The 216,047-nt window shown below is 43.2% G+C and overlaps 4 protein-coding genes, 2 long non-coding RNA genes and 1 pseudogene across 12 annotated transcripts in view; 5 read left to right on the forward strand and 2 right to left on the reverse strand.

Annotated features, from left to right (window-relative positions):
- The window catches only part of LOC139564891 (netrin-1-like), a 39,883-nt gene extending 12,527 nt beyond the window's left edge, over nt 1-27,356 (forward strand). For both annotated transcript variants that reach the window (XM_071384750.1, XM_071384751.1), the window contains exons 3-7: nt 7,826-8,014; nt 12,647-12,796; nt 13,969-14,022; nt 18,684-18,758; nt 24,673-27,356. In XM_071384750.1, coding sequence (XP_071240851.1) covers nt 7,826-8,014; nt 12,647-12,796; nt 13,969-14,022; nt 18,684-18,758; nt 24,673-24,992 — 788 coding nt within the window. In that variant the 3' untranslated portion in view covers nt 24,993-27,356. The remainder of the gene's footprint in view (nt 1-7,825; nt 8,015-12,646; nt 12,797-13,968; nt 14,023-18,683; nt 18,759-24,672) is intronic.
- Nucleotides 27,357-67,247: 39,891 nt separating this feature from the next.
- Nucleotides 67,248-108,494, forward strand: LOC139564858 (cilia- and flagella-associated protein 52-like; annotated as a pseudogene).
- LOC139564877 (uncharacterized) lies at nt 69,181-70,856 on the forward strand. Its single transcript, XR_011672831.1, has 3 exons — nt 69,181-69,439; nt 69,601-69,764; nt 70,473-70,856. It is a non-coding gene; the product is annotated as an uncharacterized lncRNA (long non-coding RNA).
- On the reverse strand, nt 70,860-94,172 carry LOC139564874 (acyl-coenzyme A thioesterase 1-like). Its single transcript, XM_071384711.1, has 4 exons — nt 93,626-94,172; nt 92,811-93,016; nt 79,925-80,317; nt 70,860-73,575 (listed from the first exon to the last, which is right to left on the reverse strand). The coding sequence occupies exons 1-4, from the start codon at nt 94,155-94,157 to the stop codon at nt 73,351-73,353; spliced, it is 1,356 nt and encodes a 451-aa protein (XP_071240812.1). The 5' UTR covers nt 94,158-94,172; the 3' UTR covers nt 70,860-73,350.
- Nucleotides 94,699-102,519, forward strand: LOC139564876 (uncharacterized). The gene is made up of 2 exons (XR_011672830.1): nt 94,699-95,459; nt 100,452-102,519. It is a non-coding gene; the product is annotated as an uncharacterized lncRNA (long non-coding RNA).
- On the reverse strand, nt 102,887-106,598 carry LOC139564875 (putative nuclease HARBI1). Of its 6 annotated transcripts, XM_071384713.1 has the most exons (11): nt 105,872-106,598; nt 105,608-105,784; nt 105,456-105,517; nt 105,287-105,373; nt 105,158-105,199; nt 104,916-105,089; nt 104,801-104,836; nt 104,149-104,702; nt 103,964-104,079; nt 103,756-103,867; nt 102,887-103,661 (listed from the first exon to the last, which is right to left on the reverse strand). In XM_071384713.1, exons 7-11 carry the CDS (start codon nt 104,824-104,826, stop codon nt 103,291-103,293), a joined length of 1,179 nt encoding a protein of 392 aa, XP_071240814.1. In that variant the 5' UTR covers nt 104,827-104,836; nt 104,916-105,089; nt 105,158-105,199; nt 105,287-105,373; nt 105,456-105,517; nt 105,608-105,784; nt 105,872-106,598; the 3' UTR covers nt 102,887-103,290. The 6 variants fall into 6 exon arrangements, with proteins under 6 accessions (XP_071240814.1, XP_071240819.1, XP_071240813.1 ...); XM_071384718.1 differs by lacking the exon at nt 103,964-104,079; XM_071384712.1 differs by having other exon boundaries at nt 104,916-105,199.
- A 5,112-nt stretch (nt 108,495-113,606) lies between the features above and the next one.
- LOC139564736 (ubiquitin carboxyl-terminal hydrolase 43-like) lies at nt 113,607-213,114 on the forward strand. The gene is made up of 15 exons (XM_071384503.1): nt 113,607-114,557; nt 126,829-126,978; nt 150,664-150,767; nt 160,320-160,412; nt 167,964-168,099; nt 168,276-168,420; nt 182,284-182,446; nt 189,931-190,042; nt 196,364-196,467; nt 202,301-202,378; nt 202,576-202,705; nt 207,055-207,439; nt 207,671-207,829; nt 208,828-208,986; nt 209,216-213,114. Exons 1-15 carry the CDS (start codon nt 113,943-113,945, stop codon nt 210,355-210,357), a joined length of 3,675 nt encoding a protein of 1,224 aa, XP_071240604.1. The 5' UTR covers nt 113,607-113,942; the 3' UTR covers nt 210,358-213,114.
- The last annotated feature ends 2,933 nt before the right edge of the window (nt 213,115-216,047 follow it).

Consider the following 216,047-nt stretch of genomic DNA (forward strand, 5'->3'; position numbering starts at 1 on the left):
GTCTGTCATGGTGTTATAAACATTAAACATTTGTGTTGTGCTATACCTCAGAGTTTAGGCAGTCTGATTCTTTTCATGACCATGTAGCGGCTCCTGAAGTTTACGTCTACCTTCAGTAGCAGGTCTGTAACATTCTTCCTGTTGTATTCTCTTGGTAAGAGTGATAGTTTAAAGCTGGAGGGTTATCCTTGGGAGTTTTCCCTATAAGCTTACACTCTGACTTGGTATAAGGCAAGCAGTTACTGATAAAATCAGCATTTACCTTTCTGAAGACTAAAATGGGCTAAGCGTATTGACCCATGCATTGGCCTTTGACATAAGAGGATGCTTGGGTCCTTGGGTTGAATGGAAAAGCATCAGAATCAAACACCATTTCATAACACAGAAATACATTTCATTAGCCTGGCTTATCTCTTTCATTTTCCATCTCAGGGCACAACGTGCACTCTTGTGTGGTTTGGCAGGTCTTTAAAGGTTAAAGGTGAGCTGAGTGATTGATCATCATGTCTCACTCAGTGCTGTCATGGTAACCAAGCACAAGCCATAGCCCCCCCGGGGATTAGACATGTTGCCACTAATTGGCCGTCCTAATGACTTTAGTTTGATAACATCTCTGTGGTAAAATCAGGCCACCTGGGCTCATCTGCTTCCATCATCTCTACCCTTTAAGCCAACCATGTCAAAGTGTGAAAAATAACTGTGTTGGTCAATATGCAGTATTTCCAGCAACTGTCCATTAACTGTCACTGTGGCAGACCCTCTTGTCCAGTTCTTCCATGTTCTTCATGGATGAGCAATATTTCCATCAATGCCTGTGTGCATTCCTTCTAAAGAGAGAGCTACTGAATGCCCAGTGTCAGTGGTATGGTGTGAGGGGCCACTAAGGGGGATAATGCAGATGTAGGACCTTCCAGTGTAGAAAGGTCAGAGTTTCCATTGAGTTTCTATAGCTGAGGAAGGAACTGAGACAGGTGCTGCTTCCACTGCAGATGAACCCCAGCCCCAGGGCCGTTCATCACTGTATCCTGTTAAAACCTCCTCTGTGTGTCTCAATAAAAACAAATCACACATGCTAAAAGTCCTCGTGTTCAACCAGTTGTCTGTCTCAACCTGTCAGCTCTGCTCAGACGGATCAAAGTCTTTATACGCTCTTTATCTGCACTCTCGCGTGTTTATTTATTCGTTAGCATTACACCGAGGTGACAGGTTGCTATGGAAGAACAGCAGGGCCGTTGGCTGAATCAGTCCTCCCAATATGAGACGTTTCACTTTTTTTTTACTGTTTCTGTCTTTTCACCCCAGCTCAAGTCATCAAAAGCATTCCGGAAACTCGTAAAATGATTCATCATCTGGATAGCTCATTCCAAAAGGCCTTTGTTGTTTTTTCTCCCTCATCAAAATAGCAGCTGCTCCAGAAATGTGCAATCGAAATATTTATTGTAGGAAAATGTTGAGTATGTCTGGGGCATGAAGTTAAGAGCATAAGGGTGACTGATCTAACGGGAGTGCCCCACAGAAGACGTTCAGGGGCGTTTGTATCATTAAAGTCATGCAGTATGTATCAACAGACCAAATGCACAGTTGGATCTTAATTCTGTGACAAATCCCTTGGCCCAAAGAAATGGAGGCAAATTATCAGTAGTGTTTCGAGGCATGTCTGCTGATTTTTGCATGTTTTTGGCACCAAAATGTATAATATATGCGTTTCTCTATTAAACCAGATATTTATGACAATGATGTATTAGAACTTCATAAGAGTAATGTAGGAGTGATTTTCAGTCGGTTGTGATGGCAACATATTGTATCATCCACTTAAAGCTTTTGCTATAATTCTTAATGAGCCAAATATTGACTTTCATGTCCCTCACATTGATGCCGATATACTGTAACACCATAGGTTCTCATCCTTAATAAAACATAACGATTGATTCATTATGCTTTCATAAGTCAGGCATGCTATTAGTCACTTGTCATTTTTATTGATTAAGTTAAATAGTTACTTGACTTAACTATGACTTCATATATTACATTGCGATTTGGATATTTATGGGGGAATGAGTGGGAACACTTTGATTTCATAAGTGCTTTATGAATGTTAATGAATAATTGTGACTCATTTTCTGAAGCTTCACCCACACACCACGCATGTGTTATGCAAGTATTATGCAGGCATCATGTAGGCTCTGTAACAAGCACTTTGAATGAAATGTCACAAGTTTATTTTTCTCTCATTTCAACTAAAACCGTTAACTTCACATGATGCCAGGATTTGTTTTACCAGCACATTGAAACAAATGCTGTTTAACAAACTGCATAGCTCATAAAATGTCCTATAAACATGTGCAAAGTATACACCTATTCTAATTGGGAAATCACTAGGTTCCTGAGGGCGTGGCCAAACAAGACTTCAATAAACAAGACTTCAATCTCTGAGTCTGTAGTCTCTCACAGTTAGACCTGATGCCCAGCCACCGCACCGGGAGGTTTACAGTAACCAATGTGGGAGTCTCTCACAGTTAGACCTGATGTCCAGCCACCGCACCGGGAGGTTTACAGTAACCAATGTGGTAGTTTCTCACAGTTAGACCTGATGCCCAGCCACCACACCGGGAGGTTTACAGTAACCAATGTGGGAGTCTCTCATAATTCGACCTGATGCACAGCCACCGCACCGGGAGGTTTACAGTAACCAATGTGGTAGTTTCTCACAATTCGACCTGACGCTTAGCCACCCCCTGGAGGTTTACAGTAACCAATGTGGTAGTTTCTCACAATTCGACCTGGTGCACAGCCACTGCACCGGGTGGTTTACAGTAACCAATGTGGTAGACACTCACAGTTAGACCTGATGCATAGCCACCGCACCGGGAGGTTTACAGTAACCAATGTGGTAGACACTCACAGTTAGACCTGATGCACAGCCAAACCCAGTGCTCAGAAATATCAACCTATTAAAATCAAGTGTTGTCATGGAAATACGGCATTCCTAGACAAAAGGAACACCTATGTGAGAATGCTGTTCATTGACTACAGCTCAGCATTCAAGACCATAGTGCCCATAAAGCTCATCACTAAGCTAAGGACCCTGGGATTAAACACCTCCCTCTGCAACTGGATCCTGGACTTCCTGACAGGCCGCCCCCAGGTGGTAAGGATAGACAACAACACGTCTGCCACGCTGATCCTCAACACTGGGGCCCCTCAGGGGTGTGTACTTTGTCCCCTCCTGTACTCCCTGTTCACCCACGACTGCATGGCCAAACACAACTCCAACACCATCATTAAGTTTGCTGACGACACAACAGTGGTAGGCCTGATCACCGACAACGATGAGACAGCCTATAGAGAGGAGGTCAGAGAACTGGCAGTGTGGTGCCAGGACAACAACCTCTCCCTCAACGTGAGCAAGACAAAGGAGCTGATCGTGGACTACAGGAAAAGGCGGGCCGAACAGTCCCCCATTAACATCGATAGGACTGTAGTGGAGCGGGTCAAGAGTTTCAAGTTCCTTGGTGTCCACATCACCAACAAACTATCATGGTCCAAACACACCAAGACAGTGGTGAAGAGGGCACGACAAAACCTATTCCCCCGTAGGAGACTGAAAAGATTTGGCATGGGTCCCCAGATCCTCAAACAGTTCTTCAGCTGCACCATCGAGAGCATCCTGACCGGTTGCATCACCGCCTGGTAAGGCAACTGCTCGGCATCTGACCGTAAGGAGCTACAGAGGGTAGTGTCAGGACCCGGTGCGAGAAACAGTCACTAATAATTGGCAGAACCCAGAAGATGAGGCAGACACAGCAGTACTAAAGATGGTGGTTTAATAAAAAATAGATATCTTCCAAAATACAAAGAAAATCCACAAAGTGGTAAAAACAGCAAGGGAAAAAACAAACCTCAAAAGACTAATCCAAAAATACACGAGAACAAAACCAGAGAACCTCTGGAAAATCCAACAAGAGAAAAATATCTGTTCACAACAAGGCTTGGGCTGGGGCTGGGTGCTAACATACAAACACTGAGCAAGGAACTGAGGAACACACAGGGTTTAAATACTAACAATGAAATGAGGCACAGGTGAAAACAATAATTAGAAGGGGAAAAAACAAACGGTACAAAAAGGTGCAATGGGGACATCTAGTGACCAAAACCATAATAGTCCTGGCCAAAACCTGACAGGTAGTACATACAGCTCAGTACATCACTGGGGCCAAGCTTCCTGCCATCCAGGATCTGTATAATAGGCGGTGTCAGAGGAAAGCCCACATTAATTATCATATACTGCAGTCACCCAAGTCATAGACTGTTTTCTCTGCTACCACACGGCAAGTGGTACCGGAGCACCAAGTCTAGGACCAAAAGACTCCTTAATAGCTTCTACACCCAAGTCATAAGACTGCTGAACAATTGATCAAATGGCTTCTGGACTATTTACAATGACCCCCCCCCCCCCCCCCCCTCCATTTGTTTTGTACACTGCTGCTACTCGCTGTTTATTATCTATGCATAGTCACTTCACCCCTACCTACATGTACAAATTACTTCAACTAACCTGTACCCCCGCACACTGACTCGGTACCGATACCCCCTGTATATAGCCTCGTTGTTGTTATTTTATTGTGTTACTTTTTCTAATTTTTTACTTTAGATTATTTAGTAAATATTTTCTTAACTCTTTCTTGAACTGCACTGTTGGTTAAGGGCTTGTAAGTAAGCATTTCACGGTAAGGTCTACACTTGTTGTTTTCGGCGCATGTGACAAATAAAGTTTGATTTGATTTGGATACCTCGGAGAGAATGTGACAAGCATATGAATCTGCTCAGGGCACTGATGTTGTATTTTCCTCAGATCACTGACAGGGTGAGGATGAGAGGCTTGTTTGGCTTGGCACACATCATCCTCTCATAATATGGGCCACTATCATTATGGGCCTTCACTGACTGAGGGACTAATTGATCCCGGATAAACAATAATTCACTGGAATTCCTTTCCTCTTCATCCTTGAACAAGCGCAGAATTCCTCTCAATACAAATCACACAACTCCTCTGTCTGCAGCCTAGGAACACAGGCAGCCGTGTACACAGAGTGTTTGGTTAACATCAGACACCTGGTGACAGGTAGGTTATGTGTGTCTGTGGCAGGGAGGTGCTGAGTCCCTGCAACAATCCAGAACCTGCTATCAATACAGGGCATGTATGGCCTTGAGATTCTCTCACAGAACACAGAATATTAATCCACCTACAGCAAGCTGTGGGATGATTCATCATGTCAGCGTCTCACTATGCAGTATTACAACACTTGAAAATAAATAGATTGAAATGGTGTACCTCTAAGTATGTTCTACAGTGCTTCAAATAACAACAAAAAGGCCCTACGTGTAGGCTACACTGCCAGGTATGTAGCCACTGTTACGACCTCTATTATCGATGTGAAACTACAGAAATCACATTTCCTCCCGTAGTTGGACAAAATGTACGTTCTTATTGAACACATATTGAAAACTAGGGAGATTTTGTTTGTTTCTTGTAGTTTTGTTGTCAGGCTTCCCAGTTGTAAACACAACAATGTGTCTGATAGATGCTGTGAGGGATATTTTGGGCCTGCTGGTCTAAATATAGCTTATCAGTACTTGAGGCCTTGGCACTGAGGGACAATTAGCGGAGTGATTGGAGAGCTGGCCAGGGAAGTGTGTATGAGATAGCACAGCGCTCATTAGGAGAGGCTGGGGAAAGCCAAGGAGATAACGCTTATTAATCACATGATGCAGACATTCTCTCACACACATAGACACCACAACGACACCACACACAGTGGGTCACACACAGAGCGCACAAAGACGTGCTGCTTGTCTAAGTAATAGGAGATTTGGCCTATATTACATGCAGAATGCATGTGCCCAGATACTTACCTGGTATTTCTTATCTCTCAACTTTCATCTGGCTCAATAGGAAGATTAAGGTTACAGTACCAGCATACAGGTAACTGCCAAAATAAAGGAAACACTTGAGTAAATGAGGGATACAAAGTATATTGAAAGCAGGTGCTTCCACACAGGTGTGGTTCCTGAGTTAATGAAGCAATTAACGTCTCATGCATAACGTCTCATGCTCATGTTTAAAATGCCACTTACCCATTATTTTGGTTACCATGGCTAGAAGAAGAAAGCTCAGCGACTTTAAAAGAGGGGTCTCAAAGGAGCATAGGGGGTTTAAAGGGTGTGTGTGTGTGTGTGTGTTTGTGTGTCTCAGTCACCAGATCTCAACCCAATTGAACACTTATGGGCGATTCTGGAGCGGCGCCTGAGATGCGTTTTCTACCACCGTCAACAAAACACCAAAGGATGGAATTTCTGGTGGAAGAATAGTGTAGCATCCCTCCAATAGAGTTCCAGACACTTGTAGAATATCTATCTGTTCTGGCGGCTCATTGACACTTTATGTTGGTGTTTCCTTTATTTGGGCATTTATCTGTAGGATGTTTTCCTCTGGTTAGAAAACTAAGAGCATTCCATTCCATTTCCCATTCATAAAAAATCCCATTACATTTGTACTCACACGTCCACCCAAAGTGGAGATAACATCTGGGATAAGAAGGCGGTAAAGAGCAAGGGGGAAAGAGAGGGAAGGGAGGGGGGATAGAGAAGGAGGGAGGGAGCACGCTTCAAAGCTCCGGGGGTCTGGTGTGCTCTGAGTGTGCTGATCGGCCCTGGGGTTTGAGGTGCGATAAGCCCATGACAGCTGCCAAACACCTCGGTTTGTGTGTGACTGTGTACGTTTAAGCCCCAATTTAGAGGAAGCGGCTCTGAATCCCACCCACCTGGCAACCCTGGTCCCCAATGGCAGGTGTGAGTTGGTTGGTACGTGATTGGGAGCGCTGATGAACGTGTAGCATATGTGCCCTTATCGCTCAGATCTTGTGGCTATAACCTTAAGGCAGGGTGCACTGATGGAGAGATTATCCACAAATAAGAAACCATGTGGGCTTCTCCTCCTCCAGCCCTATCACAGCAGTACGTGCCTGGATGAGACTAAAACAGAAAAGCTCAAATGCAAGCCAAAACATTGAAGTTCTTTCACAGTGCTTTGGAAGAGAATATCACTAGAGCAGAGGTGTAATGTCCACCCTGGCTCTAACACACAGGGAGAACTGATGAACTGATGAATGACTCACCTGATTTAATTGGGAAGTTATCCCTCATAATATTATGACAATAAAACAACTAAGAGAGTTAGTAAAGGCTGCGAGATCTGTGGGACAGGAAATCTCTCTCCTGACATCACTATGGGTCAGAGGTCAAATCTATAAGCAGGTGGAGGGGAAAGGAGAGCGTGGAGTCGGACCACACCATTTTACTCTTAGAAACTGGATCGCTCACAGCCTGGCCAATCCATCTGTTTTCATAACTCATTGTCTCCAAATGACATGTCTGACCAGAGGACTTTGACCCACTGATGTCATTAAAGTAACAGTAACTTTCTCAGGGTCTCCATACACTACAGTTCACTAGCTGTTATTTGGTTCCCCTCCACTAGACTTTTGGAAATCGGAAAGTAACGTGGTCAACACCCTACTATGATATACTGTACAACATGTGAATGAAATTGCTGAGTTCATCAGTTTTCAGTTCCTTCTTATGAAGCACTAGACTAGCTGAACTGCAAGGTTGCATGGTGGGAGTTTTTTTGTGTTGAGTGTTGAGGTTCAGGAGGCCAAAGTCTTCATTACTCAACACCTGTGTAAAAAGCATGCGAACGCACTGACCTCTGTGTTATTCTCCCCCTTGCCTCTCTTTCTCTCCCCCTCTCTCTATCTTTCTGCAGCCTGCCACTGTAACCTGCACGCCCGGCGCTGTCGTTTCAACATGGAGCTGTACAAGCTGTCTGGGCGGAGGAGCGGCGGAGTCTGTCTCAACTGCCGCCACAACACGGCCGGACGCCACTGCCACTACTGCAAGGAGGGCTTCTTCCGGGACATGTCCAAGGCCATCTCCCACAGGAGGGCCTGCAAAGGTACATTACCTGGGCTGGGCGTCTGCTGGGTGGGCTGCTCAAAATGGCATGACACCCAAACCTCACGCTAGTTGATATTCTGCTTCAGTTTTGGACTTTCTTGACGTATGTTGTTGGAAAACAAGTTGAATTGTTCTACCATGATATCTAGAAATTCAACAAATTACCAGCACGAAACAAGTCTTCCAACAATCTTTTGATAACTTTATTGCGTGTAACTTTCCACTACTTCACTACTATTTATTATTATGTGAGACAGGTGAAAGATAGTTGTAAAGACAAAAGCTCCCACCTGTGCCAGTGTGAGTGTTGCTGACCTGTGTGACTCTGCTATTTGGAGTCAATTGGGATTTCCATGACAACACAAGCAAAACAAACTGAGTGATGTGTGAGCTGATCCGCTGTACAGTTGAGTGGAAACAGATCTTGCTATCATTCCCCATCCCCACACACACACACTCACAGGTGTGAGCACATAAGTCAGGTTTGAGTCCATGCTGTTCAGGATTAGTGTGTGAGGAGAGAAAAGCTTCACTCCCTCTGTCTCCCTGCACCGTGGGGAGAGAAGCCAGGCTCTGAGGCACTGAGCAAACAAGCACCTGTCACTCACACACACGCGTCCACACACACATGCACACACACACGTGCACGCACACACAGACACACATGCAATCACACAAACACCAGCACAAGCTGAGGCAGGTTTGAGTGATTGGATTAATAAAAAGCATATTTTGCGCATTTACCTCAAATGCTTTAACTTCTACCTCTGTTCCTTGTCCAAGTCATACGTTCTCTCTCTCAAATAGAGGTTACAGGTTACAGTAATAACAGCATTTCTGTGGACAGAGCCTATGAAACAATGTAGTTGGAGTACCTTTATCACTAAAGCAGGGGAGGATCCCAACACTCGGTCCCTAGTGACCACATTTTATTAGCCTTTATTTGCTTAACTTGGAGAGCTATGATGAATCGCCCTACATTTCTGTGAATTGTAACGGGGGAGGTGGAGAACTCAGAGGATTTCTCTGGGGAAAAAAGATGAGTGGCTAACAATAGAAGTGAGGTCTGCCATGGAATTCAGGAGTGCAGGAGTTGATTCAAACAATCTCTTTAAGCCAACCATTTCACCTCAGCATCAGATCCACCAACATCACACATTACCCTGAACAAGCCAACCATTTCACCTCAGCATCAGATCCACCAACATCACACATTACCCTGAACAAGCCAACCATTTCACCTCAGCATCAGATCCACCAACATCACACATTACCCTGAACTGGATGGCTTCTACTCTTTCCAAAGAGTTATAATACAACAATATTATATATATATATATTATATCCTACACTCTTAGAAAAAAAGAGTTATTCGGCTGTCCCGATAGGACAACCCTTTCTGGTTACAGGTAGAACCCTCTGTGGAAAGGGTTCTACCTGGAACCAAAAAGCGTTCTTGAAAGGGTTCTCCTATGGGGACAGCCGAAAAATCGTTTCATGTTCTAGATACAGTAGCACCTTTTTTTCTAAGAGTGTAATATCCTCCTTGTATGAAAGACAGAATATTGTTTCAAGTCGTTTGTTTTCCGGTCCGATTACAACATCTCAATGTGCTGTATTACACTGGGACCCAGCTTGCGCTTCAGTGACAAGTGAGTGACTCTGTGCAGACCCGCATATTGTGGTCTCCAACCACAGCCTTGGCTGCATTCCTATTGGCTCAGAGCGGTTTCTCGGAGTACCTATTCTCCAGTGCCCTTCAGCCTGGTCCACCACCAATTAGTCACAGGAACTGCAACATATTACATTTCCTACTGCAGACCACAAGGGACCTTCACTCTTAACTCATACTGACTATTCCAAGTCTCACGGAGTGAAAGTATCAACACAGTCCACCATCATGTATAAAACTCAGCCACTTACCCAGAGTGTTTTGGGGTCGTTTCACAGTGGTGGCTGTCAGAGTTCACACCTTAGTGGAGTTCAGGGCAAATGTAGTTCATGTTGTGCTGTTGTTCTTAACACATTTCATGGATCTTTTGCACTTCTCGAAAGTGACTAATGGTTGGGAGCATCATTGTTTCACTGCACGCTGCCAGCCCAAACATTTTTACAGTCTATATTTGGGATGCAGTCAGGGGCGGGCAGAGGATGAAGCTATGGGCAGGTTAGTGTTACAGAGGTTCTCTCCTTCCCTAATGAGCTAACCACATACAGCAACCTGTCTTAGGCTTTCTAGAGGGCTGTATCAGTAACCTGAAGGCTTCCAGCTCTGCCCCAACATTTACTCTGCTCCATACTCTGGGATCAAACCCAAACAGCCTGATTGCTGCGCTCTCCTCAGGTGACAAACTCAGCGCTTTGTGACATCAGTTAGGGCCCATGGTATTTATTGTTCAACTCAGCCAACCATCTCACTCTGCTGTTTTTGGACAAGAAACACAATGCTGTGCCAACACACCCAGGAGGAAGTCTGCTTTCATTCTTCAACCTGAACCCCCAAAATGGAGGATCACCACTCTCTGAAAGGTGGAGATTACAAAATAGACCCCTCCGCCATAAAGGCCGAAACACCAGCGTTGTGGAATGCCTCATGTTTTATTTCCCAGATTAACGACTTCATCCCTCATCAAGCGCAGTGTAAACACGGCTCTCGGAGCACAGCGCGGCCCCCGGCGGCCCCCAGCTCTAACGGTTTGTTTTATTCCCAGTCCTCTCATCCGCTCCGCCGTATAAGCCTTTCACCAGGCCCAGGGAGCCCACAGCAGTGGAGCAGCCACACAGTCCACTGAATTACACTCCCCCTCAAACTCTCAGCAACTCTTTACCTCCACACCGCAGGCAGCTACATACACGCACAGGGAAATTAATGAATGTTTCCAGTTGGTTCCCAGTGTAGGACTCAGAACATTAAGAGCACAATGCAGTGGTTTGAGCTCAGAGGAAGAGGACTAGATGGTGGCAGATGGATTGAGTGGAGACGCAGTGGTGCATCTCTATTGTGATGTGTGGTTAGTGGCATCTCTAGAACTAATATAAAGTAATACAAAAACAACAGTTATTTTAATGTGGCTTTCAAATACAATCCCTTATAACCCCTTAAGAAATAGACACACATCTTTAGAATACACATGGATGTTACCCACATGCCATCGGGAGGGACAAGAGTGACCTCATGTTTTTTGTTTTGGTCCCACCCTGCATTAAAAAGTAATTTGGAAATGCTTTAGAAGATAATGCCCATGAAATCAACAGAAAGCAAGAGCAAGCCTACAGTTTCAGTCCATGTACCGTACAGTTTAGAATCCTGTTTCTAAATTAATGGGCATATTTATTGTATTCCTGACGTAAGAACCACAATAACATTCTGGCTGGTAAAGATGGAGGATTTGATTAGAAACAACTTTTCATTCATTTTTTGTTTTTTTGGCAGGATTATTGTATGCTGATTTTATTATACCTCAATAAAATGTGTCAAACAAACTTGACAAAATGTACTTATACTGCAAATTGAGTAGAAAGAGGACAGAAAAGTTTTAGTTTTTTTATTTAACAAGTGACTTCTAATATTCATGAAACCCATTGAATCCCAGCTAATAACACCCAACTTCAGCCTCTGTTGGACCACTTAAAGCTATTTTCAAATGACTCTTCAGCTACATAAAACACATACAACTCTAATGGAGAGAGCTGGGCTTCCACTTCAAACACAGGCTTTATGGTAAATGTTTGGCAGAGCACATGCACAAAACTAAATTCTCACATTTAATGTGCGATCCTCCCGACTAACAACTTAAACAGACGGCTTTGAAGTGTGTTCCACTCTCCCATTAATGGGGAACATTATTCAGGATATATTTGCGAGGAGCTCTTTGCCAAAAAGCTTTAGATTGTAAACTCAATCTGAGAGGTGCACAGGCTCTGCTCTGCCCGCCGTGGATCACAGCGCTCCACAGAAAGAACAAAAAGACAGGTCACATACGGCTCAAACACACGGCTCACACACACGGCTCACACACACGGCTCACACACACACACGGCTCACACACACACACACGACACACACACACAACACACACACACGACACACACACACACACACACACACACACACACACACACACACACACACACACACACACACACACACACACACACACACACACACACACACACACACACACACACACACACACACACACACACACACACACACACACACACACACACACACACACACACACAGTCTCAAAGTGCTAACAGACCAGGCAGAGGAACTGTGCAGTGAATTCTAAATGTGATATTATTTGATAATGTAATATACTGTTCCTCAATACTCATGCCTGATGGCAAGGCCTACAATCATTAAGGAAAAAGGGAGTAATTGTAACTTGTTTGAGGTCCCAGTCCCCATCTGTGGTGGCCTGTGAGTCACTTTAAGCTTGTTCAAAGCTTACTTTGAAGTTCAGAGAGTCAACATTGGAGGAACGAGAGGCAGTGAATTGAAAAGGATGCCTTATGCCTAATTGGTTTTAAACCAATACTAGTGAAGACCGAACAGATTTCATCTACATTTTGTTGATGTCATCTCATCTCATCTCTGTTTTCTCCTGCTCTTTCCTCCTGACAGCGTGTGATTGTCATCCAGTTGGCGCAGCCGGCAAGACCTGCAACCAAACCACTGGCCAGTGTCCCTGCAAGGACGGCGTGACCGGCATCACCTGCAACCGCTGTGCCAAGGGCTACCAGCAGAGCCGCTCTCCTATCGCCCCCTGCATAAGTATGACTTGCCTCAGTACTAAGAGAAATGTCCTCAGACAGACCACACAAGTCAGCCCAACCAAAGCCCAGCTAGTAACAACACTGGCCCCATCAATAGGGGTAGTCGCTGACAAGTACTCTATCGCACCAAAACCCCATGCTTGTTATGCAGGAATTCAAGAGTTCCTTTCATTTTGTTATTTCCCCCTGTTCCTTTATTTCTTTGGATGGATATTTTACAGTTAGACCAGAGCTTAAGTAAACAGGGCATAATGTCTAGGCTAACATGGCCTTGTGAGTCGTAGCACTGTTAACAGCCCATCTCCCTGTAAATCCACCCAGCCAGTCCAGGGTAATGATGACTGATATGTTTATTGGCAGTATCAGCAGCCCACAGATTCCAGCCTCTCGGCGATAAACGACACCTCATACACAAGATAGGCTAATGGGTGGCTAGCACCGCCAACACAGCTGGCATGACCAGATAAGATGACTCGGATGGCTGGGACACATAGACATTTACAATTGGCCACCATTTATATAGCCGTGTCAATTGGTGACATTTCCGATAAAATTGTATTTGGAAATTCAACAAAGCCATTGTGGAAAAGGAATCAGTGTGCTTGGCCAGGATCCACAGCGATAAAATCAATCTGTGAACCCACTGGAATATGATTTCCTTCATTTCGTTGGGAAAGTAACAAATGTAGTGTAAAAAAGATGGAGGAAATGGGGGTCTTGAAAATTGAGCAAAAAATATTTGGTTTCTCGTATATTTTCGAGCTAATATGTTTTAGGTTTAATAGCTTAATATTACATTTGTGTTATATCAAACTTCCTGACAACTTCAATTTTAACAAGGCCAGGGGCCCTGGCTTTCTGTACCTTACAATACAGCATGCCACGAATACAAGAGAGTGAAACTCAAATGGGAAACTGGCTATTAATGTGTATTAATAGCCAGCACAATCTCTGTGTCCTAATCAGCAATCAATAACATGACAACCTATTAAGGAATACCTGAGAGTATATCACCAATGCTCTGAGGTTCATTTAAGCCCCAAGGAAGGCGAGCAGGAAATTGAACTAAGACGTTCTAACAACTTTGCTCTTTTTTCCACATATGAAGCTGTCAAACTGAGTAGTGATGTGAAATGTCATTATGTTTGTGCTGTGGTTTCTCTGTTGCAGAGATTCCAGTTGCATCGCCCACCTCCACCTATACCAGCTCTGAAGAGCCCTTAGGTGAGTTTGTGACACTGCTGAGCCATGTGGTATCCACAGGGTATGGCAATTACTAAAGCATAACATAACAAATGTATTGTATTTTAGTACGAGCACAATTCATATCATTCCACAGTTTCTATTTTTTATATTTTGGGTTCAGGGCCACCTTCATAATTGTAGTATTTTAAGGGTCACCTTCATAATTGTAGTATTTTAAGGGTCACCTTCATAATTGTAGTATTTTAAAGGCCACCTTCATAATTGTAGTATTTTAAGGGCCACCTTCATAATTGCAGTATTTTAAGGGTCACCTTCATAATTGCAGTATTTTAAGGGTCACCTTCATAATTGTAGTATTTTAAGGGTCACCTTCATAATTGTAGTATTTTAAGGACCACCTTCATAATTGTAGTATTTTAAGGATCACCTTCATAATTGCAGTATTTTAAGGGCCACCTTCATAATTGTAGTATTTTAAGGGCCACCTTCATAATTGTAGTATTTTAAGGGTCACCTTCATAATTGTAGTATTTTAAGGGTCACCTTCATAATTGTAGTATTTTAAGGGCCACCTTCATAATTGTAGTATTTTAAGGATCACCTTCATAATTGTAGTATTTTAAGGATCACCTTCATAATTGTAGTATTTTAAGGACCACCTTCATAATTGTAGTATTTTAAGGGTCACCTTCATAATTGTAGTATTTTAAGGGTCACCTTCCATAATTGTAGTATTTTAAGGTTCACCTTCAACATTGTAGTATTTTAAGGGCCACCTTCATAATTGTAGTATTTTAAGGGTCACCTTCATAATTGTAGTATTTTAAGGGCCACCTTCATAATTATAGTATTTTAAGGATCACCTTCATAATTGTAGTATTTTAAGGATCACCTTCATAATTGTAGTATTTTAAGGACCACCTTCATAATTGTAGTATTTTAAGGGTCACCTTCATAATTGTAGTATTTTAAGGGTCACCTTCCATAATTGTAGTATTTTAAGGTTCACCTTCAACATTGTAGTATTTTAAGGTTCACCTTCAACATTGTAGTATTTTAAGGATCACCTTCATAATTGTAGTATTTTAAGGGTCACCTTCATAATTGTAGTATTTTAAGGACCACCTTCATAATTGTAGTATTTTAAGGGTCACCTTCATAATTGTAGTATTTTAAGGGTCACCTTCCATAATTGTAGTATTTTAAGGTTCACCTTCAACATTGTAGTATTTTAAGGGTCACCTTCCATAATTGTAGTATTTTAAGGGTCACCTTCATAATTGTAGTATTTTAAGGACCACCTTCATAATTGTAGTATTTTAAGGGCCACCTTCAACATTGTAGTATTTTAAGGGTCACCTTCCATAATTGCAGTATTTAAGTGGATGTCTATGTGTCAGGAGATGTTAAATCCAGGTTTTTGGTCAGCTCTCTCTCCCCGGCCTCCCATTATGTATTCCCACTCAGCCTCCAGCCCATAATCTGATTGCATGCCTCATTTGCACCAGTTTGTTTTCCAATCATCTCTCGCTGCGCTGAGAGGGAAGAGAACCCTTCCCTTGCTCACTTATTTACAACCCTATTGTTGAAATGCACAGCTCTGAGTCTGCGTGCTATAGTGCAACACTGATTTGAAGTGACATACCACTGTAACATTTAGCTCATACTTTCAGTCACTGCTCAGTCCAAGCTTGTGAGGTAGATCCCCTGGCATGCGTATGAGGAGAAAAAGAGAGACCTGGAGCAAAGTATTGGTCTCTAAAACCTGTTGCCTAAGCCAACTTGTTTTTGGTCCAACTTCTACTTAAATGGATACTAGCATGCCAGCAGATTCCCATAGACTTACAGTCATTGCTCTAATGCTAGTTAGCATTGGCTCGCGAAACTGCCTCTAACTTCCTTCTTACTGGACACAGAGACATCATTTGACTCTGGGGAAGTAGAAAAAGGGCCTCATTGCCCAAATCCCGAAGTATTCCTTTAAATTGCCATGCATGTAAAACATATAGGTTCTGTCACTTTTGATCATTAACCTGGGACTAACAGTGTGGCTCCACATGTTTCACTGAGCTGAATGGCCAACCTGCTACATACGTTGGCGACCAGCTGCAATGGGGTTTGGAGTCTTGTCAGGAACCCCACACAGACACCACCCTCCAAATTAAGAGTGGTGTGGTCCCCAGGGACCCTGGAGAATGGCGGTGGCCCTGCTAGAGAGGCCACACAAAGGGGACGTTTGTCCTCCCAGCGGGGGCCGGGGCCTTAATGAGAGCTGTGGGTGTGATGGCCAGTCCTGGGATTGTGCTGCTGGGCTAATGGGCAATGCCAGCTATCAAAGGGAGGTACGATGAAGGCCTCCAGGGGCCAGGGGGAGACAAATGGGCCCCCGCCCTAGCCACATTTAAATGGAAATCAGGCGTGGTCGATATGGACTCGTCAAATTATTTTACTTTGGGATTTCCCTTCCCTTTTTCATTTCTACACCAGCCCGAAAGCTGGCAGGCGTTTCACTAGAAATGTTTTCTCCACATACATGCACTCTCTCCCCATCCCCCCGCCCCAATCCGCCTTTTTGGGGGGAGTGCGTTTTTTTCTCGCTCCGCTGTTACCCGGGCAACCTCATTCACACAGAGTATAAAGGGAAAGAAAGGGGAGCACTGGACAGAGGGCTGGAAGAAATAATGAAGTTTGTCCATATTCAGGCAAACTGAAAGGTCCCCTCTTTCCTAACTGCTCCCCCTTTCCCCCTGGCCGACCAGCCCCCCCCATAAAAGAGCATGGGGCTTATTACACTGGGAGGGGGAGCAAAACCAGGAGATGTTCTGGTTCCAACTTGTGTCAGTCAGTGGAAAAGTGGGAACAAACGATTTCCATTTTCTGTTTGGCCTCTCGTCCCAGCCCCATCTCCCCCATTACAAAAGGTGCCTGGCACCCTGACAACACGACGGTCGACGGACATCGATAAAGCCTCTTGGCACGCCTGCGAGCCCAGGTCAACACAGCCTGGTGTCAAAGGGATAGCACCAGACCCGAAAGCAATTAATCATAACTATGAGCTCTTTCTGGCCACTGGTTTGTAACAGGCTCCTCTCAGAGGCCACAGAGAGATCGGCCACAGAGAGATCGGCCACAGAGAGATCGGCCACAGAGAGATTGGCCCCGGCCAAAGTGAGAGTATTCTCTTTCTTGCCTCAAGTGGGTTGGATACTGTTTAGGCCCCTGCTAATTTTTGTTAGGCTACTAGCTAATTTCCCTGTGACCTCCTTTTGTGAGTGACCTTCCCAACCCTGAGTGCTGACACAATGGATGCCAGGACTCTGACAGGCTAGAGATTCTGTGTGGAGAGGTTGGAGGGAGAGAGTGGGAGTTAGCTGACAATAGGATATGTGTAAAGGCGTCCGCATGCTTCCCATCCTAAACTGTTCCGAACAGTTTTTGCGTATATACTGAGTGTACAAAACCATAGTCTGACCAGTTGAATCCAGGTGAAAGCTATGATCCTTAATTGATGTCACCTGTTAAATCCACTTCAATCAGTTTTTGTGCACTCAGTGTCTTATGACATTTTGTGATATTTTTGTTTGTTTTGGTCTTCGGCAAGGTTTTTATTCCGGCTGTTCGTGCACACCACATTTTTTCTCGAGGCTATTGCAAGTTCAGTAGCTGTCACAATCGTCGTAATAACATTCAGACCAAAGCGCAGCGTGGAATCGGTTCGACATTTTATTAGAAGTGAACCGCACAAAAAACAATAAAGAGCAAACGACACGTGAAGCTATGGAGTGCTCACAGGCAACTACATATAAACAAGATCCCACAAAACACAGTGGGGAAATGGCTGCCTAAATATGATCCCCAATCAGAGACAACGATAAACAGCTGCCTCTGATTGGGAACCGTACCAAGCCAACATAGAAATAAAACAACCTAGATTACCCACCCTAGTCACACCCCGACCTAACCAAAATAGAGAATAAAAAGGCTCTCTATGGTCAGGGCGTGACAGTAGCCGAAGTCTACGCCCCTTCGTTGGTCATTGGTCAACAATAGGGATTCTTCAATGAAGTGTTTGTCGACATTCAACGATAGATGATTCATTTTCATGCACATTTTGTTCACTTGAGAAATACTAAACCGAACATCTTAGTTAGATGTAAAATTGTGTGTCTCAGATCTTCTCTGCAAAAACGTCAAAATGAATGACAGATTTCTTGAGTTATCTTAGATTTATTCAAACTATTTTGAGGAAGTGTATACTGGCTACGGCGCCTCAAGATGGACAAACAGTACTATTGCCGTTTTTTCTCATTTTTCAAGCGAAGGTCTTATAAGGGAGTATGTGAGCACACTCGTTCGGTTCGCCTACTAGGCGCCAGCCGAACCGAAGCATGCGGAAGCCTTAAGCCTCCACCAGCTCCACAGGGACACCATAACAGCATAACATGAGACAGTGTACCATAAGTACACTAAAATGGCCTGGCAATAGATGTAAGCTTTCAATCCCTTACGGTGGGGGTAGAGTGTAGACCCTTGGATGTACCTAAAAGGCATTTATTAGATAACATAATTGAGGTCAGTCCGTAAACCATGGGAGAGAGAGAATAATTCAAATCTAGATGTTTGTGTTATGTTGGCTGTGCTGTAACCTAATCCACCCATTATTTCACTCGCTTCCACAGACTGTGATTCTCACTGCAAGGCATCCAAGGGCAAGCTGAAGATCAACATGAAGAAGTACTGCAAGAAAGACTATGGTGAGTCCACTGTGCAGGAATTATATGCCCAGGCGTCGGCCAGCAGTCAAGGGTCAGATGTATTTATTAATCACAGGCATGCCCACTCCCAAGCCCCTCTCTGTGGCTTATTCATGCTCCCAGGATTCATTGCATCAAAGGGTCTCGGAACTGAGCCCAGGGGACCCCGCTGATGGACAGGCCAGCCAGTATTAGTGAGGAGTGCTGCTTTCTGGGAAATAATGGAATTAAAAATATATATATATTTCTTGAAGTTTGTTACAAAACCAGAGAGCTTTCGACTGTGTTTGGGCAATGACGGTGTAAAGCACATTAACAGATGTATCCAGATGTGTCTTCATCTACCATTCCAGTGTTTAATTGCTATATTGTAATTACTTCGCCACCATGGCCTATTTATTGCTTTAACTCCCTTATCTTGCCTCATTTGCACTCACTGTATATAGACTTTTTGTTTTCCTTTTTGTCTACTCTATTATTGACTGTATGTTTGTTTATTCCATGTGTAACTCTGTGTTGTTGTATGTGTCGGACTGCTATGTTTTATCTTGGCCAGGTCGCAGTTGTAAATGAGAACTTGTTCTCAACTAGCCTACCTGGTTAAATAAAGGTGCAATAAAATAAAATAAATAAATCCAGTCTACTTACACTTTGATTAGTTAGCATGGAAAACATATACATATTATTATCTATCATCTGTAAACTAGCCACACAAAACCTATGTCTAACATATCCTAACTTCCCTGCACTGACATACACTCATTACTATGTGAGATTCACTGGAGGTGGGGGGAGCTGGACAGAGAGAAGAGTGTTTGCTGGGGGCATCGTCACCGCAGGGCCTCTTCTTTTATCACCAAAGATAGAGATCAGTGGCATCAGTGTCTGGGCAGAGAAACAAAGGGAATATTCAACTCTTACCTCTACATCTTGAGCTCATATCAGTTCCTCCACTCCAGCTGAAACTGTCTTCAGAGATAGGTTGTGGGACGAGCCAGCCCCCCTGTTGGTTTGGAGAGCTGCAAAGCTCCGCTCTGCCAGGCTTTAGCTGGAACTATTTGGATTTGTTGTCCCACCTTGACGGATGTGTGTGTGTGTGTGTCTTAGGGGAGTTGTACCTCATAAAGAGAGGGCTCTGAGCTTCAGAGGGCCGCAGAACAAGCTCCCACTGCGTCCTCTCACAGTCCCTCTCAATTACAGCTAACGGACAATTTCCTCTCCCCTTCCACCTCCCTCTAAGCCCTGTGGATCTGCTCACCCTGGCCCCTGTCCATGGTCTAGGGCAATCCCTGCTCTCAGCCGCCAGCCTCAGTGGGGTCCAGTTTTATTGCTCCATGGTGAAAGGCTGGTGCACCCTGGGAGCATGAGGCTCTGGCTCGGAGCTGGCCCTTAGGAATTGTCAGCAAGCCCCATATTAATAAATTTAGCCAAATCACACAACAAATATACTCTGTCATCAATGACTCCACAGGAGTTCATCTGCATCTGAAATACTTGTGATCAAATGTGCCATTACATGCACTGTAGATATCACAGCGTTACAGTAAGTGAATAATATGAAACCATTCATGTTCAAGCCAAATACAGGTATTACATATCTTGCTTTTTTAGAACGGTTTCACAAATGAAATAACTTCTGTAACTTGAAGCTAAAAGGACATTTGAGTTTGATGATTGATGATGCTGGACTTGTATCATTATATTCTGAATCAGCACCAAATAACAGCACCACTAGATCTAAAAACAGAGCAGAAAGAATGAGAAGGTGGGGGGTAATGTAAGAGAGACAGTAGTAGCAGTAGGAACAGTCCATGGATCATATCATAGGCCTCCTATATAGTGTTTCATTGTGCTGTCCCACCGTGTAGCCTCCATATCTCCATATGGAGAATGATTCCCTCGCCTCTGAGGGTTTTCCATTCCATTAATCACAGTAGTATTATGGTGCAGATCTCCTATCAGCAGATTCATGTCTGCTAACCACCGTACAAATCTCCCCAACCGCAGCAGCAGCAGCACAAACCCTGAGGCACGTCCAGCACTCTGCCAGCATTTGAGAACAGATCGTACTCCCTATAGCCAAATACCCACATAAGTTTCCTTTATAAAAGACAATGCAAGATCTCTTAGACTCCTGGCATGAAACCTAACTGTACAGTAGGCCTATATCATATTGAATATTTTGGTCACCAATTCCTCTGTAGTTATACCCATTAAATTGGTGTTCAAATTGTTAAGCCTTTGATTGATAGAATAGATTTGTTCATACAAGACTGCTATAATCAGGGTTTGTGGATAGTTCACCCATATTACAAAATGACACATTGGTTTCCTTACCCTGTAAGCAGTCTATTAACAAGGAATGACTACAATCCATGCTTTGATGTAATTTCCCTGGCACTGTTTTCTACTTTCACTGTTGACATGATAATGTTTTAGCATTTGTGGCACAAATCCCATTCAAGTCAAGTCAACTAAACCAAAGCATGGATTGCTGTGATACCTTGTTAATAGACTGCTTACAGGGTAAGGAAACCACTGTCAGTTTTTTATTTGGGTGAACTATCCATTTAAGACTTAGTTCAGTGTTCTCTCTAATGAAACACATCCAGCTGCATTGGCCACACTGTTCCCCTTCATATCTGTCACATGTCCAAAAGCCAGATCATCAATCATAGTTCATCAATCAAACAGAGCGATACATCAGAGACTTTTAACAACGTTTCAATGCATAAATGGCCAAATGTTCTTCTTTTCTCAATCAATATTGTGCAACACAGAGAGAGACAATAATGTGAGCTCCTTGTTTCAGTTCACCAGAAAACTGATCAGCCATCAGAATCCATTTTTTCATTTATTCAGTCTTGCTAGTCATCCATGAAAAGAACGGACGAATCTATAAATCACAAGACTGATTCATGAAAAGCAGAAGCTTGGTTTTTCAAGAGTTCATCAAAACAGCTGAGTGCAGATGATTCTCCTGTGGCTGAGCTGGGGCTTTATGGAGAGACCATTCCTCAGGAGGCTTTTCCTCTGCCTCAATCTAATTCATTTCTCAGGGCTGTCCCTGGGCCTTTGTGGGGTTCACAGTGTCTCTGTTCTTTGGGGCCACGACCCCCCTGTGTGAGTGGCGCTGCGGGCCTCCCGGGGTCGCGGGAAGAGGCCCCCTGTTTAAACACAGTGGTGCACTCTGCCGGCTCGGAGCATTCCACAGGGCGCAAACAGGTGGTAAATTAGGCCGACGCTGACGGATTGCCACCCCGGAGAGAAAGAAATATGTTGTGTTTATTCATTTTTGTTTTCCATCGCGGCCGTAGCTACGGCGACGGCAGCCACAAAGGGTTATATTCTGGGCTGACACCCCTCCAGCGGGGAGGACAATGAATCAAAGAGCTTTTGCAGACGTTCAGGGCCAGCGGTGAAAGGAAGGGTCACACAACCCCGTCACCCGGCGGTCCCTGTGAGCTCACCCTGGGGGCAGCAGGGCCCAGATCAGTCACTCAGCTGATAACCAGATGGGACAGGGGCCTCAGTATTGAAATTAAACACGCTCTAATTTGATTATAGCCCCCTTGTCGGCGGTGTGTGGGTCAAGCCCCAGCACACTGCTCAGAGAGGGGACCCAGCGGGAGGCTTGGCTGCCATTGTGTTATTAAACCCCTCTCTTTCTCCCTCTTCCTCTCTCTCCCTCTTCCTCTCACTCCCTCCCTCTTCCTCTCACTCCCTCCCTCTGTTCTACCCTGCTAAGATGGTCCAAGTAGTACTGATGTACCATATTGTCTGCTAACAGAAAAACAGAAGTTAAGTTTCCTAGATCTCCATTCATGAGCTCAACTCAACACCCGCCCCATGGGCGCTTTGAACTTCATTGGGTGAGGAGCAGGACTGAAGCAATGTGCAGAGGTGTGAGGACTGAGCTGCTTGGTCTTTCCAGCTAACATCCATGATTAGTACTACATAATTTGGTCCCCTCATGGACTGGAATCTCAGTCCAGTATAACAGTATTTTACTATCTGCTTCGAGAACTACCAATTTCCTGAGCAGCCCATAGAGTGACAGAGGGTTCTGCATTGGTGTCAGACAGCAGAGAGCTGAGTCTGGTCCATTCACCCGGGGAGCTCGTTAGCCAGTCGGTCAGTAAGAGCGACCCAGAGAGAAGAGGGCTATCTCTGCTGGATTCTCACGCTGCTCTTGGATGGGGCTCTGGGAGCAGAACCCGGATAGCTCATGAGGTCGGAACACATCGCGATTCTTCTGGAAGCCTCTCTGTGACTGGGAAGATAAATAGTGGCCCACTCCACCCCCCCACACACCCTTTATGTGTTTGGATGAAGGAGTAGGCTCCAGCCCAGAGACACATTGTTAATGAATGGCAGGACTGTGAGAGCGTGCTCTACTCAGCCCAACAGGCCTCCTTTCTTCTGAAATTGTGTACAATTTGCTCACACTAGCAGGGCCCCCCTTCCTGTTCTCTTAGAACGTTCCAGGCTGTTATGGGGGACAATCGATGCGGCTCGCAATAGAGAGCGTTGGCATTCAGAGAGAGAGACAAGGAGAGCAAAAAATACTTCCTGTGCTATTTTCAGCCACCTATATTTGTCTAACATTAGTCCACACACAAGTGTGTGTGTGTGTGTGTATGTGTATGTGTGCACTCGTGTGTCTGCATGTGCATGTATGCATTTGTGTGTGTGTGTGTGTGTGTGTGTGTGTGTGTGTGTGTGTGTGTGTGTGTGTGTGTGTGTGTGTGTGTGTGTGTGTGTGTGTGTGTGTGTGTGTGTGTGTGTGTGTGTGTGTGTGTGTGTGTGTGTGTGTATTTATTAGTGTGTTTGAAACATTTCACACCATCCACACACTGTTTCCCAAATTGGGTCAATTCAAACAATTGTGAGTGGAAACTATTCAGGTTGGTTCATTTCCCCCCTACTTTAGTCCAATCGTTAATAGCACATTCCCAGCTAAACCACTTCACCTCAAGCACAGATTAGCTCCTACCCCAGTGAGTTCAGTTGCTTCCCCCTTGTTGCGATGACTGAGGCGTTTTTGCAATCAGAGTGATGAAGTAATGGTAGATTTATGTGACAGAGAAATCCATGCAGGGGAGCTGCTGTAAGGGGGGGCTGTATTTCTGCCTGCTCTAAGGGGCCAAATTCTTGGGAGAAAGGTTCAATGGCTACCAGGTCCAAGTTGCTCTAGCCCAGGGTTCTTAAGATGTGCAGCGTCCTGCTTAACAGCTGAAAGGCCATTCTATCAAAAGCACAGGAATGGCTTTGCTTCAGAGCTTCTACCTCAAACAGATGTGGTATTTCTTTAGTAAAGGTTGAATGCTGCACTTTCACTGTTGGACTTTCTGAGTTGAACCCAGTATACCCGCCACTTATTTTTCTCCAGGCTTGTCAGTTGAGGAAAGGAAAGCATTTCTAAGGATACGTCCACAGCAGTCAAACATTACAGCCAGTCTCAGGGAGGTGCTCATTCAAATGTACTCAGCGGGCACCCATTGTCTTTATCCTGGGGAGCACTATGGCAACTGTTGCTGTTATACGGAGCATGCTAGCCAACACAACAAGGAGAGGTCAGGGGTCATGTCTGAGGGGAGGGACCAGGGGAACAATCCACACACACTGGGTCAGCAATTCCTGAATCATACTCAAACATTGGAGCAGTTATTGGAGCTATAGTAAAACAGGACATTTACAGCTGAGGGGTCACCCCCAGGCCAGTCTGGACCCCAGGAACAGAAACCCACAGGCTGCTAAGGATTCCCTGCTTAGTTACCCTGTGTTTTATTAAGAGGATCTATGTTTTACTGTACATGAACTTTTAACTGGATCTCTTATACTCAAGAGTTGCTTGCTTTATTGTGACATTTTCTTATTCCCCCTTCACTCCTTCTTCTCATTGGTCATCCAGCTGTCCAAGTGCACGTCCTCAAAGGAGACAAGGCAGGGGAGTGGTGGAAGTTTACCGTGAACATCATCTCCGTCTACAAGCAAGGTGAACAACGCATCCGGCGCGGTGACCAGCTCCTGTGGGTGCGTGCCAAGGACGTGGCCTGCAAGTGCCCCAAGATCAAGCTTGGCAGGAAGTACCTGCTGCTGGGCACGGGTGACGACTCCCCCGGGCAGAGTGGCGTGGTGGCGGACAAGGGCAGCCTGCTCATCCCCTGGAAGGACCTGTGGGGCCGGAGACTGAGGAAGTTCCAACAGCGCGACAAGAGGGGCAAGTGTTAAGAGGCGCCAGAGAGGAGAGAAAGAGAGGGGGCTCACCTCCAGTCTGAGGAACACAGGAGGAGGAGAAAGAAAGAGGAAACACCAGAGGGAGAGAGGAAAGAGGGAGAGGTGAAGTGAACAGAGAGAGAGAGGGAGAAAGTGACTGAGTGCTGCTGCTTTGAGTGGAAGCAAAAAGAGAATATTAGTTTTAGAAACGTTTGTGTGAAGGAGCTCTTTTTACAGTTGTTGTTCTGTTTGTCCTTCAAGGTTTGTTTCGTTGTGGAATTGCAGAGTTTGCACCTAATATTTCAGATAAGTTACTTATTTTTTGTTTTATTTGTGATACCATTATTTTTATATTTCCAGTTCATTTCTACAGAACATCAGAAAAAAAATCTACTGTATCACATTTCTGTGTTTAAAGAGGCTCTTTATATATATATATTGTGTAAAGTTGTTTCTAGCAAGCTGAGGTGGCACGGCATGGCTTAAGGGGAATCTCTCTCATGTTTAATGAGTGGCTCCTGCTTGCCAGACCTTGTCAAGATAAACCGTGTAAACTGCTAAGAGTGTTAACACGTTAAATTGATAATTTAAACTAGGTTTTACTGTGGTTTCAGAATATACTTGTAAAAATGGGAGAAAAAAAACAAAAACAAGCCAGCTATTGCCAGTTACCTTTCTTCTTTAAGAGCTCCTCATGTGGTTGTTACCTCATTATTACTGCTAACTATGTAATCAAAATGAAAGTGCCATGAAGAAGTTGCTCCTCAGATACTAGCATAGGGAAAGAGTCTGTTAAATGATACATTTCCTTGCCATCCTGACAGTGTGGTTGTGACCTCAGCAAAATAAAAGTACCAGTAGGCATGATATAATTATACAATATTATTGTATTTAGACAGCACTCTGTTCTCAACTAGAAGAACTAAAATAGATTAGTTAACCGTGCACTTAATCTTTAGTCCTTTAGTATTCAACAGTATTCAGAACATATAAGATATGTTCAGTGTTTAATGGCACCTTGCAGGATACAAACTAACATACTGTATGGTTTCAGAAAAATCAAAGAACTAATGTATGTCCATTCATGATTGTTCAAACTGAGATCACACATTTGACTGATTATGTGCTGCCTTTGGCCTTTGGTCCTGGAACCTAATGTCCACTGACTCTGTGTCATTGATTGATGCATTTGGTTTGCTATCCTGTTCACGTTTGTTAAAATACAAAGTACTGCTTGAACATTCCTCTGAGCATTGACCTGTTTCTGCTGGTAAAGGACTGATCGTGGGGTGGGGGGGACATTCTGATGTCTTCAACAGTGAATCACCTCATGTGGTTTGATAAGACCTATCAAAATGAACCTACGTTTTGTTAAAATAATAGATGCATGCTGACTACTTAGCTGACTAAGCTAACCAAGTTGTGGATGACAGTATGTACAGTATGTATATGCTGTATAAAGATACATGCATTATGTTGTAAAAGAAAACATGTGGAGTGATGAAATATCACAGGAGTCAAGCTGTGTGATCAACACACTGTGTCAGCATCTGATTCTCACTTCAAACCTTGCAGACATTCCATTTTCAAGACGTTACTTGGTACTCAACAAAAGGGGTGACCGGCTGTTTAAATGTTATATAGCTGTATAGTTTCTTACTATTTTTTGTTAAACATTAACTAGATTTATGTCCATGTGTTATTAACCAGAGTTTTAAATACCATAGGCTTAATAAATGGGTAGACAAATGAATGAGAAAGAGGCAGATTTCTCTTGTTTACAAGTTATGCATACCCAGGAGTATATTTAAGCAGAGAGAGGCTTATCTACAACCTGTAATAAACAGTCCCAAAAATATTTGGGAAATGCATAACACATATAAATGCAAGCAGATGCACACCTGCTCACACACATACCCACACACTTTTAAAAAACATATTTGTATTGACATTTTTATTGCAATCCATTTCAAATGTTCTTGTGCCAGTGCACCCATCTCTGGTTCTTCACATATCAAAGCTGTCAGTGTGTGAAGTTAGACCAGTTTTCCACCTATTTGGAGAATGGTACTCAGTCATGACCAGATATCTGCTACAAAATATATCTGAAAGTTGCTTGTGTTCATACTTGGGCTTGTAAATGTTGTTTAGCTCTGTCCATTGCAAAAGTTTGTGTAATGTCCTGTAATGCATACTAATATATTATGTTTATCACAAATGAATATATTTAATGACATATGAAACAATGTGGCTTTTGTTTTTGCCTGTTTTTATTTTTGGTTACTCTTTGCTTTGGATAATAGACGGCTGTAATGAAAAAGTAAAAGTCTGTAGCGATTGAACAGCCTAGTAAATCTAAAATAAAGCTCTGTAAAAGTACTTGTGGACTTTCAACTGTTTCTCATCATCTCATCTGTGTCTCATTGGTAGTTCTGTACTTCAGTGAGTCATTTGGGATTGACATGGGCTAAATGGTGTGGCCCAATAAGACCACAGTCTGTCATTACCCTATGAGACTGCATCAGCCTTTGTCTGTTTTCCTCCTGCAATAACAGTGAATTACAGTTGGGGAAATTAAATTAAACGTTAAGAGTGGTGCAGCGGTGCAGCGGTCTAAGGCACTATAGACACCCTGGTTCCAGGCTGTATCACAAACGGCCGTGATTGGGAGTCCCATAGGGCGGCGCACAATTGGCCCAGCGTCGTCCGGGTTTGGCCGGTGTAGGCCGTCATTGTAAACAAGAATTTGTTCTTAACTGACTTGCCTAGTTAAATAAAGGTTAAATAAATATATATAATAATAATCTAAACAGCACCAAGTTCCTAGTTAAAGGTAATTTCAGGTCAGTCAGCACAGAGGGTGACTACAGAAAACAGCAATACTAAGAGTTGTTCACTGAGTAAATGTATTCAACATTTATTAGACATTACCGCCCAAGAGCTCCAGTCATTTACAACAACACAAAGAAGTTAACTCAGCAATTCCTTCTCATCATTGGTTTTAGATCCCTGAACTCTATAATCTTCACAGACAATAAGTACTCGATATTAAGCTGATTATATCACTAAGCTTTTAGTTAATGCGCAGCACAGATGGAACTGTGAGGTGGAGGCATTGTAGTCATTGGATGACATCCTGAACTTCATTTTCAACAACGTGTTCATGGCCAAAAGTAGCCCCGCTTTAACCATCATACAAATTACCCATCCCCAACTCAAGTCCTTAGTTAGTTTTTTGTCTGTTATGGGAGTTTGTAGCAACACTACAGTAGGATTGATTGGTCATAGGCTAGGCCTACTCAAGGGAAACATAATCCAAAATACTCCCAAGGGTCCAACCAAACGCCCCTTTATAAAAGCCTGTGCTCTTCATTAGTGAAAGGGACCACAACCAATAACATGACTGGCCGACATGGCCGTAAAACGATCCCAACTAACAAGCCTTAAAGATGGAGGAGAGAAAGACAGAGGATGAGGTCACTATGGATGAGTGTAAACATCATAAGATGTGGTGTGTCTGGAGTTGCACAACAAGCCTCTTGCTACTTTCTCTATGTGCTGCTATTAGTTTCTATTGGTTTAACTGGCTGCCAGGCTGAATGTTCTTGCTATCCAAGCTCCAGGCCTCCTCCACAAAAACACAGTTCAGTCCTGAACACCCAAAACAACTCTTTCACTTCAGACTAAAACGTTCAGACTGTTTTATGATGTGCTCTCCCTCTATTCACTGTGTAATAGGGAGGGATGGGAAATGAGGTGGGGGGATCTGGGTGTGTGTGAGCCTCACTCTCAGTGTGAGAACAGGAGGATCTGGGTGTGTGTGAGCCTCACTCTCAGTGTGAGAACAGGAGGATCTGGAGCAACACATGGCTCTACTCCAGGATGCAGAGAGAGAGGGCTGTGGAGTGACATTGGGAGGAGGAATGATTTCAGCTCGCATGCAGGCAGTCTCCAGTAGACTGCAGCAGGGTGGGATTCCCACCTTTAGCCCTGTACATTCCATAAACATCCAGCCCAGGGCCAGGCACACTCCTGCCATTGTTTCCCTGTTAACAGGCTGCAGACTTCTCCAAAAACAAAGGCTTCCGCCAGCACGTCTGACAGGGACCAAACTGACAGCAGGACAGGACAGCCCTGGAATGTGTCCCTATGCCTGCACCCCCCCCACCCCACTGGTCTACAACAGCCACTGACAGGAAATGGGGGAGCCTCCCATCACATGACCATCCATGTTTTCAGTTCCCAGTCGGTTGTTTTAGTGCCAGAGGACCGTGTTTTTAAGACCATATTTTTTGTCACAATCAGACCTTCAAATGCTTCAAACTCTGAAATCTCTATTTCGCTCCTTGCTCCTTGGCTTCACTGAAACTTTTGAGGGGCATAGAATTACCATCTGCTTCCCCTTTCTCTGTTACTGTGGAGACAGTGATGTTCGAAGGTAAAATTAAAACAAAGTTCTAAATGAAGCAAAGGACCCCTCCACCTGCTATTAGTAAATTAGAAGGTAGTAGAAATAAGATCTGAGCACATCGCTGTTGAACTTTTCACATCATATCCAGGAATACATTCCCACCCCCATTCTCCTGGTTCACACCTCTTGTGAAGCACCACTTCACTGTTATATTAACTACCACACAACTCTGACTCACATACACACTCCAGCCACACACCTACACCACCCAACACCATTGCACACCATTCGGAGAATTTGAGATGCAAACCATCGACGGGAATACTATGGGGTTGGGTGGATGGTGAAGGGCTGAGGGGAAGTCTGAGGCTTGGAGAGTGGATTAGTCTGGAGAGAAGAGGTGCCGTGAGAAACTCTGAGACCCAATACAACCAGGGCCCTCAGCAGGCAGTAGGGCCTCTAGCGCCACCATGGTTAATCTGACACTAGTAAAGCCCTTCCTTTCTCCCCCTCTGCTCCACTCCTCTCTTGAGGGGAAGTGACTCTGTGAGGGGAAGTGACTCTGTGAAACAGAGACTTCATTTAACTTTTTAGAAGAGTGCCTCCACATTTTCTTCGAGAGAAAGCTTTAGGGTGTGTTTAAATCACGTAGAACCAGAGCCATGGGGTTCTGATCCCCTTCTCTCTGAAAAGTAGATGCAATCAGTGCCTTTGTTTCTGGAACACCCCCCGCTCCATCTTCTTAACACTCCGTAAAACCCTTCCAAACAGCCAACCAAACAAAGAACAATATAACCCAATGTTTCCTCAGCAAACATATTTTTCAAGCGTTATTTACTTTAGAACATCTGAGGAGAGGATCATGTCAGTCAGTATGAAGACTGCTATAGGGACCCAATCGCTTTATGATGGTGACGAACACTAATGTCAAATCAAAATGTATTTGTTACATGCTTAGCAAACAACAGGTGTAGACTAACCATAAAATGCTTATGTGCCCTTTCCAACAATGCAGAGAGAAAAATGGAAAAATAATAGAACGATAATAACACAAAAAATAAATACACAATGAATAACGATTACTTGGTTATATACACAGGGTACCATGTGCAGGAGTACGAGGAAATTGAGGTAGATAGCTATGTACATATAGGTAAGTTTTTTTTTTAAATTGTTCCAAATTAAGCAGCAGCAGCTGAAAAGATGAGCTCCTACAAATATTGAAATTTAAATGTTTTTTTAGAGTAAAGTACATCGAAAAAAAATCAAAAGAAAACTGCAAACTGAATAGGAGACCAAACAAGCAGCAAACAAAGAAGAAAGGCTTTTGAAAAAGTAACAATTTTTCATAAAATTATACCGTTTTCTTAGCTAGCTAAGTTGTTTACCTGTTGCTAGGCAGTTGCTAGGGACATTCCTGAAAGAAGCTAGCTAGCTAACAAGGAGTGTCTAGTTGGCAGAAGAGAAGAAGGGACAAAGAAGGGACAAAGTGGGACAAAATAAGGACAGAAGAAAAGGGAAAGGGGACATTAAGGTGAAGCAGTCCTCTAAAGACACAAAAGACAATAATACAAGAAACAACACTTCTATTGCCTCTCCCTCTACGATACGCACTTCCGGTTTGGTTGGGAGCGAGTAGTTGCATTCCGCTTTGCTCCACAGGTAGTATTACAGGTAGTATTACATTTCATTTCATTACAGTACAACAGTTTGATTTGTTTGATCTTAGCTGGCTACATAGCCGTCTTTGTATCCAAGATAATTGTGTAGTCTAGAGTAATTGTCGAGGTTACCTAGCCAGTTAGAGGTTACCTAGCCAGCTACACTTTCAAACAAAGTCAACAACGCAGCCACTGCTAGCTAGCCTATTTCACCAGCCAGCAGTACTATATCATTTTAGTCAATAAGATTTTTTGCAACGTAAGCTTAACTTTCTGAACATTCGAGACGTGTAGTCCACTTGTCATTCCAATCTCCTTTGCATCAGCGTAGCCTCTTCTGTAGCCTGTCAACTATGTGTCTGTCTATCCCTGTTCTCTCCTCTCTGCACAGACCATACAAACGCTTCACACCGCGTGGCCGCTGCTACTCTAACCTGGTGGTCCCAGCGCGCACGACCCACGTGGAGTTCCAGGTCTCAGGCAGCCTCTGGAACTGACGATCTGCGGCCAACAAGGCAGAGTTCATCTCAGCCTATGCTTCCCTCCAGTCCCTCGACTTCTTGGCACTGACGGAAACATGGATTACCACTGATAACACTGCTACTCCTACTGCTCTCTCCTCGTCTGCCCACGTGTTCTCGCACACCCCGAGAGCTTCTGGTCAGCGGGGTGGTGGCACTGGGATCCTCATCTCTCCCAAGTGGACATTCTCTCTTTCTCCCCTGACCCATCTGTCTATCGCCTCCTTTGAATTCCATGCTGTCACAGTTACCAGCCCTTTCAAGCTTAACATCCTTATCATTTATCGCCCTCCAGGTTCCCTTGGAGAGTTCATCAATGAGCTTGACGCCCTGATAAGTTCCTTTCCTGAGGATGGCTCACCTCTCACAGTTCTGGGTGACTTTAACCTCCCCACGTCTACCTTTGACTCATTCCTCTCTGCCTCCTTCTTTCCACTCCTCTCCTCTTTTGACCTCACCCTCTCACCTTCCCCCCCTACTCACAAGGCAGGCAATACGCTTGACCTCATCTTTACTAGATGCTGTTCTTCCACTAATCTCATTGCAACTCCCCTCCAAGTCTCCGACCACTACCTTGTATCCTTTTCCCTCTCGCTCTCATCCAACACTTCCCACACTGCCCCTACTCGGATGGTATCGCGCCGTCCCAACCTTCGCTCTCTCTCCCCCGCTACTCTCTCCTCTTCCATCCTATCATCTCTTCCCTCTGCTCAAACCTTCTCCAACCTATCTCCTGATTCTGCCTCCTCAACCCTCCTCTCCTCCCTTTCTGCATCCTTTGACTCTCTATGTCCCCTATCCTCCAGGCCGGCTCGGTCCTCCCCTCCTGCTCCGTGGCTCGACGACTCATTGCGAGCTCACAGAACAGGGCTCCGGGCAGCCGAGCGGAAATGGAGGAAAACTCGCCTCCCTGCGGACCTGGCATCCTTTCACTCCCTCCTCTCTACATTCTCCTCTTCTGTCTCTGCTGCTAAAGCCAATTTCTACCACTCTAAATTCCAAGCATCTGCCTCTAACCCTAGGAAGCTCTTTGCCACCTTCTCCTCCCTCCTGAATCCTCCTCCCCCTCCTCCCCCCTCCTCCCTCTCTGCTGATGACTTCGTCAACCATTTTGAAAAGAAGGTCGACGACATCCGATCCTCGTTTGCTAAGTCAAACGACACCGCTGGTTCTGCTCACACTGCCCTACCCTGTGCTTTGACCTCTTTCTCCCCTCTCTCTCCAGATGAAATCTCGCGTCTTGTGACGGCCGGCCGCCCAACAACCTGCCCGCTTGACCCTATCCCCTCCTCTCTTCTCCAGACCATTTCCGGAGACCTTCTCCCTTACCTCACCTCGCTCATCAACTCATCCTTGACCGCTGGCTACGTCCCTTCCGTCTTCAAGAGAGCGAGAGTTGCACCCCTTCTGAAAAAACCTACACTCGATCCCTCCGATGTCAACAACTACAGACCAGTATCCCTTCTTTCTTTTCTCTCCAAAACTCTTGAACGTGCCGTCCTTGGCCAGCTCTCCTGCTATCTCTCTCAGAATGACCTTCTTGATCCAAATCAGTCAGGTTTCAAGACTAGTCATTCAACTGAGACTGCTCTTCTCTGTGTCACGGAGGCGCTCCGCACTGCTAAAGCTAACTCTCTCTCCTCTGCTTTCATCCTTCTAGACCTATCGGCTGCCTTTGATACTGTGAACCATCAGATCCTCCTCTCCACCCTCTCCGAGCTGGGCATCTCCGGCGCGGCCCACGCTTGGATTGCGTCCTACCTGACAGGTCGCTCCTACCAGGTGGCGTGGCGAGAATCTGTCTCCGCACCACGTGCTCTCACCACTGGTGTCCCCCAGGGCTCTGTTCTAGGCCCTCTCCTATTCTCGCTATACACCAAGTCACTTGGCTCTGTCATATCCTCACATGGTCTCTCCTATCATTGCTATGCAGACGACACACAATTAATCTTCTCCTTTCCCCCCTCTGATAACCAGGTGGTGAATCGCATCTCTGCATGTCTGGCAGACATATCAGTGTGGATGACGGATCACCACCTCAAGCTGAACCTCGGCAAGACGGAGCTGCTCTTCCTCCCGGGGAAGGACTGCCCGTTCCATGATCTCGCCATCACGGTTGACAACTCCATTGTGTCCTCCTCCCAGAGTGCTAAGAACCTTGGCGTGATCCTGGACAACACCCTGTCGTTCTCAACTAACATCAAGGCGGTGACCCGTTCCTGTAGGTTCATGCTCTACAACATTCGCAGAGTACGACCCTGCCTCACGCAGGAAGCGGCGCAGGTCCTAATCCAGGCACTTGTCATCTCCCGTCTGGATTACTGCAACTCGCTGTTGGCTGGGCTCCCTGCCTGTGCCATTAAACCCCTACAACTCATCCAGAACGCCGCAGCCCGTCTGGTGTTCAACTTTCCCAAGTTCTCTCACGTCACCCCGCTCCTCCGCTCTCTCCACTGGCTTCCAGTTGAAGCTCGCATCCGCTACAAGACCATGGTGCTTGCCTACGGAGCTGTGAGGGGAACGGCACCTCCGTACCTTCAGGCTCTGATCAGGCCCTACACCCAAACAAGGGCACTGCGTTCATCCACCTCTGGCCTGCTCGCCTCCCTACCTCTGAGGAAGTACAGTTCCCGCTCAGCCCAGTCAAAACTGTTCGCTGCTCTGGCACCCCAATGGTGGAACAAACTCCCTCACGACGCCAGGTCAGCGGAGTCAATCACCACCTTCCGGAGGCGCCTGGGGCCCCACCTCTTTAAGGAGTACCTAGGATAGGATAAAGTAATCCTTCTAGATTACTTTATCCTTCTAGATTACTTTATCCTCTCCTAGGTATTCCTTAAAGAGGTGGGGTTTCAGGTGTCTCCGGAAGGTGGTGATTGACTCCGCTGACCTGGCGTCGTGAGGGAGTTTGTTCCACCATTGGGGTGCCAGAGCAGCGAACAGTTTTGACTGGGCTGAGCGGGAACTGTACTTCCTCAGAGGTAGGGAGGCGAGCAGGCCAGAGGTGGATGAACGCAGTGCCCTTGTTTGGGTGTAGGGCCTGATCAGAGCCTGAAGGTACGGAGGTGCCGTTCCCCTCACGGCTCCGTGGGCGGGCGCCATGGTCTTGTGGCGGATGCGAGCTTCAACTGGAAGCCAGTTGTACCCTTAAAAGAGTTAGATGCACTATTGTAAAGTGGTTGTTCCACTGGATATCATAAGGTGAATGCACCAATTTGTAAGTCGCTCTGGATAAGAGCGTCTGCTAAATGACTTAAATGTAAATGTAAATGTAAGGGTAAAGTGACCAGGCAACAGGATAGATAATGCGCAGTATCAGCAGTGTATGTGATGAGTCAAAGTTAGTGCTAAAGGGTGGGTTAATGTAGATAGTCTGGGTAGCTGTTTGGTTAACTATTTAGCAGGCTTATGATTTGAGGGTAGAAGCTGTTTAGGGTCCTGTTGTCCTGTTGTTTCCAGACTTGGTGCATTGGTACCGCTTGTCATGCGGTAGCAGAGAGAACAGTCTATGACTCCGGTGGATGTAGTCTTTGACAATTTTTAGGGCCTTCCTCTGACACCGCCTGGTATAGAGTAGTATAGAGTAGGGTAGTATGTACTGGGCCGTACATACTACCCTTTGTAGTGCCTTGCGGTCGGATGTCAATCAGTTGCCATACCAAACGGTGATGTAGTCAGTCAAGATGCTCTCAATGGTGTAGCTGTAGAACTTTTTGAGGATCTGAGGGCACATGAAAAATATTTTCAACCTCCTGAGGGGGAAGAAGCGTTGTCGTGCCTTCTTCACAACTGTGTTGGGGTGTGTGGACCAATGTTCGCTCAAAGAAATGTCGGCATCTGAGCAAATTCCAGGTCGGCTGAGCGCAAACTTGAACGTTGTGAAAATTCTGTGCAACTTCTAGCGCACATTTATTGTGAACACTGAGGCTGTACCCGCTTAGTTACAGTTATAACAGTGGCCAAGTAGGCTACTGTGGCTATTTGATCATAATGTAGGCCTATCAGAGTGGCCTACCATCAAAAACAATGGAGAAAATGCATCTCATAATATTTTAACATGGAAATAGCTGTTCTATCATTCAGCCTACTGTAGCAGCCAATGTGTGGTGTTCAATGTAGGCCTACATTCCGTGAGACTTTTGGAAAAAATATCCAGGGCTTGACATTAACCTGTTTATCCACTTGTCCTTCGGACAAGGAGGTGACTGAAAATGTGTTGTTTGATGCAAGAAACCACTTTACAAAATAAAGTAAATTATTATTCCCATAACATTATTACAGAGAATCAGACAAATTATGCTACCCTCTGCCTATTGGCTACTTAGCTTATTTAAGCCTGTCTCAAAATAAAACATTGCCTCTTTAAGACAGAAAACACGCTCTTTACCTGACTCGCTTTTCAAAGATGACTAGAAATGCACATGCTTTGTGCTCTTTTTGGAACCAACCACTCCCCATTGCTGACTATAAATTAGCTATAACTGGGCTCATAACTCACTTACTAGCAAATAATATGAACAAATGAGCACAAATGGCTACATGCAGCTCTCACCTTGATCTCAAAACAAGCACATCTACTTGCGACCACTCATTCTGCAAAAACAGTCCAATTCAAAATGAATGGCACAGATCCATATATGGCAATGGTCGCACCGGTCTGTAGAGTTGTGCCCTTCAATGTAATAGAATCCTAGTCTGGTGTGTTCTGCCTACAAGAAAATCTCTTGCATAGTTTGTTTCGCATACTAAGTCTTGCATAGTTCGTTTTGTTTCGGTATGTATTGGTATGCATTGAAAGTGGCTAATATTGGCAATTCCCACAGTAGAGGGAAAAGTTGATAGTGTTTAGTAAAGGGGAAAACTAGAAAGTTGAGAGAAGAATCTCGTGCTTCTCTGCATGGGCTGATAATTCTTCTGCACGGCAGTCCCAGGGGAGCTGCGCGCCCACGCACAGCTTAGAGGGAACATTGGTGTGGAGCATGTTCATTCTTTAGTGAAGTGGACACAGAGGAACTCGAAGCTCTTAACCCGCTCCACTACAAACCGGTAGATGTGGATGGGGGCATGCTCGGCCATCCATTTTCTGTAGTCCATGATCAGCTCCTTTGACTTGCTGACTTTGAGGGAAAGGTTGTTGTCCTGGTGCCACACTGCCAGGTCACTGACATCCTGAGATGATGTCGTTGATGTGAGTCAAACGACTCAAAGAATTTCATGTCTACAGATGTGAGTGCTACGGGGCGATAGTCATTTAGACATGTTACCTTGGCATTCAGGGACTATGTTGGTCTGGTTGAAACATATAGGTATTAAAGACATGGTCAGGGAGAGGTTGAAAATGTCAGTGAAGACATTTGCCAGCTGCTCTGAGTATGCGTTCCTGGTAATCCATCTGGCCCTGCTGCCTTGTGAATGTTGACCTGTTTAAAGGTCTTACTCACATCGGCTACGGAGAGCGAAATCACACAGTCGTCCGGAACAGCTGGTACCACTCATGCATGGTTCAGGGTTGCTTCCCTTGCAGTAGTATCTAACAATTCACACAAATCTAAAAGTAAAAGAATGTAATTAAGAAATATATAAATGTCATTAAGAAATATATAAATATTAGTACGAGAACACTCCATACACTGGAGTTTGTTCTCCAGTGACTGTACATTCGTGAACAGAACAGAGGCTAATGGCAATCAATTTGTTTGGCGACGTAATCTCGTCAGGAGGCTGCCTCGCCTGCCTCTTTTTCTCCTCCACTTCCTCTTTCGAGTCCCGGGGATTAGTACCTGGTAAGCAGAATGTTTAGAGCTGCCGACTCATTGAAGTAGAAATCTTCATCCAAATCGAGGTTAGTGACCGCTGTGCTGATGTCCAGAAGCCGTTTTCGGTCATAGGAAAGGATGGCAGAGAAAGTTAAGATCAGCATATTTTTTTATTTATTTTTTAATAGCGGAATTGGTCGGGAATGTAAAACGGCTGCTATCCACTGTAACGCCATCACAAATACATACATTAAATACATTACGCAAATGTTTTATAGATATCAACTCACAGACATAAAATAAGACTGGCTAGTCTTGTCTCCTTGATGAACTTCTGCACACCCGGTCACGTACACATACAGTAACATGGTTAAGATGCTGCGACACAGTCTAGCCTCCAATTCTACAATACAGTAATACGAGTATATTCACCAGTCAATAGTTTAGAAATAATACACATACACAACCTTTCCGGTTTCTATTCTCCAGGCCCTCTTCCATCCCTCAATCGTTCACACCCTTCATTCACAGTGAGGCTTAAGCATGGGAGAATGGGACTCCGTGAAACAGAGAACGAAGCACCTTAATGGAGTCTAAATCGAGGGAGGCCTCAAAGAAGCACTTGATGTCGTCCCTCACACACACAAACTCACACACACACGCACACACACATAGCCTCTTGGATTCCAAACGTGTTACACCCTCAGCATTTGACACTAACACCCTCAGACCCCCCCTTCACTCACTTAATCACTCTCTCCCCCATCTCCCTCTCTATTTCTCTCTTTCTTTCAACGCCTATGGTTCAAAAGCTGTATTTCTGGCTTAATAGATTGGAGCACAAAGGCTTTTCTTATGCATCTTGGAGAAGCCTCACTAGAGGCCTACATTCCTGCCTGGGTACCCAAGAGCACATAGAGAGGGTTGGTTTTCTTTCTTCTCATGACCATTTCCATACAGGATTAAGCCACTTGGCTTTTGGATGGTGTATACAATATTTTTCAGCCACCCCCTCACGATTCTCAGAGGCCTGAGGTGAATTATGGGTAAGAAAATCAGCTCATAAACTATCTCTTTTAATGTCTATTCACACACACTGTCAGGGCCAAAGTAGGTATGAGTGGAATAACATCTCAATGGTAGTGAAAGGATCTGCTCAACTAGGAAAGCCTTTCAGCTGTAAACCGCTGTTCTTCTCCACTGTTTAAATAGACTATCCAAGAGGAAACCAAACAAAGCTAGGAAGAAACTATCAACAGTTTTTTGCCACTATTTCGGACACCTGATTGACGTGAAAATTACATTGACTTTTCTAAACTTTTCTGCTGTGAGCATTCCGAAATAAAACAGGGAAGAGGGTCAGAAAATATTGGGTGAAATTGGAATGTTCCTGGCCCAGAATCCCCCTCTCTTCATCAGAATACATTAATATCCGCAAGTGTTGGCTCAGGCAAAAAATACTCATGGACTAAACAAAGTGCACAGTGACTTTGGGGTCTGGGATCTTCAAATAAACCCTCACTTGGTGTCATGGGGACAAGGAAGTGGAATTAACTGCTATATTAGCTGACCTTCATCTTGTTGTTTCTCCAGACCTGCCTGGCTGGGCCCCATGGTGGCCTGTAACCACGGTCTCCAGGCCCAACAATGTGGGCATTTCCCTCAGCAAAACACAGGCCTGGAGTTTACTGAGCAAACAAGCCGAGCCCTGCCAAATACACTCGCTCCCACATTTCACAATCACTTTCCCCCTTGCCTTTTTTCCCTTTTGCTGTTGCACCACCGAGGAGCCAAAAGAAACCACTGTACAACTCTGGGTATATATGGTGTGAAAGGCCTGAAGATGATACTGAGGTTGATTCATGGCGTAGATTTAGTGAGAGCGAGGTAGACAACCTTATATTCTCAGGGTGACTTGGTATGTTCAGCGCTTCTAGCATGCTTGTAAGCCTCCAAAAGTGCTGCCCTCGATTTCCATAACGTAAATGTGTCACAATACATATTGTTGAGACGCTGCTGAAGATATCAGTCTCAGCATCTGGAAAGATGGTCTGTGTGGAGAATTACCCTGTACACATTGAATCACTATGCAATGAAAATGTTAGAAACTGTACCAAGAAAACAATTACAGTATGTTTTAGGGGCATGGGTCTGGTTTTGCCATTACTGTCTGCCTGTAGTTCCTTCCTACTAAAAGCACAGTCAAAGCAAAGTGCTCATAGGATGCTAATAAATCAGGCCTTTTGGTTGTCGGATTAATACAGGAAGACATCAAACAGTCACAAAGAATCATAACTGTAACTGCAGAACAGTGGGGAGAACTAGGAAATCAGTCTCCTTTACTACTTGACTGCCTCATGGTCCCTGTAACGAATAGAGCATCAGGTACTGCATTAATTCTTCATGTAAGAGAAAGATTTACCTTAGAAATAGAGTAAAGAGTGCAGAGCTCTGTGGTGACGGTAGGCCTTAAACCTTTTAGCTGAAGAGTCAGCTTGGTGACAAATCAACAGTCAGGATCAACGAGGAACAGACACCTCCACTTTGGACATCAGCTCTAATGCAGCTACTCCAAAAATATTGGGTGATGTTCAAATACAAGTTCAACATCGGCATGAAAGCAGCATTGACATCAAAAGCCAAGCATCAATACAACATCAAAAACACCTCTGATGGCAATCTTCCATGGGGTCAGAGAAGGAAGGCTTGGGTCAGACAGGAGGCTTAGCCACGGGGAAGGCCAATTCCAGCCCCCTGCCTTTACTGAGAGCACAACAAACACGTCTCTGGAAAATGACCTTAGACTACCAGGGCACCAGAAACTTTGATCTGCCTGGTTGCCAGATTTGTGTATTCATTTTTTTTTAAATGATACTGTATGTGTGCACTTTAAGGGATCTATTTTTTCTGCCGATAAGGCAGCGATAGTGTCAAACGCACATTAGTTTGTAATTTTGTCACGTAAAAACTGGCGCACTGGCATTTTCCAGCCTGAACACCAGGTTCGGCAGTTTACTTGTCTTATATCAGCTCTCTTAGGCTCAGTTAGGCGGGGTGGAAATATGGTCCCTAAAAACATGATCCACAGTAAAATATCAGGCAGCGCTGATGGGAATATTTAAGACCAACCAAAAGCTGGTTTTATAAAAAATAAAAAAATGAATAATAATAATGTAATTTAACCTTTATTTAACTTACTAGTTTTAGCGGAAACGCAGCCTATCCAGCCGTGATGCACACTGCCCATATTTGCATGAATCAACAGTAGTTCAATGTGCTTTTGGTGCCTGTATATTCCCCATTTCGTTTAATTTGATTAAAACCAAGCATAGCCACCCCTCCTCTCAATTAATGCTTTTTTTGTCTGCCCAATGCAATAGTGAAGTAGTCAAGACTGTCAATAAATGGTTTGGCTCCTGAGACAGCTTGGAAATACATATTTATCACCAAAGCTTTATTAAAATATCAAGTTTGAGAGGAGTAAAACAGTGAGCTGACATTCCCTTTATATCTATGCACAGTAGGCAGGCCCACATTATTTTATCCATGCAGGTCCTGTTTTGGACGTGCGTAAACCCCCTCCATGATGTAGGCTACATGTCCATCCCCATCATGAAATGAGAGATGAGAACCTGGGGCGGCAGGTAGCTTGTGGTTAGAGCATTGGCCCAGTAACTGAAAAGTTGCTGGATCGAATCCCCGAGCTGACAAGATATAATTCAGTGTTCTGAACAAGGCCGTTAACCCACTGTTCCCCGGTAGGCCGTCATTGTAAATAAGAATCTGTTCTTAACTGACTTGCCTAGTTTAATAAAGGTTACGTTCACCGGTGAACCTGGTATTAAGAATTTATCTGTAACCTGTTACAATTTAAGTTTTCCGTTTCATATGTTCAAAACCCAAGACGTCCCTTTAGACAAACTATAACGAAGGCTGGTTCAACAGCAATGCGTGTCTTTTTTAAACCGCCGATTTTATGATATCATTACATTTTATTCACCTTACTGGTATTATGGTGACAATATCCGTGGTTCGCTTGCAATGCAACTTCTGGAGATGTGTGAATGCGATCTGATCTGCAAAATGGTTCAGATTATGTTCATAAAACATAGGCCTATTTGGGAGCAGTATAATGGTGAGTGGACATTCTCCCTTTCTATTTATATTGGATCTGTGTCCAGCTACTGTGAAAAGTTTGGATGTGCGCAAACCATCCATAGTTTGCAATGTTTTATATGCCCATGGGGAGAAACTATGGTGCCTGTAAGTGTGACATAGCCTATTTAAAAAAAGTTGTTGCTGTCACGGATCCCTGGTCCTGCTGCTCATTCCGTTCACCAGCTCCGGAGGTCTAAGTCACCGGCCTTCTAGGCGTCACTGAACTGGATTCATTACCACCAACCCCGGACTGTCTCATTACGCACACCTGGTTCCCATTCCCCCTGATTAGTATGTGTATATATGTGCCCTCTGTTCCCCATTGTCTTTGTCGATAATTGTCCCATGTCCCTTGGTCTTGTGAGTACCTGTGCTCTGTTGTATCGGCTTTCGTGCGACATGCTATTGCACACTTGTTATTACGGGTCTCGTTCAGTGTATTATTTAGAGGTTTACACCTCGCTCTTTTGTTTGGGTAACATCCCTGTTATATACACACACACACACACACACACTTGAAGAAGTCGGAAGTTTATATACACTTAGGTTAGAGTCATTAACTCTTTCTTCAACCACTCCACACATTTCTTGTTAACAAACTATAGTTTTGGCGTGTCAGTCAGGACATCTACTTCGTGCATGACACAAGTCATTTTTCTAACAATTGTTTTTCAGACAGATTATTTCACTTAATTCACTGTATCACAATTCCAGTGGGTCAGAAGTTTACATGCACTAAGTTTCAATTCCAGAAAAGGATGTCATGGCTTTAGAAGCTTCTGATAGGCTAATTAACAACATTTGAGTCAATTGGAGGTGTACCTGTGGATGTATTTCAAGGTCTACCTTCAAACTCCGTGCCTCTTGCTTGATGTCATGGGAAAATCAAAAGAAATCAGACAAGACCTCAGAAAAAAATGGTAGACCTCCACAAGTCTGGTTCATCCCTGGGAACAATTTCCAAACGCCTGAAGGTACCACGTTCATCTGTACAAACAATAGTACACAAGTATAAACACCGTGGGACCACGCAGCCGTCATACCGCTCAGGAAGGAGACGAGATGAACGTACTTTGGTGCGAAAAGTGCAAATCAATCCCAGAACAACAGCAAAGGATCTTGTGAAGATGCTGGAGGAAACAAGTACAAAATTATCTATATCCACAGTAAAATGAGTCCTATATCGACATAACCCGAAAGGCCGCTCAGCAAGGAAGAAGCCACCGCTTCAAAACCGCCATAAAAAAAAGCCAGACCATGGTTTGCAACCTGCACATGGGGACAAAGATCATACTTTTTGGAGAAATGTCCTCTGGTCTGATGAAACAAAAATAGAACTGTTTGGCCATAATGACCATCGTTATGTTTGTAGGAAAAAGGGGGAGGATTGCAAGCCGAAGAACACCATCCCAACTGTGAAGCACGGGAGTGGCAGCATCATGTTGTGGGGGTGCTTTGCTGCAGGAGGGACTGGTGCACTTCACAAAATAGATGGCATCATGAGGGAAATGATGTGGATATATTGAAGCAACATCTCAAGACATCAGTCAGGAAGTTAAAGCTTGGTCGCAAATGGGTCTTCCAAATGGACAATGACCCCAAGCATACTTCCAAAGTTGTGGCAAAATGTCTTAAGGACAACAAAGTCAAGGTATTGGAGTGGCCATCGCAAAGCCCTGACCTCAATCCTATAGAACATTTGTGGGCAGAACTGAAAAAGCGTGTGTGAGCAAGGAGCCCTACAAACCTGACTCAGTTACACCAGCTCTGCCAGGAGGAATGGGCCAAAATTCACCCAACTTATTGTGGAAGGCTACCTGAAACATTTGACCTAAGTTAAATTTAAAGGCAATGCTACCACACACTCAATTAGTATATGTACATATCTGACACACTGGGAATGTGATGAAATAAATAAAAGCTGAAATAAATCACTCTAATATTATTCTGACATTTCACATTCTTAAAATAAAGTGATGATCCTAACTGACCAAAGACATGGAATTTTTACTAGGCTTAAATGTCAGGAATATTTGGCTAAGGTGTATGTAAACTTCTGACTTCAACTGTGTGTGTGTGTGTGTGTGTGTGTGTGTGTGTGTGTGTGTGTGTGTGTGTGTGTGTGTGTGTGTGTGTGTGTGTGTGTGTGTGTGTATATATATAATATACACACTCACGTGTTTGTTTTGGGCTTTGTCGTTGTCATGACGTACTATATTTTGGGTGGAGAAATAAAAAACCCTATTATGTATTCCTGCACCTGTCTCCTATCATTATACAGCGTGACAGTTGCTTCGTTTTTGTTTAGAATTTCATTTGAATTATTAGTTCACTTTTCAGGCCTTATCAACAATTGAATCTTGTTTATTGACAATGTTTGGTATGTCCATGCTCAGCCATAATACAATTTACAGTAGGCCTAGCCCCTATATCAGTTTGAATGTTTTTGAAGCCATGCAATTACTTAGAACAATGTGGAATGCTAGTTAACATATTTAGCAAAGATAGGTCTAAATTTTGTTATTTGTTTCTGTAAGCCATTTAACTATAACATAGTAACATTAGAATTGGAGTTGATTCCAAGGCAATACATAAGACTGTAAAAACACAATTTGAAGCAACCAAATATTTCGACCATGGATCACGTTCTGATTGGCCAGTGAGGAGCCAAGCCTACACACACCCACAACTTGTCTATTCATCAAAACCCAGCCATTTTGCACCAATGCCAGCAAGTGTGCAAAAATAAATCTGACACACCCCTGAACCTAGAGTTAACTCCGGCGCTTAGATTTACCATTGCGTTAGGTTTGTTAAAATAGAGCCCTAAGAGTAATGTTTTTGTTGTATTTACTAGTAAAAATAAACATGTTTCATGTGTTCCTGAAGTATTAAAGCAGTGTGAATATAAACTCAGCAAAAAAAGAAACGTTCTCTCACTGTCAACTGCGTTTATTTTCAGCAAACTTAACATGTGTAAATATTTGTATGAACATAAGATTCAACAACAGACATAAACTGAACATGTTCCACAGACATGTGACTAACATAAATTGAATAATGTGTCCCTGAACAAAGGGGGGGGGGTCAAAATCAAAACAACAGTCAGTATCTGGTGTGGCCACCAGCTCAATCGGATTGAGATCCGGGCTCTTCGCCGGCCATGGCAGAACACTGACATTCCTGTCTTGCAGGAAATCACGCACAGAACGAGCAGTATGGCTGGTGGCATTGTCATGCTGGAGGGTCAGTTCAGGATGAGCCTGCAAGAAGGGTACCACATGAGGGAAGAGGATGTCTTCCCTGTAACGCACAGCGTTGAGATTGCCTGCAATGACAACAAGCTCAGTCCGATGATGCTGTGACAGACCGCTCCAGACCATGACGGACCCTCCACCTCCAAATCGATCCCGCTCCAGAGTACAGGCCTCGGTGTAATGCTCATTCCTTCAACGATAAACGCAAATCCGACCATCACTCCTGGTGAGACAAAACCGTGAATCTGGTCCAGCGACGGTGGGTTTGTGCCCATAGGCGATGTTGTTGCTGGTGATGTCTGGTGAGGACCTGCCTTACAAGCCCTCAGTCCAGGCCTACAAGCCCTCAGTCCAGCCTCTCTCGGCCTATTGCGGACAGTCTGAGAACTGATGGAGGGATTGTGCGTTCCTGGTGTAACTCGGGCAGTTGTTGTTGCCATCCTGTACCTGTCCCGCAGGTGTGATGTTTGGATGTGCCGATCCTGTGCAGGTGTTGCTACATGTGGTCTGCCACTGCGAGGATGATCAGCTGTCCGTCCTGTCTCCCTGTAGCGCTGTCTTAGGCATCTCACAGTACGGACATTGCAATTTATTGCCCTGGCCGCATCTGCAGTCCTAATGCCTCCTTGCAGCATGCCTAAGGCACGTTCACGCAGATGAGCAGGGACCCTCAGCATCTTTCATTTGGTGTTTTTCAGAGTCAGTAGAAAGGCTTCTTTAGTGTCCTAAGTGTTCATAACTATTACTTTAATTGTCTATCGTCTATAAGCTGTTAGTGTCTTAACGACCATTCCACAGGTGCATGTTCTTTAAAACTTCTTTGGGACTGGGGGGCAGTATTGAGTAGCTTGGATAATAAGGTGCCCAGAGTAAACTGCCTGCTACTCAGGCCCAAAAGCTAGAATGTGCATATAACTAGTAGATTTGGATAGAAAACACTCACAGTTTCTAAAACTGTTTGAATGATGTCTGTGAGTACAACAGCACTGATATGGCAGGCAAAACCGGAGAAAAAAATCCAACCAGGAAGTGGGAAATCTGAGGTTTGTAGTTTTTCAAGTCATTGCCTATCGAATATACAGTGTCTATGGGGTCATATTGCACTTCCTAAGGCTTCCACTAGATGTCAACAGTCTTTAGAACCTTGTTTCAGGCTTCTACTGTGAAGGGGGAGAGAATAAGAGCTGTTTCAATCAGGTGTCTGGCAGAATGCCATGAGCTCAGTCAGGCGTGCAACCGTGAGAGGTAGCTGCGTTCCTTTTCCTTTCTAAAGACAAAGGAATTGTCCGGTTGAAACATTATTGAAGATTTATGATAAAAACATCCTAAAGATTGATTCAAAACATCATTTGACATGTTTCTACAAACTGTAATGTAACTTTTTTGACTTTGTCTGAACTAAGCGATCACGCATTGAGCATTTGGATTACTGGGCTAAACGCGTGAACAAAAATGAGGTATTTGGACGTAAATTATGGACTTTATCGAACAAAACAAACATTTATTGTGGAACTGGGATTCCTGTGAGTGCATTCCGATGAAGATCATCAAAGGTAAGTGAATATTTATAACGCTATTTCTGAGCTTCTTTGGAAAATGGCTGTATGTTTTTCTGTGACTTGGCGCTGACCAAACATAATCGCAAGGTGTGCATTTGCCGTAAAGCCTTTTGAAATCTGACACAGCGGTTATATTAAGGAGAAGTTTATCTATAATTCCATGCATAACACTTGTATCTTTTATCAATGTTTATTATGAGTATTTCTGTAATTTGATGAGGCTCTCTGCACTTTCACCGGATGTTTGTTTGAGACAATGCATTTCTGAACATAAAACACCAATTTCAAATTAGGTTTTTGGACATAAAGATTAACTTTATCGAACAAAACACACATTTATTGTGTAACATGAAGTCCTGTGAGTGCTATCTGATGAAGATCATCAAAGGTTAGTGATTAATTTAATCGCTATTTCTGACTTTTGTGAGCCCTCTCCTTGGCTGGAAAATGGCTGTATGGTTTTCTGTGACTAGGTGCTGACCTAACATAATCGTTTGGTGTGCTTTCGCCGTAAAGCCTATTTGAAATCGGACACTGTGGCTGGATTTAAAAGAAGTTTATCTTTAAAATGGTGTATAATACTTGTATGTTTGAGGAAGCTAGCGTCCCACATATCCCAGAGAGGTTTTAATTGTTTATGGTTCATCGAACAAGCATGGGAAACAGTGTTTAAACCCTTTATAATGAAGATCTGTGGAGTTATTTAGATGTTTATGAATTATCTTTGAAAGACAAGGTCCTGAGGGGACGTTTCTTTTTTTGCTGAGTTTACAATAGTTAAAGGTTATGGAATCTTTACAAATGGCTTAAATGCCTATTGCCTTGCTCCAACGATCGCCAGCATCCCTTCTCATGCAGGGAAAGGCCTGTGGTGCCAGCTGTGGTCTGGGCAATCTCTGTCATTACAATGCTATGGGAAGGTCAGGAAACCAACACAATGATTCCTGGTCCCACCCAGTGCTGGACATGTCATGTTTGAGATGCCTGACAGAGAGCGGGATGTAGACTGATGGCCCCATCTGGACACAGCTCCTTCTTTCCATTGTGATGGAGGACAGAGTGTGATAAACATGCCTGGGAAAAGGCCGCCTTTGTCGGCTCAAAGATACCAGCCCGTCCATCCTCATGAAAGACCACAGCTCTGAAACCCTTTCAGTTCAATGGATCTGCATGGGGTGACACTGTGCGACACCTGCCACACAATCTTTCAGCATCTTAATAAGCTGTGTCTAGTTGTCTCCACCTGAGTCACTGCATCATATTATTACCCTGTGTCTGGTAAAACAACTCCCGCTAAATGGAAAACTACTTTTGATCATAACATTGAGATTGAAATGCAGAAGCTCAAAGTCTAAACGGAAAGTTCACCCATTTATACATGTGGCCTTATTTTCATTATTTTTGTGCTTGTAGTTGATCCCCCAAAACGTATTTAAAAATATATATATTTTGTTTCTGTCACGACTTCTGCCGCAGTCGGTTCCTCTCCTTGTTCGGGCGGCGTTCGACGGTCGACGTCACCGGTCTTCTAGTCATCGCCGATCCACCTTTCATTTTCCATTTGTTTTGTCTTGTTTTCCCACACACCTGGTTTACATTTCCCTCATTACTTGTCGTGTATTTAACCCTCAAGTTCCCCCCATGTCTGTGTGTGAAATTGTTTGTTGTAAGTGCTTGTGCACATTTTGACAGGTGCGCGACGGGTTTTGTACCTATATTTTGTATTTCTGGATGCCGTTGGTTTTGATAATTAAACTGCTCCGGTTATTACCCAGTTCTGCTCTCCTGCGTCTGACTTCCCTGCCACCAGTTATGCACCCCTTACAGAATTTTACACCCCTGCCACCAGTTATGCACCCCTTACAGAATTTTACACCCACAATATGGAGTCAGCAGGAGCAGGTGCCCCTGGTATAGGGGTTGAGGAGCCGCTGGGACCGCTGGGACCGACAGGGAGTTCCTCCAGCACCTCCACCAGCACCACCAGGGTCTCCACTACTCGCCCCCCCTTCACTCGGTCCGAGTGGGACTCTACCTGAGGGTAGAGTGGCGGGTGAAAGCCTTTTCCATCTGAGGCAGGGGACGAGGACCGCCCAGGAGTTTGCGATGGACTTTCGGACCCTGGCTGCCGGCGTGGGATGGAACGACAGGGCCCTGATCGACCACTATCGCTGCAGTTTGCGCGAGGACGTCCGTCGAGAGTTGGACTGCAGGGACACCACCCTCACCTTCGACCAGCTGGTGGACCTGTTCATTCGGCTGGATAACCTGCTGGCTACCCGAGGACGTCCAGAGCGGGGTCTGTCGGTTCCATCCCCCAGCACACCCGCTCCGATGCCCATGGAGCTGGGAGGTGCTGCGCTCATGGAGACCGGAGGAGGTTCCGTCTCATGCACCATCTGTGGCCGCAGAGGTCACACTGCCGGTCTGTGCTGGGTTGGTCCCTCTGGGGGTCGAGGCAGCAGGCAGGGCACTCTGGCGTCACCCCAGGTGCGAAGGCACCATTCTCACACAGAGCCCTCTGTTGCACACATGTTTTTGTTTGTTACTTTTCCTGAGTTTTCCCCGCATTCCCAGCATAAGGCGCTCGTCGATTCAGGCATGGCTGGGATTCCCCCCGAATATGCCGATTTGGCTCTCACCTTCTCCAAAAAGAATGCGTCTCAATTACCACCCCATCGACGGGGGGATTGTGCAATAAATCTCCTGGTAGACGCCGCACTTCCCAGGAGTCACGTGTATCCTCTGTCACAGGCGGAGACGGCGGCTATGGAAACATATGTCTCCGAATCCCTGCGTCAGGGGTACATTCGGTCCTCCACTTCACTCGCCTCCTCAAGTTAATTTTTTGTGAAGAAGGAGGGAGGTCTGCGCCCGTGTATTGACTATCGAGGCCTCAATCAGATCACTGTGAGGTACAGTTACCCGCTACCTCTGATCGCCACAGCGATTGAGTCAATGCACGAGGCGCGCTTCTTCACCAAACTAGATCTCAGGAGCGCGCACAACCTGGTGCGTATCCGGGAGGGAGACGAGTGGAAGACGGCGTTCAGTACTACCTCAGGGCATTATGAGTACCTCGTCATGCTGTACGGGTTGATGAATGCTCCATCAGTCTTCCAAGCCTTTGTAGACAAGATTTTCAGGGACCTGCACGGGCAGGGTGTAGTGGTGTATATTGACGACATTCTGATATACTCCGCTACACACGCCGAGCATGTGTCCCTGGTACGCAGGGTGCTTGGTCGACTGTTGGAGCATGACCTGTACGTCAAGTTTGAGAAATGCCTGTTCTTTCAACAGTCCGTCTCCTTCCTAGGGTACCGCATTTCCACCTCGGGTGGAGATGGAGAGTGACCCTTATTTCAGCCGTGCGTAATTGGCCGACTCCCACCACGGTAAAGGAGGTGCAGTGGTTTCTAGGGTTTGCCAATTACTACCGAAGGTTTATCCGGGGTTTTGGTCAGGTAGCGACTCCCATTACCTCACTGCTGAAGGGGGGACCGGTACGTTTGCAGTGGTCGGCTGAGGCGGACAGTGCTTTTGGTCACCTGAGGACTCTGTTTACCTCGACTCCTGTGCTGGCCCATCCAGATCCCTCTTTGGCATTCATAGTGGAGGTGGATGCGTCTGAGGCTGGGATAGGAGCCGTACTCTCAGCGCTCAGGTACGCCACCGAAGCTCTGCCCCTGTGCTTTCTTTTCGAGGAAGCTCAGCCCGGCGGAGCGAAACTATGACGTGGGGGACCGGGAGCTGTTGGCTGTCGTTAAGGCTTTGAAGGCGTGGAGACATTGGCTTGAGGGGGCTAAACACCCTTTTCTTATCTGGACTGACCACCGCAATCTGGAGTACATCCGGGCGGCGAGGAGACTGAACCCTCGCCAGGCAAGGTGGGCCATGTTTTTCACCCGTTTTGTTTTCACCCTTTCTTACAGACCAGGTTCCCAGAACGTGAAGGCAGACGCACTGTCCCGGCTGTATGACACAGAGGAGCGGCCCATGGATCCCACCCCCATACTCCCGGGCCTCCTGCCTAGTGGCGCCGGTAGTGTGGGAGCTGGACGCGGACATTGAGCAGGCGTTGCGTGCAGAGCCCGCTCCCCTCCAGTGTCCCGCTGGGCGTCTGTACTTTCCGTCTGCTGTCCGTGACCGATTGATCTATTGGGCCCACACGTCACCCTCCTCTGGTCATCCAGGCTGTCTGAGTGGGAAGTACTGGTGGCCCACTTTGGCTAAGGACGTGAGGGTTTATGTTTCCTCCTGCTCGGTGTGTGCCCAGTGTAAGGCTCCTACACTGGGCACACACCGAGCCCTTACCCGTTCCACAACGGCCATGGTCTCACCTGTCGATCGATTTCCTGACCGATCTCCCCCATCACAGGGAAACACTACGATCCTGGTTGTTGTGGATCGTTTCTCTAAGTCCTGTCGTCTCCTTGCATGCAGAGGCTGTGTTTCAGGGTCAGTCTCCTGGGCTGTTCCTGACTCATTCTCACCTCATTGTTAGTAACTAAGTGATAACCATTAAAGCCTAGTTTTACTCTTTGATCACTTAAACCCTTTTCCCCTTTAAGTCTGTGATTACATCCAGCAGCCAGCTATCCTTTCTGACTCAGAGAATTCATTAGTGCTCACCAGTGGAGACTCCTCAGAGGAGGAAGGGGAGGACCATCCTCCTCAGTGAAATTTCATAAAAATAAAAATTGTGAAACATTAAAAAGTTATCATTTTTAGATAAAACTATACTCAATATATTCATGTCACCAAATAATTGATTAAAACACACTGTTTTGCAATAAAGGTCTATTGTAACTTCAACAGCACTGTCTGGGGTAGCATCATGGTGTAGCCGGAGGACAGCTAGCTTCTGTCCTCCTCTGGGTACATTGACTTCAATATAAAATCTAGGAGGCTCGTAGGCCTCACGCACTTCCACAGACCTACATGGTAATTATGACGACCTCCAACCAATCAAAGCTTTTGCAGTATGAACTCACATGTTGTCCATCCAATCATAGGATTAGGAGAGAATTAACCTAGTATGTTGTATTGGGGTTGTGCTGCAGAGCGTTATGGGGGGGATTCTATGTGTGAGAAGGTTGGAGAGTTTGGGAAATTATTGGATAGCGATTGAAAAGTGATAGTTGAGCATTTTTTGGAATATTATTCAATTCAAATTAGTTTATTGAAATTACAGGAGATGGAGGAGGTAGATTATAAATTGTTTTCATGATTTTAGAACTTTTTTTTTTTGTGCCCAGTTAGTGCAATTTATTTCAATTTGCCTTGCTAACTTCAGTAGCAAGTATCAGTAGCTACCAGCTCGAGTGTGCAGTTTTCACCGCCAAAACTACCGCCAATTTTGTTGACGAACCCCTTTCATTCTCTGGGGTCCACGGAAAAGGTGCGAATTAAAACCAAGGGTGGACCTCTGCCTGAGATCAGTTTCACGAAGAAGGATGAAAAGGTGAGGGCGTTCAATACCAACTGATATCAAAAGTATAGCTGGTTAACAGGGAGGCTTTCATCAAGCAACCTGTATTGCTGGCCTTGCCTGCTTTATGGAAAGTCTGAGCCTTGTGTGAAAGGGCAGGACAGTAGCCTCCAGAACATCTATCGTTCAGCTAAACGGCTAAACAAAAGCAGGGAGCATACAAAAGCCCACATCAGATTTAAGCTTCTGGGGAAAAGCCGCATCGATCTTGACGAAGGTCTGCATATTCAGACAACGCAACACAACGAGAAAGTAAGAAGAAACAGGGATGTTCTCAAGCGGCTTATCAACACCACTGCGTTTTTGGGCATGCAAGTACACTTTTAGAGGATACGACGAAAAGGAAAGTTCCGCTAACAAGGGCAACTACAAGGAGGTTGCAGCGGTAATTGCACGTTACGATGCTTTACTTGCTGAACATATGGAACTTTTGACTGCCTTTTCTGGGATGTCGAAATCTATTCCGAATGATTTGATAGCTTCCATCGCATCATCCATTAAAAGTTAGATTAAAGAGAGAGGTTGACGCAGCGCATTTTTTTGCGCGCTCTCAAGTAGTCTTTCCACTTTCCTCCGGTATTTATTTAGCAAAGATGATAACATATCACTCCAGACAGACACAAGCAAAAACTACTTACATAAATGTTACAGCAGCCTAGACTACACCTAAACATTAGAGATCTGACATGCTGTATGGGATGAAAACTAGACAATTTTTCAGTCTGATCAACTGTAGGCTACTAATAAGAGCAACTGGTCAGGGTAAAATAATTGGTAACATTATGTATTTATAGTCCCATTTAAGGGCTTGTAAGTAAGCATTTCACTGTAAGGTCTACACCTGTTGTATTCGGAGCATGTGACAAATAACATTTGATTTGAACTCATTCTTAGCATTTTTGTCTAACTGTGTAGTGTGTTGTGTTATTGTTTTTTGTCTTCCCAGTCAAATCCTGTCCTGCACTGAAGTCAAGCCTCTGAACACCTCAACTCATGCCTCATACCCTCATTCAATCGCTGCTGTGATCCCTTTCCAACACTGTATGTAGCCCTCTCATTCCCCATAATATTGTACTATAAATGTCTTTATTAAATGCTTTAGGTTAAAATAATTAGTCTTTGACGATTTTTTGAAACACTCTGTCGTCTCCGTGCCTATACCATGGGTCTCGGATCCTCCTCAATTTTTAAGTCACCAGCCTCCACTGGTGCTCACCCCCTTCCTACATCTTGGAGGTGGCCAGGCTCCAATGAGAATCACCCTCTTGGGCTGACTGAGGATGTATGTGATACCTCTCCTCTTTGATCCTTACAGAACCAGGATGTAATACAGAGAAAAGGAAAGGGTGGTGTCATTCCATCTGTGTTCTCTGGCCTCTGCCAGCCTTCCGGTATGGTTTGGAGAAACATGGGGATTAGTGACAGTCACATTCCAACTCTGTGTGCTGTGGTCACTCACAGAGGCATTCTCACAACATCACCACATACTGCATCACTGCTGAATGCCTATCAGGAAGCAATTGTCTCAAAAGGAAGAGGTTGGACTCCTCCGTTGGCCCTCCAGTCACGACACCTTGTTTTCCTCCATCATTTATATTTTACAGTGTCTGTAACAGTGTGACCAAACGCAGTGCTTAAAGACTGAGTGTTATTCACGCTTCTGTTTAGAGTTTACAAGGTTTCTATTAACATGTATTTCTCGTAAGCCGCCTCTTATTGGACACAAAGCCACAAATAACATTCAACTAAAGGCTAATATGTGAAAAACTGGCCTTGTTTGAAATTAATAGGCAATGGAGTTTGTGGACAAAGAACTGCATGAAAGCAGAATTAATACTTCACACCCAAGAAATACATCACAGTGCTGTGAGACCCATTATTGGCCATCTATCTGGTTTGGGCATTCATTTAAGCTGCATGTTTCATATTATATCTAAGCCATCACAACCCCTTACAAGCGCCCAGCCCAGGTATTATGATATCTCCAACAGCCAAAGACCAAATTGAGTAGATCATTGAGTCACTGTTTACTCCTATCAAGGAGACTTCATGCACTATTTTGATAATATTGACTTCTCAAGAGAATCATAGGTCAAAGTGTCCAGACATTGACTACCCTTGGAGCGATCCTTTCAAATGGGGGATTACCGGTATGACAGCTGTAACACACTGAAAGATGGGAATCATTAACCACTTTAAATAAGATGTCAGATCCTTGAGGTCAGGACAGCATCAATAAGACTGCAGACCACGACCACCGGAACCTGTACGTGACTTTTACTGGGACAGGCAGATCATATCGAATAGATAGATGTGGGCCAGAATGTTATTTGAGTACATTCCACATCAATGAAAAACTGTCTGGAAACACTCTCCTCATAGACGCAACAAGGGATCAGTGTCCCTGAATGTGTATGTGTGTTGTGTGCGTGAGCGTCCATGGGTGTGTGTGTGTGTATACACTGATTTGTATGTGACTACACTATGTGCAAGTGAGAGGCCTGACCACACCCCCTCTCCTCTCTGGGGGACGTGATGTGAAAACTCCAGGGTGTCTCTCTGAAGTGTCTGTGAACACATGAAGTCATTAGTTCCACCTCCGGCTGGACCCCTGCCTGCCTGATCCACACTGATGTGATCTCACAAAGGCCAGGGCGGCAGGGCGAGCCCTCCCTGGAGACCCATAACCACACGGGCACCAGAACAAATAGCTCAGTGCTTACTCATGTCTCTGGACCTCTTTATGGCAGGTGATTTCTAACCTTTTCAGAGAACGCCGAACTTCAAAGTACTGCCAGTCACCCCATTCCTTCTCTCGCCTTTCTCTCTCTTCCCTCCTCACGGCGCCACGTAGCTGATTCCTACTCATAACCGAGTAGTGAGACACAAAAACAATAACGGCAGGAATCATTGAGCTATGTGTTAGTATGGCCACTTTGAAGCTGAGGGGGGTCTTCAGCATTGGACCACAAGGTGAATTGGGACATCTGGAGGATACTGTATAGTGTTGGTCTTAGATATACTCCCAATCTTATTCATATGAGACATATATAGCATATTCTATTGTCAATGCAAACAAAAGTCAATCAGTTTTGATCCATTTGATCAAGGTGTTTTGAGGAAAACTGTGATAATTAAGCTGTCATTCTTGTCAGCCTTGGAACATGGAGCCAGGAGTTGATCAGTGACCTGATACTATTGAAGCAGAATAAAGGCTGAGAGATGACTGTACTGATACAGATATCCCTTTGAATAGTCAGCTCCCATTCAGTTCGAGTATATCAACATCTAGCTGCCTTTATGATACGTTGTCAGAAGTGGGTGGTAGATAAACCTGCTGTACAGATGTGAGCCACTCTATCGTTAGCAGTAAAGAACACATGACCTCACCCCTCTAAGGTCAGACCTGTCTTTAACTATTCACCACAGGACAAATCCAACATTCTAAGCCCATACTATATACAAGTTAGGTGACTGTCGTTTGATCCTGTTCAATATGCCACATACTGTATCTATTAAAGTGTATCTATTTTTAAAATATAATATGCAATAAATAAATTACTGGTACCTAATTTGTTCTTAACTCCACTATTTGTTGATATGTAACAAATGCATACATATAATTGGAGGCTGCTGTTGCCAATACTATACCCTAAGCTTTGCATGTCTTATTGTATTCTAGCACTTGCTGGATCAAAGTTAAAATAGCAATTTGCTTGATGTGCTTGATTAGGTAGGAATGCCTTTAATTTCATATTCATTTAATTTCCTTCAGCCTGAGATCATGGAACAGAGCGAGCCAGCGTATAGGCTAACATGTTGGCCATCTTTTGAAGTGTTGAAATGGGGGAAAGGAGGAGATGGAGAGCGGGAAATGGATGGCAGAGAAGAGATGCGTGAGGCATTGGAGGTTATCCACCAGCTGAGGAAACACCGAGGCTGGCTGGGAGAGGTTGTTTGTGGTGAACACAAGCTCTGCAGCCAATGAAAATGTTTTGGTAGAAAGCGCTTGAAACAACTTCCCATCAGCACAGGAAGAGAGATCCCTCTTCAGTGATAGGAAACACTCGTACTTACACACACAGACAGACATAACTGACATAACTCATGTCATCTTCTTGGCTTGGTGGGTATGATTCATTTGGACCAGAAATAATCTGCACCATATGAAAATAGCTCACTACTCAAGAATTGCACTATGGAGCAACTTTTTGCGCTATGTCTGAACAATCCCCTAGATCACAGGTTAATAATCCCCATTGCTCCTGGGGGACAACGGGAGCTCCTGTGGTGCTATTGGATAGTGTTTAATAGGCTTCCTGCTGTGACCTACTGCCTCAGCCTCTCCTCCCTCTTCCCAGTCAAACAGGGGAACACGCTTTCTTCAATCTGCCGTGAAATCGGGGACACTGTCCCCTCGCTGAGCCAGCACAAAGCACACAGCCTGCTGCAGCCATGCCAACAACTGCCTTACGCTGAGTTACTATTTGCCACTGGCACCCACAGGAAGACAAGCCAAGCAGCCACTGGTGTATCTCTTCTCCTCTTACACTTTTAAGGGTGCAAATGTATTCAGATGGAAAGGTATTTCAAGGCAGGACATACATATAGTGCCTATTTTACTATTCATATTTTAAACTTCTAAATCTATCTCTGAAAACTGTGAAAATGACTCAATGGCTAAACCAGTCACACAATTCATAACTTAGCAATTCTTTATGTTAAATGAATGGGCATTAAAAAAGTATTGAAAATGAATGCATTGTCGTCACTTGATTATTGAAATGCCTCTGCCTTACAATGGTCCAAACATTGCACCCTATGACACCCAGCAGATGTTCTGGCAGTGGTAGGGAGAGGGCATTGAAACCTCCAACAGACACACTGGACATGCTCTGTCTCCCAGAATGATAGATGGACCGATGATCCCTTTTCCGTGTCCATCTCCTTTCCAACAACTCTTTTGCCTCCTCCGTAACCTCTGACCTCAGCCGCTGTGATGGAGAACCTGGGGCCACAGCCCTCCCAGAGCCCCTGGCTACTACTGAAGGCCCCTCCACTGAGCCTAACCTGCCAATAATGGATGTAACCAAGAAGAGGAGCGAGAGGAGGTGAGAGCCTAGTGGGGCACACATCTGCTATCCTCAGTGGCTGCTATTCTAATGGGGGAAAGTTTTAAAATCCTCATCCATCAGACCTGTCTATGACTGATCAGGATAGAGATATGATTCAACCTCCAACTAGTAAAACATCATCATCCAATCCGATCATTGCTTATAGGTTGAGGAAAAACCAAAGAGATTGTTTTCAGTGACAGAGGAACAGTTGGACAAGGAGCAAGAGAAAAAGAGCCAAAGGACGAGCCCAAATCTGTTCTGTTGAAACTCCACACAATGGTGAGAAAGACAGAGAATGTGGACCTGTGGATGACATCACTGATCCAGGCTCTGTTGCCAGACAATCAGTATAGGAGAGATTTCTGCCAAAGCTTGGCAAGAGGGATATGTACACACAAGCCTTTTTCATTGCCATTTACCCCTCTGCAAAACCTTGTCGAAAAGCACATAGTTGGAGAAGATGGATAAATGTGAAACCGAAACGAGACTCCCAGTACAGTACTCTTGCCTCTACAATCACTCAGCCCTCTCTGTTTAATCATGAAAAATGTCTCTGAGTTGATCATGTAGATAAAGTATTTCCCTCCTAAGAGACCACAGAGAGTTGTGCTGTTACAGTACAGTAGTATCTCATCATGCTGCCAGTAGAGGTGCTGAGGGACTGCAGCATCCCACCACTGAGTCTGACCCACAACCCGACACTGTTCCGCCACCCCACACTTTTCTAAATATGTACACGAGTGCCGTGGAGAGGGGAGCGGGCACGGAGGAGATTGGGCCGCCGCTCACCACTCCACCCGCAGGTCATAAATCCATTGTCAGACAGGCAGGCTGAAGCTGGAACGTTTAGGCACTGTAAGTCAGGTGATTTATGGATCGATATAACCTCTGGAGTTTAAAAATAACGAGAGCAAATCTCACAGAGAATGAAGTACTTCTGAACTGATATAACCACTTTGGAGAGTTTATCCACTGTAGAGTTGAGTTATGTGAGACAGATAGTGATGTTTTAAAATGGCTTCAAGCTTACATAACAATGAAATGGTGGTGTGGAACCAGAATAGCAGTTGACTTACTCTTGGACTCAGCTAGACACAGAGGCTGTTAATAAAAGCCAGATAACAGAATAATTGGACATTACAGTTAACAGCTCTGTTGCTCACCAGTTCAGCCAAACTAATTTCCTTAGATATCTTCAGTACCTCCAGTCCAGCATCACTCATTCCTACCAAGACCACCTTCTCACCCTGAAGGCAGGACCTGCAGGACATGGGGACTGAGTGTAACTCACATTGTGGCAGGTCCCAGGGTCAGGCTGTGTGAAGACCTTTTCCTGCCCAGCATTTATTCTACATGACATATCCTGTTCTTCCCTGTGTCCTGCTCTTCAGGGGCCCAGCCTCCCCTCCATATTTCTCCAGGCCAAATGCAGCTAAACCTACAGCCTGAGCCCAGAGGTCTTATTTCATCTACAGAGCTTCTAAACGCTCCTCTAAAAACTACTGTTGTAAAAGTTGTCTGGTATTCACAGACTAGGTAGACAATCAAATTGTGTAAATCAAAAAAATGATTTAATGATGACCAACCTAAGTATTCCAGAGTATAATGGTCCTCTTGTAGGATGACATATCATTTTGGAAACACAGATGTATTTGGATTGTGTTATGTTCACCCTGCAGCTTTTTATAACGACATTCTCTATTCTCAGTAACAGCCTGTTCATCGTCTATGGTAAATTCCTAGTATTCCTGGAACAGCCTGTTTTCTTTCCTTATGTAAAAAAAAGCGAAGAAAAACATGAAGCAATGTTGAAATGATCCTCTTTCTACGAAAGGTAAGAGAAGTGCAAACAACAATAAAGTGAACAATGCCAGATGCTGTTATCACAGCCTAGTCATACCAGGATTACACATTTTATTTTTGGTATCCTGAGGCTTTGTAAATCAGGAATGTAATATGAAAGAATAGGCCTACAAGACTAAAGGAATACAGAGCGCTGTTGTTCTACTCATCACTCAGATAGCACACTGTGGTAGGTGGTGTGTACCTGTTATGTTAAAACTTACAGAAAAGCCCTGCTCCATCTTCATTGGCAAAGTCTAGATCAGCAGAAAAACACTACTCATATCATTACTGTAACACATAGGGAAGAAAGGTCCTATTTAGTGTCATAGCAGCTAATTATTCTGTCGGCAGGGAGCTGACTCTGTCAGCATGCTCTACTACACCAGGCTGCTGTAGTGTCCTAAATGATGCTCTACCACACCAGGCTGCTGCCAAGTCCTAAATGATGCTCTACTACACCAGGCTGCTGTCATGTCCTAAATGATGCTCTATCACACCAGGCTGCTGTCGTGTCCTAAATGATGCTCTACCACACCAGGCTGCTGTCGTGTCCTAAATGATGCTCTACTACTCCAGGCTGCTGTCGTGTCCTAAATGATGCTCTACTACTCCAGGCTGCTGTCGTGTCCTAAATGATGGTCTACTACTCCAGGCTGCTGTCGTGTCCTAAATGATGCTCTACCACACCAGGCTGCTGTCGTGTCCTAAATGATGCTCTACCACACCAGGCTGCTGTCGTGTCCTAAATGATGCTCTACTACTCCAGGCTGATGTCATGTCGTAAATGATGGTCTCTGGTGATGCTCACTGTTGACAAGTTGATGGTCGTACAACAGAAGACCTCTAGACACACACTAACTCATTCAGACGCACACAGACGTATACACATTCAAAGACATCTCCACCATCTGGAGAAGTTGAACATGTGGTTCAAACAGCTGGCAACAAACCACCACCCCAACGGAAACCCACAGATAACCCCTGTGTCCTCTTCCCTGGTATATGCCATGCCTTAGCCAACATGTTCAGCCACCACCGTGTAACATTGATATTTTAACATTTATCAGTAATACATGGTTGTATGCTATGTGTGAATGGACTCCAGATTCATATGGAGACATCTGTACAACTTATGGCTATAGTAACTGGAGATTACCACTCGCTCCCGGATGAATGGAGGAGCGATCAATTACTCTGTTGGCCTGTGTGGGTATACTTTATAAACACTTCTGTGCTGTGTCAGAGAGGCCTGCTGGAATGACAGTCTACAGGCAGTGCAGGGCCGTTGAGGCCAGATGAGAAAGAGTTTATTTGTGGTTTGGTAAAAACAACTATGTCACAGTATGTGGACTTTATGTAAATTGATGCAATCCAAGTAGAATAACAGAGCCTTCAACACTTGTCTGCATTATCACCTTTTAGAAAAAAAGAAATCTCTTAATTTTATGTTATTTGAATTATGTCTGATTCCAATCGAAACATTGATAAAAACAATATGCTTACATGAGGTCAAAATGCCAGTATAGAGTATGTTGTTTTGTTGTATGTATGTTGTCCCCAAATCAGATTAAATCATTGTTATCATCTGAATGCATCCTACTAGTTATCTTTAGTGAGTCATGTTTCTGTTGTCCATAAGGATATTGTGAATATTACACCCCTGAAATGTTTACTAAGTATTTTACCAAAGGACTGATCTCTGCCTCCCTGTGCCTCTGATCCAGCAGGGCGGCAATAGTGTGAAGATTAAAAGCTTATCCAATTACCCACCCGCTGAGCCAATCAGGCCCATCTAAAGCCTGTGGTCACACTGGAGTGCTGCCGGACAGGCCCAGATCAGCAGGGTCAAACAGAGGAGAATGTCTCAGGGCTGCCCATGCAAGGGGGAACTACAATGTCTTAGAATGGGGAGCCCTGTCTCCTCTCTTTCCTGGCTAACCTTCAATGAACACGCTGTTCCTCAAATAGTTCTTGAACAACGATATCAGAGGGTGAAAAAGCTTGGATTACTCGAGCGTGAGTAACGTCACCACTGCACACAGAGACCCCACACTGTGCTTTTTAGACCACTGTTTAGGCTGACTTAAAACTGAGGGGTTCTGTGTGACGGATTTGTCTGTTCACTTTCAATTCTATGGGGATCAGTTTAAGATCCAGCTATGTTTTGTTGATCTAGATATTTCAGTGACGACATGGTGTCCTATTGTCCTACACCTCTTCTGTCTTTTTCCACGTCCATCTGCAGGAATTGCTGTGTTCTGACTGTCCTCCGGTTTTGTCTCCTGGACTGAAATGTCAGTGTTGCATTCAACAATATCAAACCTGTCTTCATCCAAATAAAGACAGGATAAATATAAGAGGATGAGTCAATGGGCACTAAAATTGACACTCACAAAATCACAGTGAGACCATTGTGAGAAGGTCCCTGACACATTACTACCAATCATATGTGTCTCTACCTAGTCCTCTTCGTCCTGGGTGGGACATAAAGCCACAACAATCTTCTTCCACTGAGTTCTGTCTTTGGCCACAGTCCCATGTCAGTCATAACAAGTAGGGAGCTCATTCATCAGGATTTGTGCTGACACTGTGGTCACAAAATCTGCATAATCAAAAACAATTCAGTGAACCCATCGCGTTTCCTTTAAAACACTGTCCTCTGCAGGAAATGAGGGGTAAACAGAAATCATGACAGTTCGGCATTTGGCAGAAAAGGTCTTTCAGGCTATTATGCATAGACTATACCAAATACTTAATCTCTGGTGTGAGACATTCTAAAGAGGTAGTGATTTTTGTATCTCCGATGTTCTTCGTATTTCTCCTGACGATGCGAGTCTAGAGGTCAAATGCAGCTTTTCACTAAATACGCTCTTTCATTAGGGTGCCAAAGGTCATAGGATTATGACTTTTTTCCCTAATTTGTCATCATGGCAAAGACAAGCCTGCACTCCAGCTCACATGGTCATGAATGGGTGTCTTCCACACAGCTGGGTGGTCTGAGCCGGATGTGACCCCAATAAAGACCCCTACACTGAACAGTGGCTGCACTTGCATGACCCTCACTTTTGTTGAGGCTTCAAGGGGCATTGAGTCACAACACATTATGCAAAAAAGGACAGCTATGAAGTCAGCCAATGTTCTCACCTGCGTCCTTCTTGTTCTTGGAGGAGCCATGGAAGGAGAAGCAAAGGAGAGTGTGCATGCCTGGACGGTGGAGCGTAATCTAAAGCACTATAGAAATCAGAAATAAATCCAGAATAATATCACATAGCTAGTGGACCCTACAAAAACTCCCTTCATTTTCCCATAGGCTTTGTTCAACGAACCATGGCGGAGGTAGTGCCAACAACAAGACACCATTATTGCCCTATATTGCTTTAAGTACAATTTTCTAAACCCAGAGGTACAACATAACAAGACTTCCGGGAACACTTGCCAAGCAGACTCGGCAGACCAGACCAGGGTTTGAGAAGTCAATGAGAGAAGTGAAATATATTCCTAGTTGTTAATTTTTTAAGTCTAAAAGCACATCCTAGACTTGAGGCCAATGTCTTAAAAGGAAAATTCAACCTCAAACTAACTTTTTGTATTTGTTTCATTAGTCCATTGCTGATATACAGTAGCAAGAGAAAGAATGTGAACTCTTTGGAATTACCTGGACTTCTGCATCAATTGTTCATAAAATTTGATCTGATCTTCATCTAAGTCACAACAATAGACAAACACAGTCTGCTTAAACTAATAACACACAAACAATTATAAAATGTTCATGTCTTTATTGAACACACTGTGTAAACATTCACAGTGCAGGGTGCGAAAAGTATGTTAACCCTTGGATTTAATAACTGGTTGACCCTCCTTTGGCAGCAATAATCTCAACCAAACGTTTTCTGTTGTGGCGGATCAGACCTGCACAACGGTCAGGAGGAATTTTTAACCATTCCTCTTTACAAAGCTGTTTCTGTTCAGCAATATTCTTGGGATGTCTGGTGTGAACCGCTCTCTTGAGGTCATGCCACAGCATCTCAATCAGGTTGAGGTCAGGACTCTGACTAGGCCACTCCAGAAGGCGTATTTTCTTCTGTTGAAGCCATTATGTTGTTGATTTACTTCTGTGTTTTGGGTCGTTGTCCTGTTGCATCACCCAACTTTTGAGCTTCAATTGGCGGACAGATAGCCTTACATTCTCCTGCAAAATGTCTTGATAAACTTAGGAATTCATTTTTCCGTTAATGATAGCAAGCTGTCCAGGCCCTGAGGCAGCAAAGCAGCTCCAAACCATGATGCTCACTTCACCATACTTTACAGTTGGGATGAGGTTTTGATGTTGGTCTGCTCCGCCTTTTTTTCTCATTTACATTTACATTTAAGTCATTTAGCAGACGCTCTTATCCAGAGCGACTTACAAATTGGTGCATTCACCTAATGACATCCAGTGGAACAGCCACTTTACAATAGTGCATCTAAATCTTTTAAGGGGGGGGGGGGGGGGGCAGAAGGATTGCTTTATCCTAGGTATTCCTTGAAGAGGTGGGGTTTCAGGTGTCTCCGGAAGGTGGTGATTGACTCCGCTGTCCTGGCGTCGTGAGGGAGTTTGTTCCACCATTGGGGTGCCAGAGCAGCGAACAGTTTTGACTGGGCTGAGCGGGAACTGTACTTCCTCAGTGGTAGGGAGGCGAGCAGGCCAGAGGTGGATGAACGCAGAGCCCTTGTTTGGGTGTAGGGCCTGATCAGAGCCTGAAGGTACTGAGGTGCCGTTCCCCTCACAGCTCCGTAGGCAAGCACCATGGTCTTGTAGCGGATGCGAGCTTCAACTGGAAGCCAGTGGAGAGAGCGGAGGAGCGGGGTGACGTGAGAGAACTTGGGAAGGTTGAACACCAGACGGGCTGCGGCGTTCTGGATGAGTTGTAGGGGTTTGATGGCACAGGCAGGGAGCCCAGCCAACAGCGAGTTGCAGTAATCCAGACGGGAGATGACAAGTGCCTGGATTAGGACCTGCGCCGCTTCCTGTGTGAGGCAGGGTCGTACTCTGCGGATGTTGTAGAGCATGAACCTACATTTCTCCACATAGTGTTGTGTGTTCCTTCCAAATAACTCAACTTTAGTTTAATCTGTCTACAGAATATTTTGCCAGTAGCGCTGTGGAACATCCAGATGCTCTTTTGCGAACTTCAGATGTGCAGCAATGTTTTTTTTTTGGTGTTCTCCCATGAACACCATTCTTGTTTAGTGTTTTACATATCGTAGACTCATCCGCAGAGAAGTTAGCATGTTCCAGAGATTTCTGTAAGTCTTTAGCTGAAACTCTAGGATTCTTTTTAACCTCATTGAGCATTCTGCACTGTGCTCTTGCAGTCATCTTTGCAGGACGGCCACTCCTAGGGAGAGTAGCAACAGTGCTGAACTTTCTCCATTTATAAACACTTTGTCTTACCATGGACTGATGAACGTCAAGGCTTTTAGAGATACTTTTGTAACCCTTTCCAGCTTTATACAAGTCAACAATTCTTCATCTTAGGTCTTCTGAGATCTCTTTTGTTCGAGGCATGGTTCACATCAGGCAATGCTTCTTGTGAATAGCAAACTCAAATTCTGTGAGTGTTTTTATAGGGCAAGGCAGCTCTAACCAACATCTCCAATCTCGTCTCATTGATTGGACTCCAGGTCAGCTGACTCCTGACTCCAATTAGCTTTTGGAGATGTTATTAGTCTAGGGGTTCACATACTTTCCCCAACCTAAACTGTGAATGTTTAAATTATGTATCTTTCTTGTCTATATTGAATACAATTCTTTGTGTGTTTTTAGTTAAGCAGACTGTGTTTTTCTGTTGTTGTGACTTAGATGAAGATCAGATCTAATTTTATGACCAATTTATGCAGAAATCCAGATAATTCCAAAGGGTTCACATACTTTTTCTTGCCACTGTAGTCCCAAAATTTTGGCTTGCAAAACCAGCATCATATGGGCCAGATTTCTGTATTTTGAAAGCTACATATTTTGAAACCTTGATAGCTGACAAGTAAAACATTTGGGACTAAATCAACAACAGACTAATGAAACAAATACCAAAAGACAGTTTTTGGGTGGCGTTTTCCTTTAAGTAGCTCAACATATTATTACTCCATCCTCGTGAAAGTAACAAACTGACACGTTTTCATTTTCGACAAAAACAAATTAATATCAAAGGAGTGCCATTTATTTGACAGATTCACATGCAGATCGGAGAGAGATTGCCGTTAGACCCAGTGATTTGTATAAACCCTGGATTGCTGATGCTATGTATTGCCCATTGAGAGGATTTGAACATAATACCCATAAAACCTAGCGGTCAAACACGAAAATGGTTCCAATCGTTTTTCCACCATTCATTATTCACATAGGAGACTTTAGAAACACTTCAAATGAAGTATGTGTTTGGTGTAGGCTTACCTTGGCGTGATGTTTTGATACATTGTAAATAAGAATTTGTTCTTAACTGACTTGCCTAGTTAAAGGTTAAATAAATAAAAATAATAATAAAAAACATGTAATTCTGTCTCGGACAAGGTTAGTTTTATCAATATTTGCCTCAATTTACGCTCTAAAATTCAAAATGCTAATTAACAACAGAGAAGACTTCCTGCAGGAAGCTCCTGCATGTCATCTCTAGCCGACACTGTCAGCTACCATTCACCAGCGCGATCAGAGGCCTTCTGTGCCCAATCCATGTGGAATATGTGCTATATTGAAATTAATTGAATAAAGTGTTGAACTTCTTCTATCCCATTTCTCTCTGTCTTAGCTAGCCACTGGCTATACTTCAGCTAGCTAGCTAGTTAGCAGAGCAGTAGATAAACAATATATTTTGTTTTACTTAGCCTAGATAATTGTTTGTACAGTATGTAAACTATTTCAGACCTTACGGTATTTTTCAAGGAGGATGCGCATGAGCATTAAAAGGGGAGAAGAGAAGACCACTATAAATCTGGCCATGTGGAGGAGGGCAGCTATGAGGGGCAACTTACCGGTTTGGTCAGGGCCAGCATGAGGAATAAAGTGCATCCTGTGTAGCTATTAAGTAAAGATTGAGCATCTTAGCAATACAATGTGTTCTACACAACTGTCAACATTCTACAAGAAAAGAGCCACATACTCAACATTATATAATCATTAATCAGATTACCCTGAATACCAGACTTAGATGAGTCATAACTCAGTTCTAGAATGTTGTCATTGACGAGAATTAATATATTAAAACACATTTTTATTGTAACCCTGGACAAGCACACCCGATTCAATTTGTCAACTAATCATCAAACCCTCAATGAGTTGAATGAGGTGTGTTTGTCCAGGGCTACAGTTAAAATGTGTTCTGTTGGGGTACTAGAGGACCAGGGTTGGGAAACTCTGACCTGGAAACACATGGAGGAGAGATGTACAGGAAGAAATGACTGAGAATGGCATCAACTGGCCTATGCTATTCATAGGAGCCATGGGCTTAAGTCAAGTCAGTCAGTCATTTGATTAGTCATGCTCAACAGGTGCAGTCATTGGAACAAAACCGTTTTTGCTGTTCGCATGGCAAAAATGTTGAGCCCATCCCCAACAGCCTGAAGAAACACCTGATGGGAATAATAAGGACCTTCTAGTGGAAGTGAACCACAACTAGGCTACTAACTAAACACTATGCAGCCAACCCTCACTCACTGGACAACGAGTTGACTCACTCCATGTTCTTACAACACAGAGAACATCACTTGTGGCAAATGTTTCCCTAAGAATGCTGAGCCGAAAAATTATGAGTATTTAGCACTATGTGGATGGGACATTCCTGCTGGGATGGAGGATTTATCTGGAATGCTCAACTAGATGATCAGGACAGTCTAGGGTACTAATTAGCTGTGAGATCACTAAGGAGGACCAACAATGGTTGAGGGATCATCTGAAAGGGACTGACATGTCTAACTGACTTCACAGGTCATTTGATTAGTCATGTACAACAGATGCATTCATGGAACAAAACAGTTTCTGTGGTTTGTATGGAAAAAAACATTGAGCCCACAACATGCACCTTACAGAGAATATTCTGTCATGGTGGACGTGCCTGAAACGTCAATGTTTCCATTGAGCTCCAAATAAGAAGTAGAATTCGATAGGACTAACCCTAAGAAAATCCTCTGGACTGCTTAACTAGAGAGACAGCGAGAGAGAGAGTACATCTAAGGATCGGAGAGCCATCAATTCCGGAAGATCTCCTTGCCGAGGATGGCGTAGAACATCATGCACTGTTTCTCATAGGGCGTGCCTGAAGATGTTCTGCGTGTCAAGCCTTGTCTAAAACATGGGTAAAAAGGGGAGACTAGTCAAAATCTCAAAATTCAATGTTTTACACAATGTTGTATCACATTTGATGAGTTACTAACTTGTCCATCCACATTCTCGATCTGCTGTAGTCCCTACACCTGGACTCTCGCACTCGGATCACACTGGCACAGGAGGTCCATGCACCGGATGGCGTCAGGGATGCACTCCTGTTGGACTGGAAAACAAAAACATTTGGTCAGTGGTGGGTCTTTCTCAAAGCTGTATTACTCTCTTTATCTGGAAGGAAAATGCATTGTTTACCATAACACAAACACACCTTGGACAATGTGACAAGTGGTCCCTCAACACCCAATCCTAAATCATGAGAACCATACACAAACATACTGTGCAGATATATATTTCAGCCACATCCGTTGCTGACAGGTGTAGAAAATCGAGCACAAAGCCATGCAATCTCCATAGACAAACATTGACAGTAGAATGGCCTTACTGAAGCGCTCAGTGACTTTCAACGTGGCACCATCACAGGATACCACCTTTCCAACAAGTCAGTTCATCAAATTTCTGCCCTGCTAGAGCTGCTCCGGTCAACTGTAAGTGCTGTTATTTTGAAGTGAAAACATCTAGGAGCAACAACGGCTCAGCCACAAAGTGGTAGGCCACACAAGCTCACAGAACGGGACTGCGAAATGCATAGTGCCAACTGTAAAGTTTTGGGGGGGGAAATAATGGTCTGGGCTGTTTTTCATGGTTCGGGCTAGGCCCCTTAGTTCCAGTGAATGGAAATCTTAACGCTACAGCATACAATTACATTATAGACGATTCTGTGCTTCCAACTCTGTGGCAACAGTTTGTGGCAACAGTTTTGGGAAGGCCCTTCCCTGTTTCAGCATGACAATGCCCCTGTGCACAAAGCAAGGTTCATATAGAAATGGTTTGTCGAGATAGGTGTGGAAGAACTTGACTGGCCTGAAATTTAACTGACCTCAAAATGATACATTATTTTTAAAGGATTAATGACCTTAGATTTCAGCATTTGTGGCCTCCATTTCAGAAAATCCTAATTTACCTCAAATGTCTCAATGCTCATACCATCATTGGTGTTACTACTCCTACTGGTTGCACAAAGTTAAAATAATGGTAAAAAAATATTTTAAAAGTCTTAAAGCTCCCATATTAGTTGATTTAGAATGGGAAGATCGACAAAAAAAAAAGATGTTTTCCCAAAACGACATGCCCAAATGGAAACATAAAACGAGTCAGCAGCTAGTCATCAACACAATTTCAGTTGATGCAATAATTTTCTCAGTCAAACACATTACCCAAAATACACTGTGTGTCTTTTGTTTACCAGGTCATGTAATCTTTGGTGTAAAAGTAAACTCTAACAGAGAGCACCTTATCTATCCACTGGGCTGCAATATCATCCTCAAAAGCCTGACAAAAAAGAAACAGGAGTTTATGCATGACCACACCAACGTCTCCTGTGTCCAAAGGTGGAAAGTATGTTGCCTCATGGTCAGGTCACTTTCATGGGTTTCAAGGTAATGGACTAATGCAGAGGAAAGAAAAATGGATGGGCAGAAAACTGATAATTAGCTGGTCTTTATCATTCTTTGAACAGGATGATGTTATAATATGGGACTTTGCCAAGAGAGGAATATATGCTCACCTGCAGCTCCACAAAGCCTAAGTGGGAGGATTGGCCTTCTCCCCTCAATGTCAAGTACCTGGTGACTCTTGGGGGTCACGATGATGGCAGGTTTTGTCAAACTTTGTGAAATACTGACATTTGACTCAGATCCTCTGTTATAATATAATAGGTACAAATAGTCATATTCATACATTTTAACTGAATAACTGTGTGTCTATAATTTCCATATAGTGGTGTGTAAAATAGAAAACAGAGAAGCCATTTGTGTAAGCCCGGCCTCAGCCCACAGGGGTGGTCACTGCCTTACTCTGCAACATAAGTGACGACATTTCCTCAGCATACTGCAGTAAGTCTTGCAGCAGTTTGCAGCCTGAATAACTTGTTACTTCTTGATACAGATCCCTGAGGAAGGCAGCTATTTCTACTGTGGCACCAGTGGAGATATCCTGAATGTCAATCTCAAGACTAAGCTTCTTAATGGGCCGTGGCCCAGTGAAACAGAAGTTCAGCAAGGTGGCTTCAAAAAAGGAACACAGTAGGAGGAGTTTAATATCTGGCTTAGTTAGATAGACTGCAGTACAAACCTCAGAACTCAGCATGCATTTCCCCTTGTTGTCTACATTGGGTGAACACAATCTGTGATGAAGACAGGCAACATATTGTCGGCTCAGGAGATGTCATGTTCCCTCTGTTCAGGATCCTCATCCAACTTCAAACACATCAAGTGAGTCAAGTCTCTGGAATGGAGGTCTTTATTCACTTTTATAGTTATTCTCTCACTTCAGTAATCCCGTGTGCATCTTCTAAAAGCATCTAATGCACCACTGTACTACATAATGAATACTAACTGTATGTGTATTCTTTGGTTTCTACACTCTTTGGCAGGAAGGTCCAGCTGGAGAAGGTGTGACATCCATAGCGCCCTGTGGTGATGGTCACCAGTTCTTTGTGGGCACAGAAGTGACACAGATGTACCATTTCAACTGCACTGACTTCAAAGAGGAGTTCATCACCGGATCACCACCAGTCATAACAGCGCCGTGAACAATGTGAGTGACACAACAGGCTAAAAGGCCACATAATATACGCCATCACATTCCATTTGTGTGCAGGCTCAGTCCCCTACTGAATGCAAATAGGGAACTGATTCTGCTTGACTGGCTGTTCATTTTGAAGCCCAATTGCCTTTTTAAATGACACCAGTAGAGGGGGCTATACTATCATTTACTGTAAGTCATGTCCTGTGTCCTCCAAAGTAGATATTGTTAAACATGATATTTATCATTGTCATGGTCAATAGCTAAATCAATTCATTATGGGCTGATAATAAGTGCTTTAAATTAACATATATATCTTGATGTATATCTCACATTGGCTCATCTGAGCTCTTTGCCACGTTCTGAGAATGACATCTGGATGTGGCATACGGAAACCTCTAAAGAAGTGCTACATATCACTGTGCCCAACATGACCTGGCTGCAACGCTGTGGAATTCATGATTGACGGCAGGAGCATCATCAGTGTTGGATTTCCCATTCCATTTCTTAGCAGCAGAAACTCAGGGGCTTTCTATTATCAGCCACGTCTGCTGTCTGGAAATGCAAATACATTCCTCTGTTTACTCCTCTGGTGGTGATTTAGTTGGGCAACAACAGTTGTGCCATTTTGAACTCGGATGATAGAAAAACAATACTTCCTGTCAGGCATTCATGTTTGTATTTCTCCCAGTCATTGACTTTTGTGTTGTTTTCTTTCAGCCTGGAATGAGGCTGCAAGAGGATTGCCAGCGGGGGAGGGGAGGGTGAAAACGATAAAGCACCATGGAGATAAACAACAACGATGGAGATAAAGAACCATGAGCATTACAAAGTACAAATAGGGTCGCCGTTGATAATGGCAGACCCTGGCCGTGACCCCACTTTCCGAGGGAGTCTGAAGGAGAGTTGGGATATGCAAAAATACACATTTCCAATTCACACATGCATATTAATACACGCTTGTACATGCATGAAATAGGACAATAAGCACCCACCAAATTATTTGATTAGAGATACCTTTATGCCTTAGAAGGTAATTAGTGGGCATGAAACCACTGCACTGTGTTAGGGCTACCAGATAAACAACGTTTTCAAAAACCACAAGCATTGCACGCCTTGGCTCATGTTTATTCATAACAGAATCTGGTTACAATGCTATTGATAAGAAGAAAGGACTAATAGTTTTACAAATATAATCAAATACTAAGAGTGAAACAGTGAAATAGTGAAACAAATAGAAGCAGCAGATATACTCTGGTTAGAAGTGTCTGCTACCACCCTGAGGAGTACCAGATCATCACTAGTGACACAGACAGACAGGTACATCCACCACAGTAGGATATAGAAGAGCATTTACTGAGGTCAGACTCATTTGTGCCACAGACTAAAGTATTGAGGGAGAATTCAACTCTGATTGGGTTAATGACTACCATAGTATTTATTTACAGTTATTACCATGGGTTTTGAAACACAATGGATGATTGATCGCACAGTGAGTTGTGTGTGAGCTCCATCTCATTGCCACTGGTCATATTTTAGCGCCAGATGTCATAGTAGCGTAATGCAATGACAATGACAGTGCATTGTATTCTCTGCTAAGGGATTGTTTGTTCCTAAAGCAGACGGCATAGCTATGACTCAAGCAACCAGATGGTCTCTGTCACCCACTTCATCTAGGATGATGTTAACTTCTTCACAGAAAACCACATTGTAAAATCCCCTCTCCATGTTTAGCTTAAACATTTTTTATTTCACTGCTTTACCAGAGCAAGCCATTGAGTAGCACACTACCATCATCTTTTTTTTAAAATTATTTGAGGTATTCCACAGAGATTATTTCCCTTGGGGGTTGACAATCAGAGTCCTTCATGAATACAGTCCATAATGTATTGATGACATTGGGTACATAATGCTGGTTTAGCAGAAACCTATATTAAAAGTATCAAAGTTGACCTTACAGTACCAGTAAATCAAACTGCAACACTTTTAAATAAACACTTTGCCATTTCTTTTTAACTGAGGAGGAGTGTTCTGTGTATACATAGAATGTACTTTTTGCTAGCATCATATCTTTACATCAAAGGACTAGGTATCTGTAAACTACACAGTACTGGAACATGTGTTTTTTCATGAAAAGTTGAGGCACAATCACATAGGATATACAATCTAAACTCCTCCCCCTCTTCCTGTGCACATTCTGTGTAACTTTGCAATGACAGAAAAAATAGAAAGGCACCTGCGTTTTAAAAGGGACATGTGGTATTTGTGGTCTAAATCTAACTTAAAGTAACAGTTGCAACGGGAGGCCAAAGCTGGAAGGAGACAGCTGCCAACCCCAGAGATGATTATTGCTTACTCACACACAAATATATGTTTTAACAACTGCATGTTACTATTTGATAGACGGTAGCGGGGACCATTTGCATACTGTGAAGGACTCATTAGGATAAAGTCAAGGCCTTAGGTCAAAATCACCCCAAATTATTTACCAGACGAATTCTGGTGTGCACGATACATCTGCTTATAATGTTAAAAAGAGGAGAGATTGACGCAAATTTGTTTTAATTAAAAAGTTTGAATAATGAATACTGGTCATTGTCAAAGACTCTGCATATTATAATCCTGGTTGAAAAATAATGAGCATGTGCTTTTGGAAACTGTTGGATGGATTATTATATAAATTTCACCATATTTTATTTCATAATGACACATTGTATTTCCCAATGGAATTTTTCATTATAACATTTATCACTTCATTAATGGCGCTGCATGACATGATCTATTTCATAATTTCATGGTGTTATTCAAAATAAAAGGGATATGTAAATCAAGGCAAGTGGGTGGTCTTTAGCCACTGATTGGCTAATCCTTCACTTTACCCTGTGTCACCCGAGGTGAAGAGCGCACCGACGCTCCAACCGACTCGGACAGTTGAAGTTTATGTGAGGAAGAACATTTTAGGCCTACCAGAGTTAATCATTATATTGTTTATAGGAATATCTTTATAAAAAATATGACTGAAAATGAATGAATAAGCCTCCTTCTGTACACCTATCTCTTGCAGACACTAACCATCTGACAAATGCATGGAGGTGTCGCAGCATGCCACATCTCCTCTCTCCGTCTCTGGGGCAAGGAATAAGTTTCTCTTATTTTACATGTTTTTTTATTTTTATTTTTTAAATATTCATATCATACAGTGGCTGTCTAAGCCTATAGGCATATGCATGCAATGCCCTGATGCATTTAGTGCTCAAATATCCCGACAGCTGAGGTGGACAAATGTTTTAGGGAAGTAAAACCCAATAAAACAATAGGCCATACATGTTTGCTTATGCTACACATCTAAAACACTGAAGTGTTTTTGTAATTTGTTATAGGCTGTTAAGGACAACTAAAATGTGGCTCATTTGGCCAATAGGCTATCCCTCGTTTATTGATGGCACTGGCCTCGCCAGGTCGGCAGTTTCTTTCCCTCTCTCTTTGTAGTCGGATCTGAATGCATACGGATGTCCAGTACATTTCTCAATGTCTGGTCAATTAAAATATTCCCGGTTATGTTGTCCGGTGCCAAATGTTCCTAACGGAAACCCTTGTCTTACCCTCTAGTATATAACATAGCTTTCTGGGCAGTGTTGTTCCTGTCCAGGTGTTTCCTGAAGAACTCCTGGACCCTCCTCCACAGGTCCAGCTGAGCCTGATGGTGGGCTTTAGCCTCTCCCCCAAACACCACCACTTGACCAACCGCGGAATGGAAGCCTGACGGGCAGTGGGGCATGTAGGGTACTTCCAGAAAATGCCCCGCCCTGGGGTACATCACCACCTGGTGGTGAAATGACAAGAGGAGAGAACATCAACCAACGCCAAGTCAAGGTGCAGTGAAAAGCATTTAAGAAAAGACGGATACAACAATGAGCTGTTTCTGAAACAGCAGTTTTAAAATATACGGCAAATAGAAAAAAATGTAATGGGAGGGGTTGAGTGTCGCTGAAGGATGGGTCTAAAAACAAACAAAAGATAACTATTGTAAAAATATACTGTGTCTGTAAAATGTATATAGTACAGTACCAGTCAGAAGTTTGGACTGTGAGAGCAAAATTACAAGATTGTTATAATACTGTACCTGCAGCAAATGGTTGTTTTATGCAACAGAATAGAGGGTTCTTATAACTGTACTGTGTCTGTGTGAACTGAAAGTGGGCCTCTCAGAGATTTAACACTGACAGGAGATGTACGATGTCTTTGGGTGATACCGCATTCCAGAGCATGAGTTAATGTTTCTGTATTGGGGTACCAGGGGGAGATGGCTCCAGTATGGAGTTGGGGGGCCAGACCCTGGTCTCTACACAATGAGGACAGTTTTTTACAGCAAATACTGTCATTTGTGAATTGTAAGTATCTTTCATACAAATCTTAACCTTGTGACCCATTCCATACATCTGTTGTGTGTCATGTAGACTGAAGGAGGATGGGCTTTGCTATAAAATGCTGTGGCTCAAACCAGCTCGTTGAGTTCCTAGTGATCACCTCCAGGGGTGATTATTGACCAGCTCCATTACTGCAGTAATTAAATAATAAAGTTTGATTGTTTTGAAGAAATCTAAAAGTCTCTTTTTGATTACAATAATTCCACCACAGGACACCTACTCATTCAAGGGTTTCTTTATTTTTACTATTTTCTACATTGTAGAATAGTGAAGACATCAAAACTATGAAATAACATATATGGGATCATGTAGTAAACAAAAGTGTGAAACAAATCTAAATATATTTTATATTTGAGAATCTTCAAAGTAGCTACCCTTTGCCTTGACAGCTTTGCACACTCCAGGCACTCTCAACCAGCTTCATGAGGTAGTCACCTGGAATACATTTCAATTAACAGGTGTGCCTTGTTAAAAGTTCATTTCTGGAATTTCTTTCCTTCTTAATGCTTTTCAGCCAATCAGTTGTGTTGTGACAAGGTAAACGTGGTATACAGAAGAGGGACTTATTTGGTAAAAGACCAAGTCCATATTATGGCAAGAACAGCTCAAATAAGCAAAGAGAAATGACAGTCCATCATTACTTTAAGACATGAAGGTCAGTCCATGCGGAGAATTAAGAACTTTGAATGTTTCTTCAAGGGCAGTCACAAAAACCATCAAGCACTATGAGGAAACTGGCTCTCATGAGGACCGCCACAGGAAAGGAAGACCCAGAGTTACTTCTGCTGCAGAGGATAAGTTCATTACAAGTTACCAGCCTCAGAAATTGCAGCCCAAATAAATGCTTCAGAGTTCAAGTAACAGACATCAACTGTTCAGAGGAGACTGCGTGAATCAGGCCTTCATGGTCGAATTGCTGCAAAGAAAACACTACTAAAGGACTCCAATAAGAAGAAGAGACTTGCTTGGGCCAAGAAACACGAGCAATGAACATTAGACCGGTGGAAATCTGTCCTTTGGTCTGATGAGTCCAAATTGGAGATTTTTGGTTCCAACCGCCGTGTCTTTGTGGAACGCAGAGTAGGTGAACGGATGATCTCCGCATGTGTAGTTCCCACCTTGAAACATGGAGGTGTGAAAGTGCTTTGCTGGTGACACTGTCAGTGATTTATTTAGAATTCAAGGCACACTTAACCAGCATGGCTACCACAGCATTCTGCAGCGTTACGCCATCCCAACGGTGAAGCATGGTGGTGGCCGCATCATGCTGTGGGGGGATGTTTTTCAGCGGCAGGGACTGGGAGACTAGTCAGGATCGAGGGAAAGATGAATGGAGCAAAGTACAGAGGGATCCTTGATGAAAAACTGCTTCAGAGCGCTCAGGACCTCAGACTGGGGCGAAGGTTCACCTTCCAACAAGACAACGACCCTAAGCACACAGCCAAGAAAATGCAAGAGTGGCTTCGGGACAAGTCTTTGAGTGGCACAGCCAGAGCCCGGACTTGAACCCGATCGAACATCTCTGGAGAGACCTGAAAATAGCTGTGCAGTGACGCTCCCCATCCAACCTGGCAGAGCTTGAGAGGATCTGCAGAGAAGAATGGGAGAAACTCACCAAATACAGGTGTGCCAAGCTTGTAACCTCATACCCAAGAAGACTTGAGGCTGTAATCGTTGCCAAAAGGTGCTACAAAGTACTGAGTAATAGGTCTGAATACTTATGTAAATGTTATCAGTTTATTTTTTTTATACATTTGCAAAAAGAAAACCGTTTTTACTTTGTCATTATGGGGTAGTGTGTAGATTGAGGAGAAAACATTTGAATCCATTTTAGAATAAGGCTGTAATGTAACAAAATGTGGAAAAAGTCATGGGGTCTGAATACTTTCCGAATGCACTGTATGTATATTTGTCTCCATTTCAGCACCAACTGGTAGATTTGCCCGCCCGTCCAACATCACTACTCTGGACGGTTCTGACTTAGGTATTTGTAGTTGTCCACATATTCTAGGTGTCTGGTTAGACTGTAGACTCTCCTTCCAGACTCACATCAAACATCTCCAATCCAAAGTTAAATCTAGAATTGGCTTCCTATTTCGCAAACAAAGCATCCTTCACTCATGCTGCCAAACATACCCTTGTAAAACTGTCCATCCTACCGATCCTCGACTTCGGCAATGTCATTTACAAAATAGCCTCCAATACCCTACTCAATAAATTGAATGCAGTCTATCACAGTGCCATCCGTTTTGTCACCAAAGCCCCATATACTACCCACCACTGCGACTTGTACGCTCTCGTTGGCTGGCCCTCGCTTCATACTCGTTGCCAAACACACTGGCTCCAGGTCATCTACAAGACCCTGCTAGGTAAAGTCCCCCCTTATCTCAGCTCGCTGGTCACCATAGCAGCACCCACCTGTAGCACGCGCTCCAGCAGGTATATCTCTCTGGTCACCCCCAAAACCAATTCTTCCTTTGGCCGCCTCTCCTTCCAGTTCTCTGCTGCCAATGACTGGAACGAACTACAAAAATCTCTGAAACTGGAAACACTTATCTCCCTCACTAGCTTTAAACACCAGCTGTCAGAGTAGCTCACAGATTACTGCACCTGTACATAGCCCATCTATAATTTAGCCCAAACAACTACCTCTCCCCCTACTGTATATATTTATTTTGCTCCTTTGCACCCCATTATTTCTCTCTACTTTACACATTCTTCCACTGAAAATCTACCATTCCAGTGTTTTACTTGCTATATTGTATTTACTTCGCTACCATGGCCTTTTTTTGCCTTTACCTCCCTTATCTCACCTCATTTGCTCACATTGTATAGACTTATTTTTCTACTGTATTATTGACTATGTTTGTTTTACTCTATGTGTAACTCTGTGTTGTTGTATGTGTCGAACTGCTTCGCGTTATCTTGGCCAGGTCGCAATTGTAAATGAGAACTTGTTCAACTTGCCTACCTGGTTAAATAAAAGGTGAAATAAATGAAAAAAAACAAAAAAATGAAAATACTCTGACTTTGTAGATTATTAAGGCACATTTTAATGTTAGGAAAGTTTGCATGAATAAAAATCCAAACTTGTTTGGAGAGTCTTTACGCACTAAATGTATTGATTAATAAAAAAATAGGTTTGATCCATCCTGAAAGTTGTCATATTCAAGTTCAATCTATAAAATATTGGAAGGCGAAAAAAATTTAAATAGGCGTTGAACAATAATTCTACCCCAATTCTCACTAATCACAAAACTGGATGACAACGGTCCAGTCGTCGTGAACCATGCACCACGCTCCAGGTTTAACCTGCTACATGTGGTCTGAGTTCCATAATGATTAAACATTTTGGGATGCATTTTCTGTTTATTTTGGTTGTGTTCCAGATGATTTTGTGCCCTATTGAAACAAAATGGTAAATAATGTAGTGTCATTTTGGAGTACCTTCTTGTAAATAAGAATAGTATATGTTTCAAAACACTTTTACATGAATGAATGTTTCTAATAAATAGGGGCGCGGATCAGAAAACCAGTCAGTATCTGGTGACACCTCTCCTTTGCAGAGAGATGATCAGGCTGTTGATTGTGGCCTGTGGAATGTTGTCCCACTCTTCAATGGCTGTGCGAAGTTGCTGGATATTGGCGGAAACTGGAACATGCTGTCATACACGTCAATCCAGAGAATCCTAAACATGCTCAATGGGTGACGTCTAGTGAGTATGCAGGCCATGGAAGAGCGGAGACATTTTCAGCTTCCAGGAATTGTGTACAGATCCTTGCGACATGGGGCTGTGCATTATCAAGTGGAAACACGAGGTGATGGCAGTAGATGAATGGCACGACCTCAAACTAATAGTGGGTGAATAGCATGCTATTCTCATGCTTAAGTTCAAGGTCCAAATATGCATAGAGAGAAAAATCGCATAAAAAAGTAATTATGTTCTATTTACGGGCGCTTAACTCGGGTCGGAATCGGGGCCTTAGAGACTTACCCAGAAGGACGCACAGCTGTAATTGCTGCCAAATGTGTTTCTAACACAGTGGTCACCAAACAGTCAATCGCCAAGGCATTCCTAGTAGATTTTCTATAACATTTTCTACGAGAACAAAATAGATAAAGCCTTGCATTCCTGCTTTTTTCTGTCTTGCACTGTTGGCAGTAGGTGCAATTGATTCAGCTGCCCTGTGCAACGGGTAGACAAAGTGTTTCCACAGTAGTGTAAAGTACTTAAGTAAAAATACCTTAATGTACCTAAGTAGTTTTTTGGTATCTGTACTTTACCATTTATATTTTTTACAACTTTCACTTCACTACATTCCTAAAGAAAATAGACTTTTTACTCCATACATTTTCCCTGACACCCAAAATTATATATTTTGAATGCTTAGCAGGTAGGAAAATTGTCAAATTCACACCCTTATCAAGAAAACATACCTGGTCATCCCTACTGCCTCTGATCTGGCAGACTTACTAAACACACATGCTTAATTTGTAAATTATATCTGAGTGTTGGAGTGTGCCCCTGGCTATCTGTAAATAAATTTAAAAAACAAGAAAAGTGTGCCATCTGGTTTAATAAGAAATAAGAAATTAGAAATGATTTATACTTTTACTTTTGATTGAAGTATATTTTGGTAATTGATTAACTTAAAACCAAATAACTTTACTGAAGTTGTATTTTACTGGGTGACTTTCACTTGAGACATTTTCTATTAGGGTATCTTTACTTTTACTCAAGTATGACAATTGGGTACTTTTTCCACCACTGTGTTTCCATTTTGAACCGTTTCAAGTGTCTGAAGGTACAAACCGGAGAGTAAATCAAGTGCACCTATAGGCCTACCGCTAGCCTTTCGGATTGCTTAGATCACCATGTCTGCTGCTTCCTCGAGTGCACAGCAAAGTGATAATGTATTGGGCCTATAGCATACTGGACAAATAACTGCTTTTAATAGGTTAAATGTTGCATAGGCTTATGTTTAAGTCATGATTTAAAAAAAACATGAACGGTAGATCTCAGCCTGCATTTTGAAAGTGATCTCGGCTCAAAAAAGGTTGGTGACGACTGTTCTAACATGTATTAACTCAGAGGTGAGAATAATTATGTAAATGAGATATCTGTATGTCATTTTCAATACATTGTCAATTTTTTTTTTTTTTTTTTTTAAGTGTGTAAATGGGTGAGGGAAAAAAATACATTTAACCCATTTTGAATTCAGGCTCTGACAAAGGACTCGAGGCTGATAAGCTAAATAAAGAGCAGTGATACTAGCAGGAGTAGTGTGAAGGTTTCTGCTTTTTCTCAGGCTTTAACACAACAAAATGTGGAATAAGACAAGGGGTATAAATACTTTCTGAAGGCATTGTATGTATGGAAGGTCTCATTCAAATCAAAATGGTGTCTCTGCCTTTCAGTGTCTGCCTGCCAGCTAGTTAAGAATACTATAGTTATCACGTCATTGAGACAACTCTGACGCTCAAAGTTCCTCCATATTAGCCGCTCCTCCATAAGCATCTAGCTAGTATACAATTCAGTGAACTAACTTTATTATGCTGGTCGGAACAATGGAACGGAACAAAATAGAGGTTCTGTTCAGAACGAAACTATTGGAAGAATAATTTCAGTTTTAACCCCTGCTATTGAGTAAAGGCAGTTTAGGCTGAAAAATCATGTGTTTATCTAGTAGTACTTGATTACATTTTTGCTATCAAAATGTTTGTGTTCAGGTTTATTTCCTTACCTCAAAGTTCTCTTTCCCATGATGCCTCAGCCGGGCGGCGGCCTGTTGGGCGAAGAGACAGCTGTTCCAGTTCCTGTCGTCCTCAGAGGCAGCGAAGAGGAACCTAGAATTGGAACGTTCTATTGGGATCACAGAACCACGGTTCCCCTCAGTCTCTGGGTCCGGTAAGGCGTCTCGGATGTCGAGGATGCCGGACGGTGAGAAGGTGACGTTCTCAACGATAGGCGTGACGGAAGGGATGATGAGGTCTTTGTAGTGCAGTGGCGCCACCATATTAGCGTTGCTGCCGTTGATCCAGGCTGTGGCTGAGATGCCAGAGAGAAAAGAGGCCATGGACAGAGCCAGATCCCCACTCTTCGAGATGGACAGGATTCCTATTCCTGGACCCTGTACCTATAAAAACAAAATATGTTTTATTGTCACAGGGGTTAAAGCAAAAAAATACATACCAGATCGATTGTCTGGGGCCAAGTTAACCTCCCCTTTAAATGTAGAAAGTCATGACCATCAAGGTTTTAGGAAAGAGGATCATTTTGTTAATGATAGAGTATGATGGCCCCGACAGACATGGCAGCTCTGCTTCTAGCTCCTAAGCAACTTTGCAGTATTTTGTTTATTTGTGTGTTATTTCTTACATTAGCACAGAACATTTGTGTTATTACATACAGCCAGAAATAACTTTTGGATATCAGAGCGGCGCTAACCCACCAGCATTACGACTTCCCAAATTGGAGCCTTTGTTCTTACCCCCCAGGGCAATTGAACTCATCCCAGAGACTGCTCCAAGTGTACGTCTAGTCCAACTCAGGAGGCAAGCACACCATCCACCGCTTCCGAGTATATTACGCGCTAATGTTCAGTCTCTGGACAATAAAGTAGACAAGCTCAGGGCGATGATCTCCTTCCAGAGAGACATCAGGGACTGTAACATACTCTGGTTCACTAAATCATAGCTCTCTCAGGATATACTGTCCCCATTCTTACAGCTAGCTGGCTTGTCGGTTCATCACGCAGACAATAAAGAACTCTCCGGGAAGAAAAAAGGCGGTGGTTTAGGTTTCATGATTAACTACTCATTGTGTGATTGTGATAACATACAGACACTCAAATATTTTTGTTCACCCGACTAGAACACTTCAAATGCCGACCATAGGTCCTCCCAAGAGAATTCTCTTTGGTTATAGTCACAGCCGTGTATATTCTGCCTCAAGCCGATACCACGACGGCCCTAAAGGAACTACACTGGACTATATGCAAACTGGCAACCACATACCCTGAGGCCGCATTTATTGTAGCTGGGGATTTTAACAAAGCAAATGAGGAAAACACTACCTAAGTTCTATCAACAAATTGACTGTAGTACTCGCTCTTGAAAAACACTAGACCACTGCTACTCCCCCTTTCAAGATGCCTGCACTCCCTCCCTTCTGCAAAATCAGATCACGACTCAATTTTGCTCCTCCCTTACTATAGGCAGAAACTCAAACAGGAAGTACCAGTGCTAAGGTCTATTCAATGCTGGTCTGACCAATCGGAATCCATGCTTCAAGATTGTTTTGATGTTGAGAATAACATTAACGTATACAAAGACACGGTGACGGAGTTAATCAGGAAGTGTATAGGGGATGATGTTCCCATGGTGACTTAAAACCTACCCAAACCAGAAACTGTGGATAGATGGTAGCATTCGCGCAAAACTGAAAGCGCAAACCGCAATTAACCATGGAAAGGTGACTGGGAATATGGTTGAATACAAACAGTGTAGTTATTCCCTCCACAAGACAATCAAACAGGAAAAACGTCAGTAGAAACACAAAGTGGAGTCGCAATTCAACAGCTCAGACAAGACGTATGTGGCAGGGTTTACAGACAATTACAATGGGAAAACCAGCCACGTCGCGGACACCAACATCTGGCTCCCAGACAAGCTAAACACCTTCTTCGCCCGCTTTGAGGATAACACACTGCCACTGACAGCTCCCAAGGACTGTGGGCTCTCGTTCTCCGTGGCCGACGTTAGTAAGACAGTTAAGCGTGTTAACCCTTGCAAGGCTGCCGGACCAGACGGCATCCCTAGCCGCGTCATCAGAACATGCGCAAACCAGCTGGCTGGAGTGTTTACGGACATATTCAATCTCTCCCTATCCCAGTCTGCTGTCCCCACTTGCTTCAAGATGTCCACCATTGTTCCTGTACCCAAGAAAGCAAAAGTTTGAACTAAATGACTATCACCCCGTAGCACTCATTTCTGTCATCATGAAGTGCTTTGAGAGGCTAGTTAAGGATCATATGACCTCTACCTTCGCTGACACCCTTGACCCACTTCAAATTGCTTACCGCCCCAATAGATCCACAGAAGATGCAATCGCCATCGCACTGCCCTTTCCCATCTGGACAAGAGGAATACCTAGGTAAGAATGCTGTTCATTGACTATAGCTCAGCTTACAACACCATAGTTCCCTCCAAGCTCATCATTAAGCTCGGGGCCCTGGGTCTGAACTCCGCCCTGTGCAATTGGGTCCTGGACTTCCTGACGGGTCGCCCCCCAGGTGGTGAAGGTAGGAAACAACATCTCCACTTCACTGATCTTCAACACTGGGGCCCCACAAGGATGCGTGCTCAGCTCCCTCCTGTACTCCCTGTTTACCCATGACAGAGTGGCCATCCAACTCAATCATCAAGTTCCTCAGCGTACACATCACTGACAATCTGAAATGATCCACCCACAAAGACAGTGTGTTGAAGGCACAAGAGCAACTCTTCAACCTCAGGAGGCTGAAGAGATTTGTCTGGGCCCCTAAGACACTCACAAACTCTTACAGATGCACAATTGAGAGCATCCTGTCGGGCTGTATCACCGCCTGGTACAGCAACTGCACCGCCCGCAACCGCAGGGCTCTCCAGAAGGTGGTGCAGTCTGCACAACGCATCACCGGGGGCACACTGCTTACCCTCCAGGACACCTACAGCACGCGATGTCACAGGAAGGCCAAAAAGACCATCAACCACCTGAACCACGGCCTGCTCACCCCGCTAACATCCAGAAGGCGAGGTCATTGCAGTTGCATCAAAGCTGGAGCCAAGAGACTGAAAAACAGCTCCTATCGCAAGGCCATCAGACTGTTAAATAGCCATCACTAGCTGGCAACCACCCGGTTACTCAACCCCGCTGCCCTATATACATAGTCATGGAATCGTCGGTCACTTTAATAATGTTTACATACTGGTTTACTCATCTCATATGTATATACTGTATTTTATTCCACTGTATTTTAGTCAATGCCACTACGATATTGCTCATCCCAATATTTATATATTCCATTCTTTTAGATTTGTGAATTGTTAGATACTACTGCACTGTTGGAGCTAGGAACACAAGCATTTTGCTACACCCGCAATAACATCTGCTAAATATGTGTATGTGGCCAATAAAATGTGACAATTTATTTCAATTTGATTAAAAGTATTAAACTGCGGGTTTGACCAATTCCTGTCCCCTTAGAAATTCCCCCAAGGAGAATCCTGGACCCTATGTATAAGGACCGAGAAGCTCAGTTACTGTGACTTTTTTAAAAGTATATATTCTACACCAAAATGAATGAAAAAATTTTTTCTCACAATCTCAAATCTAATTTCCACCTCCAGAAATAATGCCAAATAAATGTTTAGAAATAAATCCACACACACACAATACCACATAAATGAGGTTTAGACACTTTAGCAAAAAAAAAGCTTGGCCCACCTGTATTTGGGGAGTTTCTCCCATTCTTCTCAAGTTCTGTCAGGTTGGATGGGGAGCGTCGCTGCACAGCTAATGTTCAGGTCTCTCCAGAGATGTTCGATTGGGTTCAAGTCCGGGCTCTGGCTGGCCCACAAAGACATTCAGAGATTGTCCCGAAGTCAGTCCTGAGTTGTCTTAGCTGTGTGCTTAGGGTCGTTGTCCTGTTGGAAGGTGAACCTTCACCCCAATCTGAGGTTCGGAGTGCTCTGGAGCAGGTTTTCATCAAGGATCTCTGCTCGGTTCATTTTTCCCTCAATCCTGACTAGTCTCAGTCACTGCCGTTGAAAAACATCCCCACCATGCTTCGCCGTAGGGATGGTGCCAGGTTTCCTCCAGATGTGACGTTTGGCATTCAGGCCAAAGAGTTCAATCTTGGTGTCATCAGACCAGAGAATCTTGTTTCTCATGGTCTGAGAGTCTTCAGGTGCCTTTTGGCAAACTCCAAGCGGGCTGTCAGGTGCCTTTTACTGAGTGGTTTGTCTGGCCACTACCATAAAGACCTGATTGGTGGAGTGCTGCTGTAACGGTTGTCGTTCTGGAAGGTTCTCCCATCTCCATAAAGGAACACTGGAGCTAACCAAGGCTAACCTTCTCCCCCGATTGCTCAGTTTGGCAGGCCGCCAGCTATAGGAAGAGTCTTGGTGTTTCCAAACTTCTTCCATTTAAAAATGATGGAGGCCACTGTGTTCTTGGGAAACAGCAATGCTGCAGACATTTTTTGTTACCCTTCCCCAGATCTATGCCTGACACAATCCTGTCTCGGAGCTCTACGGACAATTCCTTTCGACCTCATGGCTTGGTTTTTGCTCTGACATGCACTGTCAACTGTGGGACCTAATATAGATAGGTGTGTGCCTTTCCAAATCATGTCCAATTAATTAAATTTACCACAGGTGGAATCCAATGAAGTTGTAGAAACATCAAGGATGATCAATGGAAGGAGGATATACCTGAGCTCAATTTCGAGTATCATAGCAAAGAGTCTGAATACTTACAGTTGAAGTCGGAAGTTTACATACACTCAGGTTGGAGTCATTAATACTCGTTTTTCAACCACTCCACAAATTTCTTGTCAAATCAAATTTTATTGGTCACATACACATGGTTAGCAGATAATGCGAGTGTAGCGAAATGCTTGTGCATCTAGTTCCGACCATGCAGTAATATCTAACAAGTAATCTAACAATTTCACAACAACTACCTTATTTATACACAAGTGTAAAGGAATGAATAAGAATACAGTGAGGGAAAAAAGTATTTGATCCCCTGCTGATTTTGTACGTTTGCCCACTGACAAAGATATTATCAGTCTATAATTTTAATGGTAGGTTTATTTGAACAGTGAGAGACAGAATAACAACAAAAATATCCAGAAAAATGCATGTCAAAAACGTTATAAATTGATTTGCATTTTAATGAGGGAAATAAGTATTTGACCCCTTCTCAATCAAAAAGATTTCTGGCTCCCAGGTGTCTTTCATACAGGTAACAAACGGAGATTAGGAGCACACTCTTAAAGGGAGTGCTCCTAATCTCAGTTTCTTACCTGTATAAAAGATACCTGTCCACAGAAGCAATCAATTAATCAGATTCCAAACTCTCCACCATGGCCAAGACCAAAGAGCTCTCCAAGGATGTCAGGGACAAGATTGTAGACCTACACAAGGCTGGAATGGGCTACAAGACCATCGCCAAGCAGCTTGGTGAGAAGGTGACAACAGTTTCTGTGATTATTCGCAAATGGAAGAAACACAAAAGACCTGTCAATCTCCCTCAGCCTGGGGCTCCATGCAAGATCTCACCTCGTGAAGTTGCAATGATCATGAGAACGGTGAGGAATCAGCCCAGAACTACACAGGAGGATCTTGTCAATGATCTCAAGGCAGCTGGGACCATAGTCATCAAGAAAACAATTGGTAACACACTATGCCGTGAAGGACTGAAATCCTGCAGCGCCCGCAAGGTCCCCCTGCTCAAGAAAGCACATATACATGCCCGTCTGAAGTTTGCCAATGAACATCTGAATGATTCAGAGGACAACTGGGTGAACGTGTTGTGGTCAGATGAGACCAAAATGGAGTTCTTTGGCATCAACCCAACTTGCCGTGTTTGGAGGAGGAGGAATGCTGCCTATGACCCCAAGAAACCATCCCCACCGTCAAACATGGAGGTGGAAACATTATGCTTTGGGGGTGTTTTTCTGCTAAAGGGACAGGACAACTTCACCGCATCAAAGGGACGATGGACGGGGCCATGTACCGTCAAATCTTGGGTGAAAACCTCCTTCCCTCAGCCAGGGTATTGAAAATGGGTCGTGGATGGGTATTCCAGCATGACAATGACCCAAAACACACGGCCAAGGCAACAAAGGAGTGGCTCAAGAAGAAGCACATTAAGGTCCTGGAGTGGCCTAGCCAGTATCCAGACCTTAATCCCATAGAAAATCTGTGGAGGGAGCTGAAGGTTCGAGTTGCCAAACGTCAGCCTCAAAACCTTAATGACTTAAAGAAGATCTGCAAAGAGGAGTGGGACAAAATCCCTCCTGAGATGTGTGCAAACCTGGTGGCCAACTACAAAAAACGTCTGACCTCTGATTGCCAACAAGGGTTTTGCCACCAAGTACTAAGTCATGTTTTGCAGAGGGGTCAAATACTTATTTCCCTCATTAAAATGCAAATCAATTCATAACATTTTTGACATGCGTTTTTCTGGATTTTTTTGTTGATATTCTGTCTCTCACTGTTCAAATAAACCTACCATTAAAATTATAGACTGATCATTTCTTTGTCAGTGGGCAAACGTACAAAATCAGCAGGGGATCAAATACTTTTTTCCCTCACTGTATGTACATATAAAATATATGGATGAGCGATGGCCGAACGGCATAGGCAAGATGCAGTAGATGGTATAGAGTACAGTATATACATATGAGATGAGTAATGTAGGGTATATATACATTATATAAATTAGCATTGCTTAAAGTGACTGTGATACATTTATTACATCCAATTATTAAAGTGGCTAGATATTTGAGTCTGAGTGGCTGCTGCCAACATACTATGTTAGTGATGGCTGTTTAACAGTCTGATGGCCTTGAGATAGAAGCTGTTTTTCAGTTCCAGCTTTGATGCACCTGTACTGACGTCGCCTTCTGGATGATAGCCTGGTGAACAGGCAGTGGCTCGGGTGGTTATTGTCCTTGATGATCTTTTTGGCCTTCCTGTGACATCGGGTGGTGTAGGTGTCCTGGAGGGCAGGTAGTTTGCCCCCGGTGATGCGTTGTGCAGACCTCACTACCCTCTGGAGAGCCTTGCGGTTGTGGGCGGAGCAGCTGCCGTACCAGGCGGTGATACAGCCTGACAGGATGCTCCCGATTGTGCATCTGTAAAAGTCTGAGTGTTTTTGGTGACAAGCCAAATTTCTTCAGCCTCTTGAGGTTAAAGAGGTGCTGTTGCGCCTTCTTCACCATGCTGTCTGTGTGGGTGGACCATTTCAGTTTGTCTGTGATGTGTACGTCGAGGAACTTAACTTTCCACCTTCTACACTTGTTAACAAACTATAGTATTGGCAAGTCGGTTAGGAAATCTACTTTGTGCATGACAAGTCATTTTTTCAACAATTGTTAACAGAGATTATTTCACTTATAATTCACTGTATCACAATTCCAGTGGGTCAAAAGTTTACATACACTAAGTTGACTGTGCCTTTAAACAGCTTGGGAAATTTCCGGGAAATGATGTCATGGCTTTAGAAGCTTCTGATAGGCTAATTGACATCATTTGAGTCAATTGGAGGTGTACCTGTGGATGCATTTCAAGGCCTACCTTCAAACTCAGTGCCTCTTTGCTTGACATCATGGGAAAATCTAAAGAAATCAGCCAAGACCGCAGAAAGAAAATTGTAGACCTCCACAAGTCTAGTTCATCCCTGGGAGTAATTTCCAAACTCCTGAAGGTACCACGTTCATCTGTACAAACAATAGTATGCAAGTATAAACACCATGGGACCACGCAGCCGTCATACCGCTCAGGAACGAGACGAGTTCTGTCTCCTAGAGATGAACGTACTTTGGTGCGAAAAGTGCAAATCAATCCCAGAACACCAGCAAAGGACCTTGTGAAGATGTTGGAGGAAACGGGTTAAAAAGTATCTATATCCACAGTAAAACAAGTCCTTTATCGAAGTAACCAGAAAGGTCGCTCAGCAAGAAAGAAGCCAATGCTCTAGAACAGCCATAAAAAAGCCAGACCACGGTTTGCAACTGCACATTGGGACAAAGATCGTACTTTTTGGAGAAATGTCCTCTGGTCTGATGAAACAAAAATACAACTGTTTGGCCATAATGACCATCGTTATGTTTGGAGGAAAAAGGGGGATGCTTGCAAGCCGAAGAACACCATCCCAACCGTGAAGCATGGGGGTGGCAGCATCATGTTGTGGGGGAGCTTTTCTGCAGGAGGAACTGGTGCACTTCACAAAATAGATGGCATCATGAGGTAAGAAAATTATGTGGATATATTGAAGCAACATCTTAAGACATCTTAAGATCAGTCAGGAAGTTAAAGTTTGCCAAGCATACTTCCAAAGTTGTGGCAAAATGTATTGGAGTGGCCATCACAAAGCCCTGACCTCAATCCTATAGAAAATGTGTGGGCAGAACTGAAAAAGCGTGTGCGAGCAAGGAGGCCTACAAACCTGACTCAGTTACACCAGCTCTGTCAGGAGGAATGGGACAAAATTCACCCAACTTATTGTGGGAAGCTTGTGGAAGGCTACCAGAAACATTTGACCCAAGTTAAACAATTTAAAGGCAATGCTACCAAATACTAAGTGAGTGTATGTAAACTTCTGACCCACTGGGAATGTGATGAAAGAAATAATTCTCTACTATTATTCTGACATTTCACATTCTTAAAATAAAGTGATGATCCTAACTGACCTAAAACAGGTTATTTTTTACTAGGATTAAATGTCAGGAATTGTATTTGGCTAAGGTGTATGTAAACTTCAACAGTATGTAAATAAGGTATGTTTCTATTTTTAATATATTTGCAAATAATGTCTAAAAACCTGTTTTCGCTTTGTCATTATGGGGTATTGTGTGTAGATTGATGAAGGATAATTTTTTTTAAATCCATTTCAGAATAAGTATGTAACATAACAAGTGGGAAAAGTCAAGGGGTCTGAATACTTTCCGAATGTACTGTAAATGCCTTTTTACAACTACTAAAGAAAAATCACTGTCAGACCATACATCAGAGTTCCTCAAACTTGGTCTTCGGGACCCCAAGGGGTGCACGTTTTAGTTTTGGCCCTAGCACTACACAGCTGATTCAAGTAATCAACTAATCATCAAGATTTGATCTTTTGAATCAGCAGTGCACCCTTTGGGGTCCGGAGGACCGAGTTTGGAAAACACTGCCCTATAGGTTCCTGATTTATACCTGGTTAAGATGGTGCCGGAGAAGAAGGCAGACGTTTTACAGCCGATTGTGTTTTTTTGTTTGTTTGTTTATAACTTATTTTTTTACATAATGTTGCCGCTACAGTGTCTTATGACCAAAATTAACTTCTAGACATCCAGACTGCGATTACTCACCACGGACTAGCAGAATCCTTTTTTCCCTTTCATGACTCTGACGAGCCCGATGCAAAGGATATACTACTTCCTCTGAAACAGGCCCTGATCCCTGTGATCTGCGATCTGCGTAAGAGGATTCTGAGAATTCATAAGCGATGGAATAAACCCCCACTTCCCTCCATTCTGCTAGCAAATATGCAATCTTTGGACAATAAAATCGAAAAGTTACACGGAAGATTAAACTACCAACGGGACATTAAAAACTAACAGCTTATGCTTCACGGAGTCGTGGCTGAACGATGACAAAATCAACATACAGCTGGCTGGTTATACGATGTACCGGCAGGACAGAACAGCGGCGTCTGGTAAGACAAGGGGCGGCGGTCTATGTATTTTTGTAAACAACAGCTGGTGCACGATATCTAAGAAAATCTCGAGCTATTGCTCCCCTGAGGTAGAGGATATCATGACAAGCTGTAGACCACACTACCTACCGAGAGAGATTTCATCTGTATTCTTTGTAGCTGTTTACATACCACCACAGTCAGAGGCTGGCACTAATATAGCATTGAATGAGCTGTATTCCGCCATAAGCAAACAAGAAAACGCTCACCCAGAGGCGGCGCTCCTAGTAGCCGGGGACTTTAATGCAGGGAAACATAAATCCGTTTTACCAAATTTCTATCAGCATGTTTTATGTGCAACCAGAGGAAAAAGAACTCTGTACCACCTATACTCCACACACGGAAACGCATACAAAGCTCTCCCTCGCCCTCCATTTGGAAAATCTGACCATAATTATATCCTCCTGATTCCTGCTTAAAAGCACAAATTAAAGCAGGAAACCACCAGTGACTAGATCCAATAAAAAAGTGGTCAGAGGAAGCAGATGCTAAGCTACAGGACTGTTTTGCTAGCACAGACTGGAATATGTTCCGGGATTCCTCCGATGGCATTGAGGAGTACGCCACATCAGTCATTGGCATCATCAATAAGTGCATCTATGATGTCGTCCCCAGTGACTGTACGTACATACCCCAACCAGAAGCCATGGATTACAGGCAGCATCCACACTGAGCTAAAGGCTGGAGCTGCCGCTTTCAAGGAGCGGGACTCTAACCCGGAAGCTTATAAGAAATCGCGATATGCCCTCCGATGAACCATCACAGGCAAAGCATCAATACAGGACTAAGATTGAATCATACTACACCGGCTCTGACGCTCGTCGGATGTGGCAGGGCTTGCAAACCATTACAGACTACAAAGGGAAGAACTGCCGAGAGCTGCCCAGTGACACAAGCCTACCAGACGAGCTAAACTACTTCTATGCTCGCTCCGAGGCAAATAACACTGAAACATGCATGAGAGCACCAGCTGTTTCCGGAAGACTGTGTGATGATGTGACCTTTAAACAGGTCAACATTCACAAGGCCGCAGGGCAAGACAGATTACCAGGACATGTACTGCGAGCATGCACTGACCAACAGGCAAGTGTCTTCACTGGCATTTTCAACCTCACCCTGTCCGATTCTGTAATACCAACATGTTTTAAGCAGACCACCATAGTCCCTGTGCCCAAGAACACTAAGGTAATCTGCCTAAATGACTACCGACCCGTAGCACTCACGTCTGTAGCCATGAAGTGCTTTGATAGGCTGGTCATGGCTCACATCAACACCATTGTCCTAGATATCCTGGATCCTGGACTTCCTGACGGGCAGCCCCAGGCGGTAAGGGTAGGTAACAACACATCCGCCACGCTGATCCTCAACACAGGGGCCTCTCAGGGGTGCGTGCTCAGTCCCCTCCTGTACTCCCTGTTCACTCATGACTGCACGGCCAGGCACTACAACACCATCATTATATTTGCTGATGACACAACTGTGATCACCGACAACGACAAGAAAGCCTATAGCGAGGAGGTCATAGACCTGGCCGTATGGTGCCAGGACAACAACATCTCTCTCTCAACGTGATCAAGACAAAGGAGATGATTGTGGACTACAGGAAAAAGAGGACCAAGCACGCACTCATTCTCATCGACGGGGGTGCAGTGGAGAAATTTGAGAGCTTCAAGTTCCTTGGTATCCACATCACCAACAAACTAACACGGTCCAAGCACACCAAGACAGTCGTGAAGAGGGCACGACAAAACCTATTCCCCATAATGAGACTGAAAAGATTTGGCATGGGTCCTCAGATCCTCAAAACGTTATACAGCTGCACCATCGAGAGCATCCTGACTGGTTTCATCACTGCCTGGTATGGCAACTGCTCGGCCTCTGACCGCAAGGCACTACATTGGGTAGTGTGTATGGTTCAGTACATCACCGGGGCCAAGCTTCCTGCCATCCAGGACCTCTATACCAGGCGGTGTCAGAGGAAGGCCCTAAAAATTGTAAAAGACTCTAGTCAGCCTAATCATAGACTGTTCTCTCTGCTACGGCACGGCAAGTGGTACCGGAGCGCCATGTCTAGGTCCAAGAGGCTTCTAAACAGCTTCTACCCCCAAGCCATAAGACTCCTGAACATCTTGTCAAATGGCTACCCAGACTATTTGCAGTGCCCCCCCATCCCCTCCTACACCACTGCTACTCTCTGTTGTCATCTATGCAGTCACTTTAATAACTACCTACATGTACATACTACCTCAACTAACCGGTGCCCCCGCACATTGACTCTGTATCGGTACCCCCTGTAAATAGTCTCTCTAGTGTTATTTTATTGCTGCTCTTTAATTACTTTTCTCTCTTATCTATATTTTTTGGAAACTGCATTGTTGGTTAGGGGCTCGTTAAGTAAGCATTTCACTGTTGTAGTCGGCGAATGACTCATAAAATGTGATTTGATTAGGTTACCAGATTAGGAAAAGCCCCAGGGGAAACAATTTGCCCCACCACTCTAGAACCTGTGGTGCCACCTCTGCATCACCAGTCCCAAAAAATATTTTTGTAGTGGGGGGGAGAGGGGGTGCAGTTTGTCAAACGTGGGTCAAAAATCACTGATGTATTGCAATTGCAATGAAATTGGCATAAAACACTTAACCATTGACTTAAGAACTCGAAACCCAAAATTAGGGACTTGTGACTTGACCTGAGCTATTGAATTTGGAACTTTACTTGAGACTTCCCCATTATTACTTGGGACTTGACTCGAGACTCGAAAGTTAAGACTTGCTTAGGACTTTCAAAATTGTGACTTGGTCTCACCTCTGTTAGGTGGTCCCTGATGAATTTGTTAACACAAATGGGGTCCCCGCCCCAAAAAAGTTGGAGAACCCCTGGTGTAGAGCAAACAGAAGCCACTAGATAGTAGCATTTACACAGCTAACAAAATATTGAAGCATAGTGAGAGGAACCTCAAGGTGACATTTTCTTCTCATGGAACAAATGGCCTATATTCACAATGTGTCTGAATTAAGAGTGCTGGACATTATATGGACATGAGGAACCTGTCCCTAGATCAGCACTCCTATAATCAGATGTTTTATGAGTACGGGCGCCAATTTTCTTCCTCCACTAACCTGTGGCTGTCGCCTCAGGAAAGTGATAGCCTCTTCAAAGTACTCCAGGTCAAAGTATTTGGGCAAGGTTCTGGGCAGGTCCTGGAAGCCATAGTAGGCCAGAGCCAGAACCACAAAGCCTTTGTTAGCCAGCAGACTGGCTCGAACCTCTGATATACCTCCACCCAGAGTATACATATCCAGTACACCGGGGAATGGACCCTGCCCTGTGAGGATGGGGGAATAACAGAGAAATGTAGGACTGTTTTGTCACTCACTGCAGGTGGAGATGCTTTCTGGCCTACCTACCGTATATAAAACCTATGCAATGCAAATTAAGCTTTGTTATCTAATGCCTTGATCATACCAACAGTGTCATTTGATTTTGGTACACCTGAAGTTTGCCTTGCAGCATTGCGTTGCAGAGGCAGTTGCAGTGCGTTCTGGGTGGTGCATACGTTGGATTTAATGAACGTATGCATCAAACTGAATGTGTTGAGGGCTTGACAGAAATGGTAGTAGAAGGTGAATATTGAACTTTTGTTGCACACACATCCAGATGATGCTGCGTACCATTTTGCACAATACAATTGCCCTGAATGACGCTGTCCGTGTAATCAAGGCATAAGCTTATAGGCCTTCTAAACTGTAATTTGTGCTTTTCTTAGGAGAGCTCACAACAAAATATTCAAACATAATATAGGCACTTTCGTTAAACAGGTATGAATACAGTACATAAAAATCAATGGATTTCTATTTCCTTAGAACTTAATCCTGGTCCCGTAGACACAAAAAGATAATTTCCCACTTCAGGGCATTTTTAATTGCCTACTAACCGGGTGGTAGAAAGAGGACTCCCCGAATTCTCCCTTCTTTCATGCCCAACGGTATCCTCCTTACCCCTTCCGCCATGAACCGCCTCTCGTTGGTCTCTGTGGCCAAGAGTTCACCTGTGTCCCCATGCAGCACTTCTATGTCAACCGTCATTGAACCCAAAACATTTTTTTTTAACAGTTTGCTGTGTGGAGTCTCGGCCGCCATGGCCCAAAACAAGCCCATGGATTCAACTCCCGTGTAGCTGCCGCCCAGAGAGGGAGAGCGACACAGGTCCACCTGTCCGCTAGCATCTGCAGCGACCAGAGCGGAAGCTCTGAAGATGACCCCTTTATCGTCCTTGAGTTTGGACCTCAACTCTACTTTCTGGTGGGGCGAAAGTCCATCTACCTTCACGTGCACCGGTTCGTCGAAGAAACAGCGAGGGCTGGGGAGAAGCCGGACGCAAACCTGTTTCGAATTCAAACCTGTTGTTTGAAATCGTATAAACCATATTTTTGAGATAACTTCACGGTAAGCCCGTTGGTGCAACATGGCCACAGATATAAGTAGCCAGATGTTTCACCGGATGTATAAATCTGAAGCATCCGGTTGAAATTTCCACTCGGTTTTGACTAGATGGATACAGCTTTTGTCATAGTTCACTTTTCGTATATTAGAAGAATTAACATAGCAGGTTAGGAATAGAGTTAAGGGTTAGCTAATATGCACTTTTGACGTTAACTTGACAAAAGCTGTAGCCACAGCATACTGTCTTCGCTATATCCCTTCTAGCCATGACCTTTCCACTAACCACCAAATATGGCGAAGTATCATTGGCCGTGTTCGAGAGCATCAAAATGACAGCAGGTGACTGCCGGATCTACAAATCACCTTGCATCACACTGTAATGAAACAGCAGGGAGCAGGGCTCGAACCCTCGACCTTCTAGCCCGAAGTCCGGCGCGCTATCGACTGTGCCGCAAAAGTATGCTCGTGCGGCAGAGTCGATTTCCGCGTTTATAAACCCAGGGTCGTTACACTACTCCCTCCTTTCAAAGAGCGCGTCCTCGCGCTAGCTTGCGACTCTACGTCTTACAGGAACGCGCGCTCACCGGCCAAGCACACGCACTGTCGTGGATGCAAGGTCCGATCACTTATGACACCAGTGTGATTAAACAGCAAGGAGCAGGTCTCGTACCCTCGACCTTCTAGCCGGAAGTCCGTCGTACTATCGACTGTGCCGCAAAAGCATGCTCGTGCGGCAGAGTCGATTTCCGCGCTTATAAACCCAGGGTCGAACTCACTACAATTTGTCGGTCAGTCAAGCACAATGGTACATTGCGGTTTTGATCCTCTCGAACACGGTCATAGTCTTACGTCAGTTCGGTTCACCCTACGCGACGCTCGTCCTTCAACCGATCTTGGTGTCATGGCTAGAAGGAATCCAGCTTTTGTCAAATTAACGTCCGATTTAACTTTTCGTAGCGGTTTAGAAGAATTTACGCAGCAAGTTAGGAAACTGTACGTCGCAGGTTAGGATAATTACTTTAATGTTAGGAAACGAGTTGGGGTTAGCTAAAATGCAAAAAAAAAATCGACTTTTGACGTTAATTTGCCAAAAGCTGTATCTCTTCTAGCCATGATCAGATCTTGGTATGTTTGCAGTCATGGCTAGAAGGAGTCAAGCTTTTGTAAAAATTGCATTTTAGTTAACCCTAACCCTAACCCTTTTCCTAACCGTAACCGAATTATCCTAACCTGCTACGTTAATTATTTTTGTTGTTGTTGCCAGCACTGAATACATCTATATCGTCAGCTAATACAGCACTAGTAAAGGCCCAGTGCACTACTTTTGTGAGTAAATTTAAACTAAATTTATTGGAGTGTTTACCAGCATTTGTAACTTGAGTCTGATAATTATCTGTACTTAACAGTTCATCTGATAATACTTGTTGGAATATAAAAATGCTTGATATATGTTTTTCAGTTTCTTGAAATACTTTGCAAATGCAACTTATTTCTATGTGAAAAATGAAACGCTCTATTCATTCCTTTTTCTAGACGCTCTTATCCAGAGAAACTTACAGTAGTGCGTGCATACATTTTCATACTTTTTCGTACTGGTTCCCCGTGGGAATCAAACCCTAGCATTGCAAGGACCATGCTCTACCAACTGAGCCACATCATATCATCACAAACCACTTGATGTCTCAATGTACTCAATTACTGTGTTGTGCATTGTTTTTATTCAAGGTTGATGGAAAGTCTAACGTACAAACCTAGATGACAAGCCTATGTTCAATACAGTAATGTACATTTACATTGTGGTTTGTAAGGATGATAAATTAATACTGCACAAAAAGTGGTTGTTTTCCATGTTATTTGATCAAGAAAAATATTTAATTTGATGTGGATGTTTTGTGTCTTTTCACCTTTTGATGTAAATGTTTGAATGTTTGGTTTTGACCTTTCTGGAATCCATTAGAATGACAATCACAGCGAAAGGGACAGTGAAAAATAAGGGTAGGTTTTTAAAGAATGGAAGGACCATGAATGTAATAAGAAACCTTAGGTGCTGGCTTAAGGCCGGTTTCAACCACTACAGAATGTCCGGTCAGAACAGGGAGGAGGCGGATGTCCAGGTTAAGGAGAGTTTAATGGAAGAAGATGTCCACATTCACACACACACACATCTGACCACTCATGGTTCAGATAACTGAGAATCATGTCCAGTGAGAACTGACATTAATTATGTGGTTGTTCAGATGCACGCACAATTAAACATCAGACATACAGGGATTCAGTCCACAGGAGGACAAATTCAGCAGGAGGGGAAACTGTGGAAATGCTCATCAGGATGGGGAAAGCATGTTTCTGACCACACAGCGTGCTGGTGTCATAGACTAACTGAAACGGAAGTTCCGGGAATCAAGGCCACTGATAGGCTGAAGGAGATGTGGTGATAAGTATTTGGCGTGACCTTGACCAATAAGACACTAACAAAAGTGGTGGGTCTCTGAATGGGAGACTAAGCTGCCCGACTAGAACTAACCAGAGGGCTGGCTAAAATCAGCTGGCCGTTTTAATAGCCGCCCCCAAATGTGTTGTACAGATTTTAAAGGGCAGCAAGAGCAGACAGTCACTGAGAGGAATGACGTGAATACTTGTGGTCATCCAGAGAGGGAGAAATGTAGACCAGATGGGCGACTGGTCCAACAGAAGGCCTGACTTTTGTTGCACCTGGCCGCCCCGTCACGAAGGTGCTTGAGTTCACCAGACCAGGGAGAGTGATACTGTGGGGGCCAGTGCAGGCTGTAAAGCAGTTCTGGAAGAGGGGCGCCAACAAGATGCAGTGGTGGATTTGGTGATGGCTGCCCCCTCTGCCCAGGAACAGGCAACAGGAGTACCTCAATGGTGAGGGCTTGTAAGACCCCAGGGGGAGCAGGAGTCATATTGACCCCTGGCACAGTGTCAGCTGAGGACACCAGGACAGGAGACCGCAGGGCCACAGCGGCAGAGCTTGACGAGGGTGTCAGGACTGGAGGCCGCAGGGCTGCAGCAGCAGAGCTCGATGAGGACCCTGGAACTGGATACATAGGCATCTGGAGCCACGAAGCAGCAACGGGCGGTGGCCACCGGACAGGCCGGACCCAGGCAGAGGGACCAGGTGAGGGCCCCGGATCAGGAGTTTGGGCCGCAGCAGCAGAGCTCGATGTGGTCTCAGCACGGCAGGCGGCGGAGGTTCGGCCGCAGGTCTCGTTGATGTTCTCAGGACTAGAGACCACAGGTCCACAGCAGCAGAGCTCGATGAGGGTCTCCAGACTGCAGATGTTGAGGCCACCCCATTGGCGAAAGGAAAGGCCCAAGGGACAGGAGTTGGGGTCGGCTGGATCTCGCAGCGACGGGTGGAGATCTCAGGACAATAGACGGCTGGACCACCACGTCAGCGAACGGAGAGGGCTCTGGGACCGGAGCTGAGATCAGCTGGATCCTCACAGCAACAACAGGTTAAGATCTCAGGAGAGGAGAAAACTGCACACCTGAAAGAGAGGGAAAAAAAGTAGCAAAGGCAGGAGAGAGCTGGACCCTGGGTCCAGGAGAAACTTGGGGCCTGACAGAGCTAGTGACTTTGGGCTTGACTGGGCTACAGACTGTGAGCTAGGGGATGTTAGATCTATCAGGACAGAAAGCTCTGATCCTACTGGGATAGGAAACTGGGGACCCAGCTTGTGTAAGGACATCAGGGATAAAATTGTAGACCTGCACAAGGCTGGGATGGGCTACAGGACAATAGGCAAGCAGCTTGGTGAGAAGGCAACAACTGTTGGCGCAATTATTAGAAAATGGAAGAAGTTCAAGATGACGGTCAATCACCCTCAGTCTGGGGCTCCATGCAAGATCTCACCTCGTGGGGCATCAATGATCATGAGGAAGGTGAGGGATCAGCCCAGAACTACACGGCAGGACCTGGTCAATGACCTGAAGAGAGCTGGGACCACAGTCTCAAAGAAAACCATTAGTAACACACTACGCCGTCATGGATTAAAATCCTGCAGCGCACGCAAGGTCCCCCTGCTCAAGCCAGCGCATGTCCAGGCCCGTCTGAAGTTTGCCAATGACCATCTGGATGATCCAGAGGAGGAATGGGAGAAGGTCATGTGGTCTGATGAGAGAAAAATAGAGCTTTTTGGTCTAAACTCCACTCGCCGTGTTTGGAGGAAGAAGAAGGATGAGTACAACCCCAAGAACACCATCCCAACCGTGAAGCATGGAGGACTTCACGGTTGGGACGACTGCACCGTATTGAGGGGGAGGATGGATGGGGCCATGTATCGCGAGATCTTGGCCAACAACCTCCTTCCCTCAGTAAGAGCATTGAAGATGGGTCGTGGCTGTGTCTTCCAGCATGACAACGACCCGAAACACACAGCCAGGGCAACTAAGGAGTGGCTCCGTAAGAAGCATCTCAAGGTCCTGGAGTGGCCTAGCCAGTCTCCAGACCTGAACCCAATAGAAAATCTTTGGAGGGAGCTGAAAGTCCGTATTGCCCAGCGACAGCCCCGAAACCTGAAGGATCTGGAGAAGGTCTGTATGGAGGAGTGGGCCAAAACCCCTGCTGCAGTGTGTGCAAACCTGGTCAAGAACTACAGGAAACGTATGATCTCTGTAATTGCAAACAAAGGTTTCTGTACCAAATATTAAGTTCTGCTTTTCTGATGTATTAAATACTTATGTCATGCAATAAAATGCAAATTAATTACTTAAAAATCATACAATGTGATTTTCTGGATTTTAGATTCCGTCTCTCACAGTTGAAATGTACCTATGATAAAAATGACAAACCTCTACATGCTTTGTAAGTAGGAAAACCTGCAAAATCGGCAGTGTATCAAATACTTCTTCTCCCCACTGTATATACTAGGCGGTGTCAGAGGAAGGCCCCAAAAATGGTCAAAAGACTCCAGCCACCCAAGTCATAGACTGTTCTCTCTGCTATCGCACGGCAAGCGGTAACGGAGCGCCAAGTCTAGGACCAAAAGGCTCCTTAACAGCTTCTACCTCCAAGCCATAAGACTGCTTAACAGTTACTCAAATGGCTACCTGGACTATTTGCATTGTCCGCCCCCCCCCCCACCCCTATTCTTACCCTGCTGCCACTCTCTGTTTATTATCCATGCATAGTCACTTTACCTCTACCTACATGTACATATTACCTCAATTACCTCGACTAACCTGTGCCCCTGCACATTGACTCTGTACTGGTACCCCCTGTATATAGGCCCGCTATTGTCATTTTATTGCTGCTGCTTTTTTATTTTATTTTTTCCCCTTCTTTTTTTAAACTTGTTTATTTTTAGTAAATATTTTCTTAACACTTTTTTTCTTAACTGCATTGTTGGTTAAGGGCTTGTAAGTATGCATTTCACTGTAAGGTCCACACCTGTTGTATTCGGCGCATGTGACACATCAAATTTGATTTAATTTGAAACACATTCACAAAGACATCTCCACCATCTGGAGAAGTTGAACATGTGGTTCAAACAGCTGGCAACAAACCACCACCCCAACGGAAACCCACAGATAACCCCTGTGTCCTCTTCCCTGGTATATGCCATGCCTTAGCCAACATGTTCAGCCACCACCGTGTAACATTGATATTTTAACTTTATCAGTAATGCATGGTTGTATGCTATGTGTGAATAGACTCCAGATTCATATGGAAACATCTGTACAACTTATGGCTATAGTAACTGGAGATTACCACTCGCTCCCGGATGAGTGGAGGAGCGATCAATTACTCTGTTGGCCTGTGTGGGTATACTTTATAAACACTTCTGTGCTGTGTCAGAGAGGCCTGCTGGAATGACAGTCTACAGGCAGTGCAGGGCCGTTGAGGCCAGATGAGAAAGAGTTTATTTGTGGTTTGGTAAAAACAACTGTATGTCACAGTATGTGGACTTTATGTAAATTGATGCAATCCAAGTAGAATAACAGAGCCTTCAACACTTGTCTGCATTATCACCTTTTAGAAAAAAATAAATCTCTTAATTTTATGTTATTTGAATTATGTCTGATTCCAATCGAAACATTGATTAAAAACAATATGCTTACATGAGGTCAAAATGCCAGTATAGAGTATGTTGTTCCCCCCCCCCCCCTACATACCCCCCAGTCCCCAAATCAGATTAAATCATTGTTATCATCTGAATGCATCCTACTAGTTATCTTTAGTGAGTCATGTTTCTGTTGTCCATAAGGATATTGTGAATATTACACCCCTGAAATGTTTACTAAGTATTTTACCAAAGGACTGATCTCTGTCTCCCTGTGCTTCTGATCCAGCAGGGCGGCGATAGTGTGAAGATTAAAAGCTTGTCCAATTAGCCACCTGCCGAGACCTGCTGAGCCAATCATGCGCATGTAAGGCCTGTGTTCACATTGGAGTGCTGCCAAGAGAGGGTCTCAGGGCTGCCCATGCAGGGGGAACTACGTCTCCTCTCTTTCCTGGCTATTCTTCAATGAACATGCTGTTCCTCAAATAGTTCTTGAACAACGGTATCAGAGGGGGAAAAAGCTTAGATTACTAGAGCGTAAGTACTGTAACATCACCATTGCACACGGAGACCCAACACTGGGATTTTTAGGTTTCACTGTTTTTAGGTTTCAACATTCATTTTGAAGGGTTCTATACGACGGATTTCTCTGTTCACTTTCAATTCTATGGGGATCAGTTTAAGATCCAGCTATGTTTTGTTGATCTAGATATTTCAGTGACGACATGGTGTCCTATTGTCCTACACCTCTTCTGTCTTTTTACACGTCCATCTGCAGGAATTGCTGTGTTCTGACTGTCCTCAGGTTTTATCTTCTGGACTGAATTGTTATTGTTGCAACAAAAAATGACATGGCTCAACATTGCTTTCTCTTTAACAGCCAATACTATCAAAATAAAGACAATGAGCACAAAAACAAAAATTGACACTCAGAAAATCAGTGAGAAGGTCCCTGACACATTACTACCAATCATACGTGTCTTTACCTAGTCCTCTTCACCCTGGGTGGGACATTTTTATTTATTTAAGTAGGCAAGTCACTTAAGAACAAATTATTATTTACAATGACAGCCTATGAACAGTGGGTTAACTGCCTTGTCAGGTGCAGAACGACACATTTTTACCTTGTCAGCTCAGGGATGCGATTTAGCAACCTTTCAGTTACTGGCTCAGTGCGCTAACCACTAGGCTACCTGCCGCAACAATCTTCTTCCACTGAGTTCTGTCTTTGGCCACAGTCACATGTCAGTCATAACAAGCAGAGAGCTCATTCATCAGGATTTGTGCTGACACTGTGTTCATAAAATCTGCAGAATGAAAAACTATTCAGTGAACCCATCAGTTCCTTCAAAATACTGCCCTCATAAGGATAAGTAATTATAATTATATAATGCTTCATTCTGGGTCTTGGAGGAGCCATAGAAGAAGAAGAGGAGGCGAGTGTGCTTGCCTGGACGGTGGAGCGTAATGAAAAGCGCTATATAAATCAAATGTATTCTTTTCAGAGTTTCTGTCAAACTTATCACACATTTCACGCTGCTGCATGAGTTATTGGCCAAAATCATTAGAAAAAATTGAGTCCACTGAAAGGTTTGAAACATTGTAATCTCTCCCTCAACGGGGTCAAATATGGGTCAAATGTTTTGTCTGCGCATGCACAGAGGTGCTCCTGGGCCAAGCGTTGCTACCTGGAGGGCTGTGAAAAAAGTTTTTTTGGCAGTCGGTGTCGAAGCTAAAAAGTGAGAGTGCTTCGTAAACGTTTACCAGTAGGTTGGATATACACAAAATGTTTCACTTAGTGATCTTGATGCAGTTATTGGTTATACTGGTACGTCCTTGCTAGCTAGCTAGACTTTAGTCATCTCTTCTGAACTGATTACTGTGTTTATCAATCGATCAGAAAAAAATCCAGAATAATATCACATAGCTAGTGGACCCTACAAAACTCCATTCATTTTCCCAATACTTCCGGGAACGCTTGTGAAGCAGGCTCCGCAGACCAGGGGCCTGTTGCACAAAACTAGGATAAGGGATTAAGCCAGGATATCTTGGTGATCCTGGCTCAATTGATCCGTAATCCGGTTGCACTAAAGATGGATAGGGGGCAGGAGGATATGTTATGGTATAAATTACCATGGAGATTTATTCTGTGGAGCTAGCCTGCTCCAGACCAGGCTAAATTCCAGGATCTATTTAATCTCATCCCTAATGTCAGTCAGCAGTCACCACAAATGGAAACCAATAGTTATTTCACTGCTCACTATACATTGTTATCACATATAACTAGACCCACTGTTATTATTTAAACGTTTGTGATCATTAATTTCAATGATTTTGGATAAAAAATGATTTTTAGATGATGTTGCTATCATTAGATAATTTACAGTTTCCCATAGACTATAAGGCTATATATAAAATGATAGAATATTAGGGCCACAGAGGGGAAAAAAACACAAGTCATAATATTGTAACCAGTTGTTTTAAAGGAGGACAGTTGTTAAAATGACAGATGTGGGGCATTTCGTGAAATTGTACTTCAGTATGGTTTCATAAACAAAGACATGCTGATGTGCCAGAATATTAAGTATCACATTGTCATAAGTATCAAAACTGTAAAAACAATATGTAGCTTTTCTGCAGAAAGAACCAGCCTCATAAATTTATGACTTTATCCTTTTTCTTCAGTGTGGCCCTAGTACTCTGTCATATAAACAAATACACATTCCATATGAATATAAAAACACAATGTGTAACATTATGTTCCTTTATTGAATAAGGACAAAACAAAGCAGGTAAACCATCAGCTCCTTTCGAAACTGAAGTCACAGTGACTCTACAAGATGGAAAGCACAGAATCCAAGCATATTATACAAAATGATACATACACATTCAAAGGTCTGTATATAACACACCCTGCATGTCTGCACACTAAAATAAATGCAGGACAAATCCATACACATCAACTGAACAGACAAATGAATGGATGCAGTAGCCTCCCTGCAGCCTTGTATTACACACAGTATACCGCACAAACATCATAAGAGGCCAAATTCGTCAAAAAACGAACCCCAAAAAACCCAAATTCCTCTGCCACCGCAGGACATATTTAACCAAAATTGAAAGCACACATACTAACTAAAATAATTCAACACATATTGGTCCCTCAGCAGCCGACCACTGTCGTCATCAGGGAAGATTGCCGGATTGTCCCAGTCCATGGCTGGTGGCACTCTGGGGGCCCTCTCCTTCCTCAGGCAGGCCACATTGTGGAAGACAGCACAAGCCACAGTAATATCACATGCCCTAACAGGGCTGACCCTTAATTTGTGAAGGCAGTGAAAGCGTGCCTTCAGGAGGCCAAAGGTCATTTCAACTCTGGCCCTGGTCCTGGCATGGGCATGGTTGTAGGCCTGCTGTGCTTCCTGGGGGTCTGTGAAAGGTGTCAGGAGAAAAGGCTGGCAGCCATACCCCCTGTCTCCCAGCAACACACCAGAGAATTCACCTGTCAACACAAAATCTCATCATTACTACCTCATAAACACAGTGATATTCTTGACACAGCCATGATGGTTATAAATAGGGGTTGTGTGGCTTACCTTGTGATAGGCACTGATAGATTTCAGAGGCCCGAAAGATTCTGGAGTCATGGACTGAGCCAGGCCATTTTGCCACAACATTGCTGATCACACAGTCAGCATTGCAGACCATCTGAAATCATAAGATGAGGAATATTACACCAATCAATGCACATCACTGGCAATGCAGAGTGTTCGTCAATGGACAATATCAAAAAGTTATGTTCACCTGAACATTAATGCTGTGAAAGGATTTCCTATTCACAAAATCGGCCTCATGGGCACCTGAGGGGGCTTTTATCCTTATGTGTGTGCAGTCCACTGCACCAATGACATTGGGGAAACCTGTCACACAAAGTAATGAGTATCCTACTATGTGTTAACAGTTGTCCTGTAATTTGTAGATCCTCTTACCTGCAATCCTATAGAACTCCTCTTTGATGTCACAGAGTCTTCTGTGGCCAGGGAAGGAGATGAAGACATCTGCTAATGCTTTGATAGCCAGACACACACTCCTTATTGTGCGGCAAATTGTGGCCTTGTTCAGCTGTTCTGCATCCCCCACTGAGTACAGGAAGGCTCCACTAGCAAAAAAGCGCAAGGCCACACAAACCATTTGCTCCACACTCAGTGCATGGCTCCGTGCAGTGCGGTGCTTAATCCTGGGACCCAGTAGTCTGCATAGATACCTGATGCCATCTGCAGAAAACCTGTATCTTTCATATAGATGGTCATCAGGGAAGGCCAGTGGGTCCAACCGGTCCCTGAAGACCCTTTCTCGCCTGAAGGCTCTCCTCAGCACAAGTGCTTCTTCATCCACCACATCTCGCACGAATGGGCATGCCATTGTCAGAGCAGAAAGGAACACACAATTTTGGGCCTTCATATAGGCTAGTGGCCACACCTGGTGCTGGGAAAAGAGCAAAAGAGGGCGATGCCTTATAACGATGACTTGGTTGTACTGATTGCTGGGAAAATAAAAAAAAACTTAGAAAGATGCCACCGTCCTGTGTGCTCACAATAAGAGCTCATATGTCATGGCTCACTTGACTTTACGAGAATATACCTAATTTTTATTTTGAGCTGTGTCATCTTCTTGGAGCTGGGGGAGGAAAGAAAAATAATGATTAATACATTTGTGTTACAGTTAGCATACAGTGTACATTGAAGGCATATCTCACCTCCCTCTCAAGTTTTTTTATTTCAAGGTCCAGTTTCCTAATTGTCCTCTTTTTTATTTCGGACTCCAGTGCAAGATTTTCCATCTTTTTCTTCTTGTACTGAATGTCTATGTCTGCCAGTTCTATTTGGCGCCGGAGGTGGTTGCCATACAACTTTCTGATAGCTTGTGAGCTCTGTGAACACAATACAATTAGCGCAGCTGGAATTTGGCAGGATGTGGTGTCCTTTTATTAATACGCACTATGTTGCCAGGCTGGTTTTCCCACTGTATAGCATCTGGGTCCTGTAAAAGAAATTAGATTTTTTGATTTTGATGAGGACTCCTCACCATTGTAGAGTAAATAGTACTTTCACAGTCTTAACATGATACCTCATGCCTTCTGGAATCCAGAGAGATGGTCTCCTCCTCATCATCGTCTCCATCATGTGCTGTTGCTGCTGCACTGGGGCCTTCACCCTATCACATTTAATCGGATTCATATTGAAGCTAGTAGACAAGACATGCCAGGCCTACAGTATGCCTTTGATGGAGTACTCACTGGATCAGCATCGTCTGGTGCTTGTGCTGGTGGCTCTAACAGGAACACAGTGCTGCCAGACACTGCAAGGCAATAGGTAAACCAAAGTCAGACAGTCCAAATTGATTCAATATGAATGTGGTTGTATCCCATGTAGAGATGGAAGGACATACCTTGAATGAAGCGGGTGGCATCTTGGGAGGAACCTATGCTCGTCTCTTTCCCCCCAGGGATCCCCTCTAAGACGGGCCTGCCTTTATTTAGCTCCAAGGCCATGTCCTCTGCTGGGGTAAGGTCAGCCTTTGGTGACCCACCACCCGTGCCTTGTCTGTGGGTATTCTTTTTCACTGCTAAAACAGTACAGACAATGTGTGAGCAGGCACCTTCTGGGTACAATATATGCTTGTGCTTTGTTAAATATTAGTCAGGGACCATACCATTCTGCAGAATGTTCTTGTATTTGATTTTGACCTGCTGCCATGTCCGTTTTGGCCCGTTCATGTTTAATCTACACACACACACACATTTAATGGAGTCACACTGCAAAAAATTACTTGGTATTTTTGTCTTGTTTTCAGTAAAAATATCAAAAAATTTATCATAGCTTTATACAGTGTGATGGAGTTACTTTACACAATTTCACTCATATCTGCAGTGCATTTCAATTAAAAATTTAACCGTTCCATAATTACAGTACAACTGCATTTTTGGAGATGTGAATTAAATATTTGAATTGTAATTGTGATGTTTCAGCGGAGCGGTGAGTGTGTAATTGTGCACTACTTACGCATTCAGGCGGTCTGCAATACTTTGCCACGCTTTTTCTCTTTGCTTTATCACTGTGGCGGTGTTGCCTTTCTTCTTAATTATATCTTTTACCTCCTCGTATGCCTCCATGAGGATTTGTGCTTCCGACGGGGAAAAGTACGCGGCTCTAGTTGCCATGGTAAATCAGTTAATCTGTGATCTGTGGGGGGGTCTATTTGAGTGAGCCGTGAGCGCGCACCTATCCAGGATTGGTTTCACCTGGCTTAATGAATCCGTGTCTGCTCATCCTGGCTTGGTCTTTGTGCAACCAATTAAGCCTGGACGCACATGTTTTGGCTTCATTGAGCTCAGCTGAGTCATTTATCCCGGATGTCTTAATTCTACTTTTGTGCAACAGGCCCCAGACCGTGGTTTGAGCAGTCAATGAGAGATGTAAACAAATATTCCTTGTTGTTAATTTTCTCGAAATCTAAAGGCACAACCTAGATTCGAGACAATATCTTGTGTAGGTGAACATGTTATTACTCCAACCTCGCCAAAGTGACAAACTGACACGTTTTCATTTTCGTCAAAAACATCTTTATATCGAAGGAGTGCCTTTTGATTTGACGGTTGCACATGCGCAGTTCGGCGCGAGATGACCGTTAGACCCAATGATGTGTGTATCAACCCTGGATTGCTAATGCTATGTATTGCCCATTGAGAGGCTTTGAAGCCACCGGTTGGCCACATTGGCACTCCCCAGTAGGAGCAGTCCACCATAGAAATGAATGGTATTATATAGTATTTAAATTAAATGTTTAAAGAATCCATTTGTGTAAGCCCGGCCTCAGCCGACAGTGGTGGTCACTGCCTTACTCTGCAATACTCCAACACAAGTGACAACATCTTTGTATAGCAGAACAGTATGTATATTTAAATAGCTATTTTTGTATAATTTTGTCTTGGCACACCTTCTAATGAAATGTCATAGCTAAAAGCCTATAAGGATATTGATCATCTCTTGTAGCAACACTCCGCGTTTGGGAATGTAATCTTCCCCACAAGATTAGGTCCACTGAATGTCAGACAGGGCAGCTGAAAACCATTGTGAAATGCATTTGGGTAATTACAATATCAGAAGAGTTTGTGGTCATACCACATTATTAAAAACATAGGTGCTGGGCTAATAAAGAATACTAGTATAGAACAAGAAGTCCCGCACACTGTTAAAGCTCCCAATTCACCGATTTATTGACGTTTCGATCCGAAACGGATCTTCGTTAAGTCATAAATCGGCTAAGATCCGCTTCAGATCGAAACGTTGTCAATAAATCTGTGAATTGGGAGCTTTAACAGAGTGCGGGCCTTCTTGTTCTATACTAATTATAATATCAGAACATACAGTGCACTAACACATGGCTATACACAGGGCTCTACGCTGACCTTTCATACAAGGAGCAAATGTGCACCTAAGTTGAAAAATGTAGGCTGTAGAGCCCTGATACATTTGTGAGAGTGCTATTTCCTCAGCATCCTGCAGTTTGCAGCCTGAATAACTTGATTTTGCTTCACGGTACAGATCCCTGAGGAAGGCTGGGATCAGCTATACTATTTCTACTGTGGCACCAGTGGAGATATCCTGAATGTCAATCTCAAGACTAAGCTTCTTAATGGGCCGTGGCCCAGTGAAACAGAAGTTCAGCAAGGTGGCTTCAAAAAAGGAACACAGTAGGAGGAGTTTAATATCTGGCTTAGTTAGATAGACTGCAGTACAAACCTCAGAACTCAGCATGCATTTCCCCTTGTTGTCTACATTGGGTGAACACAATCTGTGATGAAGACAGGCAACATATTGTCGGCTCAGGAGATGTCATGTTCCCTCTGTTCAGGATCCTCATCCAACTTCAAACACATCAAGTGAGTCAAGTCTCTGGAATGGAGGTCTTTATTCACTTTTATAGTTATTCTCTCACTTCAGTAATCCCGTGTGCATCTTCTAAAAGCATCTAATGCACCACTGTACTACATAATGAATACTAACTGTATGTGTATTCTTTGGTTTCTACACTCTTTGGCAGGAAGGTCCAGCTGGAGAAGGTGTGACATCCATAGCGCCCTGTGGTGATGGTCACCAGTTCTTTGTGGGCACAGAAGTGACACAGATGTACCATTTCAACTGCACTGACTTCAAAGAGGAGTTCATCACCGGATCACCACCAGTCATAACAGCGCCGTGAACAATGTGAGTGACACAACAGGCTAAAAGGCCACATAATATACGCCATCACATTCCATTTGTGTGCAGGCTCAGTCCCCTACTGAATGCAAATAGGGAACTGATTCTGCTTGACTGGCTGTTCATTTTGAAGCCCAATTGCCTTTTTAAATGACACCAGTAGAGGGGGCTATACTATCATTTACTGTAAGTCATGTCCTGTGTCCTCCAAAGTAGATATTGTTAAACATGATATTTATCATTGTCATGGTCAATAGCTAAATCAATTCATTATGGGCTGATAAGTGCTTTAATTTAACATATATATCTTGATGTATATCTCACAGTGGCTCATCTAAGCTCTTTGCCATGTTCTGAGAATGACATCTGGAGGTGGCATACGGAAACCTCTAAAGAAGTGCTACATATCACTGTGCCCAACATGACCTGGCTGCAACGCTGTGGAATTCATGATTGACGGCAGGAGCATCATCAGTGTTGGATTTCCCATTCCATTTCTTAGCAGCAGAAACTCAGGGGCTTTCTATTATCAGCCACGTCTGCTGTCTGGAAATGCAAATACATTCCTCTGTTTACTCCTCTGGTGGTGATTTAGTTGGGCAACAACAGTTGTGCCATTTTGAACTCGGATGATAGAAAAACAATACTTTCTGTCAGGCATTCATGTTTGTATTTCTCCCAGTCATTGACTTTTGTGTTGTTTTCTTCCAGCCTGGAATGATGGTAAGATCTGTGGCTTCACTCCTGAGACTGGCAGGCTGATGATGACTGTGCACAACGCCCACAGCATGGGTGTGAGTGACAGCCATTGCCACCACCAGAGGCTGCAAGAGGATTGCCAGCGGGAGGGGAGGGACAGGTAAAGATCAAGAAGATAAAGCACCATGGAGATAAAGATAAACAACAATGATGGAGATAAAGCACCATGGAGATAAAGAACCATGGAGATAAAGATAAACAACAATGATGGAGATAAAGCACCATGGAGATAAAGAACCATGGAGATAAAGATAACAACAATGATGGAGATAAAGCACCATAGAAATAAAGATAAACAACAATGATGGAGATAAAGCACCATAGAGATAAAGATAAACAACAATGATGGAGATAAAGCACCATAGAGATAAAGATAAACAACAATGATGGAGATAAAGCACCATGGAGATAAAGATAAACAACAATGATGGAGATAAAGAACCATGAGCATTACAAAGTACAAATAGGGTCGCCGTTGATAATGGCAGACCCTGGCCGTGACCCCACTTTCCGAGGGTGTCTCAAGGAGAGTTGGGATATGCAAAAATACACATTTCCAATTCACACATGCATATTAATACACGCTTGTACATGCATGAAATAGGACAAATATCAGCACCCACCAAATTATTTGATTATAGATACCTTTATGCCTTAGAAGGTAATTAGTGGGCATGAAACCACTGCACTGTGTTAGGGCTACCAGATAAACAACGTTTTCAAAACCACAAGCATTGCACGCCTTGGCTCATGTTTATTCATAACAGAATCTGGTTACAATGCTATTGATATGAAGAAAGGACTAATAGTTTAACAAATATAATCAAATACTAACAGTGAAACAGTGAAATAGTGAAACAAATAGAAGCAGCCGATATACTCTGGTTAGAAGTGTCTGCTACCACCCTGAGGAGTACCAGATCATCACTAGTGACACAGACAGACAGGTACATCCACCACAGTAGGATATAGAAGAGCATTTACTGAGGTCAGACTCATTTGTGCCACAGACTAAAGTATTGAGGGAGAATTCAACTCTGATTGGGTTAATGACTACCATAGTATTTATTTACAGTTATTACCATGGGTTTTGAAACACAATGGATGATTGATCGCACAGTGAGTTGTGTGTGAGCTCCATCTCCTTGCCACTGGTCATATTTTAGCGCCAGATGTCATAGTAGCGTAATGCAATGACAATGACAGTGCATTGTATTCTCTGCTAAGGGATTGTTTGTTCCTAAAGCAGACGGCATAGCTATGACTCAGGCAACCAGATGGTCTGTGTCACCCACTTCATCTAGGATGATGTTTACTTCTTCACAGAGAAAACCTAATTGGAAAATGATCTCTCCTTGTTTAACTTAAAATATATCTATTTCACTGGTGTACCAGAGCAATCCATTGAGTAGCACACTAACATCACATAAAATATTGTTATTTTGAAGTATTCCACAGAGATCATTTCTCTTGAGGCTTGGTTTTCATAGTATTATAAGTGAGTATTTCATGACTACAATCCATATGTCTTCATGATGGAAGTTTGGACCTGATTTTTTAGGTTCAGGACTCTGGATCAAACTGCAGCACTTTCAAAGAAACACACTTTTCTCTTTATTTTTAACTGAGGGGGAGTGTTTTGTGTATAAATAGAATATACATTTTGCTAGCATAATTTCTTTACATCAGTAGACTAGGTATGTCTACACTCTACAGTACTGGAGCACATGTTTTTTTTCATGAAAAGTGGTGAGCACAATCACATAGGATGTAAAATCTACACTTTTCCTGAGCTCCTTCTTTATAGGTTAAATCACTTATCAACAAGGGAAAAATAGAAAGGCACCTGCGTTTTAAAAGGGACATGTGGTATTTGGGGTCTAAAAATAACTTCAAATAACAGTTGCAACGGGAGGCCAAAGCTGGAAGGAGACAGCTGCCAACCCCAGAGATGATTATGGCTGATTCCCACACACAACCATGTTTTAACCACTGCATTTTACTATTTGATAGACGGTAGCAGTTTCTATTTGCATACTGTGAAGGACTCATTAGGAGAAAGTCAAGGCTTTAGTTCTAAATCTCCCAAAATTATTTACCAGCCAATAAATGCTGGCATGCACAATACATCTGCTTATAATTTTTTTAAACAGGAGGAGAGATTTTGACACAGACTTGCATTGATTAAAAGGATTGAATAATGAGTACTGGTCATTGTGAAATACTCTGCATCTTATAATCCTGGTTGAAAGATAATGAGCATGCGCTTCTGGAAACTGTTGGGTGGATTTTATACATTGTTATTGTATGCATTTTGTAGTTTAATGAGAGTTCTTCACACAACTATTCTACGATCCTCGTTTACTGCACATCAAGGCCTGTAATATTTAACATACTGTATCTTTTCTGAGACGGATTGGCTATTGGAAGGTGTATGACGGGTTTGCCTTACGAGAACTAGAAGGGTTCCTCTCAGGATCCACACTTTTCCACCTTCGATGGAGACCATTTTGTGACCGATACAGATACGTTACCTTAAATCTTGTTAAGTTTGTAATTTCCACTTTAAAGTTTCAGACTTGATTTGCACTAATGAAAGCTGTATCAACCCCCTACAAAAAAAATGTCCATTAATTATAATCCACATAATAATTTACATTTCCTGTTGCTGCAGGATTATTTTCCTGCTGTGAGAAACTGGCTCAGATTAAGAAACAGCATATGTATGGTTATACAGTTCAATTTAATCTTAGGCCACAACATTTCATTGTCTCTCAGAGACATCATTCATCAAGCCTTTGTAAAATGAGACAGTCTGTACTATACCCATTGTACTGCACTGACAACAGACTAAATGAAACACTGATATCCTATAATAATGTATTGCTTTGTGTCTCCACGTAGGTGGCGAATGGTGATGACAAGCTGGTGAAGGTGTGGGGGGTACTCTGAGGAGGTGACAGACATCGGCACTGGGCACAGTGGCAGTATCAACAGCGTCAAGATCTGCTCCAACAACAAGTACGTGATCAGCATCAGTGTAGATGGGTCCATACTGCCATGGAGGTACACTCACCTGCCCTGGACAAAATTCTCACCACCCTGATTCCCTCTCAGTCTAGCACTGGTGAGGAGAGTTGGTCTGGATATGAGAGTTATTTTTTATTACTCAATAAATCTTCAATTTATGTTTAATAAGCCAAAATAAGAAACACTTCTATAAAGGTCCAGTGGAGTCAAAAACGTGATTTATATATATTTCCACATTATGAGGTTGGAAAAATACTGTAAAATTGTGAAAATTATGATAATACTCTTTTAGTGTAAGAACTGTTTGAAAAGACTGCCTGAAATCTCTGCCTGTTTTGGTGGGGTAGAGTTTTGGCCTTCCATGGTGACATCACCATGTGGTAAATTACTTAATAGACCAATAAGAAAGAGAGTTCCAAATCTCTCTGCCAATAACAGATACATTTCAGTTTCCCCCTCCCCACTCAAACCACTCCCAGACAGTCCTAGCAAAATTCTTGCTTGAGAAATTGCTCTTTGCTAAGAAGCTTTTTTTTAAACCATTTTAATTGAAAACAATCACAGTAAGGTACTTAATGTTACCCAGAAATGATTTGACATTGAGATAAAATTGGCTGCATTGGACCTTTAGAAATCCTACTCTGATTAGTGATCCCATTTCATTGCCTGAGTATAGATTAACAAGACATTATTTCACAAGGTCTCCATTTCTGCCAGGGCATTCCCCAAGGTATTGAATGATATTGTTGTGAATGTAAATGGGATGCACTTATGTTTACAAGGTGGCCTACCAGAGTTTTTGCAAAGATAGTGGACCGTTTCCCCCCCCCACCAACTCCATAAAGTTCATGTTTGAGAATAACCTGACTGAAATATGTCTGCTTATTTTCCATCATATCCTTCTATCTTGTTGTGTATGGTTGGTTACTGCTCTCTTCAGGTGAGCACCTCACCACTCCCCTTCATGCCAGTGGGTTGAAACAGCAGGGGTTCCCAAACATTGGGAAACCCAAATAACCTACTTGAATAATGTCTACACATCATTAATCCATTTATGATTGGCTAATATGTGTGTGTTCTAAATGCAAAAACTTGTCCATGACTTATCCATATATTTAATATTAACAGAGAAAACCTGCCAAACAGAAAATATGACTGTTTCAACATTCAACCATGAAAAACTGATTGTTTTCATGAGAACAAAAGTTAAACCTGGAAACATCAACTTGATTGTTTTCATGAGAATAAAAGTTAAACCTGGAAACATCAATTTGTGAGTCAGCGTTTATATGGCCTACTATGCCAGCGTAAACTACTCTGATGATACAGGGACTAGAATCAAAGTGGGAGGGAATAGTCACACACTACGCATATGAATACACGCCTCTTTCGAGTCGAAGTTCGAAGCGATGGGTAAGTGCGTGTGTACATGCCCGTAAAGGAAGCAAGTAGGAGGCAAGGAAAGGCGCGGGTAATGTTGAACATCGATGGAGCTCGTGTATGTTGGTCAACAAGCATGAAGGGTTTCAGTAAGTGTTGAAATGTTTGACGTTTACCGGCTGCACGGAGTTGATATGTGTTGATGTGCCATGGCTCCGCAATGGTTTCACCTCTGTGCGCTTGTGTTCTGTCCTCCTCACGGTATCCGGATGGGAAATATCTGCAGAAAAGTGGCACACTGGCCTCGAAATTAATTCCAGAATTCTCCAACATCGGCAAAGTATTATAAAGATATGGATAAACAATGCAGTGTGAAGGATGAAGCCACGTCAAAGGCAGCAAAGCGCAAGGAAAACAAACAGAAACATGGACGGCTTTTTCGAAAGAAATCATTGAAGTCGGTGGGGAGTTTTGTAAATAAAATAATCAAAACTTTGGGCACTTTTACCCACTTTGGAGACGTTGCAGTTCAGGGCGCAGAGGATGACGATGGGGGGTTTCGTGACGGGACACCTTGCACACTCAGTGCCAACTCAGGAAATATCAAAGAGGATGTCGCCGGGGATGATTCTGTTAAAAATAATGCGATAGCTTCTTCCCGTTGCTCGGTGAAAGAAAGGGTTTTATGGTGCCATGGTGGCAACATTCCAGGTGTTGTAGGCTTGAAAAATCATGGGAACACCTGTTTCATGAACGCCGTGGTCCAGTGCTTGAGCAACACTGACCTGCTCGCAGAGTATCTCGGGTTGGAGCGGTACAAATTAGATTTGAGTCGAAGGAGAATTAATGGGATTGTTAAAAGTGAAGACACGCAGCATGCCAGAGGTGAAGTCACTGAGCAGTTGGCATCACTTGTTAGGGCACTCTGGACTCTGGAATACATCCCGCAACTGTCCGTGGAATTCAAGGTAGGCTATAGTTGGCTATTATTAAATGTAGTTGCTCTTATACCTGTGTACTAACAACATACTTACTATGTAATAAACACAGGACAAGCTATTATAGTACCAGAGAGCCAGGGGTGAAGATAACTGCTGTATTTCCATTTGCCCCTGCTCCTGTATACCTTGATTGAAACCGCAACATAAAACAACTATGCTGCTGTCATTCCTAACATGATAAAAAACAATTTGTTTGACATTTGCCTAAAATATTGAGGGGATTTACAGAAAATTTTATCATATTGGTCAATAAGCATTTCACTGTTAGTCTACACCTGTTGTTTATGAAACATGTGACAAATAACATTTGATTTGATATTCCAAAAATGATGCTGAAGCACTATCCATGACATTGGAGTTCATACGATTTATTAGCCTATAGGTAACCTGTTTATTTTTTTCTCCAGGATTGATTACTTTATAAGTCAGTGCATCATTGAGCTTTGATAGCTATGCTGAACTCGAGTTCATCTCTACAGTGCTTTTATAGTCTGTGGTTTTACCCAGATGACTTTTAGTTCACCACTTACCAATGAGGTGGCTGGCACTGTGTGTCACTGGAGTCTGAGGGCATAGGATTACCAGGTGACTGTCTGGAGTGCTGAGCTAGCACTTTGTTCCATCAGATGCTCACAGCACAGAAGAACCTTGAACATAAACAATGGACTTACTATAATCTAAACAGACTTTTGAAAGCTGGTGTGTTATATTGAGTGTTTTCCAGGTATGGTGGCTTCGAACGCTGGGCTTTAATATTCCAGTCGCTGAGATGATGAGCATAGCACCTGGCTGACTCACTACCACTTACAGTGTTTCTGAATAGGACACACTTCATTATGTGAGAAAGGGTTACTTTTTGGAGGAGAGGAACGGTCACACAGAACATTGGGTCAGACAGAGACCAAATAAACTAGTTAGGATTGATTCTCCTCTGAGACCTCTCTGGCAGGAGGTACAGCACTGACTGCACAATAAAGGTAATACAATCTCTGGATGGTATTTTAGTCTGGTATTGTGGTGGGGCAGTCTCAATCTGCCCCTCATTGACCACCACCCAGACAAAACTTCTCGAACTCTTCTACTTCCAGTACATTACACTGAGCTAGAGGCAAAGTGATTGAGCCCCTGGCTTCATCTTCTCTTTATCTGGCCTTGAACTATATAGGAGCTTAGCACTGCAGGCGCGGGAGTGTGATAACTGTGTTTTCCTCCTCTTTAGCGTTGGCACCGCCTCCTGATCCACAAGAAGATCCACTCTCAGATCCACACTCGTATCCACACTCAGGTCCTTTAATGGAGAGTGTTCCTCTCAATAAACAGTCTTCTCTATGGCAATGTTGCCTAACTAACAATCTCACTCTTCTCTGGACACCCGGCCAACTCCTCTCCATCTATAGCCACTTCCTTCTTATCTTGTGGGACTCTCCTATCAGATTTTGAGAGGACAAAAATCTGAGCTGGCTTCATGTAGTCAAGATAGTTGAGATCTCAAGATAGCTGTAATGAAAAACACTCAATGCATGTGATGAGATCTTTCCTGTGTTTCAGCACACACAGGAGTGCATCTTGGCTGTGGCTCTGTGACCAGAAGGGTCATGAGTTTATGTCTGGCCGTCTAAAACTGTCTTCTATGTAATTCCACAGCTGTCTGCAGGCACCATGAGATAATCAGATAGCTGTCAGGCCCCTGTCTGAGCCCTTAGGCCATGGGAGCATCAGACTAAACAACCAGCCATCTATAAACAATCAAAAACCTTACCCCGTCATTTAAATGGCCCACTTCATAATTATCTCAGAGCAGTTCTCAAACAGTATTATCAGTCACTCCACATGCCTCTGACAGAGTAAGAGGAGAGTGAATAGCATAGACAAGGAATAACAAAGAAGGTGGATAAGTGTTTGCGTCACATCCCATAAATAAACAAACACAATTTTGGAGGAGAAAATGAAAGTGAATGTAAGTAAACTTTCTGATGTAACACAATGTATTAGCAAAAGCAATTCGGTGGTTGCACACATTTGTTCTGTTCAGTTACAGGCTAATATTCACTAATATGCACCAAGTCAACTCTAATGTGAGAATGACTAACAGCTTGACAGAAAGAAATTACTTTTCAAGCCTCATTCTAAGCAGACAAAATGTATTTTGAGTGAATTCAGAAGAATTCAGTTGGTTAATTAGAAGCAAAAAGTTACCATTAAATGGTGATCTGTCCCAGTGTCCTCTCAGGCAGGTTGGTGGCGCAGACAGGAGAGAAATGAAAACCTGTCACGCCCTGACCATAGAGAGCTGTTTATTCTCTATGTTGGTTAGGTCGGGGTGTGATTAAGGGTGTGTTATCTAGGGGATTTGTATGTCTATGTTGGCCTGGTGTGGTTCCCAATCAGAGGCAGCTGTTTATCGTTGTCTCTGGTTGGGGATCATATTTAGGTAGCCATTTCCCCATTGTGCTTTGTGGGATCTTGTCTAGGTATAGTTGCCTGTGAGCACTAGTTTGCGCTTCACTGTTCGTTTTATTGTTTTTTCCCTTTGAGTTTTCTATTCCAAATAAAAGGATGGAAACATACCACGCTGCGCCTTGGTCCAATCTTTATGACGAGCGTGACACTACCACAGGATGACTGGCACTGAGACACATTCCAGTAGCACCTTGCAGGACTGACGCTGTAGGGGGAGGGTTACTTAAATGTTGTATCGAAGGTTAAGTACTGTGCCTGTGACTTTATATATATTCTTCCCGTTCATCATTGTCTACTTGTCACTGTCCTCTGATCTGAGGGCTTCATTCTACCAGCTCTGGGATCAGAATCAGATGTGTGTTTTAAAGAGTATCTGATCTTTGTCCTAGTGCATTCTCTGAATCCCTCCTGGTGAAGTTCACTGTTTGCATAGAGGGGCCAGAGAAGGTTTGAAAACAGAAACTCAAACAGTTACTCAACAGCTAGTATATAGGTTTCAATAACATGGGAGAGGCCTAGGACAGGGGTCAGGGAGGGTAGGGAGGGAGGGAGGGATGAAGGCCTCTTGAGCTGGAATTCAGTCCTCCCTCCCTCCCTACGGAGCAGATGGACTATCTGGTCGTGATTGAAGGATAAATCAGTTTAGAGTTTTGACATGTTTGTGTGATGACTCATCACTGTGACAGTGACTCTGGCTTCCAAGGATGTGTCAATATTTGGGGTCTCCTTTTAATGATTAGGCTATCTGATCTGGCAGAGCTTTGGGTTTCAGGACTTTAAATATGAAGTTAAATGACTCAGTGAAGTCGCAAGGAGATGACACTTGTTCTTGTTCTGTAAATCTTTTCTTCAGGCGTACACAGCGGTTTAATTGGGCCGGGTCCGACACCCGGCACCTATGATTCAAATGAGACCCGGGACCTTTGGTCAGGGGCGTCATGCACCCCAGAAATCTGAGGGGGCACAAACTACATGAGGATGGCTTGGGGGTGATCCATATTGGGATATGTCCCGGTCCTGAAGTTGGAGAATTTAGCATTTTTCAAACACCTGAAACAGCATTTTGCTGCAATCTAGAACCATAGTAATTATGCTTAATTCTATGTCAAAACTGTTTATTTTTCTGCATATCTAAACATAGGTTACCTCTTGAGCGGTCTGTGTCCTCCTGACAGTTTTTTTTAAAGAAACTAAATATGCTTTTCTGCATCTCTGCAAAAATGTGTGTAAAATATTGAAAGTAATGTGAGTCTTATTCAGTACATATAGTAATTGCTTGCTTTTCAAAAGGCATGCCAGCTAATATAGTTAGACAAGCTAGCTACTCTAACTTGATTGATAGCCTGAAATGGCTTCTTGGTAGCTAGTTATGATGTTGGGAGATTAGGAACCTATCTGGGCATAAAATTGCTAGGTGGCTAATAGTATTATTTTTTAAATAATAATAATAATATATATTAACAAGACACATTTGTGGGGGGTACTTGCACCTGTGCCCTCTATGGGCATGACACCTCTCCCTAATTTTGAAATATATAATGAAAAATGTGTTGTCCACATTTTAATTTTCCACAACCAAAAACACGAGTAAGCAACTGCAAAATCAGACAACCCAATAGTAGAATAGTTTACCTGTTAAATTGTTCAGCCTGTCGCATTCTATGCGAGAAAGTAATATTCCTCTTGAGGAGCAGTCAAATTAGTGCTGCACAGGGAGAGACATATGGATGCCCAGTCACTGTACAACATTCTTAATAAGGTCGCGGGAAAACCCACATTTGAAAGCAGTTATGATGGCCACTGTAAATAGTGGAGGATCACAGAGCGTTCTGGTGTTACTACACTTATTTCTCAAATCCCCAAAATGTGTAAAATGCACTATTTTAGAACCAGAGTTTTTAGCAGCGGAATGGTTTATGCTCGTCAGAGCTCGCTAATGGCGTTGAATGCATAAGATCGGGGCTAATTGTAACACGGATGTAACAGGTAGACCTGCAATAATTCACAGTACGTGATCCTTGGTTGGCTGAGTGCCAGTGGAATATTTTGGGTGTGGCATTCAAGTCATCAATATGTTGTTGACTGGCAACAAGATAGCCTAATGTTTAGATCTAACAGTTAGCATCAGGTGGGCTACATCAGGTGATAATGCTTATTGCTAAATAACACACCTGCCTGATAATATGGACCAATATGTTATTGGGCTCATTTCCGGAGTGGGAAATTCTATTTTAGAATTTTCATTTATTTTGGAATATAATGTTATTTTAAAAAGTCGGCAGAACTGACCTTCTCACAGTCATACCCCCCCCCACCTCTCAATTTAACCACTGGGCGTACATGCAGTATATGTCAGCAGAGTGTTACAGTACCAGCACCCACTATAGTCATTATCATGCTTAATTTGCTTGATGATGACACCACAGAGAATGAGGCAGTGCATACCAACATTCAGAGGTCATATAATGTACAGTGGGGCAAAAAAAGTATTTAGTCAGCCACCAATTGTGCAAGTTCTCCCACTTAAAAAGATGAGAGAGGCCTGTAATTTTCATCATAGGTACACTTCAACCATGACAGACAAAATGAGAAGAAAAAAATCCAGAAAATCACATTGTAGGATTTTTAATGAATTTATTTGCAAATTATGGTGGAAAATAAGTATTTGGTCACCTACAAACAAGCAAGATTTCTGGCTCTCACAGACCTGTAACTTCTTCTTTAAGAGGCTCCTCTGTCCTCCACTCGTTACTTGTATTAATGGCACCTGTTTTAACTTGTTATCAGTATAAAAGACACCTGTCCACAACCTCAAACAGTCACACTCCAAACTCCACTATGGCCAAGACCAAAGAGCTGTCAAAGGACACCAGAAACAAAATTGTAGACCTGCACCAGGCTGGGAAGACTGAATCTGCAATAGGTAAGCAGCTTGGTTTGAAGAAATCAACTGTGGGAGCAATTATTAGGAAATGGAAGACATACAAGACCACTGATAATCTCCCTCGATCTGGGGCTCCACGCAAGATCTCACCCCGTGGGGTCAAAATGATCACAAGAACGGTGAGCAAAAATCCCAGAACCACACGGGGGGTACCTAGTGAATGACCTGCAGAGAGATGGGACCAAAGTAACAAAGCCTACCATCAGTAACACCCTGCCGCCAGGGACTCAAATCCTGCAGTGCCAGACGTGTCCCCCTGCTTAAGCCAGTACATGTCCAGGCCCGTCTGAAGTTTGCTAGAGAGCATTTGGATGATCCAGAAGAAGATTGGGAAAATGTCATATGGTCAGATGAAACCAAAATATAACTTTTTGGTAAAAACTCAACTCGTCGTGTTTGGAGGACAAAGAATGCTGAGTTGCATCCAAAGAACACCATACCTACTGTGAAGCATGGGGGTGGAAACATCATGCTTTGGGGCTGTTTTTCTGCAAAGGGACCAGGACGACTGATCCGTGTAAAGGAAAGAATGAATGGGGCCATGTATCGTGAGATTTTGAGTGAAAACCACCTTCCATCAGCAAGGGCATTGAAGATGAAACGTGGCTGGGTCTTTCAGCATGACAATGATCCCAAACACACCGCCCGGGCAACGAAGGAGTGGCTTCGTAAGAAGCATTTCAAGGTCCTGGAGTGTTGCCCAGCAACAGCCCCAAAACATCACTGCTCTAGAGGAGATCTGCATGGAGGAATGCGCCAAAATACCAGCAACAGTGTGTTAAAACCTTGTGAAGACTTACAGAAAACGTTTGACCTCTGTCATTGCCAACAAAGGGTATATAACAAAGTATTGAGATAAACTTTTGTTATTGACCAAATACTTATTTTCCAACATAATTTGCAAATAAATTCATTAAAAATCCTACAATGTGATTGTCATTTTGTCATTTTGTCTGTCATAGTTGAAGTGTACCTATGATGAAAATTACAGGCCTCTCTCATCTTTTTAAGTGGGAGAACTTGCACAATTGGTGGCTGACTAAATACTTTTTTGCCCCACTGTAGCTGCTGTTACAGTAAAAAGCCCTAGCAGTGGTCCTATTGATATGACTGATGGGACTGGTCCATATGGTCAACAGCCCTGCTTTCCCCACAGCAACTCGCTCAAACCTCCCCCACTTCTCCTTCACCCAAATCCAGATAGCTGATGTTCTGAAAGAGCTGCAAAATCTGGACCCCTACAAATCAGCCGGGCTAGACAATCTGGACCCTCTCTTTCTAAAATGATCTGCCGAAATTATTGCAACCCCTATTACTAGCCTGTTCAACCTCTCTTTCGTATCGTCTGAGATTCCCAAAGATTGGAAAGTTGCCGCGGTCATCCCCCTCTTCAAAGGGGGAGACACTCTAGACCCAAACTGCTACAGACCTGTATCTATTCTACCCTTCCTTTCTAAGGTCTTTGAGAGCCAAGTTAACAAACAGATTACCGACCATTTCAAAACTCACCGTACCTTCTCCGCTATGAAATCTGGTTTCAGAGCTGGTTATGGGTGCACCTCAGCCACACTCAAGGTCCTAAACGATATCATAACCGCCATCGATAAGAGACATTAGTGTGCATCATCATCGACCTGGCTAAGGCTTTCGACTCCGTCAATCACAACATTCTTATTGGCAGACTCAACAGCCTTGGTTTCTCAAATGATTGCCTCGCTTGGTTCACCAACTACTTCTCCGATAGAGTTCAGTATGTCAAATCAGAGGGCCTGTTGTCCAGGACCTCTTGCAGTCTCTATGGGGGTGCCACAGGGTTCAATTCTCGGGCCGACTCTCTTCTCTGTATACATCAATGATGTCGCTCTTGCTGCTGGTGATTCTTTGATCCACCTCTACGCAGATGACACCATTCTGTATACCTCTGGCCCTTCGTTGGACACTGTGTTAACTATCCTCCAGATGAGCTTCAATGCCATACAACTCTTCTTGCGTGGCCTCCAACTGCTCTTAAATGCAAGTAAAACTAAATGCATGCTCTTCAACTGATCACTGCCCGCCCGTCCAGCATCACTATTCTGGACGGTTCTGACTTAGAACATGTGGACAACTACAAATGCCTAGGTGTCTGGTTAGACTGTAAACTCTCCTTCCAGACTCACATTAAACATCTCCAATCCAAAATTAAATCTAGAATCGGCTTCCTATTTCGCAACAAAGCATCCTTCACTCATGCTGCCAAACATACCCTCGTAAAACTGACCATCCTACCGATCCTCGACTTCGGCGATGTAATTTACAAAATATCCTCCAACACTCTACTCAACAAATTGGATACAGTCTATCACAGTGCCATCTGTTTTGTCACCAAAGCCCCATATACTGCCCACCACAGCGACCTGTATGATCTCGTTGGCTGGCCCTCGCTTCATACTCGTCGCCAAACCCACTGGCTCCAGGGCATCTACAAGTCTCTGCTAGTTAAAGCCCCGCCTTATCTCACTGGTCACCATAGCAGCACCCACCCGTAGCACGCGCTCCAGCAGGTATATCTTACTGGTCACCCCCAAAGCCAATTCTTCCTTTGGCCGCCTCTCCTTTCAGTTCTCTGCTGCCAATGACTGGAACGAACTGCAAAAATCTCTGAAGCTGGAGACTCTTACCTCCCTCACTAGCTTTAATAAGCACCAGCTGTCAGAGCAGCTCACATATCACTGCACCTGTACATAGCTCATCTGTAAATAGCCCATCCAATCTACCTCATCCCCATGCTGTATTTATTTATTTATCTTGCTCCTTTGCACCCCAGTATCTCTACTTGCACATTCATCTTCTGCACATCCTACCATTCCAGTGTTTAATTGCTAAATTGTAATTCCTTCGCCACCATGGCCTATGTATTGCCATACCTCTCTTATCCTACCTCATTTGCACATGCTGTATATAGACTTTTCTACTGTATTATTGATTGTATGTTTGTTTATTCCACGTGTAACTCTGTGTTGTTGTATGTGTCGAACTGCTTTGCTTTATCTTGACCAGGTCGCAGTTGCAAATGAGAACTTGTTCTCAACTGGCCTATCCTGGTTAAATAAAGGTGAAATAAAATAAAAAATTGAATATTAATTGTCAGTTTGAGTCAGGTACCTCATAAACCAGAGCATTAATTATACACACATATTACACAGTCCAGAGTTATATGTAATTAGGTCAAAATGGCCATTGTGGACACCACAGAGAGAACTATACCTTATCTACAGTATAAATTATTTATCTGACGCAATTACCACATTCATGGACACTGATGAAGATAACTATAATTACCATGGGAGATTTGCCACTGTAAAAGCAGCTTGTAATTGTAGCATTATGTGTCCACAGAGAGCTTATTTCTGGAAACTGCCTTGGAGAGTTAATTTAAAGTATGTCAAGAGTTAGAATCTTTATTGTCTGTACACTGCCATCAGACTAACTTAGGCTATGTAGAACACAACAAAACGAGTCGTACAACATCGATATAGGTCTTTCATCTTGCTACCTCAATTGTGCTTTGCCTTCCATGGAAGATATTTACAGTAGGGTAAAGCTGAACAATGAGCAAACCTATTACATGAAGGCTATCTTGTTTCCCTAAACTGTGCTGCCAGTCTCCAAGAGGCCATTATGTCATGCTGTTCTTTCTTGACACAAAAGGGACAGACTTGCTGCTGGCACAGGGACACCCAGACAGTGGATTTGTCTGTACAGTCTGAGTTATTGCCCTGTGATTGTGATGTTTTAATTTTGTTGTCCACATTTTGTGTAATTGTGTGTAAGGACCTGAACAGTGTGATACCTCTCCCCTGACTTTGTCTCTGACTACAAATAGACACTGTCTCAAGAGGCACACTTTCAGACAGCATTAGGAGACTTCTCTCTTCTACTCCTACTTTTGCTTTGACACATCCAAATAATCACTTTGCTCTCTGTTTATGAATGCGTGTTCACTTTGTACAATGTTCAGCTGAGTAGCTACTTTGAAGATAGGTACAGAAAGCAGTACCTCCCACACACAGTGTGTTATTATACAGGTTGTACCAATGATAGCGAGATCTACTGTACTGTATGATAGAGTCATGTTGGATACAAGGGATTATTAGGCAGTGAACACAGGCTGCTGTTCTCTCCATAATCTCTCATTACTGCTGATGGTCCTTCAGGCTGCCAGCTGCGGTTCAGCCGGTTAATTCCAGTGTAATTGAGTCGTGTGCCACTCAGTCTTAAACCACAGATTTCAACTTACATTGTGTTCCATGTGGGCTTAAGTATTCATCAACCTACTTTTTTGTGGCACAGTGATATCTAAGGACGTATTTCATTTGATGTTGCTTTCTGAAATGTAAAAAGAACAGTCTTTATATCTGTCAGTTAAGTTTGGGTAGTACTATAGTTCTGTGTGTGGTGTTGAGACAAATGTTTCTGAATAACTGAATATGAGTCACCAAACTCATTAGGGGGTTCAGTGGGAGCCATCCAAGGTCAGCTCTGATTGGGCTCAGCAGCATTTGAGGATTTTCTTCCCGGGAGCTGAAATAGCTTTGTCCCAGACAGTGGGTGACGAGGGAAGTGTGAAGAGCATTAGGGAAAATGTGCAATTCAAGAATCCCTCTGTTCTGCGTTCTGTGGAGACGGACATAGTGTTTGAGGCTTCCTGAAGAAGGGATCCTGTGTGCAGCCACAGGTGGACCAACAGACACACCTAGGGTCCTATAAAATCCGCGATGCGGAGAACGCGGACAGAATCATGGAATCCAGACATTAAAACGGAATTCAACAATATTAAAACATTTATTGAACTTAATAGGAAATCAACTAAATGTATTGAACTTGTTAGAAAATTCATTAATTTGCACAAGATTATCATAAATGAAATAAAATTGTATTTGTCACATGCGCCGAATACAACATGTGTAGACCTTACTGTGAAATGCTTACTTACAAGCCCCTAACCAACAATGCAGTTTTTAGAAAAATGAAAGGATTTTTTTTTTTACTAAATACATTTTTTTTTTTTAAAGGAACACTATAAAATGACAATAACGAGGCTATATACAGAGGGTACCAGTACAGAGTCAATGTGTGGGGGTACAGGTTAGTCGAGGTAATTGAGGTAATATGTACATGTATGTAATGGTGAAATGACTATGCATAAATAATAAACAGCAAGTAGCAGCAGCGTAAATAGAAAGGGGGGGTCAATGCAAGTAGCCCGGGTAGCCATTCAGTTAACTGTTCAGCAGTCTTATGGCTTTGGGGTAGAAGCTGTTCAGGAGTCTTTTGGATCTAGAATTAGCGCTCCGGTACCGCTTGCCATGCGGTAGCAGAGAGAACAGTCTATGACTAGGGTGGCTGGAGTCTTTAAAACATTTTAGGGCCTTCCTCTGACACCCCCTGGTATAGAGATCCTGGATGGCAGGAAGCTTGGCCCCAGTGATGTACTGGGCCGCCCGCACTACCTTCTGTAGCGCCTTGCGGTCGGATGCCGAGCAGATGCCATACCGGGCGATGATGCAACCAGTCAGGATGCGCTCGATGGTGCAGCTGTAGAACTTTTTGAGGATCTGAGGACCCATGCCAAATATTTTCAGTCTCCTGAAGGGGATTAGGCATTGTCGTGCCCTCTTCACGACTGTCTTGGTGTGTTTGGACCATGATAGTTTGTTGGTAATGTGGACATCAAGAAACTTGACCTGCTCCACTACAGCCCCGTTGATGTGAATGGGGGAGTGCTCGGCCCTCCTTTTCCTGTAGTCCACGATTATCTCCTTTGTCTTGATCACGTTGAGGGAGAGGTTGTTGTCTTGGCACCACACTACCAGGTGTCTGACCTGCTCCCTACAGTCTGTCTCATCTGCAATCACATGTGTGCTCCAGAAACACCGCTAACCAAACAGTGTTGCTGTGCAATGAATAAAAGGGTATCTACACCCAAAAATGTAAATGTAATATATTTTTCCCAGACCTCAAAAGCGGTCTCCTGATGTTGGTTAAGCATTGGTGTGGACCTAAAACATCAAATGTTGTTTTTCTATCTAAAAAAATATATATTTTGAGAGCGAAAACCTGAAAAAAATGGGGAAAAACAGAAACCTGGAAAAACCAAACAGAGAAAACGGAATTTGAGAAAAAAACAAATAGAATTTCGCAAAAAATAAAACTGATTATAAAGGGTCTTGCACACCTCAGTTGGCCAGTGAATATCGCACTGTTTGTTTCATGTTTCTATGTAAGCGGGAATGGCAGTAAACAAACCAATAGCTTTTGGTAATGCAATTTGGGTATTCCCGTCACATCTCAAATCCTAACAAGCTGTCAGATTTGGATCTGAATTATCCCACTGCTGTTTTAGTTTTTCACTCTTATGCAAAATGTTTGGATTATCCGGACAGCAGAAGGTTATTCATGCGTTTAGGCAAGTCTTTACTTCAAAAGCATACTGTGTGGTTATAGTACATTCATCTTGATTTACTTTTTTTTCTTCCTTTATTTAACTGGGCAGGTCAGTTAAGAACATATTCTTATTTTCAATGATGGCCTAGGAACAGTGGGTTAACTGCCTTGTTCAGGGGCAGAACGACAGATTTGTACCTTGTCAGCTCGGGGATTCAAACTTGCAACCTTTGGATTACTAGTCCAACGCTCTAACCACTAGGCTACCCTAAAATGTAACCATTTTAAAACAACAGTCAGCTAATCTGTTTTCCCTGTCCATTGAAGACGCACTAATTCACCAATGTTTACAATACAGTTTTACATTGACTCCTTCATTGACCATGTGACTCGCCTTTCCCTCTCTAGAGTATAGTATCCAAGTATGGATCCCAATTCCGAGGAAACTCCCAACATGACGCCCTGGAGTTCCTGCTTTGGCTTCTGGACCGAGTTCACGAGGATGTCAACTTGTCCTCCTGCAGCAACAACAATAACAAGACCAAAGCCCCAGGGAAGGTAAGAGTGCCTTCTCCATCCACTGTCACACAGTCACATTGAACTGAACTGAACTGAACTCAAAGTGTAGGCTTGAGCTACAAGTCTCAACAGTGCCTTGCACTCCCCACTCACAAGAGCAACAACTACTGTCTGAAATACCTATTGCTATAGAGAAAATTATCTTTTCATATACTTACAGAACCTTGGTTTCACAAGAGAACGACGGTTTCTCCAGGCATTTGCAACAGCATCTTTATGTTCTTTGCAGCTCTAAGTCTGTACAATTTAAATTCAGCTCTCAATTATTGATGTACTTATCTACCCTTGAATCTATACTAAATGTGCTAACACAGCATTAATCAACTTTAATTGATGTACTCTGTGATTCTGAAAAATTCTGAACAGATGTGAGAGGAAGAGCAGCATTGCATACAAGTGACATATTTCCTTCTCTCCTGTGCTCTAAATGGTATATGATTCAACAAATAATTCTGATAATCCTGTGTGAGGGAAAAAGCTCCCTCTATACCTTGTATTGCCTACCCCCTTCGGTGAAATTGTTCATGTACCTGTTTGGAAACAATTGCCTCTCTGACAAACTTATTTCCTGTGTTTGTGGGGAGAAACACATTAGAGCTGTTGTGATGGGTTTCCATAGTTCTGTCTGTCTGTGAATATGCCCTGTGTGCTGCAGCCGTCTAGCTGATGCCACAAGTGAAACTGCTGCTTTCACAGGAGACCTGCAACTTTGTTCTATAATGTCTTCTGTGCAGCCTGAGGAGTAGAATCAAAGCTGGGTAATTTGCTGTTTGATACTTTCTCTGTGCATGGCCCCTCCTGAAGGTATGCCTGTGGGCACAGTGGAGCCTGACACCCCCTGGATAGGCCTTTGATCGGTTCCACTGTGCCCATTAGCAGGGAGTTCATGCATTATTAAAAATATATTTCTGCTTTTGAAATACACTCTTTAGCAGTGTTATCAGGGTGATAACCAATGAAATGATTCCTACCAAGTGCTAAATTCACTTTTGGTGAGTCATCACAAATAAATCTAAATGATATCAGTGTCCCTTCTCCCACAGACCTTACGCCACTGATTTATTCTGTTGTATCATCGCTATTCTAGTGGAGGGGAATTTCAGTCTCAGATTCACAGAACAATACATCACTGTATTTGGGATTCAACATGTCTTTATAAAATTGGTATTTGAACACCCGGATAACAATCTGTTACACTTTTTTGCATGTTAAGTAGCAGAAGTGAGATGCATGGTTTGAGGAAGGGTAAATGGTGCTGTGTTCCAGACCAGCACAGCTTACTACATGATGACACTGGCCAGAATGAAGCCATTGGCTTGGCTACTGCTTAGGCCTGCTGGGTCTTGTTTTGGATAAAACACAGCTTGGTCTTTGTTGCATCAATTGAATTTGACACTCTGCATACTTGAATTAATAGATCAAAGTAAGAGGTGGTCTCAAGCCGTGGTCTGTTGAAGTGAATCTCACTGACACTAACCACGTAGGGACCTACTGAACCAAAGGCTATGGTTAAGACTAGAAACTAGACTGTGTGTAGGCTTTGAGATTCAGTTGCCAGTGTTAACTCAGCTTTGTGGTCTTGTATGTAAGATTCCTCAAAGTGTGATTTTCTTACTTCATCTATCTTCCAGCAGATTAGTGTGTTTGCGTATGGGTGGGTGTGTTCTTGTGTTTATGGGTGTATGCATGTGTGTAGGCTAAGTGATGCTCTGTGAGTTGTGTGTGTGTGACAGTGAGTGTTTGTATGGGCCTCAGTTCATTGAGCCATTCAATTTGGTTGTTTGCTGTGAGCAATGAACATGCAGTCCCCTCACACGCACTTTCCCCCTTTCTCTCCATATATCCTTCTCCCCCCCTCTCTCTCTCTCTCCATATTTCTGTTGACACCCCCCTCTTTGTTTATCTGGACATATACAGTACTATGCAGTGTCTATCCAATACTTGAACAAAGCTTCAATCTGTGTCTGAGATGAGTTGCCCTTCAGTGCAGGGCCAGAGGGCACAGGAGGTGATCTGGACTGTGTCTCTGTCTCTCTGTATGAGGCCACAGAGGACATCAGAGGAGGCTGGGACTGGAGGACTGCTGATAAGGCCTGTCATTATAAGTCTGGAATACGTCAAGGAAAAAGTTGCCACACTTTGTTAACACCCAAGAGTCTGACGGTGTGAGGGATGAAAATCTGCTGTTTTTGACAGCGTGCCGCTCCGCTTCATCATTGCTTTTACACACTTTTACTTTAGTTTAGGCAAGACAAACTGGTAATATCAATTTGGTTAGGCTATCTTCGCACACCACACCTCCAATGGTTCACCTTTCTGTGTGAAGGTGTAACGACTCTCCTCCTCCTCTTCATCCGAAGAGGAGGAGCAGGGATTAAACCAAGGTGCAGCGGGTTGTGAATACATATAGATTTATTTGCTGACGAAGACGAACACAAAAACTTATACTTGCATAAACTACAAAACAACAAACGACGTTAAACAGACCTGAACTGGTGAACATAAAAAACAATGCACTCATGAACAGGAAAGAACGAACGAGAGACGAGACAGTACCGTGTGGTGCAATAAACACAGACACAGCGACAACCACCCACAACGAACACTGTGAAACAACCTACCTAAATATGACTCTCAATTAGAGGAACGCCAAACACCTGCCTCTAATTGAGAGCCATACCAGGCAACCCTTAAACCAACATAGAAACAGACAACATAGAATGCCCACCCAAACTCACGTCCTGACCAACTAACACATACAACAAACTAACATAAATAGGTCAGGAACGTGACAGAAGGAGACCCATTTGAACTTTTGAACTTGTTATTGTGTTCTCTGTCTGAGGGACTTCCTCCCTGTTATATGGCCCATTAAGCCCAGCTTCCATTGGCACTTTGAAGTCAACCCAGGTTGGGCTGGTCTTGGTGGGCTAGCTCAAATTGCATTTCCACTGCCTCCAGAAATGAGAAATTATGTCATGTTGCTAGGTAGTCAATATGTAGCTGCAGCTGGCTTCGCTAATATTGCTAGCTAGCTATCTAGCAAGATGTTGAAGAATTTAATTCACCCTCAACATGCTGTAACTAACATTACCCCATACTCCTGCCACTGCCAGCCAGACTCAGAGTTTCTCTGTCCAGTGTTTGTGTTCTTTTGGCCATCTTTTTATTTTATAATTTAAAAAAAAATGTTACCCCTTTTTTTCCTCCCCAATTTCGTGGTATTCAACTGGTAGTAGTTACAGTCTTGTCTCATCGCTGCAACTCCCATACGGGAGAGGCGAAGGTCGAGAGCCATGCGTCCTCCGAAATACAACCCAACCAAGCCGCACTGCTTCTTGACACAATGCACATCCAACCCGAAAGCCAGCCTCACCAATGTGTCGGAGGAAACACTGTACACCTGGTGACCGTGCACTGCACCCGGCCCGCCACAGGAGTCGCTAGTGCGCGATGAGACAAGAATATCCCTGCCGGCCAATCCCTCCCTAACCCGGACGACGCTGGGCCAATTGTGCGCCGCCACATGGGCCTCCCGGTCGCGGCCAGCTGAGACAGAGCCTGGGCACAAACCCAGAATCTTTGATGGCACAGCTAGCACTGCAATGCAGCGCCTTAGACCACTGCGCCACCCGGGAGGCCCTCTTTTGCCCATCTTAATCTTTTCTTTTTATTGGCCAGTCTGAGAAATTGCTTTTTCTTTGCAACTCTGCCTAGAAGGCCAGCATCCCGGAGTCGCCTCTTCACTGTTGACATTGAGACGGGTGTTTTGCGGGTACTATTTAATTAAGCTGCCAGTTGAGGACTTGTGAGGCATCTGTTTCTCAAACTAGACACTCTAATGTACTTGTCCTCCTCCCACTCCTCTTTTTATTCTGGTTAAATCCAGATGGAACTGTTCTGTGAAGGGAGTAGTACACAGCGTTGTATGGGATCTTCCGTTTTTTGGCAATTTCTCGCATGGAATAGCCTTCATTTCTCAGAACAAGAATAGCCTGACGAGTTTCAGAAGAAAGTTCTTTGTTTCTGGCCATTTTGAGCCTGTAATCAAACCCACAAATGCTGATGCTCCATATACTCAACTAGTCTAAAGGCCAGTTTTATTGCTTCTTTAATTAGCACAACAGTTTTCAGCTTTGCTAACATAATTGCAAAAGGGTTTTCTAATGATCAATTAGCATTTTAAAATGATAAACTTGGATTAGCTAACACAACCTGCCATTGAGTGATGGACAGGAGTGATGGTTGCTGATAATGGGCCTCTGTACGCCTATGTAGATATTCCATACAAAATCAGCCGTTTCCAGCTACAATAGTCATTTACAACATTAACAATGTCTACACTGTATTTCTGATTAATTTGATGTTATTTTAATGGACAAAAAAAATGTGCTTTTCTTTCAAAAACAAGGACATTTCTAAGTGACCCCAAACTTTTGAACGGTAGTGTATATACAGACGTGCTCAGATTTGTTGGGACCCTTACAGCTCATTGAAATAATGCTTAATTCCTCCTGAAAAGTGATTAAATTAAAAGCTATTTCATCATGTATACTTGCATGCCTTTGGTATGTTGTAGAATAAAGCAAAGAAGCTGTGAAAAGAGATTAATGATTGCTTATTCTACAAAGATATTCTAAAATGGCCTGGACACATTTGTTGGTACCCTTAGAAAAAATAATAAATAATTGGATTATAGTGATATTTCAAACTAATTAGCTTCTTTAATTAGTATCACACGTCTCCAATCTCGTAATCAGTGATTCAGCCTATTTAAATGGAGAAAAGTAGTCACTGTGCTGTTTGGTATCGTTGTGTGCACCACACTGAACATCGATCAGAGAAAGAAAAGGAGAGATTTGTCTGAGGAGATCAGAAAGAAAATAATAGACAAGCATGGTAAAGGTAAATGCTACAAGATCATCTCCAAGCAGCTTGATGTTCCTGTGACAACAGTTGTAAATTTTATTAAGAAGTTTAAGGTCCATGGAACTGGAGCCAACCTCCATGGTTGTGCCCGCAAGAGGAAAATTGACCCCAAATTGAACATAAGGATAGTGCGAATGGTAGAAAAAGAATCAAGGATAACTGCCAAAGAGATACAATCTGAACTCCAAGGTGAAGGTACATCAGTTTCTGATCGCACCATCCGTCGCTTTTTGAGTAAAAGTGGGCTCCATGGAAGAAGACCCAGGAGGACTCAAAAAACATTAAAAAGTCAGACTGGAATTTGCTAAAATGCATATTGACAAGCCACAATCCTTCTGGGAGAATGTCCTTTGGACAGATGAGTCAAAACTGGAGCTTTTTGGCAAGTCACATCAGCTCTACGTTCACAGACAAACATGAAGCTTTCAAAGAAAAGAACACCATACCTACAGTGAAACATGGAGGAGGCTCAGTTATGTTTTGGGGCTGCTTTGCTGCGCCTGGCACAGGGTGCCTTGAATCTGTGCAGGGCACAATGAAATCTCAAGACTATCAAGGCATTCTGGAGTAAAACGTACTGCCCAGTGTCAGAAAGCTTTGTCTCAGTCGCAGGTCAATGGTCCTCCAACAGGATAATGACCCCAAACACACAGCTAAAAGCACCCAAGAATGGATAAGAACAAAACATTGGACTATTCTGAAGTGGCCTTCTATGAGTCCTGATCTGAATCCTATCGAACATCTATGGAAAGAGTTGAAACTTGAAGTCTGGAGAAGGCACCCATCAAACCTGAGACAACTGGAGCAGTTTGCTCAGGAAGTGTGGGCCAAACTACTTAACAGGTGCATAAGTCTCATTGAGAGCTAAAGAAAACGTTTGATTGCAGTGATTGCCTCTAAAGGTTGTGCAAAAAAATATTAGGTTAAGGGTCCCATCATTTTTGTCCATGACATTTTCATTTGTTTTATTATTTCCAATATTATGTTGAATATAAAATAAAAAGCAAAGTCTGATTTCTATTAAGTATGGAATGAAGAGTGGTGGATGCCAATTACTTTTGTCAGTTTCAAGTTATTTCAGAGAAAATTGTGCATTCTTCGTTTTTTGTGGAGGGGTACCAACAAATTTGAGCACGTCTGTATATATATTTTTTATTATTATTCAATTTCAAATTACAATACAAGAACAATGAAACATAGGACATCACTACACGTATATTGTCTTTGAAGAAACATAAAATAACATTAAAAGTTAAAAAAATACAATCACGGATTGACTTTCAAAAGTTAAAGTACGTCAAATAAAATAAAGGCCAGGGTTTACAGTTGTACAAACCTGTGACAGAGTTGTGATAATGCAGTGTTGTTTTTGTTATTGACGAATTCTAGAGATTTTCTAAAGTATTGGATTTCAAGTAAAAAAATATGTTGCATTTGGAGACATATTTCAAATATGTTTTTCGTTACCAGAGATAATGAAGAAATTAACGACTAATTCAGTAGTTTTGTTTTCATTTGAATAATAACATTACATCTTTCATTGTAAATACATGGGTCTTGTCATGGCTTCAGTATGCATTCTGCTCTGGCTGTTGAGTAAAGACAACCCCTTCCAGAGGCTCATTGCTTGTCTCCATGTTGGCTTTATACTGACAGGACTAGGAATCATGCTTCATATTGACCTCAATTAGATCTGTGGAAGTCATTATAAACCTGCCCTGGAAATCACATTAGCATGTCCTCATTAATGCCAAAGCTATTAATAATGACAGTCTACTGAGTCATTTAGCCTGAAATACATGACTGACTAATCGATGGACAGACATCACCTCTCATGCAGCTGCATCTCAATTTGTACTAAGCTAATGCTACATGTTCTCTAATGATATGGGGTATGCCAACAAAGGTATACGACTGTCGACTAACATATAGTGGGAGTTCAGCAGGTGTCAGGGTTGTGCTTGTAGTGAGGTTCTCCTCTCTCCTGACTGAATTAAGTATTCTTCTTGAAAACTTGTTTTGAGGTAGAAAAAGCCCTCCTACAATCTTGTAATTATTTTTTCAAAAGAATACTGTCTATCAGAATAAACTCTATATCAATAAATGACACGTACACACACACACACACACACACACACACACACACACACACACACACACACACACACACACACACACACACACACACACACACACACACACTGTATATAGACTTTCTTTTTTTTCTATTGTGTTATTGACTATACGCTTGATTATTCCATGTGTAACTCTGTGTTGTTGTTTGTGTCGCACTGCTTTGATTTATCTTGGCCAGATCACAGTTGTAAATGAGAACTTGTTCTCAACTAGCTTACCTGAATAAATATATATATATATATTTTTTTTTAACACACACACACACACACACACACACACACACACACACACACACACACACACACACACACACACACACACACACACACACACACACACACACACACACACACAGACACAGAGACACACACAGAGACTAGCACTGTGTGGTCTCTGTCCAGAGCAGAACATCTCTTATGACAGTCATCTCTTATGTTTAGCCAGACCCTCTCCCAGCCGCCTATGAGTGGACTGAGCACCGGCGTTGTCATGGATTTCATTTTTTTATCAGTATGGAAACATGTGGCCTGATAGACTAGAGCCAAGGAAATAATCCCAGGGCTCATACAGTACACTACCTACTAACGGGATTTATCCTGCTATTCTCACTGTGCCCCCTCCCTTCTCTCCTGGCTCAAAGTCCACTACTTACCATACTCACTCTTCCCTTTATTGGTCTTTTTAGAGCCCTCTAAGAATTTACAGTAGTATCAGCTAGCCACCCACAAAGGAGCTCTCCTCAGGGGAGAAGGCTTTTAATGGCTCTCTCAGGTGGCAGACTCCATGAAGAGAGGTCTTCTTATTTTAGCACTGCTCAGACATCTATCACATCTAACTGTGTTTATCCTTCTCACATCACAAAAAGTCTAACCCTTGTTGACGTCTGGGAGAAGGGTCTTGAAAGAGGGAGTTCAGAGTAGTGTTCAGAGGAGTTTAAGGGTTTGTTGTGTTGTGTTTGTTGTTGTGCTGTGGCAGGCTGCAGCTCTGCCACCCTACCGGAGCTATTGCCGTGCCAGTGGAGTAAGCCCGGGTCACAGGGAGGATGGAGGGAGTGAGGCAACTGGTTTATAAGTCCTCTCATGTCACCACAGAGCCCAGGGAGGGAGCTCTGCTAACCCAGGGCTGAATTAATAGTTTTCCAGCACGCGTTCAGTTACCATAAGCAGCACAGGAGACCCAGATGAACAGTGAGAGTTCCCCCACCCCTGAGCTTCCAAGCTCAAGTCAGTGGATCCCAAACTTTCATTCTGGCCCCTCTTCCATCATTGGGGAACATGTCTCGCCTTTCCTCGATGGGCACAAGTACAGTCCGTGACACAAACTTTTCACCCCCGTCTTGTTGGCCGATAGAACATTTTGCAGTTTAAAAGCAAATTTCCTGTATTTCTACACGTTTTGCCATGTCTTATGTGTGTTCATGTTATATCTGAGTGACTCAAACATTACAATAAAATCAACAGGCTAACAACCTAGCTAAAAAAAACATTAGCTGACATGGGCTGGTTGATCTGGACATTTCTGACAAGTTATAAATAGCTCTCTAAGGTCTGCAATGACTGACATGACAAGAGGAAAACTGCTAATACATTATGCACTACACACAATTTCGAAATTGCACCTTATGCATTCTACTGTCACTATTATCAAGAGTAAGTTGTAAGCTCGACTGAGTTCCTTAAAAAGAATACACACGCACATACCACATACACATCACACGCACTGAAGTCACACCATGGAACTGGCATTCAGTTTGTTGACCGTTTATCACTTAGGAAACAGTGCTGGCGTGAAGCTCTCTCTCTGTATCATGAATGCGGCCCTTTGTAAGCCAGTGGAAGAAAGAGACGCTTGTTGAGCACTGCTAGTGAAGAGAGGGAGAGGTGAGACAGGGTTGTGTTGGGCTCTGTACAACAGTGTGGCTGTGGGTGGGGAAGCCTTAACGGGTAGTGACAGACTGACAGATAAGCAAACCTCCATTCAAGGACAGCAATGTTGTAGAATCAGTACAGTCAAGCAACTGTTGTCATGTTTGATGATATTTCAATTATTTGTATCTGATTTACAAATGTGTTTACTTTTCCAGAACAAGGAGCAGTTTGGGTACAGTAAGGACTTTTGCTCTCAGTGAACCCTCAGCCCTCCTACAGAGTTGGAACATGAATAAGGGACTGTGGATGTAATGCAATCAGTGCTGTCACAGCAAACACACAGGCAGTAAAAAAAGCGTTTGAGAGATTTGAGCTGGTCCGAGCCATTCACTTTAGGGAATGGGATATTCACCAGAGGGCCTTGGGAATCTACTGTATCTGTGCCCACAGAGAAGCAGGGGGGAGGTGTGTGAGTAGAGAGAAGAGGAACAGTGTTCAGGGTTCAATCTTGGGTCAAAGAGGATTATCAGTGGTACTCATGATGCAAGCCAGGAAAAGAGATAGCGCTGAAGGCGAGCTACCAGAGACACTCAACAACAGAAGGTCACTACGCAGGACATTCCCATGCAGGGTCAAATGACTCATGTCCTGCACTGGTTCCTCAGCCATGCTGAGCACAATCATCACAACGATCAGTATCAAGGTCACCAAGGTTAGAAATACTATCCTCAGAACCTTTTAAGGCATCATCCTCTCGTCTCTTCCCTATCTCTTCATAAATATCTGCTGTGATTTACAGAGATTGCACTAACTAAGCCAACCACCAATACCTGACTTCAACAACATCACTTACAGTAGCACCGACCGTCACAACGTGCCATGTGTGGTTGCTGTTTTCCAGTCAGGGAGGGCAGGGTGCAGGCCTATTGTGCCTGTGAGTGTTTCCTCTCCCCAACTTTGATTTTGTCTGCTCTGTAGAACAGAATGGCTTCCTGTGACTCGGAGCCACCCAGCTGGAAAAGCAGCTTGGAGGAAAGGGTCCCAATGTGACCGCTCTGTGTTTGTGTACTCCTTTGACCTCTAACCCAGATTAGTGTTGATTGGCCGATACATACTGGGCTCATGTTCTATATCGGCTTCCCCACAGAGCAAGAGAAAGTGTGTGCGTGCGTGTGTGTGTGTGTGTGTGTGTGTGTGTGTGTGTGTGTGTGTGTGTGTGTGTGTGTGTGTGTGTGTGTGTGTGTGTGTGAGATTTGTGGGTGTGAGATTGTGTGCATGTGTGTGTGAATTATTGTTGACTTCTCATGGAGGTTTAATTTGAGAGCGTCCCTCCCTTTGCCAGGAGCACTGTTCTTGAAAAAGGACCTTTTTTAATTTATCTGCAGTCTGCCGGGGTTGCTTTCACTGGCACAGACACAATTAAGCTGCCTCAGACACCCCAATGTATCACTCAAGGTTTAAGGAGCGGTTAAGGACATTTCTATATACTGCACTGCACTGTCGCTGAGCCACCACTTCTGTGTGGAAGTCTACCTGGAAAAGGGCTCATAATTATATAGGCTAGTTGGCAGCAGATTTTCATGACCGTTTGACTTAATTTCACTTTATTTGGATGTTATTTTGAATGGGGTAACATGTTTTGTAAACAATTTATAACACCTTATACACTCGCTGTAAACATTCTTTACAGTTCATGGCTCTTGCTAGACATACTGTACATGTTTCTGTAAGTATAGTACAAAGGCATCACACAGAGGTGGTCTATATAAATAGTTACTAGTCTTTCTGGACTTTTGCTCCTGTCATTACATCCCCATCTGTGGGTGTTGTCTCCTGCCTGTCACCACAGTGTGTCAGCAGCACAGTAATAAACCCCATCAGCTCAGGAGACCCACCTCCCTGCCTTTATATCAATTCATTTCCTCCTCTGCCTCCGCTGACGCCTCCTAAAAGCCAATCGGCTTATGAGACACTAATGATTAATTTCACAAAGTCATAATCATCCACCCAAAAAAGTGTTAGGAGCATTTTTCTCGAAAAGTAGCTCTACGTATTTTCTTGGCTCGCAAAGACACTTCCAAAAAGTGCTGTGTTTCCTCCCTCTTTTTGTTTGAGACTTGATGGTATTTCCATAAAGAACAAGCAGCGGGGCGGCAGGGCAGATCCACTCAGCATTGGTGGACGATGATTCTCTCCACTGGGCTGTAATGTTTTACTGTCATTATACTTTTTACTGTGGAGGTTCAGCGAGTCTTCTCTATAGAATGATATCTAATGTAGATTACCAATGACTGCAGCATTGTGGAGATGACCTCATACACTATATAAGAGAATGTTACAGGATGCCAATAATTGTGCTCCACCAGTGGGTTTTACCATGGTTGAAAATCTGTAAAATGCTCTCAGAGTAGCCCACTAGCCATGACTGGCATGAGGTCAGAGAGACCAGGACTAAGTCATATCATCATCCCCTGCTGACCTCTAGCTACTGCCTGGCTATTATTTCCACTAAAAGGAAAGGAAGTGGACCTCAGTGCAGACCTGCTGGTAGGTGTCTGGAAATCCCTCTCAAATGAGGAAAGTTGGCATGCTAGCAAGCATTTTGAGAAGGAGTTGGTTGGCTAGGCTCGGTTGAGTTGATGCATTACAACTAATCATGTGTTATATCGTCATTCACCTCGAACCACTGTGCCTGAACCCACTCTGCTGATATTTCATATACTGTTGTAGAATCATTGTCAGAGGTCTCGCTACCACTTTAGCTACCCTCCTGTCACTAGCTGTATTCTCCAACTGAAGAAATATACAGAGAAGTGTCCGTGCATTGAGGGCTTCTACACTCCTTCTACACTCCTCTCCTGTGAGAGCAATTATATCATTACCCCCTCCAGGACTATGTCCCTCTGTCTCTCAAACCTCTAATCATTTTATTCTTTCCTTCATTCTTATGTAAAATAACACAATTCCCTTTCACAGAGTCCTCTGCTGTCTTTTCTTCTCAGTTATGAGACTGTCTCATTCTCAATCCCCTTCTGTGAATTTCTGACCTCCAGACTTTGGGATTTAATTACTAGCCCACCCATCTGACTGGCTTAGTGAAACGGACAATCGAATGGTGTGTCTGGAGCATACAGCTAGAGCAGATTATGATCTGTTGTGCCAACAGCTTGCCTGTATGAAGAGCCATAGCCCCTTAATGCTGATTCACTTATATCAAGGATGTCTACATCCTTGGTTATAGCTTCATGGAAGTGCTTGAATGTGAGATCTCCATTTTACATTATTATATGTCAGTCTTTGCTGAACATTGAGTTGATATGCTTTTCCATTGATATTGCTTGTATTTAGTAATACAAGTTGAGGCTTTTGTTCAACTTAAAAAAGAACAACAACAACAATTGCAAAAAAAGCTAAATGTATGACTCCATAGAAGATTATAGATTTAGTACGTTGTATGTAGCCAGGTTCCGCACTTCTTTATTAAATAAATATTCTACCCCCCAATTTCGTGTTATCCAACTGGTAGTTACGATCTTCTCTCATCGCTGCAACTCCCCTACAGTCTCGGGAGAGGTGAATGTCGAGAGCCATGCATCCACCGAAACACGACCCTGCCAGAACACACTGCTTCTTGACACACTGCTCGCTTAAACCGGAAGCCAGCCGCACCAATGTGTCAGAGGAAACACGGTTCAACTGACGACTGATGTCAGCTTGTAGGTGCACGGCCTGCCACAAGGAGTTGCTAGAGCACGATGAGACAAGGAAATTCCGTCCGGACAAACTCTCCCCTAACCCGGACGATGCTGGTCCAATTGTGCGCCGCCCCATGGGTCTCCCAGTCACAGCCGGCTGTGACATAGCCTGGAATCAAACCCGAGGCTGTAGTGGTGCCTCAGCACTGCGATGCAGTGCCTTAGACCGCTGCACAACTCGGGAGGCCCAGGATCCGCACTTCTGAGAATGATATATCAAAAGATTCAAGGCAAACAATTTAACTTAACTGTAAATAGCATGTGCTTTCAGGGTACTGTAATAATTATATCTGGATTGTGGTGTACAATTTTCTTAACTATAGTAAATACTACAGTATTTAATTTGCATATCATTTGCATATTCCCTACCCATTCCCCTCCCAATATCCCAATTTGTGCCACCCATAAGTGAGAAACCGACATGCAAGTATATATCATATATTGTGTTCCTTACAGGTTATAAGAAGGAGCCGAAGCTCTGAACTCTATTCAGACCCTAGTCCTTACTACCTACAGGTTATGGAAAATTTTCTCTTTTAGTATATCTCCAATAGGTTTCCTCAAGGAGAAAGCCTCCACTTCTATGTATCAAAGATAATAAAACAAAAACACTAAAGTACATACTACAGTATATTACAGTCCACAAAAACACTACAGTAAATACTACAGTATACTACAATCTGCAAAAACACTACATTAGTTACTATATTATCTTTTATTACAGTATTTACATTATAGTTAACTGTAAATACTACAGTAAATACTACAGTGTTCACTGTAGTGTTTTTGCAGATTTAGTGAATACTACAGTAAAGTCAGCAAAAACACTGAAGTGAATACTTAAGCAATAAGGCCCAAGGGGGTGTGGTATATGGCCAATATACCACGGCCAAGGGCTGTTCTTCTGCACGACACAAAGCGGAGTGCCTGGATACAGCCTTTAGCCGTGGTATATTGGCCATATATCACAACCCCCTGAGGTGCCTTATTACTATTATAAACTGTTTACCAAAGTAATTAGAGCAGTAAAAAGACATGTTTTGTCAAACCCGTGGTATACGGTCTGATAAACCACGGCTGTCAGCCAATCAGTATTCAGGGCTTGAACCACCCAGTTTATAATGTAGTATTTATACCATAGTATACTATAGTATTTTCTTCATGTGGGCAGCTGTCGTCAGAACCAAACCAGAGATCATGGTACACTATATACACAAAAGTATGTGGACACCTCTTCAAATTAGTGGATGCGGCTATTACAGCCACACCCGTTGCTGACAGGTATATAAAATCGAGCACATAGCCATGCAAGCAATCTCTATTGACAAACATTGGCAGTAGAATGGCCTTACTGAAGAGCTCAGTGACCCACAACGCGGAACCTTAATAGGATGCCACCTTTCCAACAAGTCAGTTCGTAAAAGTCCTGCCCTGCTAGAGTTGCCCCGGTCAACTATAAGTGCTGTTATTGTGAAGTGGAAGCGTCTAGAAGCAACAATGGCTCAGCCGCAAAGTGGTAGGCCACATAAGCTCACAGAACGGGACCGCCGAGTGCTGAAGAGCGTAAAAATCGTCTATCGAGTTCCAAACTCCCTCTGGAAGCAAAATCAGCACACAAACTGTTAGTTGGGAGCTTAATGAAATGGATTTCCATGGCCGAGCAGCCGCACACAAGCCTAACCCCCGTCCCCGCGTGTACGCCATCGTGCGCAAATTGATTTTGTCACCCCACACCAAACGCGATCACGACACGCAGGTTAAAATATCAAAACAAACTCTGAACCAATTATATTAATTTGGGGATAGGTCTAAAAGCAAAAAACATTTAAGGCAATTTAGCTAGCTTGCTGTTGCTAGCTAATTTGTCCTGGGATATAGTTGTTATTTTACCTGAAATCCACAAGGTCCTCTACTCCGACAATTAATCTACACATAAAACGGTCAACCGAAACGTTTCTAGTCATCTCTCCTCCTTCCAGGCTTTTTCTTCTTTGGACTTAAGTGGCGATTGGCAACTAACTTTCATAACGTCTTTTACCACCACCGAACTCCGCTCGTCTTTCAGTCACCCACGTGGGTATAACCAAGGAGGAGATGGCATGTGGGTATCTGCTTCTATAAACCAATGAGGAGATGGGAGAGGCAGGACTGGCAGCGCGATCAGCGTCACAAATAGAATTTACTTCTATTTTAGCCCTTGGCAACGCAGACGCTCTTTGGCGCGCGCGAGCATTGTGGGTGCAATAATTGAATAACATGTATGTTTAAATTTAATTTGCAATGCTCGCGCACACGATGCGTGCGGTGTCCTCAGCATGTAAGACCACCATGCACAATGTCAAGCATCGGCTGGAATGGTGTAACGCTCACCACAATTGGAGTCTGGAGCAGTGGAAACGCATTCCCTGGAGTGATGAATCACGCTTCACCATCTGGCAGTCCTGACGGACGAATCTGGGTTTGGCGGATGCGAGGAGAACGCTACCTGCCCGAATGCATAGTGCCAACTGTAAAGTTTGGTGGAGGAGGAATAGTAGTCTGGGGCTGTTTTTCATGATTCGGGCTTGGCCCCTTAGTTCCAGTGAAGTGAAATCTTAAAGCTACAGCAAACAATGACATTCTAGACGATTCTGTGCTTCCAACTTTCTGGCAACAGTTTGGGGAAGGCCCTTTCCTGTTTCAGCATGACAATGCCCTCATGCACGAACCGAGGTACATACAGAAATGGTTTGTCAAGATCGGTATGGAAGAATTTGAGTGGCCTGCACAGAGCCCTGACCTCAACTCCATCGAACACCTTTGGGGTGAATTGGAATGCAGACTGTGAGCCAGGCCTAATTGCCCATGTTGGGCAACCCGACCCCACTAATGCCCTTGTGGCTGAATGGAAGCAAGTCCCCCCAGTAATGTTCCAACATCTAGTGGAAAACCTTCCCAGAAGAGTGGAGGTTGTTATAGCAGCAAAGGAAGGACCAACTCCATATTAATGTCCATGATTTTGGAATGAGATGTTCGATGAGCAGGTGTCCATATACTTTTGGTCATGTAGTGTATAACCAGTCTTGAGATCCCAGGTGTCATTGTAGCTGATACCCTTTGTGAACTCACAGAAGGATACCAAGGCCAGCATTCTGCCTCTGGACAGGTCTGATTTCTAACATATTCCCACTAACCAGACCTGACCAGACACACACATCATCTAGCAGGCCACTACCTACCTACTACACACTGAGGTCAGCCTCACCCTGTTCAGCAGAGCATTCCCACTTAGCATGTCCATAACGATGCTCCCACAAAGAGTGATTCCCTATGAGGTGGGGCTCTGACAGTAGTGCTGCTACACCTGTCCACCTTGACTAAAGAAGGGGCTATTTTTTAGAGAGGGACATGGTAGGAGGTTTCTCAGAGGGAGACCATTATTCATTAACGCTGTGCATGTCAGCGCTGTGTAGTGCACTCTCTCTCTCTTTCACTGTCTGTGTGATCAGCTCTACTGGAGAGGTTAGAGCTCTGCTGCTGCAGCCCCTGTTCTCAATCACTCTCCCCTAGTGCTCTGCTCCTTCCACAGGCACATGTCCATCTCTGTGTTTCCATGGATGCTTAAATTATTCACGGCAGGCCCATTACTGGGAAACCTAGTTTCCCTTTACGCTCCATCCCTGAAAACCCATCAGGACGAGACAGGTGATCCGTGCAGGATATTTGCTGGAATTCCTCTGCGGTGGAGTGAAAGTGCCCAGGTTCCTGAACACTGGTATGAATCACTATGGGTGACATTTGGGTTAATTATTTAAGACCTCACTAGAGGACAGACCATTCTGTTAATGTGTGTGATTTCAGGCTCTCAGTCAGCACCACAATGAAATAAAGTCCCGTTATCAGTCTTAGTCTTGTCATTACACCCTATGGAGAGTTGACGATGGGTAAATCTTTCAGAAGCGAATCACTGTGGTTCTCAGTGCTACCAGTGCCAAATCCGTTTTTAATGGCATCTCAACTGGAGAATTGTGTTTACTGTGTGAAGTGAATGGCCTCAAGCGTGGTGGAGTGTTGTAAGAGCAGGGAGTTTGTTTGCACTGTAGTGCTTATTATCTCGATTTTATCCTTCAATTTTACACTTACCAATGTCTGGACACGGACTTAAATCGCTGTCAAAACTGTCTGGTATGCTCTGGTGGTTACAGAAAATGACCCCTTTGAGCCACCGTTCACTTTCGCTAGCCGATAACAATGCTGCAGTATTTTTCTCTGGTCAGTCAGCTCAGGAATCACAATAGATTAACTCTGTCCCCCTCGTTGACAGTGCTGCACTAGCAACTAGGCTCTAGTCCTTCCACTCAGTTGCTCGCAACTGTATCTTTGTCATTTATCTAAATCCTAGAAATCATTTTTAATCAATTTTAGAAATCAATCAGTTTTAATGTTCTTCTTACTCCCGGGGTATCGGCACACGCCTCTCCTGGCATTGAGTCTTTTGGATTAAGCAAGGTTGACAATTTCACAACTTATACAACAAATATCTCGGGTATTAGCGGCCGTACGTTACTACTACATGACGAGTTCTGTTTTGTGCATTAAATTGACAGTGGCTGAAATTCCTCCATGTTCTCTTTTCAGACTCCGTCAATGTCCTCTGTGCCCAGTCAAGTGCCCCTTCACAATATTCATTCACTTTGTAAAGTGTGGTCTTATACTGTAAATATATATAGCATTGTACTTTTTTTAGAAGTAACTTTCACTAGAACTGTTTGAAAGGACAACTTGATAAGCCATTGTAATCAGCCAATCAAATGATCATGTGATCTGACAACGTATCCCTGTATACGTTGATCTACTGTATGTCCATCCTGAACACAACCTTGTAACCACTGACCAAGCTTTTCTTCATGTGGGTTTGCTGTATGTTTGCGATATTGTACTGTATCTGTGACTGAAATTATTTTCAAGGGGATAATTGCTGGCCATAATTTCAATTTATTTTATTTTACTTGATATAATCTTTAAGGATACCTACTGAGCATACACTGGTTGAGTCAACGTTGTTTACAAGTCATTTCAATGAAATTACATTGAACCAACGCGGAATATAAGTTGAATTGACGTCTGTGCCCAGTGGGTGGTTGCTTTTAATGGCAATATTTGCTGACAAAATTAAATTCAGCTTATTTAACTCAATTTAGGTGCTAAAGTGCTTGAGGTTGTTGTGATGCCTCTCATCACCCCTATCAAGCAGTAAGTTGAACAAATGAAACATCTGTTAGTTTGTTTACACAGTATTGCAGGGCAAAGTCAAATAAACATGACTAAGTTGCCTGCGGCAAGCAAGCAATCATAGCCTTTGCTGATGAAGCTATTTATACAGGTTTAGTAATAAATCATTATTTGTCCACTCTGCCTCTAATGAAATGTTCCCTCATCAGTTGGACTCCTCCTCTCCATTACAGGGCTCTGCTCTGTCAGTGAGACCACTCAACCACAGCCACCTCATCTTATAACTGTTGGAAAGAGCTCAAGTCATTTTCATTTAATCTGAAACTCCCTTTTGAAAATGTGTTCATCTCCATTTTCACTTATAGCAGAACACTAAAGCGCCTTCCTTCACAGACATACTACTTTTTTGTGTAACAGAGTTGATGGCCTAGAAGAAGCAGCAGACATGAACACAGGCTTTTTGACAACTTGCTGTTTCTCTTTGTGTCCATGACAAGAGGAGTCGTTTGATAAAGGACACACATTACAGTACATTATGTTCCGTCTTGGACATCAGTCTGTTGCGTTTTTGAGTGTTTGTGTGTATGTCCGGGCGTGCGTGTGTGTGTGTTTAAACATACAGTGAGCTACATAAATTTGTCCCAGCAGATACATTACTGTAGGCTACATTACCATAGCATTACCACTAAATGACTATATTTTCAGAAGGAATACGTTTTGTCCTAAAATCAGGCTTTCCATGTTGACTCAAAATATCTACTTTTAATATCTACTTGCTTGACCTTTTTCTGACAACTGATTTCCAAGATAGCATCTCAATGTTAGACAGGACATTCAAGTCTATGAGACCTCTCAAGATGCATACTGTAGTTTTCCACATTCCGTAAAACTTAAATTAAACGCAGTCTCAAATAGCCGCCTGTCCCTTTTAATAGCCAGGCATCCACACACATTTCAGCCTTTTTCGAATAAACGCTGGGTCTAAATGAGTTGTTTACGAGTGAACTTCAGTGAGTAATGTAAAGATTGTGCAAAAGAAGATAGAGGAGAGCAACATAATTTCCAAGGATGAGACGGCAGTGTGGTTTGACATGGTTGGCTCAACTACGGGGGATACAAGGCGCAATGAGTGAGAGAAGGGTGCTGAAGCGCCAAAACGTTGGCTGCGCCAAAGGCAGTCTAGTCTTTGCAAGTCTGATCTGCGATGGATTTGTTATTATAATGTTTATACTGGTCATGCTGGTCACATTAAACAGTTTTGTAGTATTTTCAAAATTGTATTGAGAAAAAGCTGTGTGCATTAAGGAAATAGACACCTGTCTCTAATAAGTGCCCGGTTGTGTTCAGTGATTGAAGCAAATAAACACCCGGGCTATTAATTGAAGTTTAATGGTATATAAATAAAATAAAAAAATATTACTTTGAGCACAGTAGCAGTTTTAGTTAATTTAATGGGAATCGTTATCTAGCCTGATCAGTTTAGATGACTTCCGCCTTACTGAATCATATGTCTGTGTGTCTCAGTTTCTCACTGTGCTCACGTCTTTAGCAGGGCCGGGACGATACTAGTATCGCGATATTCATTAGTGACAAGGAAACAAAACACGAAGCGGATTTAACTTCTTTAGGAAAACAGCCCTAATGTTGAAAACAAACATTATGTTGTCATCCAGAGTCACATTTATTTACTTTCCAAACTATAGCACACATTATTTTACATACAGCAGGTTTTTTAAAGGACCAAAGAGTTGGTCTGCTTCGTGTTTTAATTTTTGCCATTGAAACAGATTGCGATACTAGTATCGTTCCAGCCATACTAGCGGTTGCTGCTAACATGCTGCTGCTGCCTCGCAGTCTGATGACTTGGCCAGGCTCACCAGGGAATTTAGTGAGGTGATAAGACCGTGTCTGGGCTGGGTTCATTGGTCTCGGAACGCTGTGTTGTTATCTCTGCATAAAGATAACTCTGGAATGTATTATCTCTCCAGCTCCAGTCAACTCTGCCGCTGAGGAGGCCAGAGAGTGGTAGTAAGGCATGAATTCAGCTAGCTATATGTTCTGTAGGAGCATAGGCCTCAGGAGAGCAGACCTCATAACCTCTCTCTCTCTCGCTCTGCTCTCATTGCCTGCTCTAAAGACCTGTTACCCCTTGACCAATAACAGGAGGCTCAGCCGAGCATGACCGTACCACACAGGGAGGGGAAAATAGAGAATGCTATGAGAGAAGGATGAGGGAGTGACTGAGTGGGGTAGAGTGTGATGGAGAGAGCTAAAACCATAGAGGAACTCACTAAAGTGAGAGTGGAGGGAAATGAGAGAAGAGCGAACATTTGTGATTGTATGTGCCTATTGAAGCCCCGTGCAAGAGGGGAAGGTCATGCTTCGGTCACATTCCGGTCTGTGCTAAGCTGAAGTGGACTTGGAAGAAAAGACTCAGTGGCGTTGGTTAGTTAAAGGAACTCTTCTCCTGGGCACTACACTACACTTTTTTCCACAACCGAAATTGAAAACCTCCTTTCAGCTCCATTTGTGAGACGGGGTCATGGTTGAGCTGGCTGCCTGGGAACAGTGGCAGTCAGTATGGGATCAGGACAGGAGATGTGGTGTGGTGGAGAAAGAGTCAACAGAGAGAGTTAACACAACAGCAGAGACTTAGCGAGCAATAATGCTCTGATAGCCTCCATGAGCCTGTCAAATGAGGGCTAAAATGATACGACGACTGAATGCATTTTCAAGTGCCTGGCGTCTAGGTACAGCTCTCTAGTAACTTCAGTAATAATGTGCTAACACGGATGTGGTTTTAGCTTGGCCTTTTCCAAGTCAACCACTCTTGATAAGAAAAGGTGAGTCAGAGATTTGTTATCGTAGTTAAACGTGTACATCCAGTGGCTTTGTTCAGGTGCTGAATGTTGAAAGTATAAATGTTTATTTGAAATTTTAAAGAATCCAGATACATCAAATGTTCTTTGTGACAAATGTCACCTTCAAGGTCAAAGCTGTTTCAGTTTGGGAGCTACACATATGCACACACTCTCACTCACACTCTCACTCTTTCACACACACACACACACACACACACACACACACACACACACACACACACACACACACACACACACACACACACACACACACACACACACACACACAGACACAGACACAGACACAAAGGCTGTATTGTAGTCATATATTTACTCCATAATGTACAATTTTGTACCATTAAATATCTCCACTAGGCATCTGAAGTGCATCATGTTACTTCACTAAATCCTGAATGCCTAAAGGCAAATGGCAGCTCAAATTCCCTTTGCACTTGAATATTTTCGTATCTTTGGCGCATAATGCTCCCTTTATTTTTTATTTATAACCATTGTTATCCAACAATGTGCTTGTTTTTTGGAATAAAGGCTTAACTGTGTCCTCTTACCTATACTTTGATGCATAATCAGCTACGGTAACTGTAACTGTATAAATCAGGAAATAGACAGTAAGGAAAATGTTCTACTTTGTCACTTTCATAACCGACGTTGTCAGTGAGCGCATATTGTGCAGTTGATATTGACTGTAGTGCAGAGGCATGTTGAAGTTTCACACGTCTTCGAAGAGAGATTGTGACAGCTCAGTTACAGTAATAATCGGTAATCAAGCAAGCAAAATCGTTTTGTTATTTGCTGTTAAATTGATTTACCATGATTTCTTTCAAAGACATTCATGAAGGGATGGCCGTTCGAGGGTTGAACCAGTAACCAAAAGGTTGCTGGTTCGAATACCCGAACCAACAAGGGGAAAAATCTGTTGATGTGCCTTTGAGCAAGGCACTTAGGCCTAATTTGCTCCATGTGCGCCGTACTTGTAACGATGTACGCTGAGAGTCGGGGAGCAAGTTCAGGGAGTGAATACGTTTAATAAATAAACAAAACAAGAAACACAAACAGCGCACCGACATGAAACATAAACAATGACGACTGGGGGGGAAAAAACTAAGGGAGTGACATATAAAGGGCAGGTAATCAAGGAGGTGATGGAGTCCAGGTGAGTGTCATTATGCGCAAATGCGCATAACACTGGTGACGGGTGTGCGCCTTAAACGAGCAGTCTGGTGACCTAGAGGCCGGAGAGGGAACACAGGTGACAGTACTACTATGACTGACCCTGTAAAACAACACAAAACAACACATTTCACAGTACCTATCTGGTGTATATTTTTTATCCCCGGAAATGAGAGGGGTACTAATGAATGCCCCTAACGACATTATACAGTATTACCTCTCTTTTTCTCAGTCATCCATCCTGTCTCAGTGCCATGGTACGGTACCTTTTCTTTTCTTTTCTTACCATTGCTGTACCAAAATATCCATCACAACCACACAGGCTCTCCTGTCACAAGACACCATGGTGTCATGAAATGGTGCAACCATGACCCTAATACCATAGTGAGAGAATGATTCAGATTTGACATTACATTGGTTTCAAATGTCTACACTGCATCCATGGTGTGCCATTACATAATCTGCAGTAATTATTATTCCACAGAGTCACACTGGACACAAACCACCATTTAGAAAGTGCTCGAGACAGGCTCAGAAGTGACGATGAAGGAGGATCAAAGATCATGGCTGCTGTTGTTGCTGCTATTGTTGTTGATGGTGCAGCTAGGTGGATTAGTTCAGTCAAATCAGCACCGACGGGGACCATTTTCAATTCATTTCATTCATTATCACATAGCTGGGCTATGCCCTCGTTGTGTGCCGTCCCAGATCAGCTTGTTTTTTTTACCTTACATGGTTTCAGTGATCAGTCTGTTCGTTTTATCGCTTTTTCCTCCTCTTTTATCTTTTTCCAAGGCCAGTTCAGCTCTGCTGTAGGTGAGTGGATTAAAGAATAAAGAGAGAAGTACCCCAAGCGGGTTTCATTCACATCAATACTTTCCACTGCCTTTGAAAATCCCCCTTTAATAGAAAAAAAAGACTGCTGAACAACATTTCACAATGTTCTAACTAGACAGATATTCACTTAATACATTTTATGCTGATCTGTTCCTCCCATCAGTCCAGTGTTAACTCCTATATTCATTTAGCAGCGGTGGCCACCGCTAAATTGTTGCCACTGATGCAAAAAAATAAGTATATATTTCTGCCAAGACGCACTTTTAAATGGATAGTTGTTAGCTCGATGACTGGAAATCTATGGGAACAGCTAGCATGTCATTGTGCTAACGCTAGTAGCTAGTAGCAATGCCCCCAGAGTTTTGGGTGGCTGGGGGGGAGAGAGTTCCAGAGTTTGGGGGGGCAGCAGCGCTGAAAGCCCGGTCCACGATGGTGCACAGTCTTGTTTTGGGGATGGTTAAATAAAAATAAATGTTAAGGAGGTGAAAGAAGGTAGATTTGGTGGCGGACTTGATGTGGGGCTCGAAGGAGAGAGTGGTCCAGGATGACACCCAGATTTCAGACCTCAGACAATGGGCAGATGGTGCAGCCATCAGTGGACATCACAAGGTCACCCACTTTCTTGAGGGGAACTTTAGAAGCCACCAGCATGACCTCAGTTTTATTGCTCTTGAGTTTGAGTAGATTGGGTGTCATCCAGTTTTTGATGTCCTGGAGACAGTTGATCAGAGATGGGGGAAACAGGTGAGAGGTGGGTGTGGATGTAAATCTGGGTGTCATCCGAATAGCAGTGGATTTAGTTGAACCTGATGTTTTTTTACTGTTAGCGATTGTAGATGTTACAATGATGTGTTTCTCTTTGTCCACTCTCTATTCCAGGGCCCTGATATATCAGAGGAGGCGATGGTCACTGAGCCTCCCCACTCGCAGCAGCCTGGGGCACGCCACAGCTTTGTACAGGAACACTTCCAGGCACAATACAAGTGAGTTTTCAGTTTGCCAGGTCTGCCCATAGCATACTGTATTCTCAATGCAATGCTAGAGAATAGCCCTATTACTATCTGCACATTAGTCCTGCAAGCATTGATGGCATCTGAGCTGAGCTGAGTAGAATACAGTTGACTCAACCCCTGGCACTTAATGTGGAAAGTAATGGACGAGCTAATGTAAAAACGGCTGCCTTGCACTTTGAAGGACAGGTGAAAAATAAACAAATTACTATACAGAGAATTGTCTCTCAAATTTGTGACAGTCAACAATTTCCCTCCGATTCAGTGTCTTGAATGTAAAACAGAAGAGTTACTTGTCTTTCCTTTGTTCATTGTGAAATATTTTTCATGGCTCAACCTGCTCCTTAGACGATAATTCTAGAAAATAATAAATAATTAAAAAGTGTCAATGTGACAGCTTTTGTTATTTATTTCCATTAGGAGCCAGTTGTGTTTTTGTATAACCTGTTCTCTTCCTGTCAGTGCACCTGGATGAGGTTGCGAGGGAGTCTGTTGTTGAGAGATTGATTGAGATTTAGAAAAACTTTGTAAATTGGCTAAACAAAAACTTATTGGGTAAAACTTTGTTGCCCATTCATTCTTTTTCATGCATCTTGGTATACGCTTAGTCCATCGGTCACACTGCCTGTAATTTGGTCTGTTGGGTTTTGCACCTCTCCTATGAGTTCTTTACAATTATTGTACAACCAATGCAAAGTTAGGTATGAGGCTTTTTTCCCACATCACGTTCGATTACCGATGACTCATTGATCCAGTTCTCATTGATTGGATTCAATTGTAATTATCAGATACACCATGTGTAATGGAGATGTCATTATAACTCTAAGTGGGTAGAGGTTGTACAGTGGGGAGAACAAGTATTTGATACACTGCCGATTTTGCAGGTTTTCCTACTTACAAAGCATGTAGAGGTCTGTAATTTTTATCATAGGTACACTTCAACTGTGAGAGACGGAATCTAAAACAAAAATCCAGAAAATCACATTGTATGATTTTTAAATAATTAATTTGCATTTTATTGCATGACATAAGTATTTGATCACCTACCAACCAGTAAGAATTCCGGCTCTCACAGACTTGTTAGTTTTTCTTTAAGAAGCCCTCCTGTTCTCCACTCATTACCTGTATTAACTGCACCTGTTTGAACTCGTTACCTGTATAAAAGACACCTGTCCACACACTCAATCAAACAGATTCCAACCTCTCCACAATGGCCAAGACCAGAGAGCTGTGTAAGGACATCAGGGATAAAATTGTAGACCTGCACAAGGCTGGGATGGGCTACAGGACAATAGGCAAGCAGCTTGGTGAGAAGGAAACAACTGTTGGCGCAATTATTAGAAAATGGAAGAAGTTCAAGATGACGGTCAATCACCCTCGGTCTGGGGCTCCATGCAAGATTTCACCTCGTGGGGCATCAATGATCATGAGGAAGGTGAGAGATCAGCCCAGAACTACACGGCAGGACCTGGTCAATGACCTGAAGAGAGCTGGGACCACAGTCTCAAAGAAAACCATTAGTAACACACTACGCCGTCATGGATTAAAATCCTGCAGCGCACGCAAGGTCCCCCTGCTCAAGCCAGCGCATGTCCAGGCCCGTCTGAAGTTTGCCAATGACCATCTGGATGATCCAGAGGAGGAATGGGAGAAGGTCATGTGGTCTGATGAGACAAAAATAGAGCTTTTTGCTCTAAACTCCACTCGCCGTGTTTGGAGGAATAGAAGGATGAGTACAACCCCAAGAACACCATCCCAACCGTGAAGCATGGAGGTGGAAACATCATTCTTTGGGGATGCTTTTCTGCAAAGGGGACAGGACGACTGCACCGTATTGAGGGGAGGATGGATGGGGCCATGTATCGCGAGATCTTGGCCAACAACCTCCTTCCCTCAGTAAGAGCATTGAAGATGGGTCGTGGCTGGGTCTTCCAGCATGACAACGACCCGAAACACACAGCCAGGGCAACTAAGGAGTGGCTCCGTAAGAAGCATCTCAAGGTCCTGGAGTGGCCTAGCCAGTCTCCAGACCTGAACCCAATAGAAAATCATTGGAGGGGGCCGAAAGTCCGTATTGCCCAGCGACAGCCCCGAAACCTGAAGGATCTGGAGAAGATCTGTAGGGAGGAGTGGGCCAAAATCCCTGCTGCAGTGTGTGCAAACCTAGTCAAGAACTACAGGAAACGTATGATCTCTGTAATTGCAAACAAAGGTTTCTGTACCAAATATTAAGTTCTGCTTTTCTGATGTATCAAATACTTATGTCATGCAATAAAATGCAAATTAATTACTTAAAAATCATACAATGTGATTTTCTGGATTTTTGTTTTAGATTCCGTCTCTCATAGTTGAAGTGTACCTATGATAAAAATTACAGACCTCTACATGCTTTGTAAGTAGGAAAACCTGCAAAATCGGCAGTGTATCAAATACTTGTTCTCCCCACTGTATATGTATTAGCAGGAGGAAGAGTAACCTCCTTAAATCACTGCAGACATTCCAGTAATTACTGAGCCTAGCTGGAGCATCAATACTGACAAGGCCCATGCACAGAGTGCAGCAAGAAAGACTGCCCCTCCACCTAACCTTTATGTCTCCTAGGTAACTAGGGACCCCTTCAAGTGCTTTTATGGTCCTGAGTAAAATGAGTGGGGTGGTTGGTTTTTGTTTGAGGTCAAGTGAAAAACGACAACTGTACAAATCAAATAGGCATAGATTACCTACATATTGAATAAACGTATACAATCTTTGCTCTAGTAGCTTTCCTGATAAGCTGTGATTGATGAACCTGATTGAGTTTTCACAGTTTTAGTCCTTATAACATTCCTTTCAATCCGTGTTCAGAGCCCCTCAGCGCCTGCTACAGCAGCTTTGAACCCAGAGCCTCTGAAGCTTCACAAGTGTTCATTTAATCTTGGAGATAAAGCCTCCTAAGTGTTTCTATGAAACAGATGCATCTCACAGCTGTGGTCGGGAGATCACTGGAGCTGCTGAAGGTAGTTGAGCTGTTGCAGTACCTTCATCATGATTTGGCTGTCCACTCCTCTCACAAATGCGCCAATGAGAGTTCTGCATCCAACTGCCAAGTGTATCTGTAAATCTCTGTCAAGCCCCCAATTTTACATTAGCTGTACTCTTCTCTGGGTAACCTTGACTAATGTCGTACTATATTGACAAGGAATTATGCAAACAACTGCACAATAGAACAGATGTCTATTTGGACCTTTTAACTTTGTCGTGAAGTAATTAGAACACTTGCCACTCTGGAAGTTTCCATTTGCTTTGTAATTTCCTGCTTGTTTTTGTTTCCTCCATCTGCTAATTCCTTGAAAAATCGTCAGCTTGGTGTTATGCCGTTAATACATCTGCCAGAGCGCATCCCTTAATTGCTACCCACTGATGAATGTTTCTGCTTTGACACCCGGGAAATGGGCGTGTCTAGACAGGAAGCAGCCATAGCTAGCTCGGCAGCCATAGCTAGCTCACCCACTCAAACACTGTGCCAGACTCACCCAGGATGATTCAGACTGGAATCCAACACTTGACTGATGATCACTGTTTGCTAGCAAACTGTAAAACATGCAGTATAACTTCAAAAACAGCATAACTTTGCATTTCAGAGCTACAGCATGGATTTAGTTCAGTGGAAAAGAGCTTGGGACTATATAGACATTTCTCTCAAGGAATATTCCATAGCCATATCTTTCCATAACCATCTGATTTTGTCCCTTAGGCCAGTCCAAATCACTTACTCAGGCAACAGCATCATTGTATGAGATGAGGATTGAAACCTGGGTGTGAAAGTGTAAGACTGAAAAGCTACTGTCAAAGCTTTTTTAGAATAATGTGTGAAAGTGGAATTCAGAGTCCCCGTGGTCAGAGAAGTGTCCTGTTTCGAATATAAATATCCTCATCCCGTCTGTGGTGTTTTACATTTTAAAATACTATATGTATTTTATATGATTAAATATTTGTCATACTAATAACTAATATAATACTATAAGTGACATATACTTAAGATGTTTGTTGTGCTATTTGTTTTAGGAACAGCCTTTGGAGTCCCTATCTTTGATTTGTTAACGGTTCCTCTGTCCCTCTCTCATTGCCCTCCAGCATTTGAGTCCTGGGTGTAACACTACAGTATGTAATATAATCTCAAGGCCAATTGATAGGCCAGAGTATTATCACTGTAATGGGTCTGTTTGTCACTATACAATCACCAGGCCCATTATACTTGACAAGACTTAGTCTGTGTACAAACAAGCTTCATATATACTGACATGCTATTTGTCTCCTAAGTTTTTGATGCAGATTTGATTTGTCGTTCATCACGTTGGTGCCATTCAATTGACTGTACAGTACATTATTACAATTATCTCTGTCTGACTGTGATGTCTCCGTAAAAGTGAAGTGCCTACTCTAACTCTGGAAGTATTGATTTTGAACTTATTGTTTCTCTACAACTCTGTAGACTCTGATCAAATCATGCATTGCCCAGTTCTTGAAGGTAAAGCTTTGATATAGCTAGTTTTGTTCTCATCCCACAGCATGACTCACTGCCTAGCATGGGTAATATGCAGTGAAAATCTCTGTGTTATCTGTCAAGCGCTGCTCATTAGAGTGAAACCAAACGGCAGGCAGCAGAGCATGTCAGATTACGGACGTGGTGTACTGTAGTTTCACTGGAAGCCCAGCCTTTTTACAGCGGCACGAAAACCCACCACTCTCTCTGAGCTTCTCGCCTCTCTTTGTCTGAATCATTTTGACTGGGTGACCTTTGTTTTGTCTCAGCGCTTAATTTATTTATATTTCTGCAGGAGGGTTGAATAAATAGGGCTTTGAAGCCTTTTTAAGATTATTACTGTGACTCAAGGTAATTCCTTTGTTTTGTCTGGATGCTCAGGATCACCTGCTGAATGATGCTTTACATATCAACAATCTCTAAAGGGGCCATGACCTTTTGAACCCAGAGATGAAGTGTTGTGACAAAAGCACACATCTTCAAGTAGTAGGTGAGGCTGCAGGCTCACTGAGAAGAATTAACAGCCAATCTTTAGGCCAGGGATCATCAATTAGATTCAGCCGCGGGCCGATGTTTTTTGTGAGAGGACGGTCGGGGGCCGGACCATAATTACAAATCATTTGTAGACTGCAAACTGACCACAAGAAGCCCAAACAGATATATTTGACTACAAAATCATAATTTTAAACGTTGCATATATTTGTATATGATCACGTGTCTCTCTGTTATGCGTGGGAATACTTGGGAACCGATTTTCAAAATTCAAATCACTTGGAGCTGATATCCTGTTTTTTTTACTGTCCAACAATGAAAATGTTTAAAAAATACAGTACCAGTCAAAAGTTTGGACACACCTACTCATTCAAGGGTTTTCTTTATTTTCTACTATTTTCTAGAATAATAGTGAAGACATCAAAACTATGAAATAACACAAATGGAATCATGTAGTAACCAAAAAAGTGTTAAACAAATCAAAATAGATTTTATATTTTATATTCTTCAAAGTATCCACCCTTTGCCTTGATGGCAGCTTGGCACACTCTTGGCATTCTCTCAACCAGCTTCACCTTGAATGCTTTCCAACAGTCTTGAAGGAGTTCCCACATATGCTGAGTACTTGTTGGCTGCTTTTCCTTCGTTCTGCGGTCCAACTCATCCCAAACCATCTCAAATGGGTTGAGGTCGGGTGACTGGAGGCCAGGTCATCTGATGTAGCACTCCATCACTCACTTTCTTGGTCAAATAGCCCTTACAGAGTATGGAGGTATGTTGGGTCATTGTCCTGTTGAAAAACAAATGATAGTCCCACAAAGCACAAACCAGATGGGATGGCATATCGCTGCAGAATGCTGTGGTAGCTATGCTGGTTAAGTGTGCCATGAATTCTAAATAAATCACTGAAGGTGTCACCAGCAGAGCACCCCCACACAATCACACCTCATCCTCCATGCTTCATGGTGGGAACCACACATGCAGAGATCCACCATTCAACTACTCTGCATCTCACAAAGACACGGCGGTTGGAACCAAAAATGTCAAATTTGGACTCATCAGACCAAAGGACAGATTTCCACCGGTCTAATGTCCATTGCTCATGTTTCTTTGCCATGAATTCTAAATAAATCACTGAAGGTGTCACCAGCAGAGCACCCCCACACAATCACACCTCATCCTCCATGCTTCACGGTGGCAAGTCTCTTCTTATTATTGGTGTCCTTTAGTTGTGGTTTCTTTGCAGGAGTTAGACCGTGAAGGCCTTATTCACGCAGTCTCATCTGAACAGTTGATGTTGAGATGTGTCTGTTACTTGAACTCTGTGAAGCATTTATTTGGGCTTATCCTCCGCAACAGAGGTAACTCTGGGTCTCCCTTTCCTGTGGCGGTCCTCATGAGAGCCAGTTTCATTATAGCGCTTGATGGTTTTTGACTGACCTTCATGTCTTAAAGTAATGATGGACTGTCGTTTCTCTTTGCTTATTTAAGCAGTTCTTGACATAATATGGACTTGATCTTTTACCAAATAGGGCTATCTTCTGTATACCAACCAACCCTACCTTGTCACAACAGAACTAATTGGCTCAAACGCATTAAGAAGGAAAGAAATTCCACAAATTAACTTTTAACAAGGCACACCTGTTAATTGAAATGCATTCCAGGTGACTACCTCATGAAGATTGTTGAGAGAATGCCAAGTGTGTGCAAAGCTGTCATCAAGGCAAAGGGTGGCTGATTTCTTTAACACTTTTTTTGGTTACTACATGATTCCATGTGTGTTATTTCATAGTTTTGATGTCCACTATTATTCTACAATGTAGAAAATAGTACAAATAAAGAAAATCCCTCGAATGAGTAGGTGTGTCCAAACTTCTGACTGGTACTATATAATATTATTATTATTATTTATTTATTTATTTTTATCTGAAAATTTGGGGGGCCAAATTAAACCACCTGCAGGCCAAATTGGGGGGGGTCGTTTTTGGTAAATAAAATACTAAAATCAACAGGAAAATAGTTTAATTTAGGAAATCTGTTCCCAAGTATTCCAACAAATAAAAAAAGAAACATACAGTAAGTGCACAAAACATGCTCTTTCCATGACATAGACTGACCAGGTGAATCCAGGTGAAAAGCTATGATCCCTTATTGATGTCACTGGTTAAATCCACTTCAGTCAGTGTAGATGAAGGGGTGGAGACAGGTTAAAGAACTATTGTATATCTCTCTCTCTCTATATATATATATAGAGAGAGAGACAGATACAAATACCCCCTTTTCGCAATTTTTACCCCCTTTTTTCACCCCAGTTTCGCAATTTAGGGGCGGCAGGTAGCCAGCCTAGTGGTTAGAGTATTGGGCCAGTAACCGAAAGGTTGCTGGATTGAATCCCTGAGGTGTCGAGGTAAAACTCTGTCGTTCTGCCCCTGAACAAGGCAGTTAACCCACTGTTCACCGGTAAGCTGTCATTGTAAATAATAATTTGTTCTTAACTGACTTGCCTAGTTAAATAAAGGTTACATTTAAAATAAAATAAACATTTCCAATTACAATCTTGTCTAATCGCTGCAGTTCCCCAACAGGCTCGGCATAGGCGAAGGTCGAGTCATGCGTCCTCCGAAACATGACCCACCAAACCGCGCTTCTTAACACCTGCCCGCTTAACCCGGAATCCAGCCGCATCAATGTGTCGGAGGACACACCGTTCAACTGACGACTGAAGTCAGCCTGCAGGCACCCTTGCCCACCACAGGGAGTCGTTAGAGCACGATGAGCCAAATAAAGCTCCCCCGGCCAAACCCTCCCCTAACCTGTTGCTGGATTTTTTACGTTCAACAGTTTCCCATGTGGATCAAGAATTGTCTACCACCCAAAGGACATCCATCCAACTTGACACAACTGTGGGAAGCATTGGAGTCAACATGGGTCAGCATCCCTGTGGAATGCTTTCAACTCCTTGCAGACTCCATGCCCCTATGAATTGAGGTTGTTCTGAGGGCAAATGGTTGTTTTGTACACTCTGTGTATCTCAATGTATCTGAATGTGTGTCAATGTAAATAAGGTATGAAATTATTGTTATTTTCAAATATAATCTAATTTTGGGTTTAGTTGGGGTCAATTTGCAGTGTACAAATTATTATAATTATGTTTTGGTCCCCCACCATCCGCTCCGTCAAAAAATCCCACGGCTGAATCTAGTTGCCGACCCCTGGGCTAGTGTTTAAGCTGACTCAAACTCTCACCCTTCAGCATCACTGCTTCAAAGACAGGGATTCCCTCTCAAGTGCTGCTCACACTTCATCCATTAGGCATCACTGGAATATCACCTCCTTTTCCTTTAGGCCTAAGTGTTCCTTACCAATGCACAGTACATCTATGTTTTATTGGAGCTGCTGGAGTGTTATTTGTATGCAAAGAACATGGGCAGCTCCTCTGTTTCCTGCTGAGAATAAGACATCCATAGGGGAGCGATCCACTCTGCCAAGAGAGAGCTCCACTCAGAGCCAGTGTCAGCTGGGATGAGTTGAATAGGGCTTTATTCACTCGCCCCTGTGGGTCTGTCAGGTGCCTTCCTAGAAGGGAAACACATTTAAACAGCTATGCTCTGGCTAAGATTCCCATGGTAGGCTACCCCTTGTAAAGGTTCCTGACATGCAGGCTGGAGAAGTGAAGGCTCTGTGCACTGATCCAATGAAAAATACTAAAGCAAAGGAATAGAGAAATACTGGCTTAAAACATCGCCTTGACGGGTAAAAGAGGAAGAGGGACATTTATGCTTGAAATTCAGATTTGCAAAGAAACCATAGCTTTGTCAACTTGTTTTGATTGTATGCAGCAAAGTCATTGTTGAACTCAATTCTACTCTAGTCCTAAAGGCTCTTATAATTTCAGGCAGCCTTGTGAAATGCTTTTCGCTTCCTGACTAGAATAACCAGTCATGGAGTTCTTGCCATAGAACTATTACAGGATTTAGAAGTACTTCAAGTCAAGTTCAATAGCACTTCAGTCTGAGGACTTCCATGGAAATACCCTCTGACTCTTTGTTCAAACAGTTAGTGATTTTCCAGAATAAGCAACTTCCTCTCCTAAACATAAAGAGGTCTGTTGGAGCCAGTGTGTGAACCAGGTGTGGAATGAAATATTGGTAGACTGGAAGATTTGCTCTCTTTTCCTGTCCTTTGAGTCCTATGGCCTGAAAATTAATATAGGGAGGAAACAAGCCATCTCTTAGGACTGTTCTTTATTCTCCCCATGATGGTGATCATTAGGGAATCGCTGCGTGCTGGTTCCCATTTAAAGGTCCAGTCGCACCGTGAGGCTTTTTCCCACTACCCACCCCCCTTACATCACTTATCTTTCCCATAGAAAATCTCTACAGCAACATCAAGCCGTACTGTGTCCATTTCTATAGCAAGATGCACTTTCCTGCTGGCCTGACACAGAAGTGCATGTTCAGGTGTCTAAAACAGGCGTCAAACATCACACAATCTTGTTTTTCTTTCCACAGGTCATCGCTGACCTGCCCTCATTGTCATAAACAGAGCAACACCTTTGACCCTTTCCTCTGCATTTCACTTCCCATCCCTCTGCGCCACACCAGGTGAGTAATATCCTTGGTTAGTGCACCAACCATACTGAATACACAACCAGGCAACACATCACACCACATCATGGTACTACGTGCAGCTATTGGGAGACATCTGTCAGTGAGAGTCAAAGCCGTAGTAGACGGAAAGACTTGCCTTAGGTACAGACGTAGAAATACACTGTAGACAAGACTCAAGCACTGGTGTCTTTTTAACGTCCCTTTCAGTCCTCTAGAGGCTCATAATGTTAGAGGAATGGATAAAGATCTGGAGTAGCACAGAGAAACAATAGACCTGGCTGAGATGGAGTGTACTTGAAGCCCAGATGAAAGCCCTGAGGAGCACCACCTCAGAAACCAGGAACAATGTCACATTCATGCCCAGGTCACAAAGATCACTCCATCCCTGCTTGGCCGCTGTTAGCCTGTTCAGGAAATCAATTTTTGAGGAGTTAGTCCCCCCCAAGCCCTTACTCTTCAAGCACCTACACCCTCTCATTAATTGTGCTCTTTGTGAAGACTTTTGACAACTTTGTTTTTTGTTAAAAGCAGAAGATAATGTTTCCTCTCACACACCGCCTGACCAAAAACTGAAGTCAAAACAGTATGGTTCTCACCTTTATTCTCCAGTGCAGATGGAGGAGTTGTCCTAATTGGAAAGAGGTGTTAAACTCATCGATTGACTCTAAATCATATCTCAGATTCCTGTGCTGGGGTGTCATAGAAGTGCATGCAGCTGTGTCCTCCTATTGAGGTCCCAGGGTGTGCCTAGCAAATTCAAAAGCCTAACACACACTCATCTATCCAATCCTACACCACAAATGGACACTACAACGTTGATCTCATACTGTAGATCGTCATTCATACTGAGCATCCAACGTAAAGCTAGAGTCCTTAGTTATGAATATGAATATGAGAGTGGTTACATATTTCCAGTCCCTTAGCTTTTTAGTGATAAAGGGGCGGGAAGCACACTTTGTTATTGTTTCAATTAAGGATTCTAGCTTTAACAGGTATTATTTAGAGCTCTCTATTTGTGACACATACAGTCATTGAAATAGTTCTCAGTCTCTTTGGAGCAACTGGAGTGTCAATAAACGTTAAGGCCAGGCACGACACCCTCCTAGAGATTTTTTTTCCCTTTAATCATATCACAATCATCTTTTACCAGTTGAATGTAGACACAAATATAATACTTTTTTGTATAAACATAATTCCGAATTATATACAAAAATATGCAAATGAGCCAATTCTCATTAGTATGCTCATATTTGCATATCACGCAAATATATTTTTCTGGACACTGGATGAAGTCACCCTAAATGATTTGGTTTCATTTCATTAAGACACTCCAGGACCAGACTTGTCCGGAGCAGATTGTGGATAAATACTTTTTTAATCTTTCTATCTGTAAAATAGTAAAGACATGTACGTAAAATGCGTTTTTTTTTCAAATACTTTTTAAAATCTAGATTATAAACTTCACAACATCAATAATTCCCTCTGAGCAAGTCTGGAGAATACATCTAAGGATAACCACTAGAGGTCGACCGATTCATCGGAATGGCCGATTAATTAGGGCCGATTTCAAGTTTTCATAATAATCGGAAATCGGTATTTTTGGGTGCCGTTTTTTTTTTTTTACACCTTTATTTAATCTTTATTTAACTAGGCAAGTCAGTTAAGAACACATTCTTATTTTCAATGACGGCCTAGGAACGTTCTGCCTCTGTCGTTCTGCCTTTAGGGGCAGATTTTTAACCTTGTCAGCTCGGGGGATCCAATCTTGCAACCTTACAGTTAACTAGTCCAATGCTCTAACCTGATTACATTGCACTCCACGAGGAGCCTGCCTGTTACGCGAATGCAGTAAGCTAAGGTAAGTTGCTAGCTAGCATTAAACTTATCTTATAAAAAACAATCAATCAATGACTGTCATTGCTCCAATGTGTACTTAACCATAAACATCAATTCCTTTCTTAAAATCAATACACAAGTATATATTTTTAAACCTGCATATTTAGCTAAAAGAAATCCAGGTTAGCAGGCAATATTAACCAGGTGAAATTGTGTCATTTCTCTTGCATTCATTGCACGCAGAGTCAGGGTATATGCAACAGTTTGGGCCGCCTGGCTCTTTGCGAACTAATTTGCCAGAATTTTACGTAATTATGACAACATTGAAGGTTGTGCAATGTAACAGGAATATTTAGACTCATGGATGCCACCCGTTAGATAAAATACGGAACGGAATAAACGTTTTGTTTTCGAGGTGATAGTTTCCGGATTAGTAACAGGTATATGGTTTAGAGAGAAATAGTCGACGCGTTATAATTCCTGTAATAACTTGCGGCTGAACTTGAAAGGGGTTCCTTCGTTATTTTACCGTTCATGTCTTCCATAAAGAATGTCTTGATCTACTTCAAATAAGGTCTGTGTTTCGCGGAGGAGCAGACTGACAGGGGACCATGCAGACAAGCTCTGCTTTCTGCACTACAACCTAAAACTTAACTGGGAATATTGAAGACCCATGAAAGCTGGTGGTTCGTTTTAACATATGTTCTCATGTTATTTGAGACTAAATTGATTTTATTTATGTATTATATTAAGTTAAAATAAAAGTGTTCATTGTTCATTCAGTATTGTTGCAATTGTCATTATTACAAAAATGTGTGTGTGTGTATGATATATATAAATACATTTCAATTTATTTTTATTTTTTTATCGACCGATTAATCGCTATCGGCTTTTTTTGTCCTCCAATAATCGGTATCGGTGTCGGCGTTGAAAAATCATAATCGGTCGACCTCTAATAACCACACAACATTTAGTGAATGCAGATGCTTCTGAAGCTGAGTATTTTTGAAGGGGTGTGTGGGAAGAGTCTGACTTTCGGGAAATGGCGGTTAAAGACAAGTACACTGAATTTAGAATACCAAATGCCTATTTAGACCCAGTCATCAAGGTAAGTTTCTAAATATAGTCCAGTTTGTAACGCTCGCTATGAAATGGGCTTCTAAATTTGTGTGTAATTTAATGTTGTGAGCTTTAAAATTATTAAAGTGGTTCAAATGCATTAATATGTTGATGAGGGTAGAATGATAAACTAAAGAAATTATAAATAAGTACATAAGTATTCAGACCCTTTCCTTTGAGACTCGAAATTGAGCTGAGGTGCATCCTGTTTCCATTGATCATCCTTGGAGTCCACCTGTGGTAAATTCAATTGATTGGATATGATTTGGAAAGGCACACACCTGTCTATATAAGGTCCCACAGTTGACAGTGCATGTGAGAGCAAAAACCCAGCCATGAGGTTGAAGGAATTGTCCGTAGAGCTCCGAGGCAGGATTGTGTTGAGGCTCAGATCTGGGGAAGGGTACCAAAATATTTCTGCAGCATTGAAGGTCCCCAAGAACACAGTGGCCTCCATCATTCTTAAATGGAAGAAGTTTGGAACCACCAAGACTCTTCCTAGAGCTGGCCGCCCGGCTAAACTGAGCAATCGGGGGAGAAGGGCCTTGGTCTGGGAGGTGACCAAGAACCCGATGGTCACTCTGACAGAGCTCCAGAGTTCCTCTGTGGAGATGGGAGAACCTTCCAGAAGGACAACCATCTCTGCAGCACTCCACCAATCAGGCCTTTATGGTAGAGTGGCCAGACGGAAGCCACTCCTCAGTAAAAGGCACATGACAGCCCACTTGGAGATTGGCAAAAGGCACCTAAAGGACTCTCAGACCATGAGAAACAACAGTCTCAGGTGTGATGAAACCAAGATTGAACTCTTTGGCCTGAATGCCAAGCATCACATCTGGAGGAAACCTGGCACCATCCCTACGGTGAAGCATGGTGGTGGAAGCATCATGCTGTGGGGATGTTTTTCAGCAGCAGGAACTGGGATGAACGCAGTAAAGTAAAGTAAAGTACAGACAGGTCCTTGATGAAAACCTGCTCCAGAGCACTCAGGACCACAGACTGAGCCAATGTTCACCTTTCAACAGGGCAAGAACCCGAAGCACACAGCCAAGACAACGCGGGAGTGGCTTCGGGACAAGTCTCTGAATGTCCTTGAGTGGCTCAGCCAGAGCCCTGAATTGAACCCGATCGAATATCTCTGGAGAGACCTGAAAATAGCTGTGCAGCGACGCTCCCTATCCAACCTGACAGAGCTTGAGAGGATCTGCAGAGAAGAATGGGAGAAACTCCCCAAATACAGGTGTGCCAAGCTTGTAGCGTCATACCCAAGAAGACTCAAGGCTGTAATCGCTGCCAAAGGTGTTTCAACAAAGTACTAACTAAGGTAAAATTTCGAAATACCTATTTTTGCTTTGTCATTATGGGGTATTGTGTGTAGATTGATGAGAAAACAACTATTGAATACATTTTAGAATAAGGCTGTAACGTAACAAAATGTGAAAAAAGTCAAGGGGTCTGAATACTTTCTGAACGCACTGTAGATGCAAAAATGTAATTTCAGCCTGTGGTGCCTGGCCTTAAGCAAACTTTTATGCTAATTGGAGAATCGTTTTTAAAAATCTAGCTCTAACAAACAGCTTGCCAGGCAAACTTTACATAATCGCCTCATTCGTTCTGCTTTTGGCTAATGGCATTGAATACTGTAGACAGTTATGAAAGGAAGAAACAGATGGTTTGCCTTTTAAGATTTTGTACATGGTTGTTCATGTAAAAAAAAAGTGTCATAGTTTTGTATATCTCCATAAACCCTAACACAAACTAAAGTGCAGATTTTCAACACCAACAGTCATTTATACCAACCCCAACCTCACACATATATATTTTATTTATTGGACTGCTACAGTACCTATTTTCTGACAGAAATGTGTTCCCACATGTCATATATACAGTATGTGGTTAGTTATCATCTAGTGTGTTAACCAATGTGGCAGAGTCAGCCCGACATGGACACATATTGATGTTGTACCCTAACATGGAACCCAAATCGGCTGCGCGCGTGCGCCATCGTGCGCTATCGTGCATAAATGTATTTTGTCCCCTCACACCAAACGCGATCACGACACGCAGGTTCAAATATCAAAACAAACTCTGAACCAATGACATTCATTTGGGGACAGGTCGAAAAACATTAAACATGCATGGCAATTTAGCTAGTTAGCTTGCATTTGCTAGCTAATTTGTCCTATTTAGCTAGCTTGCTGTTGCTAGCTAATTTGTCCTGGAATATAAATATTGATTTGTTATTTTACCTGAAATACACAAGTTCCTCTACTTCGACAATTAATCCACACATAAAACGGCCAACCGAATCGTTTCTAGTCATCTCTCCTCCTTCCAGGCTTTTTTTATATCTGAACTTATATGGTGATTGGCATCTACACTTTTACCACAAGAACCGGCAAAACATTTCATCTTTCAATCACCCACGTGGGTATAACCAATGAGGAGATGGCACGTGGGTCCCTGCTTCTATAAACCGATGAGGAGATGGGAGAGGCAGGACTTGCAGCGCGATCTGCGTCAGAAATAGAAAGGACTTCTATTTTAGCGCTTGGCATCGCAGACGCTCGTTGGCGCAATAATTGAATAACATAGATTTCTAAATTTATTTTGCGACGCATGCGACATCTGGTCAGCATGTAATGGACTGAGTGGTATGGCAGTTCCATTTAAACGCATTAACTCCACTAAATGAGCCGCTCATTACAGATCATCATGTTATTACTGTAAAGATCCATCAGAGATCTTGTTGTATAATGTTCCTGTCCTCCTGAGGAAAAGGTTTGCGATTCATTATCATGATTGATTCAGCTTTGTACTCAGAGACGGGGAGCTAAATCTCTGAAAGGTGTTCTCGGGATGTAGCCACTATTTGCAGTAGCTTAGTATAATCATAGACTCAGATTACCATTCAATTGAGAGCTTTAGTTGAGTATTCAGTCACTGGGAATTGAATTCCCATAATAGGTATTGGGTGCATCATGTAACGTTATAGATTGTTAATTATCCCTATGCCTGCCTTTCTAGTTCTGAGCTGTTGAGTGTGTGGGGATGTTTTGCCACTCCCAGAATGGTTCCAAACAAGGTAATTAGTATGAATTAGTAACGCTTGCCTGCTCAGAGCACCATTGATTAACTACTGCCTTCACTGTTTGTGTCTTGAGACACAAAAAGAACCGTGATAATATGAGGCACTGTTTTGGTGTTCCTACTGCCTAATCAAAGGCAGATAAAGGAATGAACTCAGGTGCGCCACCGGCTAAATCATATGGGGAGATCTCCCCATACCCCTCACTATAGCGTGTGCTGAGAATCCTTGACAGCCAGTGTAGAGGTTACCTTGAGTCCAGACAGCAGGGGATCTCACAGCTCAACACCCTTTACTTACTTAAGTGATAATGCCCTCGAAGCCGGTGTTTGGGGGATATATTGGCGCGAGTGTTGTTAGGCCCGAGAAGAAGTTGAGGGCCAGCAAACCGTGCCAACATATCCGTGCCAACATATCCTCCAAACACCGGTGGTGGATTATAGAGCAGGTCATCAACAAGACATCACAAAACTCACTTTAATTGATAATTGGCATTAGTCTGCTGGACAATGTAGATACACAGGTAAAATGGGAGCTGTCTCAGTATGGCCTTGTAAATAACAACATATCAATGACTTAGTCTCTGAAGAGCTAATGAAGGCCAGCCCACTCTGGTATAGAGGGTACAATGATTGGTGAAAGCATTGGAGTTTGTAACAACACCCCATGGGACACATTGTTCAGCATATGTAATGACGCCACAGGGGCAAACATGTACAGTGTATCATCCATAGTCGATTACAGGCAAAAAGGTAGTGGAAACAAGTCTCTTTCTTGCTTCAAAAGAAAAACATGACTTATTTAAAATAAAAAATTGAGCCTGAGCTTTTTCACAAGACCTTCAATATGAGTTGTACTTATGTAAGCATGGACTCTCTACTGTAAGAAGATAAGGGGTGGCAGGTAGCCTAGTGGTTAGCGCGTTGGGCCAGTAACCGAAAGGTTGCTGGATCGAATCCCCGAGCTGACAAGGTAAAAATCTGTTAACCCACTGTTCCTAGTCCGTCATTGTAAATAAGAATTTGTTCTTAACTGACTTGCCTATTTAAATAAAAAATAAGAGTCTTGTCTGTAGAATAGAGGTGCTGTGCACTCGCTGACATTCTGCGTGGTGTGTCTACTCAGCTGACTACAGTCCTCACATATAGACACACATAGACTCTCACAGGTGAATCACAGGGCACATATCTCTTCAGTGTAGTGTTTTTGTACAAGCCATTATGTCCCTTTACCCTGCCTATGTCAGCACTGCTTCTCCATGCAAAAGAGAAGTAAGAGCCAAGTGCTCAGCTTTAAAAATGCATTGACCCACAATACAGATTCCATTATTTCTTACACATAAAAAACTGTCCTAATGATCTATTATTAATGCTAAAATGTATTGATTAATTCATGAAAACTATATGTCCCTTCCTGGTCATGGACTGTAATAAAATTGGTAGCGATTTCAATGCAGCGGCTATTCTCGCTCGCTCTCTCTCTCTCTCTCCTTCACTCGACAGGCCTCTGTGTGTAACTCTGGTCTTCAGTACGAAGGGCCAGAGATACCTGCGCATCGGGCTGGCTGTGCCTCTCTTTGGCTCGCTGGCCTTTCTGAGAAGGATGTTGGCGGATGAGGGGAAGATCTCCCCAGACCAGGTAGGTGATCTTGTCTCACTCTTCTTGATGATGCACACTATCCTCAGATTCACTCTCACTCCCCATTTTCCAAGTCTCTGATTTTCCAAGTCTCTTGCTATCTCTCTCTCTCGCCCTCTCTCTCACTCTCTCTCCCTCTCTCTCTCTCTCTCCCTCGCTCCCTCTCTCTCTTTCAGGTGATCCTGACAGAGATCTACACCACAGGCTTTCAGCGCTCCTTCTTTGATGAGGAGGATCTGACGTGCATAGCCGAGACTGACATCATCTATGCCTTCCAGGCCCCGCCCCTATACATCAGAGGAGGCTCTGCACAATTCTCAGGTAACCGTAGCAACAACTACATATTCCAGGGACATTCAGATCAATATCATCACTATCAACCAAGATCATCCAATAGAATCTGTCCCTTTTCCACTTTAGCAGGGGTCATCACAGTCCCATTATGAAATAAGCCTTTCTCAGTCAAGAGCATACAGAGGTACTGTATTAACAGAATGGGATGTACAACCTCTGTGAAATACCAGGGTATTATGTGAAAGTCTGTCCTTCCTCTGGTGGTGATAGTTACATGCTCTTTGTACTGTAGCCTTTACCCTAACTGTGCACTGTTGGCACAAGCTTTCCAAACATCAGGATGAACAACTGAGGAGAAATGCATTGTTTATTTTTAAACAAGATAATGAATGTTTGTTTGTGTACTTTGGGTCTGATAGATTCCAGGAGGAACTCACAATGTAGAATAAGAAGTCCTTGGGGAACATGTGTGCTTACAAACACATTTTAAACGTGCTTACAAACACATTTTAAACACATTTTCAATAAAACTCAGATGCTCAGATCTACTCAAATCACCATCATTTTCCGCAAAGGTTTGCTGTCATCGAATGATTTATGTTTGAAATATCTCTCCTCTGTAATTGTACTGATGATGTGAAGGGCAAACAGACATTGTTCCCAGAAGCCAGATTGTGTGGATAGTTTTACCACATTTTTCACTCTGGGTTGAGCAGAGCTGGGTTTGTCCCTGAAAATGATACTTCTTTGCATCACCACTAAGCAAAGTGATTAGAGAAATTTCTGTCTCTCCTTTATCATCTTTGGTTAGACCACACATAATAGAATACTCAGTTTGATTGGTCTGCACACACACACACACACACACACACACACACACACACACACACACAGGCAGACACTGAATCCTCCTGGGATGTTTTATCAGACTGTATACGTAGTGGGGTTGATATGGAGAGGCCTCTCTCACCACCTCCCTGCTGAACAGAGCATCCTCTCATTTCATGCACATCCAGTCTGATAACAGAACTCAAACTCACTGTTACACAATGAATACTGAGTAATCATTTTGTAATCATTATCTATTTGGCCTAAAGCTGACGGGCATGAAATGTGGTACTGTACTGACGGAGGAGGCTTCACCTCAGCTTATCATGATGAGTTGTCACTGCTCGTAAACTTTTATGGTCACTGCTGCTAATGGAAGGTACATTTTGTGTACTTGAAATCAATATGCCTTTAGGGATCATGCACCTCACGCACATTAACTATGAATGGGAATGGAGTCGTATCTGTTCTTCCCCAGAACTGTGTCTACATTGATTTAAAAGACTCCTCTACTATACCACTCCTGTACTACTCCCTAGTTTACTTACAGCATTCTTTACTCACTACTTCTCTCGGTATGAAAAGCATGTGGGACTCTACAGAGCTCTGTTCAGCCTCTCTGCTTGGAAGAAATCCTTTCAATAAGCAATTGACAGCGTTGGTCAGGTACAGGGCTGGCAGTGTCTTTGAGTGAAGTGGTCTCTAAAGACTGACCAGACAGCAGCTAATTTCTCCAGTTTCTGGGTCAGGAGGACTGCCATAATGCCTCTATAGCTGGAAGTTAAAGTTTCTAAAGTGTTCATGTTCGGCTTTGCTCTTGTTACAGAAAACCTGAGCTCGCCTGAATTGTATAATAACTCCTAGACAGAGATGTTCAACACTAGTGTTGCAGGCTTGTGCTTTGACAAACTGGATATGTCTGAATACCTAGACTGTCTGAATGGAGTGTCTCAGGTACCAATAGAAGCTGTCAAGCTGAGGCATCAACTCAAATGAATTGTAGCACTTACTGTATGGCTAAAAAAAACAAGAGCCTTGGCACCATGCTACAGTACATTAGTTGAATTCAGAGGGTGACTCACTTTAAGCACATCAGCGACTGGCTGTCACTAATGGCTATCACTAAATGTCCTAGAATCATGTTCAAAATCATAAAAATGTGAAGCAGGGGCTGTCCACCTTTGTTTGATACACAGCCTATCAGTAATGTCACTTCACACCTTGATGAGCGGCCTGTAGAAAAATGGTGGAGTGTGCGTGTGTCTGTGCCTGGCAGCATTTTCATTTGGTGGTTGTCAGCGAGGAGAATGAGTAATTGAGTCGCTGTCAACAAGGTTTACATGAACTATCTACAATGTATGGAATATCCCAGTGTGGCACAAGAGATTCATGAGAGATGATGGTGTCTGGGAGTATTTTTCCTCCTGCCTGACCTTTCATGGTATGGTGAAATAGGAAGAGAGGTGTAAGCACTTCCTATGTCAGTTTATGTAAACATTGATTCTGTACCCACAGAGCTCCATTGTCATGGCAATTCTCATAGAAGTATCTTATTTCACATTCAGTGAAGTGCATCATACACACAGATAACATGTTCTTTCCCCATCAGGTATTCCCCTTCTTCAGGTTGTATTGGGTTGACAGTGTCTTGGTTGTTCATACCAGGCTCATATTAAGGAAATTAATAACAGATTGCATGACTTCATCTAATCAATGACTGATCCAAACTCAGTCGACCCTGCATTCCACCATGACATGGTTTGTCCATTGTGTCTCTAATATAGTATGGTTGTAATACAGTATGCTGTCTGGCTGCCAGGCCATAGAGTTCCCCCTGTCAGGGCATCAGTGGGATTTTCCACATGTGCTTCAATTTACTGTCTAACAAACAGACAGGGCTTCCAGTTTAGGTGGAACTGATGTGGAACGCTTGTTTGAAAAGCCCAATAATTAGTTCAGGCTCCTCAGCGTGGGCACATTCAGAAGCCTGGCTAACTAGGTCACTCAGTGGAGGAGACGAACGCCATGAAGTCATCACTAGGGCTGTTACGGTGACTGTATTACCGCCACACCGGCAGTCACGAGTCATGACGGCACTCAAATTACACATGACCGTTTAGTCATGGTAATTAAGCTTCTCCAAGCTCTGATGCTGCTGATGGTTATTAGTAGCCTACCAAACTTACGAACTGTGAAAGGATTGACGCAGGAGATAGGAAGCAGGTACAGGGAGTGAAGGTGTAATAACTGATGGACATGAAACAGAACAGGAACAGCGTCTGGACAGGAACACATAACAACAATTAATGTGGACACAGGGAACACCACCGAGGAACAGACAGATATACAGGGGCAATCAACCACGTGAAGGAGTCCAGGTGAGTCCAATGAGCTCTGCTGCGTGAAATGATAGTGACAGGTGCGTGTAATCAAAATCAAATCAAATCAAATGTATTTATATAGCCCTTCTTACATCAGCTGATATCTCAAAGTGCTGTACAGAAACCCAGCCTAAAACTCCAAACAGCAAGCAATGCAGGTGTAGAAGCACAGTGGCTAGGAAAAACTCCCTAGAAAGGCCAAAACCTAGGAAGAAACCTAGAGAGGAACCAGGCTATGAGGGGTGGCCAGTCCTCTTCTGGCTGTGCCAGGTGGAGATTATAACAGAACATGGCCAAGATGTTCAAATGTTCATAAATGACCAGCATGGTCAAATAATAATAACCACAGTAGTTGTCGAGGGTGCAGCAAGTCAGCACCTCAGGAGTAAATGTCAGTTGGCTTTTCATAGCCGATCATTAAGAGTATCTCTACCGCTCCTGCTGTCTCTAGAGAGTTGAAAACAGCAGGTCTGGGACAGGTAGCACGTCCGGTGAACAGGTCAGGGTTCCATAGCCGCAGGCAGAACAGTTGAAACTGGAGCAGCAGCACGGCCAGGTGGACTGAGGACAGCAAGGAGTCATCATGCCAGGTAGTCCTGAGGCATGGTCCTAGGGCTCAGGTCCTCCGAGAGAGAGCAAGAAAGAGAGAATTAGAGAGAGCATACTTAAATTCACACAGGACACCGGATAAGACAGGAGAAGTTTCCAGATATAACAAACTGACCCTAGCCCCTCGACACATAAACTACTGCAGCATAAATACTGGAGGCTGAGACAGGAGGGGTCAGGAGACACTGTGGCCCCATCCGATGATACCCCCAGACAGGGCCAAACAGGAAGGACATAACCCCACCCACTTTGCCAAAGCACAGCCCTCACACCACTAGAGGGATATCTTCAACCACCAACTTACCATCCTGAGACAAGGCCGAGTATAGCCCACAAAGATCTCCGCCACGGCACAACCCAAGGGGGGGCGCCAACCCAGACAGGAATATCACGTCAGTGACTCAACCCACTAAAGTGACGCACCCCTCCTAGGGACGGCATGAAAGAGCACCAGTAAGTCAGTGACTCAGCCCCTGTAATAGGGTTAGAGGCAGAGAATCCCAGTGGAGAGAGGGGAACCGGCCAGGCAGAGACAGCAAGGGCGGTTCGTTGCTCCAGAGCCTTTCCGTTCACCTTCACACTCCTGGGCCAGACTACACTCAATCATATGACCCACTGAAGAGATGAGTCTTCAGTAAAGACTTAAAGGTTGAGACCGAGTCTGCGTCTCTCACATGGGTAGGCAGACCATTCCATAAAAATGGAGCTCTATAGAAGAAAGCCCTGCCTCCAGCTGTTTGCTTTGAAATGCTAGGGACAATTAGGAGGCCTGCGTCTTGTGACCGTAGCGTACGTGTAGGTATGTACGGCAGTACCAAATCGGAAAGATAGGTAGGAGCAAGCCCATGTAATGCTTTGTAGGTTAGCAGTAAAACCTTGAAATCAGCCCTTGCCTTAACAGGAAGCCAGTGTAGGGAGGCTAGCACTGGAGTAATATGATCAAATTTGTTTATTCTAGTCAGGATTCTAGCAGCCGTATTTAGCACTAACTGAAGTTTATTTAGTGCTTTATCCGGGTAGCCGGAAAGTAGAGCATTGCAGTAGTCTAACCTAGAAGTAACAAAAGCATGGATTAATTTTTCTGCATAATTCTTGGACAGAAAGTTTTGGATTTTTGCAATGTTACGTAGATGGAAAAAAGCTGTCCTTGAAACAGTCTTGATATGTTCGTCAAAAGAGAGATCAGGGTCCAGAGTAACGCCGAGGTCCTTCACAGTTTTATTTGAGACGACTTTACAACCATCAAGATGAATTGTCAGATTCAACAGAAGATCTCTTTGTTTCTTGGGACCTAGAACAAGCATCTCTGTTTTGTCCGAGTTTAAAAGTAGAAAGTTTGCAGCCATCCACTTCCTTATGTCTGAAACACAGGCTTCTAGCGAGGGCAATTTTGGGGCTTCACCATGTTTCATTGAAATGTACAGCTGTGTGTCATCCGCATAGCAGTGAAAGTTAACATTATGTTTTCGAATGACATCCCCAAGAGGTAAAATATATAGTGAAAATAATAGTGGTCCTAAAACGGAACGTTGAAGAACACCGAAATTTACAGTTAATTTGTCAGAGGACAAACCATTCACAGAGACAAACTGATATCTTTCCGACAGATAAGATCTTAACCAGGCCAGAACTTGTCCGTGTAGACCAATTTGGGTTTCCAATCTCCAAAAGAATGTGGTGATCGATGGTATCAAAAGCAGCACTAAGGTCTAGGAGCACGAGGACAGATGCAGAGCCTCGGTCTGATGCCATTAAAAGGTAATTTACCACCTTCACAAGTGCAGTCTCAGTGCTATGATGGGGTCTAAAACCAGACTGAAGCATTTCGTATACATTGTTTGTCTTCAGGAAGGCAGTGAGTTGCTGCGCAACAGCTTTTTCAAAACATTTTGAGAGGAATGGAAGATCCGATATAGGCCAATAGTTTTTTTATATTTTCTGGGTCAAGGTTTGGCTTTTTCAAGAGAGGCTTTATTACTGCCACTTTTAGTGAGTTTGGTACACATCCGGGGGATAGAGAGCCGTTTATTATGTTCAACATAGGAGGGCCAAGCACAGGAAGCAGATATTTCAGTAGTTTAGTTGGAATAGGGTCCAGTATGCAGCTTGAAGGTTTAGAGGCCATGATTATTTTCATCATTGTGTCAAGAGATATAGTACTAAAACACTTGAGTCTCTCTCTTGATCCTAGGTCCTGGCAGAGTTGTGCAGACTCAGGACAACTGAGCTTTGGAGGAATACGCAGATTTAAAGAGGAGTCCGTAATTTGCTTTCTAATGATCATGATCTTTTCCTCAAAGAAGTTCATGAATTTATTACTGCTGAAGTGAAAGCCATCCTCACTTGGGGAATGCTGCTTTTTAGTTAGTTAGCTTTGCGACAGTATCAAAAATAAATTTTGGATTGTTCTTATTTTCCTCAATTAAGTTGGAAAAATAGGATGATCGGGCAGCAGTGAGGGCTCTTCGATACTGCACGGTACTGTCTTTCCAAGCTAGTCGGAAGACTTCCAGTTTGGTGTAGTGCCATTTCCGTTCCAGGGTATTGCGCTTTGTTAAATTGAGTTCCTCAGTTAGGTGGTTAACTGATTTTTGTCCTCTGACGTCCTTGGGTAGGCAGAGGGAGTCTGGAAGGGCATCAAGGAATCTTTGTGTTGTCTGAGAATTTATAGCACGACTTTTGATGTTCCTTGGTTGGGGTCTGAGCAGATTATTTGTTGCGATTGCAAACGTAATAAAATGGTTATGAGGAAAAACATTAAGATCCACAACATTTGTTCCATGGGACAAAACTAGGTCCAGAGTATGACTGTGACATTGAGTAGGTCCAGAGACATGTTGGACAAAACCCACTGAGTCGATGATGGCTCCGAAAGCCTTTTGGAGTGGGTCTGTGGACTTTTCCATGTGAATATTAAAATCACCAAAAATTAGAATATTATCTGCTATGACTACAAGGTCCGATAGGAATTCAGGGAACACAGTGAGGAACGCTGTATATGGCCCAGGAGGCCTGTAAACAGTAGCTATAAAAAGTGATTGAGTAGGCTGCATAGATTTCATGACTAGAAGCTCAAAAGACGAAAACGTAATACATTTTTTTGTAAATTGAAATTTGCTATCGTAAATGTTAGTAACACCTCTGCCTTTGCGGGATGCACGGGGGATATGGTCACTAGTGTAACCAGGAGGTGAGGCCTCATTTAACACAGTAAATTCATCAGGCTTAAGCCATGTTTCAGTCAGGCCAATCACATCAAGATTATGATCAGTGATTAGTTCATTGACTATAACTGCCTTTGAAGTGAGGGATCTAACATTAAGTAGCCCTATTTTGAGATGTGAGGTATCACGATCTCTTTCAATAATGGCAGGAATGGAGGAGGTCTTTATCCTAGTGAGATTCCTAAGGAGAACACCGCCATGTTTAGTTTTGCCCAACCTAGGTCGAGGCACAGACACGGTCTCAATGGGGATAGCTGAGCTGACTACACTGACTGTGCTAGTGGCAGACTCCACTAAGCTGGCAGTGCTGCCTGGCCTGCACCCTATTTCATTATGGAGCTAGAGGAGTTAGAGCCCTGTCTATGTTGGTAGATAAGATGAGAGCACCCCTCCAGCTAGGATGGAGTCCGTCACTCCTCAGCAGGCCAGGCTTGGTCCTGTTTGTGGGTGAGTCCCAGAAAGAGGGCCAATTATCTACAAATTCTATCTTTTGGGAGGTGCAGAAAACAGTTTTCAACCAGCGATTGAGTTGTGAGACTCTGCTGTAGAGCTCATCACTCCCCCTAACTGGGAGGGGGCCAGAGACAATTACTCGATGCCGACACATCTTTCTAGCTGATTTACACGCTGAAGCTATGGTGACCTCTGACTGTTTCATCCTAACATCGTTGGTGCCGACGTGGATAACAATATCTCTATACTCTCTACACTCGCCAGTTTTAGCTTTAGCCAGCACCATCTTCAGATTAGCCTTAACGTCGGTAGCCCTGCCCCCTGGTAAACAGTGTATGATCGCTGGATGATTCGTTTTAAGTCTAATACTGCGGGTAATGGAGTCGCCAATGACTAGGGTTTTCAATTTGTCAGAGCTAATGGTGGGAAGCTTCGGCGTCTCAGACCCCGTAACGGGAGGAGTAGAGACCAGAGAAGCCTCAGACTCCGACTCGCTGCTTAATGGGGAAAACCGGTTGCAAGTTTTTGTCTGCTGAATGAGCAACACCGGTTGAGCATTCCTACAGCATTTCCCTCCAGAAGCCATGAGAAAGTTGTCCGGCTGCGGGGACCGTGCGAGGGGATTTATACTAACGTTACTATCTGTACTTACTGGTGGCACAGACGCTGTTTCATCCTTTCCTACACTGAAATTACCCTTGCCTAACGATTGCTTCTGAATCTGGGCTTGCAGCACAGCTATCCTCGCCGTAAGGCGATCGTTCTCCTGTATATTATGAGTACAGCGACTGCAATTAGAAGGCATCATGTTAATGTTACTACTTAGCTTCGGCTGTTGGAGGTCCTGACGAACCATGTCCAGATAAAGCGTCCGGAGTGAAAAGGTTGAATGAAAAAAAGTTGAGTGAGGGAAAAACAAAAAATATAAACGGTAATTAAAAAGTAAAAACCGTAAAGTTGTCAGGTAGCAAAGTAAGGTTGGCAACAAAACGCACAGCAACACGTAAACAAGTCTGCAAGTTGTGACCGGAAAGACGGGTAGCCTGGCGCCAGGGAGGGGGAGTAGGCGTGACAAGCTGCCTGGTACTCAGCACTATATTGTCCCTCTAATCACTCTGACATCAATGCAAATGTGATCCAAAATCTAATCAAACACTTCATGAGAGGCTAAAACAGAGTGATGGCCTCTATTAAAAAGAGGATGATCCCATCAGCTTTCTATAGGCTAGGCCTACTATATTTATTTCTCAACTTTCCTAATATAAGCACATTTCTTCTCTTTACAACAGGAGTGTAGCCTACCTGGCTGGCATGAAAATTAACTACGGGAAAAGTGCCCTCCATTCGTTATTTAAGTGCATAGATGACGTCCATTTCCCCCCTGCCCCTGTTTCGAGACCGGTGCCCGGTGCATGATAATGGTCCATTCTAAATCAAAACAAATCTCACACATATATTATTTAGTATATGTAAAGACAAAATTAAATCAAGAACAGTCTGATGGGTGACAATATTAGCCTATCACTTGTGAATGATATATTATCACTTGTGAAAGATGCACAGCTGTACAGTAAGGCAAGAAACAGCTCGTGCCTTTAAAAAAAAACTTTTTCAAGTCATAGTCTTGTGTAGCTTAGTCCATTAGTCCATAGGGATATATTTTTTGATACGGTTTGTATCACAACTAAAGTGGCCTAATAACTTCTTAACATTAAGCACATTAATCTGCTTTACAAGGGGTGTAGAGCCTAACTGGCATACAATCACGCAGTGCGTGAGTTTCAAGTTTGGGGAAGATCATTTTCACCATAAAAATTCACCTTTATAATAAAAGCATTACATGCATAATCACACTTTTGAGAATGGTGTTTTCCCGCTAATTGATTGCATTTTGGAACATTCACGCGTGTGGCCTACTGCCGTGTGCGCTTTACTGCGCTTATAATGTGAAGAAATAGCCTAAATATTTATCAATATTTTAAGCTAAACGTTCTGATCGGTTGCGTCAGCCTCAATGCTTAAAAAATGTTTTTGGATGCTAGTGGTTGTATTCATTTGGGATCTATCGCATCCCACAACTGTCCCAGACTATGTTTGGAATATTTATTTCTCGCACAGAATAGAATCGGGTAACTTTTGTATTATGAGGGATAGTAGATTGACATAAGTTAGTGCTTTTGCTGTTCATTAGGCCTACTCGAAAAGTAAATATGGACAGTTCTTCTAATATCTTCAATGTGCGAGTCGGAATTGGATAAGAACGCACAGTTGCGTCCCTGATGTGTCTGTTTTCACTTGTAGCTTGAGAAAAAGATCAGATCACTATCAAGTATGAAGGTAAGACCCAGACGCAGACCACGTCGAATAAACAATAGTTTAATATACCAACGGCGGCAGGTAGTAGACAGGTCAAGGCAGGCATGGATAGTAAACCAGAGGTGGGGCAACGATACCGGGCGGCAGGCAGGGTCAGGGGCAGGCGGAGTGGTCAGGCAGGCGGGCTCGGAATCAGGACAGGCAAGGGTCAAAACCAGGAGGGTGAGAAAAGAGAGACGGGAAAAGCAGGAGCTGAGACATAAAACGCTGGTTGACTTGAACAAACAAGACGAACTGGCAACAGACAAACAGAGAACACAGGTATAAATACACAGGGGATAATGGGGAAGATGGGCGACACCTGGAGGGGGGTGGAGACAATCACAAAGTGAATTGGTGAAACAGATCAGGGTGTGATAGATCACGTGACGGGGATTGGCTAATAAGAGTTGATCTGAGAGAGCCATAAGAGTGAGAGGTGTTTCGGAGCACGCAGCCGGGAGAAGGGAATTATAATTATTATATTCAACCCAAGTGCACAACGGCCATTGGCCTCAAAAGACATGGATTTTCTTAGGGGAATTATGGTCACACAAAGGGGATGACGCCAAGAAATTTGAGGCATTATCAAGTACTTGTCAAATTGTGAATGAGAGACAGTCTATAGGGAGGAGGTCAGAGACCTAGCCGTGTGGTGCCAGGACAACAACCTCTCCCTCAACGTGATCAAGACAAAGGAGATGATTGTGGACTACAGGAAAAAGAGGACCGAGCACACCCCCATTCTCATTGACGGGGCTGCAGTGGAGCAGGTTGAGAGCTTCAAGTTCCTTGGTGTCCACATCACCAACAAACTAACATGGTCCAAGCACACCAAGACAGTCGTGAAGAAGGCACGACAAAACCTATTCCCCCTCAGGAGACTGAAAAGATTTGGCATGGGTCCTCAGATCCTCAAAAGGTTCTACAGTTGCATCATCGAGAGCATCCTGACGGGTTGCATCACTGCATGGTATGGCAACTGCTCCGCCTCCGACCGCAAGGCACTACAGAGGGTAGTGCGTACGGCCCAGTACATCACCGGGGCCAAGCTTCCTGCCATCCAGGACCTCTATACCAGGCGGTGTCAGAGGAAGGCCGTAAAAGTTGTCAAAGACTCCAGCCACCCTAGTCATAGACTGTTCTCTCTGCTCCCGCACGGCAAGCGGTACCGGAGCTCCAAGTCTAGATCCAAAAGGCTTCTAAACAGCTTCTACCCCCAAGCCATAAGACTCCTGAACATCTAATCAAATGGCTACCCAGACTATTTGCATTGCCCCCCCCCTCTTTTACACCACTGCTACTGTCTGTTGTTATCATCTACCGGTACCCCCTGTATATAGTCTCGCTATTGTTATTTTACTGCTGTTCTTTAATTACTTGTTACTTTTATTTCTTATTCTTATCTGTATTTTTTTAAACTGCATTTTTGGTTAGGGGCTCGTAAGTAAACATTTCACTGTTAGGTCTACACCTGTTGTATTCGGTGCATGTGACTAATAACATTTGATTTGATTAAATTAAATGTGCACAGCCTGCGCAAATGACAAAGCAGAGCTCATGCCTTTCATGTGACTTTTTTCAAATCATCATTAGTGGCATCATGCAGCCTTGTATTAGAAATACAAACGTTGTTCTATACGTTTTGATCACAACTAAAGTTGCATAAATAACTCTAAATGAAGCATATAGGAGGACCTGTTTCTTTGTTAACCGCTCAACACAGAATAGCCGGATGTGCTCACTCCCTCAAAAATCCTTTAGAGAAAATATATTTTCGATTTTATTCATACTATAAAATAATGCCACGAAATTCTAAGTGAATCTTGTCTGCTAAATGAACTAGTGTAGCCCACAGCCATATGGCATAGCCTGATCAGGACCTAACATAAGGACAAAGAGTATGCTATTCTGTTTGCTATTCTGAAATAGACTACATTTTCTTAATATCCTGTTTCTTTAGACCTGTCTAAAATACATAATGGATTTGGCTATGGATTTATTAGACTTTTTAAAATATAGATGTTCCAAAGGTCTGCATCAGTGGCTTATAGGCTATGTGTGGAAGCCAGGAGATGCTGAATGTGTTTATGTTAATTAACGGTCAATTTCCGTGAGACGGACAGTTATTTGCTTGACAATCACCGACTGACACAATTTCATGACCGCCACCACCCTAGTAATCACTGACGTCTCAGTCTCGGTATGTGGTCAGTTTGGTGTCTGTCTTCGCTATAGGGCTTCACGGCTTTCTCGGAACCAGGCAATACCTGACCCTGCTAATCCAGTCATTGAACTGGATCTCTTTGGGGGCAGAGGTGTTTAATTACTGGCTTTCACAGTGTTCAGGCTGGCTCATCCTGTCCTTCACATCTGTCAGGGAATTGAAAATGTAAATGTTTCTCAGATGTAACCCTAGACTACAGGAGAGTGAATACACAACTATTCCATGATCTTATAGTGAGTCATATCACTCATGACAGGAGACTTCAATCAACAGGCATATTAAATTACATTTGTGTGCGTGCGTGTGTGTACAAGTTGAAGTTTCTGTGTATCTACAGGAATCTGCCGTGGGCTTTTTTGACACTCCATCCGTCATTCTGAAAAGCTGACATCAACCTAAAGGTAGGAAACTGGTTGTAATTTAAAGACCAGTGAAAATACCTTGGGGGAGATGTCTTGAAACAATAAATTTGTGATGCCCAAACAGAAAGAAACACACTTTGATTTAATGACTGATGAGAGACCTTCTTCCACCCAGCATCAATCACGTGGGGACAGTCCATGAGGTGACCTCTGCATTTTACTGCTGAATTCTGAACGTTTCACCAGTCATTAAAGAAGGGATTCTTTACATAAATCATCCTCACAGCGATCAGAGGTCAACAATTGCAGAGCATGATTGAAGAGAGTTTGATCAGCTGCTTCATTAGTTGAACATGAATAAATGAAGGGCAGTAATACTTTTCCTCATTATGTTCACTCTCGGTTCAGGGCTCTATCATATCATATCAGAGCTGTTTACATGAAGTGTCTGATTGATATTGAATAGGTCTTTGTTTCTATGCATTCCTTCACTCTCCTATATCCTGGTATTAGACCTGTGGTGTGGCTGGATTGAATGGTGGGATATTTGCACACTCAGGATCTTGGCGGCTTTGGGGCCTTCAAGTGTGACATTCACCGTTGGCGATGATTAATTGTGAACTGGATGGGTGTAAACAGCGGTGTTTAATACAACGCTGTGGTTTTGGGAGAACACTGTCGCCGGGCCAATCAATAGCTGCTCGTTTCTGTCTACAGTCCTATTTACCATGTGATTTATCACCAAGTGTTTTGGGGAGCCAGTGCCACCCGATGGGTTGGCATTGTCTAGGTTGGTAATCTCGTTCCCAGACTCTCCTGCACAAATGTGCGTAGACCAGCGCGTCAAACTTGGCCAAAACATAGAGCTGGGAGAAACTCCTGGCACATAGGCATTGGCTTAATCTAACTAATCTACCAACCAATCATCTCCCACAACACCTTCCCCCTAACCCTCCCCCTTACGCTAGTACATCACAAGCACAGAGCACCACAAGCACACCACAAGCACATGTGATTCGCTAAAATGAGATGATGACAAATACTTTGCCATAGAATCACTCGCATATAATTCTATGGTCACTCACTAAAGCCAACATTGAGTGGTTGATATCCCAGGCTTATATGCGTTGTGCGTGGGGATGAGGTTAGTAGGTTGGTAACACAGCATCTGCTAATGTCACGTCTGTGAGTGCTGTAATTTCAGCAGGCTTTTGCTCAGTCACACTCCACAGTGTGAGGGAAGAGACGTTAGCTGGTGAGAAGTGCTGGCACCCACCAGGAGTGAAAAGCTGCATCAGATAAGACCTCCTGCTGGGAGAGTCTGCAGCGCACGCTCCATCTGTTCTCCCTTCCTCCCCAAATAGAATGTCTCGCCAAGTCTTATATTTAACTTTCCTTCACTTCCCCACCCCCCCCCTCTTGTCTCCTCCCTCTTTCCTCCTCTCCTGCAGGGTACCACCACAGCCTGCCGTCCTCGCCGTACTCCTCCGGGCCCGAAGGTCAAAGGTTACCTCCATCTGGAACTTTGTCATCAGAGTTCCTGAACCATGGTGTGCCGGTGAAGATCCTGTTGCTGGTGTGCAACGCCGCCTGGAATGCCCAGCAGGCTGTCAGGTTAGGTGACTGTTTCAAACACACTCTGATGTCTAAGGGGCGGTTGGTGTTGTTCACCTCTTCATACTGTCACTCAGAAGTGAAAGAGAAAGTTACAGTTACAACATAAGGTCATGAGTAATTTCTAATTGTAGGCTTTTCATTCGACTTTGGGCCAGCAGGAAAACATCTCACGACTTTAATGTCGATGGGGAAATATGCAGCACAGAAAGGCCTATATCTCATGTGACAGTTGAATGAGCCACAGTCAATGAGTCACAGCCTCTAAGAGTTTCTTGTCAATCTAATTGAGAGGCGAGTCTCCAACTGAATGGTTGTGAAGTTTGACATCTGACACGATAGAGTAATCCATCAGACATCCAGCCCGACAGCAGTGGAGGGATCAATACTCACTCAGGAGACCTCACAGAGTCGGACATGAGAAATCCAATCCCATCCAGAAGGCTTAGTGTCTCTCAGCATTGTACCATGCTTCAACATTGCTGATTAACCCTCCCACTGGGCACCACACACTGGTGTCAGAAGTCAAACTTCACAACCAATCAACATTGTTTCAACGTAATTTGTCAACGTATTGTGATGTGGACTCAACTTGGAAAATACATTGGATTTGAAAAAAGTAATCAACCAGTACTGTTTTCATCTCATTTCAACCAGAGTTGTAAACATAAAAACGTGTGTAAAACCTCAATTTAAAGGAAAGGTTCACCCATTTTGAATGTTATATTGTTTTTGTGCATCCCTGAGTGATGTTCTATCAATTCCCTGGGTCCTTTCATGTTTTCATGTGTATCTGAGTTATTGGCGTTCAAGCAGGCAGAAATCCATCCGGTATGACGTAGCACTGTGGTAAAGTCACTCTCACTACACTGGAATAGGTCTTTTAGATCGTGAAAACGTCTATCATACATGTTAGATTTCAATACTGGCCGATGTCATAACACGGGAGGATGTCTTCTCTTAAATGAGCCATTTGTTTTATTTTTGCAATATTCCTACCTCGAGAAATGTTTTATTTAACAGAGGGTCTAGCCCATTTTTCCTATTTGTCTGCCTCTTTAATCCAAGGTGCATTGCATGGTGCCGTTGCCAGAGATATGAAGGAACGTATAACGCCCCACCCAGCAGACTGTCGACCATTCGCGTTCACGTTGTCATGCTGTGTCACACGGTTGCTAAACTAATCGTCACGCAATCCCTTCTCAAAGTCAGTGTACATGTCGAGAAATGTGCCTATTTTCATCTAAAGTACGTAATGTCACGATTCCAAAGCTATACGATATTACAGGTAGCAAGTTAGTTATCTCACATCTCGGAAATATTTGTAATGTTGTACTTCTTGTTGACGGAATTAGTGCTAGTGTTGGTTTTTTAGCTAGCGCCCAATTTACTCCCATTCACTCCTTAAAGGAGAGCGCTCCTTGTCCCAGATCGCCCAGAATGCATCCGGCCTGTACCATAGACATAGCATGTGCAGCGTTTCCCATCTCTTCAAAAGTATATCTGCAGTTGAGAATGTCAGACTCCACTCTGTGAGGCACATCGATCTACAGGTTGAACATGCTGAGATTGTAGACTCCTAAATTGATAGTGCAGTTTTTTTAGGCGATTTTACAACTAACTAGCTACTGCACATGCTGATACTGTCTTTGGTATTATTGTGTGTAGCTATGTTTTCTTGCTTGATAGCTAGCTACCTAGCCAGCCAGCCCATAAAGAAAGCATTGCATGTGGATTTTGTAGTCGATTTGAGCTGCAACACATTTCCACAACGATTTTCCATTTTGTTGCGAACCTTATTATAACGCCAAAATGAAACATTCGTTCACCAAAAAATATTATTCTTGCATATTAGTGTTAGTTAACACTGTAAACTAATTTTTGTTGAGATGGAGAAGTGAATCCAACATTTTAATAACAAACATTTTTTAAATCAACCAATCGTCCTTCATATACAAGACAATATCCAAAGATAAAAGTGTTTTATTATTATCATGAATTTGGAATCCTATTTACAGGGCTAATGGTAACTACTTCCAAAAATCCAATCAACCATGGATGAATGATAGTATACCTAGCTACACGTTGAAATGGTGTCCTTTGTTGGGCAAATCAGATGTCAATGTAGTCATAAACCCAAACTCACTCTGAATTTACTTTCACATACAGCTTGGGTATGAAAAGTTAGAGTTACTTTCAACTATTCTATGTTATTTAGGTAGTCTACACAAAGGAGTATGAAAGCTGATCAATGTCTAAATGTGTTGACATGGTAGCTCAGCTGAAACACACACAGCTTGTTTTCCAAGCTTAGCAGGGTACATAGAGGTAGGCATCTGGATGGTGGACTTGATCTCACTGATATTGAAACAATATAAAATAAAATATGTCCAATCAAATCTAAAATTCAACATAATTTCAATATAGGAAGAAAAAAACTAGAGGTTTCAACGCAATTTCAACGTATACATAGTTCTGATGATTATGTTGAAATTAGATTGATGTAAGCACCTGTTAGTCAAGTTAAGTTGATGTATTTAAGTTTTAGTCTTACCCTAATTTCAATGTTGGTTGAAATGAGATGAAAACAGTACTGGTTGATGACTTTTTTTAAATCCAATGTATTTCCAGGTTTATTCCACGCCACAATACGTTGAAAAATGACCTTGAAACAATGTTGATTCAACCAGTGTGTGCCCAAGTGGGCTCAGACCTGTCTCTGTCTCATCAGGTGAAGGGTGAAGATATTTGTGTGCAGAGAAAATGGCATGTGGATTGCACTCTTTGTCTTTCTCTTATTGTCCTACAGGGAATAGGTTTTGCAGGTACATTCCTCTAACCAGCACAGTGTGAAATTTCCATTTCAGTGTCATTGCTTTGTTTAACTGTCAACTCCGAAGTGAGTGAATATATTTTTGAAGACCTTCTTGATGAATCTAATTAGTATAATAAAACATTAGTTTAAACTAGAGATGTCAGTCATTTTGCATCGGATGCGTCTCAATCCGCTGGTGTCGCACTTGCGCATCTCCAGTGATGGGTAACAGCACTGGAGCGAAAATCGGTCTTCTCACAAAATCGTCTGTAGCGTCCGAACAAAACATGAGACTTTCACGAACACGATGGTGTTGTCCGTTTTGCTCTACGACCCCTACACATGTCTTGGAAGTCATCTAAAGTTGGTACAGCCGATTTGCCAACTTCTGTCTGTTCCGTCTGAGCAGTTTGGTGGTCTACACACTAATATGACCCCTCTTTTGAAAGCTGAGACTCTCACGTATGTGTCAGTTCCCCACAACAAGAGTGGTCTGAAGGTCTCCCGGTACCAGTTGAAAAAAAATATGGAATTACAGTATATATGGAGACTGTTCAGTGCCAAAAATAAGGGGTTAAATACCTATCAAAGATGCAGGACAGACATTTCCGAACAAACTTCCTTTGGAATTTTTTGGGCACTATCTGTTGTTCCAAGTAGTGAATCTGTTATTCAAAGCATTTGTATGGGCTAATAGCAGTAAGGCCAAATAAAATTCTAAATCAAATAGCAAAATTATCCTTGGTATGACCTTCTTAAAACAATTCCATATAACCTAGTAAAAGAGCTAAGAGTTGCTGTCTAATCCATATCATCTCTGGACACGGCATGCTTTAGATGTGAGTTCCTCGCTGAGATCGTTCAAAGCCAGATTGCTGGACATTATAGTCTGAAATCCAGTCCTGTTTGTAGCAGGCCACCTCACCCATATTGATTTGATGTATTTTGCATTTGCTTAGATGTTTCTTTGCTAGTGATCCCATCATTATGCACAGTGTGGAACAGGACAAACAAATCATAATGTGACCCATATTGATGCTGAGTCTTATTTCCATGCAGACAAACTGCCTGTTGAGGAGAGAGATGCGATGCCATTGGATAATCATAGTCTCCATTGGATGATCTTATCACAAGTGTCAGATGTTTTTTGGATCAAATAACTTTCTCATTTGTTTTGGTCTGACAGATGAAAATAAATCTGACTCTGCCATAAGCGTGAAATTATTATTAAGAGATATGAGCTCTGCATTATTTTTGCAATTTATTCCAAAGACTGCGCAGCTACAAAATGTGGTTCCTTGGAAGTTGTGGGTTAGTGAACGTATGTTTTTGGTTTCACAATGGTTGTGGGAACGAAGCCATACGTTTTGTGACTGGTAAAAGGAATGTTTTTTCAATATACCGAGAACAGAAGGGAACATTTCGCCTGTTCTGGGAATATTTATTTTTAGGTTGCAGGGGGGTTCTGAAAATGTTTTACTCTGGTTCCTTGAAAGTTTTCCTGGGAGATTTTATTAATGCTCTGAGAACAGAAATTATATGTTATTTTGAGGTTTTTGAATAACTTCCTTTCAAACTTTTAGAAATACTCCTCAGTTTTATCAGCTGTCCGGGTGGCTGTTCTCAGACAATCCCACAGGTGAAGAAGCTGGATGTGGAGGTCCTGGTCTGGCGTGGTTACACGTGGTCTGCGGTTGTGAGGCTGGTTGGACATACTGTCAAATTCTCTAAAACGACAATGGAGGCATCTTATGGTAGAGAAATTAACATTCAATTCTCTGGCAAAAACTCTGGTGTACATACCTGCAGTCAGCATGCTAATTGCACACTCCCTCAAAGCTTGAGACATCTGTGGCATTGTGTTGTGTGACATAATTGTGCATTTTAGAGTGGCCTTTAATTGTCCCCAGCACAAGGTGCAGCTGTGTAATGATCATGTTGTTTAATCAGCTTCTTGATATGCCACACCTGTCAGGTGAATGGATTATTTTAGAAAAGGAGAAATGTTCACTAACAGGGATGTAAACAAATGTGTTCACAAAATTTGAGAGAAATAAACTTTTTGTCCGTATGCAAAAATTCTGGGATCTATTATTTCAGCTCATGAAACATGGGACCAACATTTTACATGTTGCGTTTATATTTTTGTCCAGTATATAATCTTCTTTAATCTATCCATGGAATTAGTCCACTGCGCCACCAGGATTGAGCTAGCATGCCATGTTTTTTTACACATACAAAATAAAAGTTGTTCATTTTAGTCTATTCAAACATACCCCATTTCATATGAAACAAGCACTCATTATGATCAGGCCAATTAGTGGGCGCGGCCAACGCACCTGAACATACTTAACAAGATAGAGGATAGAGTTTTGTTGATGCTGAGAACAGAATGTATATGTTTTTAAATAACATTCTTAGAAAGTTCTCTAAATGTTACTAAAGTTTTCTGTGGTTTTTATGGAAAGTTTTTGTAAGACTCCCTCTGAAAAATGTGAAAACATGACTTTAGATAGAACCATGATGAAACGTTATGCTGAAGTATTTTTTACATTTTTTATGTTCTCGGAACTATTTGAGAATATTCCCAATGTCAAACCAGTTGGACAATGTTCCTACAGTAGAACATTACCAAAATTGAAATTAAATGTAAACATGTTTGAACTTTTAGGAAACTTTCTGTTAAAGTAATGAAATACCAAGAAGATTAAGTTTAGTCAAGTTCCTTAAATGTGCTGAGAATGTTCCAAAGCCAAGCAACTATCCTGTACCATTCCCAGAAAGTTGTGGGAAGGTTGTATACAAAATAACCATAGGACAAACACGCTCTTACCAAGCTCTAAGAAACATATCGTTCTCAGAACATTATGTGCTAGCTGGTTGGGGTCTTTTAGGCTCTTGCCCTGAGATAAACCCAAATTATTCAATTTTGACCTGTATAGTCTTTATCATTTATGCACCCTCTTAAAGCTGTGTGTGATACTCTTAGTTAATCAGGGGTTAGTTATCATGACGATTCATTTCTTCAGAAAATATTTGTGAAATTGTCCTCTGAAAAAGTCTGTCTCAATGGAGCTAATTCTGTGTATTTCTGTAGTATGTCTTTGGATTGTTATCGCACCACTACCCCAGCTACACTCCATTCTGCTGCCTTGGTTATGACGTTGGCAGGCTTGGCCATGCACTAGTCCTCACAGCTGCCTTTGTTCTAGATGGATGATCCCACACAAAACTATCAGAGCGATCATCTGACGATCAACACTCACATCTTAAATCCATCAGTCTGAGTGATGCCCACCAGCAGCTCAGTGGACAATTTGTTTCTTGCTGTTTTCTCTGTGCACACTAAGACAAATAAAGCACAACATTGCTTCAGAGACAATTCACAAGACTGCTGTAGTAGCTCAAGACTTTACAACGCTACTGCTAAAACGGTGCCTCGGAGGCACCACAGACTGTGTGGGGATCATTGTGGGATGAACATGGACACGTCTGTAAGCCAATTTGACATACTTCCAATCTTCCATCATTCTCAGGTGAAGAGAGAGGGGTAGTACTGTGTACCAGGGCCTGCCATAGAGAGAGGGCTTGACAAGACTATGGGCCGATGATCTGAACAGCATACCAAGTCCTGAAAATAAAGGAACAAACACCTCAAAGCACAGAAAATGAAAGGCTTTTTGTTGTTGTATCTCTCTATGTCCTGGTTGTTGCAGCTGTTGCTCATAGTGACCATGGAATGTGGGTCTGCAATTACACAACAATCCGTGGAAAGTACAGTATGTTGAATGGAGGACAATGACATTAATGGTAACAATGTTGAACAGTGTTAGCGATAATCCAACTTAATGTACCTTGAGTATCTACATGGTTTCCATGAGTTAATGGGAACAGAATCAATATTTTACTTTAAGACTCAGATGAGAAATACATTTTGATAGGGTTCGTGCACTTTCACGTTGACCTAATCAAGCAAAATCTTGTAGTGAAGGCCAGAGAAATATTTGCAAAATATTTGCAAAATATTCAGCTCTGGGTCGTGTTACCTGCAAGATCAACGTACACTGAGGAAAATATTTAATCTTAATTTGATAGATCATTGAGATGCAACTTGATTAACCCTGTGACGAATCTCTCAATTATGTGTGTGAGCCTCAGCCTCTCCCAGTTAGAGATGAGGAGTTTATGACAGAGACATGGTCTCAATCTGAGGTGCCGTTTAATGAAAGCATCATGTGATCCTTCAGCTCTGATGCAGGGCCATGCCTATGCTATTGTTATAATGTGTAATTATCTCTGTGTGTCTCATATAGATACACTGTAATGAGAGCTCTGGTATAATGGTGATTATGTAGGTTGAGCGCCATCCGTGACGATATGTGAAGGGGGCCTGAAGACTAGTAAGAAACCAGCGACCTAAGCAGGGCTAGTGTGGTTCTGCCTATATGACATTGTGAGAAGTGAATGCAGGATGTGTACTCTACTCTTTCACTCACTGTACATTGATTAAACAGTCATTTGGGTCAATGAAATGTTAGTTGACCACAAACATGCTCATCAATGAAATTAAGTTTTTTGATCAGTTCACTTCACGTATCCCATTGATAACTGTCTAAGATTCTCTCTCTTCTGACTGAATGGTCATCATGTGTTCCCATCTGCTCCTCAGGTTTGGACCTCCGTTCCTGATGAGGGAGGACCGCTCCATCTCCTGGGACCAGCTGCAGCAGAGCATCCTCAGCAAGCTCTACTACCTGATGATCAACGGAGCACAGGCCCAGGTACAACACTGGAAGACAATAGCTTACACACAGTTAATGGCTCAGCGACTCTCCAACCCTAACCTCTAACCCTGTGCTAGTGTGTTTTCTGCCTGTCATATCTCTCTATGCCTTGTCTTCGAGTGCAGTATGGGCTACCTCTTGAGTATAAAAAAACACCTAACCAAAACTACCTTACGATATGTGCATATACAGTCAGGTTCGAAATTATTGACCCCCTTGATAAAGATGAGCAGAAATTACTGTATAAAATCCATAATTCAAATACTGAGCTATATTGTATGCTAATTTTTTTAATTATATTATACTAATACAATTTCTCAGAAAACAATTGATTTTGTCTAACAAGTAATATTTTTTTCTCTCAAAAAGTTAGGCATCAACATTTTTGACACCCCTGTTTTCAATACCTTTCAATTCCTCACCTTGCGAGGATAACGGCACTGAGCCTTCTATGAGTTGGAGAACACATTGGGAGGGATCTTAGACCATTCCTCCATACAGAATCCATTTGGATCCTTAATAACCTTTGTATGTGCTTATGGACTGCCCTCTTGAATTCAAACCACAGGTTTTCAATGGGTTTCAAGTCTGGAGACTGAGATGGCCATTACAAAATATTGATTTTGTGGCCAATTCATTTCTTTGTGGATTTTGATGTGTGCTTGGGGTTATTGTCTTGCTGGAAGATCCAAACCAAGTGGCTTGTTTGCACTGTCTCCACCTTTGTTGGGACAACTGCAGAACATCGGACAAACATGTAATGATAGAAATGCAAACAAAACAGTCTGCTTAGATACGCCCAGCTGTGTGACCTCTGATTGCGGTTCAGCGCAGCATAGCATGATGTTAACGTAGGTGCTTGCCTACGGAGCTGTGAGGGGAACGGCACCTCCGTACCTTCAGGCTCTGATCAGGCCCTACACCCAAACAAGGGCACTGCGTTCATCCACCTCTGGCCTGCTCGCCTCCCTACCTCTGAGGAAGTACAGTTCCCGCTCAGCCCAGTCAAAACTGTTCGCTGCTCTGGCACCCCAATGGTGGAACAAACTCCCTCACGACGCCAGGTCAGCGGAGTCAATCACTACCTTCCGGAGACACCTGAAACCCCACCTCTTTAAGGAATACCTAGGATAGGATAAAGTAATCCTTCTAACCCCCCCCCCCCCCCCCCTTAAAAGAGTTAGATGCACTATTGTAAAGTGGTTGTTCCACTGGATATCATAAGGTGAATGCACCAATTTGTAAGTCGCTCTGGATAAGAGCGTCTGCTAAATGACTTAAATGTTAATGTTAAATGTTAATCATGTCGCCAAACAGCTTTCCAGTTAGTGTCTGACTCTGTCAGGTGGCTGCATGGCCACCAGACTACATGTCTGTCTGTCTGTCTGTCTGTCTGTTTGTTAAAGGGTCCTGATGTTTTAGGGAGAAAAGAAAATGACAGGTTAGCATTCCGTGAAGAGAGAAGAGACAGAGATGCCATGAAGGAAGAGTGAGTGTTAAACTCTCAGTAATTCTCTGTATTGGATTTATCCTGTCCTTTTTTAAACCTCCAGTTGGCTATTTAATTAAAGCCTAGCTTACAAAATCAGTGTAAGGAGCCTACCTCAGCCAAGAGAGAGACACTCCAAATGGATGTTTTGCCAAAAAAATACAATTCTCTAGAGCTTGAAAGGACAGATACGCGTCAACCTGTGGTTTATGGCAGCAATCACTTACTTTCAAAAGTGGATTTTCTACCCTTATCTAATTTTAGACCACAGCAATGGAGTCCAATAGCAGCAGTGGCAGTAAGCCAGTCAGTCTGCCTGATTGGATCCTGATGTTGCCTCTCCGTTGCCTGACATCTCAGTCAGCATGGAGCTGCTCACTAGAGCAGACAGGGTGACATGCTACGTATGCTACGCTAACCATTCAGATGACATGGTGCTGGTGACTGTGTATAATTAGAGAATAACATCACCCCTCCTTGAGCAGGCTGTGGCTCAGACTCACAGCTGTAATTCATGACACTACATGATGTCCTCACAGTGACACACTCTGTGAGGATGGGGAACTGATGAGATTTAATTGAAGATGCAATACGGGAGATGAGTAGATTTGTAAATGTGGAATGGAGAATGGATATTTGTCACACAGAGACAGACCATGTTACACAGTCACAGACAGATGATGTTATGGTAATATGTGAGGGATTAAGCAGAAATCTGGCAGTGCTTAGATTGTAATGGGAAAGCATTAGAACATTATTCTCACGTGTAAATAGTGTTGCTATCTACCAAATCATAATGTTCTCTTAACACAAGCAGTAATTAACCCAGGTAGATTTAAGACTGAAAGAAACTGAAAGCAATGATTTTCTCTTGGAATGCATGTGCTACTATAACAACTCTCGTGTCTAATCCAGTATTGTTTGGTCTCCTCTTGCCTCATGCAGTGTTCTGTCTGAGACAGGTAGAAGCTCAGAGGTGTAGTGTTGCGTGCTGTTGAGTTTTAGCTGTGTTTTTCTTCCTATCTACCCAGCAGTCATTCTGACAGGGTATGACATTACTCAGAGCCAGACCAATCCTAGGTGCTTATTTGTTCATTTTCCCTCTCACTTACTCATACCTTCTCACACACCTGTCACACACGCACATACACACACACACACCTGAGCTGAGCCTCTTTCTGCTTCACACACACCAGTGCTTTTCACACATTCTTAGATGGCAGCCCGCAGTGGGTGGGATGCACACACACACGCGGGTATATACTGTATCTGTGTGTGGCATGGGTGGTCTTTGCATGTAGACACAAGTCTATCATGCTAAGCAGAAAACAGGGCTTAAACAAAGTGGCTAAGTACTAGATGAGAGGAAAACTAATTTCAGGTCCACTTTTGTCATCTTTCGTTTCAAGCTTTTGACAGGTAATTCACTTTGAAGACTTTGGGAAGGTTGAGGTATTCTAAGTGAATGCGTTCACAAAAAACATCCCAGAGACGGCATGGAAAGCTGCCAGAGGGTAATGCGATAAACACTAGGACCTCAAATATGTAGCTGCTTTACACATGCATTTATAGAGGACAGTATGACCCAATGGGAAATCCATTCTTCTTCCATTTTAAACCATTGTGGCATTTCAGTTGGAGCAGTCATAAGAGCACTTAATGTAGTAATATTTGAGCACAAATATAGAAAAACCCTCTTCAAGACTCTCTAGGGTATTTAGACAAACTGCAGGCCTCACAGATTCCTTTATGAGGTCTGGTTATTCCCCCGACGTCCTAGAATTTAGATCTAGCATCTTTATTCTAGGTTATCCCATGACAGGTCGGTGTCAAGCTGTATGCCCACACGGCATCCTAATGTACAGTCCCATAGCAGCTTTCTACATATAATTCCTCATTAGTATTGTCATTCTGTATACCTTTGCAAAGATTTGTCTGTTTTCATCGTTTCAATTTTGTTCATAATATAATGTCAATCCAAATGCATCAAGAGGAGTAGTGGCTCCCCCTTTTGGCAATCCATTTAAGGACATCCATTTAAGGACATCCATTTTCCCGTTCCCTCAAGTTTCAAGTTTTATTAGTCATATGTACAGGATACACATGGTAACTACAAAATGCTTACTTGCAGGTTCCTTCTGGACAATACAACAACAATAAGAAATAATAAAAGATAACAATAAGAACAAAAAGTAATTGGCTCAGGAAAATAGAATAAACATTTTAGAATAAGTATAATACAGGAAAGCACAATTTATAGTCCAATATTTACACATGTATCAGAGAAAGGGGGGATTAGGGGGGAAGTGTTGAAATTGTGCAGTATTAGCAATAGTAAATGAGAGTCTGATAGCAGCAATTGGGATGTGTGTGTGTGTGTGTGTGTGTGTGTGTGTGTGTGTGTGTGTGTGTGTGTGTGTGTGTGTGTGTGTGTGTGTGTGTGTGTGTGTGTGTGTGTGTGTGTGTGTGTGTGTGTGTGTGTGTGTGTGTGTGGTTAAGTGGGCAGGTGTTAAGAAGCACGGTTTGGCGGGTCATGTTTCGGAGGACGCATGACTCGACCTTCACCTCCCTAGCCCGTTGGGGAGTTGCAGTGATGAGACAAGATCGTAATTGGGGTAAAAGGGGGTAAAAAATAGAAACGCTCTCTAAGCCTCTTGGTGTCAGACCTTATGCTTTGATACCGTCTGACGGACGGTAAGGGAGTGAACAGCTCATGTCTGGGGTGTGTGGGATCCTTGACGATGCTGCTGGACTTCCTCAGGCACCGTTTCAAGTAGATGTCCTATATGGGTGGGAACATGGTCCTTCAGACCACCAGCAACAGTACAATATCTGAAAATGTGGGACAGTTAAACAGGTGGCATGAGTTTGTAAACCTTCTGACCACCCCTGAAAGTCAGAATAACCATGTTCCACATCATCATGGTGATGTGCCAAGTGACACTTTGCTTCTTTAAAACTTGACTACTGACATGCAAAAGATTCTGGGACTGTATTAACAGTGGACTAATGAAAATAATAACAAAATATAGTTTTGGAGTGAATTTTTCTTTTTAAGTGTTGAACCCTGAGAGGGCTGTTTGGACAGATGGGAGCTGCCCCCATCAGGATGACTGGAGAAACAGGAACCATCCCATATTTATCCTGCTATAATAATGGAAAGGTTTAGTCGATCTTATATGATTTACACCTAATGAATTTCAAAGCCATGCTATTATGTTATTAACTGATTTACTTTAGTTTGTTTCTGACATGGAAAGTCAAAGTCAACATTTTCACACTCGCAGCAACAGCCATCGTAGAAATAGGCAATACCTTGCACATCTTTGCAATATTTACAGTATTTTCAGGACTGTAGTGTTTCAATACTTTGCAGGACGAGTCGGTTCAGTGTTCTCCTACTTACATAATGCCTTCACCACCTATTTTTGGTTCTCTCCTCTTCACAAGAATCAGTGTTGTTGTTTATCCTGGAATCCGGCCAGCAACTCACAGGAATTCATTTGAAAGAGAGGAAATCAATTTCATTTTCTGCAAAGCACTCCAGAACATCCAATCCCAGCAGGTCTCTGAGTAATATAAACACATTTTTTCTCGATTTTCCAGATGCAATCGAAACAAGCATAAGGAGGGTGATTATCTTTGGGTTTATTGGGTGTTTCACATCGAAAAATTAACCTGTGAAACTTTGGAACCAGGCAAAATATATATTTTTTTATTGATTGTGTTCCTGGTAGTACCTTCCAAACTAGAACAGTTCTCAGTAAACAGTTTCTCCTGTATATCTCGCAGAGATGAGGTGAAAACTAACACAAATCTTAATGATGATTCATTTGGAAAGACCCACCCTTTCCTAGCATCCTCCAAGTTTGGTGCAGGGCCCCAAGCCTATCAAAAAGATTGAGGCTTTGGCCAGGAAAAATGTGGTTTGGAACTCTTAACTCTCCAATGTATTGATTTGAATGCTTGGCTGCTCATCTTCTCTCTGGTGGCAGTATTTCAAATGGACCCATTAGAAGTTGGTTATTTTCTCAATTTTTCTGTCTAAGTCATACAACTTTTTAGTAATCTCTTATTGTGTTTTCTCAAGCCAATTAAATTCAAATCAAATGTTATTTGTCACATGTGCCGAATACAACAGGTGTAATGCTTATTTACAAGACCGTAACCAAAAATGAAGTGTTAAGTAAAAAATAGAGCAGCAGTAAAATAACAGTAGCGAGGCTATATACAGGGGGTACCGGTACAGAGTCAATGTGCGGGGGCACCGGTTAGTCGAGGTAATTGAGGTAATGGGAACATGTAGGTAGAGTTAAAGTGACTATGCATAGATAATAAACAGAGAGTAGCAGCAGCGTAAAAGAGGGGGAGGGACAAAGCAAGTAGTCTGGGTAGCCATTTGATTAGCTGTTCAGGAGTCTTATGGCTTGTGGTAGAAGCTGTTAAGAAGCCTTTTGGACCTAGACTTGCTATTACTGTTATGACCGTAACAAACAGTGCCAATTCGAAGGATGTTATTGCTGGGGGATGTTGCCTTTACAAATCATTATTCAACCTCCACATCAGATGATAGGGCACTTTTTACTGACTACAAACCTTGATCTGTCCTGTGCAGACAGGATTTTAGAGGGTATTGCATTCATCAAATTAGGATTCAAAGAACTGTGCTATCCATCACCATATGCAAGTCCACCAAGACCAGTGGGATCCCTGATTATACTGTACACTCGTAGTTGTACATTACTCTAGTCCCTGCTCCTAACTCCAGTGGCAATGCCAATATTGATTCATTCAATAATCATCATTTTTCACCTGTGTTCGTCTTGCAGAATGCCAGAGTGCTGTTTAAGATCCGTGTGGTGGGAGGATCAGCGTCCTACAGCTACCTCTCCCCCCAGGATGGACGGCCGCTCTACCACCCAGCAGTGAACAGGTGAGACAGACAGCCTCTGCAGGCCACATACTGTAGCTAGCTAAGCGTCTGCAGGTCAGACAGTTAGGTAGTGAGATGAGAAGGTAAGGCCGCGAACAGGCAGTTCATCAAGCTAAAGTGAAGCAGTAGAGGTGTTCAAGCAAGTCTTCTAAGCATTTCAAGAGTAACGTGTCAAAACCACAGTTTCTTCCCTCTATATTTAGTATTGGTAGTTCTTTACTGAGAGGCAGCCTATACGGTGTAGTGGATTAGGTAATGCCCATTTCTTACAGCAGTGAAATATGCAGCCATTTTGTAAGGTTCCTTTTCAGGAGAGGGTGTCTAATGGTTTACGTTCTGTGGAAGCTAATTGCCATTTTAAAGGGTGCTTTATTCAGGCAGAATTCCTCCAGTTGCTTAAAAATGTCCATTCATCCATTTGAATGGTTGCTGGGGGGCGTGGTGCTTTTGAAGTGCATGTGTGCACAGTATTCAGAACTTCTATTTGATGATGGTGCTACAAGACTCATTAATGTAATGATATTTCAGTAATACTACTAAATTGCTGCACCAGTGCCCCTCAAAGGTTTATGTGATTCTTTTTTTTTTTACCTTCAACAACACCATCAGTAAAAGCATTTAGCATTTCAATCAATAGCTTTCCCTTACTTTGGAAAATAAAGCGATAGGAAGGAAAATTCTTCTTCCAGCATATAGGTTGTCTGCTATCCCACTTCGCTCCTTTGACCAGTATAGATGCATTTATCCTGTTGCTATTTTGTGGGTGTCCATAGCCAGCCTTCATCACGAGCAGGGCTGTGTAGAGTCATAATAGTAGCTGTGATGGTGGTAAATGAAAGCAGCTATAGCCTGTGGAGAGATACATGTACTGTCTCTACAGATCTGAAATCTCCGGGGCTCATACTGAGAGGCACCCCATAGCCATGAAGATCACTGTGTAATGAAATTCTGTTTGAAGTGTTCGCTTGAAGAGTTCAGCTGGCTTTGATTGACTCTCAGCCCAGAATATAATGTAGTTTACCTGAAGGACCCCCAGAGCCAAGATTTATACAGTCATAGACATTGTGATAGTGAACTTACTATTCTACTCTCTGCCAAGAAAACTGTAGACAATCTTGCCAGCTGCTCTGAGAGATATTTCTGAATTCAAATACTGTATAATTGAGTCCTTTTGAGACTGGATGGATCTCTTGAGGCCATTATAAAAGCACAACTGTCACAGACGATTTGAGTCAAGAAAACACGCTCCATTGTAGTAGAGACTGAAAAATAAATTGTTTCTCTGTATTGTCCCCATTCCACCTTTTCTACTGCTCATGAATAACTAGCATTAAGGAAAATCCCCAATGAATCTGTCACAAATTGTTTAAAATCCCACCTACCATTTAAATCCTATTTATAACTGACCCAATTAGTGGAGCTGGGTTTCTGATGGGGGCCTATCACACCAAGAATAGCCTCATGCATTGCTTTAGCTTTTAGGGTTTGGTAAAGCACATAAAACTTGACTTTTACATGAAATCAATCTGACTCATAACATGCTTTAGGAAAGGAAAGGGAAAGGACCCCCAACATGATGATATTCAATGCTGTCCAGGTTTCAAGGGGCCTACAGTAACGTTAACACAGACTCTGAATGAAAAGCTAATGTTTAACTACTTTGTTGACCTGACGAAGATCCAACTCGGATCAAAAGGTCAAATCAAATCAAATAAAATTTTATTAGTCACATACACATGGTTAGCAGATGTTAATGCGAGTGTAGCGAAATGCTTGTGCTTCTAGTTCCGACAATGCAGTAATAACAACAAGTAATCTAACCTAACAAATTCCACAACTACTACCTTATACACACAAGTGTAAAGGGATAAAGAATATGTACATAAAGATATATGAATGAGTGATGGTACAGAACGGCATAGGCAAGATGCAGTAGATGGTATAGAGTACGGTATATACATATGAGATGAGTACTGAAGGGTATGTAAACATAAAGTGGCATAGTTTAAAGTGGCTAGTGGTACATGTATTACATAAAGATGGCAAGATGCAGTAGATGATATAGAGTACAGTATATACATATACATATGAGATGGGTAATGTAGGGTATGTAAACATTATATTAAGTGGCATTGTTTAAAGTGGCTAGTGGTACATTTTTACATAATTTCCATCAATTCCCATTTTTAAAGTGGCTGGAGTTGAGTCAGTATGTTGGCAGCGGCCGCTAAATGTTAGTGGTGGCTGTTTAACAGTCTGATGGCCTTGAGATAGAAGCTGTTTTTCAGTCTCTCGGTCCCTGCTTTGATGCACCTGTACTGACCTCGCCTTCTGGATGATAGCGGGGTGAACAGGCAGTGGCTTGGGTGGTTGTTGTCCTTGATGATCTTTATGGCCTTCCTGTGACATCGGGTGGTGTAGGTGTCCTGGAGGGCAGGTAGTTTGCCCCCGGTGATGCGTTCTGCAGACCTCACTACCCTCTGGAGAGCCTTACGGTTGTGGGCGGAGCAGTTGCCGTACCAGGCGGTGATACAGCCCGACAGGATGCTCTCGATTGTGCATCTGTAGAAGTTTGTGAGTGCTTTTGGTGACAAGCCGAATTTCTTCAGCCTCCTGAGGTTGAAGAGGCGCTGCTGCGCCTTCTTCACAACGCTGTCTGTGTGGGTGGACCAATTCAGTTTGTCCGTGATGTGTACACAGAGGAACTTAAAACTTTCCACCTTCTCCACTACTGACCCGTCGATGTGGATAGGGGGGTGCTCCCTCTGCTGTTTCCTGAAGTCCACAATCATCTCCTTTGTTTTGTTGACATTGAGTGTGAGGTTATTTTCCTGACACCACACTCCGAGGGCCCTCACCTCCTCCCTGTAGGCCGTCTCGTCGTTGTTGGTAATCAAGCCTACCACTGTAGTGTCATCCGCAAACTTGAGTTGGAGGCGTGCATGGCCACGCAGTCGTGGGTGAACAGGGAGTACAGGAGAGGGCTCAGAACGCACCCTTGTGGGGCCCCAGTGTTGAGGATCAGCGGGGTGGAGATGTTGTTACCTACCCTCACCACCTGGGGGCGGCCCGTCAGGAAATCCAGGACCCAGTTGCACAGGGCGGGGTCGAGACCCAGGGTCTCGAGCTTGATGACGAGTTTGGAGGGTACTATGGTGTTAAATGCTGAGCTGTAATCGATGAACAGCATTCTCACATAGGTATTCCTCTTGTCCAGATGGGTTAGGGCAGTGTGCAGTGTGGTTGCGATTGCGTCGTCTGTGGACCTATTGGGTCGGTAAGCAAATTGGAGTGGGTCTAGGGTGTCCGGTAGGGTGGAGGTGATATGGTCCTTGACTAGTCTCTCAAAGCACTTCATGATGACGGAAGTGAGTGCTACGGGGCGGTAGTCGTTTAGCTCAGTTACCTTAGCTTTCTTGGGAATAGGAACAATGGTGGCCCTCTTGAAGCATGTGGGAACAGCAGACTGGGATAAGGATTGATTGAATATGTCCGTAAACACACCAGCCAGCTGGTCTGCGCATGCTCTGAGGACGCGGCTGGGAATGCCGTCTGGGCCTGCAGCCTTGCGAGGGTTAACACGTTTAAATGTTTTACTCACCTCGGCTGCAGTGAAGGAGAGCCCGAAGGTTTTGGTAGCGGGCCGTGTCAGTGGCACTGTATTGTCCTCAAAGCGGGCAAAAAAGTTATTTAGCCTGTCTGGGAGCAAGACATCCTGGTCCGCGACGGGGCTGGTTTTCTTTTTGTAATCCGTGATTGACTGTAGACCCTGCCACATACCTCTTGTGTCTGAGCTGTTGAATTGCGACTCTATTTTGTCTCTGTACTGGGACTTAGCCTGTTTGATTGCCTTGCGGAGAGAATAGCTACACTGTTTGTATTCGGTCATGTTTCCGGTCACCTTGCCCTGGTTAAAAGCAGTGGTTCGCGCTTTCAGTTTCACGCGAATGCTGCCGTCAATCCACGGTTTCTGGTTTGGGAATGTTTTAATCGTTGCTGTGGGTACGACATCGTCAATGCACTTCCTAATGAACTCGCTCACCGAATCAGCATATTCGTCAATGTTGTAGTTGGACGCAATGCGGAACATATTCCAATCCGCGTGATCGAAGCAGTCTTGAAGCGTGGAATCAGATTGGTCGGACCAGCGTTGAACAGACCTGAGCGCGGGAGCTTGTTGTTTTAGTTTCTGTTTGTAGGCTGGAATCAACAAAACGGAGTCGTGGTCAGCTTTTCCGAAAGGAGGGCGGGGGAGGGCCTTATATGCGTCGCGGAAGTTAGTATAACAATGATCCAGGGTTTTACCAGCCCTGGTAGCACAATCGATATGCTGATAGAATTTAGGGAGTTTTGTTTTTAGATTAGCCTTGTTAAAATCCCCAGCTACGATGAATGCAGCCTCAGGGTGTGTGGTTTCCAGTTTACAAAGAGTCAGATAAAGTTCGTTCAGGGCCATCGATGTGTCTGCTTGGGGGGGAATATATACGGCTGTGATTATGATCGGTCATCTTTATTGTGCGTCTGATTAAATCCCCATGGGAGCATACCAGAGTTGCAGGCATTCCTTTTTTCTTCAACTACTTTCTTACCATCGATTGTGCTTTAAACCTATGTTGTTGTGTGAATCGTTTGTGGATATTCTGTATATTCATCCTCTGAAAACTCACTTCTGAAAGCACTATCTAGAAATCCATGATCTGCTACTTTTTTTGAATCCCAGCATGTGGTGGATCTTTAATTGTAAGGTCATGCTGACACCTAGTGGCTGTACAGAGTCCACAAATACATGCTGCTGCACAAAGGCCCTCTCTGAAAAGGTCTCTCATTTCCAATGAGGATTTACCCCAGTGTTTTACCCAAAAGGCTCAGACTTTTCTGTTTCCATCTTCGTGGGCTGGCACCTATGTCTCACGAGGCCATGGCTCTGCTCTGACTTGGAGCCATGGCAAAGCCCTGGGTACTTTTCAGCTGGCATTTACATGATGGCTAATTCTGAACTTTAACACCTTCTCACAAAACTACAGTATTCTTGAATGATGCAGAGCTTGATGATTCTGCTCGCAAATAAGTCTTTAGTGCCACACTCCTAATGGAAACACAACAACGCTAGTTTACATCAGAGGTCCCCAAACTGGTTTGGCCCGCAACCCTATTTTGATATTAACATTTTTTGTGACCCCACCATGTAAAACAAGTGATGGAATCAACGGCCAATGTTTACTTTTTTAATTGGGGCTATGACAATCTATTATAAATCAGTCTGATAATAATTTTCTATGATCTTCTGTACAGAAAATAACAATCATTGATGATGTTCTTTTTCCCTGATTTAGTGCCTGATCTTGTCCACTCTGTTGTAATAAGGCTTGTGGGCATTGTAGAGGGAAACAGACACACATGTGTTCCTGAGAGTCTTATCTTTCAGTGATGGGGTCATAATATTTTGTATCTTAAACCGTTCAAATGATAGAGCCACATTTGTAGGAAGAAAACAGAAACATGTCTGTTTATTACAACCACATCTAGCGGCTACCAGAGGTTACTGACATAACCCCAGTTCTATGAACCAAGCATGATTTTTTTCCAGAGTTTCTCTTGTGACCCATCTTCAAATCTGGAGACCCCACATGGGGTTGCGACCCCAATTTGGGAAACGCTGGCCTACATTAACATAAAACACTGGTGGCCCACTGGTGAGGAGGGTAAGACTCAATGGAAAAGCACCATAACAAAATGTACATTCCACCTGAATAATAGGTGGACGGTGTGCGAAGGGGATTATGCTGAAGTTTTACCTCGCTAATCTGATGACCTTTGACCCCTTTGTTCCCAGAGCTCTTAATCTCTGTGGCTCAGGAGGACCGCCCCATGTGAAGCTCATCATCGAGTGGGAACACAGAATCAAAGACTGGTCAGTCAATCTCAGTGACAGTCTATAACTTTCTAGCCCTGAATTATTGTAGACCAGCTGTAATCATAAAACAGTATGTATGCTGCTGCACGTGCCTTATTTTATTCATGGCTGGCAGCCTCTTTCTCTCTTTGTGTGCATGTTTCCAACTCTGTCTGTCTGTCTGTCTGTCTCTGTGTCTGTTCGGTCTCCTGCAGCCTGTTTGGGAACATCCAGGAGGAGGTGGTGAAGGATGCTGAGAGTGTGAGAGGCCAGCATCAGCAGCACGTCCAGCAGCACAGTTGTACCCTGGACGAGTGCTTTCAGCTCTATACTAAAGAGGAACAGGTACATCATCTCCTCCTACAGGCAGGCAACAACCACTGCTGAGTACACTATGTTGTCTCACTATAGATTACAAGGGTGTCAAACTCATTCCACGGAGGGCCTTGTGTCTGCTGGCTTTTGTTTTTTCCTTTCAATTAAGCTCTAGACAACCACGTGATTTTCAAGTCCAAGGGAGCAGCGTAAACCCGCAGACACTCGGCCCTCTGTGGAATTTGACGGAGTTTGACGTGTGTCATAGAACCTTATATACCGAACCCACTGACTGAATGACTGACGAGGAGCAAGGAAATCCTTCCTACCTGTGATTTTCATTATATACGGTATTTTTGTTTATAGGCGAGACTGCCTCTAGTTTGAAACAGTCCTTTAAGGGAAATTCATCCAAATTGCTAATCCATTAATCGTATGCTACCTTAAAAATAAGATCCACATTTATTATTTGGGTTAACAATCCCATTAAGGACATCATTATGGAATCCATCAAGCTTCTTACAGACCCCCCAGTGTTATAAGATGCAACGTCAACAGTAACAAAGGATGTGAATGCTGTGGCATGATGCCAAGAACAAAATCTGCCTTGAGTCAAATCAATCAAGATGACCTGTAGTGGAATTAATCTTGCCAATTGGGCTTTTATTTTCCCATCAGTGGAGTGTTGGTATTCTATTAGAGCTGTGAATGGGCTGTGTTTCTGCTGGGAACTGTATGCTCTCGCTTAACTGTACCTGCACTCAGGTCGGTGTCTAAACGACTTATGAATCAGAATACTTCTTTCCCTTCGAATGCTTGATTGATCTTCCTGCTCCCAGTTATACTGTACCACAATATATTGTTTACAGTCATGCCCCATCTCTATTAGAGGTCGACCGATTATGATTTTTCAACGCCGATACCGATACCGATTATTGGAGGACCAAAAAAGCCGATACCGATTAATCGGCCGATTTTTTCCCCAAATTTATTTGTAATAATGACAATTACAACAATACTGAATGAACACTTATTTTAACTTAATATAATACATCAATAAAATCAATGTAGCCTCAAGGAAATAATGAAACATGTTCAATTTGGTTTAAATAATGCAAAAACAAAGTGTTGGAGAAGTAAAAGTGCAATATGTGCTATGTAAGAAAGCTAACGTTTAAGTTCCTTGCTCAGAACATGAGAACATATGAAAGCTGGTGGTTCCTTTTAACATGAGTCTTCAATATTCCCAGGTAAGAAGTTTTAGGTTGTAGTTATTATAGGAATTATAGGACTATTTCCCTCTATACCATTTGTATTTCATTAACCTTTGACTATTGGATGTTCTTATAGGCACTTTAGTATTGCAAGTGTAACAGTATAGCTTCCGTCCCTCTCCTCGCTCCTCCCTGGGCTCGAACCAGCAACACAACGACAACAGCCACCATCGAAGCAGCGTTATCCATGCAGAGCAAGGGGAACAACTACTAGAAGGCTCAGAGCGAGTGACGTTTGAAACGCTATTAGCGCGCGCTAACTGGCTAGCCATTTCACTTCGGTTACACCAGCCTCATCTCGGGAGTTGATAGGCTTGAAGTCATAAACAGCGCAATGCTTGACGCAAAATACACTTAAGTGCTGTTTGAATGAATGTTTACGCGCCTGCTTCTGCCTACCACCGCTCAGTCAGATACTTAGATACTTGTATGCTCAGTCAGATTATATGCAACGCAGGACACGCTAGATAATATCTAGTAATATCATCAACCATGTGTAGTTAACTAGTGGTTATGATTGATTGTTTTTTATAAGATAAGTTTAATGCTAGCTAGCAACTTACCTTGGCTTACTGCATTCGCGTAACAGGCAGTCTCCTTGTGGAGTGCAACAAGAGAGAGGCAGGTCGTTATTGCGTTGGACTAGTTAACTGTAAGGTTGCAAGATTGGATCCCCCGAGCTGACAAGGTGAAAATCTGTCGTTCTGCCCCTGAACAAGGCAGTTAACCCACCGTTCCTAGGCCGTCTTGTAAATAAGAATGTGTTCTTAACTGACTTGCCTAGTTAAATAAAGGTATTTAAAAAATTAAAAAAATATTTTAAAAATTAAAAATAAATAAATAAAGGCAAATCGGCGCCCAAAAATACCGATTTCCGATTGTTATGAAAACTTGAAATCAGCCATTCCGATTAATCGGTCGACCTCTAATCTCTATGCCCCTCCACACCTCTTTATATGAAGAGGTTGTTTCAGGGAACGTTCTGAATATCCAAATCAGATCAAATGTTATTTGTCACATGCACCGAATACAACAGGTGTAGACCTTACAGTGAAATGCTTACTTACAAGCCCTTAACCAACCATGCAGTTTTAAGAAAAATACCTTTAAAAAGTAAGAAATAATAGTAACAAATAATTAAAGAGCAGCAGTAAAATAACAATAGCAAGGCTATATACAGGGGGTACCGGTACTATCAGGTATCAAGGTAAGACCCAAGTGCAGACTGTGTGAAGGGGCAGGCAAACGCCAGGTCAAGGCAGGCAGGGGTCGATAATCCAGAGTAGGAGCAAAGGTACTGGACTGCAGGCAGGGTCAGGGACAGGCAGAGTGGTCAGGCGGGCGGGTACATGGTCAGGACAGGCAAGGGTCAAAAACCAGGAGGACAAGAAAGAGTGGCTGGGAAAAGACAGGAGCTGACAGGAACAAACACTGGTAAGCTTGACAAACAAGACCAACTGGCACAGACAGACAGAAAACACAGGTATAAATACCCAGAGGATAAGTAGGGAAGATGGGCGACGCCTGGAGGGGGAGAAGACAAGCACAAGGACAGGTGAAACAGATCAGGGCGTGACAGATATAGAGTCGATGTGCGGGGGCACTGGTTAGTTGAGGTAATATGTACATGTAGGTAAAGTTATTGAAGTGACTATGCATAGATAATAACAGAGAATAGCAGCAGTGTAAACGGGGTGGGGGGACAATGCAAATAGTCTGGGTAGCCATTTGATTAGATGTTCAGGAGACTTATGGCTTGGGGCTAGAAGCTGTTTAGAAGCCTTTTGGACCTAGACTTGGAGCTCCGGTACCGCTTGCCGTGCGGTAGCAGAGAGAACAGTCTATGACTAGGGTGGCTTTTTAGGGCCTTCCTCTGACACCGCCTGGTATAGAGGTCCTGGATGGCAGGAAGCTTGGCCCCGGTGATGTACTGGGACGTACGCATTACCCTCTGTAGTGCCTTGCGGTCGGAGGCCGAGTAGTTGATATACCATGCAGTGATGCAACCCGTCAGGATGCTCTCGATGGTGCAGCTGTAGAACCTTTTGAGGATCTGAGGACCCATGCCAAATCTTTTCAGTCTCCTGAGGGGGAATAGGTTTTGTCGTTCCCTCTTCACGACTGTCTTGTTGTGCTTGGACCATGTTAGTTAGGTAATAGAGGTGTACTGGAATTTCAAAGCCTGTAATTTGGTTTATGTAATAAGCTTATAAAGTTGACATGTGCGATAGATGTCCAGAACATGTCCTCCTCAAGAGCCTTCTTTTAGTTTCTTCCTGAGCATTGTTTGAGTACTATGTCTGCTTCTGATAGGAGTGAATCATTTCCCATTGCCATTCATGAGGCAAATGACTAAGCTTTCTTTAGCTCCATTTGTGACCAGGTTAGTATCCTCGAATGAACATTAAGGTTTTTGGATACAGCTGCCTCCATCTCCTTCCTCCACTCTTCTTCATGCACACTAATCAGAGGGATTAGAGTGCCAGAGGCGGTCGCCGCAGCAACAGGTTGTGAAAGTCTGAAAAATTAGGCTTCACCTACTGTTCTGATGAAACAGACACGGTCTCATGCACAGAGCTATCACTGAAGACCACCGCGACCTGTATCAGACCATGTTTCATGTCTAAAACATGCTTCAAACTGCTGGGAAAACAATTTTTGCTTATTGAAAATATAATTCACAGTGATTTAGATGGTACAATGATTCCCTACACTATTCAGTGCTTGCTTTCTCACATAAACTGAAATTGAGCTAACAATGTAGAACTTTTGCAACCAGGAATGAGCGATTTTCACTAAATAACACAGCCACAAAGTCAGAACAGCTGCCGCTCCGGCGGGAGAAATCAATAGGAAAAGCACACAGCCAATCACAACACTGAGAGTAAAACTGTAAGTAATACTGTGAAACATTATCATTCCACAATTAGTGGCAGATATATTATGGACATTTTCTGGAATTTCAATACAAAAATTTAAAACAATCCAATGTAGCACCTTTAGAGAGTTTTATGAAATGATTTCAGTTCGTTGATTGAGGGACAAGAGGTCTTTTTTTTTTACATGGATGAAATCTCTCTCCCTCTCTCTCTCTCTCTCTGCCAGCTGGCTCCAGACGATGCATGGAAATGTCCCCACTGTAAGCAGCTGCAGCAGGGCATGGTGAAGATGAGCCTGTGGACGCTGCCTGACATCCTCATCCTCCACCTCAAGCGCTTCCGGCAGGTGGGCGAGCGCCGCAACAAGCTGGCCACGCTGGTGCGCTTCCCCCTGGACGGCCTAGACATGGCGCCCCATGTGGTGAAGAGGAGTCAGAGCACCCGGCTGCCCCCCCACGGTCCTCTGCTCCCCCACGGTCCTCTGCTCCCCGGCCCCCTGCACCCGGCCTGGAAACAGCCCTGCCCACCCAACGTGGCCCCTCCAGACTTCCTATATGACCTCTATGCCGTGTGTAACCACCACGGAGGCATGCATGGTGGACATTACACAGGTTTGTATGGAGGGACTGTCTGGCTGTCATATTCACATCCTGTAAATGTTCTATGAAATATCAATCTCATTGAAAGTGGTCTTAATCAGCAAGGTGTCTTGAAGTGAGATCCAGTCCAAAAATGTGTTTGATGATGATGATGATAATAAAGATATGGTGGTGGTTTGTTCAGTATGTATGTAAGTACACACTGTTGTGCATGTCTGAACAGGTGTCTGTGTCTCTGTGCAGCGTTCTGCAGGAACTCATTGGACGCCCAGTGGTATGGGTATGATGACAGCAGTGCAGAGCCAGTCACAGAGGGGGAGGTGTGCACACGGGGAGCCTACATCCTCTTCTACCAGAGACGCAACACCATCCCTCCATGGTCAGCCAGCTCCTCTCTCAGAGGTGAGCCGTGTTGACAAGTCCTTTAATTAAGCCACAGTCTGCAATATGTTCTGCAGTTCTATTGTGTCATTTCAATAGATGATATATACCAATTCTGGAAGAATACTGCCCTTTAGAGGTCTTCAGTTGAAAGTAAGTCCATGTAATGGAAATAAGGCTTCTGAAATCCATTATTGGTGAAATGATGGCTTTCATCACTCAATAATGAATGTCACTTCAATGACAGTATCCAGACATTTTTCGAAATTTAAAGCATTAATGTTGAAATCGAAAGAGGATATGATTGGCAGTGTGTAATAATGATGATTGGCAGCGTGGGGGTGCAATGAATGGCACTTCAATGACAGTATCCAGACATTTTTCGAAATTTAAAGCATTAATGTTGAAATCGAAAGAGGATATGATTGGCAGTGTGTAATAATGATGATTGGCAGTGTGGGGGGGGAGTGTGGGGGGGTCCATCATAGGATTGAGGTACAGTAAAGGCATCTGCATACTAGGTTTGGTTTGCCCCTAGCAGAACTCGGATAGGCAAAGTGAACATCTGTGCATTGTATACTCCCTTAAAAGACTTTCGCTTAAAAAACGAGAAAAAAGCAGCAATAGTACTGTTTGTCCCTCTTGAGACGCCGTAGCCAGTATACACTTCCTCAAAATAGTCAGAATTAATGTAAGATAACTCAAGAAATCTGTCATTCATTTTGACGTTTTTGCCGAGGAGATCTTAGTCGTGCATTTTTACATCTAACTAAGATGTTTGGTGCACTATTTCACATAGAAAAGTTTGAAGAATCCCTACTGACCATTCACCGACGAAGGGGCATAGACTTCGGCTACCAAACTAACAACAACTAACAAAATGTTGTCATAATATATGAACAAACTCTTCCGAAATGTCCCCCTCTAGGAAAAAGAGACAGGTTTGTATGTATTAGCTGTGTTGAGAGTCCAGTAGATGGCACTTTGCTCTGTATAACAGTGTTCTTCTACTTCTACAGGCTCCACCAGCTCCTCCACGTCAGACCACTGGCTGATCCGTCTGACGCGGGACAGCCTGTTCTCTGGGGGGTCCACCTCTGGCCCTCCTGGCCCCACACCAACCCCCGAATCCCCAGAGCTCCCTGTGTTCGAGGACGAGCCTCTCAAAACAGAGACAGGTGAGTAGCCCATTGGAACACCATTTCTCTAAATAAATAAAACCACTATGGCTCGCTGTGTCTGATTGGTCTGAAGTTCTGGTTGTTACTCAAAGAGGATTATCTCTTTGAGATAATTACATCATTAAAAAGCAGATGATTATGTAGAAAAATCGATCAATGAACCATTATAAAAGAGGAGGAATATGAGGAAAAATCCTAACTTTGTTTGTTTTTCTTCTGGGTCCAGATGGGTTTGAGAATAAGCTATTTGTCCGAGGCACTCAGGGCAGGAGCGTGAGCATGAGGTCACCCACTAAGACCAAGGACACCCTGAGCAAAGTGCTGCCCCTTCGCTGGTCCTTTGGTTCCAAGGACCGCCCCAAACCCTCCGCCCCCAGGCGAGGGGAGCTGGTGGAGTACCTGGAGTCAGGGCGCAGGCCGCGGTGCACCAAGGACCCCATCATCACCCTAATGGCCACCCCGCCCCAGGGCGGGCACAGGGACCTGGGCAGCTCCCCCAGTGGGAGCAGCCTGAGTTGCATGGACAGGTCCAACTCTGAGGCCTGCGACTCCCCAAGAGTACCAGAGGGCCAGAGCAGGCCTCCCGTAGAGAGGAACTCCAGCCTGGGGCTCAATATTATCACTAAAGCCAGGGATGACAGCTCACTGGGCCGGAGGTCCTCCAAGAGGTTCAGGCAGGACCAGGGCAGAACCCTGGACCCTCACCCCCATAGAGGCTCCACTGAGGGGGTCCACATCAGTCACAGTGCCCCCCCAAGTAGGGACTCCACACTGAAGAGGCCCAAGGCCCAAGCAGGGCTGACCTCCAGGGTAGGGGTGCTGCAGGCTGGTCTACACCCTGAGGAGAGGAAGGGGATGAGGGGTCAGGAGGTAAGGAGCCACGACAGCCTCTTGTCCTTTTTCAAATCTGGCTTCCTGAAAAAAGACGCTCAGAGTACACCTAGCAAGGGGGAGGAAGTCCGGGCCAATGGCCACGGACGAGCCAGCAAGGTGGCAAACGGTAGTTCGTCTAAACTCTCCCTCTCCAATGGGACCCTGAATGGCGCAGCGCTGGAGGAAAAGAGGGCCAACGGCGCCCCTAGAAGTGACTTCCGTCACAGCAAAGGGCAGCTTGTCAATGGGAGGGCAGGGAGTCACAGCTCTGCTGCTGACATCAAGCGTGCCCACAGCTCCAGTAACATCCAGACCAAACTGGACTTGACCCTGCGCAGGTGTGCCTCTCTGCAGAGGAACGGGCAGGTAGCTCCCCCGGCCCCCCGCAGCAGCCTGGCCACAGACAAGCCCAGCTATGCCACCCTGCAGCGGGCACGCTACAGCACCACCTCTCTGGGCAGGCAGCAGAGACCCGTCCCCGAGTCCTGCTTCTGACTCCCTCCGCACCGCTAAGCTAACTGGCTGCTGCCACAGCAGTAGAGTTATCTGGAGTGTGTGTCTCTTTATTTAGAGTTTGTGCCAATGCTACTGCCAGGGTTAGCATGTTAGTGTGAGCTGAGCAGTCTGGCCACCACTGCTAGAGCAGAGGAATAGTCACTGTGTTACTATAAGACAGGTTCTTAGGGGAGGCTTTGCCAACAGCTGAAATCAGTAATGCAGTGCGTAACAGTTAACTGTCTGTCATAGTCTTCTGTTAATGTAAGTGCCTCTGTGACAGCTCAGAATGATTGTTTGTTGAACACTGGAACCACGCTATTGATTGACACACATCACATCCAGACGGTCACCAGGTCTCTGTAGTATAGCCAGCAGAGCTGTTGTTTCTGAAGGGCGTCATGTACCCTCCGTTAACACTGATGTTTATTGACGTATTGTCTTTGTGTGTAAATGAATCTATGCAGACTGTGTACAATGGAGAGGCACAACTGCTGTATTGTGATCATATTTATTCCACAGACATGTCAAGCATCTTTCTTGGTTGTATGCTGTCCTTGATTTTCTATTGATGTAGCCGTGGAGGAATATCCTGCACGAAAGGATTCAATTAAATGATTGTCTGTCTGTGCTTCCACTGCAAACTGTTTGCTGGGACCTCACACACTTATGTTATTGCTAATATTCATCATGTATCATCCACTGTCAGTGGCAACTGAACGAAACAAGTACTGTAATAACCTGGTTGATACACACCTGTTACTGACTACCGTACTGTAACGACGGTGTGTGATTGGAGGAGAAGTAAGGGTAGAGGAATGAAATGGCGATTTATGTTCGTAACTAACATGATTGAAATACTGGGTTGAAAAGAGGGTAGTTGGCACACCATGTACTCCAGCACAGTGATGGTCTTGTATACTCCACAATAGATTTAATGGATCTTGAACCAAAGTTTGTGTCAATCAGAACATTCATCAGGACCCTGATAAAGGTCTAGATAATCTGGTAAATAATCTCGTAAAATAATCAGAAAGAGTCACTTGAGAGTTTTGTACATTGACTTGTGTGAACTTAGATGGGTGCTATTATGTGATGGTGAACTGTTGTGGAACCTCCTCACACCGGTGGTTTAGGTAAGCCCCTTATAGAGCAGCAGGGACAGACTGACAGCCCATTTCAAGGCTTTTAATGTCACTCCCTGTATCTCCCCACTGCTGAGCTACAGAGAAAGTTACTGCCTGTGTTTCACAATAACTCGCCAGGGGGCATTAAACCTGCTCCCCTGTTGCCATGGCAAACTCCCTTCAAGATAACAACTGTGAAGGTGCTGCTGTCTGGTGTACTCTGCAGAGGGGCAGGGATGTCTTGATTTTCATTCATTTTCAACCCAAAACATCTCTTGCCTGAGGTTCCAATATACATGACGATCTATTACATGAAATTAAGATAATTTAGTAATTTTTCCTATAGAGTGCTGTAATGCATTTTAATTGTCAGCCAGAGGGTACATGCCAATTCAGATATATGCACATTCTGTGTATGTTCTAGTCAGTGCAGATTTCCCAGCAACAATGGATGGAGCACATGTGTTTGAGCTTTCATCAACTGTATATAGACATATGTAGTAGTAATACACATAATACCAACACAATGGCATACAGTGCTTCTGTAAAGGGAAAAACACTATTAGAGTAAATGTATTTATCTATTAGATTTCTGAGTTACTTAATTACTTAGGCCCATCGCCCCATGAGAAGCATAGGCCATCAACTGGCCATCAACTGAGTTGACTTCATGTATCTGAAATGATGTAGAATTTAAACCCAATGAAATTATACAATCATTTACTATTCTCCTAAACTATAATGTTAATGTTTAGGACATATACTGTATGATTGTGTTAGCAGACATACAGTAGTAGCTATGCAATATACTGGACCATATGGGATGCCCCACATCATCATAACTTCTGCTAATGGGGATTGGTTGATGACACTACACCATCAACCATCATGACAAATTGGTTGATGACACTACACCATCAACCATCATGACAAATTGGTTGATGACACTACACCATCAACCATCATGACAAATTGGTTGATGACACTACACCATCAACCATCATGACAAATTGGTTGATGACACTACACCATCAACCATCATGACAAATTGGTTGATGACACTACACCATCAACCATCATGACAAATTGGTTGATGACACTACACCATCAACCATCATGACAAATTGGTTGATGACACAACACCATCAGCCATCATTACAAATTGGTTGATGACACTACACCATCAACATTGGCTGATGACACTACACCAACAACATTGGCTGATGACACTAGCTCAAATGTTATGCCTTTTTTTAATTCACTTGTTCTCATTGTTTCTGCAACCTTATTTAACTTTTCTGTATAACTTTGTATACCAAAACGAGCACTTGTTTTGGAAATGACCCTAAATGAAGGATGCTTTCCTTGGGAGGGCATGGGTTGAGTATATTTTATATGCAACTTTTGTAAAAGTCTACATTTTATACCTGATTTGTAATTATGTAAATGAAGGCTCCAGATGATCAAATCAGATCATGTATGCTTCTGATCAGAGAGCAACGTCAGGATAAAGCACAAGTGGACTTGAATTGTGAACTTAACATATATATATTGTATCTGCCCCTAATATCTGCTTATTACCATACTGGAATTTATTTGAATTGCAAATTAAACACAGCTTTTCTCACAACTACTCTCTTTATTATATCATAATACAAACGAGGAGATATTCAATTGCATATGTCATTGTATCTGTCTAACTTGGACTTTGAACTGCCTCAGGTTCTGCTCATTTCCATACCACATCATACCAGCTTAACTTACAAAACCAAGGTGTAGAGAACAACTGATTAACAAAAGTTGATCTATTGTGGAGAAAAATTTGTATTCCATATTTTTCTTAAATTGATCATCCAGTGTGTCGTACACGTTTTGTTGATATTGAGAGAGCACATTCCAAAATAGTTCTCTTGCCATGTGAGCTGTGCTCTTAGGGAAATGTATGCCTTTCCTACACACACCTTTCCTACTCACTTCTCAGTAGTTGGTATTCAGACTTAAGTTATGCAGGTTTGTAACAGGCTTTACAGGTGTGGCTTACAGAATTCCTTGTGGAGTTTTCATTCAATAGGGTTTTCAGTACATTTATCTAAAGCCATCCCTTTAAATTGGGTGTACCTTTAATTTGAGTTCTCTACAGACTCACTAGAATATATGGAGAGAATGGTTCAGAATATTAGGGATCAATGAAAGAAGGTCATTTAAAATTAGAGGTTATAATTATGATTTTTCAACACCGATACCAATTATTGGAGGACCAAAAAAAGCCGATACCGATTAATCGGCCGATTAATATATATATATATATTTGTAATAATGACAATTACAACACTACTGAATGAACAATGAACACTTTTATTTCACCTAATATAATACATAAATAAAATCTATTTAGTCTCAAATAAATAATGAAACATGCTCAATTTGGTTTAAATAATGCAAAAACACAGTGTTGGAGAAGAAAGTAAAAGTGCATTATGTGCCATGTAAAAAAGCTAACGTAAGGTCTATTTTTCTCCAATTCCTGTCTGACTGACGTGCCCAAAGTAAACTGCCTGTTACTCAGGCCCAGAAGCCAGGATATGCATATAATTGGTACCATTGGATAAAAAAACACTTTGAAGTTTGTAGAAATGTTAAAATAATGTATGAGACTATAACACAATTGATATGGTAGGAGAAAATCCAAAGAAAAACCAACCCGATATTTCTTTGGGGGAGAGCCCATGCTCTTTCAATGGAAAGCTATGGTTCCTATGCAATTCCAGCTCCCAGTTTGCAATTCCTATGGCTTCCACTAGATGTCAACAGTCTTTGTTCAAGGTTTCAGGCTCGTTTCTTCCCAAACAAGGACTAATTTTGAGTTTTGGTACAGGGAGTTCTTTCCGTATGAAATATTATAGTTTAATTACATTTTAGGGTACCTGTGGATTTTGACTTGTTTTAACAAAGTTTAGCGGTAGCTTTTTGGATTCCTTTCTCTGCATGTTGAGCGAGTGGATTACGCAAATCGATGGCGCCAACTAAACAGACTTTTTGGGATATAAAGAAGGATTTTATCTAACAAAATGACCATGCATGTTGTAGCTGGGACCCTTGGGATTGCAAATCAGAGGAAGATTTTCAAAAGTAAGTGAATATTTATTTGCTATTTGTGATTTTACGAAGCCTGTACTGGTTGAAAAATATTTTGATGTGGGGCGCCGTCCTCAAACAATCGTGTGGCATGCTTTCGCTGTAAAGCCTATTGTAAATCGGACAATGCAGTTAGATTAACAATAATTTAAGCGTTTAACCTATATAAGACACTTGTATGTACCTAAATGTTTAATATCCATAATTTTTATAATTATTTACTTGAATTGCGCCCCCTCCAATTTCTCCGGAAGTTTTCGACAGGTGTCCCGACAGGTGTACGACGCCTAGCCCTAAGAAGTTTTAAGTTCCTTGCTCAGAACATATGAAAGCTGGTGGTTCAATATTCCCAGTTCTTCAATATTCCCCGTTTTAGGTTGTAGTTATTATAGGAATTTTGACGTGTTGACTATTTCTCTCTATACCATTTGTATTTCATATACCTTTGACTATTGGATGTTCTAATAGGCACTTTAGTATTGCCAGCCTAAACTCAGGAGTTGATAGGCTTGAAGTCATAAACAGCGCTGTGAATCAAACATTGCTAAGAGCTGCTGGCAAACGCAGTAAAGTTTGAATGAATGCTTACGAGCATGCTGCTGCCTACCACCGCTCAGTCAGACTGCTCTATCAAATATCAAATCATAGACTTAATTATAATATAATAAACACAGAAATACGAGGCTTTGGTCATTAATATGGTCAAATCCATTTTGAAAACAAAATGTTTATTCTTTAAGTGAAATACGGAACCGTTCCGTATTTTATCGAACAGGTGGCAACCCTAAGTCTAAATATTGCTGTTACATTGTACAACCTTCAATGTTATGTCATAATTATGTAAAATTCTGGCAAATTAATTTGCAACGAGCCAGGCTGCCCAAACTGTTGCATTATACCCTGACACTGCGTGCAATGAACACAAGAGAAGTGACACAATTTCCCAAGTTAATTTCTTTTAACTAAATATGCAGTTTTTTTTTTTTTTAATCCTTCCTTGTATTGATTTTAAGAAAGGAATTCATGTTTATGGTTAGGCACATTCGTGCAACGATTGTGCTTTTATCGCGAATGCGCTTTTGTTAAATCATACCCCATGTCACGATCGTCTTCTTGAGAGAGATTGGACCAAGGCGCAGTGTGTGCAAAATACATCTTATTTTATTGAGAAGATAGAGAAAACACAAAACGAACACTATATACAAACTAACAAAACAACAAACGACCGTGAAGCTAAATAACGTAAGTGCACAGACAAGCAACAAACGTTCAACATAGACAACTACCCACCAAAAGCCTACTGCCTATGCCTACCTTAAATATGGCTCCCAATCAGAGACAAATGAATGACAGCTGTCTCTGATTGAGACCCAATCTAGGCAGCCATAGACATAACTAGAAAACCTCACTCTTCTCTACCCCATACAC

This window comes from Salvelinus alpinus, chromosome 36 (assembly GCF_045679555.1).
Source record: "Salvelinus alpinus chromosome 36, SLU_Salpinus.1, whole genome shotgun sequence".
NCBI classification, from domain to species: Eukaryota; Metazoa; Chordata; class Actinopteri; order Salmoniformes; family Salmonidae; genus Salvelinus; species Salvelinus alpinus.

Coding starts and splice junctions, on each gene's coding strand:
- LOC139564874 (XM_071384711.1), bottom strand. CDS start 94,157: ATGTTGCACCAACGGGCTTACCGTGAAGTTATCTCAAAAATATGGTTT. Junction 80,318..92,810: donor TCCTGAGGCGACAGCCACAG/GTTAGTGGAGGA, acceptor TTGTTTTTATAG/GTACAGGGTCCAGGAATAGG. Junction 73,576..79,924: donor ATGGGAAAGAGAACTTTGAG/GTAAGGAAATAA, acceptor TTTCACCACCAG/GTGGTGATGTACCCCAGGGC.
- LOC139564736 (XM_071384503.1), top strand. CDS start 113,943: ATGGATAAACAATGCAGTGTGAAGGATGAAGCCACGTCAAAGGCAGCA. Junction 150,768..160,319: donor CACTTCCAGGCACAATACAA/GTGAGTTTTCAG, acceptor TTCTTTCCACAG/GTCATCGCTGACCTGCCCTC. Junction 168,100..168,275: donor GGAAGATCTCCCCAGACCAG/GTAGGTGATCTT, acceptor TCTCTCTTTCAG/GTGATCCTGACAGAGATCTA.
- LOC139564875 (XM_071384713.1), bottom strand. CDS start 104,826: ATGACACAGCTCAAAATAAAAATTAG. Junction 104,703..104,800: donor CAGCTCAAAATAAAAATTAG/GTATATTCTCGT, acceptor TTATTTTCCCAG/CAATCAGTACAACCAAGTCA. Junction 103,868..103,963: donor TTCACAGCATTAATGTTCAG/GTGAACATAACT, acceptor TTATGATTTCAG/ATGGTCTGCAATGCTGACTG.